The 243,952-nt window shown below is 40.2% G+C and overlaps 3 protein-coding genes, 1 non-coding gene and 1 pseudogene across 15 annotated transcripts; 2 read left to right on the top strand and 3 right to left on the bottom strand.

Annotated features, from left to right (window-relative positions):
- The first annotated feature begins 3,994 nt into the window (after positions 1 to 3,994).
- On the top strand, positions 3,995 to 81,984 carry CLTC (clathrin heavy chain). 7 transcript variants are annotated; one of them, XM_030828379.1, is made up of 35 exons: positions 3,995 to 5,499; positions 29,947 to 30,154; positions 31,681 to 31,683; positions 33,058 to 33,326; positions 33,917 to 34,078; positions 36,889 to 37,002; positions 41,909 to 42,082; positions 46,676 to 46,873; positions 47,664 to 47,864; positions 50,048 to 50,200; positions 50,971 to 51,093; positions 52,309 to 52,446; positions 52,690 to 52,854; positions 53,007 to 53,187; positions 54,972 to 55,135; positions 59,142 to 59,153; positions 59,838 to 59,963; positions 60,900 to 61,042; positions 63,156 to 63,390; positions 65,594 to 65,716; positions 67,098 to 67,243; positions 67,464 to 67,647; positions 67,816 to 68,008; positions 68,761 to 68,918; positions 69,114 to 69,278; positions 69,387 to 69,494; positions 69,575 to 69,742; positions 69,867 to 70,016; positions 70,105 to 70,236; positions 70,355 to 70,465; positions 71,536 to 71,706; positions 72,067 to 72,288; positions 73,485 to 73,505; positions 77,117 to 77,192; positions 80,600 to 81,984. In XM_030828379.1, the coding sequence occupies exons 1-35, from the start codon at positions 5,458 to 5,460 to the stop codon at positions 80,722 to 80,724; spliced, it is 5,064 nt and encodes a 1,687-aa protein (XP_030684239.1). In that variant the 5' UTR covers positions 3,995 to 5,457; the 3' UTR covers positions 80,725 to 81,984. The 7 variants fall into 7 exon arrangements, with proteins under 7 accessions (XP_030684239.1, XP_030684240.1, XP_030684241.1 ...); XM_030828380.1 differs by lacking the exon at positions 31,681 to 31,683; XM_030828381.1 differs by lacking the exon at positions 59,142 to 59,153.
- Positions 37,011 to 41,112, bottom strand: LOC105739051 (annotated as a pseudogene).
- Positions 81,985 to 84,511: 2,527 nt separating the features above from the next.
- Positions 84,512 to 94,997, bottom strand: PTRH2 (peptidyl-tRNA hydrolase 2). Of its 4 annotated transcripts, none has more exons than XM_003278487.4 (2): positions 94,775 to 94,997; positions 84,512 to 85,181 (listed from the first exon to the last, which is right to left on the bottom strand). In XM_003278487.4, exon 2 carries the CDS (start codon positions 85,179 to 85,181, stop codon positions 84,642 to 84,644), a length of 540 nt encoding a protein of 179 aa, XP_003278535.2. In that variant the 5' UTR covers positions 94,775 to 94,997; the 3' UTR covers positions 84,512 to 84,641. The 4 variants fall into 4 exon arrangements, with proteins under 4 accessions (XP_003278535.2, XP_030684249.1, XP_030684248.1 ...); XM_030828389.1 differs by having other exon boundaries at positions 94,784 to 94,845; XM_030828388.1 differs by lacking the exon at positions 94,775 to 94,997 and adding an exon at positions 86,074 to 87,774.
- Positions 94,998 to 95,031: 34 nt separating this feature from the next.
- On the top strand, positions 95,032 to 228,827 carry VMP1 (vacuole membrane protein 1). 3 transcript variants are annotated; one of them, XM_030828386.1, is made up of 12 exons: positions 95,032 to 95,099; positions 119,028 to 119,129; positions 122,947 to 123,082; positions 125,023 to 125,113; positions 126,325 to 126,435; positions 152,627 to 152,794; positions 161,688 to 161,819; positions 197,607 to 197,687; positions 200,302 to 200,418; positions 205,138 to 205,199; positions 224,870 to 224,972; positions 226,342 to 228,827. In XM_030828386.1, the coding sequence occupies exons 2-12, from the start codon at positions 119,054 to 119,056 to the stop codon at positions 226,483 to 226,485; spliced, it is 1,221 nt and encodes a 406-aa protein (XP_030684246.1). In that variant the 5' UTR covers positions 95,032 to 95,099; positions 119,028 to 119,053; the 3' UTR covers positions 226,486 to 228,827. The 3 variants fall into 3 exon arrangements, with proteins under 3 accessions (XP_030684246.1, XP_003278533.1, XP_003278534.1); XM_003278485.4 differs by having other exon boundaries at positions 95,039 to 95,152; XM_003278486.4 differs by lacking the exon at positions 152,627 to 152,794 and having other exon boundaries at positions 95,039 to 95,152.
- Positions 228,828 to 234,335: 5,508 nt separating this feature from the next.
- Positions 234,336 to 234,442, bottom strand: LOC115838417. Its single transcript, XR_004033446.1, has one exon. It is a non-coding gene; the product is annotated as a U6 spliceosomal RNA (small nuclear RNA).
- Between the last annotated feature and the right edge of the window lie 9,510 nt (positions 234,443 to 243,952).

Genomic DNA, 243,952 nt, shown 5'->3' with positions numbered 1-243,952 from the left:
TATGGGTTTTATACTATACAACATTAAACTCATAGTTATTTGGAATATGAGCAACCAGGAAAAGAAAATAACCAGGTATTTCGTTTGATTTACATAGTAATGTACTTTTAGTAGTCATGACAGGATGAGGTATGGCATTTTAAAAAAAGTAATTCCTAGTATTTCCTGGGTTTGGTACATACTCAGATTAGGTTACATTTGCAGGAGTACTATACAACAACTGTTCACTTTGATGAATCTGAGGCCTTGAAGGTTCAGAACTGCTTTCCCTATATCAATTGTTTTCTTTTTTTTCAAAAAAGGCTTTACAAAAGAATTTAACATTGAGTATTTAATTTTATATTGTAGGTACTGGAAAATATTTGTTGAAGAAATTAGATTATAATTCCTTAAAACTTTATTATTCAGTTAACCAAAACTTTACCAAATCTCAGTCCTTAGCTATTCTGTTGCAAAGAAGTGAGAGTTTACTACCATTAACAGGACTGCAGATGGACACTGCTACTGGCAGAACTATCCCCAGAGTGGCAAAACTCTACATTTCCCAAGGGAACATACCTGTGGGTCATGTTTTGCTTTGGAGACAGTAGTAACTCTAGGGGGTGAACATAGAATGTTCTACATATTTAGAAATAGAAAAAAGAAGTAGCCCTTAACAGTTATTCCCACACTGTCACCCTCATTGCCTCTTCATTCTATAGATGCTCTCAAGCTTCTTGTGACTTTTGTTGCAAGATGTTGTGACATGGCATCTGACTCCCTATTGATCAGCAGGGTTAAAATCCTGGGTTTTCCTGTCCACAATGTTCTGTGAATTGCTATATTTAAACCAGCTTTTTTTTTTTTTTTTTTTTTTTTTTTGAGACGGAGTCTTGCTCTGTTGCCCAGGCTGGAGTGCAGTGGTGCACTGTAGAGTGGCAAATGAAGACATATTTATCTGATCCTCTGATATAAAATCCCCGATTAATAAACACCTTTCTTAAAAGTACTATATAAAAGTATACTTATAATAGGAATGTTTCCTTTAATTTGTCTAGAATTGAAAGGGAAATAGGGAGGCAGGGGGGTTCAAAAAACAAAAGGGAAATTGAAGGCATCCAGAAACTTATTTCATTTTATTTTTGAGACTGAGTCTCGCTCTGTCACCCAGGCCGGAGTGCAGTGGTGTGATCTCGGCTCACTGCAACCTCCACCTCCCAGGTTCAAGAGATTCTCCTGCCTCAGCCTCCCAAGTAGCTGGGATGACAGGCACCTGCCACCACGCCCAGCCAATTTTTGTATATTTAGTAGAGGTGGGATTTCACCATATTGGCCAGGCTGGTCTCAAACTCCTGACCTCAGGTAATCCGCCTGCCTCAGCCTCCCAAAGTGCTGGAATTACAGGCTGAGCCACCACGTCCTGCCTAAACCAACTTTTGTGAAATGGCTTTCTAAGTTAATGTCATGAACCACTTCATTCCTCTGCCAGGGTCTGATTTAACCTTTCAAAAACATGGGTGGGCCCTATATAATGTGATTTCATTCCACATTGGATCCCCACAGAGCTAGTCTTGGCTTTTCACTTGGAACATGCCCAATGCTGATACAAAGTAAAGACTCACTATAGATCTTATTGCTATCCACGGTACGTTATAAAACTTGTCTAAATATTTAAAGGTTTAAAACAAGCCTGTGCAGTGGATGTCAAGAGTGTAAGTCAGGTACATTTCATAGTAAAATTAAAATGCCATTAAAATTTTGTTCTTGTGGGGCTGGGTGTGGTGGCTTATGCCTGTAATCCCAGCACTTTAGGAGGCTGAGGCAGGCAGATCACCTGAGGTCAGGAGTTCAAGACCAGCCTACCCAACATGGTGAAACCCCCGTCTCTACTAAAAATACACAAATAAGCCAGGCGTGGTGGCCGGTGCCTGTAATCCCAGCTCCTCGGGAGGCTGAGACAGGAGAATTGCCTGAACCCAGGAGGCGGAGGTTGCAGTGGGCCGAGATCACACCATTGCAGTCCGGCCTGGGCGACAAGAGCAAGACTCCGTCTCAAAAAAAAAAAATTGTTCTTGCTTTGTAAATGCTGCTTTCATTTCTTCATTTTGGAGCGGGGAGCCTTGCCGATAGTCAGTGACTTGTACATTTGTTTACTGGCATTTGATAGGCTGCTCTTTATCTTGCATGAAAAGATAAAGACCTAGCCCGTCTAATCCTGCTGGGATTCATTATCAGTGACCCCAGGGGGTTGAGATGCTTCAAAGGTGCTGTTTAAATGGCAAAACCAAGTATCTTACTTGGATAATACTAAAGTATGTCCTTTATGGCTTTATTGGAATCTGAATTGTAAACATTTGGTACAGTGGATTAAAGTTCTGCTTTAAAATTAATTTCTGAGTATGTGAGATATGCCTTTTCTTTGTGACTTTTGCAGTGCAGTGAATTCAGGCTGTTTTTAAAAGGCCAAGTTTTTAAAAGGCAGGGGCATTAGTGCCAGGGCTGCTTGAAGATGAACAGCTATGGAGAAATCCTACAGTGAAAGGGGTTGGTTTTTTTTTTGTTTTGAGGTGTCATTCTATTGAGGGTTATATATATATATATATCTCCATCCTAATTGTTGGCATAACATTAAAATTAGTGAGACAACACAGGTTTCTTGTATAGGTTTTGAGAAACTAGCAGTCCTCAAAATAACAGACCAAGCAATGTAGTTTTTGCTAATGGCACTTGCTGTGACTCATGATAGGGATCTACTGTTGAGCATTCCAACTAAAATGCTTTCACGTCACCATTGATTAACATGGCTACCTTGCTAAAACATTTTCTGAAACCAAAAGCTAGAGTGATCATTCATAGCATTGTCTTATTAAAAGACTATGTCATACTGTATCGTAGAAAAAACCATTCTGGGTAGCAGGATTTGCTTCCTGGTCTATTAGGTTACTTGTTTTCCCTTCTAACTTGAGGTAATGTCTGAAAACAGTGCCATTCAGGTATTGCTTAGTTAACTAAACCAGTGAAACCAGTGAAACTGCCTTTATACTGTTACCAAGAACAGCAGACTCCCATTAAAAAAAAAATCTCTTATTACCCTACTCAAATTATTCATCTTTAAAAAGGCATAGGGGTTTTTTTTTGTTTATCATCTGTCTTGAAAATCTTTGGATTAATTTGAAGATCATTTCAAAATGACCCAGGATATCACAATCTATTTTTCCTCTTCCTAAATTATTTCTCAAAACAATGTAATTTCTATGTGTGATGACGTAGCAGTCACTAACAACCTCAGCGCACTTTTTGGTTAGATATTACACTCCAAATAGCTACAATCAACTGCTTTTGGGATTCTAAATGTACTTAAAAGTTACAGGGTCTGTATGAAAATGCCAGACACATTAATAAATTTTGGTGGCCCATTCATGATACAGCTCTTGTATCTCCAGATTCTGAGACTGAAAATGTAACTTGATCAAGCTACTGAATTACTGTAATAAAACAATTGCTGCCTTAGAATTTTAATTTAGAATTTGTCTACTTCCAAAAAGGGTTTAAAGCAGGTATTATTAGACTGGCATTAGGTCATTTCAAATGTTGCGGAACAGAGGATTTTCGTGTATTTAGCTTAACAATACAAAAACAAATTTTGCAAGCATAAATATTCACTCTTACAACATGGTGGCAAGGCTTTTCTTTGCAGAACAATCTTTGCCCTCTTACCTGCCACTCTTCTCTCATGCTCAGTATGTGAGACAGTTAAGTAAAAGGGAAAAACACTAAAAGCAACTAAAATGATTGGCAAACTTCTCACTCTACCCTAAACTGCTTAGCATACAAAATTATCGTCTACTCAATAGGGTTTTATGTCCTTTAACTGAAAAGGACACTAAAAATAATTATTGTGGACTTGAGCTTTTCTCTTTCGGCGGGGCGGGGGGTGGGGGGGGAGAATCACCTCTCTTACAAAGATAAAAGGCACAGAACTAAAGTCTTTCATCCTTTATTGTATTGGTGCGATTATGAAATAATATTATGGCTTATACTTTAGCAAGAAAGTACCAGGAAGGTTATTATTAATCGACAACGAATGCCGTTGATACCTTCATGCTCTTTGAAGACAGGATGCTCCGGCTTTGAAGCGCTGTATTTCTACACTGCTAACCTACAGGAACCTATGTTGAGGTGGTCCCACCGAAATACATGGCTAATAGTTCATCTTTCCTCCAGGTACCTTCAGGTTTTACCAAGCATCCTTACCCTAATTATCTAAATATTTGAGACATAAATTATTTGATGTGGCTAAAAATCCTCCTGCTAGAATTTGGGTCCAATCCTTTAATGTTCTGACACTCGAATTCTTTAACGAAACTGATCACTGAGCTAGGCCAATACAAGTCCGCCAAAATGTCCGCAGAAACGTTAAGAAAAGCTGTCATAAGGCCAGCTTGACAGACATCATAAATGGTCTTTGCTGTCCTTTGAGCTAATTATCTAACACCCGAAGAGAGTGCCGGTTCTAGTTAGAATCCGCGCGTCAGGTTCTCCAACAGTCGAAGGGCGTGTGTGAGGGCAGGGAAGATTTTAAACCCCGTTTCAGGCCCCCTCCCTAGGCTGTAGGAAACCACCCACTCTGAAGCCCGGCGGGGGAGGAGTGCTGCAGCCAGCTGCCGAGGGAGCGCTCTGCGGCGAGGCCGTTTCCCTGAGTCACGGAGAGGGCGGGAGGCTGCGCCCGTCTGCCCCCGCCACGTCCTCCTGTAAGGGGCTCAGTCGGAACAGGCAGGGGTCGCAGGGAAAGGAAGCGGCACCAGTCATGCCTCAAGGTGGCCCAAAAGCCTCTTCACTCCCAGGAGACGCCGCATTTCCTTAAAACGCGCTCTCCATTCTGGCAACAATCAGCCGACCCTTCCCCATCAGTATCACGTGCACCTGGAAGTACGTGGGTGGGACCTAAGGCGCCCACGGAAGTGACGTCGGTCGCCCCGAGTCGCATGATGTGGCAAAATGCAAAAAAAAAAAAAAAAGTGGGGGGAGAAAAAGAAGATTGGCGAAAGTGATGAGTCTAAAAAAGTAGTCCCTCCGGTTCCTCTGTTTCCCCCCGTGTGGCGTCAGGAAGCGAGGCTCCGGGCGCACTGCGCCCCGAATTCCTGCGCCCGCCACGCGCGCCGCTCCGTGGAGGGGTACATAAGGCGGAGGGGGTGAGGCGACTGGGCGGAGTTCTGTCTCCGGGATCCTTCCGCTGGGCTCAGCCGTTTCCGGAGTCGGCGCTGCGCCCGGTTCCGCCATTGCGGCTCTCCTGGCCCCTGGAGCCTCCGCCCCCGACCCGAGCTCTTTCGTCTGCCTGCCAGTTTCCTGCGTCCCCGGAGAGGATCCTGCTGAGCCCAGCCTCCCCGCTCCCCTCCTCCTCCTCTCCCTTGGAGAGCCCGGGCAGCCACTGCCCCGCAGCCCCAGTGACAGGAGGAGACCATACCCCCCGACAGCGCCATGGCCCAGATTCTGCCAATTCGTTTTCAGGAGCATCTCCAGGTGCGGCCGGGCCCAGGCTGGTGAGGGCTGTGGAGAAGGTGGTAGGAAGGATGGAAGACGCTGGAGTCCGGGCCCGAGCAGGATCGGAGCTGGAGGGGCGGGGGGGTTGTCGGTGATTGGGGTAGATGGAGGAGGGGGCACTATCTTGGAAAGCTTAAAAGATTAAATAATGTGGGGCTTGGATGGAAAGGACAGGAGTTAGGGTGCAAAGACCAGGCCTGGATCCAAAGGCCTCTCGATCTTGCTTCCTGGATGGCCAGAACTGCGCGTACAAACTCTCTCCTCCCTATTTTATTCAGTTCATTCATTTGGATAGGGGAGTAGGAGGGGGGATTCTCCCTTGTTTCTACCAGAGGGAGGATTCTTATCCCCTGGGCCAGTGCGGGGCTGTCACCTTCCATTGCTCTCCTCTTTCCTTCATCGTGTCTGCACCCAGAAGTTGTGGGGCGGGTGGGTTGGGGAGGAGCAACCTTTTTTTTTCCTCCCTCTGCGGCTCTCAACTGAGAAAGGCACCTTCTCCGGTGGTGGGGGTTGGGGGTGGTGGTGAGGCGGTGGCTTTTCTCTTGCCTTCCCTGAGGCAGTAGGGACAGAAGGTCACTGAAAGAACGGAACGAGGGTAGAATGGGAGAACGCATTTCTCAGAGCGTTGTCAGTCTCAGAGTGTGTGGGGTCAAGGTCCCTAAGGAAACTCGCCTCCCCTTCCCCCTTTTTTTATTTCTCGGGATGTTGTGGCTCTTAACCCCTCTTTGGTTCTGGAAGGTGGGAAAGGGTGATACAGAGGTTATCTTCTAGTCTTCTCGAGTAGTAGCAGATAGTTTTGAATATCTTCTTCAGGATCCCATGGAATTGAACAGAGCCCTGGGGACGGAGCACAGCTGCTCTGAGACCTGCAGGGCTATTTGATCTGTAACTGGCTTCCCTTTAGTAAGTTCTAGAGTTCTTCCCCATGGTTCCTTATCCTGGAGGCAACATATTGTTATCTGGCAACATGCCAGTGGCGGGCCTAGGCAGGTGACCATTGGAAGGCTTCACTGAATTAAACCTTTTCAGAGCTTTTGATTTTCCTGTGTCACCAATCCTGATTTTTACTGTAGCTGAAATAATTTATTCCTATTAATTTGCTTTCTTCCCAAATATCCCCTTAAAGAAACCTGCCTTAGCTCAATCATCTGAAGGGCTAATTCCATAATGACAGAGAATGCAGTGGTTTGACATGACACTAATACCAGTGACTTATTAGACACTTTACCATTGAAGACCATTTTTATTTACATTCCCCCATTGGTATAACATACATAAAGGATTCTTGTTAATAAAAGGTTTTAACATTCAGGCTATAAGTAACATAATTTCCTATTTCTTTGCAGGTATTACCATGTTTGCACTAGCAAGGACTTATTTTCCTTTAAGGCTTGAAATGTAAAGAATAATCTTTACCCATAAAATGAGTTAAATAATGCACTTTCTTAAGTCATCTATAATTTTAAAATAACTCATCTGAAGTAATGGAATATACCTTGGCAATAAAAACACTTTTACAGAGGGTTAACAATGTTAAATAACAAAATGGACTTTTTTTTTTATCAATCCAAGTTTAATTGCTGTGGTTACTTTTGTTAAAGTGGGGTGGCAAATGAATGTGGAGAGTTGAGAAGGTGCTGTTCTTAAGTGTGAGGGGAAAACGCGGGCTTATTTTCATACTAAGCTGCATCTGAAATATCTTTCTGCAGACAAATGTTTATAAAACACACAGAGAATCAAGTACAGCTGCTGTTCATCTTCCATGGCAGATGTATAGCTCACTACCAAATCTTGTGGTGGTTCGAGTAATAGCTTTTCATTTCTTTTAAAGAGGAGACAAGAATTGTTAAATGATCCCAAAGATTGGAACCCAACCTTGTCACTTATTAAAGACAAATTTAATACATGTCTATTTTGTAACTGGCTCAAAGTTTCTGCAGATACTTGAATGAAGCCATTTTCTTCTCAAATACTTCGAAGATTTTGAATATAAAGCAGATTTGCAAATTGAAAAATTCAGTTCTCTGTGTTTTGGATTGCTATGTCATGCCTAAACTTAAGCTTGCTTAGCTAATATGACCGCTCCAGCTGATTAATTGTGGAGCCCAAATAACTACAGCCTCTTCCATGATAATATATCTCCTAACTTCATATCATTATCTCCTCCCTTTTTAAAAATTAATAAGGTTTTTGTTTTTTTGAAGAGACAGGGTTTTTGCTGGAGGTCAGTGGCGCCATCACAGCTCACTGCAGCCTTGACCTACTGGGCTCAAGCCATCCTCCCACCTCAGCATCCTGAGTAGCTGGGACTACAGCCATGAGTCACCACACCTGGCTAATTTTTGTATTTTTTGTAGAGATGGAGTTTCATGTTGCCTAGGCTAGTCTCGAATTCCTGGGCTCAAGCAATCCTTTGCCTTGGCCTCCCAAAGTGCTGGGATAATAGGTGTGAACCACCAAGCCCAAATAATAAGGATTATTTTAATTGGCATCTTAGGTCTCTGACCTCTGAGCTTCTACCAGTTTGCTAAGTAGCAGAAAACTTTCTGAAACATGTAGGATAAAAACTGGAAACAAGAAATGAGGAACTTAAGTATGAGTATAGAGTTAGCTTGTGAAACTGTAAATGAACTTATTTTTATGCCCTTTAACTACATTGTCCAACTGAAGGATCTTTTGTCATCAAAGCTTGGACCTACAGCAAATAAATGTTAATATATGAAGATTTCTTTTTTCCTAGACTGTTTAGACTGCTAACAGTTAATAAATGAGTGCCTATTTGAGCAAGATATTGTTGGAATTGCAGATTGTATAAAAATCCTAGGCTACATATAATGTTGCCTGTGATTCTTAATTTTTTGGTGATTCTCAATTTTTTGGCACATTAAGTATCTTTAGGCCACTTGACACATTCCATTGTATTCCTAGATTCTTTGGGTCTTCAATTAAAAATCTCCCTACCCTGTTCTTTCCCCTTTGATCCATAGATGCAGGTATGGAATGTGTCGTTGAGTCAAATGTTAGGGGTTCTTGCTATAGTTAGCTTGGATTGCGAATAGAAAGCAATGCTAAGTACTGGGATTTACTACGTGCTTAGTTGTACTCTCTGGAAGAGGTAAACTTCCTGGAATTATGCTGCAGTCTCCTGGGAATAGCTTCTAAGTTTAAAATGTATCATATTCTTCAGAATTTTCTTGATGATCAGTTTACCCAGCTTAAAGTGTGTGGTTAATTTTAGTGAAAGTGCTTTCACTCTGATTAGGAAATAAGACACAGAATGGTGTGTATGTAGAACACAATCATTTTCATTTGAGTATTTAGGAAAATTCACATTTCAGGAACCATGGTAGTTGCTCTTGAACAATTGTTTCTGACCATAATTGGAATTTGTACCTTGCTTTTAAAAGATTCCATTTATATCGAGTCCTCAGCTTCTTTGCAAAATTGTTTTTTCCATACATATGTTTATATGTTATTCGAATTATATTTAACAAGATGTTTTCCCTGTCATTGTTACTGTTGTGGCTTTTTCTCTTCGAGTTATTGTCCAATAGAACTTTCTTCAATGATGGAACTGTCTACTAGCTACATAGGGATATTGAGCACTTGAAATGTGGCTGATGTGACTGAGGAACTAAATTTTTGCTTTAATTTCTTTTTAATTTAAATGTAAATAGCCACATGTGACAATTGACTCCTACATTGGACTGCACAATTATAGGCCATGCTGATGTGTTGTGTAAGTTTGAAGATTTATCTCACCACTCATGTTTATGTATTTAGAATATTTCGTTAGCTAAAATTAAAACACTCATTGTTCAAAAGTTTTAACTGAATACTCTCTGTCTTGGAAAGTGGTGGTGATGAACAATGACTAGCAGCAGACTTCTTGAGACCTTATTATGTGCTGTAAATTTGGCTAGGTACTTTCAGATCTTCACTCAATCCCCCCAGACACCTTTCTAAAAAGTGAGACTCAAAGTAGTGGGAATGCTGTCGGAATGGGATGTGTACCTGAGTCTTCTGACACAAAATATTTCAAAGAAATTGAATAATTGGCCTTAAAAAGAGAAGTTATACAGTATCCTAGAGTGCTTTTTGTCTGTTGGACTTAGGCCCAGAGAGGTGAGTTCCCTCTACTTGTTTATAGATTAACAATGTGGTATAGTAGACAGAACAGGGAGGGCTTTAGGGGTTGTTGAAACAAATGCTGTCCAATAGAAAAATAATATGAGCCACATACTTTTTTTTTTTTTTGAGACAGAGTCTCGCTCTGTCCTCTTGTCACCTAGACTAGAGTGCAGTGGTGCGATCTCGGCTCACGGAAACCTCCACCTCCCAGGTTCAAGTGATTCTCCTGCCTCAGCCTCCCAAGTAGCTGGGATTTTAGGTGTCTGCCACCATGCTTGGCTAATTTTTCTATTTTTAGTAGAGATGGGGTTTTACCATGTTGGCCAGGCTGGTCTTCAACTCCTGACCTCAGATGATCTGCCCCCCTCGACCTCCCAAAGTGCTTGGATTACAGGAATGAGCTGCTGCTCCTGGCCTCACATAAATAATTTTTTAAGTTTTCTAGCAGCCATATTAAAAGTGAAAGAACATAAAATTAATTAATTTTGGGGTTTTTTGGTAGAGACAGTCTTGCTATATTGCTCAGGCTGGTCTCAAATTATTGGGCTCAAGTGATCCGCTTACCTTGGCCTCCCAAAGTGCTGGGATTACAGGCGTGAGTCACCATGCCCTGCCCAGATAAAATTAAATTTAATATATTTTATTTAACTTGGGATATGCAAAATATTATTTCAATATATAATCAGTATAAAATTTACTAATGAGATACCTTACATTCTTTTTCATACTAAATTTTCTAAATCTAGTGTGTGTGTGTGGTTTTTTTTTTTTTTTTTTTGAGACAAAGTCTCGCTCTGTTGCCAGGCTGGAGTGCAGTGGCAGATCTTGGCTCACTGCAACCTCCGCCTCCTGGTTTCGAGCGATTCTTCTGCCTCTGCCTCCCGAGTTGCTGGGACTACAGGTGCGTGCCACCACGCTCAGCTATTTTTTTTTTTATTTTTTATTTTTAGTAGAGATAGAGTTTTACCATGTTGGTCAGGATAGTCTCAATCTCTTGACCTCGTGAAATGCCTGCCTCGGCCTCCCAAAGTGTTAGGATTACAGGCGTGAGCCACTGCGCTGGGCTATGTATATTTTATACTTAGAGCATATATCAATTCAGACCCTATTTTCATTGGAAATCCTGGTCCGTATTTAGAGTTCATAAAATTTACAGTTAGAAAGGCAGATTTGGGGCTGGGGGTAGTGGCTCATGCCTGTAAACTTAGCACTTTGTCAGCCAAGGTAGGAGCACTGCTTGAGCCCAGGAATTCGAGACCAGCCTGGGTAACAGAGTAAGACCTCGTCTCTATATTAAACAAACAAAAATGAAGAAAAAGGAAAGCAGATGTGCAATACTTCAGTGATCTCAAACATACTTAAGTTTTCCAGTAATTGAATCACTTACTGGTTATTATTTAATTTTAATTACTTTAAAATTACGGTAACGACATTTCAAGTGCTCATTATCATATGTGGATTGTGACTTGTGGTTACCATATTGGACAACACAGGTTAAGTCTAACCTCTTGCTTCTTTTTCTCTGGGAAACGGGCATACTTATCTCACAAAGTTATTATGAGGACCTGAGATCATGTATGTGAAAGTACTTTATGTAGCATTTTAGGAGCATTAATTATTGGCTAATTTTTGTCCAGTACATTTTATTCAGGTATCTCAACCAATGACACAATATTCATTTGCAGATCCAGTGTTTTATGGTGTATAAATAATTGGGGTTAGTGCATTTACCTAAGATTTGAGTACTTACTGCAGATCAGGAACTGTGTTAGACTCTAGGGACAAGGTGATAAACAAGATGGACTACACCTTGCATTCATGCTTCCATTGATGAGTTGGCAAAGGCTGTACACTTGTCATTCCAGCCATCGATGTTGTCTACTTGATTGTGGATCTTTTATGTATTTGAACATTTGATATTGTGCACAATTTAATACAAATATTGATATGATACAAAGTTGATTACACTCTGAAACTGCCCCCCATAAAGAAACTTTTAAATAAACCTTTTATTATGTTCCATGAGTCTTATTGTGTGCCACCGGTACATTTTAAATTAGGGTTCCTTGAACAGACATATTTGAAAAAAAAACTTAATCATATTGGATAAAATACCCATATGGAATGCCGGTCAGGCGATTGTTAGAGTTACTGTATGTGTCCTTTTTTAGGGTGGTAGTGTTGAAGTGAATCTTCTTACTTAGATGAGCAGTAGGTTCATAGCTGATATTTTAGTCCTGTATATTAGAATAGGGCTGTTTCTCTAAGTTCATGCACTATATGCCATGCCAAAACTACTTCATGAAATAAATCTGTCTTCTGAGCCACAGCAGAGTTTACAGCTCTGGGTGTCTTGTCTTTGCTTCTTGGTCAAATGCCTATGGCTAATGCTCTTAACTCAAAAGATGGCTGAAAGCTTGGACCTAAATGTATTATGCAAAACCCATCTGTCAGACTTTTGTGAGTCTCTTCTTTTGTATTATCTCCTTAAATTAAGACATAATTTAAGATATTTTTGTCCTCCTTTTTTTTTTGGCGGGGGGGACAGGGTCTCACTCTGTTGCCCAGGCTGGAGTGCAGTGGCATGATCAAGGCTCACTGCAGCCTTGACCTCCCCGGGCTTAGGTGATCTCCTACCTCCGCCCCCTAAATAGCTGGGACTACAGGCGTGCGCCACCAAACCCTGCTAATTTTTGTATTTTTTTGTAGAGTCGGGGTTTTGCCATGTTTCCCAGGATGGTCTCAAAATCCTGGCTCAAGCAGTCCGCCTGTCACAGCCTCCCAAAGTGCTGGAATTACAAGTGTGAGACACCAAGCCTTGTCCTATTTTTGAGGCAATAACTATTCAACTCTTAATTGTCCTGAAATCTAATCCATAAAATCAAAATACATTGGCCATTATAGTTGTTTCAGCACCTATTACATGCCAAGAACTGTATTAAATATGTAATGTTTATTATCTCATTTAATTAGCAAGAGAACCCTTGTGCTTAGGTTGGATTAGCCTTATTGTAGAGATTGGGCAACTGAAGTTCATAGTAGGTAACTTCTAGAGTCACACAGCTAGTGAGCAGTCCGACTTTTTTTTTTTTTTTTGAGACGGAGTCTCGCTCTTTCACCCAGGCTGGAGTGCAGTGGTGCGATCTCGGCTCACTGCAGGCTCTGCCCCCCGGGGTTCACGCCATTCTCCTGCTTCAGCCTCCCGCGTAGCTGGGACTACAGGCGCCTGCCACCTCGCCCGGCTAATTTTTTGTATTTTTAGTAGAGACTGGGTTTCACCGTGTTAGCCAGGATGGTCTTGATCTCCTGACCTCATGATCCGCCCGCCTCGGCCTCCCAAAGTGCTGGGATTACAGGCGTGAGCCACTGCGCCCGGCCGCAGTCGGACTTTTAATATTTGTTCTTTCATTTGGCTCATTGCCTCATTTGGTAAATGGTCTGTATCATTTGAGTTGCAAAATGTACCACAATTGTTTGTATCTATGCTGTGATGTTCTTTGATTCTAGTAGTACTGTCATTTGTTTATCGGGAAATATTTTTTATATTATGAGAAAAGTACGAGACAGCAAACTAACATCTGACTTTATGCCTTGAATGATTATTTAGCTATATCTTTTTTAAGGACTTTATCCTATTTCCTATCGGAAAATTGTGCAGGATGATTGGGATCCGGTTAACTTGTAACCAGGATTGTCTGCATCCCTCTCATAAGACTGAACTTGTCACACTTTTCTATAGACTTTTTCTTACTGAAAAGAATGAATGTGTTCCAGTCTGAAGCCACTTGTGAAAGGAGGAAACTTCTGCTTTCTATTTTACTATAAATTCATGTTTTTGTGTTTATACCAAGAAATAGAAGCTTGAACTCAAGGAAGGCAATTGTGCATGAAAGGGATAGGAAAGGAAGGTGATAGTGGAATATATTTGCTCATTTTGAGTAGCATCATGGTAGAAAGGAAAATGGTTACAGACTTGCAGGGTTGTGCTTTGGAGGCAGACTGCCAGTACTGTTAATACTGCTTGTTCCTAATCCTTAGGTAAATAAGGATTTTCTTTAAGTTTTGAAGTAAGGCGGTTTTAAAGATTATTTCTGAAAGAATAGGAACCAGATCGATTAAAGCCATATTTTGTCACATTAAAAAACTCTGCAGTGTGCTATTCTGGAAAATGTCTCAGATGTTTAATCTGGGCTTATCTATTGATTATGTCAGGTTTTCAACTTGTCTCAACTTCCTCATTTATTAAAACAATATTTCCTGGCAATTTTAAAGTTAGACTACAGTATGTTTTTGTATTTATAGTATAATATTTAGCCCTTAACCCCTTACAGGCACTCGAATATCAGTTCTTCCCCTCCACCCTGGAAGAGTTTCCCTTTGTCCACTTGAGTTGAATATATGTGCCGTACTAAAGGAGAAAAACTACCGTCTACCCAGTTATTGAAGCCAAGATCTTGAAGTTACACCAGACTCTCTAATTTCTCATTTTCTGCATCCATCGATTTCTGGAGTTCCTCAGTGATGCACACTGGGGGTCTCAGGGATGATAGTTTTTCACGACCTTAGGTTGAAACTGGGAGTCATAGAAGATGAAAAAATGAGAATTGGGTTGGGAGTTGACTTTGTTGCCCAGGCTGGAGTGCAGTGGTGCAATCTTGGTTCACTGCAACTGCCGCCTCCCAGGTTCAAGCAATTCTCCTTCCTCAGCCTCTTGAGTAGCTGGGACTACAGGGGCCAGCCACCATGCCTGGCGAATTTTTTTTGTATTTTTAGTAGAGACGGGGTTTCACCATGTTGGCCAGGCTGGTCTCAAACTCCTGACCTCAAATAATCTACCCTCCTCAGCTTCCCAAAGTGCTGGGATTACAGGCGTGCACCACCGTGCCTGGCCAACTTGCATTTATTTCTGATTAGCTGCTCATCTGAGAAAGGTAGCTTAAAAAAAAACCACCAAAGTGGACAGACTGAAGCTAAAGACTGTCAACATATATGCTCTGCTTGGCAAACAGCTGACTTTGGATAGATCTCATTATTTAAAGATGAATAATAAGGGGGGAAAAAACGAGTAGCGAGAACATGGTTTACAAAAACCCATCTCTTTGTCCAGTCTCTGCAATACTCTATATTTGGTCATATTGAACTATGAAAATCTAAGGCAGGTTTTTTTTTTTTTTTTTTTAGCACAAATATCCTCAGGAAAGAGTCTTCTTATTAAAAGCCTTACTGAATCTCCATAGTATTGTGTCCTCTCACAGTTGCTTCTGTTTTGAGCACCAGAATGCTGTTTGGCAAATGCTGCTATAGGCTTGAAATCAACTGGATTAGTGAGAGACAAATTTTACACATCTAAAATTCTCCTGTGTATGGCCTCACAGTTGGAACTGTGGATGTTATAAGCAGATGATTTAAATATTCCTTGAAAAGCAGTCCATTCGGGCATGTTTCTAGAGATCATAATTTTTTTTTTTTTTTTTTGAGATGGAGTCTTGCTCTGTCGCCCAGGCTGAAGTACAGTGGTGCAATCTCGGCTCATTGCAACCTCTGCCTCCCAGGTTCAAGCGATTCTTCTGCCTCAGCCTCCCGAGTAGCTGGGATTACAGGTGCCTGCCACCACGCCTGGCTGATTTTTGTAATTTTAGTAGAGACGGGGTTTCACTATGTTGTCCAGGCTGGTGTCGAACTCCTGACCTTGTGATCCACCTGCCTCAGCCTCCCAAAGTGCTGGGATTACAGGCATGAGCCACCACACCCAGCCTAGAGATCATAATTTACATAGAAAGATAAGAGAAAAACAACTCTCCTGATAACGCAAATAGATTTGATGTTACAAAATTGCACCAGTATGATTGCTCTGTAATGGATTTTTGAAAAGCATTGTGAAATGGAGATGACTTTCCAGTGCTGATGTCAAAAATGCATATGAAGAGCTTAAATATAATTTTGTTTTGTGTGTTTTGTTTTTTGAGACAGGGTCTTGCTCTGTCTCAAGTGGAGTACAGTGGCGAGATCATGGCTTCCACAGCCTCGACTTCCCAGGCTCCAGCCATCCTCTCACCTCAGCCTCCCAAGTAGCTGGGACTACAGGCGTGTGCCACCACACCCAGCCAATTTTTGTATTTTTTTGTAGAAATGGGCTTTGGCCATGTTGCCCAGGCTGGCCTCGAACTCCTGAGCCCAAGCAATCTGCCTGCCTCGGCCTCCCAAAGTGCTGGGATTACAGGCGGGAGCCACTGTGCCTGGCCTAGTTTTATAATTTTAAATGTCTGTAAAGTAAGTGAAATGACTAGTTGAATTGTACATTAAATATATCTAATCCCTAAGAGTTTATAATGGAAAGGGATCAAAACTTTTTCAATTGAGATAAAATTCACATAACAAAATTAACCATTTTAAAGTGAACAATTTAGTGGTATTTAGTGCATTCACAGTGTCGTGCAGCCAACACCTGTATCTAGTTCCAAGACATTTTCATCTCCCCAAAAGGAAACCCCATACACGTGAAGCAGTCCCTCTCCCATCCCCCTCCTCCCATCCCCTGGCAACTGCTAATTTGCTTTTTGTCTCTATGGATTTACCTGTTCTGGATATTTCACATAAATGGAATTATACCATAAGTGACCATTTGTTTCTAACTTCTTTCACTAAGCATCCATGTTATAGCATATATCAGACTTCATTCCTTTATGGCTGAATAATACTTCACTGAATGGATATATCAACATTTTATTTGTCCTTTCATCAGTTGGTGGACATTTGGGTTCTTTCTACCTTTTGGCTATTGTGACTAGTGCTGTTGCAAACATTCATGTACAAGTTTTTGTTTGAATGCCTGTTTTCAGTTCTTCTAGATATGTACTCAGAAGTGGAATTGCTGGGTCATACGGTAATTTCTCTGTTTCAACTTTTTGAGAGACCACGAAACTGTTCCACAGTGGTGGCACCATTTGACATGTCCACTAGAAATATATGAGAGTTCCATTTTCTTCACATCTTCTGACAGCTTTTTGGGGTATTGGGATGATTCGTCTAATTGGGAAAATAAGTACCTTATTTGGGCCTATATGGTATTTTTAATTCTGTGTGTCTGCTCCCAAACTCTGTAGTCCTGCCCTCCCTTATATTGTGTACCCTGTTTTAGATTGTTTCCGTTTCTTCTGAGACACTGCATATACCCCTACATGTATCTGTGCTAGGCATACATCCCTGTAACTTCATGGCATTTTTGTAATTGCTGTGTACCTGTTACGTATACTGAGTGGAAGGGAGTGTCTCATTTGCTGTAGAACTCTCTGTGCATTAGTGTAGTGTCTGGCACACAGCTGCTCAGGCTTTTTTTTTAAGTATATGATTATTGGGAAAACTGCAGAGCTAGGGAGAGATCTGAAGAAATACTAGAAATTTTTTTCTGCTGGAATCAAAAGAAAACTTTAGAAAATTGTTGACATCATCTGTGGCATGCAGCAAAAGTTGATGTAAAAGGAACAGAAAGACCTATGGAGATAATGGGATGTAATAACATAAAACATACAGAAACAATTGGTTCTGAAATCAGTTAAGAGGAGAACTGGAATTCATACTCTGTGGAATGAATCAGCAATGTGGAAGGACTAATAAGGTTTTTTTTAAAGATTTTGAATTTAGGCTGGGTGCAGTGGCTCACACCTGTAACCCCAGCACTTTTGGGAGGCCAGAGTAGGTGGATTGCTTCAACCCAGGCATTCGAGACTAGCCTGGACAGCATGGCAAAACCCTATCTCTACAAAAAATAAAAAATTAGCCGGGTGTGGTGGCATGCGCCTGTAGTCCCATCTACTTGGGAGGCTGAGGTGGATGGATCACCTGAGCCTGGGAAGTCGAGGTTGCAGTAGGCTGAAGTCATGCCACTGCACTCAAACGTGGTGGACAGAGTGAGACCCTATCTCAAAAAAAAAAAAAAAAAAAAAAAAAAAAAAAAAAAAAGATTTTAATTTAGAAGTAAATCCCAGAATTAAGTAAAAGTGTGTGTGTGTGTGTGTGTGTGTGTGTGTGTGACAGAATAGGTTACAAATTTAAGAATTTTAGAAACCGGGCCGGGCGCGATGGCTCATGCCTGTAATCCCAGCACTTTGGGAGGCTGAGGTGGGCGGATCATGAGGTCAGGGGATTGAGACCATCCTGGCTAACACGGTGAAACCCCGTCTCTACTAAAAATACAAAAAATTAGCCAGGCATGGTGGTGGGTGCCTGTAGTCCCAGCTACTCGGAAGGCTGAGGCAGGAGAATGGCGTGAACCCAGGAGGCAGAGCTTGCAGTGAGCCGAGATAGCGCCACTGCACTCCGGCCTGGGCGAAAGAGCAAGACTCCGTCTCAAAAAAAAAAAAAAAAAAAAAGAATTTTAGAAACCAAATAATTGGAATGGAAGCTCTTTTCAATGACAGAAAACTTTATGTAATTTGAAAGAACCAAAATTAAAAGGGCTTAGTGTTTGGAACAGGCCTGAGGAAGTTGTAATACCATGAATTAAAAAAAAAACAAAACTCAGGAGGCCAAGGCACAAGAATTGCTTGAACCCAGGAGCCGGAGATTGCAGTGAGCCGAGATTGCGCCACTGCATGCCAGCCTGTGCGACAGAGCGAGACTGTCTCAAAAACAAACAAAAAAATCACCAAAACTATAAGCATCTAGGGCACATCCTCTTCCTGACCAAAAAAATCAAAGTAATATTAGTTTTTTAACCCTGAATTTTAGACAGTGAAGCAGTGTCTATAGTTTTTGAGATGGAAAGTGTCTTCACTTGTTTTTAGAAGACGTGAATCACAATTTGAACCCCCAAAGAGCCTCTGAGAGCCTAAAACCTGTTTTTTCTCCTATAGGTTGTTTCCTCACTAGTAATGACAAAGTTACAGTCTTAGCACAAAATAAGCAAAGGGGACAGTTTCACACATAAATTGCACTTAAAATATTGAGTTTGTGTTAAGTTGCTAAATAATGGATGCTCAATATGTATTAATTGAAAGCAAATCATGGTGGTTGTCATTTTAATCATTTTAATGTCATTTTGAACTCCCTGAATTTGTTAATATTAAATCATTTTGAGATAATCTGTAACTCCTCATGCTGATTGTTAGTTATTTCATTCACTCATTTGAAAACAGTATTTGTGGCATTTAAGCTCACAGGAAAACACTCCAGGCTGGGTGCAGTGGCTCACTCCTGTAATCCCAATACTTTGGGAGGCCAAGGTGGGTGGATCACTTGAGATCAGGAGTTTGAGACCAGCCTGGCCAACGTGGTGAAACCCCGTCTCTACTGAAAAAATACAAAAATTAGCCGGGCGTGGTGGTGCATGCCTGTAGTCCCAGCTACCCAAGAGGTTGAGGCAGGAGAATGGCTTGAACCCGGGAGGCAGAGGTTGTGGTGAGCTGAGATCGTGCCATTGCACTCCAGCCTGGGCGACAGAGTGAGACTCCATCTCAAAAAAAGAAAAAAAGAAAAAAAAATACTCTAGTGACTCAATTGTAAAATAAAATGGTTCTAGTCTTATAACTTGTAGCACCTGGGAGACTGAGTGTGCTTTAAATGATTGATCTAACTAGAATAATGTGGGATAGGGCATGTCTAATTTCCTGACGGGTCCCTCAGTATAGGGTAGAAACATGAATATGTACAATAGTGATGGGGTTGACAGAATGTAACACTAGGCTCCCACTTAAATGTACATTTTGTGAAGTCGCTGGGAAATTGTGTCATAGAATGAAGTTTATCAAGGATCTTTATAACTTGAATAATGAGAGTGTCCACATACTCTATTCATATCAGGAAACCAAGCCTTTAATGTCTGCCTGGTTACTTTCATTTATAACATCCTTTATGCTAAGTCAGCAATAAGTATTATATATATCTTTTGAGATGGGGTCTTGCTCTGTCACCCAGGCTGAAGTGCAGGGGTGCAGTCACAGCTTGCTGCAGCCTCTGCCTCCTGGACTCAAACAATCTTCCCACCTCAGCCTGACAACTAGCTAGAACTACAGGTGCACACCACCACGCCTGGCCAGTTTTTTTATTTTTTGTAGGGACAGGGTCTCGCCATGTTGCCCAGGCTGGTCTTGAACACCTGGGCTCAAGAGGTCCTCCCACCTTGGCCTGCAAAAGTGCCGGGATTACAGGCATGAGCCACTGCACCTGGCCTTGAATGCTCAAAGTAAGCCCATTTGGTAGGTTTGGATATATTCTGCACAACTTCTCACCCCTGCCGTTGAATGTAGCTATGGTAGTAGCATTTGGTTGTTTTGTGCTGCTGAATTGCATTTATACGGGGGGGGGGCATAATCTTGGTAAGTCATATCCATCTCCAAGATTTGGGGCATAAAAACTCCTATATTTCCCTGCAGCTTGGTTAACATTGGCCTAATCTGATATCATCTAATTATTGGATTATTTTTAAAGAATGCAGTAAATATAAAGTTTTTGAAAATTTCTAATCAGCAGTTGATTACAAGTAGGAAAAATTCTTTGTCTTTGAGTCTCCTGGTAGTTTACCAAAGCTAATAATAGTCTGACAACCTCTTTCCAACTGTGGTTGCTTCCTGAATATATTGCTTAAATTTGGAGTTTGTGACCAGAATCAAAAATTCTAAGAGACAGTGATTCTCTCAAAGGCTAACATGGAGTAGAAAAAAACTATATGTTTAAATGTGGGGACAGCAAGGGTTAAAGGCATTTTTATTTGTTGCTTGAAATCTGTGGAGCCCACAGAAAACAGTGGTTGGTATCCTGTTGATGGAAGAACTAAAGGAATGCTGCATTCTCAGCATTTCTTGTTTCCTGTAGAATACAGCAACTGCAGTTTTTATTTGACATTCTGCTAGTTTCCAGGAAGGGCTCAATGAAGTGACTGCTGTCAGCATCTTTTTTTCACCGTGATTGATACTAGAGAAGGTAGAGGATGTTTAGGAGCTTTCAAAGGAAATCATGTTTAGTGAAATACTTGGGTTAGGAAGTTAACCAAATCTTTAAGTACTGACTTAAAAATACTTGCATTGAGAGATGAATGGTATCAGAATGACGTACAAGTATCAGCAGGTCTCTCAGATTGTTGACCTATTAACTCTATAGTGGTAACACTTCTAAAGTCCTTAGTAAGATACAAGATTCATTTGCAGAAAATAGCTCCATCTGAAAAACAGTAGCTCATACATACTTCCTTTACATTTTCCCTATTCAGATGAAACAAGGAGGATCTGGAAAGTGAAGCCAAGCAATAATTGTGAAACATAAGTCCTTAGTAATGCTATCATAAACTGGTTTTCATGTAGTTTGATTTTCAGCTGAAACAGCTGGTAAATGAATTATATTACAAGTCTATGATTCATTAGGAAACAAACTCCTTAGGTATACTTACAGAGAAGCCAATTTCCAATGAGTTTATTCTTAACTAATCAGATGTGAGAACTGCTGGTTGAAATTAGTAGGCTCAAAGCAAACCTATTACTGCTTCAATTATGTGGTGTCTGTAGGCACAAATAGATAGATTGTGAATGATTGCTGAGAGTGTGCCTTGGTGCTAATGGAGAGTTGTCTTTAGATAGTTTAAGAATTGGGCCTTGAAAAAATTATGGTTTTATTTGGTTGTATGTCTTAAGCTAGCATTTTCTGCCCTTCTTAAGGCATATAGTATTGAATTAAATATATTAATAGGACCATGGCCTCTTTGGTCCTCTTAACAATATTTTCATAATTTGATCACTAATACATTCTGTTAAGATGCTCATATGACACCATTAAGTTTCCTGATTCCTTGATGTATCAGGGTTTCCCCATTCTGTCTTTAAGAGCATGTGAACAAAGCAAATTGGCCCAGGTAAGGTTTGAGTATATAACAGTAGCATGATACTAAAACCAGTCTGTTTAAGAACAATCTATTTTGGCCAGGCGCAGTGGCTCATGCCTGTAATCCCAGCACTTTGGGAGGCCGAGGCAGGCAGATCACCTGAGGTCGGGAGTTCGAGACCAGCCTGAGCTGCTCTGGAGGCTGAGGCAGGAGAATGGCTTGAACCCGGGAGGTGGAGGTTGCTGTGAGCCGAGATCGTGCCATTGCACTCCAGCCTGGGCAACAAGAGTGAAACTACATCTCAAAAAAAAAACAAAAAAACAACAGTCTATATCATAATACCATAGTCCCAGAACTAGAACTAGAAGTTCATCAAATAATGGAGTGTTCTGTGCTCCCACACTAAGTGCTTGATGTGAGTTAAATCACCTTAACCTTTCATGGAGCACCTAGGCATGCTTCTTTGCTCCCTCTCAAGTAAGGATGGATACTTTTTTTCCCTTTCCATTTTCCATATTTACAGTCAAATGGAGTATTTTTTCAAAACCAAGACAGGAAAAACAAAGTTTAAACCATTAAAAACTGATGAGCATTCAACGTGGATTTCTGAGTCTCATTGCTGATGTGTTTTTTATTTTTATTTTTTATTTTTTTGGAGACAGAGCCTTGCTCTGTCGCCCAGGCTGGAGTGCAGTGGTGCGATCTCAGCTCACTGCAACCTCTGCTTCCCTTGTTGCCCAGGCTGGTCTCGAACCGAACTCCTGGCCTCAAGCCATCCTCCCACCTCAACCTCCAAAGTACTGGGATTACAGATGTGAACCCACCATACCCAGTCTTGTATTTGCTTGTGTTTGTTTCTTTTGCTTAAACATTTTAAATAAAGTCAGGCTATCGTATTTTATCTGTAAATACTTCAGCTTGCATCTTTAGAAAATAAGGACATTTTTTTTCTTTTTTTTTCTTTTTGAGATGGAGTTTCACTCTTGTTGCCCAGGCTGGAGTGCAATGGCATGATCTTGGCTCACTGCAGCCTCTGCCTCCTGGGTTCAAGCGATTATCCTGCCTCAGTCTCCCGAGTAGCTGGGATTACAGGTGCCCACCACCATGCCCAGCTAATTTTTTTTTTTTTTTTGTATTTTTAGTAGAGACGAGGTTTTACCATGTTGGCCAGGCTGGTCTTGAATTCTTGGTCTCAGGTAATCCACCCACCTCAGCCTCCCAAAGTGCTGGGATTACAGGAATGAGCCACCATACCTGGCCAGGACATTTTCTTATAATCATAATATTATTTATAGCTCCCTGATATTTAAGAACAATATCAGAAAACCAGTCCATATTCATATTTTCCTTATTGTCCCTAAATGTTGTTTGGTTTAAATCAGAATCCAAGAAAGCTCATGCTGCTTTCAGTTATGTCTCTGAAGTTTCTTTTCTTTTTTTTTGAGACGGAGTCTTGCTCTGTCGCCCAGGCTGGAGTGCAGTGGTGCAATCTCAGCTCACTGCAAGTTCCACCTCCCGGGTTCACGCCATTCTCCTGCCTCAGCCTCCCGAGTAGCTGGGACTACAGGCGCCCGCCACCGCACCCGGCTAATTTTTTGTATTTTTAGTAGAGATGGGGTTTCACCGTGTTAGCCAGGATGGTCTCGATCTCCTGACCTCATGATCCGCCCGCCTCGGCCTCCCAAAGTGCTGGGATTACAGGCGTGAGCCACCGCGCCCAGCCTGAAGTTTCTTTAAAAAAAAAAAAAAAAAAAAAAAAAAAAAAAAAAAAAAAAAATTTTTTTTTAGCCAGGCACAGTGACTCATGCCTGTAATTCCAGCACTTTGGGAGGCTGAGGCGGGAGGATCCCTTAAGCCCAGGAGTTGGAGACCAGACTGGGAAACAAAGTGCTACCTATCTATACAAAAAAAAAAAATTAGCTGGGCATGGTGGCGTATGGGTGGTACCATCTATTTGGAATGCTTATCTATTATCAGTAGTTAAAAGACATTCACACCCAGAGTTTCAGCCAACCTATGGACAGCTGAATTAAGCAGATAATAAAATGCAAATGCAAAAAAGCTAACCTTGAGCTGGCTTAAAGTACTGATACATTGTATGTATTAATAGTTAATATCAGTGAGCTCTGGATTGCTTGATCCCAGGAGTTTAAGGATACAGTGAGCTATGATCATATCACTGCACTCCAGCTTGGGTGACAGAGCGAGACCCTATCTCTTGCACTCCAGCTTGGGTGACAGAGCAAGACCCTGTCTCTTAAAAAAACAAAAGGCAATATCTGTTGAGCTGTTAGATGTCAGGCATTGTTCTTTGCATTCACATTAAATCTTCACACCTCTGAGATAGATACTGTCATCTCAAATGTTTCATATGAGAAAACATAAACACAGCCTGTGTTCTCTAGATCAGTGGTCCACCTTTTTGGCGGCAGGGACCAGTTTTGTGGAAGATAGTTTTTCCACCGGTTGGGGGTGGGGGTGGGATGGTCTCAGATGAAATTGTTTCACCTCAGATCACGAGGCATTAGTTAGATTCTCATAAGGAGTGAGCAACCTAGATCGCTTGCACAGTTCACAATAGGGTTCGCATGCCTATGAGAATCTAATGCTGCAGCTGAAATGACAGGAGGTAGAGCTCAGGTGGTGATGTCTGCTCATTGGCTGCTCATCTTCTTTGTGGCCCAGTTGCTAACGGGATATTGGTCCGCGGCCTGTGGTTCGGGACCCCTGCTCTAGATTATGGGGAAGCTGAAGTACTATTTTCTCATTATAAAAACAGAATCCTACCTTTTACTCCCCACCTCCCCCTGTTAATGGAAGTTGGAATGGAGAAGGAAGGAGATGCCAGGGAAAGGAAGCATTTTAAAATCATTTATAACATGTAACTCCACGGTACTTCAGAGTTTTAAAGAATAAATAGGGAATACATTTGTTTAATTGCCTTTTTAGATCCAGGTTTAGGTGTCAAGTCCTAAAGTAGTGCCACTTGCAGACCAAAATCGAATCTGGAAACCAAATGAGTTACAAAGTTTGGGTGCTTTTCTGTAAAAACAAGGAAGCGATTTATTTGTATACTTTTGTGTCTTGTGCCATTCTGTTGGAAAAGGGCTGAGGAAATACATACTTTCATATGCTACAGGATAACTCTAAGATGCAAAAGTATCTCTAATTGCTTAGGAGAGAAGTGTATTACTGGAAAGATGGGGTGGGTGACTTTTCATAGTATAACCTTTTGTAAGATTTTAGTGCTTTACTGTATGCACATGATAACTATTCAAAAAAACAAGCCCCTTTTTTTGGACCCTAGTTTATTGACTCCATATTCTTATAACAGCAAAATAAAAATTATTTTAAGTTTAAAAAAAACTTTATCATAGGAATTTCCAAGCATATGTTAAAACAGGATATCTCCAGCTTCAACACTAATGGCATTTTGCAGATTGAGAGGATAATAAAATGTAGCTGTAGTTTGGATACTACATGTATCCAGATATATACATGTATTTCAGATATGTCCTCTGAAAATACCTGCAAGTTTATAGAGAATGTTGTATATGTCCTTTGACTTTATCTGTGCTTAGTTCCATCGTCTATAATTCAGTTTCTGGCTGGGTACAGCGGTTCATACCTGTAATCCCAACACTGGGAGGTCGAGGTGGGAGGATTACTTGAGCCCAGGAGTTCGAGATCAGCCTGGGTAACACAGTTAGAACCTGTCTCTTAAAAAAAAAAAAAATTACCCAGGCGTGGTGGCGCCTGTAGTCTCAGGTACTGAGGAGGCTGAGGTAGGAAGATCACTTGAGCCTGGGAGGTCGAGGCTGCAGTGGTACCACTGCACTCCAGCCTGGGCAACAGGACAAGACCCTGTCTCAATAAATAAAGAATAAAAATACAATTCAGTTTCTGTGGTATAGCTTATATGCCATCACACCTTTATAACTGACTGAGAATACTTTATGGTTACTATGTGCTGTTTTGAAAATAAAACCTGTTTAAAAATATGTTGCATTTTAAAAGTTTTAATCTATATTGATATTACTAGACATAGTTATATAGTTTGGCAACCCTGTTACATGCTCCTACTATAAGGGTATACCTAAACCAGACTTGCAGTTAATAAGAGTGACTTGTCCTATTATTGTGTGCTTTAGCATATTTCTCTTTGAGTATATAACAGGAAAATATGGGAAGAATTGCTGAGTGTTCTAGACATTCTCACTCGAAAGGAACATCAGTAAGGACAACAATCTTACCTACCTTATTTGAAGAGGTGGAAGCAAATTTAACCTTCTGTTAGCCAATAAGAATAGGTCACTTGAAGTTCCTGTCTTTTTTTTTTTTTTTTTTTTTTTTTTTTTTTGCCAAAGTCTTGCTCTGTCACTCAGGCTGGAGTGCAGTAGGGCGATCTTGGCTCACTGCAACCTCTGCCTCCCGGGTTCAAGTGATTCTCCTGCCTCAGCCTCCGGAGTAGCTGGGACTACAGGCGTGTGCCACCATAGGCCCGGCTAATATTTTGTATTTTTAGTAGAAACGGGGTTTCATTGTGTTAGCCAGGATGGTCTCGATCTCCTAACCTCGTGATCTACCCTTCTTGGCCTCCCAAAGTGCTGGGATTACAGGCATGAGCCACCACGCCCAGCCGAAGTTCCTGTCTTTTTTTCCTAACAAGTAGGAAGGCTATTTAGGAAGGAGCAGGGTCCTGTTCAGTTGTGTAAATGACCACCACTTAAGTGTGCTTTTTAATATGTTTAAACATGTGCCATTATTAAGAATTTGACACGGCTGGGCATGGTGGCTCATGCCTGTAATCTTAGCACTTTGGGAGGCCAAGGCGGGCGGAACATGAGGTCAAGAGATGGAGACCATTCTGGCCAACGCGGTCAAACCCCATCTGTACTAAAAATACAAAAATTAGCTGGACGTGGTGGTGTGCGCCTGTAGCCCCAGCTACTTGGGAGGCTGAGGCAGGAGAATTGCTTGAACCGGGGAGGTAGAGGTTGCAGTGAGCCGAGATCATGCCACTGCATTCCAGCCTGGTGACAGAGCGAGACTCAGTTTCAAAAAAAAAAAAAACTTGCAACTTCAGAATTATGTTCATGTTTGCTGATGTTTTAACTCAAACTGGAACATAAATCCTAGGGAAGTAACCCATATCACTGTTGTTCTAATAACTGCATTCAAAGTAGAATAACACTACATTCACTAGTAGAGGTTGAGGGAGAGAGGAAAAGAAGGAATTACAGATTACAGGCTACTTTTCTGTTCTTGTTTAGACTGAGGCTGACTGACTTGTCTAGACTGAGGCTGAGGCAGGTGGACCATGAGGTCAGGAGATTGAGACCATCCTGGCCAACATGGTGAAACTCCATTTCTACTAAAATACAAAAAATTAGCCGGGCGTGTTGGCGCACTCCTGTAGTCCCAGCTACTCAGGAGGCTGAGGCAGGAGAATCACTTGAACCTGGGAGGCAGAGGTTGCAGTGAGTTGAGATCAAGCCACTATACTTCAGCCTGGCTGGCGACAGAGCAAGACTCCATCTCAAAAAAAAAAAAAAAAAAAGAGTTTGTCACTTGCCTCCTGTTTAATTTTGCATTTTTAAAATACAGTATATCTATTCCACATGGACTATTTTGATTAGTACCAATACAGGAGATCAAAGATATATATGCATAGCTCTTTTGCTATGCATATATGTTTAATGAGAAAGTAATGTAAGGATTACATAGATTAGGGTTGCAGGCAATTCTGTCCCTTTAAAGCCAGATCTTTTATTTACTTATTTTTTAAAGTTTTTGCAGAGATGGGGTCTCATTATGTTGCCCAGGCTGGTATCAAACTCCTGGGCTCAAGTGATCCTCTCATCTCAGCCTCCCAAAGTGCTGGGATTATAGGTGTGAACCAAGGTGCTAGGCCAAATCTTTGTTTTTTTCTACAAGTAAAACACCCTGAGGCTGAAGGTCATTGCTAACTGATGCAGCGTGTTTTTCTGACTGCTTTTTTTCTGGGGATCTAACAAGGAATTGGAAACACAGGTTTTTGACTTTCCTTTTTCCTCCTCATTGTTTTCTGGTAGTGTTTTCTTAAAGTCATCTTCCACCTGCCTCTGAAGTTGAGTAGGAAGGAATCTGTTAGAATCACTTGGGGTTCAGTTAGTAGTGTCTGTGGTTTGCTTCCTTTTGTGGTTTTGAATTTAATTTCACTCTTTGACTAACACTATTTTTATTCCGACTTCCTCAAACACTGTGGGACTTAAGCTGTGACAGGTGAAACTCAGTGCCTTAGGTGAAGGCTTGGTAGAGACTTAGAAACAATTCTTACAGGGTAGCTTAGGATTCTTACAGGATAACTTACTGCTTTTAGGTATATTGCTCTATGAACTTTATGAGCCCACTGGAATGTTTTCTCCAATTATCGGAAAGGCTAATTATCAATTAAACTTAAGGAGTCTAAGGACCCTCTACTCAGAAAAATAGATGTGAGATCCTGTCTCAAAAGAAAAGTTAAAGTCAGGAAGAAGTTAAAATTAATGGTTTATAAGGCTTTACTACAACTAAATACATTATAAGTTACATACTTTAAAGCTAGTGTATTTGCCTTGCATTACAGCATATACTTGAGCTTGTAAAGCAGGTTAATCTTCTACTTTATTACGATGTTTGTATTAATGGTTAGGAGTTGTTTGACTTCTTGCCCCTATATTCAGTGACTGAGTTACTGTAACTACACTTTATAACTGAGTTATAACATTTATAACTCAATACCAGTAGTAATTGAGATAGAATAGTGAAGGGAAAGTAAAATGTAGCCTTGTAGTCTTATGTTATATCTTATTCAGAGCCTGGCCTGGTTATGTTTAAGCACTATTAGCAGAAGAGTTTGAGAAGAGAATTTAAATAAAATACAGTTAACTTGGCTGGTTTAGTCCATAAGATAATAGTGACAGTGGGCCGGACGCGGTGGCTCACGCCTGTAATTCTAGCACTTTGGGAGGCTGAGGCGGGTGGATCACCTGAAGTCAGGAGTTCAAGACCAGCCTGACCAACATGGAGAAACCCCATCTCTACTAAAAATACAAAAAAAATTAGCCGGGCGTGGAGGCGCATGCCTGTAATCCCAGTTACTCGGGAGGCTGAGGCAGGAGAATCGCTTGAACCCAGGAGGCGGAGGTTGCAGTGAGCCGAGATCGCGCCATTGCACTCCAGCCTGGGTGACAAGAGCGAAAACTCCGTCTCAAAAAAAGAAAAAAAAAAGATAATAGTGACAGTGGTGGTGTCTGTGGAGGAAAACTGTATTGCTAGAGGACAAGGGTAACAGAAAGACTTGATTTTTTTTTTCCATGCTTTTTCTTTTCTGGGGTGTGTGTGTGTGTGTGTGTGTGTGTATTTTGTACCATGCGAATTTATTATATTACCCTTGGAGGAAAGGGGGATAAAACTAGTCTGGCCAAGGCTAATAAAATAAAGCCTCCATGTAGCTTCTTTTAGTAGGACTTAATCTGTTACACCATAGTCACCCAGAGTATTAATAACCCACTGTGGTAGAGATTTCCTCCTAGTAACAAGTGACTTTTGTTCTTACATACTTAATTGGTTTGCAAAGACCTACCATCTTTAGATCCACTATATTTGTTTAGCAGATACTTTAGTATTTTCTGAGTACACAAAGCAAATCTAATTCCATTGTTTTCCTTGTTAAAATCCTTAAGTAGCTCCCTTTGCCTGTAGAGTAAACTCAGGATTCTTACTGAGGTATGTTTAGCTTGTCAGTCTGGCCCTTGCTCATCTCTCTAACCTTAATTGTGTACTCCCTCAAACCTATAGTGTTACAAAAGTACTTGTAGTTCCCTTAGCCAACCACACTTTTACATCTCTGTGCTTTACCACACCCTCTTTCTGTTGAGAATTCTCTCGCCTGCCTCCTTTGAACACATTGCTTTAGCTATGTAGCCTTTGACAAGATCCCTCTTACATATCTTTGTTTTGGCAGTTTTTGCACAGAATTAGAACTTGTTTGCTCTTGCTATTCAAGTTCCTTTATTTAGATCAAGAACTCTGTGACATTTGAAATCTTTTTATGCTTGTAACTTAATTTTTCAGCTTCTTGAAGCGTGAACAAATAACTGCTACATGTTAAGGGGGGGTAAGAGAGGACTGGTCCAATAGTTCCAAGGTCTTAAAATAAATCAAGAAACTCAGTTACCTCAAATCCCTTGAACCATACATGCTACCTTGCAGATGTTGCTCTTTCCTTTAACTTCATCAGTATTTGTTCTACCTCTTATTTGAAACAGTTGAATGCCATGTTTGTTCAAAGAAGAGAAGGTCCAATACTTGGCTATTAATAGTCTCTCTAATTAACATAATGTAGATGTTATTGTGACCTTGAAGCATTGATGTTAAGTGAGGATTTGTGTTGATGAGCATATATATGAATGGCAAGTCTTTGGAATCCACTTGGTAACATGGTTTATTATTATTTTTTATAGCTCCAGAACCTGGGTATCAACCCGGCAAACATTGGCTTCAGTACCCTGACTATGGAGTCTGACAAATTCATCTGCATTAGAGAAAAAGTAGGAGAGCAGGCCCAGGTGGTAATCATTGATATGAATGACCCAAGTAATCCAATTCGAAGACCAATTTCAGCAGACAGCGCCATCATGAATCCAGCTAGCAAAGTAATTGCACTGAAAGGTATAAAAGAATGTGGGTTTTCCTTAAAACTCTTCCTATGTTTTTGGTTTTTTGTTTTGTTTTTTTTTGTTTTGTTTTGTTTTTTGAGACAGAGTTTTACTCGTGTTGCCCAGGCTGGAGTGCAATGGCACGATCTTGGCTCACTGCAACCTCCGCCTCCCAGGTTCAAGAGATTCTCTTGCCTCAGCCTCCCGAGTTGCTGGAATTACAGGTGCCTGCCACCACACTCAGCTAGTTTTTTTGTATTTTTAGTAGAGATGGGGTTTCGCTATGTTGGCCAGGCTGGTCTCGAACTCCTGACCTCATGATCCGCCTGCGTTGGTCTCCCAGGGTGCTGAGATTACAGGCGTGAGCCACCACGCCCAGCCAACTCTTCCTATGTATTTATGCAAGTACAGTAACTAGGGTTTACCTTTTTAAGTATATTGATTAAGTTTGGTTAAAGAAAATAGATCTGCTAATACTGAACTTGATTTAAACCACTTTAATTACTTTTACTTGGAATGTCTTAACATATATCTACTTAGAATAATTTTAAGTTTTAGAATAAATGCATTTAAATTTTGTATCTGGTATAAGACTGTGCTAAACATCTCTCTCTACAGAGGAAAGAAATTAGTGATTCATATTCTGGAATAGAACCTACTTTACTAATATTAGCACCTAAACATTGCAGAATTTTGTTATGATGATAAACTTGCCTTTGATTCTGTGCTTTTTTTTATACTTTGGGCTTGTGTTTCACTTAGATTATTGGGTTCTAGAAATGGCTTGAATTTACAGTAATTGTTTAAAGTGTGTTTGTATTTAGGTGGATATTAAAGCTCTTGAGTGAAGGGTATTTGAGTTTATTCAGACTAACTTTTTAATTGTCCCAACAAGGGAACTGTGCAGCTTAAGTCTGAACAGAGTTCAAAGATTCTTAGACTATCACAGAGGCTGTTTTCCTTTGAACTTTAGAATGAGACTAATTGACCCTTTAAAACAGATGTTTTTAAGAGGGCTCGGTGACAAACTGACTCTTAAAAAGGCATTCGATTGCCTATTTTTTGCTTTGTTATTCATTTTGATAGAAGGAAGAAGAGTTCAAGTTCCCAGTAATTTCTTGATAAATTTGTGACTAAGTTATTAGAGGGGCTGAACTTTGACTTTTCTTTACATGATTTAAACTTTGTATATAGTAATAATACTAGTTGGAGAGTAAATAGGGTTGGGTAGGACTAGCATATTCAAACAAATAAGTCACTATCACATATCTAAGGTAGAAGCTCATCTCATCTTGAGGAAAAGTGTTCCAGCTTTCACATAGGACCAGATGTTTTGTGACAGTAAGTGTTTTACTTCTATTACTTCTATTTAGGGTATTAAGCTTCCTTCAGACTCTTTAAAGAATTTAAATTCAGGTCCTTAGCAATTCCCATGCCTCTCTATTAAAAGGCCATCATTTTAATTTTGCCAAAATTCTTTTCTATTTTTAATGTTATTGTTATCTTATCACATTTCTTAATGCTTTCTTATGTGTGCAGATGGTGAGTTATCTTAAATTAGATTGTATTAGTTATTGTCCTGTTCTATAAAAAGAATAAATTGAAAAGATTTTCGGAGCATTGTACAATAGCATCATAGATTTGTCCCTGTATGTCTGCACTACGGAGTCAAACTGTCATCCCTCGTCCCCCTCCCCAAACCACCCCACTTATGTATATACTCCAACCCCTAATAATCTGGGGGTTGAGGAAGGCAGCAAAGGAAAGTAAGTCATTGCAAAATACTGCTTCCCTCTGAAGCCAGTTTTGAACCCCTTGGCTTCTTTTTATAAACAGGACTGTAACTCTCACAATTTTTCAAGTCTGGTTGTGGTTTACATATTGTGTGGGATGGGAATAACATTCTTCATTTTATGAAAGAAATTTTTGCACATGTGGTAAGGAGGGTTGTAGTATAAAGCTGTATGTTTTGCCCCCCTTCTTTGTCCCCCCCCAGCACCCGAATCTTAAAATTTTGGTCCTTCAGGAGCCAGATTCTCTGTGTCTCAGGAATGGTGTTTTTCTGAGTCTTTAAAGACAAATCTTGATAGCCTAGTGATAGTTGTAGGCTTTGGCCTCTATTAATTTATACCAAATCACATTTTGAACTGATGGATTTCAAATTACAAGTACAAGCCTTTGCATCTGACTCAGTGGACTCTTAACACTCAAGGCAAATTTCATCCTTTTTTAACTAAATGCTTGCTTTCTTAATTGGATGAAGCTTGAACTTTGTTCTTATCTCCAGTATATTAACAGCATCTGAAACTATCCTCTTCCTTTGTCTCCCTCTCCTTTCCTCCAGCACCTCTACCTTCCCTTTGTTATCTTAAGCCAGTTAAATGTAGCAGGCACTTCTCTTATGTGCTAGTGGCAACAAGACAGAATTGAAGCAGATCCTCTTTTTAAAAAGCAGTTTCCACAAGATTTATTTGGATGAGAGATGACTGCCTTTAAAAAAGTACATTTTCTTTCCCCCATGTGTTTGTTATCAGAGTTGCTTTGTCTTGTGTACAGGCAACTACGTTTATGTGTAAAGTAAACATAATTACAAGTATGAAGGTGACAGCTTTGTTTTCAATTATTGTTAAAAAAAACCATTCATTAGGCTTATTTTCAGTTGGGATTTAGAATTCCATGGAAGTCATACTGTCTGTTTAAAGTGTGTTTATTAGAGATAATATAGTTTTTGCTTAAAACGTAGATGTAGATTGTTTGCTTAGTCTTAGCTGTTACCTCTTTAATGGTTGCTGCTGTATCGATGCAACTCCTCTCATAATAGAGCTATTTTTGTTTGGAAGTGACAGCTAGTCTAGGTAGGTATTCATTCTAAACTTTACTCTTTTAATGATTTATAATTCTTGATTTTGTTTTTAGCTGGGAAAACTCTTCAGATTTTTAACATTGAAATGAAAAGTAAAATGAAGGCTCATACTATGACTGATGATGTCACCTTTTGGAAATGGATCTCTTTGAATACGGTTGCTCTTGTTACGGATAATGCAGTTTATCACTGGAGTATGGAAGGAGAGTCTCAGCCAGTGAAAATGTTTGATCGCCATTCTAGCCTTGCAGGGTGCCAGATTATCAATTACCGTACAGATGCAAAACAAAAGTGGTTACTTCTGACTGGTATATCTGCACAGGTAACATTTTAACTAGTTTTTTTTATAAAGAAGAGGTTTAGAACACGGTTGTGCCCAGAATGCAGTTTGATTTTGAAATTAGGTCTTTCTATACTCAATCCTGTTGAATTTCACTTATTTCGGAAGACTTTTTTTTTCTTCCCTCCCATCCCTTCTCTTCTCCTTCCTCCCTCCCATCCTCCCTCCCTTCCTTTCTTCTTCCTCGCTCGCTTGCTATACTGACATATAATTTCAGAATGTTCTTATCAAGTGTTTTTAGCTCTTCTGTGGAGATTGAGTAGAAATTGAGTTTCTGTAAGAATGATTTGGGATTTATTATGTAGTATTTACTGCAGAATGAATGCTTCTATACCTTTTTGTTTAAGACGTATATGAGGCACATTTTAAACATTTATGTTAGGCTTTAACAGGATAATGTTTGGGGCTGATTTTAAGTTAAGAAGTATCAAATCTACAGTGAGAGATGAAGTAACAAATAATTATAAATCCTGCTAAAGATGACAGAGCATTCTAATTATTTCATTACTTGATGAATCTGAGAGTTTTTGATTTATGGGTCTCCAAACGTTATTCTCTTTGATCCTTTATAGCAAAATCGTGTGGTGGGAGCTATGCAGCTATATTCTGTAGATAGGAAAGTGTCTCAGCCCATTGAAGGACATGCAGCTAGCTTTGCACAGTTTAAGATGGAAGGAAATGCAGAAGAATCAACGTTATTTTGTTTTGCAGTTCGGGGCCAAGCTGGAGGGAAGGTAAGTTTTGGCTTTGATAATTATTTTAATGAGAACTTGTATTTGGCTTTCTGCTATGAATTAGTCATGTAATTTCAAAATAGCCTTCTCCTTTCCTAAGTAATTTTAGTATTCACATTTGTGGTGACTTAATTTGTTCAAATTTTGCATCTAGTGATACTTGTCTAAAATGAATAATGTTCTTTCACAACTCATTCTGTTGGCTGTTTATATTCTTTACTTTGATTGCTAAAGTACACATTTATATGCTGTACATCTAGAGAGTTTGATTTAGTAGGTGGTGCCCATAATTTTTTTGTTTATTTGTTGCTTTTTGAGACAGGGTGTCACTCTGTTGCCCAGGCTGGAGTGCAGTGGTGCAGTCATGGGCTCACTGTAGCCTCGACCTTCTGGGCTCAAGTGATCCCTCTGTCTCAGCCTCCCGAGTAGTTGGGACTACAGGCACGTGCCACCATGCGTGGCTAAATTTTGTATTTTTGTAGAGACAGGGTCTCACTATATTGCCCAGGCTGGTCTCAAACCTCTGGGTCCAAGTGATCCTCCCGCCTTGGTCTCCCAATATAATCTGCATTTTAAATACCTTATATGGCTTGATACAGAGGTAATGTAGACTACAGTTGAATAACATTGACTTAAGTTAGAGGTTTTCAACCGTGGCTACACATTGGAATCGCCTGGACAAATTGTAGTACTTTGTATATTAGACTTAGTTGCAGGTAATAGAAACAAGGTCTGGTTGATTAGAGCAATGGCCTATTTAGTGAAGGATATTGGATCGTTTACAACAGCTGGGGAGGCTGTAAAACCAAGACTGGGAAATGAGGAGAAATAATGGAAAATGAGCAGTGGTCAGGGTCCCAGCCAACAGCTATTCCACAGAACTCTGAGGACACTTCTGGATCCATGATTGCATTTCTGGATGCTTGGAAATTCGATTTGACTACTATTTCCACTACCAGAGTAGAATCTCTGAAATCCTAATACTTTGTGTTCCTAGCTCCCTGTTCAAAGTCTAGTTATAGGCAAGATCAGATGCCCACATCTTATGTCTGAGAGGTTTGGAAATAATTATTTGGTGTTTGGTGCTCCTAAAACAGAAGGCTGGTTCTACCACCAACAAAACTTGTAAAGAGTATTTTCCCTCTTGTTGTCCCATCAAGAAGAGGGTTTAGATTCTAGGCAGACCAAAAAATTTGAATTTCACTTTTGTTAGGACATGTGTCTTTTTCTCTTTGTAAGTAAGCAGTTTTTAAAAATTGAGATAGAGATTGCTTAAAATATCATCTGTAGCCTGTCAGGAGAGAAGAAACAGTAAGTAATGAGATACAATTCTGCTTAAAATTTCACGATAGCCCCTGAATTGAGGAATAAGGCTACCAACACCTCAATGTGACAAGGAATAGAAAGCACTGATATTTAGATCTGAATTGATGAAATTTAAACAGAAAAAAACACATAGTTTTAGAAATTAGATATTATCCTTAAAACATAAGGCCAGGACATTTATTGAAAAGTTATACTAGAAAAAAGTTTCAATGTCATTTTGAACAGTATCTGGAAACCTGTTTATAGGTTATTGAGCCTGTTATTTCATACATGGTGCTATCCTGTCTGCCATGGCTCTTGAAGGAAGATATCAATTTTTTCAGTATGACTAGTCATCCTAATGAAGGATGATGAGACTGTATAACATTCATATGGTATGTGTCTTGGAAACTGAATTTTTTTTGTCTGAGTTCATTTCTGGCATGACTAAGGAAAATATATAGTACTTTTTCATTGAGATTATTTACTTTTCTCTTGCCTGGCTTATGTGCAGCGTCTGATATTTTAAACCAAAATGTTCTCATTTAGTTTATGGGATGTTTGTGATTAGAGAGACAACTCAAATTAGGTATATACATTCCTTCTGTTTTAGTGTATATGTATAGGTAGAGAACAATTTAACAACTTAGGTTTCTATTTGGAAATACTAAATTAAAATTTAAAGCTAGGAGAAAAGTACCATTGTAGGTAATGTATTACCCTTCTATACCATTTATTTCAGGTAGATTATTTGAGGTATGATTATTTCAGATATTCAGATGACTTTTTTTTTTTTTTTTTTTTTTTTGAGATGGAGTCTTGCTCTGTTGCCCAGGCTGGAATGCAGTGGTGCGATCCCGGCTCCCTGCAACCTCCGCCTCCCGGGTTCAAGCGATTCTCCTGCCTCAGCCTCCTGAGTATCAGCTGACTTTAAAAAATGTATTTATCTTAAAATAATACAGATTTATAGGAAGCTGTAAAGACAGTACGGAACAGTCCCCTGTGTTCTTTACCCAGTTTCTCCCAATGGCTACATCTTACACAGCTGTAGTACAGTAGAAAAACCAGGGCATTGACACTGGTACAATTGTATAATTCTGTGTCATTTTGTCATGAGTAGATAACTACTTTATCACCACGGTGATTTCCCTTATGACTGTAGAGTCACACCCACTCCCCCTCTCTCACACCATCCCTAGCTCCTGGCAACCACTAATTTATTCTCCATCTCTATAATTTTGTCACTTTAGAAATGTTACATAAATGGAATCATACAGTATGTGACCTTTTAAGATTGGCTTCTTTTTTTTCACTCACCATAATGTTCATGAAAGTTTGTTCCTTTTTATTATCAAGTATTCCATGGTAGGGATGTAACCAAAACCATTTAACGTCGATCTTCTGTAGAACATGTTGGTTGTTTCCATTTGGGGGCTACAAATAAAGCTTCTGTGATCAACTGCTAATGTATAGGTTTATATACATTTTTATTTTCTTTTGAACAGTTACATATTATTGAAGTTGGCACACCACCTACAGGGAACCAGCCCTTTCCAAAGAAGGCAGTGGATGTTTTCTTTCCTCCAGAAGCACAAAATGATTTTCCTGTTGCAATGCAGGTATTTTAAGCAAAATAAGTGACTTTTTAAAAATCTCTCCTCTTAAAAGAAATTAACCCAAAGACTATTCATGGTACATATAATTTAAATGATGCTTAAAAGAATACTCTTACAAAGTTTATTAGTGAAGCTTTGTAAAATAATACCTTGGCCTTTCGTACAGGACTACCTTGGGCATATTATGAGGTTTGGCTCCAGACCACCACAACAAAGTGAGTCATAAGAATTCTTTGGTTTCCCAGTGCAGATCAAAGTTACACTTAACACTATGCCATAGTCTACTGTAAAATGTGAAATAGCATTGTCTAGAAATTTAAAAATACTTTATTGCTAAAAAATGTTAATGATTATTTGAGCATTTAGTGAGTTGTAATCTTTTTGCTTGTGGAAAGTCTTTTCTCAATGTCGATGGCTGCTGAATAATCAGAGTGGTGGTTGCTGAAGGTTGAGGTGGCTGTGGCAGTTTCTTAAAATAAGACAGCAAAGAAGTTTGCTGCATCAGTTGACTCTTTCACAAAAGATTTCTCTATGCATTGCTGTTTGATAGCATTTTACCCACAGTAGATCTTTCAGAATTGGAGTCAGTTCTTTCAAACCCTGCCACTGCTTTGTTAGCTAAGTTTCTGTAATAATCTAAATCCTTTGTTGTCATTCAGCAATGTTCACAGCACCTTTACCAGCAGTAGATTTTATCTCAAGAAACCTCTTTTCTTTGCCCATCCTTAAGAAGCAGCTCCTTTACTAGGAGATTACAGTAATTCAGTCACATTTTTAGGCTCTATTTCTAATTCTGGTTTTCTTGCTATTTCTACCACATCTCCACTTACTTGCTCCACTCAAGTCTTGAACCCCTCAATCATCCATGAAGGTTGGAATCAGCCTCTTCCAAACTCCTTTTAATGTTGATATTTTGACTTCCTCCCATGAATCATGAATGTTCTTAATGACATTTAGAATGATGAATCTTTTCCAGATTCACCATTACTTAAATTTACTGTGGTGAATCCTTTCCAGATTCACTTGAATTTACTTTGCCCAGATCCATCAGATGAATCACTGTTCAGGGCAGCTGTGGTCTTATGAAAGATATTTCTTAAATAAGAAGACTTATAAGTCAAAATTACTTCTTTGTTCCATAGGCTTCTGAATGGGTACTGTCTTAGCAGACATGAAAGCAATATTAATCTCCTTCTATATCTCCATTAGAGCTCTTGGGTGACTATGTGCATTGTTGATAAGCAGTAACATTTTGAAAGGAATCTTTTTTTTTCTGAGCAGTAGGTCTCAACAGTAGGCATAAAATATTTAGTAAACCATGCTGTAAACAGATGTGCTGTCATCTGGGCTTTGCTGTTCCATTTCTATAGCATAGGCAAAGCAGATTTAGCATAATTCTTGAAGGTCATAGGATTTTTGGAATAGCAGATGAGCATTGGCTTCAACTTAAAGTCACCAGCATCATTAGTTCCTAATAAGAGAGTCAGCCTGTCCATTAAAGCAAGGCATTGACTTCTCTTTAGAGAAAAGCTGTTGTTCAGTGTAGCCACCTTCAATGATCTTAGCTAGATCTTCCATATAACTTGCTGCAGCTTCTACATCAGTACTTGGTTTTTCACCTTGCACTTTTATGTTATAGAGATGGTTTATTTGCTTAATCCTCACGAATCAACTTATGCTACCTTCAAATTTTTCTTCTGTTGCTTTCTCACCTCTCTGAGCCTTCACAGAATTGAGGAGAGTTAGGGCCTTAAACTAGATTAGGCTTTGGCTTAAGAGAATGTTGTAGCTGGTTGGATCTTTTATTTTATTTTATTTTATTTTATTTTATTTTATTTTATTTTAATTGATTGATTGATTGATTGATTGATTGATTGAGACAGAGTCTCTCTCTGTCGCCCAGGCTGGAGTGCAGTGGTGCGATCTTGGCTCACTGCAAGCTCCGCCTCCCGGGTTCATGCCATTCTCCTGCCTCAGCCTCCCGAGTAGGTGGGACTACAGGCACCCACCACCACGCCCGGCTAATTTTTTTGTATTTTTAGTAGAGACGGTGTTTCACCGTGTTAGCCAGGATAGTCTGGATCTCCTGATCTCATGATCCGCCTGCGTTGGACTCCCAAAGTGATGGGATTACAGGCGTGAGCCCCTGCGCCCGGCCGATCTTTTTTTTTCTTCTCTTTTTTTTTCTTTTCTTTCCTTCTCTTCTTTTCTTTTTCTTTTTTTGAGACAAGAGTCTCACTCTGTCACCCAGGCTGGAGTGCAGTGGCGCGATCTCGGCTTACTGCAAGCTCCGCCTCCCAGGTTCACGCCATTCTCCTGCCTCAGCCTCCGGAGTAGCTGGGACTACACGCGCCCACCACCACCCTTGGCTAATTTGTTGTATTTTTAGTAGAGATGGGGTTTCACCATGTTAGCCAGGATGGTCTCTATCTCCTGACCTCGTGATCCACCCGCCTCGGCCTCCCAAAGTGGTGGGAATACAGGCATGAGCCACCATGCCTGGCCTCCTCTCCCTCTCTTTCTGCCTCTCCCTCTCCCTCTCTTCCTTTCCCTTTCCCTCTCCCTCTTTAAAGAGACAGGGTCTCCCTCTGTTGCCCAGGCTGGATTGCAGTGGTGTGATCATAGCTCACTGCAGCCTTGGAACTCCTGGGCTCAAGTGATCCTCTTGCCTCAGTCTCCAGAGTAGCTAAGAGTAGGTAGGGCTACAGGTACACGCCACTACGTCTGGCTATTTAAAAAATATTTTAGAGACAATGTCTCACTGTGTTGCCCTGGCTGGCCTTTTTTTTTTTTTTTTTTTTTTTTTTTTTTTTTTTTTTGACACTGAGTCTCTCCGTTGTCCAGACTGGAGTGCAGTGGCGCAATCTCAGCTCACTGCAATCTCTGCCTCCTGGATTCAAGCGATTCTCATGCCTCAGCCTCCCGAGTAGCTGGGATTACAGGCACCCGCCACCACACCCAGCTAATTTTTGTATTTTTAGTAGAGTCGGGGTTTCGCCATGTTGGTCAGGCTGGTCTTGAACTCCTGACCTCAAATGATCTGCCCACCTCAGCCTCCCAAAGTGCTGGGATCACAGGAGTGAGCCACCATGCCCGGCCCAGGCTGGTCTTAAACTCCTGACCTTAAGTGATCCTTCTGCCTCAGCCTCCTGTGTGGCTGGGATACAGACACATACCACTGCACCTGGCTAGTGTATAACATTTTTATTTGTATTTTTATTTGAGATGGTCTCGCTCTGTCACCCAGGCTGGAGTGCAATGGTGCAATCTTGGCTCACTGCACTCTCCACATCTCGGGTTCAAGTGATTCTTGTGCCTCAGCCTCCCATGTAGCTGGGATTACAGGCGTGCACCACCCCACCTGGGTAATTTTTTTGTATTTTTAGTAGAGACAGGGCTTCACCATGTTGGTCAGTCTGGTCTCGAACTCCTGACCTCAAGTGATCCACCCACCTCAGGCTCCCAAAGTGCTAAGATTACAGGCATGAGCCACTGCACCCAGCTGTGTATAACATTTTTCTTTTAGAGACGGAGTCTCACTCTGTCGCCTGGCTGGAGTGCAATGGCACCATCTCAGCTCACTGCAACCTCCGCCTCCAGGGTCAAGCAATTCTCCTGCCTCAGCCTCCCCAGTAGCTGGGACTACAGGCACACGCTGCCATGCCTGGCTAATTTCTTCCGTATTTAGTAGAGACAGGGTTTCACTGTGTTGCCCAGGGTGGTCTTGAACTCCTGAGCTCAGGCAGTCCACCCACCTCGGCCTCCTAAACTGCTAGGATTACAGGCGTGAGCCACCGCACTTGGCCTATAACATTTTAAAAGAGAGAAAAACTGCTCATTTAGATAGTTACATAAATTCAAAAGTAGAATCGTTTTATTTCTTTTTGGCCTGCAAAACATTACCTCAATATGGCAAGTACCTAAAAGTTTGGCTTTGTCTGTGGTCGTTTTCTTAGATGTGAGAAAATGAGACTGGGATTACATTTGTAAGCCACTGCACCAGTGCGCTTTCTGCATATCAGCAAGAAAGCTGTTAGGTTTTCTTATCATTTGTGTGTTCACTGGAGCAGCACTTCTAATTTCCTTCAGGAACTTTTCCTTTGTATTCACAACTTGGCTAGGTCAAAAGGCCCACCATTCAGCCTGTCTCGGCTTTGGACATGTCTTTCTCACTAAACTTAAAATTACTTCTAGCTTTTGATTTAAAATGAGAGGTAGAACACGTAGAGGCAATTGTAGAGTTATTATATTGGCCTAATTTCATTATTGTTGTGTCTCAGGGAATAGGGAGGCCTGAGGAAAGGGAAAGAAATGGGAGAACAGCTGGTTGGTGGAACAGTCAGAACACACACAATATTTGTCAGTTGAGTTTGCTGTCTTATGTGGGTGCAGTTCATCGCACCCTAAAATAATTATAATAGTAACATCAAAGATGACTGGCCACAGATCAACATAACAGATATGATAATGAAAAGGTTTGAAATATTGTGAGAATTAATGAAAACGTGACACAGAGACACTGAAGAGAGCACATGCTGTTGGAAAATAGCACCAATAGGCTTGCTCGATGCAGGGTTGCCGTAAACCTTCCATTCGTAAAGATTCATCTGCACTGCAAAGTGCAGTAAAATGAAGTATGCCTGTAATACGTAAATTGTGCTATCCTAAGTTTTGAATTGTCTTTCCTTTTATCAGTTTCATTCATATTCTTGTGTTATATAAGAGCTTGGGATATCCGTATTTAAATGTACTGTAAAAATGAAGGAAACTTTAAATATTAGCTTATAATTTTTCAAATAACCCTCTTGTTCTAGAATTTTACCATCTCTAAAATGGAATTAGACTGAATGTTTTTATTTTCTGTTTGTAGATTCGTTATTTTACTAAAGTGTTGATTTTCTTTCTATAGATCAGTGAAAAGCATGATGTGGTATTCTTGATAACCAAATATGGTTATATCCACCTCTATGATCTTGAGACTGGTACCTGCATCTACATGAATAGAATCAGTGGAGAAACAATTTTTGTTACTGCACCTCATGAAGCCACAGCTGGAATAATTGGAGTAAACAGAAAGGGACAAGTAAGGAAACCTTGAAACTTAAGCAATAAAATAAGATACCCTGATGAGCTGGGAACAATCCTGTACTTTTGAGAAATTACCCCCCAAAATAATAAAATAGAAAATAAACACATTACTGTTAGTTTTTTTCCAAAAAGTAAATAGTAACTTTGGATATTAGAAAATAATATATATCAAAGCATGATGTTTTAAGCTGATAAAAAAGAAAATAATATATACCTAAAAATAGAGATGTGTATGAATACAAAGTCTCTCTTTAATCCTGTCTCAGAGAAACTGGTTTATAGCCATCTAGGACTGTATAGATGCATTACTGTCAAAAGAAGTGATTCTCCATGCAAAGAAACAATTTAGGGTCATATTTGACAGACTGTTCTTTTTAAGGAATTTTCTGTTATCTCCAAGGCAAAGCAATTATCAACTACAGGGAAAAGAATTCTACCTACATCCCTTTTCCTAGCTCCTTAATTAAGCATTACTGTTACATGTTAGAAGGTGATGTTTCAGTACCTCTTGTGGGATGCCTGGAAAGTTAATCAGTTTGGTAGGAAAAATATCAGTTCTAAATTTGTCATTTTTGCAAAACCTCTTCATACCATCTAGCAAGTGATTCTTTATCTGTCATCTTATTATTTTAATTTTTATTTTTTCTTGAGACAGAGTCTTGCTCTGTCACCCAGGTTAGAGTGCAGTGGCATGATCTCAGCTCACTACAACCTCCACTTCCTGGGTTTAAGCCATTCTCCTGCCTCAGCCTCCCAAGTAGCTGCAATTACAGGTGTGAGTCACCACACCCGGCTAATTTCTGTATTTTTAGTTAGAGGCGGGCTTTCATCATGTTGGCCAGGCTGGTCTCAAACTCCTGACCTTGTGATCCTCCTGTCCCAGCCTCCCAAAGTGCTGGCATTACAGGCGTGAGTCACGGCACACAGCCTATTTTAATATTAATAAGAATATTTTACCAGGAGGTATGTTAATTTTCTGAAAAATGGCTAAAAATTTAAAAAATACTGTTACTGGTCTTGCCTTTTACTCGTTTTCTTCCAAATTAGTATTTTTCCCAGATCATAAGCAAAGGAAGTAGATAGGTTTTGTTTCTCCTTCATTCAGTTAATTTTTGAAAAATGTTATGTATATGAAGAGACAGTTCCTCTAGGGAAAGGGAGTACATCCCTACCTACCCATGCCCCACCTTAACTCCAGACCTGGTTAGGTGTTTCTGCTCTGTACTCCTAGAACTTAGGGCTTTCTCCTCATAACACTTACCATACTTATTAAAATTGCTTGCTAAGCTGTTGCAGTCACTATTCGTCATTAGAAAAAGGGATTGTCTTTAGTAAATTATATTTCTAGCACCAGTCTGTCTGGGACAAAAGCAGTTTTAAAAATTCAGTAGCTTTCAGATATTCAGTTATGAGTGTCTCGCTTAGAAAAATCAAGAATAAGGCTAGGCTCAGTGGCTCACACCTGTAATCCCAGCACTTTGGGAGGCTGATGCGGGCAGATTGCCTGAGCTCAGGAGTTCAAGACCAGCCTGGCCAACATGGTGAAACCCCGTCTCTACTAAAAATATAAAAAGTTAGCTGGCTATGGTGGTGCATGCCTGTAATCCTAGCTACTTGGGAGGCTGAGGCAAGAGAATCACTTGAACCTGGGAGGCAGGGGTTACAATGAGCTGAGATCGCGCCACTGCACTCTAGCCTGGACGACAGAGCAAGACTCTGTCTCAAAAAAAAAAAAAAAAAAAAAAAAATCAAGAATATATTGGCCTTTTTTGGTGAACTAGATTAGTGGTAATTTAATAATCATGAAGTTGTGAAGCCAGGGGCTATTTTTTTTTTTTTTAACTCTTAATTAAAAAAAAAGAAAAGAAAAAGACGAGCCGGGCGCAGTGTCTCACGCCTGTAATCCCAGTACTTTGGGAGGCTGAGGTGGGTGGATCACCTGGGGTCAGGAGTTTGAGACCAGCCTGACCAATATGGTGAAACCCCGTCTGTACTAAAAATATGAAAAAAAATTAGCTGGATGTGGTGGCAGGCGCCTGTCGTCCTAGCTACTCGGGAGGCTGAGACAGGAGAATTTCTTGAACCTGGGAGGCAGAGGTTGTTGTGAGCCGACATTGTGCCACTGCACTCCAGCCTGGGCGACAGAGCAAGACTCTGTCTCAAAAAAAAAAAAAAAGGGGGGGGGGGGGGGGGGGGGGGGGGGGGGGGGGGGGGGGGGGGGGGGGGGGGGGGGGGGGGGGGGGGGGGGGGGGGGGGGGGGGGCACTCCAGCTGGGCGACAGAGCGAGACTCGTCTCAAAAAAAAAAAAAAAAAAAAAAGAGAGAGAGACAGGGTCTTGCTATGTTGCCTAGGCTGGTCTTGAACTCCTGGGCTCAAGCAATCCTCCTGCCTTGGCCTCCCAAAGTGCTAGGATTACAGGCATGAGCCACCACACCTGGCCCCTTTTTGTTTCTGCTGTTGTGCTGTTTTAAGATAACGCTTAACCTAAAGTACCTTAAATAATTTCATGATACATTCTTGGTGTTCATAACTCTAATTCTGGGAACTTGTTGATTGTTACTTTCCCTTCCTCCCAAATTTTATGTGCCAGCTACTTTGAGTAAAGAGATGAGTATTTACAGTAACCTTAGGGCTTTCTTCTACTCTTTGCTAAAGTCTACTAACTTGGCATATTCCCTGAAGGAATGAGTAAGTGGCTTCTATGGGTTGAAAAAGCAAAATCAAAGTGATGTTATAGTCAACATCTGACTTAAATTCTGAATTTGATAGAACTGAGTACTTTAGAAGACACTGGAACCTTTTCTGTTTCCTGTAGCAGATCTTATTAAGTACTGGTTGCTAGAAATCTGCTAGAACAGTCTTTAAGTATGATAAGGATAAAACTGTGGATTCAGTATTTGGGGAAACCTAAGGCAGCAATCAATAGGAGGCTTCAGAAAATGTAATTGGAACTGGATTTTCTGTTTATCTTTCTCATTCTTTATAGGAGGTAAGATTTGAGTTAAGGTTGGGGCTCAGGAATGCAAATAACTATAAAGAAAGTAATTATTACTTCCTTTAAATAAACCTTGAGGATGGAGGTCAGACCTATAGAAGTAAAATCTTGGGGGTTGAAATTTCTACATTTTCCCTGAAAGGAGTAGTAGAATAAGCAGGGCAGACTGTTACCTATTTATCTGTTTGGTTCACTGAGTTCTCAAGTATTTTTCAATTCTTACTGATTTGGGGACAGAAATTTCCTATATTCATTTATTCAACAAATTAAGTATGTTTTATGCTACACTGATTGCATATTGCTGATAATACAATTAAACAAAGACCAGCCCCCTTTCCTCATGTGAACAGTAGCTGAGAAAAAATTATACAATTATATTAGGTTGAAAGTGCTGTTAGGGGTAATATGAGTAGTTTATAAGCTAGGGCATATGACTAGTTCTGCACTGGGGAAAGGGATGGATGGATAGAGAAGGACTCCCTTTCTCTATGGCAGTTGACAGTAGTTCAGCTTTTGGGGCAAGCCAGAAAGTATTCTGTGGCATTGAGAGGTTTGAGGGTAGGTAACTTTTCCAAACAAGCAATTAGAAATTGGCCTTTACTGATATTATTATTTTTTTATTTTTATTTTATTTTTATTTTTATTTCTTTTGAGACAGAGTCTCCCTCTGTTGCCCAGGCTGGAGTGCAGTGGTGCCATCTTGGCTTACTGAAACCTCCGCCTCCTGGGTTCAAGCGAATTCTCTGGCTTCAGCCTCCCAAGTAGCTGGGACTACAAGCGTGTGCCACCACGACCAACTAATTTTTGTATTTTTTTTTTTTTTTTAGTAGAGGTGGGGTTTCACCATGTTGGTCAGGCTGGTCTTGAACTCCTGACCTCATGATCCACCTGCCTCAGCCTCCCAAAGTGCTGGGATTACAGGTGTGAGCCACTGCGCCCAGCCTATTTTTTCAAGCACCTACCATGTTCCTTGTATTATGTTAGCTGCTTGAGGATTCAGTGGTCCCTCCTTTCACTGAGTATATAATCTGCTCTCTAGGAATGAAAATGTAATTAACGAAAATTACTGAAAAATTCTTGTAAAGAAAAATCCTAAAATTAAAAGGAGTGTATCTTAAACAACTTGCAAGTGAACCCTAAATGTCATTTAGATATCATAGCTTCTTCAGTGTCATTTTCTGTAGGTTATCAAGATTGAAGGCCTCAAGAAGTTTTAAATTATGTGGAGTTGTCTTTCAGAGCTCAATTAAGTGGGAATGTTAATTTTCGACACTGACTGTGTTAAGAATGAATAGATGGTATCAAAGCAGTTAGTTTGGACAATGAAGTAAGAAGTTACTTAGATTATAGAATAGCCATATTTTAGCAACCACATAATGGCCTAACACCCTATGACATTTGTTTTCAAATCTCCTTGTTTTTCTCCTTGTCTTCCTTCCTTCCTTTCTTTTATTATTTTTTAATGAAAGCAAGAAAACAGCTGTCACAATTTCATTACCTTTGCGACTCAATATTAACCTGTTCTAAACAGATTTGGTATCATTTGTATCCAAATGAAAACATTGCAGCTATATTTTATTCTTTAAATTGCAGGTTCTGTCAGTGTGTGTGGAAGAAGAAAACATAATTCCTTACATCACCAATGTTCTACAAAATCCTGATTTGGCTCTTAGAATGGCTGTACGTAATAACTTAGCCGGTGCTGAAGAACTCTTTGCCCGGAAATTTAATGCTCTTTTTGCCCAGGGAAATTACTCGGAGGCAGCAAAGGTGGCTGCTAATGCACCAAAGGTAAAGAGTTATGAAAATGAAGCTGTCATGACATTAATCCATTGTTAATATTCTGTTTCTTATATTGCTAGAAAAGGAACCAGCTTCCTACAGATAAACTGTTTTTAGATTACATTCGGGTTACATTTTCCTTTAGTAGAATTCCTCGTCAATGCCTCTAGATTTGGTTAATTTTCTCTGGATTTGATTAGTTTTTTAAACCCAGATTGTTAAAAGGATATGTAGGTCTAGAAAGCTTTTGATTTACATAGATGTAATAATGTTTAGTTATTTAGGTGTAATACTGTTTGACCTCATAAATGATAGTTACTGATTTTATTTCCATAAGTTGGACATGAAATACATACTGTCCAATTTTATGGTGGGTAGAGCTGTCAAAATTAGGCTGAATTTATTCTTATCACTTTTGATGTTAGTTTATGGTGGACTGAATTAACACCTTACATTCCTGACCAATATTCATTATGAAATTTGTACTTAATTTAATATGAACTTGGGATAATGCCTAGCTATAACTGTTTTATGATTATAACTATTCTCTTACACGCTGACATTGTAATTTAAGTTGATGTATTTTTGATTCTGGATAATCTTATAACATTGAACCAGGGGTATGAAAGACAGTGACTAAATATTTACTCCAGATGGTGAAGATTTGAAACTTCCTAACTTGATGTTAATAGATGGATTCATTCCTTTAAGATTGACCTAAGAGATTGATCTCTATGGGGTGATTAGTGTGATGTTTGGATCACTTTTGAAGAGTGTTTAACATTTCTCCTTCTTAAAGGGAATTCTTCGTACTCCAGACACTATCCGTCGGTTCCAGAGTGTCCCAGCCCAGCCAGGTCAAACTTCTCCTCTACTTCAGTATTTTGGTATCCTTTTGGACCAGGGACAGCTCAACAAATATGAATCCTTAGAGCTTTGTAGGCCTGTACTTCAGCAAGGGCGAAAACAGCTTTTGGAGAAATGGTTAAAAGAAGATAAGGTACATTAAATTGTGTTGACATAATCTTGCTTTGGTTGCATTAAATATGATATTAGCAAGTTAAAATCATTTACGCTGCACCACAATGTCTCCATTACTGCTGGTAGAAACAGAACAAAAACATACATTGCATAAGATGGATTCACTTATTTCCTTTTGAAAATATATATATTTTTTCGCCGGGCATGGTGGCTCAGGCCTGTAATCCCAGCACTTTGGGAGGCTGAGGTGGGTGGATCACCTGAGGTTGGGAGTTTGAGACCAGCTGACCAACATGGAGAAGCCCCGTCTCTACTAAAAATACAAAAATTAGCTGGACGTGGTGGCAGGTGCCTGTAATCCCAGCTACTTGGGAGGCTGAGGCAGGAGAATCGCTTGCACCCGGGAGGTGGAGGTTGCATCACTGCACCCCAGCCTGGGCGATAGAACGAGACTCAGTCTTAAAAAAAAAAAAAAAAAGTTGGATCTTAGTAAGACAGGATGGCTATCTAATTAGCAATGAGATACTGTTTCCCAGAGATTTCACAGAATGTTAGTTGGTGTTACATGGAAAAATATTTAACTTGGTTTCTTGAAATTTATTTAAATATGAACCTTTTCTAAATGTTAACTAGCTTTCTTTACTGTAGGTCTTCTCCATGCCTTTTATATTCACTCAGTACTTATTTCTCTTTACAGAGAGCATATAATGGTAGTATGTTTTCCTGAGCACATTATTCCTTATGTGGAATAGTGACTGAGAAACAGCCAAAGGATGTTGTTTGTTTCTACGATAACAAACAAGTTTTAGCTGTCCATTAGTGTTAATTCCTTTCACACCACCATATAAAAAAGCCTTTCTCCTCAAAGTTGTAGTATGGAATTGCCGTTGTCAAGAACTGAAGTAGTATTGTTTAAAGTACTCTGAATAGTGAATAACATTTAATCTTACTATTCTTTCAGCATTAGTATATGTTAGGACTGTTTTTATACTATTAATTCTAAGTCCTTGTTTCTTGACCCAGTTTCTGGCAATCTTGTAAGATACCAGAGAGTACTACATCAGATTTGGGATACTTGGACAGGAGTCTCTGATGAAGAATAGCCACACTAGCGAGTATCTGAGGTCCATCCTAATTGATTAAGATAAGGCAGGGCTGAGTTTGGTGGCTCACGCCTGTAATCCCACTACTTTGGGAGGCTGAGGCAAAAGGATCACTTGATGCAAAGAGTTTGAGACCAGCCTAGGCAATACAGCGAGACCCTATTAAATAAATACACAATATTTTTTAAAAAGATAAGGGAGGGTGAGAACAGCTAAGGTAACTGAGTTGACCTATGTAACAGGGTGAAAGCTTTTTAGGTATCATTACCCTTTTCTGTGAACAGTCATATGGGACCATTTGTGGTATTAATAAAAGAGACATTAATCAACTATTCATTAGCATGTTCAGTTAAGATTATCGACTCTGATACAACTTTTTATTTTTGGCACTAAATATCATTTATAAGAGCTAGTCTCCAAAGTAGAAAATCAACTTTAGTATGTAAACCAGAACTCTTAGGAAATGAATTTCCAGATTGGGCAGCTGAATGAGTAAGGCAGACTGAATAACACAGAAGACGGTATCTGCCTGTATACTACCTAAAAATTCTTAAGAGTGTCCTTCATGCCCTATAAGCTTAAATCCAAGTCAAGAAGATAGTGGTGCTTAGATCCTTCAGACATATATAGGTTACACTGTGAGTTTAATAACTGTCCTTATGGTAAACCTCATCTGGCTCCTTCATTATCAAATTTTCAGTTGATAACATTACATTAAAAGTTGCTTTTTGTTTTTGAAAAACTGGGGCCATGTGATGTGAGTCTGATACCTGAATATTCTTAGTAGTTAGAAGTACAAGAGGTATAAGATTCTGCTTTAAAGTACTTAAATCCTTAACAAGGTAGTTAATAGTATCTATAAGATTGCAGTCTTGGTGAGCTTTTTATCTTTAAACAGGATTTGTGGAGAATTCTACTGAGACATTGCTGTGAACACAAGATTAAGAGTCTACCAACCACAACCCCTGCATATTTATAATATATTCTGTGAAACTAAGTACCTTTCATACTAGTTATTACTTATAGTGGACATAGTGTCAACTGCTCATTTCTAAAACAGTTCATGGATCACTAAACAATCTCTTTTTCCTTTGGACAGCTGGAATGTTCTGAAGAACTGGGTGATCTTGTGAAATCTGTGGACCCTACATTGGCACTTAGTGTGTACCTAAGGGCTAACGTCCCAAATAAAGTCATTCAGTGCTTTGCAGAAACAGGTCAAGTCCAGAAGATTGTTTTATATGCTAAAAAAGTGAGTTCAGTGAAACAAATTCTCAGCATGAATTCATTGAAGCATTGACAGAGAAATTAGCCTGTATTAACTCTTGGTTACTTTAATAGTGAATTTCCTTTCATTTTGATTTACTTTGAAATGTATAAAAATTCTCTTACCCCTCATATCAAATTCATACTTGTTAAATTGAGAAAATTACTCTTGCATGGCTTACCAGAATTTCAGATAGCAGGCACGTTTAACATGTTAGAACAAACTTTTGAAATATTCATTTATTGAAAATGGATAAGCCAGGCCAGGCATGGTGGCTTGCGCCTGTAATCTCAGCACTTTGGGAGGCCAAGGCGGGCAGATCACTTGAGCTCAGGAGTTTGAGACCAGCCTGGGCAACATGGGGAAACCTTGTCTTTACTAAAAATACAAAAAAGTAGCCAGGCATGGTGGTGTGTCTGTGGTCTTAGCTACTCAGGAGGCCAAGGTAGGAGGATCACTTGAGCCCAGGGGGCAGACGTTTCAGTGAATCGAGATTGCACCTCTGCACTCCAGCTTGGATGACAAAGCAAGACCGTGTCTTAAAAAGAAAAGAAAAGGGATAAGCCAGTTATAAAAATTGACAGATGTTTGTTCAAATATGTCATCACCAAGGTCTAACCGGGCACCTTAAATTGAAAATGAATTTGTGCTTTCACCAGTAGTTCTATATTAGTGAGATTTTATAGTAGAAAAAGTCTTTAAATGCTATAAAATTGAAACTTAGGAGCAGCGTTTAAGTCTTTGTTTGTTTATAGGTTGGATACACTCCAGATTGGATATTTCTGCTGAGAAATGTAATGCGAATCAGTCCAGATCAGGGACAGCAGTTTGCCCAAATGTTAGTTCAAGATGAAGAGCCTCTTGCTGACATCACACAGGTAATGTGATTAAAATATATTTTGTAGAAGCTGATTGAAATGGAGAGTGGGGGCCAGCCGTGGTGGTTCACTTGGGAGTCCAAGGTGGGAGGATTGCTTGAGGCCAGGAATTCAAGACCCGTCAGGGCAACATCGTGAGACCCTGTAACTACAAAAAGTTTAAAAATCAGCTGGGTGTGGTGGCACATGCCTGTCGTCCCAGCTACTCGGGTGGCTGAAGTGGAGGGATAGCTTGAGCCTGGGAGGTCGAGGCTGCAGTGAGCTGTGATTGTGCCATTGGACTCCAACCTGGGCAACAGAGTGAGACTCTCAAAAAGAAAAAAAAAAAAGGAAAACTTACAGTTTGTAGAAATTAAAGCTTTGTCACTCTACATGGATAAACCTCAAATGCCTTGCAAAAAAAGCAAGTTGCAAAAGAATGGACAGTATGAAACCATCTGCATGTAGTTTTAATACATGCAAAACAAACATCTTATTTAGAGATGTATGTGTATTAAAAATATGAAAAATACATGGGGATGATAAAACAGGATAGTGGTTGCCACTGGGTGTGGGGAGAGGGAAGAGAGATGCATTTGTAAGTGTGAGTCAGAGTCCCTCATATTTATGCTGTTGGTTTTCAAAAGTTGATAAAAATAAAGGTCTGTCAGGCTGGGCGTGGTGGCTCAAGCCTGTAATCCCAGCACTTTGGGAGGCTGAGGTGGGCAGATCACCTGAGGTCAGGAGTTTGAGACCAGCCTAGCCAATATAGCAAACCCCTGTCTTTACTAAAAATAACAAAAAATTAGCTAGGTGTGGTGGCGGATGCCTGTAATCCCAGCTACTCGGGAGCTGAGGCAGGAGAATCACTTGAACCCAGGAGGTGGAGGTTGCAGTGAGCTGAGATCGTGCCGTTGCAGTGAGCTGAGATCGTGCCATTGCACTCCAGCCTGTACAATGAGAGCGAAAACACTGCCTCAAAAAAATAAAATAAATAAATAAAATAAAGGTCTATCAGTTCAGTTGTATTCTGCTGTTATGTAATATCTTGAAATATTTTGTAGTTGTTTTTATCAGAACTCAAAATAACTATGATCTCTAAAGGACAAAAATTTGTGCTTAAGTGTTTATATTGTCCAAATAAAATTCTCAGGTAAAGAAAGAGTTCATGCATAATTTTGTCTACATACTCTCCATAGTATCTTAAAACAATTTCTTTTAAATCTTTTTTTGTAGATTGTAGATGTCTTTATGGAATACAATCTAATTCAGCAGTGTACTGCATTCTTGCTTGATGCTCTGAAGAATAATCGCCCATCTGAAGGTCCTTTACAGACGCGGTTACTTGAGATGAACCTTATGCATGCGCCTCAAGTATGTGTTTTAATGCTTTTTAGGCATGTTTCCAACATTGTTTTAGTAATTGTGCAGAGCATCTCAGATTATTATGCAAAGCTACTGAGATGCCTACTCCTTATTAAAGAAAATGTAGCTATTATAATATTCTTTTGTACTTTCTTTAACAGTTCACTGTTAAACCTTAATCTGTAATATGGATATTGAATTACTCATATAAATGGAGTGGACAATAAACTTGCCTTGTTTGTGGTTTTACAGGTTGCAGATGCTATTCTAGGCAATCAGATGTTCACACATTATGACCGGGCTCATATTGCTCAACTGTGTGAAAAGGCTGGCCTACTGCAGCGTGCATTAGAACACTTCACTGATTTATATGATATAAAACGTGCAGTGGTTCACACCCATCTTCTTAACCCTGAGGTATTTCAGTTTCTTACCTAATAGATGGTGTTAGTTGTGATTAATAGGTACACTGAAAATGTGTTTGTGGTACTGAATATTAATAATTTCATACCACCATGAAGTTCAACATTATTTCATTTATTCATTCATTCATTTATTTTGTCTTGTAGTGGTTAGTCAATTACTTTGGTTCCTTATCAGTCGAAGACTCCCTAGAATGTCTCAGAGCCATGCTGTCTGCCAACATTCGTCAGAATCTGCAGATTTGTGTTCAAGTGGCTTCTAAATATCATGAACAACTGTCAACTCAGTCTCTGATTGAACTTTTTGAATCTTTCAAGAGTTTTGAAGGTAATTAGGAGTTTTTGAGTTTTTTAAAAAAAGTAAGGTAGCCAAGAAGAGGTATGCTTATGATCAGGCTATTGGAAATTTTGTTTTTCTAAAAATTTGGTTCTATGGGACATTTTAACTTTTTAAGTTTTATTCAAGAAATGTCAAGGCCCTTTTATGTTGGATCCTAAGGGATATGCAGTGAACGAGACCATCTGTTTGGATATTTTATAGATGAATTAAAAGTAGAATTTTAAGAGAAAAATATGTAGTGGTGTTGAAATTGTATAAAATGAAAATACAGGTTGAGTGTCCCTAATCTGAAAATCCAAAATGCACCAAAGTCCAAAACTTTTTGAGCACCAACATAACGCTCAAAGGAAATGCTTGTTGGAGCATTTCAGAAATTGGATTTTCAGATTAGGGATGCTGATCAGGTAATCATAATGTGAATATTCCAAAGTTCAAAATCTGAAACACGTCTGGTCTCAAGTATTTTGGATAAGGGATACTCAATCTGTACTAATAATCAGATATAATAAAATTTTATGCTTATATGTCTGACTCTTATAATAGCAGGTGATTCTCGCTAAGGGCATTTTGTGATTTGTTGCTGTTTAGCAGGATTTCTTAACCTTAGTACTATAGACATTTAGGGCTGGATGATCATTGTAGAGGGGTGTTCTTGTACATGTAGAATATTTAGTAGACTAGCAGCATTCCTGGTTTCTACCCACTAGATTCCAGTAGCATCAGCTCCACCAGTTGTGACAGCCAAAAATGTCTTCAGACATTGCCAGTGTCACCTGTGAGGAAAATCACCTCAGTTGAGAACCACTGCTATACAGGGTACTAACATAATCACTGTTGGGTGTCTAAGTTCTGGTCCCCAATTGCCTTTCTCTCCTCTCTGTACTAGTAGTGCTCTATTGAGAAGGAGTAAGAGAGTCTACTAGTTTTCTTAATTTTCCCAGTTTCAAAATGTTAACTGTGCACTAAATTTACACTGTTTTAGTACAGTCACTAGCCACATATAGTAGCTATCTACATTGAAAGTTATTAAAATGAAATAAAATTTAATATTTAGTTATTCAGTCACTCTAGCCACATTTCAAGTGCTTAATAGCCACATGTGTTTAGTGGCTATTATATTGGAGGGCAAAGATAAGATTTTCATCATTGCAGAAAGTTCTTCTGGATAATACTGCACTAAATTCTTCCCAAATTATTTTGTATGTTTCCTATAAATTGCATATTGAAAAACACCAGGTATTGGGGTCTTCACTTAAAATTTCCCATATAGGGGCACAGTGGTGTATACCTTTAATAATCCCAGTGCTTTAGGAGGCCAAGTGCTTGAGGCCACAAATTCAAGACCAGCCTGGGTAGCATAGCAAGACACCATCTCTACAAAAATTTTCTTAAAAATTAGCCTGGCATGGTGGCATGCATCTGTAGTTCTAGCTACTTAGGAGGTTGAGTTGGGAGGATTGCTTGAGCCCAGGAGTTTGAGGCTGCAGTGAGCTGTGATCGTGCCACTGCACTCCAGCCTGGGTGACAGAGACCTGCCTCAATAAAAAAGAAAAAAAGGAAACATTGGGTTGAATTGTCTATTCTTTAGGATTAAAGTGCAAATCCATTTTACTGATCTGATTAATGGAATAATTAGTATTTTTATCGAGCTTTTTAAGCAACCAACTTATATTTGGGAGTATTCAATATAACAGTTTTTTAATTGCATAAATGTTTTTCAGTCATTCTCAAAAGTGTGCCTATGCTTAATTGTAATTACTTGTTTCTTTAAGGTCTCTTTTATTTTCTGGGATCCATTGTTAACTTTAGCCAGGACCCAGATGTGCACTTTAAATATATTCAGGCAGCTTGCAAGACTGGGCAAATCAAAGAAGTAGAAAGAATCTGTAGAGAAAGCAACTGCTACGATCCTGAGCGAGTCAAGAATTTTCTTAAGGTAAGTGGTTTTGAGTAATGTGTTTTCTGGTTGGATTCCAGGTTAGCAGTTCTACAAGGGTTTGGTCGTAGTTCAAAAATATTTTTTCCCTAAATATGAAATTGTTAGCATTCTTAAGTTGTGTGCTGGATTATTTCTTCCAAACATAATATTCTGTGGTTTCCTTTGAAATACAGAAGGAAATTGGTGAGTAAGAATGACCATCTATTTAAAAGAAGAAAAAAAAAATAGCACTATTTCAAAGGAATTTCCTTTAATTTTTGGATGGAAAAATTTAGAAAAGTGGTTGTATACTTTCAATGTCATTTTAGAATCATTTAGGCTTTTGAATATTAACATCAGCTTGCTCTTCATACCATTTTGAGGAGCCTGTATTGTAGGCAAAGGGATCTGTTGTCTAAGGAATGTATAGGTTTACCTCTTTCATCGTTTGCCCAACTCTAGAAACTAAAATATTATTATTCATATATAATTCATAAATTAAAGGTAAGATCAAACAAAACGCTCAGCTTTGTGACACATGAAATCAGTTATAGAGAAGTAAGGACCACCTGTGCTGCAGGGAGGAGTAATGGTTGAGAGATTCTGAACTCTAGAAGATCCCTAATGGCAGTTAATTTTGTTTAATGTTTAACTTAGCTTTAGCTTTATTCTTGTAACTACCAGTTACTTTGTGAGGGAAATAAAGCTTTAAAGTTGATAGCTATCTATAAAAGACTAGGAAAACTACAGAACACTTAGATTACTGCTCTCTCACTGCCTATTATGTGTGTGTGTGTACACTCTCTCTCTATATATATATAATGATTACTGAGACTTTATAGAAAGTTCTGAAGTATTTTTTGTCTTGGAAGAATTTTAAATTACAAGTGAAACCAAAATGCTTTTGTAGAATACAGTACAGAAAGTAGGCTTTTCCTGCTCCCAGATTATCATCCTTTGTGGTGCCTGTGGTTGTACTGGCAGATTGTTCTTTTGAAGAATTTACTACCTGGGCTCTAGATTAAATAGCAAAACCCTTAGGGGTTTTAGTGTAATGAAGTAGTCAAAATGTTGAAACTGCTCTACATTTTAATTAAAAGACACACTTTTCAAAAAAGTATAGCTTTAAAATGTCTTGGCCATCATGAATATTCTGGGTAACCTAGCTAGTATGCTATGTTTGGACCAAAACTTTCTGGTGTCAAAAAACCCCTCCAAATGAGAAAGATTTGATACTCTGTGCTTGACTAGTGTACCCGTACTACTGATTCACTTCCTTCTTTGAGTATCATTACTATTTCCTTTAAAAAAAACAAAAAACCAAAAAAACTACTACTAGATTCTTTTGGGGACAGGGGGTGTTGGGTTTTTTTTTTTTGTTTTTCTTTTTAAGCTTTTAAGTACAGGGGTGCATGGGCAGGTTTGTTATATAGGTAAACTGTGTCATGGGCGTTTGTTGTACAGATTGTTTCGTCATCCAGGTATTAAGCCTACAACCCATTAGTTATTTTTCCTGATCCTCTCCCTCCTCCCATCCTCCACCCTTCAGTAGGCCCCAGTGTCTGTTGTTCCTCTCTGTGTCCATGTGTTCTCATCATTTATCTCCCACTTACTAGTGAGAACATGCAGTATTTGGTTTTCTGTTCCTGTGTTAATACTACCAGATTCTTAAATGATTTCTTTTTGTTTTTATTGAGCCCTCAGCTTCTATGCTTAAATTGTAACTTCTTTAGCTTTTGACTTTAATATTTGAGTTATATATATATGGAAGGCAAAATGAAATTAGCTATTATTTAATTATCACATTCTTGAGCTTCAAATCCTCTAGTAAAGAAATGAAAAACAATCCTCTGGGTACTAGGATGGTACCGCCTTAGGTTTGCATAGCCCATGGGATCTAATCAGATGAAGATTTCCCCTCCACACTTGTGAATTGGGTACAAGCCTGATATAGTAGGGGTGTGGATGTGGATTATGAGCTTTTGAGTCAGTCAGACCTGTTTCAAAATCTACTTAGCCATTGTTTGTTCATTCAGTGTATGTCTAGCTGTTACCTCAGGCAAGTTAATGAATATGCCTCAGGCTCAGTTTCTTCAACCATAAGCTATGTTTATTTATCAAGTACCTTGTATACTATAGATGTTTAGGCAGTAACTATTACTGATAAGTGATAAGCCTTGGAAAAAGGTGGAGTCAGCCTAAATGGGATTTCTGTCAGGCAAGTATTTATTTCTCTTTGATATCAATTTGTACCTGACTCTTTGAAGGAATTTACTTCCAGCCAGGATTAGAGGTGAATTTAGTGTCTTATGTCTACATAATTTGACATGGGAGCTCAATACTAAGATGCAACTATCACATTCATCCTCTGATGCCAGTGTTGAGAATGAACATATTAGATGTCAACCTGCAGTACAGGGTTACGATGCCTCTTATCACTGTTATTAAACTTAATTTTAGAGGTACTAGCTACATGATAATTTACTGGTGTTGTAAGTAATCCCTGTGTCATAAGAAAAATACCCTGACTCTGATCTTGAATATTCAAGTGCCAATTGTGTGTTAGCCACCAGGAATAAAGAGATTGGTAGAATATAACTTCTCCTTTAAGGTACCCCGTCAGCAGGATAAAATTGTGTCATTAGCATCATTTGGCTCATGCCCTAAGTTTGTAGAACTGTAAGCTCTCTGTAGAAAGCATGTAACTGTTCATGAGACCCATGATCTGCTCCTTGCTACCTTTGATCTTGTTTTCTACCTTTCTTTTTTTCTTTCTTTCCTGGTTTAGCTTCAACCACGCTGGCCTGCTAGCTATTCCTGGAACTCCCCTAACCCTGTCCTGCCTAAGGGCCTTTGCTTGTGCCCTGTACTACTATTCTCTCATGACCTTCTCCTTTACCTTCTTTGGGTTTCTGATTGAATGTCAGAAGAGAGGATGTCTCAGATTGCCTTGTGTAAAATAGAACCCATTCCTACCCCATTTTGCTTCTTTTTCTTTATAACACCACTATGAAACGTCTCCTCCCATTAGAATGTAAGTTCCTTGAGAGAATGGACTCTGCTTCCTTTGTTCCCTGCTGTATCTCCAGTACCTAAGAACAGAGTCTGATACTTGGGTACTCATAAATATTTGTTAAATGAACAAATTTATGTTGAAGAAAATCTCTGACTATGTTAATATAATTTCAAGTTTGATCTTAAAATCTTTAACCATTATAACTGGAGGTTAATTAAACATTTAGTAAGTAATTTAATATTATTAAAAGGTTAACATTTCTACCATGTATAAAATCATGTGCAAATTTTAGCAATCAAGAAAATAACCTAGATTTTGTCTACTTTTTAAATCTGAAATTTTCTTTTGGAATACAGTTAGTATTCCACAAAAGTGGAATTATTTGCCACAGAAGTTTAAACACCTAGGCATGAAAATAGAGTAAGTAATCCTAGATTATTTGTAAGTGATAAAGATAACAAAAATATTTTATATGTGTGTAGGTAAGATGACTAGTGTGTTGATCCATACTTTTTTGATGTTCATTTAGCAGGAAAAACATGACATACTAAAATTTTTACATAGATAGATGCAGACAGATTCTAGAAATGATCGTAACAGCTATTAGTGCAGAGTTTCCATGGTGTTAAACAATACTTGCTTTAGAAAACCTTCCTTAATGTGGAAAATCTGCAGCTTTACAAACATTTTAATTTTTTAATTTAGGATGGGCTATATTAAAATTAAGATTTACCTTGGTGTTCTTGGGACACTTCATAGACTAGTCTTTGTATTATTTATAATTGAGTAACTAATATCCCCTAGTCTCAGGAGCCATTTTATTCTAACCTTGAAAATAATGTTCTTAGTGGCCATCACTGGGGAAAGTTTTACCCTACTTAGTTCTGCTTCCCTAGTAGACTATGTTAGAGGAATCATTTCTTGAGGAATGTTTCACTGTGTATAAATGAATTCCTGATGGAAACTGTTGTTTTTTGTGCTCTACCTTATGTCTGTGGAATGTAACAGGACATGTATCAGGTAAATGCCCAGTACAGGTTTTACTTACCTGTCTATAACAGTCTTCTATGTCAGTCTATAAGTAGGATTGTAGTTTGGTATCTGTAATGGAATGATAAAAGCAGTTGGCAATTTAAAGATATCTTCTCTTTAAATGCTGGGTTTTTTTGTGGGGGGTGGGTTTTCTTATGGCCACATGTGGTCACCATCATGCTGCTCCTTGTAGGCTTTGTTATAATAGAGTATTAGAGGCTGGTTGTATAGATTGGATGTGGGGAGGGATAGAAAATCATTAGTTTGAAACAAATGTAAGCCATTTATGCCATATGTTTGACAATGTGACTATAGTTATTAAGTTGATTTCAAATACAGTTGAAGTGTTACTACCAGTGAAAGTCCCAGTGTGGTGAATTTACCATCTGAGAGCCACTGGCTCAGGTATCTTAATTTGTTACTCTTGTTTTTTGGTAAAGGGTGTGTATGGGAAAGACCAGGTATCTTGCTGTGTGAATCTAAATATTGCTTAGTAAAAATTTACTGAAACTGGGATGTACACACTCAACTATTGGGACATTCTTTCTTTAACAGAAGAGCTATGTTTGTGTGAGCCTCTCTTGTTAGTGTAGAACAAATTCTCATATGTTACATAGATTTGATACCTCATAGAAGAAAATTAAAGCTTCCTTTTGTTTGTCTTTTTTTCAGGAAGCAAAACTAACAGATCAGCTACCACTTATCATTGTGTGTGATCGATTTGACTTTGTCCATGATTTGGTGCTCTATTTATATAGAAATAATCTTCAAAAGTATATAGAGATATATGTACAGAAGGTAAGTAATATGTAGGTAATGTAAAGGTATAATCTTACTATAGATTTTATTTCTCATATTCTGGAAATCCTTTTGAAACTCTGTGCTCAATAAGAGTGGTCTGCAGCTTTTAACGTGGGATTTTTTGTTTTTGTTTTTGTTTTTGTTTTGGAGACAGGTTCTTGCTCTGTCGCCCATTCTGGAATACAGTGGCATAATCATAGCTCACTCTAACCTTAAACTCCTGGGCTCAAGCAGTCCTCCTGCTTAGCCTCCCAAGTATCTGGGACTGCAGGTGCATACTACCACGTCCAGCCTGCTTTTAATACTTTTTTCCCCAGCAGAATCCTTTCTTGGAATAAAATTCTACGTGCTTCCCTAGCAAGCTGACTCAGGGAAGGGGGGAAAAAACATGCATGCCAAGTGTGTAAAATATAAGAATAGAACTGCTATTATTGAAACAGTTGGGTGGCCTAGGGCCCCACTAACTTGATAGACCCTGAGGTATACATGTAGAAGCCCTAGACTCCAAAGCAGAGTTTTCAAACCATCTTAAATACAGATATTAGATACTTCACCTTCTAACTGTAGAAACAGGCAGTATTGCTATAATGGGAGCCTTTTTATTAGACAGTCTTGCATAGTCATCTTTGACTGTAGCTTCTTTGGACTTATTTATCATATGGAACAATGCTTCGGTAACTAACCAAACCAGTAGAGACAGAATATAGTATATGTGCTTTCAATACTTATTAAACCATGAAGTCTTGTTTTTAGCTGGACCTCCTGCTAAATTCCTCTATCTAGTTGCAAATTTAGACCCTCAGTTTATTACTGAATTTAAAAACTGAACTTAAAAAAAAAAATGAGCTTAAAAGTGATAGAGATAAATGCTTTTTTAAATTTCTCTTTGCTTTTAATATCATAATAACATTCTTCTACTTTTTTTAACCACAGGTGAATCCAAGTCGACTTCCTGTAGTTATTGGAGGATTACTTGATGTTGACTGTTCTGAAGATGTCATAAAAAACTTGATTCTTGTTGTAAGAGGTCAATTCTCTACTGATGAGCTTGTTGCTGAGGTTGAAAAAAGAAACAGGTGTAGTACCATTTTAACAGGGATAAGTTACTCTTTCTTAGCATGGCAATAGATAAAAATATAGGTAGTCATTTGTTCCAAAGCTACTAAATAACACATGGAGAATAATTTCCTGAAGACACCTAACATAGAGGTGATAAGCTAGCTAATAGCACTGGAAAAAAACCTGTTTTCTGAAACATTATAGCTGTCATAGGAAATCTGTTAACCTGGTTGATGATTTTTTTGGCATGTTTATAATTACAGCTATGTGGTTTGACTTTATATGTTTTTAATATAAACTGTGTACTAAGTCTGCTGTTTAGTTAGGTGTGATACCTGTGTATTTAACAACTAATTCTGTACTGATCAATAGTGTGGTGTTTCCAACCTGAGAAACTGATGAAAAAAAACAAATAGTGTGGTGTTTACTTAAGTATGAGGCAAAAGAGTTCCCTGTGCAACTCTTGAGTTCAACTGATATTTAATTTATAGTATCTTAACATGATAATACGGATTTCCAATAGAATATAGTGTAAGTGCTTCTAAAACTTACAGACTGTGAAGTCTTTTTTTAGCTGGAATGTTCTGAGGAACTAGTGTTTAGGAAGTACTGATGTAAATGAGGTTGGTGAGGTGGTATGCTAGTGGGAAGTTCTGCTGTTTATGAGAAGAAATTAAGAAAGTCTGTGGGTTTCACTTTAACCTGCGTTGATATGGGTGATCTACTAATTATATTCTTAGAATTTATATTAGAATGTTTCAAACATGGAAAAATTTTGCATTTAAGGGTAATAGAGATATACAGTTAATACTGACTTAAAGGTTTGAGCCTAGTTTCAAGTGATTTTATGTCATAACAATTTAACATTTAATAAGAGGTTCAGTTGAGTCTTAAATCTATTACCTGAAAATAATCTTATTGCATATTCCAAGCAAATGGCAGTTACAGTTAGATAATTTAGTCTTTAAGTGACAAATTATATTGTGAAAAGCTAGATTCACATCTAAGTCACTAGTCTAGACATGCCTCAGCTAATTTTTATTCCTTAAGTTGACATGGCACATCTTGGATTGCACATGTTTATAGGAGCTGGATTTTTGCCTCTATTTATTAAAATTGTCTTCTCCCTAATGGGAGAGTTCATAATAACCATGTGAATTTGATATAGCTAAAATAATGAATAATGCTTTTTCTTTGGCTGCTTTTAATGTTTAAATCATTGGTAAAAGAGGCTTGGGCTAGGCGTGGTGGCTTGTGCCTGTAGTCCCAGCTTCCGGGGAAGCTAAGGTGAGAGGATTGCTTGAGCCCAGGAGGTCAGGGCCGCAGTGAGCCCACCACTGCACTCCAGCTTGGGCAACAGAAAACCCTGGCTTTAAAATAAAAATAAAAATGAAAGGAGGCATGGTCATCAGGACTATCGAAAAAAGCTATAGTACAGCAAAACTGTGCTCCTTGATGGAGTGTTTATATGACAGCTGCAACTATTAAACCCAGAGCTTCTAAAGCTACCAGATTTTATTCCCAATATGTATTTAGGGTTTGGCTGTAGGTAATGCTGTATGTTAATTGTGTTAAAGCTGAAAGAACTTTCAGATAATCTGGCCTATGTAATATCACATCCCCATCCTATCCACAAACAAAATTTTCCGAAGTCTAGATACTTTGTGTGTTATAAAGAAAGGACTATGAATCTCTAATCTTTTATTCAGATATAAGCAGGTAAGTATATCATATAGCAGATAAATCTGGGAGAGTGAAAAATAGCCTTATATACCTTCTTTTTATTCTTGGACAACTCAATCATCTTTTGAGTCTTAATTTCCCAATTTATAATAGGATCACTGATAATTAAAATTAATGTAAAGCCAGGTACAGTGGCTTGCACCTATAGTACCAGCTACTTGGGAGGCTGAGGTGCTAGGATCACTTGAGCCCAAGGCTGTAGTGCACAATGATTGTGGCTGTGAATAGCCACTGCACTTCAGCCTGGGCAATGTAGCAATACTCGGGGGGAAAAAAGTAATGTGAAAGCACATTATAGACCATAAGGTATTTACATAGTTAGCATGTCAAGAGTGTGTTATTTATAATACAGTATGTGTGTGTGAGGTTTTTTTCCCTTTTTCCTAGATTGAAACTGCTTCTGCCTTGGCTAGAGGCCAGAATTCATGAGGGCTGTGAGGAGCCTGCTACTCACAATGCCTTAGCCAAAATCTACATAGACAGTAATAACAACCCGGAGAGATTTCTTCGTGAAAATCCCTACTATGACAGTCGCGTTGTTGGAAAGTATTGTGAGAAGAGAGATCCACATCTGGCCTGTGTTGCTTATGAACGTGGCCAATGTGATCTGGAACTTATTAATGTGAGTACTGCTAGCTAAATATGTAAAAAAGCTGCATTTTTAAAAACCTGTTGTATGAGAGTTTCAGGGTGATTTTAGGTAATATGGGACAATTGGGGACGGTGGGTGCTTTTTTAAAACTTTATTTGGAAATAAAGTTTGGAATCTGAAAGTGCCCAAATAGTGGATAAAGTCTATATACCCTTTATTCTGATTGACTTGCTAATGTTTTAACCCCACTAGCCTTACCATTTGTGTTCTCACACTCTTACAGTCAGGCACACCATTCATACATACGTGTATACACACACATACTATTTTTTAACCATGTGGGAATAAGTTGAATGCATCATGGCCTTATACCCCTTCAGAGTATATGGCCTAAGAATAAGGATATTCTCTTTCATTAACCACATGAAAGATACCAGCTTCAGTCAGTTTGACATTGATAGGATACCTTTAAAAACCTGTTCTATTCTAGTTTTGTCAATTAACCAATGATGTCCTTTGTAGCAGTTTTTTCCCCTCTAGTCTAAGGTCATATATGGCATGTAGTTTTCATGTCTTTAGTCTCCTGTACTTTGGAATGGTTCTTCAGTCTTTTTTTATGACGCTGATATCTTTGTAAACGATAGTTGCTTTTTCTATTTGTAACTATTTTATATAGGTGAAATTTAAAGGAACATCCAATTAACCATTTTAAAGTGAACAATTCAGTGGCATTCAGTACATTCACAATGTTACATAATCACCTTTATCTAGTTACAAGTTTTCATCACTTCAAAAGGAAACCCTGTATTCATTAAACAGTTCCTCCACATACCCCCTCCTCCCAGCCCCTGACAACCACCAGACTATACGGTCTCTATGGATTTGCCTATTCTCTATATTTCATCTAAATGTAAAGTCTCTTTTTAAAAAATAGAATGTGTCTCACTTTGAGTTCCTCTGATGGTCCCTGATGATTAGATTTAGATTATACGTTTCCACCCAGAGTACTGCTTCAGTGGTGGTTTGTTTTTCTCTTGGTATTATATCTGGAAGCACGCGGTGTTCATGTGTCCCCTTTGTCAGTTTTTATCAAGTTGTAACATGTCTTTGTTATATAATTATTACCCTCTTGCAGATATTAAACAGTCTATAAGTAGTCTGTAGTAGGACATGCAAATATCCTCTTACCCTCTCCCTTAATTTAGCATCTGTTGATTCTTGCTTAAACCATTCTTAATGTGTTGGTTGCAAAATGAAAATTTTTCGAACTCCAGCAGTTTCTCCACATTTGTCAGTTAGCACTCATGCATTCATGAACTCTTGGATTTTATTCGATGGGCTACAGTTCACTGCTATTTATTTTGATGCTCAAATTGTCCCGGTTTTGGCTGGTGAGAACCTCTTCAGTGTGTGTCTTTGTGTCATGGGCTCATTGTTCTTTGAGCACTAACTTATTTTCTGGCACACAATACACCAAGCTCATTTTGTACCTTCTGCAGCCCTGGAGTCAGTCATTTCTCTAGGGAACCTTTTACTGGGGCATTAGAAACCAAGATCTGGGCCAGGTGAGTGGCTCACTCCTAGAATCCCAGCACTTTGGGAGGCCAAGGCAGGAGGATCACTTGAGCCCAGGAGTTTGAAACCAGCCTGGGCAACATAGCGAGCCCCATCTCTACAAAAAATTACATAATTAGCTGGGGGAGGTGCCATGCACTTGGTTTGAAGCTACCCAGAAAGCTGAGGCAGCAGGATCACTTGAGCCCAGGAGGTCAATGTTGCAGTGAGCTATGATCGCAACACTGCACTCTCCAACCTTGACAACAGAGCAAGACTCCTATTTTCTGAAAATATTAGAAGTCAAGATCTGAGCTTAAGTGTATTTGCTTCTAAGATCTTTCAGTGGTCAGAGCTTAGTTACATTTATGTATATACATATGCTCATTTATGTACATACATTTGCATACACACATGGAAAAATAAACACACAAAAACAGCTAGTAAAACACTGAAAACTGTAAAAGTGGACTAGTCTTACCAGATGTTGAACTGTATATTACAAAGTCTGTATAATTAAAACAGTATATTACTGGTACATGAATCAAAGTCCAAAACTAGATCCAATATCAGTAAGATTATCAATAAACATAGTTTAAAAGATGGGAAATAACCTCTAAAATGCTATAAAAAGTCTTTTACTTTTTACCTTGAAATTAATCTGTCATATCTTCTTTAGGTTTGCAATGAGAATTCCCTCTTCAAAAGTCTTTCTCGCTACCTGGTACGTCGAAAGGATCCAGAATTGTGGGGCAGCGTGCTGCTGGAAAGCAATCCTTACAGGAGACCCCTAATTGACCAGGTAACATTGGCAAATGTGTTTATGGCCTGTCAGTAAAAATTACACATTTTTAACTATGAATACAATCCTTTCCCTCATCATGTACTCAAATGGATCATATTTAACTATCAGAGAAAGCAATACAAAGTAGAAGAAAATTAAAATTTATATACATTCAATTTACATTCATTTGTATATAATGAATGTAAATTGATTATATACATTATATACAAATGAATGTACATTTATATAAGTATAAATATGTATATAACATACATTAAGAAAAATAAGCCGTGTGCGGTGGCTCACGCCTGTAATTCCAGCACTTTGGGAGGCCGAGGTGGGTGGATCACCTCAGGTCAGGAGTTTGAGACCAGCCTGGCCAACGTGGTGAAACCCCATCTCTACTAAAAATACAAAAATTAGCCAGGCGCATGTAACCCAGCTACTCGGCAGGAAAATCACTTGAACCTGGGAGGTGGAGGTTGCAGTAAGCCGAGATCACGCCATTGCTCTCCAGCCTGGGTGATAAGAGCAAGACTGTCTCAAAAAAAAAAAAAAAAAGAAAACACATCCCAAAAGACCTGACTTAATTATATAAAACTCTCGGTTCATCATAGTTTAAAAGGAAAATAACAAACTAAACATTAAAGATGGCTATTATTAACACTTAAGTGGCTAAATTGGAAACTTCAAGATAATAAGTCAGAAAAATATAAGGATAAGAGAAAATACAAAAGACCAAGTGCATCAGTGTTATATCTTACTAATAAGAAGTATAGAACTGCAAATGAGATGGAGTTTTATACCTAAATAAAATAGACAACATATTTTAAAAGCTCTAAAAATAGAGTTGTTGTAATGAGTCTTAAAATTCTCCTGAGATAAGTATAAATAAAACATTTTAGAAACAAATAGGTTGAAGGCTATTAATATTTCATTCCTTTCCTAGGAAGCACTTCTAAGGAACATTCCCAAGTAGTTACAAAGCTTCCTAGGGGAAGGTTGTGGGGGTGGGGGTGGTGGTTGGAAATCATTGCAGCATCCAGAAAACCATGCAAATAGCCAAAACCAGAAGAATTACCGATATTTTTAATTCCACATCTGTGTAGCTGAATTTTGAATTATGTGTAGCCATTAAAGTGATAATGATGATTGCTAGCCTGGATAATGTTTTAATCAGGGAAAAGATAGAAATTATATAATTAGAGTAATTTTTCAACAGAAAAGAATTATACATATTGTATAGATTTGTGTAGAAAGACCTCTCTGTGTAAATTTAAAGGTCTTTTTCCTACTTCATTCTTTTCTGCCTATTTCAAGTTTTCTACTGAGAGGCCAACTTACCCTTATTTAAAACCAACTTGATTCCCAGTACTTATGTCCCATATATCCTCTGTAGGTTGTACAAACAGCTTTGTCTGAGACTCAGGACCCTGAAGAAGTGTCAGTAACTGTCAAGGCTTTCATGACTGCAGACCTTCCTAATGAACTCATTGAACTGCTGGAGAAAATTGTCCTTGATAACTCTGTATTCAGTGAACACAGGTATGCTTTCAGAGGGATCCATTGGCTATTTATAGTCAGTCTTTAATAACGGCCCATCAGTTTTGGGAAGGAACAAAAAGATCAGAGAAAGTTGCCTGAATTCTCACTCTTCTAATATCCTCCCCGCCGCCCTACCTCCTGAGACAGAAACCTCTTTGTTAGTCACAGTGGTTATTTTTTATGTCTGATAAACTTAAAATATTCTTTTTTTTTCTTAAAGGAATCTGCAAAACCTCCTTATCCTCACTGCAATTAAGGCTGACCGTACACGTGTTATGGAGTATATTAACCGCCTGGATAATTATGATGCCCCAGATATTGCCAATATCGCCATCAGCAATGAGCTGTTTGAAGAAGCATTTGCCATTTTCCGGAAATTTGATGTCAATACTTCAGCAGTTCAGGTAAATCTTCAGATTACCTAAGTTGAATTACTAAACACTGTGCTATGAGGGTGGGCCTAATTGGTTGCTACAGCAATAGAAGAGCAATAAAATACTAACAGCTTAAATGTAATTGCTTTGGGTAGGATTGATTTTACTCTAACCCTAATTTCAAACTTGGGTACTTAGGTCTTAATTGAGCATATTGGAAACTTGGATCGGGCATATGAGTTTGCTGAACGTTGCAATGAACCTGCGGTCTGGAGTCAACTTGCAAAAGCCCAGTTGCAGAAAGGAATGGTGAAAGAAGCCATTGATTCTTACATCAAAGCAGATGATCCTTCCTCCTATATGGAAGTTGTTCAGGCTGCCAATACTAGTGGTATGACTTCTTACCTTATGTATTGAGACCTCATAAAATGATTAAGCTGAGCATTAAGATATCTGTCTGTTCTGAATTGTAGAAGAGTTAGATACTGCATGGTTTCTTTTAGTGCTCCATCTTAGTCCAGATAAAAAGAGGCTGTATTTTGTGAATTTGTTTTTTTTTTTTTTTTTTTTTTTGAGACGGAGTCTTGCTCTGTCCCCCAGGCTGGAGTGCAGTGGCGCGATCTCGGCTCACTGCAAGCTCTGCCTCCCGGGGTTCACGCCATTCTCCTGCCTCAGCCTCCCGAGTAGCTGGGACTACAGGCGCCCGCCAACACGCCCGGCTAATTTTTTGTATTTTTAGTAGAGACGGGGTTTCACCCTGTTAGCCAGGATGGTCTCGATCTCCTGACCTCGTGATCCGCCCGCCTCGGCCTCCCAAAGTGCTGGGATTACAGGCTTGAGCCACCGCGCCCGGCCATTTTGTGAATTTGTAAGTTCACAAAACTTACAAGTGGGGAAGATGAATTTTCTGTTTTTGAAGTCTCATAAAATCCTGATAGTGCTCTAATCTTAAAACTTTAAGGAAAAAGAGAATTCATCTATTCATTTGGTCCGTGATAATACAGAAGTGAAATATTGCATGGTTTACATTTGTCATTATCCATGTTTCCTTGAAAAGGAAATGAATGCAATTTTCATTTACTTAGGTGAAAGATAAACTAGGATGTTAGTGTTTGTATATATTTTTTCTTTTTCTATACTTAGGAAACTGGGAAGAACTGGTGAAGTACTTGCAGATGGCCCGTAAGAAGGCTCGAGAGTCCTACGTGGAGACAGAACTGATATTCGCGCTGGCTAAAACAAACCGCCTTGCAGAGTTAGAAGAATTTATCAATGGACCAAATAATGCTCATATCCAACAAGTGGGTTTCCTTTTCAGATTTAAGAAAAACTAGTTGGGCTACTTGATTAGCTTGGTAGGATCAAAAACATCATAACTGAAAAATTGAAAAATCTATAGGAAAACAAATTATTTCTCATTGTTAAGATACGAATTTGAAAAGAGGATTAAGCTCACACTAATATCTTGCTGATGTGGGTTACCTTTTTTTTTCCAGGTTGGTGACCGTTGTTATGATGAAAAAATGTATGATGCTGCTAAGTTGTTGTACAATAATGTTTCCAATTTTGGACGTTTGGCATCTACCCTGGTTCACCTGGGTGAATATCAGGCAGCTGTTGATGGGGCTAGGAAAGCTAACAGTACTCGAACATGGAAAGAGGTAATCTAAACCCAAGTTTGAGTGAAGAATTAAATGCTCTTTAAACATTAGTTTAAATAACTAGCCATGTTTACATTTGAGTTCACAGAAAGGAAATGTTTATTCTAGGTCTGCTTCGCCTGTGTAGATGGGAAAGAATTCCGTCTTGCTCAGATGTGTGGACTTCATATTGTTGTACACGCAGATGAATTAGAAGAACTTATCAACTACTATCAGGTATTAACGAGACTTTTATATGACCTGAGATCTTTTACCATAGATATGCTTATCTTTAACTGCACATTTCTCTTGTTCAGGATCGTGGCTATTTTGAAGAGCTGATTACCATGTTGGAAGCAGCACTGGGACTTGAGCGAGCTCACATGGGAATGTTTACCGAATTAGCTATTCTATACTCTAAATTTAAGCCTCAGAAAATGAGGGAGCACCTGGAGCTGTTCTGGTCTAGAGTGAATATTCCCAAGGTAACCAGTCATTGTAACACAGTGAAGCAATTGTGTAGTTAAAACTAATACTTCAAAATATCTTATTCTTTTTAAGGCTGTTAACTAGACTCATATCTAAAGCAATTAAGTCTTTCTTGTGCAGGTGCTAAGAGCTGCAGAACAAGCTCATCTTTGGGCAGAACTGGTGTTTTTGTATGACAAGTATGAAGAATATGATAATGCCATAATTACCATGATGAATCATCCAACTGATGCCTGGAAAGAAGGGCAATTCAAAGATATCATTACCAAGGTGTGTACTTTCTTCAGAAGATGAAGGATTCAGAAGGAGAAAGCTCATTAGGAAGTAACTGACTTATGTATGGATTTTCCCATCGTAGGTTGCCAATGTGGAACTATACTACAGAGCAATACAGTTCTACTTAGAATTCAAGCCTCTGTTGTTAAATGATTTGCTGATGGTGCTGTCTCCACGGTTGGATCACACTCGTGCAGTCAATTATTTCAGCAAGGTAAAGTAATAATTTTAAACCAAAGCTTCATAGCAAGGAATTAGGACATACTTTGGTAACTTTTGTCCCTGGGACTTCAATAATGTGCTATATTTGTAACAAACTCTTTATTTTAAAGGTTAAACAGCTACCACTGGTGAAACCATATTTGCGTTCAGTTCAGAACCATAACAACAAATCTGTGAATGAATCACTGAACAACCTTTTTATTACAGAAGAAGATTATCAGGTAAAACCTTTTGATTCTTGCACATAATCTCAAGACTCATAAAGTTACGTTTTCCCATTTTTTTATAAAGCCATTATCCTTTAGGATTGTAAACAGTAGGTGCTTGCATACCTAGGATCTAAATTTAGTAAGATTTCAGGATTGATAAATCTTACTTCTAATTAAGTGCCAAGTTTTCAGAATTTTGCTCAGATCTTGTATAAGATACTGCTTTTGAAAAAATGATATGATTATCTCTAACATCTAGATTGTAGGTAGAGTCAAAAATGTCTTTGACCACTTAACTAGTTCATAAAATTTATTTGGTATTAACTATATTTATTCACCATTTTTCTTGCCTACTGTTTTATTAGTATTTGTATAAACTTTCTCTTATGAAGGATTTCACATAAGCAAAAGTGAAGTAGAGTTAAGCTTAAGCTACTTGCCTTTTTTTCTTTCTTGATTTTCTTTGAGGCTCAGCGCATGCAGATCTGTACTGCTGCCATGCTGAGTTTTATCAGAAGTTTCTCTAGAGCACAGAATCTTGCCCTCCATGCCGGGCACGGTGGCTCACGCCTGTAATCCCAGCACTTTGGGAGGCCGAGGCGGGCGGATCACGAGGTCAGGAGATCGAGACCATCCTGGCTAACACAATGAAACCCCGTCTCTACTAAAATACAAAAAAAATTAGCCGGGTGTGGTGGCACATGCCTGTGGTCCCAGCTACTCGGGAGGCTGAGGCAGGAGAATCGCTTGAACCCTAGAGGCAGGTTGCAGTGAGCCCAGATTGCATCACCACTGCACTCCAGCCTGGGCAACAGAGGGAGACTCCATCTCAAAAAAAAAAAAAAAAATCTTGCCCTCCAAATTAGAAATATTGTCCATTTCATAGCCATATGTTAGCCCTTGATACTGAAAATCTTGGAGAAAATGGTATCTTTAGGTAAAATGAAAACCATACCTTTTGATGCTTGAATCTAGGTATCATATTACATGTTACCATCTAAGGGGCTCAGCTCATTGATCGAGAACGGAATATAATGTTAAACAAAATACTGATCTGGCATTTGGATGGCTTTTTTTTTAAGGCTCTGCGAACATCAATAGATGCTTATGACAACTTTGACAATATCTCGCTTGCTCAGCGTTTGGAAAAACATGAACTCATTGAGTTCAGGAGAATTGCTGCTTATCTCTTCAAAGGCAACAATCGCTGGAAACAGAGTGTAGAGCTGTGCAAGAAAGACAGCCTTTACAAGGTTGATAAAGTTGCGGGGCGGGGGCTGTTTTAAACCAGGCCTAAAATGGTGTTACAAGTGATTATAATCTATAAATAAAAGTATTGGTTTTGTGAATATGAGAGCTGACTTTAAGGCAATTTAAGTTAATGGACTTCTTGATTCTAGGGGCTCTCTTATGTTAAGGTCAAACTTGTCTGGGGAAAAAAAAGCCTTTAGCTTATCTGTTCTTTGAAAATTTTAATTTAAATGATACAACTAGGAGGCTTTTTTCCCCTTGCAAAACCAGATTTATATTGGAAAGTTTCCATTGTTTTTCTTGGTTTACTGGTTTAGTATGTGGGGTCTAATGTTTTTGACTTTCACTATTTCCTTGAATAGGATGCAATGCAGTATGCTTCTGAATCTAAAGATACTGAGTTGGCTGAAGAACTCCTGCAGTGGTTTTTGCAGGAAGAAAAAAGAGAGTGCTTTGGAGCTTGTCTGTTTACCTGTTACGATCTTTTAAGGCCAGATGTCGTCCTAGAAACTGCATGGAGGCACAATATCATGGATTTTGCCATGCCCTATTTCATCCAGGTCATGAAGGAATACTTGACAAAGGTAATGACTATCTAAGTGTATTCAGAACTAGTTTTCTTGCATGTAAAATTCTACATGCACATTAATTTTTTAAAATGTTTTTTTCTTTAGTAGAAGTAAGTCATTTAGTTGATCATAAAATATTCCTGTTCTTTTGAAATTTTTTTTTAATAGCTGACAAATGACACTGATTGGAAGGGGAACTCAAATGTAGCTGTTTACCCTCAGTGTATTTATGAGGGTGAAAATAATCTATATTTTTTTATTTAAAAAACTTCGATAAATTTTATTTCAAAATAGTATTTTTCTCAAAATCAGTTCTTATAACTCAAATATTCATAACTAGTATTGTAGATTCCCTTTTATTTGGTTGGTTCCTGACTTTAATGATGTCTATGCCTGTTTCCCCTGGGGAAGCTGCATGTATATTCTTAACATCCTTTTAATCTTCACAATTTCTTTGATAGTTTAACCCCTGATTTAAAAATATCATAGGAGGTGAACACGGGAAAAAAAAACAAGCTGGGGGTCTAATCGCCTTATAACATTCACTATTCATCTTAGTGTCCCTTTTTGATGTACGAATTTGCTTACCCTATCTTCAGCAGTTACTAGCTTTCTCTCTGTAGAACATTTTTAAATGGTTTTAGAGGATCCTTTTCGTCAAAGCAAAAAGCATGATTAAAATCAGAGTCTCACATCTGATTCCTTCAGCCTGCCTGAGTTGGGGGGTTTGGAGGGGACGGTGAAGAAGTGCTACCAACAACCCCTACCATACTGAATTTTTCCTCAGGATACCATTTAATTAGATACCATTGTGTCTGTTTAAAGTTTTTAAAGAATTAACATTTTCTGTATTCAATGTAAGAGAAAAAACATGTTGCCTTATCTTAGCCATAGATGAGAATAGCTTCTTAAACATAATGCCAACTTGTGAGACCTGTCTCTAAGCTGCTGTTAACCTAAGTGCTGTGAATTTTACTAGCGATTAAGCTGCTTTCTTTCATACTGTAGCATAAATTCTTCTGCAGTAAGCTTTGAAGTTACAGAAAATTCTAAATTTTGCTTCCAGTATGCCCTTTATTTTCACTTCTCTCATACCTTTTTAGTGGTTAGATGTTTCTTCCCTAAACCTTTGTTGCTGATTCTATACCTTTTTATGCTCAATATGGAATTTGATTTTTTTTCTAAGCTGCACCTTCTGAATTCCTTTGCAGGTTGATGCAATAAAGGAAAAGGTGAAAGTTGATTCTTTTCCATCTTTAAGTCTGGAGGACTAAGTCTAAGGAATTTGCATGATTTTTTTCCTTCCTTTTCTACACTGCTGCTGCTGCTTTTTCCCCCCAATAAATTTTCACTAAAGCCTCTGCAAGTCCCTTGAAACATAACTTTAATAGAGCTGTAGGACATTAGTAGATGTTTGCTACTAATCGGCTAATAGGCTTTAGGAAGGGCAGGAGGCTAATCAGTAGTTGGTTCACAGTCTCTCTTAAATATATTATGAAAAACTGAGTATGGTGAGTTTCCATATTAATTTCAAAGTAACAGGAAATTTCTCTTCCCTGTCAGGGTATCTGGACCATAATAGGACTATCATAATACTTGAAGTAAATTAAAACAGCCTCTGGTTTTACTTTGTGAGCTTGCCTGACAGTTGTTGAATTTATATACATGCCCTAAAAGGCTTTTTGGGGTTTTTTTTTTTTTGTATTGAAGGACTGTGATCCAGTTTCTGATCTCTTGATTCTTACTAATTTTTTGCTGAAAGTAGATACAAGAGATACTAGCTGCTTCCGAAGAGACTTTCCTCATGTTTCTCCAGGTGTCCAGTTCTAATGGTGCTAGTCCATTTTTAAGAGGAATCAAAACCTTTTTAATCACGAGAGCCAAGCTTGCTATAATTGTTGCTAAGCAACATGAATTATTTTTAACAAAGTATTAACTTCTACTTTCTGTAATAAGGCGTACCTCTGAAGCTACCTAAAATTTGCTCTCCTATTTATCAGTTGGCTTGTCCAAGGATGTCAAATTCAGGCACCTTTTGGTTGCTGCTTCCCCTTCATTGGCTTGTCTCCATCCCAATATAAATGGAACAAACTTACGTCTGTTATCAAATTGTGGTTAGAAAAGGGTGGGAAGGTAAAGGAGAGTTGAAACAAATTTAAAAGAATTTGGGTGGGGGACAATGCCTTGGGATTATATTGAACCAAACTGGAGTCACCACTGGAACTTAGGGCAAACCTGAGTAAAATGCATTGTGTGTGAGACCCTTCAGCAGCTAGTAAGCAAGGCAGTTAGAAAGCGTGTGTGTGAAAAACAGGTAATTGAACTGCAGTGTTATGCATTGTTTTAAATGAAGCATGTACAACAGTCATTGCAATTACATCATACTATTTTTGAAACTCTTATAGCATTGCTGTGGGCTGTGTGTGTTTCTTGAGAGCCTGTATAGCAAGTCATCTTCAGATCTCACTTCTTGCTTCAGTACTTTTGCCTTTTTTTCATGCACACATACACCAAAATAACTGACTGCATGTTACTTTTCCTCTGCAGCATATTGCAGTCTTTGTGGAAAAGCCTTTTACATTTTAGTGAATTTTCAGTAGTACAGATGGAACTGAATTCATTGACATGCTTACCTGTAATTTTTCTTTTTAAATCCAAGGATCAGAAACTTTTGTTACAGCTCTTAACAAAAGCTTGTGTTCTTAAAAGCCTTCTCTGCTTTTTTTTTTTTTTGAGCAATCTAAATTGGATCAGTGGAAACAAAAATGGAAAGTCCCTGTGCCAGAGGCTGTCCCATTTTATAGAAGAATCAAAATTTTTTGCTTAGCTTGATGCTATTCCTTCAGAATTCTTCCCCCTATGCCCAGACTTCCTATGTGTATGCCAGGGCATTGTGATATTGCCAGCTCTTCTAAGTCTTCCATGTGTTTCTCTAATAGGACTTCTGTGTTCAACATCTGATTCAGACCTTAACTTTTAAACACATGTTCACTTCAGATTCTTTTCCTTGAAAGTCCGGAAATGTATTATGCAGTGGTGGCTTTTTGCTTGTTTCATTTTTCTTCTTTTTTCTTAGAAGTTACTAATGTACAGGCATCCATGTATTTTTCTTTATAACTTATGTAGCTCATTCTTGAATACTGGTTAGTTAGCAAAACCCCATCTGACCCTTGATGGCACAGAGCTGTGCTTTAAGTTCTATAACTAATAATTTTTGTTCTAAGTGTGGATGCCAAAAAATGGACATTTCATATGGTACTTATACTACATAATAGTCTTTAATTTGATATTAGGGTAATTTGTAACACATCATTTAGACTATAAGATAGGATAATAGTGTATAAAAGTAAACTAATCCATCTTCTTAGGCTAGAAAAACCACATTTCATCTGAAGGAGCCTACTTAGGCTTACTTTTCTCAAACTTTCAGTTCCCTAACAAATTAAGGTGGATTAGACTCATATTTATGGTATTTAATATGAAACAATTAAATATAAAACAGTGCCCTAACCTTAATGGCCTATGTGAAGACTGAAAGATACTTTTTCAATCGTTTCAAATAGAAATGAGGTGCTGCCTTAATCTTTTTAGGACCTGGTTTTTACAAATTTTTCCACTGAAGTCTACAATTTTTTTTTTTTGGAGTGATTTTTCACAATTTGCCTTTTTGAAGAACATGCAGTGAACATTCATAAAGTGTTTCCCCCTGCACTTTGGCCCCCCGTCTCATCCAGCACATTTATGACATTGAAAACCACCAGTAATAGATAACATTGAGATTTGAAATTCAGTTTTACTTAGGTATAATGATAGACCAAGTATAAGGCTTTGGTTGAGAGACCAGCTTTTAAATATTGAAAGACAAATACAGTGTAAAAGGTGCAATGGAATTTGTATAGTGAAGGAGATTCTTTAGTCCCAGGGTTGTAATGTCACTTCTCTCTAATTCATTACAGAATTACAGAATCAAATCATGTTAGCCCTAGAAGAAACTGCAGATCATTTTGTTCAATCTTCTCATTATATAGAGAAGGAAATTTGAGGGCCAGTGCAATGGTTTGCCAAGGTCACACAACTAGTTAGTAGAAGGATCCAGGCATTCTAATTCCTTTCTTTCACTAATACATTTGGACTGCTCTACAGAATTACTTCTGTCTGATACTATCCACTTTGAAGAGTAGCTAGCATATAGTAGCCATTTACTTTTGGCTTAATTAAAAGCAAACATTTTTGGGACAAAATCAGGCTTTCCTGATTACTTCTTAGATAACAGAGCCCACCCAGTATTAAAACATGCAGCCTTTCTTTATACAAAAAGATTGAATATGGAGCCACTTGAATCTTAAACTTCAGTCTGCAGCTGTAACCAATACCATCAGAAGCTATACACAACTGGCAAAAGAATAGCTTATTCTGCTCAAATACCTGTCCAGTCACTAGGCTCATTTCACTTTTTGAATACCATTTCCTTTGGGGAGGGAAGTATTGCCAGACTGTGAGTTCATTATTACCTCTGATCAGTTTTAAACTTCATTTGAAAAGTGGTTCCTTCTCGTTTTCTCCCTCCCTCAGGCTGCATCCTAGCATGCCCAGTTTTAGTCTGGTGTGAGCTTTTATGGCATTTATAAATCCCTCCTTCCTGAGGGTTTATAATGACAGTGCTGAAAACCACCTGGACTGAAGTATGAACATTGCCATTGAATTTGAGGGGGCCTGAGAATGTTCTTTCTAGTCTGTTTTATTTTGACAGAATTTAACATACTAAGGCTTTTCCACTTTCTGCCATAAACCTAGGTTTATAATACTTTTGGGGTGCTAATTAACACGATGTGTTTTTCTCCAGGTGGATAAATTAGATGCTTCAGAATCACTGAGAAAAGAAGAAGAACAAGCTACAGAGACACAACCCATTGTTTATGGTAATCTCTCTCTGTAACCTCAAAAAATTCATTAGACAAGTATTTAATTATTTAGAGACTGTGCCTCAAAATAGAATACAACAAGCTTCTAAAGTGCAAAAGGCTTTCTAAGAAATACTGCTCTCTACTGTCTGATTTTTTTTTCTGAGAAGTCATACAGCAGGTGTTGGTATTATTCACTAAAATAATCTTAAATACAAGAAAACTCAAAAACAGTCATTTAAAATCGTAACACAAATCTTTCCTATCATCTGGTCCCTCACGCATTACCTGCTCATAAATTACTGAAAAAGAAATATTGATGAATTCCATTTGCAAAAGAGCAAAAGGTGAGAGAATATGCCAAGGCTGTCTTTAGTATGCTTTACATAAAGAATACATCCTCATTTTAAATTCTAACTGGGGCAGAGAACTGGGTAGAGTTTCCATTTGAGAACTTTCCAGAGAGATAGGATCTTCAAACTCTCAAGTGAATATTTAAGACAATTTCATGTCTTCTTAAACCTACATGTCTGAATCACTGCTCCTTTCCATTTCATAGTTGGTGAACAGATTCATTTGAACAATCAATTTGAAGAGTATAGGTAGAAGCACAAGAACCAGGTGAGGGAACATAAAAATATGACCATTATGGCTGGGTGTGGTGGCTGATGCCTATAATCCCAGCACTTTGGAAGGCTGAGGCGGGTGGATCACAAGGTCAGGAGCTCGAGACCATCCTGGCTAACAGTGAAACCCCATCTCTACTAAAAATGCAAAAGATTAGCCGGGCGTGGTGGCACATGCCTGTAGTCCCAGCTACTCGGGAGGCTGAGGCAGGAGAATCGCTTGAACCCAGGAGGCAGAGATTGCAGTGAGCTGAGATCATGCCACTGCAGTCCAGCCTGGCTGACAGAGCGAGACTCCGCCTTAAAAAATATATATATGTGTGTGTATATATATATATGTATATATATATGTATATATATGTGTGTGTGTGTATATATATGTATATGTATATATATACACACACATATATGTATACACACATATGTATGTACACATATATATATATATACACACACATATATGTATATGTATATATATATATATATACACACACACATATATATATCCATTATATATCAGGCTACTGACACAAATAATAATATATACACTTATGGTTTTATCTCCTTGTTATTGTAGACAAAAAGTACTTTAGGAATTTAGAGGACAGGATAGTTTTTTTTTGTTTTTTTTTTATTATTATACTTTAGGTTTTAGGGTACATGTGCACAATGTGCAGGTTTGTTACATATGTATCCATATGCCATGTTGATTTCCTGCACCCATTAACTCGTCATTTAGCATTAGGTATATCTCCTAATGCTGTCCCTCCCCCCTCCCCCCACCCCACAACAGTCCCCAGAGTGTGATGTTCCCCTTCGAGGACAGGATAGTTTTGATAAAGTGGGTTCTTAGAGATGGGAGCAAGATGTTTGACATGTTTGAGATAGGAAACACATCAAGTCCTTAAAGGTGAAAGATAGGAAACACAGTAGGAACACAAAAAAGATGGGTGTAATACTTCGGGGTTACCTACTGAATTTGGCTTGCCTTCAGGGTGTTTTCATGGGTAGTTGAAAATTGGGTTGGAATTTCACGTAGATGTCATTATCAAGATTAGGGATGACTTTTTAAAAACTGGTTTCTGTTGGCTGGGTGTGGTGGCTCACGCCTATAATCCCAGCACTTTGGGAGGCCAAGGCGGGCGGATCATGAGGTCAGGAGATCAAGACCATCCTGGCCAACATGGTGAAACCCCATCTCTACTAAAAGTACAAAAATTAGCTGGGCATGGTGGCATGCTCCTGTAGTCCCAGCTACTTGGGAGGCTGAGGCAGAAGAATTGCTTGAACCTGGGAGGCAAAGGCTGCAGTGAGCCTAAATTGCACCACTGCACTCCCTGGGCGACAGAGCTAGACTCCGTCTCAAAAAATAATAATAAAATAAATAAAACTGGTTTCCAAAAATAATTTGTTTGCTGAAGACAGCTTTGGTTGTTAACCACAAAAAGCAAAGACATGAAGTCCCTTGTGTAGGAGAAATCTTGATCTAGGTTTACGCTGTAGTGGGAGGTTAAGAATACTTGTTTTGTAGGGGTAGAGAGAGGTGTTACTTGTTTTCGCTCTCTAAGCCAAGTTCTGTACAGGTCATGTTTTCTGTACATGGCCAACAACTATTTAAACTTCACAAGAAAGAGTGTCAACATAGTATTTGATAGAGGGTGTATGTTCTAATGTATTTCATACCTAAAGAATGTCTGAATGTGTCTTTTTTTTCCCCCCAAGATGGAGTCTCCCTCCGTCACCCAGGCTGGAGTGCAGTGGCGTGATCTCGGCTCACTGCAACCTTTGCCTCCTGGCTTCAAGTGATTCTCCTGCCTCAACCTGCTGAGTAGCTGGGATTATAAGCATGCACCACCATGCCTGGCTAATTTTTTTTTGTATTTTTAGAGAGACGGGGTTTCACCATATCGGCCAGGCTGGTGTCGAACTCCTGACCTCATGATCCACCCTCCTCGGCCTCCCAAAGTGCTGGGATTACAGGCGTTGAGCCACCGCGCCCGGCCCAAATGTGTCTTATTTTAAATTTAATTGCTGTCTCTAAATTAGTACTGGATCTTCTATAAATGAATTTGGTTTCATTGCCATTTAGACGTGTTTAAATCAGAAATTTAAATGTAACTCTAAAAGTTCAGTTATGTTAAAAACATGTCATTTAGATCAAGCATGGTGGCTCACGCCTATAATCCCAGCACTTTGGGAGGGCAAGATGGGCTGATCACTTGTGGCCAGGAATACCAGCCTGGCCAACATGGCAAAACCCCATCTCTACTAAAAATACAAAAATTAGCTGGACATGGTGGCGCACACCGTAATCCCAGCTACTCGGGAGGCTGAGGCACGAGAATCGCTTGAACCCAGGAGGCAGAGGTTTTAGTGAGCCGAGATTGCACAACTGCACTCCAGCCTAGGCAACAGAGCCAGATTGTCTTTTTTTTTTTTTTTTTTTTTTTTAAAGTCTTTTAAAAAACTTAAGTTTTCTTGTGCTGATTTTATTGTGTCATGAAGTGTAATATGCATGTAGGTATGTGTCAAGCATACAGAGTATCAGGCATATTGTGTTCAGTCATAAGCAGTTCTGGCCTTTGGCCCTGCACTGTTTGTTGGCTTTTTAGGTAGGAACCTTCTTAGAGTAAGACTGTTATGCCAAAATTGTAGCAATCAAATGTGCGCCCCATACAACTCATTTGAAGTTGAGATTATGTTGCTAGAGTGGAGGAGATTGGAGTGTTCTAAATGCTAACAGTTTGTTCTGCCTCCTTGCCCCTGCCCCCTGCTCCTTTTTGTTTTCTTCTACTTTAGGTCAGCCCCAGTTGATGCTGACAGCAGGACCCAGTGTTGCCGTCCCTCCCCAGGCACCTTTTGGTTATGGTTATACCGCACCACCGTATGGACAGCCGCAGCCTGGCTTTGGGTACAGCATGTGAGATGAAAAGCTGATCCTGTAGTCACCTATTTTCGTACTGAAACATCGTCTCTACCCACTTCTCAGTTTATAATGGGGGAAACAGGCAACGTGTTCTTGTAACCTTTGTTTCATGAAGGACTCCTTTTTGTTTTTAACTATAAACTTGGATCACCTATGTTAAAACCTTATTTCACATTCCACATCATTGTAGAATTTATTTTTGAACGGGAATAGTTTCAATGTTTTATTCACTTGGGCTTTTTTTCTTCCCCCTCATTCTTTATAAAGAACTGCTCAATATTCAATCTGTTGTGAAGAACCTGATTTGCACTCTGTAGTGTTTAAAGAAACAAAGAAACTCTAATATTGAATCTCTTAAATTTAGTGTATGTAAACAGCTTACAAATACGTATTGCCTAAATGCATTTAAATCTGTTTTATTCAAAGAAAAGCTAAAGCAAAAATACTGGCATATGACCATGCAAGACTGTCAGTGCCAACAAAGACAACACTAATCAGCACATCCTACACTGGATTGCAGTGCTTTCCAGATTATTTGAAAAATGTTACAGACAACTTGCCTGATTTTTAAATGAGCATAAAAGGCCCTCTAACCTATGCAGGTTTCCCCATTATGCATATAGAAAATGCTAGTATGTTTTGCTCACTTCATATGTAACAGGTGCCCTTATGTTGTGCTGTATCCTGTGCTTTTTCTGTGGGACCATTCCATTCAGGAGCAAAGAGCACCATGATTCCAATCTTGTGTGTGTTTACTAACCCTTCCCTGAGGTTTGTGTATGTTGGATATTGTGGTGTTTTAGATCACTGAGTGTACAGAAGAGAGAAATTCAAACAAAATATTGCTGTTCTCCAGTTTTGTTTGTGGAATTTGAAATTACTCAAATTTAAAATAAATTACTGGACTGTGGAAATAACATAGAATTGAAGTTTTAATTAAATACCACTCAAACCAAAAGAATAGTAGTTTTTGTGTTTTATATTGGATACAAGGCATTAGGGAGGCATGAAAGGAAGAGGAATGAGGATTGAGACATGTGAAGACATTGTGCATTATATCAATGTGCATTCCTGTAGTTCATTAATAAGGTACATGCAATAGTCTAAAGAACCAGAGTCACTACTATAGTGGCTTACATTTAATCTGTCCCCAATATTTTAACCAAGTGACACCTGAGGTTTTTATCTAAGCATTTCACTTAAATGAACAAATCATGGCTGTTATATTAACTTGAAATAAAATATATTTAAACATGTAGTTAACATGCTGTTTCTCATCATGAATTATAAAGGTGCCCAATTTATGGGTATCTTGATTTTTTTGAAAAATTGGTTGTGTGAATCCAGCTCTTGCTTATGGCTGAGAATGTTCCTAAAGTTCATTTCACTATCCCTTAATCCTCAATAGCTACACATACCCCCTTGCCTAGTCTTGCACTGCTTTACAACTCTCTTCGGCAAATTACCTACCATAAGCTCCACAGAAGAGTTTTTTAACACTTAAAATCCCTGTCCCACCAGGTGTGGGTGGCTCATGCCTGTAATCCCAGCACTTTGGGAGGCTGAGGCAGGCGGACTGCCTGAGGCCAGGAGTTCGAGACAAGCCTGACCAACATGGTGAAACCCCATCTCCACTAAAAACAAAAAATCAGCCAGGTGTGACGGTGCATGCCTATAAGATCCTAGCTGCTACTCAGGAGGCAGGAGGCTGAGGCATGAGAATCACTTGAACCTGTGAGGCAAAGGTTGTAGTGAGCCGAGATCACATCACTGCACTCCAGCCTGGGTGACAGAACGAGACTTGTCTCAAAAAACAAAAAAACCTATTTAATTTCATCCAGGACATTAAGTGAAAGTGTTTAATTTTTAATTTGAGTGCAGGTCAGTGAAGAATACAATGGTGCCCCTGCTTTGATTTGTGGGAGGTGCCATCAGTTTTCCCCACCACTGCTTTTGCACCATCAGTGCAAATATCAACACAGAGAAAAAAAAATAATAGTATTTTGAAAACATTTTTGACTCTGTGGAGACCCCATGGGTTCTGCAGAGTATACTTTGAGAACTATAAGATTACGCGTTCTACAAAATACCAAGTACAGATGAACTACAAAACAAGCATATATCCACAATTGCCAGAATTTTCATAGTATTCTTTTTAGTAGATATGCCATGACTGATCAGTCACTTAGCCACCCCATGCCATCCTGTTGGGAATGCCAGTATCTTTGAATTTGGAGCCATCAGTCTATCTGAGGCAAACCTCAGAAATTACCTGAGCCAGAATCATGCACTTAGCACTGAGTTCAACTCAGTCCTAACGTTGCATTTTGTTGCATCACTTTTGGAGCCAGTAAACATTCTGTTTAGAAATAGTTGCTATTGTGGCATCATTCACAGTTGCAGTTTTTCTCCTGTGCTGTCATATGCCTGTGCAAAGTGTATTAAATTAGGCCGGGCGCGGTGGCTCACGCTTGTAATCCCAGCACTTTGGGAGGCCAAGGCGGGCGGATCACAAGGTCACGAGATCGAGACCACGGTGAAACCCCGTCTCTACTAAAAAATACAAAAAATTAGCCGGGCGTGGTGGCGGGCGCCTGTAGTCCCAGCTACTCGGAGAGGCTGAGGCAGGAGAATGGCGTGAACCCGGGAGGCGGAGCTTGCAGTGAGCCGAGATTGCGCCACTGCACTCCAGCCTGGGTGAAAGAGCAAGACTCTGTCTCAAAAAAAAAAAAAAAAAAAAAAAAAAAAAGTGTATTAAATTAATCAAATATTAGAACTTTCAAGGCTGTCTTCAGTGTTCTGCCCGCAATACTCCACCAATGACCTTAGACCTTGAGATTGTGCTATAATGCTGCTTATATTGCAGTTAACCGTAGAGAGGTGGAGCCACTTAAAATGGGCCTATTACCAAAATTCTCCCTGGCATCATTACAGTTCTTTGGGATACACTGATTTTAGAAATTACTGTCAGTATCCTCCTAAAAGAAGGCTTTAAATAGTTTCTAACAAGATGACTATCAGGAAGCTATGTGGCTTGGGGAGTTTTGGGACCCTCTGCCTCATATTCTGGGTAGCTGGTATAACATAGTAATTATTAGCGTTGTATCAAGTGTATCTAAAGATCAAAAGGGAAAAAAGTCACCCTTAATTGTCAAAGTTCTAGGAAAAAAAACTAGCAGGGATGACAAACTAAGTTACCATAAATTCTTACTTGGGCCCACTCATTTCCATCTGTAAGGTCCATAAGGTTACTCCTCAAGTTTCAATGGCTTCATTGCTACAAGAAAGGGGGGAAGTGAGAATCTTTAATAGGCTGTGATTTAGAACCACTGCTGATTAACCTTTGGCCAGTATGGGTCAGGGAAGGTGAACATGAAATACTGCACACAGTAGGTTGTATCAATGCTATAAAACTCAACCTGGAGACAAAATTTAAACAGGTTATAAACCATGGGACTCCATTGAGGGTGGCTGTATCTATTAATAAAGTAGGCTATCAGTCACCCAAAAAGTGACAGCAGGGGAACAAACTGCAGCTTGCCTCTAGTGGGAATACCCTTGAACCTCGACCTCCAGGGGGACAGCAGCATAGTCTCGGGGTAGGGCTACCAACACACAAAGGGACCTAATCATGTATAGGGAAATGCTGTTTCCTCCATTTTAATCCAGTTGTATCATGACCTGTTTCTCTCATCTTAAATATTTGTTTCAGCCTCTCACTTGAACCACCAAGACCATTTAACCAACAGTACTTTTTTTAAGCCCAAGATGACAACTGCCAACCATAGAACATGGGAATAGGTTTTATTTTCATCTCAAGAACATTTAAGTTGGGTGAAGAAATTCAGCTTTTGTTAGAATCTGACAGGCTTCAAACACTTGTGATGGAGGGGTTGTTGTCATATCAAAGTCCACCTAGTAAAGTTTTAGGTGACCAGTGACTTTGTCAATTAGGTCTGCTGGTCCTGGCCCAATCCCTAGGACAGTTTGAGAGCCTGGTGCAATCTGAGTACGTCCAGCATCTTGAATTAAACTTACAGTCAGTCCCAGCATTTTTGCATGGGCCAATAATGCAATCAGGGTTTCTTCATCAGGAGCTTTGACCACCACCTTGGGCTGGCCACAGTATTCCCATTGTTTGAGCATTTCAGGATTTCTTCTTTGAATCTGCTTGTAGGCTGAAACAGCAGCATGAGAGCACTGGGCAGCCACTTTCCCTTTTCCCATCTTTAAGTCATTTCGAACCACAAGAATCATCTTGTACTCGCCGCTCTCTCCTAAGATGCTTGCTTCACTTTCAGTATCTGTGTGTGTCTTGCTCGTCTTGCTTTTGGGGAGCATCCCAAAGCGTACTCGAAGGCTCCAGCCCAGGCACATGCCACAAGCAACTCCAACAGCCAAGCCGAGTGCACTGGGATGAGCCAAATATTCCATAACCAAGGATTTGGAGGGCATCTTAAGGGAAAGGAAAACAGTTATCACTATCCGACAGTAACAACTTACAGAGGTATAGGCTTATCAGAGAAACATTTTGACTATACACTTAATGAGGTCATCCAGAAAAAGGGCAAAACACATCTTGGATATTATGCCTGCACCCTGTTTCCAACACCCTCTTGCCCACTACCAGTGTACTAGAAAAGATTCAATCATCCACATGAAACAGTTTAGGTCATTTTGAATCTTGATGTAAACAAAGTTGCATAAAGTTCAAAAACTATTCCTCAGTCTTCCCTTAGTCTTGTGGAGATGTTCCATTTTACCAAGATGCCTAAGATTTAAAGAAACCAAAAATAACCCTTTCCTGGAATACAGTGCTAATCTGTGTTTTCACAATGTAGTGGTTCTCAGTGGAGATGGTATCAAATCAGTTACCCTCAAAAGAACCTCACTGTCACATTAATGGGCCTAGAGTGAGGTGCACTACTGAAATTTACTAAGCCTGAGCAAGGATGCTAAAAACCTTACAAAATGAAGAGTTGTCCCATTGGACATTAGTGCAGCTGAAAAACTTAATAACTGAGATGAGAACTCAACATCATTTTACTTAAGAACACAAAATATTTTTTGCAGTTTTACTATGTACAGGTGCTCCTCAGTTTCCCATGAGGTTATATCCCAATTAACCCAATTAATTGAAAATATCGTAAGCCAAAAATGCATTTAATACACCTACAGAATATCATGACTTAGCCTAGCCTACCTTAAATGTGCTCAGAACACTTACATTAGCCTACAGTTGGACGAAAATCATCTAACACAAGGCTCTTTTATAATAGTGTTGAATATCTCCTGTAATATATTGAATACTGTAAGTGGAAAACAGAATGGTTGTATGGGTACTCACCATTAATGTACACAGCTGAAAGCACAGTGGTCCTGAAAAATGTTTGAAGCACTGAAATAGAATTAATTGCTGGATGATGGGGATGCAATAGGGTCCTCAATTTCTCTCTCTTCTGATGAACATCGGGAATAGGTGGTAGAAGGCATTGGGACGTCAACACTAGTTGATGGTTTAGCAAGCGTAGTGTTGTTCTTCAGGAAGATACCAAGTTTTGACTGTACAGCTTGTTTCTTCTTTTCATTATATATTTCTCTGTAGCAAGCAAGAGCATCCTGTATCTGCCTGTCAACTGTGGCGAATCTCTCGTAATTGACGTCCATTTCTTCTAACATCTGTAGGCCACTGATGATAGCAGCAAATGCCTCTGCTAGTTTCTTTGCTGTGAACTTTCTAGGTGCCGTGGGTGTAACTTCTTCCACTGCCTCAACTCCTTTACCTCTTTCTTCCTCCAGTGCAATCAGCTCCTTATTGCAAAGATCTTCAGCCATGATTATCCTATGCAGCTGTTCCTTAAAAGCTATGGCCCCTTCATTACCAGCACGTGCTGCCTCACCAGTGATCTTTACATTGTGAAAATTATGACGCCTTTTGAAGCGCTGGAACCATCCATGACTTGCTTTAAACATTTGTGTATATGTAGGATCATTGGCACGGTCTTTTAGCATATTAAAAAGACTTCTTGCCTTAGCCTGGATCATCAGTAGGCTAAGTGGTATACGCTTCTGTATCTGGTCTTCCATCCACATAACAAGTAATTTTTCCATATCATCAATCGGTCCAGCCCTTTTCTTTGTGATGACAGTGGATTTAACTGATGCTGACGATTTCGCTGCATCACTGATTCGCTTCTTATCCTTTAAGATGGTTGAAATCGTGGATCGCGAAAGTCCTAACTCACGTGCAATGGCCATTACTGGCTTGCCACCTTCATGCTGGGCAATTATCTTGAGTTTCATTTCAAGAGTAATTGCCTTCCTCTTCTTCATCTCACCAGAAACAGGAGACACTGATGGACATTTTGTAGACATGATGGAATGTGAAAACACAAAACACAATATCCAAAAAAGCTGACAACACAGTACACGGTAGAGGATGGGTTGTTCATTCCCGTGATCACATGGCTGACTGGGAGCTGTGGCTCGCTGCCGCTGCCCAGCACCACAAGAGTGTACTGTACCACATTATCACTAGGCCAGGAAAAGATCAAAATGCAAAACTCAAAGTACAGTTTCTACTGAATGGGTATCGCTTTCACACCATCCTAAAGTTGAAAAATCCTAAGTAAGAGACTGTCCATACTGAATTTTCCAGAAGTGTAGCTATCATAAAACAAAGGAATGTCATCCTTTATTATTTTAGAAAATCTTGCTACTTCGGCAAAGCTGTTCATAATATTTGAGTCACCAATAAAACACCTATATCAGTCTACAAATGAGGCTGCTGGATTCACAGTGCTTCTATGTGGCAAGCAACTATCAGTTTCTTTTTCTAGTGGAGTATTATCTAAGCATTTATAAACATGGGGCCACTATATTTGTAATGCACTGTATTTGTAATGTAAAGTGGTGCCCTTGGAATTGTGCAGTGCATGATTGGCACGGCATAGATGACAGCCCTGGAAGTACTTATAAACTTCCTTTATGTTCTTCTTTAAAGTTAGGGCATTATATATATATATATATATTTTTATTATACTTTAGGTTTTAGGGTACATGTGCACAATGTGCAGGTTTGTTACATATGTATCCATGTGCCATGTTGATTTCCTGCACCCATTAACTCGTCATTTAGCATTAGGTATATCTCCTAATGCTGTCCCTCCCCCCTCCCCCAAGGGCATTATATTAACGTTCTTTCCACTAATTTTAACATAAAAGGGGTTATTGTCTTTGGTGGGGCAGAAATTCGTTTGAGGTGGGGTCAAGAGATAGAGCAAAAAGAAAAAGCAATGGATATAAGGCGACACAGAGAAAAGCAATTTTTTTTTCTCCTAAGAAAAAAGGATAAGCATATTTAAATGTTAATAGGATGGAACCAGAAGAAAGGCAGGTAAATGCTCAAGATAGAGAAAGCCTTTATAAAGAGATTTGGTCTTGGAAAGGAAAAGGGACACCTTTCCCAATTTCAGTTTTAAATCAGGTAGGTCCGTGGATTTGAAGGCAGGAAGGTATTCCCCCGAGGGAAGGAGCTCAGACAGAAGTTAAAATGGAGTAGAGAAGAGAAAGGCGGAAATAAAAGGTGTGGCAAAATATGGCAGGATTGCAGAGGAATGTTGAAAGCATGGTTAAGATTAATGATGACTTTTTAATGGCAACATACTATTTGTGATTTTCTCCAGTAGTACTTAGAAGCCAAAAGACTAAAACTACTAATCACTTCCTCCAAACATACAAACTAACCTCCATCCACACTCATCCTTTGCTCTCCCCTCCTACTGGAATGGTAGTTGGATGTATCCAAGTTTAAATTATGCCAGGAGCAAGCCCCAACACACAGTGGTACAAGGGAATTTAGGATAAGGGTAAGAATGTTTGACATGATAGACCATGCAACCTGTGTTATTACATTTTTCTCTTTTGGCCTACCTGATAAAAAGCAAACTATATTATCAAAGACTGATTTATGGACAACAAAGTGATGCATGCTATTTATCTAGACATGCTGTTGAAGAACAGGTGTGATGAAAGTAAACTGGAAAGACTTAGAGCGATGCATGGCGTTTTGATTTTGGAGATGAACAATTACAAAGAGATACAAAGCCCAGAGCATAGCTATAGGAATGGGTATCTGAAATAGAAGTGTGACTACTTTCTACTTTTTCAATTCTTTTAGTTTTATGATATAGTGCTTCCCTTCCACAAATACTGATTGACCCTGTTCTAGGATCTAAGGGATACAGGAGTGCACAAAGCAGAAAAAGTCCTTTCTCTAATGAAGCTTACATTTTAGCAACGGTTTTGAAATGGCCCAATCCTAATTTTGAATTTCTTTCATGCTGTTTTAAAACTTTGGTGTTTCTTTTGTTTTTTGGTTTTTTTTTTTGAGATGGAGTCTCGCTCTGTCGCCCAGGCTAGCATGCAGTGGCGCGATCTCAGCTCACTGCTGTCTCCGCCTCCTGGGTTCACGCCATTCTCCTGCCTCAGCCTCCCAAGTAGCTGGAACTACAGGCCCGCCACCACACCCGGCTAATTTTTTTTTTTTTTTTTTTGTATTTTTAGTAGAGACGGGGTTTCACCGTGTTAGCCAGGATGGTCTCAATCTCCTGACCTTGTGATCCGCCCGCCTCGGCCTCCCAAAGTGCTGGGATTACAGGCGTGAGCCACTGTGCTCGACCAAAACTTGGTCTTTATAGCTCAAAATTTCCACAATACTTTGACATGTATTGATCCACTGAGAAGTGAGGATTACTGCCATATCAAAAATGAAGAAATTCAGACCAAGAGAAGTTAAGTCAATAAATGTTTACTGGCTATCTATGTGCCAGCCATACACCCTGTTAAGCTGAGGATATAGTGATGAATATGGGCCACTGTCAGCTGTTCATAGATGAGTAGTGAAGACAAATAATTGCAAGAGTGGTAAATGTTATAAAAAGGTGTTTGACAGTCCCATTGAGGGTGAGATGGGAGGCAGTGACAGATCATCAGACATTAGATTCTCATAAGAAGTGCACAACATAGATCCCTCGCATGGGCAGTTCACAACAGGGTTCACACTCGCATGAGAATCTAATGCTGTCGCTAATCAGACGGAGTTCAGGAGGTAATGTGAGCGATGGGGAGTGGCTGCAAATACAGATAAAACTTCACTCAGTTGCCCACGGCTCACCTCTGCTGTGCGGCCCAGTTCCTAACAGGCCACAGGGACGCCTGTTATAAAAGATACCTGAGCCTTGACTAGAAGTTGGCAATAGATACAGGGAGATCATTTCAGAGGCTGCTATAATGTAGTAATAGTTAACATTTATGAAGTGTTTTGCTACACACTGGCTAAACACTCTATAGGAATGGTCTTCTTTAATGTGCCCAACAGCACTTCAAGGTAAATAGAGCTGGTCATGGACTTACTATAGTTTCGCTTAAGCTTTTTGGCTTTACAATGGTTCGAAAGCAACACATATTCAGTAGAAACTTTACCCATACAAACATAATTTTTCACCTTCAGTACAGTATTCAACAAATCACATGAAATATTCAACACTTGTAGGCCTTATGTTAGATGATTTTGCCCTATTGTATGCTAATAAATTAAGTGTTCTGAGCACCTTTAAGGTAGGCTAGGCTAAACTACCATGTTTGGTAGGTTAGGTGTATTAAATTTATTTCCAACTTCTATTTCCTTTTCTAAGAGACAGGGTTTCACTCTTTTGTCCAGGCTGGAATACAGTGGAGTGATCATAGCTCACTGCAGCCTCGAACTCCTGAGCTCAAGCAATCCTCCCACTTCAACCTCCCCAGTAGCTGGGACTACAAGCACATACCACCACACCCTGCTAATTAAAAAAAAAAAATTCTTTTAAGACACAGGGGTTTCATTATGTTGCCCAGGCTGGTCTCGAACTCTTGGCCTCACATGATCCCTCCCACCTCAGCCTCCCATGTAGCTGTGTTTACAGGCATGAGCCACTGTGCCTGGCTCTCAATTTATGGTACTTTCAATTTATGATGGGTTTATCAGGATATAACCCCACCCTAAGTTGAGAAGCATCTATATATAATTATGATCCCAATTTTTCAGATGTAGAAAAATGAGGTACACAAGTTATAGCTTGCCTAAATTCACCCAGCTCATAAGTGGTCGTCTTAATCCAGAGCCCTTGTTCTTTTTTCTTTTTAAGACAGAGTCTAGTTCTTGTCGGCCATGCTGGAGTGCAATGGCACAATCTCGGCTCACTGCAACCTCTGCCTCCTGGGTTCAAGTGATTCTCCTGCCTCAGCCTCCCAAATAGCTGGGATTACAGACACCCGAGCTAATTGTATTTTTAGTAGAGACGGGGTTTCACCATGTTGGCCAGGCTGGTCTCAAACTCCTGATCTCAGGTGATACACCCGCCTTGGCCTCCCAAAGTGCTGGGATTACAGGCGTGAGCCACTGCGCCCTGCCGAGCCCTTGTTCTTTTCTTTTTTTTTGGAGACGGAGTCTCACTCTATTGCCAGGCTGGAGTGCAGTGGTGCAATCTTGGTTCACTGCAATCTCCGCCTCTGGGGTTCAAGTGCTTCTCCTGCCTCAGCCTCCCAAGTAGCTGGGACTTCAGGCACGTGCCACCACGCCCGGCTAATTTTTGTATTTTTAGTAGAGACGGGGTTTCACCATGTTGGCCAGGCTAGTCTCGAGCTCCTGACCTCAGGTGATCCACCCACCTCGACCTCCCAAACTGCTGGGATTACAGGCGTGAGCCACTGTGCCCTGCCAAGCCCTTGTTCTTAACATTACTGTATCAGGCCTCTCCCAGCAGTCTAGATGAGATGATGGTCATTTAGATAACAGTAGTGAGAATGAGAAAGAAAAAAAGTGTCTAAGGTACACCTGTCTGATTTAGTGACTGACAGGAAGTCTGGTGATAAAAGAAAGGGAGAAGTTAATAATGACACCTAGATTTGAACAAATGGAGAATTCTGGTGAAATACCAGGTTTGAATGGAAAAGATAATGAATTAGTTTTGTTCTGAACAAAAGACATCTCAGAGATATCTAGAAAGAATAAGAAAAAAAAGGATATATCAGCTTAAAGGACAGAAAGGTCTAGGATATATCAGTTTAAAGTCAGAAAGGTCTGGGCTGGAAATACAGATTTGAGAGACCTTACCATATAATTGAAGTTACTGAAGAGATGGAAGAGTATGAGGCCACTTGGACAAATATGTAGAATGAAGAAAGGACTAAAACATAATCCTGAGGAAATGAACATTAGGAATTAAAGGAGACTGATATGGAGTGGCCAGGAGTAGGAGGGTCACATAGGGTAAGCTGTAGTGCACCTAGTTTCAGTGCTCTTCCACTCAAGTGCCTAAATACGGTGACAGGGCTGCACAGACATAGTACTTATGGTTCTAGTGCCTTTACAGCCCCCACCCCCAAAAGAGACAAAGAGAGAGAATTCTTTTTTTTCTCTTTTTTTTTTTGAGCGGCATCTCACTTTGTCACCCAGGCTGGAGTGCAGTGGCACCATCTCAGCTCACTGCAACCTCTGCCTCCGGGTTCAAGCAATTCTCCTGCCTCAGCCTCCCAAGTACATGGGATTACAGGCACCCGCCACCACACCTGGCTAAGTTTTGTATTTTTAGTAGAGACGGGATTTCACCATGTTGGCCAGGCTGGTCTCAAACTCCTGACCTCAAGTGATCTGCCTGCCTCAGCCTCCCAAAGTGCTGGGATTACAGGCATGGGCCACCACGCCTGGCCAAGTTTCTATTTGATGCTTACATATCAGTAGGACTTTTCTTTGATAATCTAACAACCAGACTCCAAATTGAATAAATATTCAATTATTTCTAAAAAGGTATAGTAACCTCTATGTCAACAATCAGGATTCTCTGAAATAATTTCTAGGTTGCAAAGTAACCAAATATCCCATATACTAGATTCAGGTACTATCTGGAGAAGGAACTGCTCTATATAGAGAAGCTATTATGTGCTGGATAACATGCTAAATCCTTTATATCCATTACCTCATTTATTGTTGCTATGAACACATAAAAAGGAAGATATATTAGCCTCATTTTAAAGATGAGAAATATGAGGATCAAACAGAGAAGTTGCCTTTTTCTTTATTTTTTTTTTAAAGAGAAGGGGTCTCCCTCTGTCACCCAGGCTAGAGTTCAGTGGCATGATCATAGCTCGCTACAGCCTCAAACTCCTGGGCTTAAGCAATTCTCCTACCTCAGCCTTCCAAGTAGATGGGACTACAGGTGCATGCCAGCACACCCTCCTGATTTTTAAAAAATTTTTTATTTTTGTATGGATTTGGTCTTGCTATGTTGCCCAGGCTGGTCTGGAACTCCTGGCCTCAAGGAGTTGCTTGAGGTCGAGGCAGCAGCATCTCTTGAGTCCAGTTCGAAACCAATCTGGGCAACACAGTGAGATCTCACCTTTACAAAAAATTTAAATAATTAGCCAGATGTGGTGCCACATGCCCATACTCCCAACTACTCAGGGGATAAGGTGGGAGGACACCTCAGGCTGGGAGGTGGAAGTTGCAGTGAGCCATGATCGTGCCACTGCACCCCAGGCTGGATAACAAAGCAAAACCCTGTCTCCAAAAAAAAAAAAAAACACCAATAAGATCAAAAACAGAACAGTGAAAGTTCCAAAAGTTACCAAGTTTATTTATTATGTCCCATCTCATTGGAGTGTCTAATCATAAAAATGCTAAAATTAACACATATTTTTGTTCTTTAGGATGTTCTAATCTCATCAGATTATCATCTAACTCCTCTAAAACAACATGTCTATCTCTTTTTCTGTACACTCACGACAAGCGTATCAATAAGCCTAGGGCCTGAGACTAAGGTAAAACAAATAACCATTCTTTGTCTCATAAATAATTCTGGGCAATGACAGCAGAACAAAATAAGTATATCCTATAAAATCTTCTTCTTGGTGCCTTCTAATTCCCCTGCCTCAGTAAACCCATTTCAGTAGTGCTCTTGATCCCATTACCTCCTTCTGTACCATGCTCCACCCGTTAATCTTTTTTTAAGACAGGGTCTCAGTAAGTGGCCCACTATGTGGCCCAGGCTGTTCTCAAACTCCTGGGCTCAAGCAATCCTCCTGTCTCAGCCTCCCAAAGTGTTGGAATTACAGGCTAAGCCACCGCGCCGGGTCTGCAGTTTACAACTGAAAAAACAAACAAACCTTTCCCAAATCTTCTCTGACCCTTAAGCCACTGCTTCACTTTCCCTGTATAGCATATTCCCAGAGTCTAGTATGGTGCCTGGGGTATGTTAGTAAGGATTAATACCTCTCTAGTTAATCTCTTTGTGTGAAAAGGGGGGGAAATTTTTTCTTTTTTTTTTTTTTTCTGAGACGAAGTCTCACTCTTGTCGCCCAGGTTGGAGAGCAATGGAGTGATCTTGGCTCACTGCAACCTCCGCCTCCCGAGTTCAAGTGATTCTCCTGCCTCAGCCTCCCGAGTAGCTGGGATTACAGGCACGCGCCACCATGCCGGCTAATTTTTGTATTTTTAGTACAGATGGGTTTTCGCCATGTTGGCCAGGATGGTCTCGAACCCCTGACCTCAGGTGATCCGCCCACATCAGCCTCCCAAAGTGCTGGGATTACAGGCGTGAGCCACCGCGCCTGGCCCCAAATTTTCGACTATATTCTTAGAAACCTTTTCTTTCCACGCAGAGCTCGACAGCTCGAAACGCTGGGGGTATTCATAAGTGCCCAGCTGAGGGTGTAAGGCCTGCTCGCTATTTTATCAATTTCGGAGAGAGCGCGTCGATACTGCCTGCATGGAGGCTTTGCTGGGAACTAGACATTCTGAGTCTTCCCCTCGCCAGCAGCCTGTTCCTTTCTTCCAAAGGGTGGTTCGCAGTACAGGAACAGAGGGCTCAGCGGCCCGTGGGCGGAATACAGTTTATAAAGGAGAAAATGAAGAAGGTGGGTAATGCAATGAGGTGAAAAGAAACGTTCCTACTGGAGAGAAAATGAATAATGATATTGGTTTCCTTCGGCCTGTAAGGAGCCAACCAACCTACCTACAGTACCTCTTTTCCTCACTCGCGCCTTCCCTTCTTCTGGGCAGCGAACACGTTTCTATCGCGTGAACTACCTCTTCCGGGGTTCCTGGGTGACAAGTTCCGGATCAAGAATCACAAAGCGAGCAATCATTCTTCCTCTTGCCACACCCACAGGGCCCGCACTAAGAGCCGAACTGAAATCCCGCGAGGATCAACCGAGCTCGCCGAAAGGAGGGAGGAACGTATCCCTTCTGGAGGCTGCCTCCGGGGGGAGAGGGACCGGACCGGAAGTGACGTGAGCGGGTTCCGGTTGGCCGGAGCCCAGCGGCGTGTGTGAGAGTCGGTAAGGAGCAGCTTCCAGGATCCTGAGATCCGGAGAAGCCGGGGTCGGAGCGGGTAGGTAAACTAACTCAGGGAATTGGGGACCGAAGTCTGAGGCTGTCCTCAGAGCTTGGCGTCTTCCGGAGCTCTCCCACTTAGGCATTGCGGATCTGGGGCAATGTGATTACGACTTCTAGCAGTGTTTTAGGACGCTGCTGACTGGATGTCTCACCCTGGTTGTCTCATGCTGGCGGTAGCCAGGTTATTTGGGACACCTTCTCATGGTTGGTCACCTGGACATTGAACCCAGACACCGGGCTGTTCGTTCTCCTCTCCGCGTACTTGGAAGCCTTGCTAGGCTTCTTTAGAGAACCTCTTAGTCCCGGGATGTCCAGGACCTTGGTGTAAGTGGAGAAGGTCTTCCCTGCTGATGACTGAGCTGTTTCTCAGGATCTGTCAGTTTGGTTTTTGCTCTCCCGAACCTCTAGCGCATGATGCTAGATGTATTCGCTCCTAAACGAAATCCAGGAGTGCAAGTGCCATCTAAAGCTCTGGTGGTACAGGGTAGCCAAGGGAATGGGCCTTCGCTCCGTAGAGCCCTTGGAGAGGAACTTCTCAGATTTTTCACTGCCTTAATGAAAAAGTGTTGTCTGCCTTTCCAAACCCCTGACCCCCGACCTCTGTATTTTATTACAGTGGAGGTATTTGCAGTAAAACGTGAAGGTCGACTTAATCTCTAAAATTCCGGAAACCATATGTGGCCCTGTGTCACACTGCTAGATTACTTATGACCTCCAGAAGATTTTACACAGTCATCTTTTATTTACCTGCAACTCCATGTAAAAATCTAATAATACACGTAGACTGGCCACTGTTGACGTGTTTTGGCAGCATCGCTCCTTATCCTAATGTTAACGTCTTTCATTTCTACTTTGGGGCTTGTCAGAGATTTTTGTGGACAGATTGCATTGATCATTTGAAGAAGCTTGTACAAGAGTTTGTAGTGTTGTCATGATAGAATTTAATATTCCAGTTGCTACTACCTACTAATTGTATTGTCATTAGCTCTGATTTTAGTTGTGTATTCTTAGCATAGATGATGAAAGGAAGAAACGTATTTACTAGCCATCATTGTATGCATTGTAGCTTATGTTTTTACTGTGGAAGAGGGATGGTGGTACCTAGACAAATGTGACTGATTTGTGTAGGTATGAAGTGATTCTCTCAAGTAGAAATTTTATATTTTACTACTTTGCCTACATTATCTTAAGGCACTGAAGGTTACTTTTTTCCTTTGAGGGATATATCCTACTTGATTACAATTGATTAATACAGTTTAATTTCTGTGAGTCACATTCCAGAAGAAAATATACATAGAACCATGATGCCTTTTACCAGTATACCTATAGCTAGTTTAATCAGTTTGTCAGTTTACATATTTTTCTTATTTTGAGTTTGAAAATTTGTTCACGCTTGGCTTTGAAACAAGGTGACAAAATTTGAGATATGGAATTATGATAGACGTATCATTAGTTTAACATTCAGTAAATTTGCTTTTTGATTATATAACTGCCAAATCTGATCTTATATTCTTTATGTTCAATTGAAGGACTGATTATCCAGTTTTTCTCACTTTTCCAACTTCTCGCTTTTGGCTTGAATCACCACTTTTTAGGATTTTGGTGACTATTAAACTTTAAATCAGAAGATCTGGATTGAAGTCTGGGCTCCAACACTTGTTAAGTAATGGCTGATAGGTTACCTAACATTCTGAGCTGGTCTAGATTGTGTTGATAAAAATTCTGCTCACTTTCTTTCATACAACTGTCACAAAGATTAAATGAGATAGTAAACATGAAATTATTATATAAATGAAAATATGGTATCACTTTACTCTTAGGACTGGAGAGATACGTCAGTGTAGAATACTGTTACTTTGCATCATTATCTGAAAATATTATCACATACTGTTCTGAGATGATCTTTGCCCCACCTTTGAAAGTTAGCAAAGAATAGTTTGATACTGTGATCCATTGAATTAGTCACCATGGTTAATAAATAGGTGCCTGGAAAATGAGTCTTGTTTTGCATTCGGGAGTTTAAATCTGATCCTTTTTGGTCGTTATGTATTGTCACTTCAGAATTTCCAAGTGCAGAAAAAGCTGAAGTTTTTTGCCTATGTATAGTTAACTAAAGAGTAGAAGTAGTCCTATCTTACTTACATTAAATAAGAAACCTTATTGGGCCAGGCGCAGTGGTTCACGCTTGTAATCCCAGCACTTTGGGAGGCTGAGTCAGGCGGATCATGAGGTCAGGCGATCGAGACCATCCTGGCTAATACAGTGAAACCCTGTCTCTACTAAAAATACAAAAAATTAGCCGGGCATGGTGGCGGGCGCCTGTAGTCCCAGCTACTCGGGAGGCTGAGGCAGGAGAATGGCGCGAACCCAAGAGATGGCAGTGAGCCGAGATTGCACCACTGCACTCCAGCCTGGGAGACAGAGCCAGACTCCGTCTCAAAAAAAAAGAAAAAAGAAACCTTATTATTTCACTGAAACCAATATTTAGAATTAGAAGGAATCTCTGTGAGTGTATAAGTAGATTCCTATTTAACAGAGGAGAAAATTAAGGCTCAGAAGCAATCAGTAATTAGTAATTGGCTTGCTTGAGGTCATCTGGCTTAGGTAGTGCTAGAACCTGAACTGTAAGGTCTCAAGTGTTCTTTCTGTTCTAACAAGGTTGTATCCAGGCATCTCATTATGATTTGGTAATATTTCCTGATTCACATGAAAATAATTACTCTTAGGTATTAAAGGGATCTATCCACATACACACATAAGTACACACATACGCACATAAACCTTGTTTACAAACTTTTTTTCCCTCTTTAGCTAGTTTAGTCTTATAAATTGTAGCATAACAAAAACTGTGCTTGGCTAGGTTTGAAATGTAATAGATTAAGGAAAGAAAATCAGTTATATTCTTCAGAATAGTTTGAGTTCATGCTTCATGACTGTCATGTGTTGAGTTATCTTTCTGGCAAGTGGAAATGACAGAGGAGCCTTGTAACACGTGTCTACTGTGAATGTTGTTGCTAAAGAGTAGGAGAGAACTGGCCGGGCACCGTGGCTCACGCCTGTAATCCTAGCACTTTGGGAGGCCGAGGCGGGAAGATCACCTGAGATAAGGAGTTTGAGACCAGCCTGTCTAACATGGTGAAACCTGGTGTCTACAAAAAATACAAAAAAATTAGCTGGGTGTGGTGGCAGACGCCTGTAATCCCAGCTACTCAGGAGGCTGAGGCACGAGAATCGTTTGAACCCGGGAGGCGGAGTTTGCAGTGAGCCAAGATCGTGCCACTGCACTCCAGCCTGGACAACAGAGCGAGATTCCATCTCAAAAAAAAAGAGAAGAAAAGAAAAGAAAAGCAGCAGGAGAGAACTGTATTATTTGCTCTTAAAAAAAAAAAAAACCTCCCCAAGCTGTTTGTAATTTTAATATTTTGTTATGTTAATTATCTATTATATATAGAGCCATTTCTCTAGTTACTTTATTCTGGGTAAATAGCCGTTGTAGAAGAGTTAATTCTTTGCATTGTTGGGTACTCTTTTTTTTTTTTGGTTCCATTGATTTAACAAACTTTTTAGTCTCTTTAGTCTTTCTCGGAGATGATAGTTCTAGGTGCTACTATCATTCCTGTTTTTGCCCAAGTGCCCTTGCTGTGTCTCCCATTTTGGTGTGGAAATGAACTCTAGATTAGAGAATCCTAATAAACAGGACAAATTGAAATGATAACTTTGTCGTGGTTTTGTAAATTGTTAATCTGCTTTCACAAAGCCTTGCAAATATTTTGGGGAGTAGTAAATTGTTAAGAGCATATTGCCTCAAGAAATTCCTAATTTTGTATGGGAAAGCAGCTTTGGATGGAGTTTGCTGAACTGAAGTTAGGTATTATGTAGACCCTTATATAAAGCTCATTTTAAAATATGCTCCTTGGTTTGCAGAATCAAGGAAATTTGAACAGGAGATAATTTTCTGTGTCAGATAAAAGGCGATACTTAAAGTTTAAGGCATATTTAAATTAAGGGCAATCTATCGAGTAATTATTATTATTATTTTTTTTTTTTTTTTGAGACGGAGTCTCGCTCTTTCACCCAGGCTGGAGTGCGCTGGCGCGATCTCGGCTCACTGCAGGCTCCGCCCCCCGGGGTTCACACCATTCTCCTGCCTCAGCCTCCGGCGTAGCTGGGACTACAGGCGCCCGCCACCTCGCCCGGCTAATTTTTTGTATTTTTAGTAGAGACGGGGTTTCACCGTGTTAGCCAGGATGGTCTCGATCTCCTGACCTCGTGATCCACCCGCCTCGGCCTCCCAAAGTGCTGGGATTACAGGCGTGAGCCACCGCGCCCGGCTCTATTGAGTAATTATATCACAGCTAATATACCTATAATTGCTCAAGAGTTTGTATTCTTGAACTACTTAATCTTTTCAGTAGTTCATGGGAGTATTTTCTCTTGTCCTTGAGTTTTTTAATGATAACTTTATTCTTTATAGATTATCTGGAAGGACTAGGCAGGTAGTGTTAAAAGCCAGGGCTATAAAGCTAGACTGCTTTTTTTCAAATTCCAGCTCTATTACTGTGCAACCCTTGGATTAGTTACTTTTTACTTCTTGCTATCTCAGTTTCCTCGTGGACAATGAAGTCAATCCCTTTCTTGTTAGGATTAAATGAATAGGTTTAAATAAAGCATTTAGAACAGTGTCTGTAGCATATAGTTAACCATGATTGTGATCATTATCATCATGTGGCCCCTAAGCTATTGCCAAGAACTCTTTTCCAGCCCTCTTTTAAAAGCATAGCTTTATGTTGCTGCTTACTTAATTATTGTTTGCTCATTATTAATGAAGTTCCAGTAAATAAATATCTGAGTATACACTTCATTTTGTCTATATTTTACAACATATGTGAGATTCTTAACCAAATGAGGCATTCTTTTGGGCCATTCTATTAACCTTTTGGTATTAACAGAATACATTATCTGTGTAAGCCATAACACAGAATTTGGCAATTGAAACTTTTGATGTTTAATGATGTCTTTCAGCACTTTCTTGGAATGGAAAGATCATTTTCCAGTGACATCTATTGCCTTATCTGTTCATTATCCAGTCAGTGAACAAACATTTTGTGTCCCAGGCCTTACACCAGGTTCTGGGGAAAACAATGGGAAATAAGAATCGTTAGGAAGGCAGCACATGAGGGTCTAAGAGAGAGTTAACAATGTGGATATATGCTTATTTGAGGCTGGAGCATAATAGACTTGGAATGCATTGACACGAGAAGATATAGGAAATATATACAGGATCCAGGTCATGCAGAATTTTGCAGGCCAAGGGAATGAGTTTGAATTTGATTTTGAGTGCAGTAGGAAATCATTCTACAATTTTAAGTAGAGAAGTAATAGGATTTATAAGAAGTTCATTGTTGCTTATGTGTGAAGGATGAATTGAAGGGGGCAAGAATAGAAATGGAGAGAGAAGTTGAGAGTCCACTGTAGTATCCAAGTAGAAGATGAAGACGGTCTGGACTAGAAGGGCAGCAAAGAAGACGGACAGTTGTGTGTGGATACCAAATATATTTGGCATAGGACTTGGTCCTGGGTTAGATGAGTGGCAAGCAAAAGGGAAGAGTCAGGGATGACTAAGCTTCTGGATTTAGTGACTGGGTGGGTGGTTGTGCCAGGTACTGGGAGAAGGGAGGTTTGGAGAAGACCAGGTTTGTTTGTTACAAGAAGGTGGGTAGGTGTAGGGAGAAAAGGACATGTTAATTTTGAGACACTTAAAGAATCATCCGTGGACACAGGAGGGGGGACATCACACACCGGAGCCTGTTGTAGGGTGGGGGAAGGGGAGAGGGACAGCATTAGGAGATATACCTAATGTAAATGATGAGTTAATAGGTGCAGCACACTAACATGGCACATGTATACATACATAACAAACCTGCACGTTGTGCACATGTACCCTAGAACTTAAAGTATAATAATAATAATAATAAAAAATCATCTAAGTCGTGCACTTACATATATAAATCTAGAGGTCAAAACCAGAAATACAAATACGGGATAGTATTTTCAACCATGGACCAGATGAGTCACTTGGGGAGACAGGAAGAGGAGAGGGCTGAGGTCAGGTAAAAGAAAGATCTGGGCTGGATGCAGTGGCTCACTCCTGTAATCCCAGAACTTTGGGAGGCTGAGGTGGGTGGATCGCTTGAGTCCAGGAGTTCGAGACCAGCCTGGACAACATGGCAAAACCCCATCTCTTTTTTTTTAAACTAAAAAATAAAAATATCTGACAAAAGAGACTAAGAAGGTGTCTTAGGGCTGGGCACAGTGGCTCACACCTGTAATCCCAACACTTTGAGAGGCCAAGGTGCTCAGATCACTTGAGGTCAAGAGTTCAAGACCAGCCTGGCCAACATGGTGAAACCCCATCTCTACTAAAAATACAAAAATTAGCTGGGCGTGGTGGTGGGCACCTGTAATCCCCACTGCTGGGGAGGCTGAGGCAGTAGAATCACTTGAACCCGGGAGGCAGAGGTTGCAGTGAGCCAAGATCGTGCCATTGCACTTCAACCGGGGCAACTGAGCAAGACTCCGTCTCAAAAGGAAAAAAAAAAAGAAAAGGTGTCTTAGTCCGTTTTCTGTTGCTTATACCAGAATACCTGAAACTGGGTAATTTATAAAGAAAAGGAATTTAATTTTTATAGTTGTGGAAGCTGAAAAGTTCAAGATCGAGTGGCCACATTGGGTAAGGGCCTTCTTGCTGGTGGGACTCTGCAGAGTGCCGAGAATATCACATGAAGGGGGAGCTGAGTGTGCAAGCTCAGTCCTCTTTTTCTCTGCTTATAAAACAACCAGTCCTAACCCCATGATAACCCATTAATCCATTAACCCATTAATTTATGAATGGATTAATTCATTCATAAGGGCAGAGCCTCCATGACCTAATCACCTCTTAAAGGCCTTGTCTCTCTATACTGCCACATTAGGGGTTAAATTTTAACATGAGTTTTGGAGGGGACACATACTCAAACAATAATAGGAGTGTTTGAAAGAAGAAAGGTCAGATACACAAAACTAATAAAAGTGGTTACATCTAGCAGGGAGAGTGGGGAGCAAGGTTTTTCACTTTTTTCAAATGTATATATATAATTATTTTAAAGCACATGAAAGTTGTTCTTGCGTTTTTGTTTTTTTTTTTTCTTTTTTTTTGTGGGGGATGGGGGCGGTGCGGGGAGAGGGCTTTGAGCCAGGATCTCTATCACCCAGGCTAGATTGTTAGATTGCAGTGGCACGATCACAGCTCTCTGCAACCTTGACTTCCTAGGCTCAAGCAATCCTCCCACCTCAGCCTCCTGAGTATCTGGGACCACAGATACCATGAGGTGCATGCCACCACACAGGAGTAATTTTTAAAATTTTTTGGTAGGGATGGGGTCTTGTTATGTTGCCCAGGCTGGTCTTGAAAGTTCAGCCTTGAAAGTCCAGGCTGGACTTGACAAAGTCCCCACTTGGTCTGGGACCCAAGTGATCCTCTCATCTTGGCATCCCAATGTGCTGGGATTACAAGCATGAACCACTGTGCCTGGCCTATTTCTGTATTCTCTATTCTTTTCCATTGGCTTCTAACTATCCTTTTACCAATACCACACTGTCATGATTACTGTAGATTTATAGTAATTGTTGACATCAGTTAGTGCAAGTCCTTCAACTTCGTTCTTTATCCCAATTGTTTTCGCTACTCTGAGTTTTTGCATTTCTATAAAAACTTGAATTGCTCTTTTTATAAAGCTTGCTTGAATTTGATTGATCTTCATTAAGGCTATACATCACATTGAGGCATGTATTAGTGTGTTTTCACACTGCTTAAACTTGAGACTGGGTAATTTATAAAGGAGAGAGGTTTAATTGACTCACAGTTCTGTATGGCTGAGAAGGCCTCAGGAAACTTACAGTCATGGTGGAAGGGGAAACAGGAACCTTCTTCACAAGGCAGCAGAAGAGAGAAGAGTGTGAAGGAGGAACTGTCAAACACATAACCATCAGATCTCGTGAGAACTCACTATCATGAGAATAGCATGGGGGAAGCCGCCCCCATGATCCAATCACCTCCCTCTCTCGACGTGGGGATTACAGGACCCTCCCTGGACACATCGGGATTACAGTTTAGGTGGGGACACAGAGCCAAACCGTATCAGGGGAAATTGACATAGTAACAATATCGAGTCTTCCAAACAATCAACAAAACATGCTAATCATTTATTTAGGCTCTGTATAATTTATTTTCTTTCTTTATTTCATTTTAGATTTTGCTTATATTTTGTTAAATTTGTCTCTAAATATTTTATATTTTCAGATGTTACTGAATCTGAAATTTTAAAAAATTATTCCAAGTATATAATAGTCCAATTTTTATTCCAAGTATATAGTGGAAAGTATTAGTTTTGACCTTTTATCCTGTGACCTTGCAAATTCACTTTGTTCTAGTAGTTCTGAGCATTTAAAATTTTTCTTTTATTTTGGCCTATGTTATTTAGGACTGTGTGCATTAACTTCTAACTACCTAGAAAATTTTTTATTTCTTTTTTTTTGTACTAAAGGTTGACATAATTTCTGGCTTATCAGAGATTGTCATTTATAATGTCCATTCTTAGCAATTTTTTGAGACTTGTTTCTTAGCTTAATCATAAGTGTGGCTCATGAAAAAGTTCAGTATCCCTACAGTGATGTTGCTTTAGAATAGAAAGAATAGAGGATATAAATGTCAGAGCAGGTGTTCATCCAGACTTTTCCAAGTCCAAATTCGGTAGTTCTTCTACTTTAGTGTACACAACAGTCCAGTGAGAGTATTTTCACCCCAGTTATACAAGTGTAAATGCCCCCGGTATTTAGGGACAGTAAAGTAGGGAGTTTCAGATAGTTTCATAGATACTACGTGAGTTTCCTAGATAGTTTAAGTACTAAGAATCAATAGGGATGAGTGTTCTGTTAATTCTAGTAATGGGGAACATTTGAAAATACTAGGACAAGCTAAACTTCTGGGACTGTTTTTTCATCTTGTGTGCATATGTGACTCTGGAATTCCTCAGTGACCACTGAAAATCCTCTCACTGGACTGTTTTGTATAGTAGAACTATTGAATTTGGACTTGGAAAAGCGAGGTTGAACTCCTGCTTTGACATTTATATGCTGCCGACTTGCTATTTGGGGTCCTTGGAGCACTCAGTTTCTCATTTGCAAAAAAGCAAGGATAAAAATAACAGTCCCTTACAGACGGCTGTTAGCATTATGTTTGTTAACCTATTTTTAAACTATAAATCACTATACAAAAGTAGTTGTTATTACATACATCCAAAACTCTACCCTTGTGCTAGTTGGAATTTTTTTTACAACTAGAAAGGAAATTATTGCACTCATTTACTCCATGTGCCTAATAACTGAATGAGGAAAAAGAGAATCAGGCATGTGAAGTGACAATGTCAAGGTCTCACAGTTAGCCAAATCTCCCAACTGTAGTCTGGTATTCCTTCATTATCTTAATTCTTCACCTTACTCTTAGTCCCCCCCTCTTTTTTTTTTTTTCGAGATGGAGTCTCGCTCTGTCTCCCAGGCTGGAGTGCAGCGGCACGATCTCGGCTCATTGCAAGCTCCGCCTCCCGGGTTCACGCCATTCAGCTTCTTCAACCTCCCAAGTAGCTGGCACTACAGGCGCCCGCCACCATGCCAGGCTAATTTTTAGTATTTTTCGTAGACACGGGGTTTCACTGTGTTGGCCAGGATGGTCTTGATCTCCTGACCTCGTGATCCGCCCGCTTTGGCCTCCCAAAGTGCTGGGATTACAGGCGTGAGCCACCGTGCCCGGCCGGTCCCCTATCTTTTTGATGAAAATGTTTTGCTAAGATTGCATTGGTTATGAAAAACTGCAGGAACATTTAGAAGTAGATTAAGAGAAAATTAGAAATGGGATTTTTCTTTTTCTAATCTCTCTCCTTTTTTTTGAGACACACTCTTGCTCTGTCACCCAGGCGGGAGTGCAGTGGCACTGTCTCGGCTCACTGCAACCTCTACCTCCCAGGCTCAAGTGATTCTTGTGACTCAGCCTCCCAAGGAGCTGGGACTACAGGCCTGCACCACCACTCCCAGCTAACTTTTGTATTTTTGGTACAGACAGGGTTCCACAGTGTTGGCCAGTCTGGTCTCAAACTCCTGGCCTCAAACGATCCTCCTACCTCCCACCTCTGGCACAGTGGCTCATGCCTGGAATCCCAGCACTTTGGGAGGCCAAGGCGGGAGGATCACCTGAGGTTAGGCATTTGATAACAGCCTGGCCAACATGGAGAAACCTTGTCTCTATTAAAAACACAAAAATTAGCTAGGCATGGTGGCGCGTGCCTGTAATCCCAGCTACTCCAGAGGCTGAAACAGGAGAATTACTTGAACCTGGGATGTGGAGGTTGCAGTAAGCCGAGGTGGCACCACTGTACTCCAGCCTGGGTGACAGAGCAGAGCAAGACTTTGTTTTAAAAAGAAAAAAAAAAAATTAGACCCAGAGCAGTTTATAATTTTTCAACAATTAGAAACCTGTGGTGAGTTGAGTGTATTTTATACATCACTAGATTTAAGTTGAGGAACTTTTTAGGCCAGAAATACCCTCATTACCTGCTGATCCATTATTGGGAGATTTATGGAGATTCCGAATGCTTTTAAATTGCATCCTAATTTGGGGTTTTAATTTGTCTAATTCCCCAAGACTGACTGACTTCCTTCCTTTCTTTCCTCCCTCCCTCCTTTTTTTTTTTTTTTTTTTTTTTTTTTTTTTTTTTGTGAGACGGAGTCTCGCTCTGTCACCCAGGCTGGAGTGCAGTGGCACAATCTCGGCTCACTGCAACCTCTGCCTTCCGAGTTCACGCCATTCTCCTGCCTCAGCCTCCCGAGTAGCTGGGATTACAGGCGCCCGCCACCACGCCCGGCTGATTTTTTGTATTTTTAGTAGAGACGGGGTTTCACCGTGTTAGCCAGGGTGGTCTCAATCTCCTGACCTGGTGATCTGCCCGCCTCGGCCTCCCAAAGTGCTGGGATTACAGGTGTGAGCCACCACGCCCGGCCCCTCCTTTCTTTTCTTCTCCTTTCTTTTAACACGGTCTTACTCTGTCACCGAGGTTGAAGTGCAGTGCCACAGTCATAACTCACTGCAACCTCAAACTCCTGGACTCAGGCAGTCCTCTGGTCTCAGCCTCCCAAGTAGCTGGGACTACATGCACATACCACCACACCTGGCTAATTGTTTTTGTTTGTTTGTTTGTTTGTTTTGTTTCTTTTTTTTCTTTTAAGAGATGGGGTCTCACTGTGTTTCCCAGGTTGGTCTGGACCTCCTGGCCTCAAATGATCCTCCTGCCTCGGCCTCCCAAAACGATAGGGTTATTACAGGTGTGAGCCATCACGCCCAGCCCTCCCCAAGACATTAGAAAGTTGAAAAAAATTCAAAAAGTTTTTTTCATATATCCCCATTCATGTTATTATGAATTTTCAGAGTACACGTTCTTTAACCGGAACAACCACATGATAGATATAACGTAGATAGACATATCAGATGACACTCAGCTATGTCTGATAGTTACTCTGAAATTGTGCATTTTATTTGAATTATCTTTGGCCTTATACCCCTGCACAAGTGGAAAACTGTATCAAAGCCTCATTTGTCAAGATATATTACTCAGATTAGTTACTTTGTTTCCAAGAGTAGATCACAATTCCTTAATCTTAACAGTTTTAGGGAAATCTACAGCTATTTTGGAGTAGTCTAATCCAATTAAGAAAAGATACTTCTGGAGGTTGAGGCCAGAGCATCGCTTGAGCCCAAGAGTTCCAGCCTGTGGTGACCTGTGACCATGCTACTGCACTCCAGCCTGAGTGACAGAGGAAGACCCTGTCACAGAACAAACAAACAAAAAAATAGATACTTCTGAAAGCAAGAAAGGTTACTGAGAAGCATAATACTTATTGGCTATCTTTGTGTGCCTTGTATGAAGAACAATGTGTTTTATTGAGCCCACTGACATAATTTTTTTTTGAGAAAGTAAAATTCATCTGGATAGATGATTTTTTTTTTAAAGAAAGTATGTTCGTTTTATTTTGGGATGATGTTGCCAAGAAAATGAAAATAAATGGTTTTGTTACTCTCACTTTCTTTTCCTTTTCTACCTTGTTAACTTTTCCAATAACTCTTGTATTACTCAGGGAGATGCTTTTATCATGTTATCCATAAATGTTTTTTTGTTTTGCTTGGTGGGGGACTCTCAGTAATTTACTTGCACATTGTTTTTGTATTACAAGTGTGGCTAATGTTTAAAATGAATGGAGTATTATAGTCTTAGCACTGGATATACAGCCTACAAAGAACCTTTGTGAGCTGATTTTTGCAGTGTTTTCTAAGCACTTCCGCAGGAAACAAATTAAAAAAACCCCACATTTAATGTTAACTCTGTTTTAAATGCTTCAGCTGCAGTTAAGGTCTGTTACACTCCTTTAATGCATTTCTTGTACCTATGTAAGTGTTCAAAATGAAAATTATTTGGTGTTTGAGTTATGCTTCTGCCCGGTTTCTGTCTTCTCAACCCTATCCACAGACCTATAAGATTTGTTTCAGCAACCTCATTCTTACAAACAAAACTAACTTACATACGTGCACTCGGTGCAAAGTAGATGCCATTGAAGGTCAAGAATATGTGTTAGATTTCTGTTTGAGGACATTTCAACATTTTAAACAGACTAGGAATACTTGGATTTACTCCTACATCTAGGAATCTCACTGACATTGTATCATCACAGATTTAAAAAAATTATTGCTGCTTTATTGAATTTTGAAAAGTGGCTCTCATTAAAAATGATTATTTCATCTTATTTTAGCTATGTGGATAGACTAGAACCCTTTTACCTCATAATAATTTTTGATGGATTGTCCTTGTCGTACATTTCAAGATGTTTAGATTGATGAAGAATAATTCATTTTTGTTATTTAACATAAACTAAGATTGTTCTAAATCTGTGGCTACTTCTGTTGTGTAAGCTATGGAAACCAGTTACATATGCTTTTGTATAGCATACTAATAGGGAAAGGAAGTACCTGTAAGTGAATACTCAGGGCAGCATTTACCATGCTTTTTTTGGAAAATTGTGACATTTGAGAAGCATGGAGATTGATGGGTATGATACTGCATTTAAAAATATTAAAGAGCATGGAGAAACTAACGTTAAGTGACTGCTATGTGCCAGTCACTGTGTAGTGCACTTATATATTATTTATCTTGGACGGGCGTGGTGGTTCACACCTGTAATCCCAGCACTTTGGGAGGCCGAGGCGGGTGGATCACCTGAGGTCAGGAGTTCCAGACCACCCTGACCAACGTGGTGAAACTCCGTCTCTACTAAATACAAAAACTTAGCCAGATGTGGTGGCAGACGCTTGTAATCCCAGCTACTTGGGAGGCTGAGACAGGAGAATCGCTTGAACCCGGGAAGCAGAGGTTGCAGTGAGCCGAGATTGTGCCATTGCACTCAAGCCTGGGCAACAAGAGCGAAACTCCATCTCAAAAAAAAAAAATTATCCTAAAGTAGAGAAGCTAACTTGTTGAGAGTCCGCCAAAGCAAAACAAAAACATTTAAGGATGATATAAAAATAGGGATGGGGGCCTGGCGCAGTGGCTCACACCTGTAATTGCAGCACTTTGGGAGGCCAAGGTGGGCAGATCACCTGAGGTCAAGAGTTTGAGATCCGCCTGGCCAACGTGGTGAAACCCTGTCTCTACTAAAAATACAAAAATTAGCTGGGTGTGGTGGCACGCACCTGTAGTTCCAGTTACTCGGGAAGCTGAGGCAGGAGAATCGTTTGAACTCAGGAGGCGGAGGTTGCAGTGAGCTGTGATCGCCCCATTGCACTGCAGCCTGGGCAACAAGAGTGAAACTCCGTCTCAAAAAAGAAAAATAAGGATGGGGATATTTTACAAATATGCACAAATGCAAATTATTTAACCTAAAGTCATATAACTAGTAAGTCAGGACGTATTGGCCCCTTTCAGCCACCAAGTTTTCCTTTTTCCCTATAAAATGGGTCATGATGAAGACGATAATAAGTAAGATTAACAGGGTATGTTGATGCTAGATTAGTCACTGTTGCAGTTTGAAGACACATGCAGTAAAATACATCAGGTTTTTCTGGATAAAAGGTAGTCTGGCTAGACAAGATGGCTCACACCTGTAATCCCAGCACTTTGGGAGGCCGAGACAAGAGGATCACTTGGTAGCCAGAAGATCACTCTGGGTAACATAGTGAGACTCTGTCTCTGCAAACAAAACAAAACAAACAAAACTATTCTGCAATCTGGATACCCTTATTTATACTAATCAACATTGTATTGCTCTGCCAGGGTTGTCATAACAGAATACCACAGACGAAACATGGCGAAACCCCATCTCTGTTTAAACAACAGAAATTGTTTTTCTCCCAGTTTTGTAGGCTGCAAGTCCAAGATCAAGGTGCCAGCAGGGTTTATTTCTGGTGAGGACTCTCTTCCTGGCTTACAGACACTCTCTCTGTGTCCTTACATAGTCTTTCCTCTGTGTCCAGGTAGAAGAGAAAGCTGTCTGGTGCTTCTTCCAATAAGGACGTGAGTGCTTATTAGAGTACCACCCTTATTACCTCATTTAACCTTAATTACCTTCTTAAAGGCAGTATCTCCAAATTATAGTCACATGAGTGTTAGGACTTCACCATATGAATTTGGGGGGCCACAATTCAGCCCATTACAAGCATATACTCTCCTTATAGCTAATCAGTATGAGAAGTCAGATTATAAACAAAATACTATTTGGGTGCATGAACTCAAAGGTGGATGGTAAGATATCAAAGGCCTTGGTAATCATGATGCTGTGTGCCCCAGTAGATAGGAGATTTATAGGCTAACTTCTGCTGCACTGTGCTGGAGATAGACTTACTATTTTGTTTTGTTGAACTTCTCTTTTATCATAAAACCAGTCCCCTTAAATTATTTTTTTCAGGCAGTTTAGTTAATAATTTTATGGTTATGAGCCCAGCCTAATAATGCCCCCCAGTGTAACATAAAAAACTTACAGTAACTTGTACTCCCACTTCGATTAGATTTGAGTCTTAGGCTTGGCACAGTGGCTTATGCCCGTAACCCCAACACTTTGGGAGGCCGAGGCTAGCGGATCGCCAGAGGTCAGGAGTTCAAGACCAGTGTGGCCAACATGGTGAAACCCCGTCTCTACTAAAAAATACAAAAAAACTAGCCCGGCATGGGGGCGCATTCTTGTAATACCAGCTAGTGGGGAGGCTGAGGCAGGAGAATGGCTTGAACCTGGAAGGTGGAGGTTGCAGTGAGCTGTGATTGCTCCACTGCACGCCAGCCTAGGTGACAGAGCAAGACTGTCTCGGGAAAAAAGATTTGAGTCTTTAACTCCTAAATCACATTTTGGGGCCAGCTCTTACATTACCTCACTTTTCTAGATTGAGCTTGTCCCTTTCAAAATTCTCAGAAAAATAATTTTTGATTTAGTTTGGAGGGTGGGGTTGTCTTCCCAATAGGTCGGTGTACTCCTAAGATCGCCGTTGTGTCTGGGTCCTGCCTCCAGATTTGTCACTAACTTGTTCTGTGACATTATACAAGTCCCTTACCTCTGAGATGTTTGTCTGTGAATAAGTGGAATAGGCTTGATATTCTCTAAAGTTCCTTCTGTGATTCTGATTATTCTTACAGCATATTCATAAAGCACTTTCATAAAGCAGTATGGCAACATCATTTTGCCTTTGAAAGAAAGAATTGTCAGTATGTAGAGAGTATTTAAGGCTGAGTGAATAGATGACATCGTTAGGGAGAGAATATAAAGGGAACACAAAAAGGAATCTAGGACCAGGCTTTGAAGAACCCCAGGACATAGAGCAGGGGGAGCCGTCAGAGAAATAGGAAGAAAAATGAAAATACTTCAAGAAATAGGGAGTGGATACCTGTGTTCAGCGAAGGTAAGAGGTTCAGTAAGACGTGTCCTTTGGATTTGGCAAGTGGAGGTAATCGGTAATCTTCACAAAAGCAATTTATTTTTGTCAGGGCAGAAGTCATATTACAATGGATCAGGCAGAAATTTGGTGATGAGTAAGTGGAGCCTGTATATGTAGGCAACTCTTTTGAGAACTGTTTATGAAGAAGGAATGAAAAATGGGAAATACTGAATACTTATTTTCTGGTGAGAATAAAGGGGTAAAGATTGATTACACAGTGAGAACAGAAGGAACAAAGTCCCTGAGAAGGAGGAAGGAAACGATATATATACATTGACATAATGGCCTTTGGTGAGTAGAGGACACTGCCGAGTCATAAAGAGAGAAAGAATGCTGACATGGGTGAAGTGTAAATATTTTAGTAAACTTAATAGTAATGGGATTGGCAAATTCTCTCACTGCTTTTGTTATTTAAAAAAATGTAACAGGGCTGGATATGGTTCATGCCTGTAATCCCAGCACTTTGGGAGGCCAAGGCGGGGGGATCACTTGAGCCCAGGAGTTCCAGACCAGCATGGGCAACGTGGGGAAACCCAGTCTCTACTAAAAATACAAAAATTAGCTGGACATGTTGGCATGTTCCTGTAGTTCCAGCTGCTCGGGAGGCTGAAGTGGGAGGATCACTTGAACCCAGGAGGTCGAGGGTGCAGTAAGCCATGATTGCACCACTGCACTCCAGCCCGGGGGACAGAGTGAGACTCTGTCTAAAAAAAAAGAAAAAAGAAAGTCAATGTCTGAAAATAAGAAAGGAAAAAGGAGGGTAAAACGTTTTAGGAGCAAAAACAAAGAATGAAACAGTTGTCAAAGTAAAAAAAAAAGTTTATTAGCAGGAATCATCAATTTTAGGTTTGAGCTTTGGCATCTTAATAACTGGGCTAGGCACAGTGGCTCAAGCCTGTAATCCCAGTACTTTGGGAGGCTGAGATGGGCGGATCACTTGAGCCCAGGAGTTTGAGGCCAGCCTGGACAACATGGCAAAACCCCATCTCTATAAAAATTAGCCTGTCGTGGTGGTGCCCACATGTAGTCTCAGCTACTTGAGAGGCTGAGACAGGAGGATTGTTTGAATCCGGGAGGCAGAGGTTGCAGTGAGCCAATATTGTGCTATTGCATGCCAGCCTGGGTAACAGAGTGAGACTTTGTCTCAAAAATAATAATAGGCGGGGCACGGTGGCTCACGCCTGTAATCCCAGCACTTTAGGAGGCCGAGGTGGGCTGATCACGAGGTCAGGAAATGGAGACCATCCTGGCTAACACAGTGAAACCCTGTCTCTACTAAAAATACAAAATATTAGCCAGGCCTGGTGGGGGGCGCCTGTAGTCCCAGCTACTCGGGAGGCTGAGGCAGAAAAATGGCGTGAACCTGGGAGGTGGAGCTTGCAGTGAGCCGAGATGGTGCCACTGCACTCCTGGGCGACAGAATGAGACTCTGTCTCAAAAAAAAAAAAAAAAAAAAAAAAAAGCCAGGCATGGTGGCGGGTGCCTGTAGTCCCAGCTACTTGGGAGGCTGAGACAAGAGAATCACTTGAACCCGGGAAGCAGAGGTTGCAGTGAGCCGAGATCGTGCCACTGCACTCCAGCCTGGGCAACACAGCGAGACTGTCTCAAAATAATAATGATAATAATAATAATAACTGGCACATAAGGGACCGTTGATATATATTTGTTGAATTAAGAATTTGAAGTGGCTTTGTAATTGTGTGATTTTCTTCAGTTATGTTCAGCTGCTTAGACAGATCATAAGAATGCAGATGATTCTGGAGGCTTTGCAGTTTTACAAAGTTTTACAGTACGTATGATTGGGGGAAGAAGAGGCAAAGTAATTGAGGATGTTTTCAAGGGAATTTTGAAAGGCAAGGAAAAATGTTAAATCCTTTACAAAATGGTTAAAATGCAGAAAACTTTTAAGTTTTTATAAGCTTAACTATTAAAACACTAGTGGTTCTTTTATTTTGGCTGTTTCATACTTGGATGGTTTTAAATCATCCTAAATGGTCAAAATGCCAAAAAAAAAAAAAGGGTTTTGATGCTTTTATAAGCTTAACTGTTTAGACCCTCAGTGGCTCTCTTGTTTGGCCATGTGCTATATTTCCTTCTTTTGGGAATGGCAAGAAGGTTTTGAAAAGTTTTTTAAACTGCGAATTTATTTTGTTTATGAAGAAATAGACTGATGAAAATAACCTCGTTCCCTGGGTTATTTCTTACAAAACAAAATTTCAGACTATTATGTTTTCTAGAGAGAATTTTGGAGAAGGAAATGTCAGTATGCTGTTCTTTTTTAGCACGTTGTGTAAGAACACATTATTTGCTCAAATGAAAACCCGTGTTGCAATAGCTTAAAAACAAAACCTTCAAATAATTGTGCAATACCATTGTTATAAGTATGCACTCATAGCCCCAAAATGTTTTGGATAAAACAATGACACTATGGGAAAGAGTAAATAGGGGCAAATGAGTTCAATTATCAGTGTTTTGTAGGAGAAAGGTTTTAGAATGTTATTTATAAGGCAAACCCTTTTGTGCCCTGTTTATCTTTTCATCACAAATTAAATAAATTTTACTTACTGTGATAGAGATGAATGGCTGGCTTTAAAATATCTTAAATATCCTTAAATATCTTATTTGTAAATATTTATCATATATTTAGATATTTACAAATGTTTAAATATCTTCAAAATATTTTAAAAAGATATTGCCTATAGGATTTGGCTGAATATGAACACACATTGTTTGTTTGTTTGTTTGTTTGTTTTTTGAGATGGAGTCCTGCTCTGTTGCCCAGGCTGGAGTGCAGTGGTGCAATCTCGGCTCACTGCGACCTCCACCTCCTGGGTTCAAGCGATTCTCCTGCCTCAGCCTCCCTAGTAGCTGGGATTACAGGCGAAAGCCACCACACCCAGCTAATTTATGTATTTTTAGTAGAGATGGGGTTTCGCCATGTTGGCCAGGCTGGTCTGGAACTCCTGACCTGAGGCTGCCCGCCTCAGCCTCCCAAAGTGCTGGGATTACACGCATGAGCCACCACACCTGGCCAAACCCACATAGTTTTAAGTATTTGCAGAACTGAAGTATGGCTTCAAGTTAAATGACTGGCAGATGGAAAATCATTAACTTTTTTATATGGTTCCATTTCAAACATCCTCAGTTGATTTTTTTATTAATAAAATTCAGATTCGTGAAATAGATTTCCATTTTGTAAACCTATTGTGATACTCTAGCATCTTTGGGTTTTGTTGTTACTGTTTTGTAATTGCTTGGGCTACATTATCTTTTGGCTGAATCTTCACACAAGTATGACTTAAGTTTGCAGAGTCAAACTTTCAGCTTCTATGAACTGGTCTGAATATATTGTCCTGTGAGCTCCCATAGTGCTTTCTACTTCATGATCTTCATCATAGCTAGTATATATTGAGGTCATGTGAAAGGTGAGGCAATATGTTAGTATTTTATGTACATTATCTTGTTTAATCCTCAACCCTCTGATGTGTGTCATGTTATCTCTGTTTTATAAATTAAGAAAAACTGATGTTTAGAGAGATTTACAAATTTCTCCAGTCTGTTAGACTTTTTTTTTTTTTTGAGATGGAGTCTTGCTCTGTCGCCTATGCTGGAGTGCAGTGGCGCGATCTCCACTCACCGCAAGCTCTGCCTCCTGGGTTCATGCCATTCTCCTGCCTCAGCGTCCCAAGTAGTTGGGACTACAGGCGCCCGCCACCACGCCTAGCTATTCTTTTGTATTTTTAGTAGAGACAGGGTTTCACCGTGTTAGCCAGGATGGTCTCAATCTCTTGACCTCGTGATCCGCCCACCTCAGCCTTCGAAAATGCTGGGATTACAAGTGTGAGCCATCATGCCTGGCCCTGTTAGACTCTTAAGACCTGACTAAAACATTGTCTTTTCATCTAATTTTATTAAAATGCCTATTTCATCCCATTCTGTTATAATTGATTTCTTGTGTTCATTTGGCTTCTTTACCAGACTGTGATCCTCTTGAGGACAGGGACCTCCTTATCCTATTCATATTTGTATCCTCAGTGCCCATTGGAGACCCCAGAACTTTTAAAATGAGAGCTGAATGAACAACACTGGCATCACTGATACAATAACAATGAGGCATGTGCTGTGAAGTTGTTTTTTATAGTTTAAGCACTTTGTACTTTTATTACCTCCTACTCTTTTGATATATTGGCATTTATAGTCACACATGCATGCATATCAACAAACATTCAGATGCATACATAGATTATTTCATCTACACATCAATCATTTGAAAGTGGCAATTATTGTCCTCATTTTGTGAATCCAAACAATGAAGGACTAAAGAAAATGAAACTTTGCTTAAGATCACACAACTAATTAGTGGCAAATCTGGGATCAAATCCAGATTTTTCAGATTTTAAATCTTATGATTGTCTACTTAAGGCTATCTATACTAATAGAAACCTATATTTTATTTCTTGATGTGTTTATTTGCTCATTTAGCATTGAAGACAACAAAACAAAGGTATACACAAATGGATCGTATCTTAAAAAGGAGAACATTACAGTGATGAATGTGTGCTTTTTTTTCCAATGATTTTTATAGTCTTTCACTTGTTTTCCTTTATGAGGCATAAATTTTGAAAATAACAATAGTTAGAGTTTAGTCAAGGAATAAATTAGCACCAGATATCAAACTACAGGAAGATTGGACCCATGACCATATCATATTCTGATCAGCTAAATATAAATCTAGTATGACTCTTGGCACGTACAAAGTGTTCAGTTAATATTTGTTGAGTGAATAGGTAAACAAACCTTATACAAGCATCTTATCAAGTGATTTCATGAATTTTCTTTCTTAATAATATAATCCCCTAACTCATATATCTGAATTCTAAACTGTCACTGAATCTGCTCATAAAATATAAAAATTTGAGCCACTTGGCCATGAGAATACTCCTAATACTCTTGGGTCTTCTATTAAATATAAAGAAGCCTGGGTAGTGGCTCATGCCTGGAATCCCACCACTTTGGGAAACTGGGGCAGGAGGATCGCTTCAGGCCAGGAGATTGAGACCAGCCTGGCAACATAACTAAATGAATGAATGAATAAATGAGATTCGTAGAATAGTATACCATTCTTTTTCTATGAATATATTATTCATATGTATTCATAACATATATTTCCTATGAATATTTGGAAGTTTGGATAGTTCCTGCTGGTGACTATTCTTAAACAGCTTTATTGAAACATAATTCACATATCATATAATTCACCCATTTAAACGGTATATTCACAGCTATGCAACTATCAAAACAATTTTAGAACATTATCATCACCCCAGAAAAAAACTCACAATTCATTGGCAGCTACTCCCCATTTTTCTCCAGCTAATTTGCTAATCCACTTTCTGTTATTATGGATATGCATATTTTGGAAATTTCATATAAATGGGAATCATAACAAGTAGTCTTTTGTGACTGACTTCTTTCACTTAGCATATTTTCAGACTCCATTGATGCAGTAGTATGTATTACTACTTTATTTCTTTTTATGGCTAATATTTCATTGTTTGGATATACCATATACCATATTTCCTATATCCATTCATCAGTTGATAAGACATTTGGGTTATAGGCTGGGCGCGGTGGATCATGCCTGTAATCCCAGCACTTTGGGAGGCCGAAGCAGGCAGATCACAAGGTCAGGAGTTCGAGACCAGCCTAACCAACACGGTGAAACCCCGTCTCTACTAAAAATACAAAAATTAGCCAGGCATGGTGGCAGGCACCCGTAATCCCAGTTACCTGGGAGGCTGAGGCAGGAGAACCACTTGAACTCGGGAGGCAGAAGTTGCAGTGAGCCAAGATCGTGCCAGTGCACTCCAGCCTGAGCAACAGAGTGAGACTCCATCTCAAAAAAAAAAAAACAAAAAAACACCTTTTGTCTGTTAACAGTGTCACTATGAACATTCCTGAATTGCTGAGTCATATGGTAACTGTATTTTGCCTTTTGAGGAACTGACAGATTGTTTTCCAAAGCAGCTGAACTCTTGCATTCCCACCAGCAGTTCCGATTTCTCCACATCCTCACTAACGCTTGTTATTATTATCTTTTTGTTTTTGTTTCTTTTTTCCTTTTTTTTTTTTTTGAGACAGAGTCTTGCTCCTGTCTCCCAGGCTGGAGTGCAATGGCACAATCTCGGCTCACTGCAACCTCCGCCTCGGGGGTTCAAGCGATTCTCCTGCCTCAGCTTCCTGAGTAGCTGGGATTACAGCCACCCACCACCACTCTGGGCTAATTTTTGTATTTTTAGTAGAGACGGGGTTTCGCCATGTTGGGCAGGCTGGTCTTGGACTCCTGACCTCATGATCCGCCTGCCTTGGCCTCCCAAAGTGCTGGGATTACAGGTGTGAGCCACCGCGCCTGGCCTATTATCTGTCTTTTTTACTATAACCATCCTAACAGGTATGAGATTGTATCTCATTGTGGTTTAATTTGCATTTCCTTGATGGCTAAAGACGTTAGACATCTTTTTATGTGCTTATTAACAATTTGTGTGTCTTTGGAGAAATATCTGTGCAGCTCCTCTGTCCGTTTATTAATTGGATTATTTGCTTTTTACTACTGAGTTGTAAGAGTTTGCAGGCCAGATACACGCTTCTTATGAAATATATGTGATTTGTAAATACCTTCTCCTGTGGGTTGTATTTATTTTCGCTTTCTTTATTTCTTTTTTATTTTTTTGAAGCGGGGTCTCCCTTTTGCCCAGGCTGTAATGCAGTGGTACAATCATACCTCACTGTAGCCTTTCACTCCTGAGCCCAAGCAATCCTCCCGCCTCAGCCTCCTGAGCAACTAGAACTACAGGCATGGGTCATCACTCCTGGCTAATTTATTTATCTTATGTAGAGATGGGATCTCACTGTGTAGTCCAGGCTGGCCTCAAACTCCTGACCTCAAGCGATCATCCCGCCTTGGTCTCCCAAAGTGCTGGGATTACAGGCATGAGCCACCGCACCTGGCCCCAGTTGTCTTTTTATAAGTGTCTGGGCAAGTTTTAAGATTGTATTAAGGACTCAGCATTTTAGCCTTTTATTGAAGTGATGTGCTTTTTGAGTAGAAAGTTTTGCTTTACTAACAACTGAAGAATGATATGATCACAGGCAATCTGGTTTTTATATGTTGTTATTACATTAAAGTAAAAGCACTGATACCTGTAGTATGAAGCATGTTATAAATAAAGTACATTTAACTATCTTAAACATTTCAAGTTTGTTTTTTTTTTTTGCCCATATCATTTTATTCAGTAGAATTGTTTCCTAAATAAAACTGGTCTATGATCTTAGATTTATGTATCAACAGTTGCAGCATCTTTTGTAGTACATTCTATTTTTATATAATAATGTTAAAGGGAATATGAAAGAAAACTGTAAAAACGTAAAAATGATAAGATTAATTTTGAGTACATAGCAGTACGATATTTAATTGTAAATTAGAAGGATGTTAGACCTTATAGTGTGTTAACATTTGGAGGTGCTAGTGCTTGATATCCTCCTTCTGTGGACAAATTACCTCCAAATTTCAATCTGGAAGATCCCTGAAATAACTACTAGGAAAAGGTTTACAACTATATGGCTTTTACATTTTTACTATTTGTATTAGAATATCTATATAAATTGTTCAAATTTTGGTTATAAAACAAAGTGTAAACACATCATACATATCGTGTGGGTTATTACTGTGATGTTATTCCTATATTTAGTTTCATTCAGTCACAGCTACACAGCAGAAGTTTGTAATGTATTGCTGTATTTTATTTTGCTGTATTAGCTCCTCAAGAGTTACTGATCTATGAAATGGCAGAGAATGGAAAAAATTGTGACCAGAGACGTGTAGCAATGAACAAGGAACAACATAATGGAAATTTCACAGGTAAATTTTGATGGTTTGGAGGGAGAAGTGCTTTGGGTTTAAATGATATACTTTTCATTGGAATAAAATAGAGATATATTACTTCTTATATTTTTAATCTTATATTATCTTCTTAGTAAATTAAATTATGGGTCAGTCAGGGCCTGTAAGATGATATTTCATAGTGATGGCAGAAGCAGCCTGGCCACAATCACATAAACAGTGTTCCAGGTGCAAGATTATTACTTGTTAATCTTGTGGTATGGTCAGTGTTTATTTGGCTTTGCTCAGTGCTCAATTTTATTGTGCTATTTTGTAATTCTAGAAGTAGATTATAAACTTACTACACTGTTCTTAAATATACAGTTATCAAAAAAGTTAGAATGTGAATATTATTTAAAAATTTATTTTAAAATTATAGTTTGAGATTAATAAACTCATATTTTAGCCAAATTGGAATTTGTGGTAAATTTCAGTGTATTTGACTCCTGTTTATACAGTTACCCTGAAAATGATGACTTTTATTAATATGGATGATTTAAGTAGAAACTTTCCTTCATGCATTTAAAGGAAAATGAAAAAAAAGTTTTTCTTTTCTTGTAATCATACTTTTTTTTTTAGCTTTTGAATTGTTTGACATCTCAAACACATGGCAAATAATACTCTAGTGTGGTAATATTTTCACAGTAATTCTCTTCTTTTAGAGGAAGTGCAAGGAATCTGAAATAGTAGTTTTCATTTGTTTGTTTGTTTGTTTGTTTGCTTTTTGAGACGGAGTCTCACTCTGTCACCAGGCTGGAGTGCAATGGTGCTATCTTGGCTCACTGCAACCTCCGCCTCCCGGGTTCAAGTAATTCTCCTGCCTCAGCCTCCCGAGTAGCTGGAATTAAAGGCATGCGCCACCACGCCCAGCCAATTTTTGTATTTTTAGTAGAGATGGGGTTTCACCACGTTGGCCAGGGTGGTCTTGAACTCCTGACCTCAGGTGATCCACCCACCTTGGCCTCCCAAAGTGCTGGGATTACAGGCATGAGCCACCGCGCCCGGCCTCATTTGTTTGTTTTAATCACCATATTGCCTTGCAGAGGACATTTTGCGCACTGATCTGACTTTTGGGTTACTTTGGTTGTCAGTAAACTTGGCAATTTCACCAAGAGTTTCAGGATTCAGAGATGGGCATTGCATACATCATAGTGTCTTCCCATTAGGAGCTTTTGTGTGCTATTTGTTTCTTTCTTTTTAGCTAGCACATACATTTGTATATTCTTCCTGTAGTGCTCACCCCATTGGAATTTAAAATTAACATTAGCATGTCATACTTACTCTTTTGTACCATGTGTTTTTTAATATTTTAGAGATTGTGCTATAACGGTACATGAAAAACTGATTCTTAGGCTGGGTGTGGTGATTCACGCCTGTAATCCCAACAATTCGGGAGGCCAAGGCGGGAGGATCTCTTGAGCCCAGGAGTTTGAGACCAGCCAGGGCAACACAGGGAAACACAGGGAAATCTACAAAAGATTTTAAAAATTTGCTGGATGTGATCGTATGCGCCTGTAGTTCTAGCTAGCCACTCAAGTTCTAGCTAGCTACTGGAAAGACTGAGGTGAGAGTATCGATTTAGCCCACAAGGCTGCAGTGAGCTGCAATCACACCACTGCACTCCAGCCTGGGCGACAGAGCAAGACCCTGTCCCCCCCAAAAAAAATATTCTTTATTATGGCTGCTTAGTTTTTCTTTCCATTGTATGAGTGTGCCATACTTTAATCACTCTTCTGTCCTCTATTGGTAATATATAAGTTATTGATTGGTTTTTGCTAGTACAAATAATGCTGCGGTGAATAAAGTTGTGCAAGTCATTTCACCTTATACCTAATCATTCCTAGAAATGGAATTACCAGTTTACAGTGTATATGCATTTTGTGCTGGGTGTGGTGGCTAACATCTGTAATCCCAGCACTTAGGGAGGCCGAGGTGGGCGGATCACTTGAGGTGAGGAGTTTGAAACCAGCCTGGCCAACATGGTGAAACCTCATCTCTACTAAAAATACAAAAAAAACTAGCCGGGTGTGGTGGCAGATGCCTGTGATGCCAGCTACTCGGGAAGCTCAGGCAGGAGAACCGCTTTAACCAGGGAGGTGGAGGTTGCAGTGAGCCGAAATCGTGCTGCCACTGCACCCCAGCCTGGGCGACAGAATGAGACCCTGTCTCAAAAAAACAAAAACAAAAACATTTTGTAATTTCAATAGATGGTGACAATTAATAGCTAATCTTAATTGGACACTTACTAAGTGTTAAACTCTTCTGAGAACTTTACATATATGAGCTCATTTAATCCTTACAATGACCCTGAAAAGTATGTACTATTGTGATCCCCATTTTACAGAAGAGAAAACTGAGACACAAAAGTATTAACTAACTTGCCCAAGATCACATGACTAGTAGAAGGCAGAGCCAGGATTGGAACCAACTAGTTTGCCTCACCATTTTGCGATCTAAACCACTTTGTTCTGTAATATGATCCTAGGTTGATAGAATGCCCTTCATAGAAGGTGGACCAATTTAGACTTATTTCAGTAATTTTCCCAAAATCTATAGCTCTATCCCAAATTCAACTGCTGGAATTTTCAGTACCATTTCTTTAGGACATCCTCTACAAGAGGTTCTGATGTTTATCCAGGCAGGGAGTTGGTTTTGCCTCAGTTGTTCTCTAGGTAACACTGATTAAGAAATGGCAACTATAATATAGTAACCCCCTTATCCATGAGGGATACATTCCATGACCCCTAGTGGATATAGGAAAAAACGCTGTGTTGTTCTATATATAGTAATGGGGTAACATATACAGCGCGGATGTACTAAACAAAGGGATGAATCAGGTCTTGGGCTGGATGGAGCAGGACTGGCGAGATTTTATTATACTACTCAGAACAGCATACAATATAAAACTTAGGGGCTTGGCAGCAGTAGCTCACACCTGTAATTCCAGCACTTTGGGAGGCCAAAGTGGGGGGATCATTTGAGGCCAGGAGTTTCAGATGAGCCCAGGCAACGTAGTGAGACTGCGTCTCCACAAAAAACAAAAATATTAGCTGGGTGCGATGGAACACACCTGTAGTCCTAGCTGCTTGGGAGGCTGAGGTGGGAGGATCCCTTGACCCCAGGAGTTGGAGTTTAAAGTGAGCTGTGATTATGCTACTGCATTCCACCTGGGCAACAGAATGGAGACCCTGTCTCTTAAATAAAAATAAATTTAAAACAATAAAACTTACGAATTGCTTATTTTCAGAATTTTCCATTTAATATTTTCAGACCATAGTTGACCATGTGTTACTAAAACTGTGGATAAGGGGGAACTACTGTCATTCATCTCCTTTCTATGCTGAGTTTGGACTAGTTGCCTTTTTTTTTTTTTTTTTTTTGAGACAGAGTCTCTTTCACTCTGTTACCCAGGCTGGTCTTCGGTGGCACAATCTCAGTTCGCTGCAACCTCTGCCTCCCAGGTTCAAGGGATTCTTGTGCTTCAGCCTCCCGAGTAGCTGGGATTACAGGCGTGTACCACCATGCCCAGCTAATTTTTGTATTATTAGTAGAGACAGAGTTCCACCATGTTGGCCAGGCTGGTCTTGAACTACTGACCTCAAGTGATCCACCCTCCTCAGCCTCCCAAAGTGCTGAGATTATAGGTACTAATAGTTGCCATTTTTCACAAGACTCTAGAACTTGCTATTAGTTGTTATTTGGGAGATAAACAAAACTCTTTTCATCTAAAGTGATTGAAGAGAATAAGCATAAATGTTAGAAATTCTGTTTTAATCTCTGCACTATTGTTTTTCAGACCCCTCTTCAGTGAATGAAAAGAAGAGGAGGGAGCGGGAAGAAAGGCAGAATATTGTCCTGTGGAGACAGCCGCTCATTACCTTGCAGTATTTTTCTCTGGAAATCCTTGTAATCTTGAAGGAATGGACCTCAAAGTAAAGAGTCTTCTCCCACTATCTTTTACATATACCTCATTTACTCATTTAAAAAATCCTCAGTAATCTCTTACTTTCTGCCCTCTATTCCATCAAAATGGATTAATTACCTTTAGAATATTACTATAGGAACATATTTATTCTCCTTTCTTTAGGTTGAAGAAAAATAGATTAGGGAAAGACATTGCTATTTGCTGTTTGCTTACTGGATTATCACAGTTGTCCACTGTTTTTTCATGTTGAATCAGGAATGGAGAACACTGAAAAATATGATTTTTATTTTCTCTCCTGATTTTACCATCAGGAGAAATCAGGTCTGTGTAATTTGATACACTGATTCTTTAGCAGGACAAGGTTCAGCATACGTGGCAGTTTTACTGATAGTTTGAGCCAATGAAAAAGGACTCTGCCATGGAAATGTGTTCTGTCTTTAAATTTAGTACTTGTAAGCCCTGTTTCAAGTACCATAAAGAACAAGTTGAGGCTGGGCGCGGTGGCTCATGCTTGTAATCCCAGCACTTTGGGAGGCCGAGGCGGGCGGATCACGAGGTCAGCAGATCGAGACCACGGTGAAACCCCGTCTCTACTAAAAATACAAAAAATTAGCTGGGCGTGGTGGTGGGCGCCTGTAGTCCCAGCTACTCAGAGAGGCTGAGGCAGGAGAATGGCATGAACCCAGGAGGCGGAGCTTGCAGTGAGCCGAGATTGCGCCACTGCACTCCAGCCTGGGCGACAGAGCAAGACTCCATCTCAAAAAAAAAAAAAAGAACAAGTTGAACTTTTACATGCCTTATCCTCTGGCATGCCCCAAGTTATTATCCATACTATTATGTTAACATTTTTATTGTACTAAGAGTTTATAAAGTATTTTGCAACATTTTCAGCTGATTTTGATCCTTAGAGCAACTCCATAAAGAAGGTAAACCAAGTATATCATTATAAACATTTTAGGCCAGGCGTGGTGGCTCACGCCTATAATCCCAGCACTTTGGGAGGCAGGTGGATCACCTGAGGTCAGGAATTCGAGACCAGCCTGGCCAACATGGTGAAACCCCGTCTCTACTAAAAATACAAAAATTAGCCGGGCATGGTGGCGTGCGCCTGTAGTCCTAGCAACTTGGGAGGCTGAGGCAGGAGAATAGCTTGAACCCAAGAGGTGGAAGTTGCAGTGAGCCAAGATCATGCCACTGTACCCCAGCCTGGGGGACAGAGCAAGACCCTGTCTCTGAAGAAAAGAGACAAAGGCCGGGCATGGTGGCTCACGGCTGTAATCCCAGTACTTTGAGGGGCTGAGGCAGGCAGATCACTAAGACAGGAGTTCAAGACCAGCCTGGCCAACATAGTGAAACCCCGTCTCTACTAAAAATACAAAAGTTAGCCGGGCGTGGTGGCACACACCTGTAGTCCTAGCAACTTGGGAGGCTGAGGCAGGAGAATAGCTTGAACCCAGGAGGTGGAGCTTGCAGTGAGCTGAGGTTGCACCACTGCACTCCAGCAACAGAGTAAGACTCCATCTCAAAAAAAAATAAAAATAAGTAAATAAAGATTTTAAAAACAAGAAACAGAATCAGATTGGTTAAGTGTCTGGCCGAAAGTGCAACATGAAAGGTCTCTCACCCAGGTCCTCTGACTTGAAGTCCAGTGCTCTTTCTATTATACTATAATGCTTCTCCATATTATAAGTTGAGGTTTAATAAGATCAGGCTTTGGATAAAGAAAAGGCTACAATGGGGGTTATGATAAGAACTTGGGTTCTCTGCCTGTGTATCTTCCCTTGACCCCCTTCTGTTCCCCCAAGAGGCCATGATGTGTAAGGAAAAGAGCTCAGCCCAGCTGAGCTAGGTAACCTAACTGCTTCAGCAAGAAATTGTTTTGAGAATGATGAATGCTGAAAGTGAGACTGTGAGATATTTCTTTATTTTTTTTTATTTGTTTTTAAGATTATGGCATCGTCAAAGCATTGTGGTGTCTTTTTTACTGCTGCTTGCTGTGCTTATAGCTACGTATTATGTTGAAGGAGCGCATCAACAGGTGAGAGGTCGAGCAATTCTGTTTCTAGTCTTGCACATTCTCTGATTCTCTAATCTCAGTTTCACATGGGACGAATGTGGGTTTTATAGAATTTCTACCCTCAACATTATCTCATAACTAGTATCTCAAATGTTTTACTTTTAAAGACATACACTAAAAGTATTCTTGTGATGTTTTATGGCTGCTGAGCATTTATATTTGGTGTATGTGATTCCTTTTACCTTCAAAGATTTTTTTTTTTTAAAGACAGAGTCTCGCTCTGTCACCCAGGTTGGAGCGCAGTAGTGCGATCTGAGCTCACTGCAACCTCTGCCTCCTGGGTTCGAGCAATTCTCTGCTGTAGCCTCCCAAGTAGCTGGGATTACAGGTGCCCGCCACCACGCCCAGCCAATTTTTTTTGTATTTTTGTAGAGATGGGGTTTCGCCATGTTGGCCAGGCTGGTCTCAAACTCCTGACCTCAGGTAATCTGCCTGCCTTGGCCTCCAAAAATGCTGGGATTATAGGCCAGTCTGCCTGGCCCTACCTTCAAAGATTTAAATGTAACTTTCCTGAAGGTTTTCAGTCACAGCAGCATGAATCCGTTAATCACTGCCAAAGTTTTCTTATTTTCTCTAACATACTTTTGTGACCCATCCAAATAGGTAGGCCTCTCATCCAAGGTTGATGATTACGTTTTGTTTGTATAAAAAGACAGGTTCATTTGCCTGTAGTCTACATGTACAACATTACTGATGGGAAAATAGGATGCTTTGTTAACCTCTTTTGTTAAAATAGCAAAACATTAATGTATTTTAACAGGAAATGGTTCTAGAATGGTATTTTAAAGCAGTTTACTGCCAGTCACAGAGAAGTTTTTACAGTTAGTTCTAAATGCATTTATTTTAAATATATCTAAAATTATCCTCAAAATTATCTTATTCGTAATTTGTTTTTTCCTGTGTCCTGTAAATAGTAGGATTTTAAAGGTTTAGAAACAAGGCTTTTATTAAAGCTTTAGACATAAGACCTTTATTCCAGTTAGATTAATTTTTTTGTCATCTTTGCCATTGTATATTAAAGAAATTAGGCCTCTTCAATGGGTTTTTAATCTTATTAGTTTTTTCCTATTTGAAACTTATTTTAGTTGGTTTATTTAATTTTGATGGTGGTTTATAAATACTGCATTTCTGTATAGAGAATTCACGTTTTTCACCTCATCCCTTTTTTTCAGTATGTGCAACGTATAGAGAAACAGTTTCTTTTGTATGCCTACTGGATAGGCTTAGGAATTTTGTCTTCTGTTGGGCTTGGAACAGGGCTGCACACCTTTCTGCTTTATCTGGTAAGAATAATTTTATCTTAATAAGCAAAAATGAGATTTCCTGTCTTTTTATTGGTGCTTTTACCTCAGAAGTAAAAATTCTAAGATTTGTTTTAATTACCTTTGTGTTTTGTAAGCATTCTGATCCTCCAATCAGTGCTTTAAATTTGACTTAGAGTTCCGTTTTGTTTTTCCTTTGGGGTTAGTATTTAAAAAGCAAAGAGAAAACCCCAGTTAAGCAAATAAGGTTGTTTATTTAAATTAGTTTAACATGGAAGGTTTTTCTTTTCCTTCTAGATTTAATTGCTTAAGCAATTGTTATTTTAATAAATGAAGTCCATTTAAATATACAAAATTCCATGTGAGAAATGATGTCTTCCCTTACATCCTCTAACATCATATACACACTTGGATATTTATTTTGGTATTCTTATTGAATGTAATTGATGGAGTATTAACATGTAGAACTAAATGCTTTCTTGAGCCCTTTGAACCAAAGTATAAAAAGTGCCCTTTCTGGGCTGGGTGTGGTGGCTCACGCCTGTAATCCCAGCACTTTGGGAGGCCAAGGCAGGCCGATCATGAAGTCTGGAGATCGAGACCATCCTGGCTAACATGGTGAAACCCTGTCTCCACTAAAAATACAAAAAATTAGCTGGACGTGGTGGCGGGCGCCTGTAGTCCCAGCTACTTGGGAGGCTGGAGGCAGGAGAATGGCGTGAACCCGGGAGGCGGAGCTTGCAGTGAGCGGAGATGGCGCCACTGCACTCCAGCCTGGGCGACAGAGCAAGACTCTGTCTCAAAAAAAAAAAAAAAAATGCCCCTTCTGAAAAATATTCTTTTACTAGTTGAAATAAGAGAGAATGGCCAGGCGCAGTGGCTCACACCTGTAATCCCAGCACTTTGGGAGGCCGAGGCAGGCGGATCACAAGGTCAGGAGATCGAGACCATCCTGGCTAACATGGTGAAACCCCGTCTCTACTAAATATACAAAAAAAAATTAGCCAGGCATGGTGACAGGCGCCTGTAGTCCCAGCCCCTCGGGAGGCTGAGGCAGGAGAATGGTGTGAACCTGGGAGGTGGAGCTTGCAGTGAGCCGAGATCACGCCACTGCACTCCAGCCTGGATGACAGAGCAAGACTCTGTCTGAAAAAAAGAAAAGAAAAGAAAAGAAAAAGAAATAAGAGAGAATGAAGATCAATTTTCCTTTGAACATTCACAAATATACTGGAATAATGTCAGAGCTAGAACTAGGGAGAGGTTGAGTTAGATACTGAGGGCACAAAATATAAATAGGCACTCTCAGGGTCATGCAGATACAGAATGGATGAGTAAGTGCCTCCTTAAATTTTGTGCCCCATGTGCCTTGCTTGTTCATGCTGTTCCTGTCCCTAGATGATAAATTGAAAACACTTCCATATTTGAAAGCAGTTTGATCTTCATTGGGGAAAAACAGGTGAAAGGGTGTCAAGCAGTACCCATTGCTGAATAAAATTCATCACTACAAGCACCTGCAATTTCTGTGCTATAATGAATTCATCTCTGAAGCAGCTAGGATAAGTATTAAGGAATGATTGTCTGCTTGGCTCAGAAGGGTACTGAATTAATGATCTGATGAATGCTTTGGGAATTAATCTATAATATATCATTTCTCCAAGTTTATGGGAGTTTAAAACTTGGAACTTTAGAATTATGTTCATGTTTGCCTGGTGATTTAACTCAAACAGGGACATAAATCCTAGGGGATTAACTCATATCACTGTTTTTCTAATAACTGCATTCGTAGTAGAATAACACTACATTCACTAGTAGAGGTTGAGGGAGAGAGGAAAAGAAGGAATTACAGGTTACAGGATACTTTTCTGTTCATGTTTAGACCTGTCCTCATATTCCTTGGGAAAAACAGATTAAGAAACTCATTTGCAGCATTTAATTAATTTGGAAGCCTCTGAAAAGCAACCCAGATAGCAGATTCTGCTGAATGTCAAAAGAGATTCAAATTATGGCTCATGCCTGTAATTCAAGCATTTTGAGAAGCCAAGGCGGGCTGATCACTTGAGCCTAGGAGTTCGAGTCCAGCCTGGGCAACACATCTCTACAAAAAATACAAAAATTAGTCGGGTGTGGTGGCACAGGACTGTTAGTCTCAGCTACTCAGGAGGCTGAAGCAAGAGGATGGCTTGAGCCCAGGAAATAGGGGCTGCAGTGAGCTATGATTGCACCATGCACTCCAACCTGGGTGACAAAGTGAGACCTTGTCTCAAAAAAAAATTATTTTAAATGCCCTAAAATTAAGTATATGTAAAACAGCCAGATCTGCAATTTATGAATATATAATCCTGGCTATAGTGTGGGAGATAGATTGAAGGTGGAAGAGGAGCAGTTAGGATTATCCTTATGAGAGACACAAGCTTCCCAGGAGGTAGTAGGAAGAATGGATAGCAAGGAGTATTTATAAAGAGAACTTGTAGAGAGAAGTCAAGCAAAATGAAGACAAAAGATGGTATAGATCTTTGATGTTTTAAAAGATTGCTTGGAATGGCAATAGCATTTGGGATGAAAAAGGACAAATATGAGAGAAATTTTAGAAGTACAATCAAGAGTGTGGTATGTTATTATGGAGGAAGGAGGAATGAAAGATAACTCTTGGATTTCCTTTTGTTTTGTTTTAATATATTTTATGTGTATTTAAGTTAGATAACATGATGTTATAAGATACAAATATATATAGTAAAATGGTTACTATTGTGGAAAAAATTAACATATTCTTTATCTCATGTAGTTACCCATTTTTACGTTTTTACGTTTTTACTCCCCATGGCAAGAACAGCTATAATTTACTAGTTTAGCAAAAACTCCGAATACAATACATTGTTATTAACTATAGTCCTCATAGTGTATGTAGAGTACACTGGATCTTTTGACTTGTTCTGCCTGTATATTTGCTACTTTGTATCCTTTGATCTACATCTCCTCCCATCTCTATCTCTATAAATGAGATCTTGCAACATTTTTCTGTGTAGTTACTGGTTTTTTACTGAGTGACTGGGTAGTTTTTGATGCCATTAACTGTATAGAAAACAGTTATATGTTCACTTGTTTACATTTATTGCATATTATAAGTACGTGAAAAGAGAAATTTAAAGGTATACTGTAATTATGCTGCAAGTTAAATGAGATCCTTACTTTACCCAGGTAGGTTGCTGGTGCCCGTAGTTGAATGGAAAGAGAAGGGAAATTTATAAAGGACTGAGAACGCTTACAAAACAAAACAAAACAAAAAATTATTAGAGCTGGGCACAGTGGCTTATTCCTGTGCTCTCAGTGCTTTGGGAGGCCAAGGCAGGAGGATTGCTTGAGACCCTGGGTTCAAGACCAGACCTAGCAAGACCCTGTTTCTGAAAAACACAAATAAATAAAAGATAAATAAATTAGCTGGGTGTGGTGGCATGTGCCTGTGGTCCTAGCTCCTTGGGAGGCTAAGGAGGGAGGATTGCTTGAGCCCAGAAGCTCAAGGTCACAGTGAACTGTGATTGCACCACTGTACTTTAGCCTGGGAAACAGAGCAAGACCCTGTCTCAAAAACAAATATAATAATAATAATAGGCTTTATTGTTTAGTGTAGTTTTAGGTTTACAGAAAAATTGAGCAGAAAAAACAGAGGGTTCTAATACACCAGGGGTCCCTAATCCCCAGGCCACAGACTGTTACTGGTCCCTGGCCTGTTAGGAACTGGGTCACACAGCAGTAGGTGAGCAGTGGGCTGGCAAGCAAGTGAAGCTTAGGAGCTCGAACCTTATCGTGAACTGCGCATACAAGGGATCTAGCTTGCATGCTCTTTATGAGAATCTAATGCCTGATAATCTGAGGTGGAACAGTTTCATCCCAAAACCATCCCCCACCTCAGGTCTGTGGAAAACTTGTCTTCCACGAAACTGGTTCCTGGTGCCCAAAAGGTTGGGGACCACTGCCATACACCTTTCCCCGCCACACAGTTTCCTCTACTATTAACATCTTGTATTAGTCTAATTTATTTGTTACAATTGAGGAACCAATATTGATACATTATTAACTGAAACCCATAGTTTATGGGATCTACTCTGTGTTATACAGGTCTGTGGGTTTTGACAAATGCATAAAGTCATGTATATATCTATAGTATCATACAGAATAGTTTCACTGTCTTAAAAATGCCCTGCGCTTCACCTGTTTTTTCCACTCCCCCACCTGCCCCCAAACCTTTCACAACCACTGATCTTTTCACTGTTTCTATAGTTTTGCCTTTTCCAGAAGACACTATAGTTGGAATTATAGGGTATGATCCTTTTCTGACTGACCTCTTTCACTTTACAATATACATTTAAGGTTTTTCCTTGTCTTTTTCTGGCTTGATACCTCATTTCTTTTCATCACTATTTAATAATATTCCTCTGTATGGATGTACCAACAGTTTGTGTATCCATTCACTTATTGAAGGATATCTTGTTTGTTCCCGTTTGGCAATTATTTTTAAAAAACTGCTCTCTCTCTCTCTTTATATATATATATATATATATATATATGCTCTATTTTATATATGCTATATATGTGCTGTATTTATAAATATATATAAATATATTTTCTGATAGATCATGAGTATTAATATATACTCTATTGATAGAACATGAGTGTTAATTACTAATATATAGAAAAAACTTTGCTTGTTTAAGGTTGTTTACTAACCTTATATCCTGCAACCTTGCTGTAATTGCTTAATAGCTCCAAGACTTTTTTGATGCTTCCTTATGATTTTCTACATAGATAATTATGTCATCTGTGAACAAAGACAGTCTTTCTACCTTCCCAATCTGTATACCTGTTATTTCCTTTCTTGTCTTATTGCATTGGTTAGGTTTTCAAAATAATGTTGAAGAGGAGTCATGAAGGGGCCATCCTGCCTTGTTCTCAACCTTAATGGGAAAGCTTCTAGTTTCTCACCCTTAAGTATGATGTTAGCTGTAGGTTTTTGTAGATATTATTTACCAGGTTGAGGAAGTACCCCTCTATGCCAAGTTTGCTGAGGTTTTTTTTTTTTTAATCATTTATCTGTTGGATTTTGTCCCCCAAAACCCACTGTTATAGATGATAGTGACTAGAAAGCCAATATTTGACCAGGCGAGGTGGCTCACGCCTGTAATCTCTGCACTTTGGGAGGCCGAGGCGGGTGGATCACCTGAGGTCAGGAATTTGAGACCAGCCTGGCCAACATGATGAAATCCCGTCTCTACTAAAAATACAAGAAATTAGTCAGGCGTGGTGGCAGGCGCCTGTAATCCCAGCTACTCAGGAGGCTGAGGCAGGAGAATCACTTCACCGGGAGGTGGAGGTTGCAGTGAGCCAAGATTCCACCACTGCACTCCGGCCTGGGCAACAAGAGAGAAATTCCGTCTCAAAAAAAAAAAAGCCAATATTTAAAAAAGAAATAAAGTTCAGGCATGGTGGCTCATGCCTGTAATCTCAGCACTTTGAGAGGCCAAGGCCCCTGCTTGAAACCAGGAGTTCAAGACCTGCCAGGGCAATATAATGAGACCCCATCTGTACCAGAAAAAAAAAAAAAGAAAGAAAGAGAGAGAAGGAAAGAGAGAGATGAAAGAAAGAAGAAAAGAAGGAAGGAAAGAAATTGAATATTTAGAAGCTTGGGGAGAAATCTGTTGAATATAAAAGAAATATAAAGAGAGATCTAGTATATGCCATTTCCATTTGACCAAATGACCTTTAGTTCTTAGACCTTTTTGATCCTGACTTCCATTTAGGATCCCTTGGGTTTAACAGAAAGAATGAAGAAGAAAGAGCATTTATAAAATATAATTTGCAGAGAAGCAAAAGGAAAACAAAAGATATCACTAGTCTTTATTTTTTAATTGACTGGTTGGGGTGGAAATCAGTTTGCAAGAGGTTAAGCACTACTAACAACAAAAAAGGCAAACATCATTGTCATACTCATGCTAATACTAGCTGGTCAGTTCTTTTATTTTTACTCATGTTTGGTGGCCATTTTGTGGTACCCATTCCTATGGGAAGATTTTGCATCCCTACCTTACTGAACTCCAGCCATATTATTTGCTTTGACCAATGAAATGTGAGCATAAGTGATAGCTGTTGCTTGAGATCTTTGTGTTGTTTGTTATTATGTCATAATCTAACCTATTCTGACTGATAGACAGCTAACATTTATTGAATGTTTACTAGGTGGTAGTCTCTGTGAGCATCACTTTAAATGAATTATCTCACTTAGGCCTCCCAAGAGCCAAGCTAGTCAATAACCAATAGTGTGACAAGTGTAAAAATTTTGATTAATAAGCATAAACTATTTACTTGTGAACTTTGGCAATTATAGAAAAGAGTAAAATAAGAAACTAGAAGCAAAGCAGAGTCAAAGGTTTCAAAATCTGATCTGGGTTTTTACTTAATAGAAACAATTTCAAATAATCTCTGGTTAGTTTTTTTAAGCTTATACCATTTTCTTGCTGATTAGTGGTCAACAGAATTTTATCCTTATTGGTCACCATTTCTTTTCTTCTATATGTAGGAAATGCAGTTGTGTTTAGGATGTCCTAATTACACTTACTTTCATTTTCCAGATTTAACATAATCCTCACTTAGGGAAATGTGACATTCTTGTGTTCTATTATGTGCTGATGAAACAGACACCTCTGCCATATACCCATATAACTAACCCTCAACAAAGAGAATAAATGATCATATTGGGAGAGTAGTCTGGTGAAAAATATGGGCCTCCTTTTGATAATAGTTTGTGGTGAAAAAGAAACTAATTTTAACAGAAAAAATGTAATTCATTATTTATTATGACTCTCTTTACTGGAAATTGTAGCTTAAAAGTGAAATATGAAATTTTTTTCTGAATAGGCAAAATTTCCCAACTAGGTTTTTGAAATTTGTGTTTAGAATGAATGATTCCTAGAGTGTGGAAGGTATCTTTTTTGGAAGTATCATTTAGTAAGTTATAATTGGTTGTATACTAGTCACCTAAAAGACTTACTAAATTTCCTAAAATATTAGATACCTACATGTTTGGCTTTAAAATGGAGAATTTGTCTTAAATTTATCCGTAAACAATTCCATTTATATTTTTATTTATTTATTGAGATAGCATCTCTCTCTGACACCCAGGCTGGAGTGCAGTGCTGTGATCTCAGCTCACTGCAACCACCGCCTCCCAGGTTCAAGCAAGTCTAGTGCCTCAGCTTCCCAAGTAGCTGGAATTATAGGTGTGCACCACCACACCCAGCTAATTTTTGTATTTTTAGTAGAGACAGGATTTTGCCATGTTGGCCAGGCTGGTCTTAAACTCCTGGCCTCAGGTGATCCACCCGCCTCAGCCTCCCAAAGTACTGGGATTACAGGCGTGAGCCAGCATGCCTGGCAATATTTTTAGATATAACTGAAAGGTTATAACTTGAAATTAAGATGTCTTAGAAGTCCTCATCACTTCTTTAAATGTTACAAATAAAAGTTAGTGTTTATTTGATCATTAAGTTTAATGAAAATCATCAGGGAAAAATTACTAACCATCAAGTTTTGTAAATTGATTTGAGTAAAGTATAAATCGCGTAATTTGCAGAGACCAAGTACCTAGCCCAGAGGGACAAGTTAAGATACTGTTTATGCAAGAATAGTGGTTGCTAACCAGAAAGGAGGAGATGAAGGGGAAGTAAATAAATTTTTTCCGCCCATGGCTTACGGAGAGTTGGTTGGGTTACTAGGTTACTTGCTTTGTTCTATTAATTTTAATAGTTAAAAAGTGGGTTTCAGGAGGCCTGTTAATTTCCCAAAGCACTGTGCTTGTTATGTATCATTGCAAATAAGCTTTTTTTCTAGCAAGAAAGAACCTATAGTATTCATCAGATTTTCCAAAGACTGTGAAATGTTAAGAACCATTCTTCTAGAACTTTTTTCAAAATATATCTATATTTGGCTGCCACTAGATGGCATTGCTAATACAGCCAATATACTGTATTGTATTTGCAGTTTCTAATCTGGATAAATATATGTGTGTAGAGCAACTTCACCCAAAAACCAAGCCATCAAATGGCTCTACTAAGCCAGGAGACATATTCTGTTATTTACTTGTATTCATGCCTGCCTAAAACCAGTTTACGCATGTAAGTAAAAAGGGCATTTCTTTTTTTTTTTTTTTTTTTTTTTGAGACGGAGTCTCGCTCTGCCACCCAGGCTGGAGTGCAGTGGCGCGATCTCGGCTCACTGTAAACTCCGCCTCCCGGGTTCACGCCATTCTCCTGCCTCAGCGTCTCCGAGTAGCTGGGACTACAGGCGCCCGCCACCACGCCCGGCTAATTTTTTGTATTTTTTTAGTAGAGACGGAGTTTCACCGTGGTCTCGATCTCCTGACCTCGTGATTCGCCCGCCTCGGCCTCCCAAAGTGCTGGGATTACAAGCGTGAGCCACCGCGCCCAGCCAGGCATTTCTTAATAGTTTCTTAAATTCATTCATTAATTAGTTCAGCAGTTAATAGTCTGCCTTTCTGGCCAGCTTATGCCTGTAATCCCAGCACATTGGGAGAGGGAGGCAGGGGGATCACTTGAGGCCAGGCGTTTAAGACCAGCCTGGGCAACAAAGCAAGACCCCGGTTTTTTTGGTTTTTTTTGTTCTTTCTTTCTTTTTTTTTTTTGAGATGGAGTCTCAGTCTGTCGCCCAGGCTGGAGTACAGTGGCACAATCTTGGCTCGCCACAACCTCTGCCTCCCAGGCTCAAGTGATTCTCCTGCCTCAGCTTCCCAAGTAGCTGGGATTATAGGCGTGTGCCACTACCGCCCAGCTAATTTTTGTATTTTTAGTAGAGACGGGGTTTCACCATGTTGGCCAGGGAGGTCTTGAACTCCTAACCTCAAGTGATCCACCTGCTTTGGCCTCCCAAAGTGCTAGGATTACAGACATGAGCCACAGTGCCCGGCCAAGACCCCATTTCTTTAAAAAAAAATTATTTTAATTAGCTGGGTGTGGGGGTGTACACCTATAGTCCTAGCTACTCAGGAAGTTGAGGTAGGAAGACTACTTGAGCCCAGGAGTTTAAGGCTGCAGTGAGCTATGATTGTCCCACCGCACTCCAGCCTGTGTTACAGAGCGAGACCCTGTCTCTTAAAAAGAAAGCCTTTCCATCCAGGCGCAGTGGCTCACGCCTATAATCCCAGCACTTTGGGAGGCCAAGGTGGGCGGATCACGAGGTCAGGAGATCGAGACCATCCTGGCTAACACGGTGAAACCCGGTCTCTACTAAAAATACAAAAAATTAGCTGGGTGTGGTGGCAGGTGCCTGTAGTCCCAGCTACTCAGGAGGCTGAGACAGGAGAATGGCGTGAACCCCTGAGGCAGAGCTTGCAGCGAGCCGAGATGGTGCCACTGCCCTCCAGCCTGGGCAACAGAGCGAGACTCCGTCTCAAAAAAAAAAAAAAAAGCCTTTCCTTTCATTGTGATACACATATTTAGATGCAGGACATAACTCCTATGGTATGCCCAGTGTCAGGTGTAATACCAAACATACTAACTTTAAGTCCAATCTTTTCTTTAATATTCAGGAATATGTAAGTGATTGAAACCAATTTTGTTATAAGAATAAAATCTTTCATTAAATCCTTCATTCCTATGATAGGAAATAGGGCCTCTTCAGAGTAAAACAGCTAGGTTTGAATGTCTAGTACAATATTACTAGCTGTGTGATATTTGGCAAATTTCTTAACTTTTAAACCTCAGTCATTCAACTGTAAATGGGAGTGATAATAATAGTACCCATCTCATAAGACTGTTTTGAGGATTAATGAAATTACTTGTACAATTTTCAGCTCAGTACCTAGTAAATGCAAGGTATTCAATAAATGATTGCTGCTATTATAATTAGCGATATCACTATTCTTACTCTGATTTATTTTTGAAATGTAATAATTTTCAATTTATATGCTTTAGCTAGTCTTAACAAATTATGAGGAACATTTCCCACAATTGATTTCAGTACAGTGTTATAGAATGATTGAAAACCACTGATCATTTCATTTCCAACAGTGATGACTAGGCAATTTAGACCGACTCTCCCATGAAAGTTTCTTAAAAGAGTGGATAAATTTTTTATTATTATAATTTTTTTTTTCTTGAGACAGAGTCTCGCTCTGTCACCCAGGCTGGAGTGCAGTGGTGTGGTCTCAACTCACTGCAACCTCTGCTTCCTGGGTTCAAGCGTTTCTCCTGCCTCAGCCTCCCCAGTAGCTGGGATTACAGGCACCCGCTACCACACCTGGCTATTTTTTTTTTTTTTTTTTTTTATTTTTATTAGAGACAGGGTTTCACTGTGTTGGTCAGGCTGGCCTTGAACTCCTGACCTCGTGATCCGCCTACCTCAGCCTCCCAAAGTGCTGGGATTACAGGCGTGAGCCACCATGCCCAGCCGATAAATTTTTAAATATATGTTTAAAGGTGAGTATATGTATATATGAGTATTTGTATATATGTTTAAAGAGAGTAAAAGAATTATAGGACCAAGATCTAAGTTATACAGGAAACCCAAAGAACAGAGACTGGCCAAGGATAGGCCCTGATAAACCTGCAGGCTTTGAATTTGAACTCTAAAGGGCTACACTTTAAAAGATGTGATGAACTAGATATAAATCAACTTTCACGGGTACTGAAGCTCAAGTTTAAATAATCTTTTTTTTTTTTTTTTGAGACAGAGTCTCGCTCTGTCACCCAAACTGGAGTGCAGTGGTGTGGTCTCAGCTCACTGCAACCTCCAGCTCCTGGGTTCAAGTGATTCTCATGTCTCAGCCTCCCAAGTAGGTGGGATTACACTCATGCACCACCACACCTGGCTAGTTTTTGTAGTTTTAGTAGAGACAGGGTTTCACCATGTTGGCCAGGCTGGTCTCGAATTCCTGACCTCAAGTCATCAGCCCCCCTCAGCCTCCCAAAGCGCTGCAATTACAGGCATGAGCCACCATGCCCTGCCTCAAGTTCAAATAATCTTGTTATCTTCTTAGAACTGTAAGTGGCCCAGCCTGTCTACCCACTAAAAGCAAACTTGTCTGGAGGAAAATAAAATCATCCTAGGTTTTACATCACCTCTATTTAACTTACTGTTGTATTCCAACTGTCTAGAACAGAGCCTAGTACTCAATAGGTGCTCAACAAATATATGTTGAATATATTAATGTAAAATAGAATCTTTGCAAAGCCTATGAGATAGAATAAGTCGACTTCTTTTATTGGCAAAACAGTCTGTTCCTAACATCTGAGTCTTATTTGTGACAGTTGATGAAAAATGACCTAATCTATATATAGCTTTTTCTTAATTTGCATAACAGTTTTATATTAAATATTAGTGCATCATTTTATTTCTCCAGCAAATAAAAGTGCATCTACTTCTTGCTGTGTAAACATTTTATTATGCTGTTTGCATTCAATTTACTTAAATTTAGACAAAAAATAGGCACAATGAATAATTCTTTTTTTTTTTTTGAGATGGAGTTTCGCTCTTGTTGCCCAGGCTGGAGTGCAGTGGTGCAAACTCGGCTCACTGCAACCTCTGCCTCCTGGGTTCAAGTGATTCTCCTTCCTCACACTCCCAAGTAGCTGAGATTACAGGTGTCCACCACCACACCTGGCTAATTTTTGTATTTTTAGTAGAAATGGGGTTTCCCCATGTTGGCCAGGCTGGCCTGGACCTCCTGACCTCAGGTAATGCACCTACCTCAGCCTCCCAAAGTGCTGGGATTACAGGCATGAGCCACCACGCCCAGCCCACAATGAGTGATTTTTAAAATCATTTTATTCAACATATGCTAATATGCTTATGTCTCTGGTTTATCTTTATAGTGAGGTATATTGTACTTTGAAATAAAGAATATTAAATAAATTAGAAATTAATAGCATTTGTAAACTGCATTTCCTCTGTTTTTAGTTCTTATGCAGGCATATTTTTGTTCATTTATTTGATATCTACCTTGAACAAATTTTGCCTGTCAAGTAGTGCAAGTAGTTCATTTACCTTATTTGAGTTTGTATGTAGATTGGGTGCAAAGAAGCTTCTGGGGCTGGCAGATTTTTCCAAGATAGCACCTTTTTTTTTTTTTTTTGGAGACGGAGTCTCGCTCTGTCGCCCAGGCTGGAGTGCAGTGGTGCAATCTCGGCTTACTGCAAGCTCCGCCTCCCGGGTTCATGCCATTCCCCTGCCTCAGCCTCCCGAGTAGCTGGGACTACAGGTGCCCGCCACCACGCCCGGTTAATTTTTTGTATTTTCAGTAGAGACGGTGTTTCACCGTGTTAGCCAGGATGGTCTTGATCTCCTGACCTCGTGATCAGCCAGGTAGCACCTTTTAAGCACTCTTTTATTGCATATTAATTCCCCAAAATCCATTGACAGATTTATTTTAGTCTTAGCAAGCATTCAGGTTACCTTTTAGAAGATCCAGTACATGAGCGATCAGAAATGCTTATTTATTCTCTCATGTAGTGGAAATTATATCCAGAGTAAGAATAGTAAATTAATGTTTGCATAAAGAGAACATAGCTGCTGTTGACCTCTTTGGTTCATCTCTATGCAGCCTGTTTTTGTGAGTCAAAATTTCTATCTTAATAATGGTCTAGACTGGGCGTGGTGGCTCATGCCTGTGATCCCAGCACTTTGGGAGGCTGCGGTAGGCGGATCACCTGAGGTCAGGAGTTTGAGACCAGCCTGGCCAACATGGTGAAACCCTGTCTCTACTAAAAATACAAAAATTAGCTGGGCATTGGCGGGGGGAGGGGGGACGCGTATAATCCCAACTACTCGGGAGGCTGAGGCAAGATAATTGTTTGAACGGGGGAGGCGGAGGTTGCAGTGAGCCGAGATTGCGTCATTGCACTTCAGCCTGGGCAACAAGAGCAAAACTCCATCTCAAAAAAAAAAAAAAAGAAAAGTCTAACCTAGGGCTACAGAGCATACTTTCTCTTTTTCATTTTCTTTTATCTTCATTTCTTTTTTGAGGCAGGGTTTCTCTCTGTTGCCAGGCTGGAGTACAGTGGCATGAATATGGCCCGCTGTAGCCTCAACCTCCTGGGCTCAAGAGATCCTGCCACCTCAGCCTCCCAAGTAGCTGGGACTACAGGTGTGCACCACTACACCCAGCTATTTTTTTTTTAGGGGTAGAAACGGGGTCTCTCCATGTTGCCCAGGCTGGTCTCAAACTCCTCGGCTCAAGAGATCCTCTCGCCTCAGCCTCCTAAAGTGCTGAGATTACAGGCATGAGCCACTGTATCCAGCCTCACTTTTTCTGTAAAGGGTGAGATCCGTAGCTATTTACACATTGTGGGCTATCCAGTCTCTGTGCAACTACTCAGATCTGTCATTATAATGAGAAAACAATTATAGACAGTACATAAATGAGTGAATGTGGCCGTTTTCCTGTAAAACTTTATTCATAAAAACAGGTAGTAGGCTGAATTTGGTCTGCAGTTTGTGGTTTGTTAACCCCTGCTCCAACTCACTGAATGACAGTAGTACACCGGAAGAGACATAGTGAGCCTGGGAGCCTTAATGAGAGAGCTAGCTGTCTTCTAAGGATTTTTGTATGACATCTGTGTATTTGTTTCACCCATTTGCCAAATAAGTACTATCATTTCTCTCTTCTTGATCAAGAAATAACAGGTTTCATATGATGCTTTAGAAAAGAACACAGTTGTGCATATATGAGTTGTATAAAAAAAATTAAGAGTAAAAAGAAAAAGCTTTTTATGAAGGGAAAAGCAGAAGAATGTCTTCTAAATGAGCTGTCTAATGACAGGAAGATTTGGTTCCAGTTTCATGTAACCATTAGTATGTTCAATTCCTCTTAAATACCAGATTTTACAAGATTGTAACCGTTTTGAGGAATAAATAATTTATGGATTAAGTTTAAATGTCAGGTGTAGGATGAACAGGTCTAAAGATCTAAGGTACCACAGTTGTAAAATTATAATGGATTAGGGATTTTTGTTAAGTAGATTTTTAGCTGTTCTTATTTTTAAAAAGTAGCTATGTAAGATGATAGACATGTTAATTTGCCTTACTATAGTATAACCATTTTGTTATCTGTATGTATACTATAACAACATATTGTAAGCCTCAATTATGCACAATAAAATTTATTTCTAAAAAGCTTAGGCCAGGTGCAGTGGCTCGCACCTATATTCTCAGCGCTTTGGGAGGCCAAGGCAGGAGGATCACTTGAGGCCGGGAGTTCAAGACCATACCAGCCTGGGCAACCTAGTGGGACCCCATCTCTACAAAAAAAAAAAATTTTAATTAGCCAGGTATAGTGGCATGCTCCTGTAGTCCCAGCTACTCAGGTGGAGGTTGAGGCCAAGGTTGGAGAATCGCTTGAGCCAAGGGAGGTTATGATCGGGCCACTGCGCTCTAGCCTGGGCGACAGAATGAGACTCTGTCTCAAGAAAAAAAAAAAAGTTTAGATGTTATACACAATTAGGAGAAGTGATAGGGTTATTTCAGTAGCCACCTTGTAAGTATTTCCCACTAACAGAAATATGATTTATAATTCTGTAATTAACCAGATTAACAAAAACAGGGACTTTGGTACTTGATTATGAGAAATGTATTCTGGACATGCTGCTTATATGCATGTACATTACGATTCATCAAGTTACAAGACAAAAAGATGATTAAAGAACCATTTGTAAACTGTATGTAACATTAAGGATTTATAAAGCCTGTTCTTAATAGCAATTTGGGCTACAATTTACTCTCCTATATAATGTGATGTATGTACAATTTTTGACACTAGGTGGAGCAGTTTCCTGGCAAAAGACTTCACAAAGCCCTATATCCCTTTCAGTTAAGCCCAGCTTCTAGACAAAGAACTGTAAAGAGAAGAAAAACGATCGACAATCATTTTGTAATTTAAAAACATACCCAAATATTTAGCTATAAGTAGAAGGCTGATTATATTTTACAATTTTTCTATTTGCCATATATTTATACCATTGGATTTTCTCATGTTTAAAGTGTTAGTTTTACTTTCTAGAAGCAGTTTGGAAGTAGAAAAGTTGGAAACTATTCAGTTACATTGTAGAATAGATCAGATTTTATTAGAAGCTGTAATATCAAGGTGTTATCCTTTGAATGATATCTGTGAGCCATTTGTTTCATATGACCATTTTTACAGAAAAAAAGTACTTTTTGTTATAAATTAGACACAAAGAAAGTTGTGAGATGTGTGCCCCTGTGTAAGATTCAGAGCCTGTTTCTGCTTTAAAGTTTGGGATTATTTCATTATTAAAATATGTGTTAAAAATTGTACATTTACCCTGAAGTGCAGGTCAATTGATGACTAAAAAGAAAACAAAAAAAATTATACACTTAAAAAATCTGACATCTTAATTGCTTTTTCATATTTATGACATCCTCTGTATATGGCACCCTAAGGAGGAAGTACTGTATAGTATTCTGCACTTTTTAAAAGCTGTTTTTTCCTTAGATATAGACATTTCTGATACTTTTTGACTCTTGGCTATTGCTGAAAGTAAATATTATTTGGAAAACTGCATTGATATGGGTTGAAATAAAATAGTGACATAGTTTCAGTAAGTGAAATATAGTAGTTAATACCATAAAGTGGAATCATTCTTTTTTAAAAAAATTGTTAGCCAGCTTCTTCCCTAGCAATTCAGCTTGACTTCTGACTATTGCTTTATTGCTCATTTGTCTATCCTCCTTTTAAGACAAAAAATAAATTACCAAAAGTTAAGGCTCTGGTATGACTTGATACCAGACGCTTATAACTATGGCTATAAGCATGCAGTGACTCAGTGCTGTTTCAGGAAGACCAACAGACCCTTCTTAGAAAAAAATCTATTTGCCTTTTGTTTGATGAAGGCATGAAAGCTCTTCTCCCTGTCTTTCCCTAAGGAATGACTCATATATTAACTCTGCTGAGCATCACCACATCAAAAGAAGAAACCAAGGTCTTCAGGACATCGGGCTGGGTTTTTGCCAAGGAAGAGGGGTATGCACAGACTGGGTAACTTCCTGCCCTTAAGTTTATTAATGTATGCTTAAATGAAAGCCAAGAAAATTTAGTTTAACTTAAATTTGTTGTTGAGCATACATTTTAAACAATTTATACTAGCCCCCCCTTTTTTAGCAGCCCTCTCATAAATATTCAGTTCATTTTTCTTGAATACTTAAGTCAACTGTATGAACAAAAGTTGCTTGGGTCTAGAGAACAAAGGTGAAACATGCCTTCTTTTTCTTTTTTGCTTTTTTTGTTTTAGACGGAGACTCACTCTGTCGCCCAGGCTGGAGTGCAATGGCGCAATCTTGGCTCACGGCAAACTCCATCTCCCATGTTCAAGTGATTCTCCTGCCTCAGCCTCTCGAGTAGTTGGGACTACAAGCATACGCCACCACACCCGGCTAACTTTTTGTATTTTTAGTAGAGACGGGGGTTTCACAATGTTGGCCAGGCTGGTCTCGAACTCCTGACCTCAAGTGATCCACCCGCCTCAGCCTCCCAAACTGCTGGGATTGCAAGCGTGAGCCACCACACCTGGCCAAACATGCCTTTTAATATGGATTAATTCAATATAATAAAAATAGCTTCAAAGACAGTACCTTATAACTTGGAGCATGAACTAATACTATAGAGTTCACATTTCTTTTGTTTTGGCTAGCAATTTTATATTTGCACTTTTATAGTATAATCTCATATTTCTACCCTATGACCTAGGTAACAGGCATTATTAGGCTTTTTGTTAAACAAAGGAGGAGATAGAAGTTACCAACAGTAATTTACCAACAGATTTAGAAAACTGAAATCCACATTAATGCATGCCCCGGTTACTGCTTTTTGACAGTTTGTTTCTTTGTTTTTTGTTTTGGTTTTTGTTTTTTTTTTGAGACAGGGTCTTGCTCTGTCACTCAGGCTGGAGTGCAGTGGCATGATCATAGCTCACTGCAACCTTGAACTCCTGGGCTCGAGTGGTCCTCCCATCTCAGCCTCCCAAGTAACTGGGACTACAGGCATATGCCACCACACTGGGCTAATATTTTTTCTTAGTAGAGACGGAATCTCACTGTGTTGTCGGGGCTAGTCTCGAACTCCTGGGCTCAAGTGATCCTGCTGCCTCAGCCTCTCAAAGTGTTAGGATTACAAGCATGAGGCACCATTCCCAGCCTGTACTGCATTTTGTAAAGAGAGATCAGAGGCATAACTTGGGACCTTCTTCACAAAAATAATATAAACACTGGGTAAACTTGTCAGTGCCCATTGGGAATCGATATTTTACACTCTAGCCTTCTGGAATTATTTGCTGTAGACCATAACCTTGTTTTCTGACTCTAATGAGAAAAACAATGATTAAAAAAATTCTGAAGAGAATTCCTGTGTTTGCAAAAGGGTTTCTGAAGTCCCCTGAAAGAAAACAAAGGTTTTGCAAGTCATACAAACAACCATTTGTCATCTTTTTTTGTTTATTTATCACCCAGATATTCCTAATGAATCACATTCCAGACTAACCACTGACTGCTTTTGTTCCTTAGTGAAGAGTGTGGCAAATAAATGTTTTCCCAGTGAATCAGCACAGGATTCTTGATTTTATTACCTTTGCCCTAAACTATCCAGACAAAACTAATTGGAAATTTTGCCTTTGGGATCTCACTTGACTTCTGTGTATAGATGATGGATTAGGCTATGAATTGACATTACAGATGTTGTCCAAACAACTCCAGTCTTTAGGAATGTTTTATCAGTTCTGAGGGAGCCGTCTAGAGTGGAAGAATGTCTGTCTGTCTGTTTTGTCTGCTTGCCTTCCTTAAAAATACTCATACACACGCAACACACATTCTGCACTCTTAATGTGATGTTGTATTCTTCATCTTGGTTGATAAATATACTTGCCTAAATTAGGCTAATAATTGATATGAACGTTTTAGGTCTTTCGTTTTTAAAAGATATCTCTGTAAGAAAGGACCCTAAAGTAAACCCAACAGTATTCTGTCTCTGGTCTTTTGGATGGTATACTGTTTTTCTTGATGAAACATAGACATGAGTATAACCTTTTCAATCCTTTAAATGCTACAAAGTGTGTGAAGAAGGTACAATTATAGTAAAGCATGAGCTGCTATAGTGTAAATCCAAAGAACTTGAAAAGTTCAAAATCCAGAAAATGTTTTACTTAAAATTAAGCAGCAGTGTACATACTAGTTTATCATTTTACTAGTATGATTTTTTCACAAATTCAAGTATGAATATATTCACCCTTTTCTTACTATGACCCTAATTAGTGTTTGTGGCACAAGGATTTCTTTCTCTGGGCTTAACATAGATACTATATTATTATCAGAAAACTACTTAAAACTCTTCACTACCAGATTAGGATGGAGATAGATTAGACGATAGATAGATGATAGATAGATAGATAGATAGATAGATAGATAGATAGATGTGGTTTTGTATAATTTTACCCTTCTAGGACAATTTTTTTTGAATTCTAAGTTTCTCTTAATTAGAAGAACTAGTAGTGTATTATTATTCTTGAAGCTAGAGTAAAAATTGGTTACATAGAATTATCTCAGTTCGGTTTTTTTCTAATCACTAAAACTTTTCTAATCACTAAAACTCATGAAAGAATGTAAATCATGGAAATGTAACTTTTTAAACTTATGTAAAAAGAGTTTTTAAAAGATAAAATATCTTTTTCCACAGACAAATACCTATGTCTGCTCTTACTAGAAATCTTAACCTTTCATCTGAGTATGGTTTGCTCTCACCCAGACATACTCTTGCCTGGCCAAGCACTACATCTTTTATCCTGGACAAGGCAAAATTATTCCATTACCAATCTTTGGAAAATATAATGTAATACAGCTCATGAGACTAGATATATGGAACTCTGAAATGAAGCAAATCCAGATGTCCAATATGTTGCAAATAACCAAGCTATCTTGTTGATTTGACTTCATCTAGAATAACTATACTGAGTTACCAAAAATAAAACAGACCTTTATTCACCACTTTTCTTTTCTTTTTTTTTTTTAAGACAGGGTCTCACTCTGTTGCCCAGGCTGGAGTGCAGTGGCGCGATCTCAGCTTACAGCAACCTTGACCTCCCAGGCTCAAGCAATCTTCCCACTTCACTGGGACTACAGGTGCACACCACCACACTTAGCTAATTTTTTTGTTTTGTTTTGTTTTGTTTTTTGTTTTGAGAGAGAGGGTCTCGCCATGTTACCCAGGCTCGTCTCAAAACTCCTGGGCTCCAGTGAGTCTCCCGCCTCAGTCTCCCAAAGTGCTGAGAATACAGACGTGAGCCACCCTTCCTGGCCTATTTGCCACTTTAAGATGTACTCCCTGTATTGATCTTTACCTTGCCACATGTCACATCCTTTTAAATGTGTTCAGACTCATTTTATAGCACAGCATATAGTCTGTCTTGGCAAATATTCCATGTGTACTTGAAAATAATATGTATTTGGCTCTTGCTGGGTGGTATTTTCTATGTTATTCAAATCTTCTGTGTCCATACAGTTATCAGTGTAGTTGTTCTATCAATTAATGAAATATAGATGTTGAAGTTTTCAACTATGTATGTGCCAGGCATGGTGGCTCACCTCTAATCCCAGTGCTTTGGGAGGCCAAGGCAGGAGGATCCCTTGAACTGAGTTTGAGACCAGCCTGGACAACATAGGCAGATCCTGTCTCTACAAAAAATAGAAAAATTAGGTGGGGCCAGGTGTGGTGGCTCACACCAGTAATCCCAGCACTTTGGGAGGCCTTGGTGGGAGAATCTCTTGAGCCCAGGAGTTTGAGACTAGCCTGGGCAACACAGGGAGACCCATCTCTAAAAATAACGAAAAAAAATTATCTAGGCCAGGTACGCTGGCTCATACCTGTAATGCCAGCACTTTGGGAGGCATTGGTAGGAGGATCCTCTGAGCCTAGGAGTTTAAGCAACATAAGGAGACCTGTCTACAAATAATGAAAAAAAATTAGCTGGGCTGGGCACTCTGGCTTACACCTGTAATCCCAGCACTTTGAGAGACTGAGGCGGGTAGATCACTTGAGCCCAAGAGTTAGAGACCAGCCTGGGCAACAGGCAAAACCCCATCTCTACAAAGAATTAGCCAGGCGTGGTGGTGTACACCTGTAGTCCCAGCTAGCCAGGAGGCTGAGGGGGGAAGATCACCGGAACTCGAGAGGTTGAGGCTGCAGTGAGCCAAGATCTTGCCACTGCACCCCAGTTTGGGTGATGGAATGAGAGACCCTGTCTCAACAACAACAACAACAAAATTAGTTGGGTGTGGTGTCTTGCACCTGCAGTCCCAGTTGGGTGGATCACCTGAGGTCAGGAGTTCAAAACCAGCCTGACCAACATGGTGAAATCCCATCTCTACCAAAAATACAAAAATTAGCTGGGTGTGGTGGCGGGTGCCTGTAACCCCAGGTACTTGGGAGGCTGAGGCAGGAGAATCGCTTGAACCCCAGAGGCGAAGGTTGCAGTGAGCCAAAATCGTGCCATTGCACTCCAGCCTGGGCAACAGAGTGAGACTCCGTCTCAAAAAAGATAAAATAAAATAAAGAAATTTCCAGCTATAATTGGGGATTTGTTCATTTCTCTGTTCTGTTTTTGTTTTGTGTATTTTAACACTCTGTTATTGGGTGTATACACGTTTAGAATTGGTCTGACTTCCTGAGAATTAGACCTTTTATCATTTGTTCCTATGAATCTGTTAATATTCTCTGTCCTTAAATCTACTTTGTCTAATATCAATTTAGCTACTTTATCTTTTTTATGGATTTTTTAAATGGTTTTTCTTTTCCCATCTCTTTACTCTTTCTTTTCTGGGTTCTTAATATTTAAAGTGGGTTTCTTATAGACAGCATGTACTAATCCAGTCTGACAGTGTCTGCCTGAATTCATATGTTTGGTCCATTTGCAGTTAATGTAGTTATCAATATGATTGGGTTTAAGTCTACCCTCAAACTGTTTGTCATATCTAATTTTTTATTCCTTTTTCTTTTTTCTCTGCCTTCTTTTGGACTGAGGGGTTTTTTTGTTTTTTTGTTTTGTTTTGTTTTTTTGGTGTTTTTGGTATTGAATTTATTTGCTTGTTTGTTCTACTTCTTTTAAAATTTTTAGTGGTATAGCTAGGTGTAGTGATGCATGCCTGTGGTCCCAGCTACTCAGGAGGCTGAGGTAGAATCTCATGAGCCTGGGCAGTCAAGACTCCACTGAGCTGTGATCACACTACTGCCCTCCAGCCTAGGCAACAGGGTAGGACCCTTTCTCAAAAAAAAAAAGAAAAAAAATTAGTGGTCGTCCTAAGGTTTGCAATATGCTCCATTAACTTACAGGGTGAACAATGAAGTATTATTTTCTCATTTTGTATAAAATGTAACAACCTTATAATAGTGTTCTTCATTTCCTCCTCCCATAATTTATAATTTGTGCTTTAGTTGTCATACATTTTACTTCTTATATATTTTACTTCCTCATATGTCATAAACCCACAGTACTGTTTTGAGACATATTTTTTTGAAATATATTTTCCTTAGCTCCCAGATTCACAGGAATTTTTTTCTTTGACATTTTAAAGAAGTAATTCTGATGTCCTTTGGTTTGCATTATTTCTGATGAAAAGTCTGACCTATTTTTCCCTGTAGATAGTTTTATTTTTATCTCCTCTATTGTTTTTAAGACTTTTCCTCTTATCATTGAATTATAGCAATTTCATTATGACATGATTGTGATGATTTTTAGCAGTTTGATTATGCTTTATTTTCTATTTTCTTTTTTCTTTTCTCGAGATGGCATCTTGCTCTGACGCCAGGCTGGAGTGCCGTGGCGCAATCTTGGCTCACTGCAATCTCCACCTCCCGGGTTCAAGCCATTCCCCTGCCTCAGCCTCCCGAGTAGCTGGGATTACAGGTGCGCACCACCATACCCAGCTAATTTTTGTATTTTTAGTAGGGATGTGGTTTCACCATGTTGGCCAGGATGGTCTCAATCTCCTGACCTCATGATCCACCTGCCTTGGCCTCCCAAAGCGCTGGGATTACAGGTGTGAGCCACCATGCCCGGCCTATATGTTTTTTCTTTTCTTTTCTTTTCTTTTCTTTTCTTTTCTTTTCTTTTCTGTGCTGGCATGCAGTGGTGAAATCTCAGCTCACCGCACCCTCTGCCTCCTGGGTTCAAGCAATTCTCCTGCCCCAGCCTCCCCAGTAACTGGGATTATAGGCACTTGCCACCACACCCGGCTTTTTTTGTATTTTTAGTAGAGACAGGTTTCACTATGTTGGCCAGGGGGGTCTCGAACTCCTGACCTAATGATCCACCCACCTCGGCCTCCCAAAGTGCTAGGATTACAGGCGTGAGCCACCGCACCCAGCCCATATGTTTTATTTTCTTTGTGTCAATCCTGACTGGATTTGTTCAGTTTCTTAAGTCTGCAGATTGATACTTTTCATCAAATCTGGATCTGTTTCTATTGAGCAATATTTCTTTTGGTTATGAGTTATAATTTGCTGCTTCACATATCTAGTAATATTATATTGAGTGCTAGTAATTTTTAATTGAATGCTAGATATGTAGTGTTAAATTGTTGATTGTATGGATTTTGTTTGTCTTCCACTATAGAACATTGATGTGGGGGCAGGGTGAAGTGGACAATTAAGTTACCTGTGGATCAGCTTGATCATTTTAAGACTTGTTTTAAACCCCGTTAGGGTCAGACTAGAGTAGCTTTCACCTTAGAACCAGAAGGAAAGGTCGTACCTACCCAGGCATGACCTTTCTGGGTTGAATGCTGAGTCTCTGTACTCCAGCTGGTTGATCACAAATGTTTCCCAGGCCTGTGTGAACTCTGGGAATTGGTCAGTTTACAAATCCCCAGTAATTGTTCTTTTCCCAGTAGTTCTTTGCCTGGACATGTGGTCTCACCTTAGCATGCAATGCAGCTTTGTGTGCCAGAGTCTGAAGGGGACCCCTGTGCAGATTTCTAGAGTTCCTTCTCTCTGTGTAGCTTTGTCTTTTCTGGTATTCTGCCTCATAAATTCTGACTGCCTCAGCCTCCTTGAATCCTGAACTCGTGAACCCCAATCTCATTCTCAACTCGGCAGGAGCAACATGCTTTGTTTGGGCTCTTGCTCTTTTGACCGTGGAATTTTTGGCAGGCGTGGAATGTGTCTACAGACAAGAAGCCAGAGTCAATGTATGGTTTCTTCATTTTTATCCCTTCTCTTAGTAATCAAAGCCCTGTACTGCCTGTAGTACAATGTCTAAAAAGAATTGTCCCATATATTTTGTCCAGTTTTCTAATTGTTTGCTATAGAAATGAAAGTCTAGAATCCATTACTTCATCCAGCCCTGAGGCAGAACACCTTCAGCCATAGACCAGGATCCCTAACCCATGCTCCCACAAGAGTTGGAACCTGCTGCTCAGTAAATATATAAATTTTATATCCTGTGGCAGGTTTTATCCAGTTAGGCTTTTCAATTAATACTATAGCTGTTTGGGTCTTTACCCTCTTGTTTCTTTGTTTAGTGTGGTTTAAAATGTGACTCATATTTGCTACATTGTAGTGAGACTTGTAGTTTTTAGAAAATATACATTAAAAGTAGTTTGAATTATGTGTAACTTTTAAAACTTTTAATCAAAAAAATTTTTTAGTTTTTATTTGAATTTTTCATATAAACATTTTTTCATTCAAATTGGTTATATTTGGAAACCATTAAGCTAAAATGTTGAATAGAACTTGTGAGGTTTCCTATCACTTAATATAGTTTAAACTATGAACAAAGGACAAGAAACTGAGTTGTTAATGTTCATTTTTTCTGGGAACCACCACATCTGCCTCAAAGGCTGAGTAATCATGACTTATTAGTGTGGTTATGGAAAATATATGTCAGTTTAGTTGAGTGAATGAACAGACTTCTTTAGAAGAAAGAATTCTCAAATCAGAGACTTGAAAAAACATTCTCAAATCAGATTGTTGAAAATTTCTCTTTTCAGAATAACTAAAAATTAAAACTATGAAGAACTTTTATTTTATTGGATAATGTGTTTAATCTGTTAGGATACATTTTTTATATTTCTGGAATGCAAATACAGCTTTTTCTTCCCTATATATCCCAGAAATCTCATTATTTTAGCTCCCAGGGCAATTTTATTTTTGTTCACTTGAAATTCATTTCTAACTTTAGCTGTAGACTACCTGTAGCCAAAGAGGACAGTAACATGGGGACAGCATGGACAAACTCTTAAATTTTCTTCTTTTTCACTTACTGGCATTCATATGTCTCCTTTGTGTTTTCTAATAGTAAAGGTGGAAGTTACAGCTGATTTCTTCTTATTTTTTTAAATTATGTCTGATAGCTATAATTGTATGAGGAGAAATGTTTCACAAACTCTTCAGTTATTCTGAATATCACAAACTTTGGGGTTTTTTTTGTAGTATCACAAAATAATTCTTTCTTCCCCCAGCTGTGGAATCTCTTGTGTGCACCTGGTGTTTAAAGAAATAATTGTAGATTTCATGGTTAATCATAAGTTTTCAAAAACCTAAGTAGTCAAAGTATTCTTTTCAAAATCTTATATAATTATTTTAATACTTTAATATTTCTGCATTTCCAAGAATTAAAAGTCCCCAAAAAGAGGAACAAAGGCTAAAACTTCACATCGATTTTTTTGATCCAGAAAAAACTAATAATTAACTGATTCAGTGCCAAGGATTTCATTTTTTAGGTATTATTTTAACAGAAAATGCCGATTCTATTTAGAGATAAATACCACATATGTGTGAACAACTTTGTATATTAACATCAAACAAAATTTTATTATCTTGATAGTAGAATGTCTTAGTTTTATTTTTGTCACTAGATTTTATGTACTTTGAACCACAGATTCTTTCATCAAGTGATCTTAAAATACTTTCTTATACACAGAGCCCACTTACTTTTCTGTGGGACTGACTCATTTATGAAAAATCATTGGAGAAATCTTTAATAGAAACCTTCGGATTCAGAAATACTCACACAATATAGTTAGTAATAAAATCTCATGTGTGCATATATGTAAATAATTTTATTCTACAAATAAAGTATTTCTCTTCATAATAGCTGATGGCTGCTAGTTACTGTATGCTAGAGGACATCTATCAACCTATGCTTAAGGGACCCAGGAATCTATATTTTAACCAACTCCCTAGTATGCAGACACCTCATCTCCTGCTTTTAGGAACCATTGTGTAAAACTCATTGATACTGGTTTCACAGTTACATTTTTGCTTTATGATCTCACTGGGAAAGGTTACATGACGTGGTACATCACCAGCTGTTTTTAAGTAAGGACATAAAGTGATATTCTCAAATTGTGCCTAAAAGAACAGTGGCTCAGGAAGTTTTTTTTAATAAAAGGAATTATCTAACAATGAGAAATATAGATAAATAAAATAAAAGTCAAGCAAGGAATTAGATCAGTGGTTGCCGGGGACTAGGACTTGAGGGAGGGAATTGGCCCCAGAGGAACACAAGGGATTTTTTTTTATAAGGGATGGGGCCTTGTTCCATTGTCTAGACTGGAGTGCAGTGGCACAATCATAGCTCACTACAGCCTCCAACACCTGGGCTCAAGCAATCCTCCTGCCTTAGTCTCCTGAGTAGCTGGGACTACAGGCACATGCCACAATGCATGGCTAATTTTTTAAATTTTTGTAGAGATGAGGTCTTGCTTTGTAGCCCAGGCTGGTCTCGAACTCCTGGCTTTAAGCAGTCATCCTGGCTCAGCCTCCCAAAGTGGTGGGAATACAGGCGTGAGCTGCCGTGCCTGGCCAAGGGATCATTTTTGCAGTAATGGAAATGTTCTGTATCTTGATTGGTGTGGTTCTATGGCTGAATATATTCGTCAAAGCTAATTGAAATGTAGACCTCAAATAAGTGACTCATTATGTGTAAATTTTACCTCAATAAATCTGATTTTTTTTTAAGTCAACCAGGAAGAGATTCTGGGAAGGATTATTTTCTTCATATTACTAACTGCATCTTGAAATTATTTAGAATTATTTTTGTTCTTTGAAAGCTAAGATTTTTCTTATACGGTAATTAATATACTTTTAAAATAACATGTGTATTGATAATTTTTTAATAGTTCTCATCAGAAGTTTCTTGTATTTGTTTTATAGGGTCCACATATAGCCTCAGTTACATTAGCTGCTTATGAATGCAATTCAGTTAATTTTCCTGAACCACCCTATCCTGATCAGATTATTTGTCCAGATGAAGGGGGCACTGAAGGAACCATTTCTTTGTGGAGTATCATCTCAAAAGTTAGGATTGAGGCCTGCATGTGGGTAAGATATGCATTTTCATATTTGTTTAAAACTAACCTCACCATCTTGATAGTGTGTTGTACCTTATTGAAATGGAATCTAAACATATTCCTTGTCAGTAAATGATTCAGTCAGTAACCAGCTACCTACTTCCAAGGCAAAAGAAACCTTTTAGAGCATCTCCTATTCATGAATGGCATTGAGAAGAAAGGCATGAACCATATGTATCACAAAGCAACTGAGGCCAAGTAGACTCCAGCAGGGAAAGGGAGTACAGATGATGGAACTACAGTTGAGCCTTGAACAATGTGTGGGTTAGGGGTGCCAACCCCGTGTGCAGTAGGAAATCCACATATAACTTTTGACTCCCCAAAAACTTAACTACTAATAGCCTACTGTTGAACAGAAGCCTTAATGATAAATAGTAGATTAACACATATTTTGTGTGTGTTAATATAGTATTGTATATTATATTACAAAGAAAATCATAAGGAAAAGGAAATATATTTTTTATTAATTAAGTGGAAATGGATCATCATTTCCACTCCATTTTCATGTTGAAGAGGCTGAGGAGGAGGAGGAGGAGGGAAAGAAGGGATTGGTCTTTCTGTCTTAGGGGTGGCAGAGGCAAAGGAGGTGGAGGAGGTAGATGGGGAGCCATGAGAGGCATGTCCATTATCACTTGTACTGGCACAGTTCAAATCCATGTTGTTCAAGGGTCAACTGTATATTACATTATAAAATTTGTTCCAATATTTCTATACCTGATAAACTTTTAGAATTTATATAAGGTTATATAAAATATATATAAATATTAGATTGGTAATATATAGTTATATATAAATACTAGATTGGTAAATGTCACGTCTTTTTTTAATTTAAAATTTTACTTTTATTTATTTGGCAAATAAAAATTGTGTGTGTGTATATGTATGTATGCATTTATTTATTTATATATTTATTTATTGAGACAGGGCCTTGCTCTGTTGCCCAGGCTGGAGTGCAGTGGCACCATCTCGGCTCACTGCAGCTTCAACCTCCTGGGCTCAAGTGATCCTCCCGTATGTCTTACTTTTAGATTAAAATACTGTGTTCTGGCTGGACCTGGTGGCCATCCCTGTAATCTCAGCACTTTGGGTGGCCAAGGCAGGCAGATCACTTGAGGCCAGGAGATCGAGATCAGCCTGGTCAACATGGTGAAACCCCGCCTCTACTAAAAATACACAAATTAGCTGGGCGTGGTGGCGCATACCTGTAATCTCAGCTACTGGGGATGGTGAGGCATGAGAATTGCTTGAACTCAGGAAGTAGGGATTGCAGTGAGCCGAGACCCACCACCACTCTCCAGCCTGGGCTACAGAGTGAGACTACATCTCAACAACAACAAGAAAATATTGTGTTCTTAGAGAACTCATTTTCTGAGTTACTATAATGCCAACTAAAGTAAGGTCAGACATTTCTTAATATAAACCAAGCCTTATTATAGTGAACGTATCAGGCTGTATGATCGTATATGGCAATTTTACTTTCAGTTGTTCCAGTTATTCTTTTTGTGGTTTGCTTAAGTTTATTTTACAAAATTCTTTGGACAGCATGTTAAGTGGCAGATGGAGTCTAATCCACACAATTTTTTTTATGCCTAAATTTTTTTTTGTTTTTTTTTTTTTTGAGACGGTCTTGCTCTGTCACCCAGGCTAAAGTGCAGTAGCACGATCTCGGCTCACTGCAACCTCCATCTCCCAGGTTCAAGCAATTCTCCTGCCTCAGCCTCCCCAGTAGCTGGGATTACAGGCACCCACCACCACGCTCGGCTGATTTTTTTGTTTTTTTAGTAGAGACGGGATTTCTCCATGTTGGGCAGGCTGGTCTCGAACTCCTGACTTCAGGTGATCCACCAGGCATGAGCCACCTCACCCAGCCCTGTATGCCTAAATTTATTCAGGCATCCATAGGAATAATTCGTTGGTTAAAGACTTCTGTTAACATTTGAGTTTTTTTTTTTTTTAACTCATTTGGATTTGTTATGTTCCTGTAATTTTTTCTCACTAACAATTTCTTAGGAAATTAAAGATTATGGAACAGATCACTTACAAATCTTAACTCATTAAAATGAGCATGAATACCATACCCTCAGGAGAAGCAGAGTTTTGAAACACAGTTAAGTGTTAGCAATTATGTTTTGCTTTAAAAGAATTATAAAGGAAATACCATAATGTTGAATTTGTTGAATATGAAAGACAGGAAAAATTGTCATGTTTCCTGTTGCTCTTTTATAAACACTGGAAACAAATTTATTATACTAGTTGCATATGCTTTATAAATTTGATGACATTAGTCTTTTGATGAAAAAAATGTTAGAATAACAGAAGATACTTGGAACATGCTAGAAAAGGGACTTTGTATGTAAATTTGTCTTTTTTCCTAATATTATACTTTTGTTTTTTTTTTTTTTTTTTTTTTTTTCGAGACAGAGTCTCGCTCTGTCGCCCAGGCTGGAGTGCGGTGGTGCGATTTCGGCTCACTGCAACCTCTGCCTCCCAGGTTCACGCCATTCTCCTGCCTCAGCCTCCGGAGTAGCCGGGACTACAGGCACCCACCACCACGCCCAGCAAATTTTTGGTATTTTTAGTAGAGTCAGGGTTTCACCGTGTTAGCCAGGATGGTCTCGATCTCCTGACCTCATGATCCGCCTGCCTCGGCCTCCCAAAGTGCTGGGATTACAGGCGTGAGCCACTGCGCCCGGCCTATACTTTTATTCTTTCAAAAATTATTTACATTGCTGGATTAACCTTAAGGCCAACAAATGAAAACCACTATCTCAGCTGGACGCGATAACTGCCTCCTCCAAATTTCCATAGTATATTTTGTCTGTAGTGCTTATTAGGCCTGGCTTTATACATGCTTTAAATTAGTTAATTTGGCTGGTATGGTGGCTTTCTTCCCCAAATAATATTTAGGATCCTAAAAAATATTAAATATACCTTAAATGTATTAGTATCACAGTAATCAGCATTAAGTTTTGCACATAGGGCTGGGCACGGTGGCGCTCACCCCTGTAATCCTAGCATTATGGGAGACCGAGGTAGGTGGATTTGAGACCAGCCTGGCCAACTTGGTGAAACCCCATCTCTACTAAAAATACAAAAAATTAGCTGGGCATGGTGGCTCACACCTGTATTCTCAGCAACTTGGGAGGCTGAGGTAGGAGAATCACTTGAACCCGGGAGGCAGAGGTTGCAGTGAGCCAAGATTGCACCTCTGCACTTCAGCCTGTGCAACACAGCGAGACTCCATCTAAAAAAAAAATTAATTTTTTTGAAAATGTTTTGCATGTAGTATAGGAATGTCAATAAATACTGATTAATAGGTCAAATGTTTGCTCTTCTTTCTTTCTTTGTAACTGCCTTGTTATATTAAAAATACAGCACACACTAAGTTATGTTTAAATTTGTTAATATTGCTCTCAACATTTACAAGGACAGTCTTCGACAAATGGTGCTGAGGGCTGGGTGTAGTGGCTCACACCTGTAATCCGAGCACTTTGGGAGGCCAAGGCAGGTGGATCACCTGAGGTCAGGAGTTCGAGACCAGCTGGACCAACATGGTGAAACCCCATCTCTACTGAAAATATAAAACTTAGCTGGGCATGGTGGTGGGTGCCCGTAATCACAGCTACTCGGGATGCTGAGGCAGGAGAATCGCTTGAACCCAGGAGGTGGAGGTTGCAGTGAGCTGAGATCACACCATTGCACTCCAGCCTGGGCGACAGAGCAACACTGTGTCTCAAAGAAAAAAAAACAAGGGGTATGCTGGAAAAACTGAATATCCACATGCAAAAGAATGAAGTTGGACCCTTACCTTACCCCATATGTAAGAATTAATTCACCGGGCGTGGTGGCTCATGCCTGTAATCCCAGCACTTTGGGAGGCCAAGGCAGGCAGAGCGTGAGGTCAGAAGTTCAAGACCAGCCTGGCCAAGATAGTGAAATGCTGTCTGTACTAAAAATACAAAAAAAAAAAAAAATTAGCTGGGCATGGTGGCAGGCCCCTGTAGTCTCAGCTACCTGGGAGCCTGAGGCAGGCGAATCACTTGAGGTCGGGTGTTCAAGACCAGCTTGGCCAACGTGAAAGTTTGTCTCTACCAAAAATACAAAAATTATCTGGGCGTGGTGGCGCAGGTCTGTAATCCCAGCTACTCAGGAGGCTGAGGTAGGAGAATCGCTTGAACCCGGGAGGCAGAGGTTGCAGTGAGCCAAGATCGTGCCACTGCACTTCAGCCTGGGCAACAGGGTGAGACTCTGTCTCCAAAAAAATATAAATAAATAAATTAATTAATTAATTAAAATAAAAGAAAAACTTTTTTTTTTTTTTTTAAAAGACAGAATTTCGCTCTTGTTGCCCGGCTGGAGTGCAATGCCACAATCTCACTCACTGCAACCTCTGCCTCCCAGGTTCAAGTGATTCTGCCTCAGCCTCCTGAGTAGCTAGGATTGTTAAAGGCATGCGTCACCATGCCCAGCTAATTTTTTTGTATTTTTAGTAGAGACAGGGTTTCTCGATGAAAAAGGTAGATTTTTTTTAAATTCCTGCTCTCCGGATTTTTATCATTAAACTTACATTTCTTAATATAAAAGCACCATGCTGCAGATTTGCTTGTGAATCCACTTGACAAAATGTTTTTTCCCCACATCACCTGACAAAACTTTTTAAAAGTACAAATTCAGAATTTTTGTCTTCCCTAAAATCTTTGAATAAAATTAGCACTCCAAGAAGATGCTGTGTTATCAGCTGGTTTGCATATTTTGTGCATATTAAACTCTTCTCTAGTTTAAGAAGGATTTAAGGGTAATAAATTTGTATGTAGTAGATTGTTTGGAGGAGAGCTTTCTGAATTATTGCTTGACTGTACATATCACTTATTTTGCAATAAGGAAGCTAGTCATTCTCTCTCCTTAATTAAACTTAGGCTTTTTTTGGTGTTAGACAGTTTTTGGTGTTCCACAATTTATGTTTTGTTTTGAATATAAACAAATGTAAAGAATTTTGTATCTTATATAAATATATATTTGAATTTTATAGAGAATCATAAAATTGTAAGGATTATGAAATGATGAGACTTCAGTATCTAACTTGAGATAAATAAATGTCTGTGTCTAGAATATAATGTGTTTTGGGACACCTGCCTGGATAACTAAATTCCCTTGTATTTATTTGCGTAATAAGAGAGTACTGACCCATGATTCCCATTGTTTCTTGCTAACATGGGAAAACACTAGGAGAATTAAACTAAAATATAACAGTAAATATAGTCAACTACATATAAGACAGTATACAGCTCTTGATTTCATTTCAGTCCATTATGTTACTTCCTTCTTAACTTTAAGGAAATTTGTCATGAGCTTGAATCACATGATTGCTTTCAGAACTGTTGAACATTTGACTTAACATTTGAACTTAGGAGAAGTTCATGTTTTGAGTAAAATATTACACTTTCTGTCCTACTTTTTTCTATGGAAGATTTTCCAGAGGTGCAGAGAATTATAAAATGAATTTAATATACTCTCACTCAAGTTCAGCTAGTATTAACTAATAGTTTATATTGTTGTATCTATACCCTTTCTCATTCTCTTCTCAATTATCTTGAAGCTGATCTCAGATATCATAACACACATCATCTGTAAACATATCAGCCTTGGGGCCTAAAAAGCATTATCACACCTAAAAGAAACTATAGTAGTCTCTTAAAATTCGTTATCCAATTAGTGTTCAAATTTTTCTGATTACGTTTCTCTCTCTTTTTTTTTTTCTGAGATGGGATCTTGCACTGTCACCCAGGCTGGAGTGCAATGGCGCAATCTCGTTTCACTGCAACCTCCTCCTCCCGTATTCCCACGATTCTCCTGCCTCAGCCTCCCGAGTAGCTGGGATTATAGGCGCATACCACCATACCCGGCTAATTTTTTGTATTTTTAGTAGACATGGGGTTTCACAATGTTGGTCAGACTGGTCTCAAACTCCTGACCTAGTGATCCGCCTGCCTCAGCCTCCCAAAGTGCTGGGATTTTATTTCTTTTCAAATCTATGCTGAAGAAACTGTTAAATAATTTCCCACGGTCTGAATTTTACTGACTAAATTCTAATTAGTATAATTTAAGCATGTTGCTCTGTTCCTTGTGTTTCCTTTGAGTTGATAAATTGTGTTTTTTTTTGTAAATAGGAATACACTTCATTGCCTTGTGTATTTCTATCATGAGATACAATGTCTGCTTGTCCTTCCTTTTCGTGATATTAGCACCATGGATGACTTTTTATTATATATGTCCATTATTTTATTAGAGGTTATAAAATATTAATATCCCAGTTATATTACACCTTTTTTTTAAAAAAAATTATTAACTGGAGACAGGGTCTCACTCTGTCACCAGGCTGGAGTGCAGTGGCACAATCACAGCTCATTGCAGCCTTGACCTCCCAGGCTTAAACAGTCCTCCCACCTCAGCCTCCTGAATAGCTGGGACTAAAGGCACAAGCTACCATGCCAAGCTAATTTTTTGTAGAGGCAGGGTTTTGCTGTGTTGCCCAGGCCGGTTTTAAACTGCTGGGATTACAGGCATGAGCCACCGTACCAGGCCTGAAATAATACTTTGATGAAGGAAAACTTTTCCTTGTCACTAATTTAGTTACCCTGAGATATAGTTTATATCAGAAAAAGATAAATACTTGATCTTTATTATACCAATTTTTAAAATAATAAGTTGGTTCTCTTAACATCCTCCAAAGTTGGCCAACATTACCGTGGTTTTTTTTTTGTTTTTTTTTGTTTTTTGAGACAGAGTCTCACTCTGTTGCCCATGTAGTAGCATGATCACAGCTCACGGCAGCCTTGACCTCCTGGGCCCAGGTGATCCTCCTACCTTAGCCTCCCAAGTAGCTGAGACCACAAGTGCATAATTTTTTGTAGAGACAGCCTCATTATGTTGCCCAGGCTGGTCTTGAACTCATGTACATAAGCAATACACCTGCCTCAGCTTCCCAAAGTTCTGGGATGATGGGTGTGAGCCATGACGTCTGACCAACTTTTCTTGTTTAGCAATATATATGATTTGGTTTTTACCTATATCCATGTGTATATGTCTCTCCTGCCTTCTCTGTCTGTTTTTTGACTAAATTTAGGCTTAATCTTTTGGCAGTTAAGTATTCTTTTTCTCTTTTTTTATTTTTTTTGGAGATAGAGTCTCGCTTTGTCACCCATAAGCTTGCTGCAACCTCTACCTCCCGGGTTCAAGCAATTCTCATGCCTCAGCCTCCCGGATAGCTGGGACTACAGGCACGCACCACTAATTTTTTGTATTTTAGTAGAGTTGGGGTTTTGCCATGTTGCCGAGGCTGGTCTCGAACTCCTGAGCTCAGGCAGTTCACCCGCCTCGGCCTTCCAAAGTGCTGGGATTCCAGGCGTGAGCCACTACACCTGGACTCTTTTTCAGAATTCTTGTTTCAAGTGTGGATAATGTAGTTACACGTGGAAATTGTTGGTTCCACCCATTGTGAATACAAAATGTTTGAATTTGATTTGGTCCCTTGGGAATTCTTTTCAAAGCATTTGGAGGCAGAACCATAAGACAGAGCAAACTGAAATGCTTAACATTGCTTTTTAAGAACTAGCAGAGCTTGGCTGGGCACGGTGGCTCATGCCTGTAATCCCAGCACTTTGGGAGGCCAAGGCGGGTGGATCACCTAAAGTCAGGAGTTCGAGACCAGCCTGACCAACATAGTGAAACTCTGACTCTACTAAAAATCCGAAAATTAGCCAGACGTGGTGACACACACCTGTAGTCCCAGCTACTAGGGAGGCTGAGGCAGGAGAATTGCTTGAACTTGGGAGGCAGAGGTTGTGGTGAGCCAAGATCATGCCATTGCACTCCAGCCTTCGTGACAGAGTGAGACTTCACCTCAAAAAAAAAGAAAAAGAAAACTTATTCATCCTAATGTTTAGTTTTCAAAGGGCTTTCTGACCACAATTTGTTAAAAGTTTTAACAGAAGAAAAGTTACATTTAAATTAAAGCAACTTCTGAAGTTCCAGAAGATTTCCTAGAGAATTTTTATCTAACACATATACTGGTGAATTCTTTTTTTTTCTTTTTTTGAGACAGAGTCTTGCTCTGTTGCCAGGCTGGAGTGCAGTGGTGTGATCTCAGCTCCCTGCAATCTCCGCCTCCCAGGTTCAATCAATTCTCCTGCCTCAGCCTCCGGAGTAGCTGGGACTACAAGTGCGCGCCACCACACTCAGCTAATTTTTGTATTTTTAGTAAAGATGGGGTTTTACCATATTGGCCAGGATGGTCTTGATCTCTTGACCTTGGGATCCGCCTGCCTTGGCCTCCCAAAGTGCTGGGATTACAGGCGTGAGCTACCATGCCCAGCCACTGGTGAATTCTTATTACCAGATCATTTCGATACCAGAAGCGGAGGCGGGGCAAATGATAAAAATAATAGAGTCTAAGAAGAGATTCTAGAGAACTAAAATTTACTTAGTGTCTACAATGAGCCAGGTGTTGTGTCAAGACTTTTTTTTTTTTTACAGACAGGAATCTCAGAATGTTGCCCAGGCTGGCCTCAAACTCCTGGGCTCAGGTGATCTTCCTGCCTCAGCATCCTGAGTAGCTATGGCTACAGGTGCGTGCCACTGTGCCTGGCTTGTTTTAAGGGTTTTATGTGATGCTTGCCAAGCATCAGATAGGTCAGAATTAGAGCCAGGATTCAAACTCTTATTATTTTGATTACGTAGCGTATGCTTTCCCCCAATATATTGCATCTCAAAATGCTTCTGGTGATATAGAAGAGTATGGGTTTGATCTATTAAGTGTCACTGTTGAGAAGAGAACCTTATTGTAAGTATTTTGGTTTTTCACCTAGGGTATCGGTACAGCAATCGGAGAGCTCCCTCCGTATTTTATGGCCAGAGCAGCTCGCCTCTCAGGTGCTGAACCAGATGATGAAGAGTATCAGGAATTTGAAGAGATGCTGGAACATGCAGAGTCTGCACAAGTAAGAACAGTGGGGATAGAAAATAGAACACTTTACTTCTTCCTAAAGAGGCTATTAAGGTAAAATTGTTAGTAGTTACTCTGAAGAGGAAAACTGCTAAAGTAAAAAAAAAGAAGAAGAAGAAAGAAAAATATTACTTGAGATAGAATGTTTAGAAAGGTCAAAATATAAAAGATAATCTTGATCTTAGAATAGAAAATTATAGAAAAATGCAATAAGACAACTCTTAATACACTAAAACACCTTGTCAAAAGCCAGGGTAAATTAATGTTGCCAATGATGTTAAGGAGCTGAAACTTACTTTCTCCATTATTTGTTTAGAGGTATTACCAAGCAGACTGCTGCTCTGAGTCCAAAATAATAGAACTTCTTAATTAATTGTTAAACATAACATCAAAGGCCAGATTTGGTGGCTCACTCCTGTAATCCCAGCACTTTGAGAACCCGACGCAGGAGGAGTGCATAAGCACAGGAGTTTGAGGCTGCAAGTGAGCTATGATCATCCCACTGTACTCTGGCCTAAGCAACAGACCCTGTCTCTAAAAAAAAAGAAAGAAAGAAAGAAATCTTATTTTATGGCTATATCTATAGTGGCCCTTTCCTCCCTTGAAAGCAGCTTCATTCTGTATTCCACATAGTGTGCAGAGCTGCTGAAATGTTTGCTAGGGGAATACATGAATTATATCAAATTCTTAAGTAGTTACTAAAACTTTAAACTAGTAAGCAATATGTAGTAGTATATATGACAATAGTAATATTAGAACTTTTTCTTTCTTTGCTTCTTTCTTCCTTTTTTTTGTTTTGTTTTGTTTGTTTGTTTTTGATTCAGGGTCTCACTCTGTCACCCAGGCTGGAGTGCAGTGATACAAACACAGCTTACTGCAGCTTCAAACTCTTAGGCTCCAGCCAGGCGTGGTAGCTCATGCCTGTAATCCCAGCACTTTGAGAGGCCGAGGTGGGCAGATCACTTGAGCCTAGGAGTTTGAGATCAGCCTGGGCAATAGTGAGAACTTGTCTCTACAAAAAAAAATTTTTTTTTTTTTTTTTTTTTTTTTTTGAGACGGAGTCTCACTCTGTCACCCAGGCTGGTGTGCAGTGGCCTGATCTCGGCTCACTGCAAGCTCTGCCTTCTGGGTTCACGCCATTGTCCTGCCTCAGCCTCCCGAGTAGCTGGGACTGCAGGCGCCCGCCACCACACCTGGCTAATATTTTGTATTTTGTTTAGTAGAGACGGGGTTTCACCATGTTAGCCAGGATGGTCTCGATCTCCTGACCTCATGATCTGCCCGCCTCGGCCTCCCAAAGTGCTGGGATTACAGGCGTGAGCCACCACACCTGGCCTGAACTTTCTTTTTGAATAATATTTAACAGTTCAAACTATTCAGCAGTTCAGACTTGCCTTTGCCTCAGTCAGATTAATGAATGCCCTGGAGTATTCTAGACAGTGTCCTCAAGATGAGCAAGGTAAACTTTCAGAACAGAAAAATACTAAATGCTAGGCCTAGGCAAGTGATAACATAATTGGTTGAGGCTTTTTTGACCTAATCGCAATCTGTGTATCAGCCTCTATCTCAATTATCTCCACAGAGTGTTTTGTTTTCAGGAAAGTTCCTAAAAACATTGTTGAAAGATTGAGTCTCCATCTTCAAGTCAGATAGGCTTTTTAAAAATGCATTATTACCCAGAACTTTGGGAGGCTGAGACAGGAGGATTGCTTGAGGCCAGAAATTCAAGACCAGCCTGGGCAACATGGCAAGATCTCATCTCTACAAAAAATGAAAAATTAGCTGCATAGGGTGGTGCATTCCTGTAGTCCCTGCTACTTGGGAGGCTAAAGCAGGAGCATTGCTTGAGCCCAGAAGGTGGAGGCTGCAGTGAGCTGCATTTGCACTACTGTACTCTACCCTGGGCAACAGAGCAAGACCCCACCTAAAAAAAAAAAACAACAAGAAGAAGCATTATGAAATAAAATTCAACCAAGTATGGTTATAGTTTTTAATTAAATACAAAACTTTCAAATATGAATTTAGAATAGCCAAATATAAACCAAATGAAATAAAGAGCCATGAACATCTGCTCTTTGTGGAAAGAGCAAATTGCCCTGGTATCTGCTTTGCCTTATCTGCCAACCAAATATTATGCCTCTCATGACATCATAATGCTTATATTAATGCTAATAATTATTATAAATATAAACTTTTAAAATTATTTTTAGCATTTTAAAAATCCAATATCTAATATGACCTTTGTGTTAACTCTGAGGGAGTTTGGAAAGGTACCATTCTTCTAACTTTATAGAAAACAGCAGATTTAGTTGTTACTTCCCAAATTTCACATACTTATAGGTAGAACAAAAACTCAGAATGCCAGCATTACTGGTATATTCCGATTACTGAAACCAGTCTGTCCACAGAAGTAGATGGGTGAGACTTGTGACAACTGATAGTTCTTTGAGTTATGGCACTAACTAATGTATGTCATTTAACACCTCTAAAATTCTTTTTTTATCTATATGAAATCAGCAAGTTGAAGTAGAATAAATATAAGGTGGCTTGCAGCTATACATTTTTTTGCTATGACTTGGATTCCAAATGGGTATGAGAGTTGTTCTCTCATAAGTCAACTAATGTACTATCATTATTTCCCCTTTTGTTTTTAAACCTTTTTTTCTTAGAATTAACATTTTCAAATTTGCATAGTCTTTAAATCTCTGGCTTGCCTTCTCTCCCCTCCAACAGCTCTGTAAAAACATCTCATGATACCACTTTCCACTCGGTAACACAAATAAAATTATATCAATTCCATTTTTTTTTTCATGAAGTCATCTCTCTGGAGCCCTCCATGCTCCCACTCCATTCTGGACATGCTGTTCAGTTGGCCTTCTGCACAGTTGCTTCTGTCTTGGTTTAGATTTCTTGTCTTCCTCTCTCTTAATTTACACCCTCATTTTGCTTGAACATATTCTGCTGTAGCTTTCTCTGAAAGGGTGAGTAAATGGAAAATGTGATACCATACATTCTAAACTAGCATGTTCTTCATTCACAATTAATTAACTGAATATAGGATTGTGGGTTGAAAATCACTTTTTATACCTAGAATTTGGAAGGCATTGTTCAATTGTCTTCAAGTTTCTGTAATTGGTATCCAGAGGACCGATGCCCTTCTGAGTCCTCTTTATAAGCAGTCTACTTTTGTTTTTTTTTTCTCTCTAGAAGCTTTCAGGTTCATTATCTGAGGTATAGTCTTTTTAAAATGTATTCTGGGCTTGGCACGGTGGCTCACGCCTGTAATCCCAGCACTTTGGGAGGCCGAGGTGGGTGGATCACCTATGGTCAGGAGTTCAAGACCAGCCTGGCCAACATGGTGAAACCCCATCTCTACTAAAAATACAAACAAATTAGCTGGGTGTGGTCTCATGCGCCTGTAGTCCCAGCTGCTTGGGAGGCTGAGACAGTAGAATCGCTTGAACCCTGGAGGCAGAGGTTGTGGTGAGCCAAGATCATGCCACTGCACTCCAGCCTGGGCGACACAGCAAGACTCTGTCTCAAAACAAAACAAAAAAACAAATAAAGTGTACTCTGATAGGTGCTCAGAAAACTTGTTCCTTAGTTTTGGGAAATGTTCTTGTATTTTTTATGTGAGTTTTCCCTCTTTAGTCTGTGTTCTTGCTTCCTGAATTCTAGTTGCTTCAATGTTAGGCCTCCTATGCCCATCCTTTTAATTTTTTAAACCTTTTTGCTTCTAATATTTATCTCATTTTACTATCTATGAGATTTCCCAAGTTTATCTTCTAAGTCTTATATCGAAATGTTTTTCTGCTGTTACGTATTTATTTTCAAAAAGCAATTTGTATGTATTTTTCAGGCATCGTTTTTTCTGTTTGTTCAATTTGGAGTTCGAGGCTTTCCTCAAAGCCTGATAATCCTTATTTGTATGTTTATATAAGAATAAGGCACTTAAGGCTGGGCGCGGTGGCTCAGCCTGTAATCCCAGCACTTTGGGAGGCAGAGGCAGGCGGATCATGAGGTCAGGAGATCGAGACTATCCTGGCTAACGCGGTGAAACCCCGTCTCTACTAAAAATACAAAAAAAAGTTAGCTGGGCATGGTAGCGGGCGCCTGTAGTCCTAGGTACTTGGGAGGCTGAGGCAGGAGAATGGCGTGAACCTGGGAGGTGGAACTTGCAGTGAGCCGAGATCGCGCCACTGCACTCCAGCCTGAGTGAGAGTGAGACTCTGTCTCAAAAAAAAGGCACTTAAAAGCTAAGTGGAAGCTATGTGCATACAGGCCAGGTGTAGTGATGGTGAGGCTTCTGTATTGTACAGTCAAGTGGCATCCAGGCTTAATATTTACTGAGAACCTCCATGTATCAGTGTCTATTGATCTTTTCTTGGGGATAGTTCAGTTTCTCTATGATGGATCCTTCAATTTCTTGTCTAGGCAATACAGACAGTCCCTGACTTACAATGGTTCGACTTAATGATTGTTCACCTTTACAATGGTATGAAATTGATACACATTCAGTACAAACCATAGGTCGAATTTTGGATTTTGATCTTTTCCCCAGCTAGCGATATGTGGTACCATACTCTCACACAATGCCAAGTAGCAACAGTGAGCCACAGCTCCCAGTCAGCCAGGGGATCATGAGGGTAAACGTCCATACTCTGCAGTGTACTGTAATTTTGCCCAACTGTAGGCTAATGTAAGTCTCCTGAGCATGTCTAAGGGAGGCTAGGCTAAGCTATGATGTTTGGTAGGTTAGATGTATTCAATGCATTTTTGATTTACGATATATTCAGTACGAAGGGGTTAAGACATGTCATCCATTGTAAGTCAAGGAACATCTGTATCAGCCTTGCTGCTGACATGCTAAAGCTAGACTAGGGAAGAGTGGTTAGAGATCTCCATTTAGTATTTGGACTGTTGCTTAACTCACTTTCTGTTCCATCTGTGAATACCTACACAAACCAAGCACAAGTATGTCCTGAGCCCAGAACATTCACTTTTGTCTAGAGACTATGTCTCCTACTGATATGGAAGAGAGTTGCCTGGCTATGCTGAGTAGGGATGGGACCTGGGAGTCTTTTGCATTCTCTTTGTTTTCAACCCTATGCCAGCCTCTTCTGGCAGTTCTGCTGAAGAGCTCTTCTGGAGTTTTGTGGGGCAAAGTATTTTGCTTCTCTTACATATCCCTCGCCTGTACGCTCTCAGGTATAATCTTTTCTTCTGTTTGTCCTGTCCTCATTTATTAATGCTAGCTTCATCAAAGATTGAGTTCTCGTTTCTGTTTTCTGTGTTTTGGGGTTATTTTTAGAACAAAGAGTATTCCAGTTGTGTATTACTGAGTAACAAATCACCCCAATATTTAGTGGTTTAAACTAAGAAAAGTCATTCGTATTGCCCACAGAGTACAGTGAGTGCCTTGTCTCCGTGTGATATCTCTCAAGGATCCCATCCATAGCACACCCTATGTTGGCTAGAATATCAGACTAGAAGACTTATTTCATTCTTTGCAGGGTTTTGATTTTAGAATTTTAAATAATGAATTTTATAGGCTTATTGCCATCTAAAAGCTCAATTCCAAAAACTAAGATCTTCTGGAATTTGATGAAGAATTCTTTATTTTATCCATATAATTTGAGCTCTTGAAGACTTTGACCGTTTCTTTTCTCAGTCTCTATCTACTGTTGGGGTAATAATCTTTTTCTTTCATCTCTTATGTCCCTGATTAGTTACTTTTTGAGGGGATCGTCTCTAATTCCACTTTTTCTTTGAGTCGTGGAAACCAGAATGCACACAATACTTCTGTTGGTTATGAGGTTTGGCTATTTTCATACTGTAAAGCCAATAATTAAAATCACTATTTTAAGATAAACTGTACATTTCTCAGTCCCTAATTTCATATTTGCTTATTTATATTGAAAAATCAAGTGAGCAAAATGTACACACATACTGTTTCATATTCTTTGTTAGAAATCATATACTATTGCCTGGTGCAGTGGCTCAGGCCTGTAATTCCAGCACTTTGGGAGACCAAGGCAGGCGGATCATTTGAGGTCAGGAGTTCGAGACCAGCCTGGCCAATGTGGTGAAACCCCATCTCTACCAAAAATACAGAAAATTAGCTGGACATGGTAGTAGTACTGTGTTTACCATACCATAATGTAGCAATATTTTCATCCAGGTTAATGCAATAAAAAGTGAAGAACTAGTTTTTTTTTCCTATATTTGCTTTGATTTGATTTTTCTTTTTTTTTTTGTTTTTTGTTTTTTGCTTTTTTTGAGACAGAGAGTTTTGCTCTTGTTGCCCAGGCTGGAGTATAGTGGCGCCATCTCAGCTGACTGCAACCTCTGCCTCCTGGGTTCAAGCCACTCTCTTGCCTCAGCCTCCCAAGTAGCTGGGATTACAGGCGTCCGCCACCACGCCTGGTTAATTTTTTGTATTTTCAGTAGAGATGGGATTTCACCATGTTGGCCAGGCTGGTCTCGAACTACTGACCTCAGGTGATCCACCCGCTTGGGCCTCCCAGAGTGCTGGGATTACAGGTGTGAGCCCCTGTGCTCAGCCTGATTTTTCTTTTCTTTATTCCTTTTCATGATTTTTTCACCAGTTTCCATCAATTTTGTGGCTTATGATAGATTTCAGTGGATGTGGATATAATTTTCCTTACATACTTTTTCCCAGTTTTAGATAAGTTGTATAAGATTTTTAATTTTTATTTGTTCATAGTTGTTTTGCAGTTGAAGGGGTGAGGGAGAACAAGTGGAAAGAGACTGTTTCTGGTTTTCCATGTTATAAATTATCTGAGAGAGTACTAATGTTTTAATTATTGTTCAATGGAGAGTTTCTTGCTATGGCTTGGCAAAGAGAAGATTTTTAATGCTTTCAATCATGAACTTGTCTTAGGCCCTTTGCTTATATTATGTTTTACAGATCTGCATATTTTTTAATTATACAAGTGCTTTTAGTAATAAGATTCTTACATTCCAGAAATATTATAAAGTAAAAAGTGAAAGCTCACACACCTTCTCCCCAGTGTAGGGTAATAATCACTGTATTCCAAACTGCTTTCTTTGCATACATAACTTTTTATAAAAATTAGAATCATACCATAAATTTTAGTCACAAGTTCCTTTTTCACAGTATCATAGACATGTGATACTGATGTTATTATAAAATTATTTTTTATTACAAAGTGATACATCTCATTGTAGAAAATTGGTGAGTGCCCTTTAGTCTTTTCTCTATAAATATTTATATACCTAAGAGTGAAATTATATTGTTTGTTGTTCCGTAGCTTGATTTGAATCTAAAAACATGAACATTTTTCCACGCCATCAAATATTTTCACCTTTGCTATAACGAGTTTTTTTCTTACTACAAAGTATGTTATAATGAAATGCTGAAAATACAAATAAAAAAGAAGAAATAGAATGTTCATCTAACAGGTGCATATATCTATTTTTTATAATGTATTTTTCATTTTCTTACTGGTTTACATATTTAAGAAGATGCTTTTTGTCATATGCTGCCAGTATTATTCCTTATTCCCAGTAGTTTTTCCATGTCATTTACTGGGTGTGTTTTGTTACATTTTACTTTTTTTAGACAGAGTCTCGCTCTGTCGCCTATGCTGGAGTGCAGTGGCGTGATCTTGGCTCACTACAACCTCTGCCTCCCAGGTTCAAGTAGTGCTCATAACTCAGCCTCCCAAGTAGCTGGGATTACAGGCACATGTCACCATGCCCAGCTAATTTTTGTATTTTTAGTGGAGATGGGGTTTCACCATGTTGGCCAGGCTAGTCTCGAGCTCCCGAACTCAAGTGATCTGCCAGCCTCAGCCTCCCAAAGTTCTGGGATTACAGGCATGAGCCACCGCACCTGGCCTGTATTTTCTTTTAGTACTTTTATGGTTTTATTCTTTCATGTTTAAGTCTTTAATCTATGAAAATATTTTTACATATGATATGATGTAGGAATCTAACTTTTTTCTTTCTTAGGTAATTAACTAATTGTATATTGTTCCAACACTATTTTCCAAGTGATTTTAATATGTTAGTTTTGTCTTATATTTTGTTGTTCTAATTTGCATCTTTTTTCCTATTATATTTTTATAAATGTTAGCAATGGTATATTAAAAAGATACTGGGTTCTTATTTGCTAAGCTATAACTTTATTGACATCTTTCTAGTCACATCTTATTGGTTATGATTTACAAATTCTTATAGTAATCAGTTTAGCAAAGATCCAAAGTTTATCTGACTTTATTGCTGGGATCTGCTCGTAGATAATGTGTATTTGGTAAAACCTCCAATTTGATAGAAGCAATAAAATACGGAAAAGTTGAATCAACTGTAGCTAAAACGGCAAATTAAGTAAAATCAATCAGTAACTATGAGTGGAAATTTAAATTTTAAGATTGCATGACAATGAGTTAGAAAATATGGGTTTTTATTTTTGAAGGTAAAGCCCTTTAGTAGAATAAGTTTATCAGCCAAGAAAGTAAAAACAAACAAAAAAACTTGGCTTTCATTGCTTTGCCATGTGCTCTCCAACTAGGTTAAATGGTGTGTGTGATTTTACTAAGAAATTGTTGTGGCCGGGCACAATGGCTCACACCTGTAATCCCAACACACCCAAGGCAGGCGGATCACGAGGTCAGGAGATCGAGACCATCCTGGCTGACATGGTGAAACCCCATCTCTACTAAAAAATACAAAAAATTAGCCGGGCATAGTGGCGGGCGCCTCTAGTCCCAGCTACTCCGGAGGCTGAGGCGGGAGAATGGCATGAACCTGGGAGGCGGAGCTCGCAGTGAGCCAAGATCCCGCCACTGCACTCCAGCCTGGGCGACAGAGCGAGACTCTGTCTCAAAAAGAAAAAAAAAAGAAATAGTTGTTATGAAACAATTTTATTTGCTTAAATTCCAGTCTTGACTAATGGTTGGATGTCGTAGTATAGATGTTTTAAGGGAAAAAAAAAGATGATTAAAGCATTTATTTGTATTCTGATTTATTATGATACCTGCTGTATTTTTGTTAGTACAATGTTGAGATTAGGCAGTATTTTTCCACTAAGCTGACTTCCTTTTGCTCTTGGCTTTCTATCATGTTTCCAGTAGATGTCTGTGAGAGGTACACATGAATGAATGTAGCTTCCTCTGACCTTGAGCAATTTTAGCATCATTTATAAAAGTTAGGTCTAGATAGCTGTTTATGTGCTTTGTGGACTGTTTTATGCAAGGTTTAATTATTCTATCTATGATCTTCTTTTCCTTCTTTGTTCCTGTGTTCTGTTAATGCTATCATCATCCTAACAATCGCTTTGGGCCAAAATCTGAGTCATCTGACTCCCTCCTTTCCTCCCATCCCCAGTAATTAATTCTTTAAGGCGTGTTGATTCTATCTCCATAGTATCTTATATGCCCTCTCTTCTCCCTTCCCACTACTGGTTCAGGCCTTTGTCAACCCTTACCTAAATATTGCCAGCGGCTTCCTAGTAGGTCTACTCTTTACTAGTTTTTTCTCCCAATCTTTTCCCACACAAAGTAACAAAAATAATTTTCTGAAAAATATCTCTACTTATGAAATGTTGCTGCTCCAAAATCTGTGATGGCTCCCACTGTGTATAGAGTGAAATCTAAACTATTTAACCCAGTTTTCTTCATTAGTTGGCCCCAACCTACAACTACTTCTGATTTCTCTTTAACAGTTTTTTATCCTCTGCATTGATGGTTTTCAAGTTGAACTTTAAAAAACTGCTAGAATACTCATCGAAAAGTGTGTGTGTGTGTGTGTGTGTGTGAGAGAGAGAGAGATTGGAGGGAGGGAGGGAGAGGGAGAGAGATTTCTTTTAATTAAAGAACTCAAGTTTTTAAGTTTAAAAATTACTGGCCTGATCATTTGGAATAATTTAACTTTTTCCTCCACCACTATGTGGTATTGTTCTTTTTCGTAACTTTGCTTAGTGTGTCATTTCTTCCTATCTGCATGTCTACTTTTTCAGTTTTCTTACCTTTCAATTTATGTGCTGCTGGCTTCTTTGTGAACTATTTTATGATTCCCTTCCTACCCCTACCTCACCCCCTTCACTCCTCTCAAATTGTCTCTGAATTCCTATCTCAGCCCAGCTATGTCTTTCTTGTGTCACTTATCACATTCTACCTTCTTTTAAAACTATTTATAGACTTTTCTTATCTCTCCAGGAGTCTGTAAATCCTTAAGAAGGGGGCTTAAAAATGTGTGTATTTTCAACAATGCCTGCCTACTGTTGCACATACTAGTCATGCAGTGGATACTTTGAATAGATGATGAAATAACAGTAAGAAAAAGTGTAGCATTACATGAAACATGTCCATTAATATTCAGTCTTATTTTGCTGTAAAATGTAATTGAACACCAGTAATTTTACAAAGAAAGGAATATTTTTTGCATCTTTGAGTTTAATAGTCATCTGAGAGCAATTGTCATCTGAAGATAATATAAAAGACACCAAGTTAAATGACTTGCAAATTTTTTTACTTTTTTAAATTTTTTTATTTTTTTAGATTTGCAAATTTTAATTCACATTGAGTAAAACAACTTTCGTAAAATTATATACTTTAGAAACAAATGAAGATTCTTGTGGTTTGTTTATTCTGTAAGCTGTATAACCAAAAAGAAAAATTAAAGATACTTTAGGAATAAAAGAATTTGAAAAATAGAAGAACTTATTTGCACGATGTATCCTGAAAAATTAGGGCAGCCAGTATTACTGAAATAATGGAGGAGTCCGGGAGTGGTTGTGGTATTTTTGTATTTAAAGCTTACACAATAGAGTAGAAATGTTGTGGTACATATTTACTTACAAGAATATGTTTTGAATAAGTTTACTTTCCTAAATGCCATCTGTTTTAGTGACCTGCTACTTGGATTCTTTCTCACAGTGTTAGGTTGCTGACTATGTGAAATTTCCTACTTCTTATTATTGCTATCAGAATAGGAAATTTAAAATTAAATCAGAAATGTAAAAGTCTTAAAACTTCACCTTTTCAAAGTATATCGGGGCCTGGCATGATGACTCATGCCTGTAATCTCAGCACTTTGGGAGGCCAAGGCAGGTGGATCCTTTGAGGTCAGGGGCTCAAGACCAGCCTGACCAACATGGTGAAACCTTGTAAAAATACAAAATTTTTTGTACTAAAAATACAAAAATTAGCTGGGCATGATGGCAGGCACGTGTAATCCTAGCTACTTGGGAGGCCGAGGAAAGAGAATCGCTTGAACCCGAGAGGCGGAGGTTGCAGTGAGCCGAGATCACACCACTGCACTCCAGCCTAGGTGACAGAGTGAGATTCCATCCCAAAAAAAAAAAAAAAAAAAAAGCTATTTTCATATCAATTAGCTTGTCTTTCTGTTGAGTATCGTTCATGAGTCTGCAGACCATTTTAGGTTGAATATTTCCCCAAAGGCTATTTTATAGTTTCTGAATTTAATCTTTTTTTAAGGGAACATCTTTAGGTTATATTTAGGACTACAGTAATTAATGTAATTAATAATCAATAATTGCTACCTACTCTGTATGTTGAAGCTAAATCCCTAAATTAAGTTTTAATACTAGTATCTTTTACCTTACTAATTTGTATTAAATTTAAGGCTGAAAAAAATCTTATTTTTTAGCTTTATAGGATCTTTGTCCTATTCAGAAGTTTCGAGTTATTTACATTATTTTACTAGTGAAAATATAAAACCAAAAAACAGTTTATCAGTTGTAATGGTAGTTCTCATCCTTATGGCCAATGCCTTTTTTTTAATGCAGTAAAACAAAATAGACATTTATCTAGCGAACATCCCTTTTCAAAGTACAGGGTCAAAGTGAAGGATTCTTTTGATAATGATAGAATATGTGTTTGATCATTTGAGTTTAAAGACTATGGGAAAGGAATTGATAAGATTATTTAAATACTCACGAAAGTGCTTTGGCATTCCACTAATGCTATTCTCTTTTAAGCACATTTTCCTATGAAGTGTGTGCAGTTGCAGTTGCCTACACCATGTCAATGCCTGCTGGTTTTTCCTGCTGTGAAGTTTTTCCTTTACATATACAGATTCATGAAAGAGTTTATGGTGTAGATGATCTGAAACTAAACAGGACACATTTTCATACACTTTAGTACCATTTGAACACTCTGGGTGTCAGTTGTTGCTGGGACCTGTTTTTGACTCTGATGAACCTTTACTGGTTGTGGTTTGTCTGGCCATCACATGACTTCTCTGAAAATTCCCCCTCCCCTTCATTTCCAGTAAACTGTTTGAGCAGGAGTGAGTCACAGTGAAACCAGCTTCCCTGTAACCACAGGGCTTGTTAAAGAATTTGTCAACGTGGACTCTAGAGGGTTTGCATTAAGCTTTGCAGTAACTGTTATGGTTTGTGTTGCGTCAGGAGTTCCACAGAAAAGCTTCCTGCTTGCAGGATCTCTTGCTTGTTTGCAAAGAGTTAAACTGATCAACTTTACCATAGTGAACATGAGAGACACATGTTAAACACACTTCTTTATCATTAAAGGCGTTGTCAAAACTACCAAGAATTAATGTAGTTTCTCTTTTCATAATCAACCAACCACACCCAATAATGTTTAGTTTTTGAAAAGGTGGGCCTGGTAGATAGTCTTTCACAGTTGGCTCATGGTTTTATCACAAAGTACCATCAAAATTAAGCAATTTTAAGTGGTCTTGATTGATTCTGTTACAGGATATTTTGACTATTGGTGCAGTTAGGTGTCGGTACCAAAGGTCACTTACTTGCGCTTTGTTCATCAAGAAAAGGTAGCACTTAGAGTAATTCTGGAGTTGTGATGTCTAAGCACACTTAGCATGATTTATAGTGGAATTCTTCATGCCCCCTTTTACTTACTTTCTCTAGAAGCATTTACTTTATTTTGAACTCTTTTGCTACCTCACTCTCAGACTTTAATCTTTCTCCCTTTTAATTTCTTCTATTTCTTTAACTCATTCCCATATTATCAACAAGGAAAGATAGTTGCAATGTGATGCAAGCTGTTAAATCAATGGCCAGTGGGAAACTTGTCTTCTCACCGTACATTCCCAAGTTCATTTCTTTTTACATGCGCATTTCTGTATTTAGCCTTGTTACCTTTAGCTAGACTTACTTATTTAAAAAATAAATTTAGGCTGGGCACAATGGCTCACGCCTGTAATCCCAGCACTTTGGGAGGCCGAGGCGGGTGGATCACCTGAGGTCAGGAGTTTGAGACCAGCTTGGCCAACATGGTGAAACCCCATCTCTACTAAAAATACAAAAATTAGTCGAGCGTGGTGGCAGGTGCCTATAATCCTAGCTACTCAGGAGGCTGAGGCAAGAGAATTGCTTGAACCAGGGAGGCAGATGATGCAGTGAGCCGAGATCGTGCCACTACACTCCAGCCTGGGTGACAGAGTGAACTTTGTCTCAAAAATAATTAATTAATTAATTAATTAATTTAGTGAAAACTTTTAAGCTCGACCTCCTAAAAATTACTTTTATTCGGCTTACACTTTTGTAACAAAATAGGAAAAACATTCTAAAAAATGTGGAAGCTAGTTATTCCTCACAGGAAAAAATATACAATAATGAAGTTTAAAATTGTTTATGTTCTAGCCATGCTGTCAGTCATCAAACTAAATTAAAAAAAATTATTTGTTTTGATGACAAAGCAATTATCATTGAAACCAGATGATTTTCAAATGAAAATACGAGGTTAATACAGTCCAGTCATTAACTATCATGCTTTTAAACTATTTAAGGTTTTTCTTGTTAGGTTGCTTTGCACATTGGAGTAGAAAATAGTTTTGGGCTGGGCGCGTTGGCTCAGGCCTGTAATCCCAGCACTTTGGGAGGCTGAGGCGGGCGGATCACAAAGTCAGGAGCTCGAGACCAGCCTGGCCAAGATGGTGAAACACCGTCTCTACTAAAAATACAAAAATTACTCGGGCATGTTGGAGGGCTCCGGTAGTCCCAGCTACTCAGGAGGCTGAGGCAGGAAAATCCCTTGAACCCGGGAGGCGTACGTTGTAGTGAGCTGAGATCCTGTCACTGCACTCCAGCCTGGGTGACAGAGACTCAGTCTCCAAAAAAAAAAGAAGAGAAAAGAAAATAGTTTTGGGCTGGGCATGGTGGCTCACGCCTGTAATCCCAGCACTTTGGAAGGCCGAGGCGAGCGGATCACCTGAGGTCAGAAGTTCCAGACCAGCCTGGTCAATAATGGCGAAACCCTGTCTCTACTAAAACTACAAAAAAATTAGCTGGGTGTGCTGGCGGGTGCCTCTAGTCCCAGCTGCTTGGAAGGCTGAGGTAGGAGAACTGCTTGAACCCAGAGGCAGAAGTTGCAGTGAGCCGAGATCGCGCCACTGCACTTCAGCCTGGGCAACAGAGCTAGACTCCGTCTCAAAAAAAAAAAAAAAAAGAAAGAAAGAAAACAATTTTGTGTTATGTCTGCTTGTTCTTTTCACTTCTACACCCGTTTGCAGATATGGGGGTGGAAAAAGCACTGGATAAGCATTAGGTTACCTTTGTTAAAATACAGTTGTTTTTTTTCAGGTTTGTGTTTCAAACACCTTTTATAAAATGCCTTTAGAAAGGCCCCTTTTGGGCCGGGCACCATGGCTCATGCCTGTAATCCTAGCACTTTGGGAGGCCAAGGCAGGTGGATCACTAGGTCAGGAGATCGAGACCATCCTGGCCAACACGGCGAAACCCTGTCTCTACTAAAAATACAAAAAATTAGCCTGGCGTGGTGGCACGCGCCTGTAGTCCCAGCTACTTGGGAGGCTGAGGCAGGAGAATCCCTTGAACCCGGGAAGCAGAGGTTGCAGTGAGCCAAAAAAAAAAAAAAAAAAAAAGGAAAAAAAGAAAGGCCCCTTTTGGCTGGGCGCGGTGGCTTATGCCTGTAATCCCAGCACTTTGGGAGACCGAGGTGGGCGGAACCAGTCTGGCCAATATGGTGAAACGCCATCTCTACTAAAAACACAAAAATTAGCCCAGCGTGGTGGCTCGCACCTGTAGTCCCAATTACTCGGGAGACTGAGGCAGGAGAATCGCTTGAACCCGGAAAGCGGAGGTTGCAGTGAGCCAAGATTGTGCCACTGGACTCCAGTGTGGGTGGCAAAGCAAGTCTCAAAAAAAAAAAGACCCTTTATTGAAACGTGGACCAACAGACTATTTATGCTTCTTTATTTTTGCTTATGAGTCTGTAAATAAGTAACATGCTAAATACAAACCCACCCTGTTTTATAACTGCTGAGTGCTTTGAGGGGTACATCAGAGTTTAATGGAAGACCTGGAAAGCAGAATAGCTATTATGTTCATTTCCTATTGCAAAGGTGCCTTTATTTCTAATTAGCCAAGATATTTGGTTTGTCAAGATTAATCTGCAGTTCGTTCTTTCTTTCTTTCTTTCTTTTTTTTTTGAGATGGAGTCTCACTCTGTCGCACAGACTGGAGTGCAGTGGTGTGATCTCAGCTCACTGCAACCTCCACCTCCCGGGTTCAAGCGATTCTCCTGCCTCAGCCTCCCAAGTAGCTGGGACTACAAGCACACACCACCATGCTCGACTATTTTTTTGTATTTCTAGTAGAGACAGGGTTTCACCATTTTGGCCAAGCTGGTTTGGAACTCTTGACCTCAGGTGATCCGCCCACCTCAGCCTCCCAAAGTGCAGGGATTACAGACATGAGCCACTGTGTTTGGCTCCAATCTGCAGTTCTTTCTTGCTTATTATTTAAGGAGATTTCTCTAAATACAGTCTCCTTCCCATTTTTGCTATCTCAGGTCTTACAACTTCAAAATATGACTATCATGCTTTTAAACTAAGGCCCTATGAAGAGATCTAAAGAAATGGGCATGATAATTCATTCAGTGCCCCCTCAAAAGTAGGGATATGGCCGGGCGCGGTGGCTCAAGCCTGTAATCCCAGCACTTTGGGAGGCCGAGGCGGGCGGATCACAAGGTCAGGAGATCAAGACCATCCTGGCTAACACGGTGAAACCCCGTCTGTACTAAAAAAATACAAAAAATTAGCCGGGCGCGGTGGCGGGTGCCTGTAGTCCCAGCTACTCGGGAGGCTGAGGCAGGAGAATGGCGTGAACCCGGGAGGCGGAGCTTGCAGTGAGCCGAGATCGCGCCACTGCACTCCAGCCTGGGGGAGAGAGCAAGACTCCATCTCAAAAAAAAAAAAAAAAAAAAAAAAAGTAGGGATATATTTTAGACTTTTTTGCCCCATTCCCTGACATGGGTCTGCATCAATTAACTTATCCAAATTTCTAAAACTTCGTATTTTTACTACTTGTAGTAAAGACTCAGTAAGTTTATAGCCCATCATATAAAGCAGTGCTTCCATTTTGTTTTAAGTTTACCTCTCTTAAGATATAAAGTTTGGCCAGGAGTGGTGGCTCATGCCTGTAATTCCAGCACTTTAGGAGGCCAAGGCGGGTGGATCACTTGAGGTCAGGAGTTTGAGACTAGCCTGGCCAACATGGTGAAACCCCGTCTCTACTAAAAATTCAAAAATTAGCCGGGCAGTAGTGGCATGTGCCTGTAATCCCAGCTACCGGGGAGGCTGAGGCAGGAGAATCACTTGAACCCAGGGGGCAGAGGCTGCAGTGAGCCATGATTGCGCCACTGCACTCCAGTCTGGGCAACAGGGCGAGCTCCATCTCAAAAAAAAAAAAAAAAAAAGTTATAAAATTTACACTCAAATTATTCTGATATTGTAAAATTTGTCAAATACTTCTTATCTCCTCTCATATTTTTCATAGCTGTATAGATTTCACTTAGCTTCCTCTTCAGCCTTTCTAGAGAATGTAATTATTCGCTTTTTATATCCAACAGCCCCCAAATCTCAATTGTTTTTTCCATGGATCTTTATCTAATCCTTTTATAGCTCTCCTAGCGTGAAATCATAACTGCGCATGATGAAAGTCACAACTGCACATGATTTTCCAGAGGCAATTGCCACATAACTGTACTCATTTTTTGTATTTCTAAAATCATGGGCCTGTTTAGCAATGCATTTTGCTGACATTTTTAATAAACAATTTAAGACTGCTCCCAGTTCCCTTTTTTTTTTTTTTTTTTTTTTTAAGATGGAGTCTCGCTCTTGTTGCCCAGGCTGGAGTGCAATGGCACAATCTCGGCTCACTGCAAGCTCTGCCTCCTGGGTTCAAACGATTCTCCTGCCTCAGCCTCCAGAGTAGCTGGGATTACAGGCGCCCGCCACTGTGCTCAGCTAATTTTTTGTATTTTTAGTAGAGACGGGTTTTAGTATGTTGGCCAGGCTGGTCTCAAACTCCTAACCTCAGCCGATCCACTCGCCTCAGCCTCCCAAAGTGCTGGGATTATAGGCGTGAGCCATCGGGCCCGGCTCTTTTTTTTTTTTTTTGAGACAGAGTCTCACTCTGTCACCCAAGCTGGAGTGCTGACTCCTCTGCCTCCCTGGTTCAAGTGATTCTCCTGCCTCAGCCTCCCTAGTAACTAACTGGGATTAAAGGCCACCACGCCCAGCTAATTTTGTATTTTTTAGTAGAGACAGGGTTTCACCATGTTGGCCAGGCTGGTCTTGAACTCCCGACTTCAAATGATCTGCCCACCTTGGCCTCCCAAAATGCTGGGATTACAGGCCTGAGCCACCATGCCTGGCCCCATTGTTTTATGTTTAAATAAGTTTTCCCCATTTTGTCTTACCGTTGTCTGTATTGAAGATGAGCTGCCACTTGCTTGCTGAAGTGTGCAAAATCTTTCAGTTTACTGTCATGAATTTAGCATCTCCTACTTTAGATATAATTTCAACTGTAGATTTGGAACTTAAACTCTGCATTTCTTTTTCCAGGGCCATTTATAAATTTGTTAAGATTGGTTCTATTGGCCGGGTGCTGTGGCTCATGCTTGTAATCCCAGCACTTTGGGATACTGAGGTAGGAGGATCACTTGAGCCAAGGAGTTCGAGGCCAACGTGGGCAACATAGTGAGACCCCCATTTCTAAAAACAAAAAAGTTAAAAAATTAATCATACATGGTGGCATGCACCTGTAGTCCCAGTTACTTGGGAGGCTGAGGCTGGGAGGATTGCTTAAGCCCGAGAGGTCATGATTGCAGTGAACTATGATGGCACCACTGCACTCCAGCTAGACGGCAGAGCAAAAGTCTGTCTCAAAATCAAAAAAAGATTGGTTCTACCTCAGAAAAGAATGTCACTGTTGACATTTCCCATAATAGAGAAGTTCCCATTTATCTTTTTCCTTTGTTTTCGGTCTCTTAAGTTTCCTGTCTCTGACAGTTTTGTGGAATTCCATACAGACTTAGTTTTCATAGCTTTGCTTGTTTAAGTCAAGTTATCTCGCTATTTTGACTTTTTTCTTTGTTTCTTCACAGACTAGTATTATTGTTATGTTTTATACATAGCAGATTGTCATCTACTGATTTTTTTTATTTCAGTTTGATCTAAATAATTATCAGATGAGGCTGGGCACGGTGGCTCACGCCTGTAATCCTAGCACTTTGGGAGGCCGAGGTGGGCGGATCACCTGAAGTCGAGAGTTCGAGACCAGCCTGACCAACATGGAGAAACTCTGTCTCTACTAAAAATACAAAATTAGCCGGACACATGCCTGTAATCCCAGCTACTCGGGAGGCTGAGGCAGGAGAATCGCTTGAACCCAGGAGGCGGAGGTTGTGGTGAGCCAAGATCGCGCCATTGTACTCCAGCCTGGGCAACATGAGCAAAAACGCCGTCTCAAAAAATAAATAAATAAATAAATAAATAAATAAATAAAATAATAATAATTATTATTATTATCAGATGAGTGGCTGGGCATGGTGGCTCATGCCTGTAATTCCAGCACTTTGGGAGGATCACTCGGAGCCCAGGAGTTCAAGACTAGTCTGGGCAAAATAGTAATATCCCCATCTCTTTTTTTTTTTTTTGAGACAGAATTTTGCTCTTGTTGCCCAGACTGGAGTGCAATGGCGCAATCTCGGCTTACCACAACCTCTGCCTCCCGGTTTCAAGCAGTTCTCCTGCCTGGTCCTCCCAAAATGCTAGGATTACAGGCATGCACCACCACACCCAGCTAATTTTCTAAATTTTTTTTTAGTAGAGATGGGGTTTCTCCATGTTGGCCAGGCTGGTCTTGAACTCCCGACCTCAGGTGATCCGCCCACCTCGGCCTCCCAAAGTGCTGGGATTACAGGCGTGAGCCACCATGCCCGGCCTCTATTAATTTTTTTAAAAATAATTTTGAAAAATCGTCATATGAGGAGTTACTGGCTTCAGACAGGAAAAAGAGAGAAAAAGGAAATTACTTGTATAATATATCCCTTTACTTATTTCTATGCAGTAATAAATCTTGCATACTCAGATATTTTTCCTAAGTGTCTAGAGCCCTTGTCCTTCTTGGGCTACAGAGTCCATTCTTATTTCTAGTAGGAGTTAGGCAGGCACCCCTCTGAGTTTGGATGCAAGCTGCCTAAGAATTACCATGTTTGTGTGTGTGTGTGTGTGTGTGTGTGTGTGTGTGTGTGTGTGTATGTATTTATTTATTTTTTTCTGAGATGGAGTCTTGCTCTGTCGCCCAGGCTGAAGTGCAGTGGCGTGATATTGTCTTACTGCGGCCTCCACCTCCTGGGTTCAAGCGATTCTCCTGCCTCAGCCTCCTGAGTAGCTGGAATTACAGGCGACCACCACGCCCATTTAATTTTTGTATTTTTAGTAGAGACAGGGTTTCACCTTGTTGGTCAGGCTGGTCTCGAACTCCTGACCTCGTGATCTGCCTCTCAGAGTGCTGGGATTACAGGCGTGAGCTGCCGCATTTGCCCTTTTATTTTATTTTATTTTATTTTATTTTATTTTATTTTATTTTATTTTTGAGACAGAGTCTTGCTCTGTTGCCCAGGCTGGAATGCAGTGGCACAATCTCAGCTCACTGCAAGCTCCGCCTCCCAGGTTCATGCCATTCTCCTGCCCCAGCCTCCCGAGTAGCTGGGACTACAAGCACCCGCCACCATGCCTGGCTAATTTTTTGTATTTTTAGTAGAGACAGGGTTTCACCATGTTAGCCAGGATGGTCTCAATCTCCTGACCTCATGATCTGCCCACCTCGGCCTCACAGAGTGCTGGGATTACAGGCGTAAGTCACTGCACTGCCTTTTTTTTTTTTTTTTTTTTTTTTGAGACAGAGTCTCACTCTGTTGCCAGGCTGGAGTGCAGTGGCAGATCTCAGCTCACTGCAACCTCTGCCTCCCGGTTCAAGCAGTTCTGCCTAGCCTCCCGAGTAGCTGAATACAAGCTCACGCCACCATGCCTGGCTAATTTTTTGTATTTTTAGTAGAGACAGGGTTTCACCATGTTAGCCAGGATGGGCTCAATCTCCTGACCTCATGATCTGCCCGCCTCGGCCTCACAAAGTGCTGGGATTACAGGCGTAAGTCACCGCACCTGGCCTTTTTTTTTTTTTTTTTTTTTTTTTTTTGAGACAGAGTCTCACTCTGTTGCCCAGGCTGGAGTGCAGTGGCAAGATCTCAGCTCACTGCAACCTCTGCCTCCCGGGTTCAAGCAGTTCTGCCTTAGCCTCCTGAGTAGCTGGAATTACAAGCTCACGCTACCACGCCTGGCTAATTTTTGTATTTTTAGTAGAGATAGGGTTTCAACATGTTGGTCAGGCTGGTCTTGAACTCCTGACCTCATGATCTGCCCGCCTCGGCCGCCCAAAGTGCTGAGATTACAGGTGTGAGCCCCCGCGCCCTGCATTTTTTTTTTTTTTTTTTAACGAAAATCTAAGTAGGGAGAGAGACAGAGGGAAAGGAAGCCACAGATACTGGCCAATTTTTTTTTTTTTTTTTTTTTTTTTTCTGAGACGGAGTCTGGCTCTGTCACCCAGGCTGGAGTGCAGTGGCGCGATCTCGGCTCACTGCAAGCTCAGCCTCCTGGGTTCACGCCATTCTCCTGCCTCAGCCTCTCCGAGTAGCTGGGACTACAGGCGCCCGCCACCACGCCCGGCCTATTTTTTTTTTTGTATTTTTAGTAGAGACAGAGTTTCACCGTGGTCTCAATCTCCTGACCTCGTGATCCGCCTGCCTCGGCCTCCCAAAGTGCTGGGATTACAAGCGTGAGCCACCGCGCCCGGCCTGATACTGGCCAATTTTAATGCTGGTAACTGGGCTGGAATAAGAAAAGGAGGGAGAGAGACCACTGTATGCTTGTGTGAACTTCTAAGAATAATTTACTTACTTTATATCTGAACATGGTAATAAATACTGGAGTCAGCCCCCGAGAAAGCCTCCTGAAACCGTATTTCTTCCATCTCATCTTTCCTCCTAGACTATACAAGAAATGTTTTATGTCTAGTAGGTTGTTTGTGAGTTTTAAGATTAGTAATCTTAGTGAAATAATCATTACAGGTGTAAATAACTACACAATTTCCTCCTAAAGAACAAGCATTCAGGAGAAGTAATAGCACCCATTTCTACCTTCTTGTGTTGGAGGATTTGTTAAAGTAATCATTGGCACTACAAGGCAGATTTGATAATTTTTTTTGAGACGGAGTTTCGCCCTTGTCGCCCAAGCTGGAATGCAATGGCATAATCTTGGCTCACCACAACCTTCTCCTGCCTCGGTCTCCCAAGTAGCTGGGATTACAGGCATGCGCCACCACGCCCACCTAATTTTGTATTTTTAGTAGAGATGGAGTTTCTCCATGTTGGTGCGGCTGATCTGGAGCTCCCGACCTCCGGTGATCTGCCCACCTCAGCCTCCCGAAGTGCTGGGATTACAGGCGTGAGCCACCGCGCCCGGCCTTTTTTTTTTTTTTTTTTTTTTTTCTTTCAGACAGAGTTTCACTCTTGCTGCCCAGGCTGGAGTGCAATGGCACAATCTCAATCTTGGGTCACTGCAACCTCCAGCTCCCGGGTTCAAGCGATTCTCCTTCCTCAGCCTCCTGAGTAGCTGGGATTACAGGCATGTGCCACCATGCTCGGCTAAGTTTTGTATTTTTAGTAGAGATGGGGTTTCACCGTGTTGGTCAGGCTGGTCTCGAACTCCCGACTTCAAGTGATCCACCCGCCTCAGCCTCCCAAAGGATCAGCTCAGCTCAGGAGTTCAAGACCAGCCTGGGCAACATGGTGAAATCCTCTCTCTACCATTTAAAAATTATAAAAATAAAAAATAATAATAAAATTTAAAACAAAACAAAAATCTCTTATTTTCGTTTTAAGATTGCACTAGTAATTGTGCTCATCATGAGGTCCGACTGAGTAGATAAAATAAATCAGGCAAGATATTTTACTTCATTGGGTATCAGATGTTTTTTGTCTCTTGACTTTTACTAAGCAGTATAACTTCAATTTAAACAATTTTGTCTTATACTCAGTTTTGTTTATGGTGATAGACATTATTATCATCATTTTACAGAAAAGATGAACAAACTGCGATTCAGAGAACCTAAAAGATTTAGTGTTATCAATGCTGTGTCATTTTGATATCATTAAAAACCATAGAATTGCTGGTGTTTGTATTGTTTCTCTCTATAGCACTTTTTATCTTTCTTGTTTTTGCTCTTTCTTGCTTTGTAGGTTTCATCCATCCTTCTTTCGTCTTCCCTTTTTACTTACTGCACCCTCTGCTTCCATACACATACCCTAAATTAGGTATCTCCCAAGGGAAAAAACTCGCCAGAACTCTTCTCATAGATTGTCAGCATGACCTACTCTCTCACCTCCTTGAGAATTTTGATGTTTTGGATCACCTTTTCTCTGAAGCCTTTCCTGACTGTCCTATTTAGTTTTCATCTCCTCCCACTAGAATATAAACTCCATGAGGTTCCAGATTGTTATCAGTGTGATTTAGTGTTGTATTCTCAACTTCTACAATATTTGGCATGTAGTAAACACTTGTTAAACATATACTGAATGAATGTATGAACGAATCACTATGTTCTCATCTTTGGATTATTTATTACCTTGCACATAGTAATTAGCAGGTTTATTCAGTTAAATTTAATTGCTTTTAAATAAGAATTCTGATTTCTGAAAAAGGTTTCAATTTTGTCTTCCCAAATTGAGTGTGCACAAAAAATACATTTTTTTTCTAAACAATTATCTCTGTTTTCCTAAGGAAATGGGAAGTAACTTTCAAAATGTTATGTTGTTTTTCTAAAACTTAGCATTTAAAATATTTAAAGCTATTCATTCCTCGTTTTCTTGCTTTAACTTATTCAATCCTCATGCTAATTCCGACAAACACACTCTTTAGAACCATCTGTACAAAAGGAAAATCATTTAGATTTTTTTTCAGTTGACAGTTATTATCAGCTGGCAAAATGGAAGCAGTATTAAGAATAATTTGATTTACAGTCACTTTTGGAAACTGGCACTGTCTACTACAGTTAAACATACACATACTGTATGATCCAGCAATTCCATTTGTAAGTCTATACTCACCAGAAGGATATGCCAGAAGACATGTACAAGAATGTTCATAGCAGCATTATTTATAGTAACTCAAAATTTCCTTCTTGTAGGAGATAGCTTAAAAAGGAAAAATAAGGCCTGGCGCTGTTGCTCACGCCTGTAATCCTACCACTTTGGGAGAGTAAGACAGGCGGGTCACAAGGTCAGGAGTTCCAGACCAGCCTGGCCAGCATGGTGAAACCCCGTCTCTACTAAAAATACAAAAATTAGCCAGGCATGGTGGCACACGCCTGTAGTGCGAGCTCCTGGGGAGGCTGACGCAGGAGAATCACTTGAATCCGGGAGCAGAGGTTGCAGTGAGCCGAGATCACGCCACTGCACTCCATCCTGGCGACATAGCAAGACTCTGTCTCAAAAAAAAAAAAAAGAAAAGAAAAATAAAAAGATTTTTTAAATAGTAGTTCAAAACTGGAAGCAACCCTAATGTCCACCAACAATAGAATAAATTGTGATATACCTATACAATGGAATAATATGTAGCATCTGCAACAAATTGATTACTGCTACAGGCAACAGCATGGATGAATCACCTGGACATAATATAATGTTAAGCTAAAGAAGCCAGACATAAAAGAGGACATACTGTATAATTCTACTTATATAAAGTTCAGGCCAGGCACGGTGGCTCACGCCTGTAATCTCAGCACTTTGAGAGGCCGAGGCAGGCAGATCACCCGAGGTCAGGAGTTTGAGACCAGCCTGACCAATGTGGTGAAACCCTGTCTTCACTAAAAAAATACAAAAATTAGCTGGGCATGGTGGCATGGGCCTGTAGTCCCAGCTATTCAGGAGGCTGAGGCAGGAGAATCACTTGAACTCGGGAGTAGGAGGTTGCAGTGAGCTAAGATCGCACCATTGCAGCCTGGGCAACAAGAGCAAAACACCATCTCAAAAAAATAAAATAAACTATGATAAAACAAATTTTTAAAATGAAGTTCAAAAATAGGAAAAGCTAAATCTGTGGTAATGGAAGCCAATGTTAGTGGTTATTTTGCAGGGAGTAATTACTAGGAGTGCCACCAGCAGGGTTTCTGGAGTTCCGGTAATGTTCTATATCTGGATCTCAGTAGTGGTTACATGGGTGTGTTGTAAATTTCCATTAAGATGTATATTTTAGATTTGTATGCTTTACTGTATATGTTATGCCTTAGTTTAAAAAACTACTCGTACTGTTCTCTCCTGCACCCTGCCCATGTAAATTTGGTAACAGAAATACATCTACACATCAAGAAATCCATTTAATCCTGATCTTGACCCAGAAATAGTTGATAGCTTCCTATTTTTGGCACAACACTCTGAAATGTGTGGTGTTCACAGTGGATTATATATTTCCTGTGTGTATACATGAAAAAAATTTGTGTTGATCAGTTCTCATGTAACTTTTGAAAAGTGTAATTTGGATAAAGCATCATGAGACCTACTACAGGCACAGCTGCCTCTAGATAAATGATGTTTTTACTCCTTTTTTTTAAACTGTAGCCAACAATACAAAATATATTGTACTTAGCAACCCAGAGCCAATTTGTGTGTAACTAGAATAAATGTTTCATGAAACAGTATTTACTTCCATTGCTTGTGAGGTCTCACCATTTTATTCTGTTCATTAAAACACAAGCTGTAAGGCCGGGCATGGTGGCTCAAGCCTGTGATCCCAACACTCTGGGAGGCCAAGGCGGGCAGATCACCTGAGGTGGGGAGTCCCAGACCAGCCTGTCCAGCATGGAGAAACCCCATCTCCACTAAAAATACAAAATTTGCCAGGGGTGGTGGCACATGCCTGTAATCCCAGCTACTCGGGAGGCTGAGGCAGGAGAATTGCTTGAACCCAGGAGGCAGAGGTTGCAGTGAGCCGAGATTGCGCCATTACACTCCAGCCTGGGCAACAAGAGCGAAACTCCATCTCAAAAGAAAAAAATAAAAATAAAAGGCAAGATGTAATTTGTTACCAACTAAATTTTCACACCACATTTTAATTTAATGAAACTGCCCTAGATAATATAAATATGAGTATAAACAGAAACCCAAACTGAATTTTGTTTTCAGATTTCTAGTTACATCTAGTTTTTGAGTACTTAATAAATTTAGCTAGTTGACAAAATAAATGTTTCTTACTGTTTCAGAGAACAGTCAGATTCTTCTTTGCTTCTGGTAGTTTTTAGTTATGCCTGCATTGATTTTGATAGATATGAGTACTTATGTTTATATTGCATGTTTTATATATAGTCTCTTCTTAAAACTTCTAAATCTCTAAGTTATTTTCAGAATAAAATATCCTTGCTTTTATGAAATGTGTTCATGTGATGTATTCTGCTTGCAGTATTATATAGAGTTTTGCCCTAATTTCTGATATATATAGAAATACCAGTGACCATCTCTGATTTTACAGTTGGCTTTATCTAACTGTGTAAGCCATCAGCTGGATGTTAAAACGTTTCATTTTCAGGAATAGTTATACAACTCAGTTCTCATCACTTTTTGTTCTTAAATGGGTTTGCATTTTGTTATCCAATATCTTATAGGTAGTAATTTAAAATTTATTAACTATTTTCTTTGTTTTACAATCACTTTATTTCAACAATATCCCTATTTTTTTGGTAATTCTAGAATTTATTTCCTAACCACAGTCTTTATCCCATGACCTTATTATATTATAATTCAACAACAATAAATAATGTGTGACTTAAAAATATGCTTCACTTGGCCGGGCGCGGTGGCTCACGCCTGTAATCCCAGCATTTTGGGAGGCCAAGGCGGGAGGATCACCTGAGGTCAGGAGTTTGAGACCAGCATGGCCAACATGGTAAAACCCCGTCTCTACTAAAGATACAAATATTAGCCGGGTGTGGTGGCAATACCCTGTAATCCCAGCTACTTGGGAGGCTGAGGCAGGAGAATCACTTGAACCCGGGGGGCGGAGGTTACAGTGAGCTGAGATCCTGGGGGATAAGAGTGAGACTTCCTCTCAAAAAAAAAAAAAGCTTACTCAAATATGCAATATTAAAATATAAGCAATTACTTTAGTGATATTGTTGAGGAAGTCAACAGTAAGAATATTTTGTTCACTTTGAATTCAATTAATGCTCTATATTTTTAAATTTAAATAACTCATAGAGCCCTGATAATGGGTAGAAAATAGTGATTAAGACACTTTTTACTTTGTGTTCAAGAAAGATTTGAAGTTATAACTGCATTACAGAAAATTTTACATTACAGTTTCTATAAAGATAATAGTTAATTGTATAATGTATTTCATTTTAGAAAATATTTAATGATACGTTATTAGGGTCTTAATAACAAGTTATTGTTTCAGACTCATTATCTACTATGCTGAAAAAACTTAAATTATTAAGTCATCGTGACAGGTCATTCCATTTCTGCTTAATAGAGTTTTCATTGCTTGGCATGCATATTTGAGTAGCATGCAGAAACCAGCAAGTAATTTTTAGGTGGCACAAGAGCTTCACAAATAGACTATATTTTAACATAAATTTCCATTACACATGAGGAATCAGTATTGAAACAGTTGCTCTGAGGCTTTTAATATTGGCTGTGAAATCACTTCAGCTCCAAATCCAAAAGAAAGCATTATTAGCTCAGTAGTTTTAATATATACAGTCATATACCACATAATAGCCTTTCAGCCAGTGATGAACTGCATGTCTGACAGTTTATAATGGGGCTGAAAAATTCCCAGCACCTAGTGACATGGTAATGTAGCACAACACATTACTTACATGTTTGTGGCGATGCTGGTGTAAACAAACCTATTACGCTGCCAGTCATATAAAACTATAGCACATACAGGCTGGGCGCAGTGGCTCACGCCTGTAATCCCAGCACGTTTGGACCCTGAGGTGGGCGGATCACAAGGTCAGGAGTTCGAGACCAGCCAGGCCAGCATGGTGAAACCCCGTCTCAACTAAAAATAACAAAAATTAGCTGGGCCTGGTAGCGCGTGCCTGTAATCCCAGCTACTCAGGAGTGTGAGGCAGGAGAATTGCTTGAATCCAGGAGGCAGAGGTTACAGTGAGCCGAGATCGTGCCATTGCACCCCATCCTGGGTGACAGAGCAAGACTCCATCTCAAAAAAAAAAAAAAAAAAAAAAAAAATATATATATATATATATATATAGCGCATACAGTTATGTATAGTACATAATACTTGATAGTAAATGAAATGTGTCATTGGTTTATATATTTACTATACTATAGTTTTATCTTTTGTGTGTGTGTATGTTGAAGGGGGGGATCATCTTGCTCTGTTGCCCAGGCTGGAGTGCAGGGGTATGATCAACGCCCACTGTAGCCTCAACTTCCTGGGCTCTGGCAGTCCTCCTGCCTCAGCATCCAGAGTAACTGGGAACACAGACATGCATCACCACACCTAGCTAATTGTTTTTTTTTTTAATTAGTTATAGAGACTTGGTCTCCGTATGTTACCCAGGCTGCTCTCGAAGTCCTAGGCTTGAGTGATCCTCCCATCTCAGCTTCCCAAATTGTTGGGATTATAGGCATGAGCCACTGTGCCTGGCCCAAAATATCTTATATACCATATTGTATTTGTACCTTTTTTATATTTAAAGACATATTTTGGCTGGATGAGGTGGCTCATGCCTATAATCCCAGCACTTTAGGAGGCCGAGGCAACCGGATCACCTGAGGTTAGGAGTTCAAGACCGGCCTGGCTAATGTGGTGAAACCCCAACTCTACTAAAAATACAAAAATTAGCCAAATGTGGTGGCAGGTGCCTGTAATCCCAGCCCAGGCAGGAGAATTGCTTGAACCTAGGAGGCAGAGGTTGCAGTGAGCCAAGATTGCGCCTTTGCACTCTAGCCTGGGTAACAGGAGCTAAACTCCATCTCAAAAACAAAACAAAAAACATATTTAGGCCGGGTGTAGTGACTCATGCCTGTAATCCCAGCACTTTGGGAGGCCAAGGTGGGCAGATCACTTGAGGTCAGGAGTTCGAGACCAGTCTGGCCAACATCGCGAAACCCCATCTCTACTAAAAATACAAAAATTAGCTGGGCATGGTGGCACGCACCTGTAGTCCTAGGTACTCTGGAGTTTGAGGTGTGAGAATCGCTTGAACCCAGGAGGTGGAGGTTGCATTGAGCCAAGTCATGCCACTGCACTCCAGCCTGGGCGACAGAGCGAGACCCTGTCTCAAAATAAAATAAATAAAACAAAATTTAAAAAAACATGTTTAGATACACATATACTTACCATTGGGTTACAATTGCCTACAGGATGTAGTACAGTAACATGTTGTGTAGGTTTGTAGCCTAGGAGTAGTAGGCTATACTATATAGCCTAAGTATGTAGTAGGCTATATAACATCTAGGTTTGTATAAATACACTGCATGATGTTCACACATCAATGAAATCGCCTAACAACTCATTTCTCAGAATATATGCCAGTTGTTAAGCCACACATGACTGCAATGGGTTATAAAGGCAGGTAATTTAAACTTCCATAAGATATTAACCAAGTACACATTTATCTTCAGTAACATTGCATTGGTTTTACATGTTTAGGGATTTTCTGTTGCTTTTATTTCATTTTTTTTATGTCACCCAGGCTGGAGTGCAGTGGCATGATCTCGGCTCACTGCAACCTCTGCCTCTCGGGTTCAAGCGATTCTCTTGCCTAGGTCTCCTGAGTAGCTAGGATTACAGGCACCAGCCACCACGCCTAGCTAATTTTCTGGGTTTGCTTTGTTTGGTTGGTTTTGAGAAAGAGTTTAGCTCTTGTTGCCCAGGCTGGAGTGCAATGGCACGATCTCAGCTCACCACAACCTCTGCCTCCTGTGTTCAAGCAATTCTCCCACCTCAGCCTCCCAAATAGCTGGGATTACAGGCATGGGCCACCACGCCCGGCTAATTTTGTATTTTTAGTAGAGACGACGTTTCTTCATGTTGGTCAGCCTGGTCTGGAACTCCCGACCTCAGGTGATCCGCCTGCCTTGGCCTCCAAAGTGCTGGGATTACAGGCGTGAGCCACCACATATGGCCTTCTGTTGCTTTCAAAGAGATCTTTTCATATGGCTTCCTCGTGAAAATGAAAACGTTTACTGTTACTGTTTGAAGATAAAAGTTACTTCATATATTTACATTCATGTTGACATCATTAGATTCAAAGATTAATATTTTGCAGACTATTATTAGCCTTGTAGTTTCTCGTCTCTGTCAATCATAAATATCTTTCTTAAGGAAAAGAAATGTGAAGCAACAATGGTACAGGCATATTCATGGTTTAAGACTTTGTCTTTCTGTATTTAATCTTGAAATTCAGTGATAAGGAATTGCTGTGACTTTTTTTTTTTTTTTTTGAGACGGAGTCTCGCTCTGTCACCCAGGCTGGAGCGCAGTGGCGCAATCTCGGCTCACTGCAAGCTCCACCTCCCGGGTTCACGCCATTCTCCTGCCTCAGCCTCTCCGAGTAGCTGGGACTACAGGCGCCCGCCACCACGCCCGGCTAATTTTTTTTGTATTTTTAGTAGAGATGGGGTTTCACCGTGGTCTCGATCTCCTGACCTCGTGATCCGCCCGCCTCGGCCTCCCAAAGTGCTGGGATTACAAGCGTGAGCCACCGCGCCCCGCCGACTTTTTTTTATTAGTCTTGTAGTGCTTGGAAAAATGGTTCTTGCATCTCCTGTTTCAGAAGCATAATTGGTTTACATATATAATCACTATGGGTTGTGGTAGGAAAGGTAATTTATTTACCTATAATTGGTTTTATTTTTGTGAAAAAAGAAAAGTAGAAAATGATTTGTAATTGCTAATTGTAAATGCATGCTTCATATTTAAGTAGACTTAGAGAATGAAACTGTCATCTCAGGCACTTAAGCTGTGAAATAGGTAAAAGTTGTGAAATGTAAATACAGAGAAATGGAACTAATAAACGGTGTTTGTTTTTAGTTTATGGATTTTTGAAAAAGTGAAAAATGACATGTGAGGAAGTAATCAAATTGGACATGCTACATTGTTCCCACAATACTCCAAAACTATTCAAATGAAATATTAATTTTTTTTAACATTTAACAGGAACATTGAATACCTAACATACAATTTGTTTGTAATCTTTTATTTAGTTTTTCTTAAAAATATTGTTTATTATTGGTGTGTATTTTTACTTAGCTTTTTTATTTTACTTGGACTAAAAAGAACAGCAAAATTTGTTTAAAATTTTTTTTTAATTTTATAAAAGAGATTTTTTATGTTTTGGTTTAGCTTTTCGGTGGTGTTAGGTGTGTGAGTAATAGAGTCAAGTTTATTAGCAATATACATAGAATAAAATTCTCATTATAAAGGCAAGTGAGAATATATATATTTTAGTTCATAGACAATACTATTCTAAAATCACCATAAGAGCCGCCAAATATACAAATAATTAAAAAATATACTGAAGTTGTTTTTAGAAAAACAAAGAACTTTTAAAACTACAGAGCAACAGGCCGGGCGCGGTGGCTCACGCTTGTCATCCCAGCACTTTGGGAGGCCGAGGCGGGCGGATCACGAGGTCAGGAGATCGAGACCACGGTGAAACCCCGTCTCTACTAAAAATACAAAAAATTAGCTGGGCATGGTGGCGGGCGCCTGTAGTCCCAGCTACTCGGAGAGGCTGAGGCAGGAGAATGGCGTGAATCCGGGAGGCGGAGCTTGCAGTGAGCCGAGATTGCGCCACTGCACTCCAGCCTGGGCGACAGAGCCAGACTCCGTCTCAAAAAACAAAAAACAAAAAACCTACAGAGCAACAAGGAAAGCAAAATTGCACATAACATATAGAACATTTTGGACAATAAAAGAATAATGTTTTCAATAAAATTATTACATAAAGCTGTTAAAACCGTATAACTAAGTTTTATACATATGGCTTTAAAGGTAAAATATGGGCCTGGCGCACCGGCTCAAGCCTGTAATCCCAGTACTTTGGGAGGCTGAGGCGGGTGGATCGCCTAAGCTCAGGAGTTTGACACCAGCCTGGGCAACACGGTGAAACTCCGTCTCTACTAAAAATACAAAAAATTAGCCGGGCGTCGCGGTGTGTGCCTGTAGTCCCAGCTACTCAGGAGGCTGAGGCAGGAGAATCGCTTGAACCCGGGAGGCAGATGTTGCAGTGAGCCAAGATCGCGCCACTTCACTCCAGCCTGGGTGACAGCGAGACTCCGGCTAAAAAAAAAAAAGTAAAATAAATTTAAAATAAGAAACAATAAAATATGTTCGTGTTTATGAAATCTAAACATTAAACATTAGTTATTTTACTATTCTAAAATACCAATACAGTGCTTTCCTGGTTTTGTTTTCATTACACTGGCAAGGAAAAAAATGAAGAAAATACTGTCCATCAAACTGCATATTATGCTAATGTTTATTTTCTTGAAATAAAAACAACTGTGCAGACTTCATATTAATATAATTTCAGTAAATGTTTGTAGATTATTTGATATATAATGTAATTTAAATTCTGAGAATATTGTGAAAGACCTGGAAAAAAATTATGGGAACTGAAAGTAGCATGGTCACTGTGTATGTTAAATACATAATAAAATTTGTGAAATCCTTTTTCAGTAGATGACTTTCACTCTTTTTAAAAAGTAAAGTTCTCCATTAAAAAGGCACTTTACTTGTTTTCCTTATAATACATGCCAGCTTCAAATTTAAAAATTAAAAAAGGTAAAAGGAGGTTTCAGCTTGATGTGTTCGGATAGATTAACTCTTTTTGCTCAAAAAAAGATTGTTGAACCTCCCTTAAGGATAACTAATGAGGAGCACCCAGGCATCTGAAAGAACAAGAAGTCTATTTTTTCTTCTTGCCTAATTGCCGTTAAGCAAAGATACTCTTCCCTAAAAGGGAAAAATGGCTCCTTACTTGTTATTCCTCTTCGTTAGTAATGATCACTGTGTTTTGACCTCTTTTCAGGATGTTTTTTAAACCATGTTTTCTTGATCTTCTGTAGTCTTAAGTATCTTTGATATTATTAGGTGATCTGCATAATGTTTAATCATTTTTTTCTTTATATAAACCAGTTGGTATAATTATACCTCTTTTCTTATTTAATTTTGTATGTGTATATATGATTCTATAGAGTAGAAAAATGCCATCAGTTTAAAATGATGGCACAATCTTAGTCACTTGGTTTAAATAAATAGAAAATTCTAAAGCCTTAACATTAAGATAATGCTCTTTGGCAAACTCAAAAGCAAAAAAAAAAAAAAAGGAAATTAATAGAAAGCAGGACACCAGACCTTCTAAATACAATACTTGTTGATCTTGTCTATATCATTTAATGTAGAAAAACTAATTTTCTATAATTGTGTCTATTTAAGGTGACATTAATGCTGATAGAAAAATATTCCCACATATATCTGATTTGGAAAACTTATGAAAATTGTGCTGTCTTTAAAATAAAATTTGTATTTTTTTGTTGTTTACCTTTTCTTGGCAATTGAATACAATCTTCCCTCTCATTAAAAGTGGATTTGCTATGAAAATTTTAAGGGCTGTAAAGGAAGGCATTTTCCTGATTTTATATATTTAATTCTTGTGCTATAGTAATTAAAATTTCATAACTTAATAGTATCTGTTGATACTTTAGACAATTAAAACATTTTTTACCAGTTTTTATTTAGTGCTTCAAATGGATTATAAACTTAGTAATTTGGGGACTAATTGTATAAATTGTTAAAAATAAATGGATTTTGCAGAAGGATAGGATTAGTGAAAAGGAGCAGTAAATAATAATAAAATGTAATAGAAGTAGAAATGTAATTTGTTTTTAAAGTAAGCTATATAGGAAAACTGATTGATTATATATTCTTAAATGGTTTTAAATCAATAAAACTCAGCATTTCACACTTAATGCAATAGATGCTAAGAAAAAAATTAACCTTCAGCTAGAAATCTAAATAAAAATAGAAAATACCCTTTGCTGCAGTAGTTCAGTTGTTTAAAAATATTAAATCTGAGGCCTGGGGCAGTGGCTAAATGCCTGTAATCCCAGCACTTTGGGAGGCTGAGGTGGGAGGACAGGAGTTCAAGACCAGGCTGACAATATGATGAAACCCCCTCTCTATTAAAAATACAAAAATTAGCCAGGCATGGTGGCGGGCGCCTGTAATCCCAGCTACTCGGGAGGCTGAGGCGGGGGAATTGCTTGAACCTGGGAGGCAGAGTTTACAGTGAGCCAAGATCATACCATTGCACTCCAACCTAGGCAACAATAGTGAAACTTTGTCTCAAAAAAAAAAAAAAAAAAATCTGATATAACTGATTTAGTGAAAAAGTAAGTCTAATCCCAAAAAGAAAAATTAATAATTATCTCTTTGGAAATAAATTATAAAATTGCTAAATTTTGTTGTAGAATTTAATGATTAACTTTGAGAGCCTATGTATTTGGACTTGAAAGTGTTTATATTGACTGATCATATTTTTTTTAAAGATAGTTTATTGGTTTGGTTTCTTTGACTTTCTCATCATCTTCAACAAGTAGAGTTAGGTTTTTTGTTTGTTTGCTTTAATTTCAGTATTAACTACTGTGGTAACTTGGTAGGACTATTCTACACAATATTATTTGTCAAAATGTTTTTGTAAGGGGATACACAGATTCTGTGCCAATTACAGAAGTATATTTTTCAACTAGTTTGCTTTTCTGGCTTTCAACTTTGTTTCTACTCTCTATGATAGATCTGTCCAGCTTCTTTTTTTTTTTTTTTTTGAAACAGAGTCTTGCTCTTGTCGCCCAGGCTGGAGTGCAGTGGTGCAATCTCGGCTCACCGCAAACTCTTGCCTCCCGGGTTTGCACCATTCTCCTGCCTCAGCCTCCCGAGTAGCTGGGACTACAGGCGCCTGCCAGCACGCCTGGCTAATTTTTTTTATTTTTAGTAGATACAAGGTTTCACTGTGTTAGGATGGTCTTGATCTCCTGACCTTGTGATCCGCCTGCCTCTGCCTCCCAAAGTGCTGGGATTACAGGCCTGAGCCACTGCGCCCGGCTGGAGCTGTCCAGCTTCTATATTCTCTTTATTGTCTTTTAGAAAGTTGGGCTAAAGTCCGGGTGCGGTGACTCATGCCTGTAATCTCGGCACTTTGGGAGGCCGAGGCAAGCAGATCACCTGAGGTCAGGAGTTCAAGACCAGCTTGACCAACATGGTGAAACCTCATCTCTACTAAAAATACAAAATTAGCCGGGCGTGGTGGCAGATGCCTATAATCCCAGCTACTGGGATTCAAGAGAATCACTTGAACCCAGGAGGCGGAGGTTCCAATGAGCTGAGATCGCACCATTGCACTCCAGCCTGGGCAACAAGAGTGAAACTCCATCTCAAAAAAAAAAAAAAAAAGGAAAGTTGGACTAAAGAGAGTGGAAGAAGTTCTATGATATGAAGACTTATTAATAAAGCATTTACACACATACAAAAAATAAAGCATTTACACACTAGCTCATTTTTTTGTCTTATGAACTGTTTTCATTGGAATTTGGATTCGAATATATGCCATTTCAAAACCAGAAAAGAATTAAAGTCAAATATTTGTAGCATCAACATGCTGAAAGAACTAGCCAGCCGAATGCATGTTTCAGCATGGGAGGAGGTAACAGAGTGAAATAAAAAGCACTGATTTCACAGTCTTAATATTGAATCATGTCCTATCTTTGTCCCTAACTGACGTTATGATCTTGATCACTTACCTTTTCTGGGCTGCAGGTTTGTGGTCTATAGGTTGGGTATACTAATATCCACTATACCTACATACCAGAATTGAAGGCTCAAATAAAATCATGGTGAGAATGTTTTACAAAACTAGCACAAGCTGTGCAAATGTAGGATGTTCTTTTGCTTCTGGGATAATGAATGCTTACTTATTGCCACATAACTGTTTTTTCCATCTTCTGGCTAGTGATCGGCAGAGATGTCTTCATGAAGTCTGGCAAATTATAGAAGAGAGGAAAAGGTAGATGTTGTAGGCCAGTGTTTCCAGAATAATAAATTGGTTCATGGTTAGTTTACAGTATTTTGTTAATCCCTAGAATATCCAGAGAGAATACTAAATTTAAATTTATAGTGTTTTGGTTTATTCTTAAAATGTGGTAAAAGCTTAACTTTAAGGATGTAATATTCTATCATTATTTTACTTGTGTTTCAGTGAACAACCTACTATAATTTTTTTCATCATTCATCTTATTAATCAGTGTCATCAGATTGTGAGATCTTTAATAAACTCTAGAAAGAACCATCTTTCCTTCTTTTCCTACTTTTCATTAATATTTCTAAATTTGCCTTTTTACAGGACTTTGCCTCCCGGGCCAAACTGGCAGTTCAAAAACTAGTACAGAAAGTTGGATTTTTTGGAATTTTGGCCTGTGCTTCAGTAAGTGAATTGTGTTAAAACAGAACTTTTACTAAGTGGTAGTGTTATATTTTGATCCATATATACTCCTGAATTAACAAAAATGCTATCACTTTTATTGGGTATGTAATTTTGTGAATCATTCACCTTTTTTTTTCTTTTTTCTTTTTTTTTTTTTTTTAAGATGGAGTCTCCCTCTTGTCACCCAGGCTGGAGTGCAGTGGCATGATCTCGGCTCACTGCAACCTCCATCTCTCGGGCTCAAGCAATTCTCCTGCCTCAGCCTCCCTAGTAGCTGGGACTACAGGCATGCACCCCCACGCCTGGCTAATTTTTATGTTTTCAGTAGAGGCAGGATCTCATGTTGCCCAGGCTAGTCTCAAACTCCTGGGCCCAAGTGATCTACCTGCCTCAGCCTCCCAAAGTGCTGGGATTACAGGCATGAGCCACCACACCTGGCCCATTCAACTTTTTTTTTTTTTGAAACAGAGTTTCGCTCTTGTGGCCCAGGCTGGAGTGCAATGGCACAATCTTGGCTCACTGCAACCTCCACCTCCCCGGTTCAAACGATTCTCCTGCCTCAGCCTCCCAAAGTAGCTGGGATTTCAGGCGACCGCCACCACACCCAGCTAATTTTTTTGTATTTTTAGTTGAGATGGGGTTTCACCATGTTGGCCAGGCTTGTCTTGAACTCCTGACCTCAGGTGATCCACCCACCTCAGCCTCCCAAAGTACTGGGATTACAGGCGTGAGCTACTGCACCCAGCCCAATTCAACTTATTAAATGAGCTGTTTTCTGTTGAATAGGTTCACATCTTGTTCTTTGGCTTTTAAGTATTTCATCATGTAGTGATGACTTCAGAACTAAATGGCTTAAATCAGTAAGAATAAAAGAGACAAAATCCATTCTTCCCATGAAGAATATACTACATTTAACCAAATTAAACTACATTTAACCAAATAAGGGTGACTTCATTCTTTCCTCAAATTTATAGATAAGAAGTCTTTTTCCAGAGTTTCAAGTATTAGTTACAAGGAAGAATTTATATAAAACCTGCATAAAGCGATGTTAGCTCAGGGATACTCTGATTTATGTATCTTAAATCCTTTTTTTGTTTGTGTTTTTTTTTTTTTTTTGAGACAGAGTCTCCCTCTGTCACCCAGGCTGGAGTGCAGTGGCGTGATCTTGGCTCACTGCAACCTCCATCTCCCAGGTTCAAGCAATTCTCCTGCCTCAGGCTACCCAGTAGCTGGGATTACGATCATGCGCCACTACACCCAGCTAATTTTTGTATTTTTAGTAGAGACAAGGTTTCACCATGTTGGCCAGGCTGGTCTCGAACTCCGGACCTCAAGTGATCTACCCACCTCGGCCTCCCAAAGTGCTGGGATTATAGGCGTGAGATGCCGCGCCCAGCCTACATATCTTAAATACTTTAAATTCATTTTCATTTCAACATGAGTTGGAACCTTATGATAAAGGAAAAAAAAGTTATAACTCATAGAATTATGAGAATCACATGAGCAAATATAACAAATAGCAGGTGTAATGCTGTGTAAATGATATTATCATATGGTTGTAAGAGATGAAAAAATCCTAAAGCATTTGAATTTGAATGAGAAAAACAAAAATGAGTCATTGAATCCAAGTGTTAGTAACAAAGGAATACTTGAATTCTAATTTAGTCATGTCTTTTTTAAAGACCATATGTGACAAATATTTTTTAAATAACTAGCCTTTTCTTTCAAAGTTCAAAAATGAAATTATATAAATTAATTGGCTTATTAATGGTTCAGCCAACAGCCACAAGGTCAGAGTACTTTCATAGGAGAAGAATGGATGAAGTGCTCAAAAACAGCTTGTGGCTTCTTTGCATTTTTACATGAAATGTCTTTTAGCATTCTTAAAATGTGGGAATGTTTGGAAAAGGTATTTGTTGTGAATCACTTCTTTGTCTGGGACTGTGTATTCAAAACATCTGAATCTGTGTGATCTCATATTTCCACACTTGATCTTCTTTATAAATTGTGTCACATGGCCCTCAGACTTGGTCTCTCATAAAATACAATACAAATTATTAATATTTTATGTTGAGAATAACAGCACATCCACCCATAGATGTATTTGAGAATTTATTAAAATATTTGCTAATAATATAAGTGCTTTCCAGATAATATTCACATTTCAAGCTAAAGATTTTAGAACCCTAACTGCTGAAACAATCTTAAGGCTCTTTCTTCACTCATACCTCACCTTAGAAAACAGCCACCAAATATCCAGGAATCAATTGAATGGGATTAAATTCCTGCAGGTCCACTAACTTTATCCAGTTCTCATGTGATGGGCACATACACAAACACACACACAGTGCCTTAGCCATGAGTAATATAAGCAAAAGGACACCTTGGTTTGCTGTGAGAACATTGAACACCTAAGGTGAATGTGAGACCCAGCTTCTAGACACATTAGGATGTTTGCCTGACCTCCTTTTGAACAATCCGGTAGTGATCAAGGAACCTATATATTGCTTTGCAGTGTAAGCAGGCTGAAAGCAGAATGCCACATATCAATGGGTGATAAAATTAAATTGTTCTTTGGATTATAATATGGAAGTCCTTCTTTTTCTCTTTATAGATTCCAAATCCTTTATTTGATCTGGCTGGAATAACATGTGGACACTTTCTGGTACCTTTTTGGACCTTCTTTGGTGCAACCCTAATTGGAAAAGCAATAATAAAAATGCATATCCAGGTAATTATACCCCCTGATTCACTGCGTAATGATGATGAACCTATTACAAGACAATGAAACATGCTCATTCCTAAGTGAATTACTTATTCTTTTCTGCTTTTTTGGTTGGTAGCTTACTTAGGTAATAAAGCATAGAATGTCATTTGGAATTAGTGATCTCCTTGTTTTCTTTCTTTTCTTCTTTTTTACTCCTTTCTTCCTTCTTTCCTTCCTTTCTCTCTTTCTTTCTTTATTTTTTGCCCTGTGAAACTATTTATCCAGGACTTTCACCAAATGAAAATAGTGTTTGTGTGCAGAAAGATGCACATCATTTTTATATACACAGCCCAAAAAATGTAGTTTTTTGTTTTGTTTTGTTTTATCAACCACAAGCTGTGAGAATATTGCCATTCACTAATTCTTACTTTCTTTCACATACTCTATATATAGAGAGTGTGTGAAGCAGTTCCTCCCATGTTACCAATATCCTTTACCGAAAAACAGCCAGATGTTAGTGTGGGAGGAGAATGGGGAAGAAGAGGGTCTCTGAAGAGGCGAGGAGATGTGGATTGTGGTCAGAGAAGTGAGAATCTGCAAGTCCTCAAAGCCACTCTTAACAAAATCTTTAGGATGGAGGGTGTATGCGTGTGTATGTGTGTGTGCACGCATATATGAATAGAGAGGAGAGAAAAGGTTAAGAATTTAAACGAAGGGAAAATGGATATGTGCTTCTAGAACTGTGATATGAATTACTTCTAAGGGCAGATCTCAATAGAATAAAATAAAAATTAGCCTGGAAAGAATTTGTTTTAAATCAGTGTGGTTTGTAACAAAGAACGTTATTAACCAAAAGAAAGGAAAGAACAACCAAGTGTGGTGGCTCACGCCTGTAATCCCAGCACTTTGGGAGGCTGAGGCGGGCAGATCATGAGGTCAGGAGATTGAGACCATCCTGGCCAACATGGTGAAACCTCATCTCTACTGAAAACACAAAAATTAGCTGGGCGTGGTGGTGCGTGCTTGTAATCCCAGCTACTTCGGAGGCTGAGGCAGGAGAATCTCTTGAACCAGGGAGGTGGAGGTTGCAGTGAGCCAAGATCACGCCACTGCACTCCAGCCTAGCAACAGAGCGAGACTCTGTCTCAAAAAAAGAAAGGAAAGAACAGTGAAGTTCTCTGCCCTTGTATGATTCCATGATAATTACAAGTGTGTCTATCTCCAAAGTTTCTATGTAATACCTCTCTACTTCCAGTTCTTAGAAAGGAAGAATGAAACAGGAAAACTTCAGCTGCTTTTCCCTATCCAGTTTATAATCTTAGATTTCGGCATTTGGGTCAAGTTTATTGAGTCTGTCCTCTATTTTCCTGCCATAATCACTCAGAATTTCATGGATGTTTTTCCTACTTCAAAGAATATATTTCCTCCCATTTAAATTAAGTATTTTGTTCAATCAACGAACACAGGTTTTTTAATATTACAGTGCTAGTTACTATGGTTAAGATTTAATACTGGCCAGATGCGGTGGCTCACGTCTGTAATCCCAGCACTTTTGGAGGCCGAGGCGGGCGGATCACCTGAGGTCGGAAGTTCCAGACCAGCCTGACCAACATGGAGAAACCCCGTCTCTAATAAAAATACAAAATTAGCCGAGCGTGGTGGCGCATGCCTGTAATCCCAGCTACTCAGGAGCCTGAGGCAGGAGAATCACTTGAACCTAGGAGGTGGAGGTTGCAGTAAGCCGAGATCGTGCCATTGCACTCCAGCCTTGGCAGCAAGAATTTGTCTCAAAAAAAAAAAGATTTAATACCATACAGGATTTTTTCAAATAATAAAATATGATTAATAATAAATTATTTTCAATGTATCTGAAAATAGGTTTTTCTTTAGAGTTGTTTCTAGAAGAGAGCTGTCATTTAGCTTCTTGCAGTCCTTAATACCTAATAACAGATTATTTTATTTCATAACAAGAACTTCTCTAGTAATCCATAAGTTTTATGTGTCCTGCTTTATACCTCTTGAATGTAGTGCCTTTCTATAAATTACAGTAAAATGTATTATGCCATAAGTACCCTATCTGTAGTGGTAAGATATGCAACTTATCAGACCTTTCATTTCAGAAGGATTTAAAACTAGTATATGTTTAAACATACTCAGATTTTTTCAATTTATGATGATTGATTGATTGATTGATTGATTTTTGAGACGGAGTCTCTGTCACCCAGGCTGGAGTGTGGTGGCACGATTTCAGCTCACTGCAACCTCCACCTCCCAGGTTCAAACAATTATTTTGTCCCAGCCTCCAGAGTAAGTGGGACTACAGGCGCATGCCACCACACCCAGCTAATTTTTTATTTTTAGTAGAGCTAGGGTTCACCATATTGGCCAGGCTGGTCTCGAACTCCTGACCTCATGATCCGCCCACCTTGGCCTCCCAAAGTGCTGGGATTACAGGCATGATCCACTGTGCCTGGCCGATGATTGATTTTTTTATGGACCTTCACACTTTAAAGCACTTATCTATATGATTTAATTCTTATAATCCTGGGGTAGAGGAATTACTATACCCATTTTGTAATTCTCAGAGGTAGGGAGGTTAATAAGTAATAGTTGCTTAAGAGAGTAAGTAACGCCGGGCACGGTGGCTCAAGCCTGTAATCCCAGCACTTTGGGAGGCCGAGGCGGGCGGATCACAAGGTCAGGAGATCGAGACCATCCTGGCTAACACGGTGAAACCCCGTCTCTACTAAAAAAATACAAAAAAATTAGCTGGGCATGGTGGCAGGCGCCTGTAGTCCCAGCTACTCGGGAGGCTGAGGCAGGAGAATGGCGTGAACCCGGGAAGCGGAGCTTGCAGTGAGCCCAGATTGAGCCACTGCACTCCAGCCTGGGCAACAGAGCGAGACTCCGTCTCAAAAAAAAAAAAAAGATTCTTCTTTCCAATGAAGGACTTCTTTTACAGATGGTTCCATCTTTGTTCATTCTAGCACAATTAGTTCCTCCCTCCCATATCTTTTTTCCTCCTCTACCCTTTCCTTTGTTTCTTCTATGCATGTGGTTAAGAGGGCTCTTCCGTGGTCTGTGCCTTTTATTTATTTTGTAGAATTCCCACTCAGACCTCCAGCCTGAAAGACTAAGACATATGTTCTTAAATGTGTGACACATTTTTTGTCTAACCCAGAACAGTGACTTTTCAAGCTGCTACATACAAAAAGAAAATCTTGTTTTGCTGTTTTGCATTGAAATTGTGCAATTATTTAGGCATTGGCTTATTTTGATTGTTAAGAAATGATAGTAGGGAAAGTTCATGGTGATGAAATCACTGAAAGGCAAGAACTACTAGCTCTGTTGATTAATAAAAGATTTATAGCTCTAAATAACTGGTTTTTGGTATAGACCCCCTGCTTTTCTTCACAAATTATCTGTAATAATAGCCTTGCTAGCTTCATAATATTCACACACCAATTGTACACCTTTCTTGCCAGAAATAATGTACATTAGTCTAACCTGTCCAGGTTCCTGAGACTCATAGTGAGTGGATAAAAAGAAGACTACTGTTGGCTGGGTGCGGTAGCTCACGCCTGTAATCCCAGCACTTTGGGAGGCTGAGGTGGGTGGATCACGAGATCAGGAGATCGAGACCATCCTGGCTAACATGGTGAAACCCCGTCTCTACTAAAAATACAAAAAATTAGACGGGCGTGGTGGCAGGTGCCTGTAGTCCCAGCAGTTTGGGAGGCTGAGGCAGGTGGATCACCAGGTCAGGAGTTCGAGACCATGTTGGCCTCCTGGCCAGCATGGTGAAACCCCATCTCTCCTAAAAACACCAAAATTTGCTAGGCATGGTGTCATGCACCTGTAATCCCAGCTACTTGAGAGGCTGAGGTAGGAGAATCGCTTGACCCTGGGAGGTGGAGGTTGTAGTGAGCCAAGATGGCGCCACTGCACTCCAGCCTGGGCAACAGAAGGAGACTCTGTCTCAAACAAAAAAAAAAAAGAAAGAAAAAAAAGGGCCGGGCGCAATGGCTCATGCCTGTAATCCCAGCACTTTGGGAGGCTGAGGCAGATGGATCACCTGAGATTGGGAGTTCAAGACCAGCCTGACCAACATGGAGAAACACAGTCTCTACTAAAAATACAAAAAAAAAATTAGCTGGGCATGGGAGCGCATCCCTGTAATCCCAGGTACTTTGGGAGGCTGAGACAGGAGAATTGCTTGAACCCGGGAGGTGGAAGTTGCAGTGAGTTGAGATCACGCCATTTCACTCCAGCTTGGGCAACAAGAGTGAAACTCTGTCTCAAAAAAAGAAAAAAAAAGGAATACAAAGTTGATAATATTTGAATTAAATGTTATCTTTTTTAATTTTATTTTTCTTTTATTGTATTTTATTATTATTATTTTTTTTTTTGGTATGGAGTCTCCTCACTCTGTCATCAGGCTGGAGTGCAGTGGTGCTCACTGCCACCTCTGCCTCCTGGGTTCAAGCAATTCTCCTGCCTCAGCCTCCCAAGTAGCTGGGACTACAGGCGTACGTCACCACGCCCAGCTAATTTTGTATTTTTAGTAGAGACGGGGTTTCACCATGTTGGACAGGATGGAAATGTTATATTTTATTTTTAAAGAAATTTAAAAATTGCAATTAGGGGCACAATCTTACCTCTTTAGACTATTACCAGAATTGTGAATTTATGTTGGTTTTTTGATGACTAAATAATTTATTTTAACTGGTGTTTTCTTCACAGAAAATTTTTGTTATAATAACATTCAGCAAGCACATAGTGGAGCAAATGGTGGCTTTCATTGGGTAAGTAATTCTTTAAGGACTAATATTAATATAATTACTCTTTAAATGGGAGTAAATGTGTACAAGACTGAATTGAAATAGAAATTTTGACATAGTTCTTTATTTTTTGACGAGCAAAAATAACTTGCTATTATTAGTAAATGAAGAAGACTTTCTTGTTCTATAGTAGGGAAAGATAAAGCTCACATTATCCCTGTTTAATTATAAACCAGACATCTATCAAGTCATATAATTCTGGGTTTAAAAGAAGCTTTGGGGTTTGAATCTGTAGCCTCACCAAAGAAATAAGAAATATAAAAGATATGTGTCTTTATATAAAAGATATGTGTCTATCATTGCAGTTTAATGGTGCTTTAGTACAATGCTGTGATTTTTGGCCAAATTAGATGCCAGATACACAGCTGCATTTAATGCAAATATAAATCATACATAAAATTTTAGTATTTTATACAAAACCTAGCCGGCCGTGGTGGCGGGCACCTATAGTCCCAGCTGCTCAGGAGGCACAGGCAGGAGAATCACTTGAACCTGGGAGGCAGAGGTTGCAGTGAGCCAAGATCATGCCATTGCACTCCAGCCTGGGTGACAGAGCAAGACTCCATCTCAAAAAAAAAGAAAATTTAGTATTTCATTAAGTTATGTTAGATGGCATAATATTAACAAAATTTGTCAGGTCTCTATTACTTCACTAGAGAAAAATTAGGTTATTTTAAAAGGCTAAACTGGCCAGGCACGGTGGCTGATGCCTGTAATCCCAGCACTTTGGGAGGCCAAGGCGGGTGGATCACCTGAGGTCGGGAGTTCAAGACCAGCCTGACCAACATGGAGAAACCCCATCTCTACTAAAAATACAAAATTAGGCAGGCGTGGTGGCACATGCCCGTAATCCCAGCTACTAGGGAGGCAGAGGTTGCGGTGAGCCGAGATGGCGTCATTGCACTCCAGCCTGGGCAAGAAGAGCAAAACTTCGTCTCAAAAAAAAAAAAAAATTAGAAAAAAATAAAATAAATTGCAATAAAACCAAAAGTTGTTAGGTTTTTAATTCATTATTATAGGGGAGAGGTTTTCTTTTCATTCAGTAGTACAACTGCCCCATGGTGGAAAAGTGTCAAGTTTAAGTGCCTTTGTTTAGTTTTTTTTTTTTTTTTTTTTTTTTTCTTCACAGCAACGTATACTACATGCACTTATATTGTTACACTTATGTTTGTAGGAGTGTGTGATTACTGTCTTTTTACTGTTAACCTGTAAGCTTCTCAAAGGCAAAGATCGTGTCTATTTTTGTTTACTGTTATGTCCACTGGACCTGGCGTCTTGACTGACATATAGCAGATGCTTGGTAAATCTGCTGAATAAATGAACACATGACCAGTACAAATTAGAAAATCATTGGTATAGCCCAGATTCTTCTATTTCCCCAGCCTTTAGAGTTTTTATGAAATTATATTATTTATCTATGGTAAATAGAAATGCCATTAAGCTTAGGCCAATGTAGTTAAGTCAGAATATCTTGAATCTTTCTTTCTTTCCTTTTTTTTTTTTTTTTTTTTTTTTTTGGTGACAGAGTCTCGCTGTGTCGCCCAGGCTGGAGTGCAGTGGCGCGATCTCGGCTCACTGCAAGCTCCGCCTTCTGGGTTCACGCCATTCTCCTGCCTCAGCCCCCAGTAGCTGGGACTACAGGCGCCCGCCTCCATGCCTGGCTAATTTTTTGTATTGTTAATAGAGACAGGATTTCACCGTGTTAGCCACGATGGTCTCAATCTCCTGACCTCATGATCCGTCTGCCTCAGCCTCTAAAAGTGCTGGGATTACAGGCGTGAGCCACTGCACCTGACCTATCTTACGTCTTTCAAAGTCAGTAATTTATTTTAAACCCCACTAGCATGGCCCCTCAAAAAATTCCAGTGATCCTTTACTCTTAAAGATAAGATGGTTTTGAATATAGTTATGCTAAAATATTCAAGACCTACTGGATTCAGATTTGTATTGAATTAAATGAGTTGTGTCGTATTTGAAAAATTATTTTCAGGAGACAGATGTTGGAATGTCCTGATGTCCTTATCATTTTCCTAGCACTGTCTACAGGGATTACCTCAGCCACTTTTCTTTTCTTTTCTTTTTTTTTTTTTTGAGGTGGAGTTTCACTGTCGTTGCCCAGGCTGGAGTGCAATGGTGTGATCTTGGATCTCAACTCACCGCAACCTCCGTTTCCTGGGTTCAAGCAATTCTCCTGACTCAGCCTCCTGAGCAGCTGGGATTACAGGCATGTGCCATCATGCCCGGCTAATTTTTTATTTTTAGTAGGGACGGGGTTTCTCCATGTTGGTCAGGCTGGTCTCGAACTCCTGACCTCAGGTGATCCACCCGCCTCGGACTCCCAAAGTGCTGGGATTACAGGTGTGAGCCACTGCACCTGGCCTTTTTTGAGATGGAGTTTTGCTCTGTCGCCCAGGCTGGGGTGCAGTGGCACAGTCTCGGCTCACTGCAACCTCCGCCTCCTGGATTCAAGTGATTTTCCTGCCTCAGCCTCCCAAGTAACTGGGATTACAGGCGTGCACCACCATGTCTGGCTAATTTTTATATTTTTAGTAGAGATGGGGTTCCACCATATTGGCCAGGCTGATCTCAAGCTCCTGACCTCAGGTGATCCGCCCACCTCAGCCTCCCAAAGTGCTGGAATTACAAGAGTGAGCCGCTGTGCCCAACCATTCTTTTCTAGATAATATATTAAACAGTATAAATAATTAGACTCAGCAGATGCTAGTAAAGCTTTATTATCAGATCCCAAAGGGTATCCTTTTAGTCTTTGTCTCGAACTCCTGACCTCAAGTGATCCACCCGCCTCGGCCCCCAAAGTGCTGGGATTACAGGTGTGAGCCACCATGCCCGGCCAGAAATGCTTTTAAATACAAGTGTTCAAATGAAAATTAATAAGTAGCCTCACCAAACCTAAAATGGAGATTAAGTTCAATAAAGAGAACAAATTTTTAGTAGACCCAAATATGTTATTTCATATCATAATTAATAGATTAGTACTTTATTTCAGAAAAGAGGAGGTGAACAGCTGGATTTCCTCACTAGATATATTGTCTCTAACCTGCTGTAGAAACATTCTCCTTTAGATCATTTGAAGCCAGGAATTCAGGACTAGCCTGGAAACACACTAAGACCCTGTCTGTCTCTACAAAAAAATGCACTAACAAATTAGTTGGGCATGGTGGTACCTGCCTGTAGTCCCTGCTACCCAAGAGGCTGAGGTGGAAAAATTGTTTGAGGCAGGAGGTTGAGGCTGCAGTGAACCATGATCATACTACTGTGCTCCATCCTAGGTGACAGAGTGAGACCCTGATTCTTGAAAAAAAGAAAGGAAGAAAGAAAATAAACATTCTCCTTTAATTGTTAGTTCTCCCCTTCACACTGTTAAAACCCTGAATGTGCCAGGCATGGTGGCTCACGCCTGTAATCCTAGCACTTTGGGAGGCCAAGGCAGGTAGATCATTTGAGGTCAGGAGTTTGAGACCAGGCTGGCCAACATGGTAAGACCCCCATCTCTACTAAAAATACGAAAATTAGCCGGGCGTGGTGCCGCATGCCTGTAATCTCAGCTACTTGGGAGGCTGAGGTAGGAGAATCGCTCGAACCTGGGAGGCAGAGGTTGCAGTGAGCCAAGATCACACCACTGCACTCCAGCCTGGGTGACAGTGAGAGTCTGCCTCAAAAGAAAAAAAAAAATCGGGCCGGGGGCGGTGGCTCACACCTGTAATCCCAGCACTTTGGGAGGCTGAGGCGGGCGGATCATGAGCTCAGGAGATCAAGACCATCCTGGCTAACATGGTGAAACCCCGTCTCTACTAAAAACACAAAAAAAATTAGCTGGGTGTGGTGGCGGGTGCCTGTAGTCTCAGCTACTTGGGAGGCTGAGGCAAGAGAATGACGTGAACCCGGGAGGCAGATCATGCAGTGAGCCAAGATCACGCCACTGTACTCCAACCTGGGTGACAGAGCAAGACTCTGCCTCAAAAAAAAAAAAAAATCCCTGAATATTATAGCAAATCATCAAACTAAATTAGTAAACTTCAGAATGCAGTCTTTTGAAGGATATTTAAAACCTTGCAGTCACAAATAAAGGAGAGATAACTTGTTATGGTAGAGAACAAAATCAAAAGACAAGCAAGAAAAAAGCCAGCAGCAGTTCAAATTTAAAATAAAATTATGAGATAATAAGGCAAGGAAGAATGAAAAATGAATCCCAGGCCGGGCGCAGAGGCTCACGCCTGTAATCCCAGCACTTTGGGCGGATCACCTGAGGTCAGGAATTCGAGACCGTGCTGGCCAACTGGTGAAACCCCGTCTCCACTAAACATACAAAAATTAGCCGGGCATGGTGGCAGGCACCTGTCGTCCCAGCTACTCAGGCTGAGGCAGGAGAATCATTTGAACCCAGGAGGCAGAGCTTGCAGTGAGCTGAGATCACACCACTGCACTCCAGCCTGGGTGACACAGCGAGACTCCAACTCAAAAAAAAAAAAAAAAAAGGGGTATCAAAAATCTTTTGGCTAGGGCCGGGCATGATGGCTCACATCTATAACCCCAGCACTTTGGGAGGCCAAGGCAGGTGTATCACCTGTGGTCAGGAGTTTGAGACCAGCCTGGGCGACCTGATGAAACCTCATCTCTACTAAAAATACGAAAAATTAGCCGGGCATGGGGGTGGGCGTCTGTAATCCCAGCTACTCGGGAGGCTAAGACAGGAGAATCACTTGAACCCAGGAGATGGAGATTGCAGTGAGCCAAGATCGTGCCAGTGCACTCCAGCCTCGGTGACAGAGGGAGACTCCTTCTAAGAAAAAAAAAAAAAAAGGGACCAGGCGCAGTGGCTCACACCTGTAATCCCAGCACTCTGGGAGGCCGAGGTGGGCGGATCACCTGAGGTCAGGAGTTCAAGACCAGCCTGGCCAACATGGTGAAACCCCATCTCTACTAAAAATACAAAAATTAGCCAAGCGTGGTGATGGGTGCCTGTAGTCCCAGGTACTCAAGAGGCTAAGGTGGGAGAATCGCTTGAACCCAGGAGGTGGAAATTGTAGTGAGCCGAGATTGCGCCACTTCACTCCAGCCTGGGTGACAGAGCAAGACTCCATCTCAAAAAAAAAGAAAAAAAAAAACGAAAAAAAAAAATTGGCTTGGCATGGTGGCTCATACCTATAATCCCAGCACTTTGGGAGGCCGAGGCAGATGGATCGGTTGAATTCTCAGGAATTTGAGACCAGCCTGGTCAACATGGCAAGACCCAAAGTCAGGTGATAGAACCAAAGAACTAGGGAACTTCTAGCTCAAAAGGCATTATGTTAGTCATGATTTTTTTTTTTTTTTTTTTAGACAGAGTTTTGTTCTATTGCCCAGGCTGCAGTGCTGTGGCGCAATCTCGGCCCACTGCAACCTCTGCCTCCTGTGTTCAGGCGATTCTCCCGAGTAGCTGGGATTACAGGCACCTGCCACCATGCCTGGCTAATTTTTGTGTCTTTAGTAGAGACATGATTTCACCATGTTGGCCAGGCTGGTCTCAAACTCCTGACCTCGTGATCCGCCTGCCTTGGCCTCCCAAAGTGCTGGGATTACAGGTATGAGCCACCGTGCCCAGCCCTTTTTTTTTTAATTATGATTTAATACTAATTTTTATTTAATTTTAGACTTTCTCCAAAGGGAGAGACCTGTACATATTTCTTAAAGAGCATAACCAAATCTAACTTTTAAAGTTATGATTAAAATGACATGTTCCCATATTCTCACCAAATAGGGGATGTGAATTCCCAGAAAATAACATTAAGCATATGACTCGCAGCAAACCATATGCAGAACATTGGCTTATTGTCATATTGCCAGGGTCTTATTGGAAGACAAAGTCCCCAGTTTTACCACACAAGAAAAGTTTCCATAACTCAATCATTGAACTTGAGGGCTGGGGGATGGTGTTGGCTGGAACAGGGACTTTTTACCAGATACAGAATGTTCCATGCTCTTCTTTGCTGTCTCCTAATTCTGAGCTAACTTGATGCTTGACCTCAGAGTCAGGCTTGCCTGTGGCAAGAGAGATCATTTTAACCAGTGAGTAATTAAGTGCTTGAATCCGAATGCTGTTTCTTATTCCTCACTCTATGGAAAGTGGTCAGAATGAGCTACTTGGGCCTGGACTTTTTCTTCTACAGAAAGAAAATCTGTCCTTTCATTTTAAAGTATAAAATGGTCCATGTATTTGATTCTTTTTGACTTTGATCATTGAAAATAATCAGAAAAAGTTGTGGAAGTGTGGTACCCCAACATTTGTATTATCTGACAAAAGGATAGAATTTAAGGCTTAACATAGGGTTTAAACCCCAGCTGCTGAGACTCAGTTATACAGTCTAACATAACCTCTTTCTGCAGCTTGGGAAAACCCCTTTCTCTTCATGTCTGTGGTAGTTTATATATCCTTCTCCTTTGACACTTAACCTTTCTATATGTTTGTTATGGATATTGGGAGACTGCATAAAGGTTAAAACAGGAGTTCTGGGGTTAGACTGTTAGATGAGAAATGGGTGCATTGTATTTGGAAGTTACTATTTAATGGAACATTTTAGTAGCATGATGAAAATTAAAACCCAAATATATTGAATTACATGGAATTGTGGGCTAGAGGAAAGGTCAAGCCAAAGTCATGTCTGATACATTTTAATTGTTTTGTAAATATTCGTTGACCAGATGAATTAATTCATTCATTAAATAGGAGGGACCAGTGTGTATTTTAGGCTGAGGGGAAAACTCTAGTAAAATGCTAGAGATAGAAAATACAAATGAAGAAAGGGAAGGATGTGGGAAGGAAATTAACATTCAGTAAGCACCCACTGTGCCAGATGCTTTACATAAATATTCATTTCATATCCATAACAAAACCCGTGAGGTACTATTACAGAGAAGTTAAATTCATATAAATGATAAGAGATGGTTGAGATAGGATCAATCTGGAGTGGGTTGATTATCCTCATGAACCAGTTCTTTCTTGAAAACTGGAGTGAAGACTCCAAGATGTTTTGAGGCAGAGAAGGGGGACATTCCGGAGGGAGCACTCTGGAAGCCAGTGAGGTCATTTGCTGGAAGTTGGAAATTTAGACTAGAGCACCAGTTTCAAACAGCTGCTGTGTGAATTTGGTAGGGATGCAGCATAAATTCTGTCTATTCTCCTGTGCACACGTGCATCCACCTGTGCACAGCTGTAGCTAGTTACTACTGTGGTTACTTTTAATGAAAAACCTACTGGTTTCTGTAGTGTACATTTAAGTGCATTTTTTCCCCTCTCCCAGCATCCTTCTAGATAGAGTTCCTTGAGGACAGAGATCATAATTTTTTTTAAGTGAGATTGAATTTCCATCAATACTGTCACTTTTTTTTTCTTTTTTGAGACAGGGTCTCGCTATGTTGCCCAGGCTAATCTTGAACTCCTGGGCTCAAGCGATCCTCCTATGTCAGCCTCCCCAAATGCTGGGGTTACAGGCATGAGCCACTGTGTCCTGCCAATACTGTCACTTTTTTGGTTTTTTTGTTTGTTTTTTGAGACCAAGTCTTGCTCTGTCGCCAAGCCTGGAGTGCAGTGGTGTGATCTCAGCTCACTGCAACCTCTGCCTCCTGGGTTCAAGCAATTCTTCTGCCTCAGCCTCCAAAGCAGCTGAGACTACAGGCGTGCACCATCATGCCCAGCTAATTTTTATATTTTTACTAGAGTCGGGGTTTCACCATATTGGCCAGGCTGGTCTCGAACTCCTGACCTCATGATCCAGCTGCCTCGGCCTCCCAAAGTGCTGGGATTACAGGCATGAGCCACCGTGCCCAGCCTACTTTTTTGTTTTTTTTGAGACAGAGTCTCACTGTGTTGCCCAGGCTGGAGTGCAGTGGCATTATCTCGGCTTACTGCAACCTCTGCCTCCCGGTTCAAGCAATTCTCCTGCCTCAGCCTCCTGAGTAGCTGGGATTACAGGCACCTGCCACCACGCCCAGCTAAGTTTTTTGTATTTTTAGTAGAGACGGGGTTTCATCATGTTGGCCAGGCTGGTCTCGAACTCCTGACCTCAGGAGGCCTCGGCCTCCCAAAGTGCTGGGATTACAGGCATGAGCCGCCATACCGGCCTGATTTTTAAGTTTAAGAACTCAGTGAGTCTTCAAGCCAGTGCAGATCTGTCACTATAAAAAGCTGCCACCAGGCCCACTCACACCTGTAATCTTAGAACTTTGGGAGGCTGAGGCAGGATTGCTTGAGCCCAGAAGTTTGAGACCAACCTGGGCAACATGACGAGACCCCATCTCTAGGAAAAAATTTAAAAATTAGCTATTGTGGCCCCAGCTACTCAGAAGGTTGAGGCAGGAAGATTGCTTGAGCCCGGGAGGTCAAGGCTGCAGTGAGCCGTGTTTGTGCCATTGCACTCTTGTGTGGGCGACAGAGCAAGATCCTGTTCCCCAAAAAAAGCTGCCACTGGGGCCAGGTGCAGCGCCAGTCGCCTGTAGTTCCAGCTACTTGGGAGGCTGAGGCAAGAGACACAACCTCTTTAAAAAAAAAAAAAAAGCTGCCACCAGTCTGTCATTTTCTATAAATGCAATCAGTTGATTTTTAACAGTTTTGTTTTGGCAACCAATCAGTTTTACCTAGTTCTTATAGACCACTCCTTTAGCTCTGGCCACATTCATCAGCACAAATGCCTGCTTTTCTCCCGCTGCTCAAGTCTGCATTCTGAAATGAGGTTTTGTTCTCTAGAGCTTCTCTTTAATGTTAGCTTATTTCAAAGAGTAGCTGCTAATGATAAGGAGGTCTAACCTCCAGTCTGATTCTTACAGAAAATAATGCTAAATCTCCAAAAGCTAGGGCAATTGCAGATTATTTTGTGATAAAATATGCTGTAAGGCAGTAGAAACAATATACCTGATAAAATACACCTGGAGAAGGCATGGTCTTCCTTCTACACAGCCAGAAAGAAACCCACGGTGTCATGTGTTCATAATACCACTCCAAGTACAATGGACTAACTTAAGTACAAAAGAGGTTTTAATCATTTGAAAGGGCACAGATGTGAATGAAATTCAAGATGTTTTAATCCCAGATCCTGGGGTCAAATCACAACGAATTTTAGAAGGTGCCAGAGACTGTCAGTCCAAACTTGTATATATGAGAAAGCCCTAGATTTTCTAGTATAGTGTGTGATTTTCATCCTGAATTTATTTTATGTTGGGGTGCCATTCCAAGATCCTGGATGTAAAGAAACATGATTAGGAGGCTATCACATTTCAGATCCAAAACAAGTAGAATACATCAGTTACCAGTTTTTTCTTACAGTATCAGCTTCAAAGATTCATATACTCAGCCAGGCACAGAGGCTCATGCCTGTAATCCCAGCATTTTGGGAGGTCAAGGCAGGTGGATCACTTAAGGTCAGGAGTTTGAGACCAGCCTGGACAACATGGTGAAACCCTGTCTCTACTAAAAATACAAAAACTAGCAGGGTGTAGTGACGCACACCTGTAATCCCAGCTACTCAGGGGGTTGAGGCAGGAGAATCGCTTGAAGCCCGGAGGTGAAGGTTGCAGTGAGCCGAGATTGCGCCACTGCACTCCATCATGGGTGATAGAGCCAGACTCCGTCTCCAAAAACAAAACAAAACAAAAAGATTCATGTGTTCTATTCAGTTAAATGGTTAAGATAATAACACTTTCATTCCAGTCACAGAGGATAACTAGATCCTTTTTTACTAGGTTAAATATGAGTTTATTTTCAGTTAGCACCTGTTCATTTACTTATTCTGGATTAATAAAAGGCTGAAAGGCTGTAAATATTAATGAGTCAGCATGATGGCCTTTGGCTTCTTCAGAAAGATTGCATGATAAACTCCCCCACCCTTTTCCGAGCAGTCTACCTTACTAGGAAAGGCAGTTTCCTGTCGTGGGCAATCTGTCATTTTTGAATAAGGGCAAGAGTCTGAGGTCCATTCTGAGTCACTATGAATAGAGCTCTAGTATTGGTTGGTCCCCAGGGAAACTGGTGGTTAAATACTGTGAGAATCTTTATCAGACAGGAAATGACAACTCATTAAAATACTAGCCGTTAAGCCTGTTTAGATCACTGCCTGGGGTAGGAAGGAAAATTTAACTCTATAATGTTTGACTAAAATGTGCACATTTCTGAAGATGGAGAATTATTTACAAGACGGTTACCGAGAAAGGGAATTGCTAGGCTGTCTTGTTGCTCATCTTCTCCCACACCCTCTTTGCCTCTTTTGTACATATAACAGATCAGCTTGTAATGGGAGTAGGATAGGGAAGGGCTTTAATTTCATTCCTGAAAGTGTATCCTACTAGTGCCTTAAATGTAAAATTCAGTCTCTTCAGCAGAAGAGGCGGTTGTTGGCTTCAGTTAGAACAGGATCATTTTCTATATAGGAGTCTACTCCTGTGCTCCTGGGCCAAATCTCAATTGATAAAATTCTCTGGGGTCAGAGGATAAATTTGATGTATTGATTTACATACAGTGGTCCTCATTCAATCAAGAAAATTCTAAAGACCCTGATGTTCATTTAGAACATAATTAAATTTTATAACTCTGGGCACAGGTTTTCAGTCTCCTGAAGTTGGGCTATCCAGATTTGGTGGGGGCGGGGACAGGGGCTAGCTCTGTTGCCCAGGCTGGAGCAACCTCTGCCACCCAGGCTCAAGTGATCCTCCCACCTCCTGTCACATGCCAGCATGCTCAGCCAATTTTTAAATTTTTTGTAGAGATGAGGTGTCACTATATTGCCCAGGCTCATAGGCTCAAGTGATCCTCCCACCTTGGCCTCCCAAAGTGCTGGGATTACAGTGAGCCACCAAGCCGAGCACCCTTTCCTTTTTATAGTACCCTGACCTGAATCTTCTCCTGAAAAATTTTTTTTTTTCATTTATAAGCTTTCAGGGATCTGACTTATGACACCCTGAGATTCTTTAGACTTTGTGATTAATCATCAGAGGGAATACTAACCCAGCACAAACAATGAAATAAAGGTAAAAAACTGTTGTGCCCAGACTTTTTTCTAAGACAAAAGGCTTATTACTCTTTGTAAAGAGGCTGTCGCCTCCTTACTAGAATTTATGTCAGAATGTTTTTCAGTACGGTAAATATAACCTATATGCTCATATTAATGCTGAGATCCTCAAAAAAGTATTTGAGAAAGGAGCAGAGCCTATATTAAATAAAAAATTTATTTTGCTGGTAAAATATTCTTAGGCTTAGAGACTTCAACTGCTTAGACTTTAAGTATACCCTCTGTAAATAGGGCTAAACAACAAGGTGAATCAATCTTTTTTGTTTGTGTTTTAAGAGACAGGTTCTCCCTCTGTAGCCCAGGCTGGAGTGTAGTGGTGTGATTTTAGATCACTACAGCCTCGACCTCCTAGGAGGGCTCAAGCAGTCCTCCCCACTCAGCCTCTTGAGTAACTAGGACTACAGGTGTGCACCACACCTGGTTAATTTTGTGTGTGGGTGTAGAGACAGGAGTCTTACTATGTTGCCCAAGCTGATCTTGAATTCTTAGACTCAAGCAGTCCTCCCACCTCAGCCTCCCAAAGTGCTCGGATTACTCGCATGAGCCACCCTATCCTGTCTGGCCAGATTTCAGATCTTATTTATTTATTGTCTGTCTATCTAATCTATTGATTTATTGAGAGAGAGACAGGGTCTTGCTCTTTCACCAAGGCTGGAGTGCAGTGGTTCAATCCTAGCTTACTTTAACCTTGAACTTCTAGGCTCACAGGATCCTCCCATCTCAGCCTCTTGAATAGCTAGGACTACAGGCACTTGCCATCACACCCAGCTACTTTTTTAAACTTTTGTAGAGACAGGGGTCTCACTATGTTGCCCAGGCTGATCTCAAACTCTTGGCCTCAAGTCCTCCTGCCTCAGCCTCCCAAAGTGCTGGGATTACAAGCATGACCCATCACACCCAGCCTAAAATACAGATTTCTTGTCACATAAGTGATTTCCAGAAGCAGAGTAACATATATATTAAAAACCATAGAAAAATAATAGATTTTGTTTACAATTTGGCAAGGGCTCTTGGCAGAATTTTGCCCAAGTGTTATTTTGAATGGATTTTTTTTTTTTTTTTTTTTTTTTTTTTTTTACGATATTTAAGCTTGCCAAGAAGTTTGTCTTAGGTCTGTTTAACAGATTCTAGGTATGTAAGCATGGGAAAATATTGTTCCCATGAAACCAATTTTGAGCTCTGAGTAGGTTTCGAGTCTGTGTTTTTTTCTTTAAATAAAAAAAAAAATTTATTTGCATTCCTGAGGTTTTTGTTTGTTTGTTTTGTTTTTTTTGAGATGAAGTCTTGCTCTTGTCACCCAGGCTGGAGTGCAATGGTGAGATCTTGGCTCGCTGCAACTTCTGCCCCCCCGGTTCAAGCGATTTTCCTGCCTCAGCCTCCCGAGTAGCTGGGTTTACAGACGCCTGCCACTATGCCCGGCTAATTTTTGTATTTTTAGTAGAGACGGGGTTTCACCATGTTGGCCAGGCTAGTCTTGAACTGCTGACCTCAGGTGATCGGCCCGCCTCAGCCTCCCAAAGTGCTGGGATTATAGGTGTGAGCCACCGTGCCCAGCCTCTGAGTTTTTTTTTTTCTTTTTTTAACAGAAGTTAACAATAACAAAAGTGTAAAAATCGCCACTAGCATCATTTGTTGGAAATGTGTTTGTTTGTTTCGGAGACAGGATCTCACTATTTTACCCAGGCTGGAATGCAGTGGCTATTCACAGGTGTGATTATAGCTTACTAAGCCTCCATCCCAACTCCCAGGCTCAAGAGAGCCTCCTGCTCAGCCTCCAAATTAGCTGGGACTACAGGCATGCGCCACCATGCCCGGTGGAAAAATTTTTTTTAATCTTATATTTGTTGTTATGCTTGTGCCAGAAATAAAAATATGAAGATACTACTACCCACTAAGATTTTTCTACCCACTGTGTTCAAGGTTCACAGCAAGGAAAAGCAAATGAGATCAACTTTTTTTGTTTGTTTTTGTCACCTAGACTGGGGTGCAATCTCGGCTCATTGCATCCTCCACCTCCCATGTTCAAGCAGTTCTCGTGCCTCAGCCTCCCAAGTAGCTGGAACTACAGGCACGTGCCACCACGCCTGGCTAATTTTTTAATATTTTTAGTAGAGACAAGATTTCGCCATGTTGCCCAGGCTGGTCTCGAACTCCTGAGCCATGGTGCCCAACCTACTTCTCTTTTTGTTTTTCTAAGGCTTTCTCACCTAGAGCAAGTACCTACTTACATAGCTAGTTTAGGTATATTTTAGTCCTGCAGTTGATTGAAAAAATAGTTCTATGTCTGTTTGTTCTCCTACTTTATGTTCTTCTATGTCACAAAATTGTAATTGTTTGTTTTGTTTTGTTTTGTTTTGAGACGGAGTCTTGCTCTGTCGCCCAGGCTGGAGTGCAGTGGCACAATCTTGGCTCACTGTAGCCTTCGCCTCCTGGGTTCAAGTGATTCTCCTGCCTCGGCCTCCCAAGTAGCTGGGATTACGGACGCCCACCACCGTGCCTGGCTATTTTTTTTTTTTTTTTTTTTTTGTAGTAGTAGAGACAGAGTTTCACCATGTTGGCCAGGCTGGTCTCGAACTCCTGACCTCAGGTGATTTGCCCGCCTCGGCCTCCCAAAGTGCTGTGATTACAGGCATGAACCACCACACCTGGTCGAAATTGTAATTCTTTGAATTTAATCAGAGCTTAAGGGCAAATTGGAGGACTTCCCCAATTTAACTATGGGATGAGATTAGCATCTTTAGCAAGGTGCACAGGGTTGCAAGAATGTAATGGCTTAGGGAGAATGGCATTTAGGGTATTTCCTAAACCAACTATAGAAAGCCTTTGAACTGTGTTGCAAATTATTACTCCCACCCCGTGTGTGCACTTTAAGTTAATCTTAAATGTCAGAATGGACTCTTGCTTCTGGTCTGCTGCTTGAGAATAACTTGACGGATGAGATTTAGAGCTGGCATTATTGTTTGCCTTAAATGCATGTTAAGAGTGAGAGCTTTGGCTGGGCACGGTGGCTCACGCCTGTAATCCCAGCACTTTGGGAGGCCGAGGTGGGCGGATCACAAAGTCAGGAGTTCGAGACCAGCCTGACTAACATGGTGAAACCCCATCTTTACTAAAAATACAAAAATTAGCTGGGTATGGTGGCACGGGCCTGTAATCCCAGCTACTCGGGAGGCTGAGGCAGAAGAATCGCTTGAACCCAGGAGGTGGAGGTTGCGGTGAGCCGAGATCGTGCCACTGCACTCCAGCCTGGGTGACAGAGTGAGACTCCATCTCAAAAAAAAAAAAAAAAAAGAGTGAGAACTGTGATTTCTGTTTTTATCTAGTCCGTTACTAAAATAGCTTTAGTGATAATTAAGCAAACTATAGTATAAGAGTACTTTGTTGAAGCTGAGGCATCAGTAGCCTAAGCCATTGTAGAGGTAGAGAAATGAAAAACAGAAGTAACTAAAATTTTGATGACAGTTTGGTAAACCAAGGTGGGAGGATCTTTTGAGGCCAGGAATTTGAGACCCACCTGGGCAATATAGTGAGACTCCATCTCTACAAAATATCAAAAGAAAAATAATAATAATAATAAATAAAACTTTTAACCTCTTGTCTGTTTTCAACTGTTTTCTTAGTCTTTCATGGAAACCTACAGAGACACATAACAAATTGGTATATTAATCTCAGCATTATCCTCAAGATAAATTATACATCATGTGAATACACATCATGTGATGTACTCTATCAGCTAAAATGTATTTATCAGCTAAAGTGTATCTCTTTTTAAAATTATTATGGGTACATGAAGTGTATCTCTTAATGGACTTACAATGGCAAATTATTTACCTTTTCAAATTATTTTGAAGGGAATCTAGAATTATTATTTCCAGTCCCTTCCTCATTCCCCTAAACAACAAAAACATTATACTCTTTCTAACATTTGGGTCTTGGTTCTTAATTTTCTCTTAAATAATGGCTTGACTATGGCTATCCCTGGTAGATTTAAATGACAACTTAGAGTACTGTTTTTTATTTTCGTTTTTGTTTTTGTTTTTGTTTTGTTTTGAGACGGAGTTTCCCTCTTTTTCCCCAGGCTGGAGGACAATGGCGCACTGCAACCTCCACCTCCCGGGTTCAAGCAATTCTCCTGCCTCAGCCCCCCGAGTAGCTGGGATTACAGGCACCCGCCACCACACCTGGCTAATTTTTTGTATTTTTAGTAGAGACGGAGTTTCACCATATTGGCCAGGCTGGTCTCAAACTCCTGACCTAAAGTGATCCGCCGCCTTAGCCTCCCAAAATGCTGGGATTACAGGCGTGAACCACTGCACCCGGCCTTGTTTTTGTTTTTGTTTGAGACGGAGTCTCACTCTGTTGCCCAGGGTAGAGTGCAGTGGCATGATCTCGGCTCACTGCAACCTCCACCTCCCAGGTTCAAGCGGATCCTCCTGCCTCAGCCCCCACTAGTAGCTGAGATTACAGGCACGTGCCACCATGCCTGGCTACTTCTGTTTTTTTTTGGGGGGGGTGGTGGGGTTTTTTGGGTTTTTTTGTTTTGAGGCGAAGTCTCGCTCAGCTGCCCAGGCTGGAGTGGAGTGGTGCGATCTGGGCTCACTGCAACCACCGTCTCCCGGGTTGAAGCGATTGTCCCATCTCAGCCTCCCAAGTAGCTGGGATTACAGACATCTGCCACCATGCCCAGCTAATTTTTTTTTTTTTTTTTTTTTTTTTTTTTTTTTGAGACAGAGTCTTGCTGAGCTGCCCAGGCTGGAGTGGAGTGGTACGATCTGGGCTCACTGCAACCACCGTCTCCTGGGTTCAAGCGATTCTCCCATCTTAGCCTCTCGAGTAGCTAGGATTGCAGGCACTCGCCATCATGCCTGGCTAATTTTTGTATTTTAGTAGAGATGGAGTTTCACCATGTTGGCCAGGCTGGTCTTGAACTCCTGACCTCAGGTGATCCACCCGCCTCGGCCTCCCAAAGTGCTAGGATTACAGGCATGAACCACCGCGGCTGGTCTAATTTTTGTCTTTTTGGTAGAGACAGGGTTTCGCCATGTTGGCCAGGCTGGTCTTGAACTCCTGACCTCAGGTGATCCACCCGGCTCGGCCTCCCAAAGTGCTAGGATTACAGGTGTGAACCACCACGACTGGCCTAATTTTTGTCTTTTTGGTAGAGACAGGGTTTCACCATGTTGGCCAGGCTGTTTTGTTTTTTTGCTTTTTTTTTTTTTTTTTTTTTTTTTTGAGACAGAGTCTTGCCCTGTCGCCCAGGCTGGATTGCAATGGCATGGTCTCAGCTCACTGCAACCTCCACCTCCTGGGTTCAAGCAATTCTTCTGCCTCAGCCTCCCGAGTAGCTGGGATTACAGGTGTGTGCCACCACACCTAGCTAATTTTTGTATTTTTAGTAGAGACAGGGTTTCGCTGTGTTGACCAGGCTGGTCTCGAACTCCTGACCTCGTGATCCGCCCACCTCAGCCTCCCCTGGTGCTGCAATTACATGCGTGAGCCACTGCACCTGGCCAGAGTACTGTTAAAGTGAAAAAATTGATTTATGAAAAGGAAAGTTCTTATAAATAGCAGTTTTCTTTGCTTTTTTTTTTTTTTTTTTTTTTTGAGACAGAGTTTCACTCTTGTTGCCCAGGCTGGAGTGCAGTGGCATGATCTCGGCTCACTGCAACCTCTGCCTCCCAGGTTCAAGAGATTCTCCTGCCTCAGCCTCACTAGTAGCTGGGATTCTACGCATGTGCCACCACGCCTGGCTAATTTTGTATTTTTAGTAGAGACGGGTTTGCTCCACGTTGGTCAGGCTGGTCTCGAACTCCTGACCTCAGGTGATCCGCCCGCCTCGGCCTCCCAAAGTGCTGGGATTACAGGCATGAGCCACCGCGCCCGGCCACATAAATTTGCAGTTTTCAAAGTCAACCTTTTTGTGCATATATTTATATACACAAAAATATATATATTATATATTTAATATATTAAATATTTAAAAATTGTATATATTTGTTATATTCATGTCATTTATTTCTAGTCTAAATGGATGAGCTATTTGCATTCCCACCTGTAATATATAAGGAAAGATTACTAGTCTGCCTTCCTAATACAAGTCCACTTAAAAGTCAGGGCCGGGAGCGGTGGCTCAGTGAGAGGCTAGTCTGAAGGTAATGAGTTCTCTCAATTGTTCACAGCATCTTTGATGTCTGTCACAGGTCTTCTGGTCTGATCAGTGCAGTATTCACATTTATTATATATGTCTGTTCGGGCCTTTTGTACATCCTTCAGTATTCATTAAAGAGTCTTTTTTTTTGAGGCAGGGTCTCTGTCACTGAGGCTGGAGTACAGTGCAGCTCTGAGCTTCCTGGGCTCTCACTGTAGCCTCCTGAGTAGCGGGTACTACAGGCACATGCCACCATCCTCAGCTCATTTTAGGGTTTCACCATGTTTCCCAGGATGGTATTGAACTCCTTGGCCTCCCAAAGTGCTGAGATTACAAGCGTGAGCCACCTTACATGGCCTAAAGGACCTTTTTAACAACTTCACCCCTCACTGATCTCTCTTTTCTCCCTGCAATTCCTTCAGTATATATCTTCTGTACCAAAAACTTTAATATTGAATTGTAAATTATTTTGTTCACAGATCAGTTCGTGTGTGTGTGTGCGCATCTGCCTATGTTTTGAATCCAAATCCCCATAATTGATTTTAAGTTCCTTGTGGGCAGTTTGGTTTTTTTTGGCTTTTTTCCCAGCAAAAGGAATCAATTAAGTATTTGGTGACTGATAGATAAATAGGATTAAAGAAAAGAATCAGCCACAAGTTAGGGATATGTTAGCATCTGATAAAATATAATAGCAAAAACTCTTCTATTCCTGCTTTTTGTTATAAAAAGCGGCAAGGAATTGTTCTAGAAAAGAAGTGAAGGCCAGGCGTGGTGGCTCACCCCTGTAATCCCAGCACTTTGGGAGGCTGAGGCAGGGGGATCACGAGGTCAGGAGTTCAAGACCAGCCTGGCCAAGATGGTGAAACCCCATCTCTACTAAAAATACAAAAAAATTAGCCAGGCATGGTGACAAGCGCCTGTAATCCCAGCTAGTTGGGAGGCTAAGGCGGAAAATTGCTTGAACCCGGTAGGCAGAGGTTGCAGTGAGCCGAGATCGCACCACTGCACTCCAGCCTGGGCAACAGAGCAAGACTGTGTCTCAAAAAAAAAAAAAAAAAAAAAAGTGGAGTGAGGCCAGGCGTCCTGGCTCACACCTGTAATCCCAGCATTTTGGGAGGCCAAGGCGGGCAGATTACTTGAAGTCAGGAGTTTGAGACCAGCCTGGGCAACATGGTGAAATCCCGTCTCTACAAAAATACAAAGATTAGCTGAGCGTCGTGGAGGGCGACTGTAATCCCAGCTACTTGGGAGACTGAGGCAGGAGAATCACTTGAACCCGGGAGGTGGAGGTTGCAGTGAGCCGAGATCGCGCCACTGCACTCCAGCCTGGGGGACAGAGCGAGACTCTGTCTCAAAAAAAAAAAAAAAAGAAATGAAGTGAATTTGAGTCAGTATACTTAATAGGACAAGCATTAGGCAGTGTTGCAAGTACATATTGGAATCTCTTTGGCTGGCTCTAAGAAAGAGTTTGAACTTATTTATATCCTTAGCCCTATGTGACAGATAAGAAACTAAAAGGTACAGAAAATAGAGATGTTTGATTTTTCTAAGTTGCCCCAAGCTACCGTTTTTAAAAACGCCTGCAAGCATGTCTAAAACAGGAGCCTGTTAGCTACAGTTGCCAAACCGGTTTAACAGCACTGCCTCCATGTATCCTGGGTGAGAAGGAGCTCCGAGTACATAAATTTATCAAAGATCACTATCCCAATCATCTCAGAACAAGTTGTTACTAATGTACTGGAGTTTCTGTGCAAACCGTCTACCATAAACCATGAAAGGATTCAAAGTTCATAGTTCCTTCTTTGTTCCTTTGTTAATCACTGACTTCTGACTAGTGGGAGGTGCCTCCCAAGCTTGCTAATGCATTCTTTTTGGATAAGGATGACGCACAGATTGTCCTAATAAGGACTTAGATTGAGAAAGACCGCCCCCTCTGAGAAGAGGGGACAAGTCAGAGAGAGGGCGGGCAGTTTCTTTTTTAACTAGGGATGACACAAGCATAAGTCATTTCCTTATTAATTGGTTCAAACCAGTTCTTACAGGAACTGGTGGTGATAAATGTGGGACTTCTGAGAAGTCATTCATTTTATTCTTTGTGCCACACCAGAGTACAGTATCAGCTGAGCTGGCCTTACTCTGAGGACTAACTCTTTTGCTGGAAGCGGTTCCTGATTTACAGCTCTTGGTTTCTCCCAGACATGTTGGTGGGAGAGATTTTGCTTTTTAACGGGTTGTTAGAAGAAGTAAAATTTTTTTTTTTAACTAAAAAGAGCTCACAGAATTTCAGCAGTTCTCTGATTTTTATATTTTATTCCTCTCCTATCCAATCCCTGCCTTTTGAGTCCAGGTGGTAAGTGCATTTTCTTTAACTTTTTTCCTGCTTTTCTTCCCAAATGTGTCTTTTTCTTTGGGCTACTGTACCCTGCTTCCAGTGCTGTCCCCGGCATAGGTCCATCTCTGCAGAAGCCATTTCAGGAGTACCTGGAGGCTCAACGGCAGAAGCTTCACCACAAAAGCGAAATGGGCACACCACAGGTAAGACTTTAATCCGGTTTCTTCTCCCCTCTGGGAAGTTTTGGGCTGAAATTACATTCACAGCTCTCACTCACATTTTTAGGCAAGTAAGTGAGGTTGGTTTGCCAGTGTTCCTTGACAGAAGTTGAGTGTCTGTGTATGCTCTACTGGGAAATTTGTCTTTGTCTTAAACTAGAAAGTGTAACTTCTGTACATCTTCTCCCAAAAACAAGGGTAGAGCCAATGGAAAGTAATGGTTCTGTTACATAGAATGAGTTGTTGCCTTGATCTTAAATGATGTATTTGGTAGATATACTTCCCAAGTGGATTAAAAAGTTAAAACTTACAGCGTAACAAAGTATTAGACTTACTGAGGTGACTTGAATATCTCCCTTTGATTTTCACTCTATTTTTCTTTTCACCCGTGAGAAAATGATAATTTTTTAATAAACCAAGGCTCCTACCATAGCTGAACTTTAAAACTTAGACTGTCTTTTCTGTAAACGATTCTGAGGCAAAGGGAAATGACTAGAAGAGGATGAGTAAGCAATAACCTGAAATGGGAAACTCGAGGGAAGCACAGTTTGGTTTGGTTTGGTTTGGTTCATTTTTTGTTTTTTTGGGGGTTTTTTTGAGACGGTGTTTCGCTCTTGTTGCCCAAGTTGGAGTGCAATGGCGCGATCTTGGCTCACTGCAACCTCCACCTCCCGGGTTCAAGCGATTCTCCTGCCTCAGCCTCCCAAGTAGCTGCGATTCCAGGCACGCGCCACCACACCAGCTAATTTTTTGTATTTTAGTAGAAACAGGGTTTCACCATGTTAGCCAGGCTAACCTGACCTCAGATGATCCGCCCGCCTTGGCCTCCCAAAGTGCTGTGAACCACCGCGCCCAGCCGGAGCACTGTTTTTTTAATGGCCTTGCACCTTCTTGTGGACCTTTGCTGCCCTCAGTTGACCAAACATGACATCAGAAACAGATACATTTGTGTGTTTTAAAAACAGCTCCTAATACTGGAACAAAAATATTTAACTGTCCTGACAATACTCACGAGTATCTGCATGGCGACTTCAGAATTGAGTTTAATCAAAGAGTTTATTCTTAGGTCCTAGTAGAAGAGCTAACCTCACACTCACCCCATTCTAAACTATATGATTCAACACTGATTTTACATCCAACAAAGTGAAATCTTGATAGTTGGGTGTAAAAAGGAGAGGAATGGAGATTTCAGAGTAGCTGCGGTTGCTTACTTTTCATTTTTAATTCTTTAGGTTTTGTAAGTTACACACTTCAGGTTTTCATTATTTTCCTTAAAGCATTATAGATGATCCTCTTTTTACTACTGAACTAATGAAGCCTTTTTCATTGCATTGTTCTGCATTTATTTCTACAGGGAGAAAACTGGTTGTCCTGGATGTTTGAAAAGTTGGTCGTTGTCATGGTGTGTTACTTCATCCTATCTATCATTAACTCCATGGCACAAAGTTATGCCAAACGAATCCAGCAGCGGTTGAACTCAGAGGAGAAAACTAAATAAGTAGAGAAAGTTTTAAACTGCAGAAATTGGAGTGGATGGGTTCTGCCTTAAATTGGGAGGACTCCAAGCCAGGAACGAAAATTCCCTTTTCCAACCTGTATCAATTTTTACAACTTTTTTCCTGAAAGCAGTTTAGTCCATACTTTGCACTGACATACTTTTTCCTTCTGTGCTAAGGTAAGGTATCCACCCCGGATCCAATCCACCTTGTGTTTTCTTAGGGTGGAATGTGATGTTCAGCAGCAAACTTGCAACAGACTGGCCTTCTGTTTGTTACTTTCAAAAGGCCCACATGATACAACTAGAGAATTCCCACCACACAAAAAAAGTTCCTAAGTATGTTAAATATGTCAAGCTTTTTAGGCTTGTCACAAATGATTGCTTTGTTTTCCTAAGTCATCAAAATGTATATAAATTATCTAGATTGGATAACAGTCTTGCATGTTTATCATGTTACAATTTAATATTCCATCCTGCCCAACCCTTCCTCTCCCACCCTCAAAAAAGGGCCATTTTATGATGCATTGCACACCCTCTGGGCAAATGGATCTTTAAATTTTGAGACAGTATAAGGAAAATCTGGTTGGTGTCTTACAAGTGAGCTGACACCATTTTTTATTCTGTGTATTTAGAATGAAGTCTTGAAAAAAACTTTATAAAGACATCTTTAATCATTCCAAAATTGTGTCCGTTTTCTTGAGCGTTTTGATTTTTTACTTTTCGCTTATATCAGCTGAATGGCAGCCTTGCCTAATCCACCTACAACAAGAATTTCTTAAGCCTTCTTTTATTTGCATGAGACAGCCACTTACCAAGGCATGTTTTGTTATGCTGAAACTGGGCTGCTGCATACTGCTAAATGGCACCTCTGGGATTGGCCTACCTGGGGATTTCTTGGTTCGTGAAAACAGGAGAGGAAAGAGATCTCATACAAGTGAAAGGATACTGGAGAGAGAAATTACCCATTTCTAAGAAAAACCACACTCTGTCGTATCTGTGTTAATGTTTTCTAGCGTGTACTCTGGTTTCAACAGACACAAATTTATATGTAACCCAGTTTTCTTGCCTTTCTGTAAGTGTTTTATTCTTAATGTGATTTTTTTCCATCAGGATGTTTTTGATTCAACTTGTTCATTTTGTTTTGCTTGGGAGGAAAATAAACAATTTTACTTTTTTCCTTTAGGAGCATTATGAGCATTATGTCAGAATAGAATAGAATTGGGGTTCGATCTTAACAGGCCAGAAATGCCCAGTTTTTTGGTTTGTTTTTGTTTTTGTTTTTTTATCAAATCCTGCCTGAATGTCTGCTTGTTTTGCCTACCATCGTGACATCTCCATGGCTGTACCACCTTGTCGGGTAGCTTATCAGACTGATGTTGACTGTTGAATCTCATGGCAACACCAGTCGATGGGCTGTCTGACATTTTGGTATCTTTCATCTGACCATCCATATCCAATGTTCTCATTTAAACATTACCCAGCATCATTGTTTATAATCAGAAACTCTGGTCCTTCTGTCTGGTGGCACTTAGAGTCTTTTGTGCCATAATGCAGCAGTATGGAGGGAGGATTTTATGGGGAAATGGGGTCAGTCTTCATGACCACAAATAAATAAATAAAGGAAAACTAAGCTGCATTGTGGGTTTTGAAAAGGTGATTATACTTCTTAACAATTTTTTTTTCAGGGACTTTTCTAGCAATATGACTCTTACTTGACCTTCTTTGAAAAGCATTCCCAAAATGCTTTATTTTAGATAGATTAACATTAACCATAATTTTTTTTAGATCGAGTCAGCGTAAATTTCTAAGTCAGCCTCTAGTCGTGTTTCATCTCTTTCACCTGCATTTTATTTGGTGTTTGTCTGAAGAAAGGAAAGAGGAAAGCAAATACGAATTGTACTATTTGTACCAAATCTTTGGGATTCACTGGCAAATAATTTCAGTGTGGTGTATTATTAAATAGAAAAAAAAAACTGTTTCCTAGGTTGAAGGTCTAACTGATACGTTTGACTTATTATGACCGTTTATGCACTATCTTTCAAATGAATTTGCTTTCAAAATAAATGAAGAGCAGCTGTCCTTCTTTCCTCTTTTAAGTGTTCAGCTGTGGCATGCTCAGAGGTTCCTGCTGGATTCCAGCTGGAGCGGTGTGATACCCTTCTTTTTCAGCTGTTGGTGCCTTCCTTCTCGGATCCACCAAAGTGGAGACAAATACATGATCTCAAAGATACACAGTACCTACTTAATTCCAGCTGATGGGAGACCACAGAATTTGCAAGTGGATGGTTTGGTATCACTGTAAATAAAAAGAGGGCCTGGGAATTCTTGCGATTCCATCTCTACTTTGTATAAGTCTCATTTTGTGCCTTACACATCTGCAGTATTTATCATGTTCCAACTTGGTGAATGTCAAGCAGTGCAGTACATCAGCAGTTTATCACTGAAGAGCTGAGGAATACCTCCCTTAAAACAGACAATGTCGGCCGGGCACAGTGGCTCACGCCTGTAATCCCAGCACTTTGGGAGGCCGAGGCAGGCAGATCACCTGAGGTCAGGAGTTTGAGACCAGCCTGGCCAACATGGCGAAACCCCATCTCTACTGAAAATACAAAAAATTAGCCGGGCGTGGTGGTGCACGCCTGTAATCCCAGCTATTCAGGAGGCTGAGGCAGGAGAATCCCTTGAACCCAGGAAACAGGTTGCAGTGAGCCGAGATGGCACCACTGCACTCCAGCCTGGGCGACAGAGCAAGACCAAAAAAAAGACCATGTCACATGAAAATGTGCAATGTCCAGTTTTCCCATAGTTTTCTGTATTGTCTGTATGCATAATCTGGAGTATGAGTCTGGGAAGAAAGAGGTGTTTAGTTTCATTTGGATAGTGGCCACCTCTCCATTCCCTACGAATGCTAGAATGAAGTTTCTTTTTTTTTTTTTTAATTTTTTATTTTTTTGAGACAGAGTCTCGCTCCGTCGCCTAGGCTAGAGTGCAATAGTACAATCTCGGCTCACTGCCACTTCCGCCTCCCAGGTTCAAGCGATTGTCCTGCCTCAGCCTCCGGAGTAGTTGGGATTTCAGGCGCCCACCACCATGCCAGGCTAGTTCTTGTATTTTTAGTAGAGACGGGGTTTGGCCATGTTGGTCAGGCTGGTCTCAAACAACTGACCTGAGGTGAGCCACCGTGCCCACCTAGAATGAAGTTTCTTAAATACACTAATTAATTATTGAAACATATGCAGTATTGAGTGCTCCTACACAAACAAGCTCAGCCTCTGCCCCCAGTGTGCTCTGTGCTATCCACAGCCTTAGAACAACATGAGGCTTTTTGTCATTTCACCAGTCATTCAACAATGACTCATTTGGGTATGGATCATGCACTAGCTAAGTAAAATAGCCAGTTGCACTCATGTACCCTGAGGCGAATTGTTTAGCCTGACCCATGTGTAAGAAGGTCATCGAGATTCCCAACCTTTTAGTGTCAAAAAGCCTCCATATATATTACTTTTAAAACCCATTTTCCCCCATGTGCAATGGTCTATGTTAATGACGGTTCGGGTTTCTTCTACGTTGTTTGTGACCTGAGAAAGTTTAAAAGAGCCTCAGTTTCTTTCATCTATAAAACTAAAAGAGATAGAAGGACAGTTTATCTAAGGAATAAATCTGGTAACATGTAAGAACTGAAATAGGCTGGGTGCAGTGGCTCATGCTTATAATCCCAATACTTTGGGAGGCCAAGGCAGGAGGATCCCTTTTAGGCCAAGAGCTCAATAAATAGGGCCGGGCATGGTGGCTCACGCCTGTAATCCCAGCACTTCGGGAGGCCAAGGTGAGCGGATCACCTGAGTTCGAAACCAGCCTAACCAACATGGCGAAATCACGCCTCTACTAAAAATACAAAAAAGTAGCCAAGCACGGTGGCACATGCCCGTAATCCCAGCTACTCGGGAGGCTGAGGCAGGAATCGCTTGAACCCAGGAGGCAGAGGTTGTGGTGGGCTGAGATCTTGCCATTGCACTCCTGCCTGGGCAACAAGAGTGAAACTCCGTCTCAAAACAAACAAAAAAAGTTCAGTAAAAGTACAGCAATAAAAGTTATCCACCTCCACCACCCCAGCTTTTTTTTTTTTTTTTGAGATGAGGTTTTACTATGTCGCCCAGGCTGGAGTGTGGTGGCACAGTCATGGCTTTTTACAGCCTTGACCTCCCAGGCTCAAGAACTTCTCCCACCTCAGCCTCCCTGGCAAGGACCAGCATGAACCACCATACCTGGCTAATTTTTAAACTTTTTGTAAAGACAGGGTCTCAATATTTTGCCCAGGCTGGTCTTGAATTCCCAGGCTCGAGCGATCCTGCCTTGGCCTCCCAAAGTGCAGGGATTACAGGTGTGAGCCACCATGCTGGGCATTCCCAATAAAAGACTGAGGCTGGGCACAGTGGCTCACGCCTGTAATCCCAACCTTTTGGGAGGCCAAGACAGGATCACTTGAGGTCAGGAGTTCAAGACCAGCCTGGCCAGCATAGTGAAACCCTATCTCTACTAAAAATACAAAAATTAGCCAGGCGTGGTGGCATATGCCTGTAATCTCAGCTACTCGGGAAACAGGCAGGAGAGTCACTTGAACCCGGAAGGCGGAGGTTGCAGTGAACCGAGATCGTGCCACTGCACTCCAGCCTGGGCAACAGAGCAAGACAACATCTCACAAAAAAAAAAAAAAAAAAAAAGTGAGCATCTGATATACATGCAAGAATTTCACGACATTGCATTCACTTCTCCAGAAACAAAGATACATTTTAAAATGCTTTCTTAGCATATGTGCTCTTGTTTTCTATCAGATACTCTGTAAAACTTTTGATAAGTGAAAAATTTACTGAAGAATTTAAAACCAAAAACAGTTTTTTGACTTTCCCACCTGAAAATATTGACCATTTTCTTTTTTTTATTTATTTTTTTGCACACAAAAACAATAAACATTTTCTAAAAATACATACAAACAAAAAGATGGCTTTTTTTTTTTTTTTTTTTTTTTTGTGACGGAGTCTCGCTCTGTCTCCCAGGCTGGAGTGCAGTGGCGCGATTTCAGCTCACTGCAAGCTCCGCCTCCTGGGTTCACACCATTCTCCTGCCTCAGCCTCCCGAGTAGCTGGGACTACAGGCATCTGCCACCTCGCCCGGCTAATTTTTTTTTATTTTTATTTTTAGTAGAGACAAGAGTTTCACCATGTTAGCCAGGATGGTCTCAATCTCCTAACCTCGTGATCCATCCACCTCGGCCTCCCAAAGTGCTGGGATTACAGGCGTGAGCCACTGCGCTCGGCCAATATTGGCCATTTTCTAGTTTATTTTCATTATAAAGAATATTGGTTATCACGGTTGCTCATGCCTGTAATTCTAGCACTTTGGTAGGCCAAGGCGGGCAAATCACTCCTGAGCCCAGGAGTTCTAGACCAGCCTGGACAATATAATGAGACCTCTCTACAAAATATTTAAAAGTTAGCCAAGTGTGACGGTATGTGCCTATAGTCCCAGGCTGAGGTGGGAGGATCACCTCATTAGTGAGCCGTGATTGTGTCACTGCACTCCAGCCTGAGTGACACAGACCCTGCCTCAAGAAATATATATATAAATACTAAAAAAATCTGGAAGCTAAAGAGGAGAAAAGGGAGTATCAGCTTTTAATACTTGTTACAAGGTCAGTCTAGAAAATGCAGTGAGATTTGCTGGGTAAATAGGTTTTGAACCATGAAAAAATTGATGGCACGCAAGATCTTCCTCAATAGACTTGAGATTCTCATTTCTATTAAAAAATACAAACAACTGTTTCATTTTATTCATAAATAATTTTTCGAGGTGCTACAAAAAAATTAAAACTAAGCAGGGGTTTAAAGTTTTTGAAAAGCCAAGTAACATTTTATCTCTAACATTTATTGAAGCCTCTCCAGTATTTACACAACGTAAATGAGATACTACACACAAAACCCTTGTGTCTGAAGATAAATTTATTTATTCCCAAAGACAACAAGAAAAGAAAGCACATCATGTACTTTAAACTTTAGAAGCAACTGAGTTATTTGTGTCTGGTGGACAGGAGCTAAGGATCCCATCCCTTCCCAACAAGGCCAAGAGTTCACCTGAGGTAATGCATTTGCCTTGGGGGTGAGGCCTTGAATTGCAGCAAATAACCTGTGTGTATTCGCATATTTAACCAGTACTCTTAAGAAGGATTATACGAAAAACCTGTTCCAGACAGCTGCTTACTCATTGCTTTTAAAATTGTGTGGTGCTGGGATTGGCAGGTGCCAACTGTTTGCTCATTCTCTTTGACCCACTAGCCTTGCAGTTTGCTGTGTGGGTGTCGATACTCCTAAATTAAAGCAGGGAAGGGGTGGTTTTAGATGGCTTTTAACACCTGCTCTCCACCCAAGCACCCTGGATTCATTTGATATCTGGATTCTAATTCTGTAGTCAGGAGACTGGCCCAAACTGTGGCCCAGAGAGAAGTGAGTCAGTTGCAAGTGGCTGGCTGACTCTATGGGAACAGAAATAAAATGCAGCTTAGAGAGTTTGTCAGCCAAATCCACAAATGTGTGGCTTTTTGAAACATTGGACATCTGTTCCTCTTAATTTAAAATAAACTTTTTTTTTTAAAGCACAAAGTTGCTTGGCTCCTTGTTTCTTTGTGTCCGCAGCCATTGCTGCTCTAATTTAGGAACCCTAGGATCTGATTTAGGACATTTGGAATCTTTAAGGCACATTCGGTCTAGAAAGTGGAACTGAATTGCTTTGGGAAGGCAAGAGGATGATTTTACAGTATAGGATTCATGTGGAAAGCCCCTTCCGCAGTAATCAACCCAGGTGTCCAACCTGTTAACCATTTCCAAATGACTCAGAGGACCTAAAGGGAGGGCCTGAACACACTCCAGCACTGTTTCTACAATTTAGCCTTTATTTGCATTGGAAACCACATTCCTGAATTCTTGAGGGGGCAGGCTCTGGCTTATTCTGCGCAACTGACTTCAAGTGGGACCCCTGAGCTACCTAGGTAAGCAAAGAGCCATCTCTGGAGAGTTACCAGGGAGGAGGATCTTTCTGTGAACTTGCTTTGATGACCTCCACCCAAAGCCCTTTGAGGAACAGTTTTGTTTATTCAAGGAGCCCTTGGCAGGTCACTCCTTCCCTACCACAAATCTAATCCAAATGTGGCATTTTCCTTCGAGGCCGTCTATCCCTTTTGGGGGACAAAACACATCAGCTTTTCCCTTCAGACCACTTTTGACTGAAGCAGTGATCAACATTGCTTAATTGTGTTCCAGTCTGTTTCCAGTGGGGAAAAAATGCTTTAGGGGAGTGAGGCAGTTAGGGATTTGAAAACAGGGATGGTGCCGCCTGAAGGTGGGGAATGACTTAGATCACTGTCTTCCTTTGGCTCCTCACCATGTTGTGTGGAGGAAACAAAAAGCAGCTCAAGTTCACTCCTCTTGGCAGTAGTGCAGAAGCCTGGCTTGCCACGGCCCCGGAGAACCATGTTTTTCCCAACTTTTTTTTTTTCTTTTGAGACGGAGTTTCACTCTTGTTGCCGAGGCTGGAGTGCAGTGGCGCAATCTCGGCTCACTGCAGCCTCCGCCTTACAGGTTCAAAGCGATTCCCCTGCCTCAGCCTCTCAAGTAGCTGGGATTACAGGTGCATGCCACAACACTCGGCTAATTTTTTGTATTTTTTTCAGTAGAGATGGGGTTTCATCGTGTTGGCCAGGCTGATCTCGAACTCCCAACCTCAGGTGATCCACCCGCCTCGGCCTCCCAAAGTGCTGGGATTACAAGCATGAACCACCAAGCCCAGCCTTTTTTTTTTTTTTTTTTTTAATACAGAACACAACTTTGAGTGTCATTCTTGTGCAGGGGCCATGCTAATCTTCTGTATATTGTTCCAATTTTGGTGTATGTGCTGCCAAAGTGAGCACCCAGCTTCTTTTCATTAGTTAAAAAGATGAAGGCCAAGACTAAGGCAAGGAGGCCTTTCTCTGCCTTTCACTTTTTAGTGCACCTCATAGTCACTTGCACTTGAGTAAGGACTGCTAAACCTCTCTGAGAGCTGCCAGATGTTCCTGCCTAGCCTCACGTTGTTGGTTCTTCAGACACCTCTTCATTCTGCCCATTGCACCAGCCCTTTCCCACCTCCATGTTCCCTCCATGGTAATTTCTTTGTACACAACAACCACAGGGAGCACCAGCAATCAAGATTAGCTCCCAGGAACTCTGGCGTGCCCTGTACCAGGAAGCACAGTGGATTACTACAACTTTTGATAATGATTGTTTGCTTTGTACCAGGCATTATTTTCAGGCCTGTTTCACATGTGTTGTACTTAACAACCCTATGAGGAAATTAAGGCAGGGTGGTTCAGTAATTTGTCAAGGGAAACAAGGAAGTAGAGCGGGCAGCAGAGGCGTTCTGGCTCTGAACCACTCTGTTCTGTAGAAATCAGTGCAAAAGTCCAAGCTTCAGCATACTTGTTTCATCTTGTGATCACAGGTAGTTTTTTTTGTTTCGTTTTGTTTTGTTTTTGAGACGGAGTCTCGCTGTCGCCCAGGCTGGAGTGCAGTGGCGCGATCTCCGCTCACTGCAGGCTCCGCCTCCCGGGTTCACGCCATTCTCCTGCCTCAGCCTCCCGAGTAGCTGGGACTACAGGCGCCCACCACCTCGCCCGGCTAATCTTTTGTATTTTTAGTAGAGACAGGGTTTCACCGTGTTAGCCGGGATGATCTCAATCGCCTGACCCCGTGATCCGCCCGCCTCGGCCTCCCAAAGTGCTGGGATTACAGATGTGAGCCACCGCGCCCGGCCCTGATCACGGGTAGTTGATGGAGAAAGGAAGATAACAGAAAATCAAGGCCACAACCTCGAATTTTGCTATTTAAATAGATGAGCAGCCTTTACTCTTCCCTGTATCGCAGGGTTGGAAAAACCAGCTCCATTCTTAGCCATCCATGTGGGCAGATTCCCAGAGTGGTGTTTGCTGTAATTATGATTTAAAAGCAAGGTTTTTTGTTTGTTTTAAGGAGACGGAGTCTCCCATGTTACCCAGGCGGGACTCCAACTCCTGGGCTCAAGTCATCCTCCCGCCTCAGCCTCCCGAGTAGCTGGGACTATAGGCACTCACCACCACACTTGGATAAAAGTAATTTCTATTTCTACAGTCCTTTTTTTATTTTTCAAAGTATTTTAATGTCTTGAGTTTGGGTTTTATTTTGAGACAGGGTTTCACTCTGTTGCCCAAGCTGAAGTACAGTGGTGCGATCACAGCCACAGCTGACTGCAACCTCCACCTCCCAGGCTCAAGCAATCCTCCCGCCACAGCCGCCCCACTCCCCGCCAGTAGCTGGGACTACAGAGCTGCACCACCACACCCAGCTAATTTCTGTAGTTTTTTTTTTTAGTAGAGACAGGGTTTCACCACGTTGGCCACGCTGATTTTAAACTCCTGAGCTCAATCAAGCCACCTGCCTCGGCCGCAGGTGTGAGCCACTGCACTCAGCTAGGAAACCCTTTTCTGATCTTTCCTCATCAGCAATGATCTCTTCACACTTCCTTTCTTAGGGCCTTCACCTCACTCTCTATTATAGTTATCTGCATATACGTATAAAATCCCTCAGAAGACTGCAGGCTCCTGGAGGGAGGAGATCTGTATCGACAACTTTTTCTCTTCTTCACAGCACCTTACACCAGTGGGGATTTAAAAAGTGAATACAGGGCTGGGCACCGTGGCTCACGCCTATAATCCCAGCACTTTAAGAGGATGAGGTGGGAGGATCACCTGTCGCCAGGAGTTCAAGACCAGCCTGGCCCAACATGACAAAACCCTGTCTCTATTAAAAATACAAGTTAGCTGGGCACAGTGGTGAGTGTCTGTAATTCCAGCTACTCGGGAGGCTGAGGCATGAGGATTGCTTGAACCCAGGAGGCAGAGGTTGCAGTGAGCCAAGATTGCACCACTGCGCTCCAGCCTGGTTGACCAGGTGACAAAACAAAAGTTTCCTGAGGGGAGTAGTATTTGAATTGACAAGGTAGGGGGAGTGAAACGAAAGGTATTCTAACCAGAAAAAAACTCAGACACCACGAAAGAACAAATAGGGGGCTGTGTGTAGGGTAGGGAGAAAGACAGGATCAGGTTTTCCACTCAAGTCCTCTGTAGCTCTGCCTTAGCTCGCTGTTTAGTTTCCTTAAAGTACCAACCTAATTCACAGCTAGTTTATTTTCTTGCTAGTGCTTGCCACACTAGAACATAAGCCTGGTGAAAGGAAAATAAATCTTGGGACCCCAAAATCACTAAGCCAAAGAAAAGTCAAGCTGGGAACTACTTAGGGCAAACCTGCCTCCCATTCTATTCCTTAAAAAGATAGCTACTAAGATTTCTTTTAAAAAACTGCATACCGGGGCTGGGCACGGTGGCTCATGCCTGTAATCCCAGCACTTTTGGAGGCCGAGGCAGGCAGATCATAAGGTCAGGAGATCAGGACCATCCTGGCTAATACGGTGAAACCCCATCTCTACTAAAAATACAAAAACTTAGCCGGGCGCGGTGGCGGGTGCCTGTAGTCCCAGTTACTCAGGAGGCTGAGGCAGGAAAATGGCGTGAACCCGGGAGGCGGAGCTTGCAGTGAGCCAGGATAGTGCCACTGCAGTCTGGCCTGGGCGAAAGAGCGAGACTCCGTCTCAAAAAAAAAAACAAAACTGCACACCGGCCGGGTATGGCGGCTCACGCCTGTAATCCCAACACTGGCAGGCTGAGACTGGCGGATCACCTGAGGTCAGGAGTTCGAGACCATCCTGGCCAACATGGTGAAACCCCGTCTCTACTAAAAATACAAAAATTAGCCAGGGGTGGTGGAGGGTGCCTGTAGTCCCAGCTACTCAAAAAGCTGAGGCAGGAGAATCGCTTGAACCTGGGAGGCAGAGGTTGCAATGAGCCGAGATAAGAGCCACTGCACTCTAGCCTGGGTGACAGAGGGAGACTCTGTCTCCAAAAAAAAAAAAAAAAAGAAAGAAAAGAAAAAGAAAAAAATGAGAGAGAAAGAGAGAGAGAGAGAAAAAAAGCATTAGAAAAACAATGGGTGACCGGGGAGTTAGCTCATGCCTGTAATCCTAGCATTTTGGGAGGCAGAGGCTGGTGGATCACCTGAACTCAGGAGTTCAAGACCAGCCTGGCTAACATGGTGAAACCCTGACTCTACAAAAAATACGAAAAATTGGGCTGGGTGCAGTGGCTCACGCCTGTAATCCCAGCACATTGGGAGGCCGAGATGTGCAGATCACCTGAAGTCAGGAGTTCGAGACCAGCCTGACCTACATGGAGAAACCCCGTCTCCACTAAAAATACAAAATTAGCTGGGCGTGGTGGCACATGCCTGTAATCTCAGCTACTTGGGAGGCTGAGGCAGGAGAATTGCTTGAACCCGGGAGGCAGAGGTTGTGGTGAGCCGAGATCGTGCCATTGCACCCTAGCCTGGGCAACAAGAGCGAAACTGTCTCAAAAAAAAGAAAAAACAAAAAATTAGCTGGGCAGGTTGAAACGCTACTGTAGGTCCAGCTACTTGGGGGGTTGAGATGGGAGGATCATTTGAACCCTAGGAGGCAGAGGTTGCAGTGAGCCCAGATTGCGCCACTGCACTCCAGCCTGGGCAACAGAGAGAGACTCCATCTAAAAAAAAAAAGAAAGAAAATGGCAAGGAAGGACCCAAAGAACCCCTGAAAAGACAGCAATGCCCATCACCAAGCCAGAAATATAAAGAAGGCAAGTCTGAGGAAGACAGACTATTCTGTTTTGAATATGTGGAGGGGTGATAATGACCAATAGGATGGTGGAGCCTGTAATATTCTGTATCTCAGGCTTCCTAACTCCGAAACTTCTAGTGAATGCGCCGTTCTTTACACCACACTGTAACGTCTGTCAGTGAATAAGCTGGACTTCTTCAGAGAATTCTCCAGGGTAACATGTCCTTAAGCCTGGTTATGTGGTGGTGTTGTTAAAGAGATGGCACTGTGACTGGACCTCAGGGCCACAGTAAACTTTTAAAATTCCTCTCCCCAGTATCCCACTGGCTTAACCAATGGCCCCTCCCTTTGAGAACTGAGAGGATGGTAGTTCCTGGAGAGATCATCTGTCTTTATAAGGAGAAAAGTTTGGCAATGTGATTTCCTGTATGTTTCTACCGGAGTCCAAGATTCCAGCAGTGCTAGCCTAGACAGCAGTGGCTGCATCCTAGAACCCAGAGGTCAAGAGTGTTCCCAAGTCAGCGTGAGGGCATCTTCCCAACTGCCTTTGCCAAGCCAAAAGGCAGAATCACGACTTTGTTACACCTTCTGGAGCATGTGGTTGAGGCGGCTTTCCATTTGGCTGCTTTGGTGCTGAGCCTGTTTACATGTTTCAGTAAATGAGTTATTGCTTATTGAAGTTGGCTGGCTAGGAGCTCAGAATAAACAACATATAACCACAATGACACCACTCTCCAGGAGTACCAGAGTTCAGAGGGAGAGATCTGCTTGTATGTTCCCCTCCCACGTGGGTGCGTAGTTCTCAAAGCCTGGGAGGACTGGGGTGTCCCTGTTCCCGGCTTTCTGATGGAATCAGACATAATGAGATGCCTTCCTGGTAGAAAGTGTGTATGAAAGTACTTTGCACAATCTCAGAAGGAAAAGGGAGGGCACTGCTTTTAGAAAAACGTACGAGATCAAAGAAGTTTTCAGATGTTCTGCATTTTCTCCTTCAATTATAAAGAATTCATCTGAGCATAAAAGACTCCCTGATCTCTGTAAGAAGAAGTAAAAACTTCTTTCATACACAAAAGTTTTCCTACTTTATATACTTCTTTTTAGACTGCTTCATTTATTTTTTGTGGTATATTTATTAGTCTTCCCTGAAGTAGGCAGTGTTCATTAGAAGAACATGTTCAGACGTTAAGTCCCCAAAGTTAATCTTTAATTTCTCCCTTCTTCCTGTGCCACCCGGATGAACTTGGAGTGTCCAGGAGTTCCTACACCCCATCTATGTGACAATTTGCAGAACAATTTTTTTTTTTTTTTTTTTTTTGAGACAGAGTCCTTGCCAGGCTGGAGTGCAGTGGCGCATTCGTCACTGCAACTCCGCTCCGGTTCACATTTCCTGCCTCTCAGTACTGATAACAGTTTTTTTTTTTTTAAGACAGGGTCTCACTCTGTTGCCCCCTCCAGTGCTGGATCACGTGCCACCGCCATTTTTTTTTTTTAAGACAGAGTCTCACTCTGTTGCCCAGGCTGGAGTTCACTGGCACGACCTTGGCTCACTGCAACCTCTGCCACCCCAGGCTCAAGCAATTCTCATGCCTCCACCTCCAGAGTAACTGGGATTACAGGTGCATTACACTTGGCTAATTTTTGTATTTTTAGTAGAGACAGGGTTTCACTATATTGGCCGGGCTGGTCTCGAACTCCTGACCTCAAGTTACCTGCCCACCTCAGCCTCCCAAAGTGCTGGGATTACAGGCGCATGCGCCACCATGCCTGGCTAATTTTTGTATTTTTAGTAGAGACGGGTTTCACCATGTTGGCCAGGCTGGTTTCAAACTCCTTGCCGCAAGTGACCTGCCCACCTCAACCCCTCAAAGTACTGGGATTACAGGCATGAGCCACCGTGACTAGCCCAACGATGTTTCTTACTACTACTTATTACCATCTTCTGATTTACCAGACATTCTTCCACTCTTCAAATTGTCTCATAATGGGGGCTTTAACGGGCTTCATTCGCTGTGTGCCTGTAGGGTTGCAGCTTTACATTTCTTCCAGAGTTTTTAGACATTGATGTTAATCTGTTCAGTAAACATGGAGTCTTTACCAAGAGTCAGGCATATGCTCTTCAGCAAAGAATATGCCAAGTGGTGGCCCCCTAGTGGCCAGAGGCCAGGTCTAACTCATTATTACCCTGCCCTAGCACAGTGTCCTTCCTTGCAGGTGTTCAGTCGATGTTTGTTGAATTAAGCTCACATCCTGCCTCCTTCATACTCATCGCATGAGTCGAGCTTAAGCAAAGGCCTTTTTTCATCAAAAAGGAAACTCCCGTCTTTTACCTTATGTCATGTTTCTTAGCATCATGTTCCCATGACCTCTCACCTAGTAAGGACAAATTCTGTTCAACTCCAGTTTCTACAATTCCCAGCAGTTTGCTCCTGAAATATTTAGAACAGCCTGTCTCATAGAAATACACTGCAACCCATATACCTAATTTTAAAACAATGTACTGCCAGGCACGGTGGCTCACGCCTGTAATCCCAGTGCTTTGGGAGGCCGAGGCGGGTGGATCACCTGAGGTTGGGAGTTTGAGACCAGCCTGACCAACATGGAGAAACCCCGTCTCTACTAAAAATACAAAATTAGCTGGGCGTGGTGGCGGGTGCCTGTAATCCCAGCTACTTAGGAGGCTGAGGCGGGAGAATCTTTTGAACCCAGGAGGCAGAGGTTGCAGTGAGCCTAGATCGCACCATTGCACTCCAGTCTGGACAACAAGAGCAAAACCCTGTCTCAAAAACGACAATAACAACAAACAATTTACTTGCTATGTTTCAAAAAGTATAAAAAAGGGCTGGACACAGTGGCTCACGCCTGTCATCCCAGCACTTTAGGAGGCTGAGGTGGGAAGATCACTTGAGCCCAGGAGTTTGAGACCAGCCCAGACAATATAATGAAACCTCGTCTCTACAAAATATTTAAAAATTAGCCAAGCATGGTGGCGCCTGCTTGTAGTCCCAGCTACTCAGGAGGCTGAGGTGGGAGGATTGCTTGAGCTCAGGAGGTGGAGGTTGCAGTGAGCCAAGATTGTGCCACTGCATTCTACTTCTGGGTGACAGACTGAGACTCTGTCTCAAAAAAAAAAAGGAAAAAGGAAAGAAAAAGTGAGGTCAGGCGCGGTGGCTCATGTCTGTTATCCCAGCACTTTGGGAGGCTGAGGCAGGTGGATTGCTTGAGCTCAGGAGTTTGAGACCAGCCTGGTAAAAATGAAGAAAACCCTGTCTGTGCAAAAAATACAAACATTAGCAGGGCGTTGTGGCACACAGCTGTGGTCCAGCTACTCAGGAGACAGAGGTGGGAGGATGGCTGGAGCCAGAGGAGGTCAAGGCTGCAGTGAGCCATGATTGTGCCACTGCACTCCAGCCTGGGCGACAAAGTGAGACTCTGTCTCAAAAATAATAATCAAGGCCAGACACGGTGGCTCACGCCTGTAATCCCAGCACTTTGGGAGGCCCCGTCTCTACTAAACCCCATCTCTACTACAAAAATACAAAAATTAGCTGGGTGTTTTGGCATAGGCCTGTAACCCCAGCTACTTGGGAGGCTGAGGCAGGAGAATCGCTTGAACCTGGGAGGCAGAGGTTGCAATGACCCAAGATTGCACCACTGCATACCAGCCTAGGTGACACAGCAAGACTCTGTGTCAAAAGAAAAAAAAAATTTAATTGGCTGAAAGAGTTACGTTATTGTCTAAAAACTTTGGAATGTCTGGGTTGAGATAAGGGGTTGTGGAGACCAGGGTTTTATGCAGGTGAAGCCTCCAGGTAGCAGGCTTTGGAAGGAGAGAACAATGAGTGTAAATGTTTGTTACCAGACGTAAAAGAGTCTGTTCTGGCTGGGCGCGGTGGCTCACGCCTGTAATCCCAGCACTTTGGGAGGCCGAGGCGGGTGGATCATGAGGTCAGGAGATCGAGACCATCCTGGCTAATATGGTGAAACCCCGTCTCTACTAAAAATACAAAAAAGTTTTTGCCAGGCGTGGTGGCGAGCGCCTGTAGTCCCAGCTATTCCGGAGGCTGAGGCAGGAGAATGGCGTGAACCCAGGAGGTGGAGCTTGCAGTGAGCTGAGATCGCGCCGCTGCACTCCAGCCTGGGAGACAGAGCGAGACTCTGTCTCAAAAAAAAAAAAAAAAAAAAGAGTCTGTTCTATCAATTCCAAAAGGGAACAGGGTGTAAGTCTGTCTGACCCTACCCCCTTTCCATCATGGCCTGAACTAGTTTTTCAGGTTAGCTTTGGAATGCCCTTGCCGATAGGAGGGATCCATTCAGATGTTCGAAGGCTTAGAATTTTATTTTTGGTTTATATTAGGTAAAGTTTATAATTCAAAACCCATCAAGTTTCTTTTTTAGCAGTTCTTTGGGGGCATGATCAGTTCCCCTGACCTTTCTTTTCATCTCTTCCTGTTTCACTGGCTCCCTAGAGTCTAAATGATTAGGACTTTGTATCTTTTCCCCTTTTCCACAGCTGGAATGCCATACACTGACCTGACATTATGTTTCCCAGAAACTTGAAATATTTACGTTGTTTATCTTAACTCCTTGTGCAAGCATTCCTGCTTGCGGAAATGGTTTTCCATCTATTAATAAGATTGACATTGCATCATCTGAGACATTTCAGGGTGTAGGAGTAGGAAGTTATTTAAACATATAAAGCCAGTTTTTTGCTTTTTTTTTTTCTTGACATGGAGTCTTGCTCTGTCGGCCAGGCTATAATGTAGTGGCACGATCTCAGCTCACTGCAACCTTGGCCTCCCGGATTCAAGCGATTCTCCTGCCTCAGCCTCCCAAGTAGCTGGGATTACAGATGTGCATCACCACGCCCAGCTAATTTTTTGTATTTTTAGTAGAGATGGGGTTTCACCATGTTGGCCAGGCTGGTCTTGAACTCCCAACCTCAGGTGATCCACCTGCCTCAGCCTTCCAAAGTGCTGGGATTACAGGCATAAGCCACCGTGCCTGGCTAAAGCCAGTTTTTTTAGCTTACATTCCTCAAACCCATAGGAAACAATATGATTGATACAGTTGAGGAAATATCTCTTAACATAAATGACTGTTGGTTGGCCAGGTGCAGTGGCTCACACCTGTAATCCGAGGAGGGAGGGCCATTGCAAGGCTGAGGTAGGAGGATTACTTGGGCCTCAGAGTTTGAGACCAGCCTGGGCAACATAGTCAGACCTTTTCTCTACTAAAAATAAAAAAAATTAGCCAAGTGTAGTGGTGTACCACTGTAGCCCCAGCTACTCAGCAGGTTGAGGCAGGAGGATCACTTGAGCTTGGGAGGTTGAGGCTGCAGTGAGCCATGATTGCACCACTGCACTCCAGCTTGGGCAAGAGAGTGAGACCTTATCTCAAAAATAAAATAATAAAATAAAATAAATGATTGTTGGCCCAAAATGACAAGCTAGTGGTTAAAGTCATATTTGGTGGGTAGGTGGCAGAACAAGAAAGGGGTATCTGCCAAACTTTGGGCTCATGAGAGAATATAGTGGGTTAGGGACATATGCAGTATGTTTTAAAAGAAAATTTTGGACAGGAATTCAAGTGTGATACACATGGTGGTCAGGAGAAGAATCAATAGTGTGTATACTGCAAAGTAGAGTCTATAGAGCCTGCAGAGCCAGTGAAGAGACATTTCAACACTTAAGTCTAGCCCAGA

This window comes from Nomascus leucogenys, chromosome 14 (genome assembly GCF_006542625.1).
Source record: "Nomascus leucogenys isolate Asia chromosome 14, Asia_NLE_v1, whole genome shotgun sequence".
In the NCBI taxonomy this organism is placed as follows: domain Eukaryota; kingdom Metazoa; phylum Chordata; class Mammalia; order Primates; family Hylobatidae; genus Nomascus; species Nomascus leucogenys.
The sequence above is the reverse complement of the archived record's forward strand: the minus strand, read 5'-3'. Positions and strand labels throughout refer to the sequence as shown.

Coding starts and splice junctions, on each gene's coding strand:
- CLTC (XM_030828379.1), top strand. CDS start 5,458: ATGGCCCAGATTCTGCCAATTCGTTTTCAGGAGCATCTCCAG. Junction 69,279..69,386: donor GTACTCGAACATGGAAAGAG/GTAATCTAAACC, acceptor TGTTTATTCTAG/GTCTGCTTCGCCTGTGTAGA. Junction 71,707..72,066: donor AGAAAGACAGCCTTTACAAG/GTTGATAAAGTT, acceptor TTCCTTGAATAG/GATGCAATGCAGTATGCTTC.
- VMP1 (XM_030828386.1), top strand. CDS start 119,054: ATGGCAGAGAATGGAAAAAATTGTGACCAGAGACGTGTAGCAATGAAC. Junction 123,083..125,022: donor TTGAAGGAATGGACCTCAAA/GTAAAGAGTCTT, acceptor TTTGTTTTTAAG/ATTATGGCATCGTCAAAGCA. Junction 152,795..161,687: donor GGATTGAGGCCTGCATGTGG/GTAAGATATGCA, acceptor TTTTTCACCTAG/GGTATCGGTACAGCAATCGG.
- PTRH2 (XM_030828387.1), bottom strand. CDS start 87,101: ATGTCTACAAAATGTCCATCAGTGTCTCCTGTTTCTGGTGAGATGAAG.